Source organism: Aphelocoma coerulescens, chromosome 20 (genome assembly GCF_041296385.1).
Source record: "Aphelocoma coerulescens isolate FSJ_1873_10779 chromosome 20, UR_Acoe_1.0, whole genome shotgun sequence".
Lineage (NCBI taxonomy): Eukaryota > Metazoa > Chordata > Aves > Passeriformes > Corvidae > Aphelocoma > Aphelocoma coerulescens.
The window spans coordinates 2,018,974-2,288,288 of record NC_091033.1 but is presented as its reverse complement, the minus strand read 5'-3'; the positions used below and the strand labels follow the sequence as shown (position 1 = coordinate 2,288,288).

Genomic DNA, 269,315 nt, shown 5'->3' with positions numbered 1-269,315 from the left:
CGGCCTTTGGACATTGGGGTTTAGACCCTGCAAAGGCCAACGGCCTTTGGACATTGGGGTTTGACCCTGCAAAGGCCAACGGCCTTTGGACATTGGGGTTTAGACCCTGCAAAGGCCAACGGCCTTTGGACACTGACATTTGGTCACTGCTCGTGCCAAGGGGCAGATGGAGACCCGGCGGGTGAGTGAGAGAGCTGCTGCCCTCTTTGTGCCAAGCCCAGCAGGGGCCTGGGTGGGCCTGGGCTGTGCCACTGGGAACAGTTCCCTTTGGGAATAGCAAGGGATTAACAGTTGGCTGTTCCAGAGCTAGCAGCAGCTTTGGTGCTGGCCATGGGGACAGGCCTGGGAGGGAATGGGGGGGCTCCTGGCCATCCCAGAGCACACCCACATCTCCTCCTCCATCCTTGTCCCACTGGAGGGTGTGGGCACAAACAAGGGAGCAGCTTTCACTGCCTTCCCCTCAGCCCAATTCACAGCGCAGCCTGAGCGCTTCCCAGAGACAAGAATGGGTTTCTCCCAGACATCTCCAAGATGATCCCCAGTGGTGCAGAGGAGGCCACGAGGATGATAGGAAGATGCTCCAAGGGCTGGAGCACCTGTGCCAAGGGAAAAGGATGCAAGAGTTGGGGTTGTCCAGCCTGGAGAAGGTTCCAGGGTGACCTTCCAATGCATGAAGGGGCTGGAAGAGAGCTGGAGAGAGACTTAAGCCAGGGGCCTGCAGGGAAAGGACAGGGTCTAATGGGATATTGGGAGGGAATTCTTCCCTGTGAGGCTGCTGAGGCCCTGGCACAGGTTGCCCAGAGAAGCTGTGGCTGCCCCTGGATCCCTGGCAGTGTTCAAGACCAGGTTGGATGGGGCTCTGGGCAATTCCCCTTGTGGTGTTCTAAGAAGTGATGAGACACCTTCCAGCATGTTTGTTTGTGCTGCTGTCAACCTACTGGGCTGAAAATATTCCCAAGGAGGGGAGGAAGGAGCTGAGCTGGAATTCCAGGCTGGGAAGCATTTAGAGGCGACTGCCTCAGGGGCAGCCATGCAGTCTGAGTGTGCTCTTCCCTGTGCTCTTCCAGGGAGCTCGAGGCCTTTCTCACCAGGGACGTTTCTCCAGAGCCCCTGAGGTGAGTAAACTGTGCTGAGCTGGCTCGGATTTGAAACTGGTCCTCCACAAATGGACACTGGTTCTTGTGGAATCAGAAGAGGCATCTCAGTGGTACTTTGGAATAGGAACAGAGTACCTGACTAACAGCTGGATGTGGGCTTTCAGGTGCTGTTAGACGGCAGTGACAGCATGGCCAGTTCCATCACCGGCGCTGACCGTTCCCAGCATGCAGCCTCCAGGAACAGCCTCTCAACTCCGACATCCACTGCTGCACAGCATCCCTTGGAATTGGTTTGGGAAGCCACAGAGAATTGTGGGCACTTACAGCGATGTTTTGAGAAAATGGCGGAGCGATGCAAGAGGCTCAGTAGCCACCGGGAGCACATAGACTCTGTGATGGAAGAAATCAGAAGGTGAGTGTTTCTTCCTCCTCCTCCTGCGTTCCAGAGGCAATCTGCGTCCAGGTCTGGGAGTTCAGAGGTGTTCTGGGCAAAGAACTCACCTGCCCTACCATGTGTAGGCCTCAGTGTGGCTCTTGAGCATCGTCCTGTCAGGGCTTTTCATGCTCTACTGTGACTCCCAAGGCTGCCTGGGAGATGCACAGCGATGTTGGAATAGAAGACTCCTTCCTCTCACCGTGCTGCTTCCCTGAATTCTGTTCTTTGAGAGCCCCTGTCCAGCCACTGCTTCTCACTGAAGGAAGGCAAAATCCTGCCTTCCTTTCCCTTTGCCTCTGGAGGATTTCCTTGGGAGGGAAAGAGCAAGGTCTTCCTTAGCCCACTGCCCCCAGCTCCATTGTGGAGGGCTGAAAATGGGATCGATGGCTCTTCAGGCCTCTTCCTTCTTCTGACTGAGCCTTGTCTCTGCAGTGACTGTGAAAACCTTGAGAAGTCCAAGGAAAAGCTGCAGCAATGCACTGGAATCCCGGAGCCAGGAGCCTTGAGTCTGCGCCAGAAGAACAGCAAGCAGCTGAAGGAAGCGTCAGCCCAGGCGGAAAAGGCGGAGCAGCAGCACAGGATGGAGGTTGGTTTTGGAAATGAGGCTGGTTTTCCGTTGAAAACTTGTCTTGCCCCTTCTTGTACAGTGGAGGACTTGGCTGCACTTGAGGGAGAAGACCCATCACTGCAGAGGGAGCTGGAAGTCAACAGGCAGGCACTGGAGGAATTGCAGCTTCAGAGGGAGCTGCTGGAGCAAGAGGGGCATGATGTTACCGTGGCTCTGGACACCTTATTCCTAGGCAGCACCTGTGGGAGTGGGAGTTATGCCAGCCAGATCGGGCCAGATGCTGTTTCTGGCAGTAGAAGAGAGGGACACTGCTGTGCACACCTGGCTCAAGATGGCACACGCATTTATTAGCCAGGCATATGCATGTTCATCAGCAAAGGGTTACATGCTTCTGCAAAATTTGTTCCTTTGGGCAGCCCCAGAGCCTCTAAAAGAGGGAACGGAGCTGGGGAAGGGTCTGGAGCACAGGTGTGACAAGGAGTGGCTGAGGGAGCTGGGGGGGCTGAGCCTGGAGAAAAGGAGGCTCAGGGGGCACCTTCTCGCTCTCTCCAACTCTCTGTGACAGGAAGGTGCAGCCAGGTGAGGGTTGGTCTTTGCTCCCAGGGAACAAGGGACAGGACAAGAGGAAACGGCCCCAAGTGTGCCGGGGGAGGTTTGGATTGGGTGTTACAGGAGAGCTGTGAGAGAAGGGTTTGTTTCTGATGGTCTCTGTCAGACAGTCTCAGTTCTGGAGTATGTGGTAGGTTTGGCAAATACCCAGCAGAGGTTTTGCTTTTGAAGAGAAAAGCTCAAAACCACAGTGTAGTCTTCAGGCTTGAATACCAGCAAGGGCCATGAGACACCTTCTTTGTGTAAGACAAGTAAATGGTATTGTTGGTGTGAACTGCTGCACAAAGAGAGTCTGCTTTGGCCACATCAGCCAGACTGCCATCAGTCACTAAAGGACTGCTCACCACAAGAGCCGTTTCCCTGCCAGGCATGCCCTCGTTGCAGAGAGCTGCTTTGCACACTGGAGGAGGGGACACTTTGATGTGGGTTTTGTCCGAGAAGGAGAAACCCTGTGAATTTTCACTTGCTTCAGCAAGCAAAATTGCTTTCCTCAACCATCCTGAAAATGTCCAGCACTGGAATAGATCCTGATAGACATTTTGTTGGTAAGGGAGTTTACAAGGAGAATTGGTGTGATTTTTTGCAAGGCTGGAGCTGTGGGAGATGGCAGGCTATGGGGCTGTGTGGAGCATGCCCTCCATGTCTTCTACATTGAATTTGGGGAGGTGAAAGGTGAACAGGGCTATCTTTGGGCCCAGGAATGAGCCCTCTCACAGGAAGCCCGGCAGAAACATCAGCTTTCCGTTGGGATTTTTGTGCTGCTCTTGTGCTCTGTTTTCCTAAGACTTACCTCGGAGGATCTTCACTGTTCTCTTAAGGGTCCTCTTTTGGTGTGTACTGGTCGGTGTCCATAGCCAAACTGAGTTTGTAGGACTTTTCTTTTGTGGGCACAGGGAGGGCGCAGCGGGAACGCTGACAAGAGACAAATCTTTTTAAAGACTCGCCTGGAGTATTTCTGAACAGCAACCCAGAGATGTCTCCTGGGCTGTGTTCTAAGTCACTTCCTGGGAAGCTGTGTCCCCCCCAGGGCAGACAGTGGCCCAGGGGAGCAGCAGCCGAGTGCTCTGAGAGCGCGTGAGCCCATCAGTCTTTGCCTCTTGCCACACAGAGTTTGCAGGGGAAGTGTCAAGCCCTCTGCTCTTTCCTTCTGTGCAGGTCCTGCTGGAAAAGCAGAAGGAGAAGAATTCTTTATCAGAGACACTGCTCCAAACTCGGGGACAGCTAAGCCAAGCCTGCCAGCAGGTGCAGCAGCTCAGGCAGGAGGTGAAAGAGCAGCAAGAGAAGGGGCAGGTAAGTCTGAGCAGGCAGGGAACAGAGTGCAGGGCAGTGGCAAGGGCACAAAAGGCAGGTGCTGGGAGTCAGGAGGCAAGGGCTGCTTCAGGCCCTGGCAGCACAGAGCCTGGCAAGCTCCAGAGCTCAGGCCCGGGAAGCAAGGCTTACAATGGAAGCAGAGCTGGGTAGAGAAGCCAAAAGAAGTCGCTGAAGGAATGGGATTTTGAGAGAGCAAGTGGGAAAAGCTGAGCCTGAGGGCAGGTCGCAGGAAGTTGCTCTGCATTTTGTTGCCAGACCATCCAGGCAAAGCTGCAAGCTGAGCTGCAGGAAGCTCGGGGGGAGATCCAGGCAGCGCAGAAGAGGCACGAGGAAGAGCTACGAGGCATCAAAGAGGAAATGAATCTCCTCCTTGAGCAGAGGGAGGCTCTACAAAAGCAGGTGAGTGAAAGAGCAGTGGCACCGCAGCATCCAGCAGGGGGTCTGTGCCCTTCTTGCTTTTCCATGGCAGAGCAGCAGCTGCTGGGGTGGTCCCTGGGGCTGCCTCGTGCTCTGGGCTCCTTGGCAGCTGCTCTGAAGGACCCTCGGTGCTCTGCTGAATCTCAGCTGCTGCCCAGCTGCTCAGCTGGGCTAGTCCTCTGGGCTGTTGGCCAGCAACCATCAGCACGGATTCCTGCTGGCCTCTTCTTGCTGGCCATGGTGTGGGAGGTGCTTTTTCAGGTGCCCTTGGTGGGCCACGTAGAGATTGAAACAAGTTGTCCGTATGCATTGTGAATCTGGTGCTCTGAGGACAGGGAGAAATGGAAAGTTGGCCTTTGCCTTTTCTCACAGCCTCTGCTGTGGCTGACAGTGACAGGCTGTGGCTGTAGCCTCTGACTGCTTTGTTCTGTTTGACTGGAGGTGGGAGAGTTGACATCTCAGCTGGCAGCCTCCAGAGAGTCCCAGGCAACGATTGTTCAGAGAGCCCGGCAAGATGTGAGGGAGGCCCAGAAGCAGTCAAGGCAGAAGCTGTTGCAGGTTGAGCAGCTCCAGAAGATGCTGGAGGAGGCAGAACATCAGAACAAGGAGCTGCAAGTGCACCTGAAGAACTTGGAGATGGAAAGGAGTCAATGGGAAGAAGTGGCACGCCAAAATTCGGGACTTTGGGCTTCCTTGAACACCCTAGAGAAGGAAAAAGCCAGGTAAATGAAAGCCTGTGGGACTCTGCCTTGTGGGAATGGATTCCCTCTTTGCCATCTTTGCACCTGCCAGGGGCTCTGGCAGCATTTCCTACGTGGCAGAGTTCTGAACTCTCCGTGCAGACGCGTCTGGTTGTCTGGATGTTGTGTTTCATTTTCTTTTCTTTCAAGCCTTCAGTTAGAGTTTTTCTGAAGACAAAGGCTTTTGGAGTAGCTCTTTCCCTCTAGGGGTGTGTTCTGTTGTGAGGTGGGTGTGCTAACACTGCCCAAGCTGCAGTGTAAGGAGCTGGACACATCCAGCAGCTCCGCCTTGGGTCCTGTAACTTGAAGCCTTTGGGATCTGGAGCAGCCTGGCATCCTGATGCCTTTGCTTGGCAGAACCATCTCAAGGCCCTGATTGCTGACCTAGGCCAGATTCCCCTCAAAGGCACCCAAGAACCAAGAATGTCTCTGTTGCATCGTTCCTCAGAAAATGCCCCCAGGTGCCTGGGGGGGCTCAAGCAGGGTCCCTGCCAGCCTCCAGAGTCACAGGCAATACTGACTGTGCAAAGAATGCAAGAGACAAGACCAAGGTTAGCGGGGCCCCTCCAGCTGACCAAGTCCTGCCGGTCTTCAGTGCCACTGGATTCTTCTTTCGAGAAGAAGACAAAGAAAGGGCAGGGCCCTCTTGCTTGCCTGCAGGTTTCTGCATCTTCCATCAGGTTGTGCTCCAAGGCTCTGTTGCCACTTCTGCTATCGGCCTTTGTTTCTCCAGCTGGAAGTAGGATGGGTGCTGGTAAATCTTAGGGAACTTCCCCGAGATCCTCTGGCTGTAGGGTGCTGCTCCTCCTACCTGGACATACAAGATGGGGCAAGGAAATGTCTCTTCCATGTTGACCAAACCTTTCCCCCTTGGAGCCTGGGTAGTCAGAAGAAAACTCTTCCTCTCCCCTAATCTCTTCATGGCAAGACTTTGTTAGGTCTATATTCACATTCCCATCTCAAGAAGAAGGTAGGACATGTAGGCAGGAACTCCTCATTCTTTCATGAATAAAAGCAGAGTGGGCACATGCTGGGCTGTGACTGCAGGGGGAACAAACAAACAGCCACGTTCTTTAGACAAACCTCATCAGACAGAGCAGTTTTCCCCGAGGTGGTGCGAGTCCTAAGAGTTCCTAAAATGTGATACCGTGTAGTAATGAGTTGCATGCTTCCCTTTTAGGCTGCTTCTGTCTCTGGAGGAAAAGAACCTGTGCCTCAGAACACTGGAAGAAAAGAACCAGGCACTGAACAATCAGGTGTCTCAATTTCGTTCTGCTCTTCGCGAGGCCGAGCAGCTCTGTGCAAACCGCACAGGACAAGTGCTGAAGCTCAACGCCCAGGTAATCTGTGCCCTGGCGTCCTCTTCTCCAGGGACACACATCATCACCTTTGGCTTGGAGGCCCCAACTGCTTTCTCCTCCCAGCAGCATCCACTGCTGCCGTGTTCTGCCCCGGGGTGCTGCTGCACCCACAGGCCAAGGCTGGATCTGGTGTCTGCTGCCGATGTTTTCCTCCGTTCTCTCCCGGGTCCCAGCAGGAAATGTGGGAGGAGAAGCAGCAGCAGACTCCTTTGGAGCTTCTCCATCCCTCTGTTAGCAGTGTTGTCCCAGATGGAGTTGGTGCCTGTGCTGGGCACCGAGCAATGTGGGCACACAGACGTGGCTATGGCAGGCTGGGGAGGGCACTTCCAGCGCAGCCAGTTCAGCCGGTGTTCAGAGCTGCAGCCTCAAGGATGCCCATTGGCTCCCTTTCCCTATTTTCAGGACACTTGTTTCCATTGGAATCCTTGGCTCTGTGCCTTCTGTTTTGGGCATGTTTTTTTGCCTGAAGTCATTTCTCCTTTGTTACTTGCTCTACTGCCTGCTCTGCTGCCTCAGGAGCAGCCCTGTCCCTGAGGCTCTGTGCATCCATCTTCCAGATGCGGGCCCTGCAGAAGGCAGTGCTGGAGATGGAGGCTACCCAGGCAACTCGAGAGAAGCAGCTGCTGCAGGAGCTGGAGGAGTCCCGAGCAGGAGAACGGAGCTTGAGGGACTCTGTGCAGGTGCTGGAGGCTGAGGTGTCTGAGCTGCGTAGGAAGCTCCAGAGCTCTGAGAACAGAGCAGAGGCCTTGGCCACGAAGTGTCAGCAGGCCAGTGGTGCTCACCAGGAAACTCAATCCCAGCTGGACAAACTGCTCCTGGTTCTCCACCACGTGATCAGGGATAGCAGAGACTTGGTCACCTGGAGCTCAGGCAAGTGTGGGAGGCTGGGAGAGCAGGTGGAGCGAGGGGGTGGTTCCTGGTCATCCTGGTATGACACACTCACCCTGTCAGTTCAGGCTGACTCAGGCCTTGGGAAGTCTTGTCTCCCTGCAGAGACACAAGTCCATGTTTGTTTGTAGAGAAGTGATTAGAGTCAGAAGGGAGAAGGGCCCAAGTCCTGTCAAGCCACAGGGCCCATGCAGTTGTCTTTGGGGCAGTGCTGACATTAGTGGTCATCAAAATAACGTCAGCCTGTGACACACATCCTGCTGCAAGGCGAGCTCTAGGACAATGACAAAGGCACCTCCTCCTAGGTAGAAAGAGGCCTTGTTTGTTGGAGACTGTTGGATTAAATCTTGAAACAGAATGTCTTCTCTTTTCAGAAAAGGGTCATGTCTTGGGCCTAAGTGCTTCTCAGGATGGGGATGTCCCCGCAGAGCTCACAGTGGACAGAGTGTCAGCAGCTCTGCAAGACCTGCAGCAGCACCTGGAGCATTCCCAGAAAGATCTGGTAATATGCACCCAGAAATCCTGTCCTGCTGCTGGGCTGCTGGACAAGCAGAGTGCCAAGGCCAGGATGGGTGGAAGTTCTTGTAGGGGGGTTGTCTCACTAGCATGGGGAGGAAGGAGGATCACGATCACATCTACCAGTACGGTCCAGCTGCCCTCTCCCACCTGGGCTATTTCTGCTTTAGTGTTTGTAGCCCTTTGTCTCCTGCCAGCAGTGGCACTGACAGGTGATTCTGTTCCTCTTGCCTCTTCCAGAATGATGCAAGGAAGAAGATACAGGCCTTGGAGCTGGAGCTGGGCATGGGGCAGGCTGAGAGGGACAATCTCAGAGCCAGCAATCAGGAGCTGCTGAAACAGTTGGAAGAAATTCAAGCAGGTACAGCTTCACCTCTCCCACCCGCTGCCCCATCCTGTCCCAGCAGGGATCTCTGATGCCACACAGAGGAAAAGGGCAGTGCCCAGAGATGGCAGAGGGGAAGAACAACCAGCAGGAGATTTCTCCATCCAGTGCCAGTGAAAGCTTTTTCTCGAGAAAGATGCCGTGGCTGGCAGTGCCATCTGGCTGTGCTATGGCTGATCCCGTGCACAGGTGGTGCCTTTCAGGTGCTGTGTCTGTGCTGAGGAGCTGTAGCTGGATGCCTCAGCTCGATTCCCCCCAACTCCAGGCCCTGACAGAGCCCCCAGGCTATTGGCCTCTCTGGAGCAGGGCTGCACAGGCATCCCCGCTCCTTTGTCTCTCTTGGACTGCTCACTCTGCACAAGCCCAAGAGGAAAGACACTTTCCTATTCCTCTGAACCTTGCCCCTTGGATTCCTGCTTTTTTCTCCTTCATTTCTGTCAGCTTTGGAAGCCCTTGCGGCCTTAGGGGCTGGCAAACACAGGCAGGCCAAGAAGACAGTGCTGTTGTCCCTGCAGGATGCACATCAGTTTGCCTTTGCTTTGCTGTTCTCATTCTCCTTCTCCTTCCTGCTGCAGCGATGTGGAGGGCAGAACACCAGAAGACCTCTCGAGAAACTGCCCTGGAGAAAGAGGCCATTGCCCTGAAGGAAGAGGGTGTGACTCTTTGTCAGGAGGTGGCATCTCTGCAGAGGAAACTGGAGAGCCTGGAGAAGGAAAGGAAGGATGTGCTGGTGAGAACGGCAGATGCCATGAAGGGCCATTTCCTAGCTATGTTTGGCCCTTGTGTTAATAGTTCTAAGGAGCACCTCTTTCCAGCTGAGCTTTTCAAACTGCATTCTTCTGAATAAGGAGGAAAAGATGTCGTAGTCATGCCAAAGCCAGTTAGTGCTGAGGCTGCTGGTTTTCCTCCATGCTGGAGTTTTGTGCCCTCTAGTTCTCAATGTCCACACTGTCTCTATGGACATTGCATGGTCTGGGCAATTCCTCGTGTCCAAACCCACGTCCAGATTTCAAATACCTGGACCTGGAACGAGAGGTGAAAAGGCCAAGTTTGCTGTTAATAGAAAGGTGTTTGGCCTTGGCCATCAGAGAGCAGCCAGTGGGGAGAAAAGAGAGAAAAGCAAAGTGCTGATGCAGATAAGGACGTGTGCCTGCAAGGGGAGAACTCGTCCTGAGTGGCAGCAGAGAATGACAGACTGATGTGGCCATTGCTGCTCCAAGAGAGGGCAGTGGGGCTCTCGGGGATGGTGCCATGGAAACTCTACACAGGAGAGCTCAAAAACCACTCCTGTCACCCCAGCTGCAGGGAGTGAAATGTTGGGGGTGTTTGCTCTTCCCTTTCTCCCTGCTGGAGAGCACATCCTCATGGCACCGCCTAAATCCTGCTTAGCGTGGACTTGGAATCCTGGCTGCAGTTCTGGCAGCTGCTCCCCAAAGGAACACTCGAGTGGAGCTGCAAGAGGTCGGGGAAGGGCAGAAAGGGAGCTGGGATGGGCTGAGTGAGCTGGGAAAGACTCAGCGTCAAGGGCGGTCCCAGCAAAGGTCTGAGGCATCCCGAGAGGCAGAGAGAGAGGGGCAGCCTTTGCCTGCCTGTGGCAGGAGTCCCGATCTGGTATGAAAAGCAAACCGAGAGAGGGAATGAGTGACCTCCCTGTTTTGGCAGCGTGAACGGGAATTGTACGAGGAGCAGATGAGAGATCTGAAAAAGAAGAATGAAATGAAAACACCGGAGATGCGAAGTGTCAAGGAAAACACCCAACAACTGGAAGTGGAGAGGGAAGCCAAGCAGGAACAGTTGGAGCATGGGGCTGCTGCTTTGAAGGAATGGCAAGAGACCGCTCAAGTCCTGAGTGTTGCACTGACCAAGAGTGAAATTTCCAAAGGGGCTCTGAAGAAAGACTTGGACATCTTGAAGGAAAGGCTTTGTCTCCAGGTAGGCACTGGCACTGATCTTCAGTCCACTGCAACGTCTCTCAAAGATTCCAATGAAGTTTCCCATGAAGAGGTGGGATTCTAAATCCCTGTCAGTCTAGGCCTGCTTGGGCAAAGCAGCCCGGGCTGCAGCAGGCAGCCTTGTTTGTCTGCCTGGCTCCAGCCAGAGACCATTGGCTGCCAGATTGTTTGCTGGCATGCCTGGAACGACTGAGGCAGCTCTGGAGCTGTTATTCAAATCAGCTCCAGGCCAAAAGCTGGGCATGGGGAATTGCTTCTCCCGTGCCCAGGCAAGGGCAGGCAACACGTGTGGGTTGGATTTGGTGTGGAAAGGAATGGAGCAGGTGAGCAGAGTGATGGACTGAAGTGAGCAGAGTTCTGTAGCGAGGGCTGAAGAGCAGCTGCACTGCTGGAGCTTCGAGGACGCTTCCCGAGATGGAGATTTCTGAGGGACAGCTCTTGTGGTGTTTGAAATAAGGGAATCATCTCCTCTCTGAACACCCAGCAGGCTGTTGGAGCAGAGGGCAAGCGGCTGTCTGAGCACTCCAGGAGGGGTGTGGAATGTGTGCGGGACCAGGTTGCAGCAGCAGCAAAAGACAAGCCAGAGAAGCGTGAGCTCAGGAGAACTTTTGAGGTAAAGTGGGCTTTCACTGCCTCTGCAGAGCCTCAGGCTCCTCTGGATCATGACTCGTGTGCCCAGGCAGTGCTTTGGAGTCCTCTGCTTGTTTCCTTGCCTCTCCCTGTCCCTGCTGTGGGCACACCCCTTTGTTTGTTCTCTCTGTTGTGGCAGCCCATGGCTTTCACAAAGGCACCTTCACTCCGCTGCCTCCCTCCCTGGCCCCGTGTCCCCGGACACACACTGGCCTCTCCTGCACAGCCCCCAGCGAGAGCTCTTTGCCCCCAGTGCTGTCTGGTGCAATTGAGGGTCTGTGAGCAGAGATCTCCTTGCCTTGATGTCCAGAGGTCCTTTTGCCCCATGTTTGCTGACAGGTTTCTGTGACCCTTTCTCCCATCCAACCTGCAGGTGGAACCTGAAGGGAGGAGTGTCCAGAGAATCTTTGGGAAAGTTTACCTCTCGGATACCATTAGAGTGGATGCTCCCCCGTCTGCCCAGCACAGCAGGTCGACTTCTGGACAGGTGAGAACATCATCTTCCTTGGTGGGAGGAACACAACCCTTGGCAAGGCACATGTCCCTCAGAAAGCAGAGTAGCAGCTGTGAGCTGAGCTTTTTTCCCCAAGCCAGGCAAGCCCTGAGCGCTGCTCCCAGGGCTGGCAGCTCCTCTGCTCCAGAGCAGACAGAGGGCACCGTGCTGGAGCTGCTGTGGCTGCACCCGCTTCAGAGCCAGCAGGAGGTGGGAGCAGCTGGCTCTCTGCTGCCAGCCAGCCCAGCAGCCACAAGCCCGTGGTGTCAGGAAAGAAGAGTTGGAGGAGTTTCATGGCCTCAGCAGTGCTTGAAGGCTCATTCTCCCCGTGGGCTTCGTTGCCCACATTGTGCTCTGCTCCCATGTGGAATGCTCTGAAGTTTGGGAGAAGGAGAGTTTGCTCCCTGTCCCTGGGCTGGCTGTGCAGGAGCTTGCTGTTCAGATCAGCTCCAGGCCAAAAGCCGGGCATGGGGATCTGCTTCTCCCTTGCCCAGGCAAGGGGAGGCAACACGTGGGGGTGAGCAGTGATGGACTGAAGTGAGCAGAGCTCTGTAGCGAGGGCTGAACAGCAGCTGCACTGCTGGTGCTTAGAGTCAAGTGTATTGGCAGTTGTGGAAGATGCAGTATTTTTGGGTGACAACACAGAATTTGGGGCAGGGATGTTTGTTGGGAAGGAGCAATCTGGTGCCAGGCAAGCCAGCAGGGCCTGACACAGCACTTCCAAGGTAACAGTGCCAGAGGCTTTTGGCAGCCCAGGGTATCGGAGCTGCAGAGGGCAGATGCTGTGAAACTTTGAGCCCAGAGCACAGGAGCTCCCTGTCCTCTGGCTGCCTGCGAGGTGGCACTGGCTGGCTCTGCACAGGGCTCCTGAGGAAGGGCTCGAGCTGTACCTTGTCCTGCTTCCAGGTTTCCCAGGAGCAAGAGTCATTGAGCAGGGCTCTGGAGCAGCTGCACCAGGAGCCCTCTGGCCAAGGGCACACACTGGCCCAGGTGTGCAGAGAGAAGGAGCTGCTGGGCCGGGAGAAGGCTGCCCTTGAGGGCCGACTGGCAGCCATGGAGTGTCACCAACAAGACCTTTCCAAGCAGCTGGCAGAGACCAGGTAAAGGCAGGGAGGAGACCCTTTCCGGATGCTTTTACCTTGCATGGACAGAAAATGGAAGTCTCAAGAAAAAGAAATATGCCACAATGTGAAGGTTATTTTTCTGACATCTAAAGCCAGCAAAGCTGTTGTGAGCCTTGGGCTCCTGTTTGTGCCGCCAAGCACACTCGTGTGGGAAGTCAAAAGCAAGCCACCCGGCCCTGAATTGAGTAGTACTTAAACCATGCAGCTGTTGAGTGAAACCTCAAGTTTCTCTTGGGTTTAGTTCCTTGTTCTGGGCATTGAACATCCCTCTTTCCTTCCTAAGTAGCTTGACACAATCCTGATCTTCAGAACTGAAGCTTCATCTTCAGAACTCCAGGCTCTGACCTTGGGATGTTGGCAGTAGCATGCTGCCATTCAGGGGGAAGCCAGAGGCTCCTGCTGAAAATGCTGAGGGCCTTCTGCTTCCAAGCACACTCTTGAGAAGTGTGAGGCAGGACCTAGAGCTGCTTAGAGAGCAGCAGGGAAACCTCTTTGGAATTGTTGACAGCCCCTGGGGATTCTTGCTGTGTTGATGGGCACCCACCTGTCAAACCTGCCAAGGTCCTTTTGGATGGTCCCTCTCACTCTCCAAAGAAGGACAAGACTTGGGCTACTGCCTGCTTAGCTGGCAACACTAAAAGAAAGGTGGCAAGTCTATTCCTTGACCGTGCAGGAGCTTAAACTGCAGTCTCTGCATTCAGGTAGTTGTTGTTCAGACAACATGGTGTTCTGAATTTTTACAAGTGCTGCCATGACCATGAGATTTTACTGTATCATGCAAAGTAGTTCTGAAGTCTCTTAAATACAGAGTGTCTGGAAAATTATGTACCTTTATGTCCATGATGAAGAGAGTTAACAAGTCAGGAGTGAGCCAGGACGAGAGTCTGTTCTGTCCCCCTGCAGAGCAGCTTGGAAGTGCTGATGAGAGAAGGGCTGTGAGCAGAGGCTGGGCTTTTGCTCCTCGGCCCAGCCTGTGTGGGCACAGCTAGCCAGGGTCATAGGTCAGGAAGAGCAGCTGAAGGTTCGGCTGTTGAGGTCACGTTGGGCTGGGCTGTCTGTGCTGTGCCAGGCCATAAGGAAGGCCTGGGCACTCCCTCAGAGGGCCCTGCTTTGCTACTGAAATGGCACAAATGGGCCTTCTCTGTACAAGTTTCCATGCGACCCGTTTTGCATTCTCAGGCCTGGGCATCTTGAGCCACGTTGTCCTGGAATAACTGCCCGGGAGTGTCAGGAGCGAGCAGCTCATGTCTCTCCGTATTTGCAACCTGTAGGTCAGCGAAGGAGAGCCTGGAATCCAGCCTGTTTGCTGCTCAGCAGCAGATATCCCAGCTGGAGATCACCAGCAACCATCTGGAGGCTCAAGTGCTCACAGTCACACAGGCCAAGGAGGCGCTACAAGGTGAGAACCTCGTGTGCTTTGTTTGTGGTGCCGCCCCACCTAGATAGAGAAGCTGCTGTAAAGCCTCCTCTGTCTGCAGGGCTTCTGAGGAGCGGTGGCGCTGGAGGCAGGGCCCTCCTACGCTGACACTGAAAGGGCCTGAGTCAGTAAAGGCAGTAAAGACTCTGAATCTTGCTGTTGGTCGTGTTTGCAGGAGAAGTGAAGTGCCTCCAACGTGAGCTGGAAGCAGAGAGAGCTCTCAGGAAGCAGGAGCAGGAAGACACAGCACAACAGCTCTTGCAGGTAGAGCAGCAGTGTCACGAAAGCCTCAGGCTTCAGGGAACTGCTCAGCAGGTGGAAATAAACAAGCTCCTGCAAGACCTGGTAGGTGACAATACGCTTCTGAATTGTCCAAACCGGCCCTGGGGGCTGGTTTAGCACCAGCAGAGCCTGAGGGTGTGAAAGGGCAGCAGTCCTCTGCCAGAGGCCTCCCGCTGCTGGGCCGGGCAGGAGAGGCGGCGGCTCGGACTTGGAGGCGCGTGAAGACCCACAGGATGGTGCTGGGCCAGTAAATGCAGCCACGGCTTCCGTGAGGGCGTAAGGCGAGTTCCAGAGCAGCTTGGGCAGTGCCCACCCAAAGCGTGGCGGCCCAGGGCAGGATCTTCCCCGAGTCCCACCTGCCACGGAGCAGATGCCAGCGTGGAGCAGATGCCAACAGTGCTGCTGGCTGCAGGCGTGGGAACTCGGTTCCTGTCTTGCTGTGCTCCCACGGTGGACAGAGGGATTAGCTTTGGGCTGGAAGCAAATGGAACAGGCCCCGGTCCTTCAGTCCTTGTGACTGGGGCACCAGGGTGCCAGAAGGTGACACCTCCTTTTCTGAATGGTTGGACTCAATGCTTGTGCAGGTCTTTCCCAACAGAAATGATTCCATGTTTCTGGGATCCTTGCACCTGCTGAGCCTCCTTTTAAATTCCCTGACAGGACACGGTTTCTGGAGAGCAGAGAGCCAGTGCTGTTGTCTTTTCAGGTTGGGGTTTGTGGGAGGGATGAAGCTTCACGTTTTTCAGCGAGAAGCTTGCCTGGGGACTTCAACTTGAAGATTTTTCCAAACCTCCTCAGGCAATTGAGCGGGAAAGGTACCATGCAGACATACAGGAGATGCTGCAGCAATGGGGAAAAGAGAAGGCAGAGAGAGAGCAGGAGTACCAGAAGGTGCTGTTTGAGATGAGGCAGAAAGTTGCCACCCTGCAGGCTCAAAGACAAGAGGAACAAACTAGATTTGAAAATGCCAAGCGAGAGGTAATGATTGTGCAAGGAGAATTGGTGTGATTTTTTGCAAGGCTGGAGCTGTGGGAGATGGCAGGCTATGGGGCTGTGTGGAGCATGCCCTCCATGTCTTCTACATTGAATTTGGGGAGGTGAAAGGTGAACAGGGCTATCTTTGGGCCCAGGAATGAGCCCTCTCACAGGAAGCCCGGCAGAAACATCAGCTTTCCGTTGGGATTTTTGTGCTGCTCTTGTGCTCTGTTTTCCTAAGACTTACCTCGGAGGATCTTCACTGTTCTCTTAAGGGTCCTCTTTTGGTGTGTACTGGTCGGTGTCCATAGCCAAACTGAGTTTGTAGGACTTTTCTTTTGTGGGCACAGGGAGGGCGCAGCGGGAACGCTGACAAGAGACAAATCTTTTTAAAGACTCGCCTGGAGTATTTCTGAACAGCAACCCAGAGATGTCTCCTGGGCTGTGTTCTAAGTCACTTCCTGGGAAGCTGTGTCCCCCCCAGGGCAGACAGTGGCCCAGGGGAGCAGCAGCCGAGTGCTCTGAGAGCGCGTGAGCCCATCAGTCTTTGCCTCTTGCCACACAGAGTTTGCAGGGGAAGTGTCAAGCCCTCTGCTCTTTCCTTCTGTGCAGGTCCTGCTGGAAAAGCAGAAGGAGAAGAATTCTTTATCAGAGACACTGCTCCAAACTCGGGGACAGCTAAGCCAAGCCTGCCAGCAGGTGCAGCAGCTCAGGCAGGAGGTGAAAGAGCAGCAAGAGAAGGGGCAGGTAAGTCTGAGCAGGCAGGGAACAGAGTGCAGGGCAGTGGCAAGGGCACAAAAGGCAGGTGCTGGGAGTCAGGAGGCAAGGGCTGCTTCAGGCCCTGGCAGCACAGAGCCTGGCAAGCTCCAGAGCTCAGGCCCGGGAAGCAAGGCTTACAATGGAAGCAGAGCTGGGTAGAGAAGCCAAAAGAAGTCGCTGAAGGAATGGGATTTTGAGAGAGCAAGTGGGAAAAGCTGAGCCTGAGGGCAGGTCGCAGGAAGTTGCTCTGCATTTTGTTGCCAGACCATCCAGGCAAAGCTGCAAGCTGAGCTGCAGAAAGCTCGGAGGGGAATCCAGGCAGCGCAGAAGAGGCACAAGGAAGAATTACGAGGCATCAAAGAGGAAATGAATCTCCTCCTTGAGCAGAGGGAGGCTCTACAAAAGCAGGTGAGTGAAAGAGCAGTGGCACCGCAGCATCCAGCAGGGGGTCTGTGCCCTTCTTGCTTTTCCATGGCAGAGCAGCAGCTGCTGGGGTGGTCCCTGGGGCTGCCTCGTGCTCTGGGCTCCTTGGCAGCTGCTCTGAAGGACCCTCGGTGCTCTGCTGAATCTCAGCTGCTGCCCTGGACAGCTGGGCTAGTCCTCTGGGCTGTTGGCCAGCAACCATCAGCACGGATTCCTGCTGGCCTCTTCTTGCTGGCCTTGGTGTGGGAGGTGCTTTTTCAGGTGCCCTTGGTGGGCCACGTAGAGATTGAAACAAGTTGTCCGTATGCATTGTGAATCTGGTGCTCTGAGGACAGGGAGAAATGGAAAGTTGGCCTTTGCCTTTTCTCACAGCCTCTGCTGTGGCTGACAGTGACAGGCTGTGGCTGTAGCCTCTGACTGCTTTGTTCTGTTTGACTGGAGGTGGGAGAGTTGACATCTCAGCTGGCAGCCTCCAGAGAGTCCCAGGCAACGATTGTTCAGAGAGCCCGGCAAGATGTGAGGGAGGCCCAGAAGCAGTCAAGGCAGAAGCTGTTGCAGGTTGAGCAGCTCCAGAAGATGCTGGAGGAGGCAGAACATCAGAACAAGGAGCTGCAAGTGCACCTGAAGAACTTGGAGATGGAAAGGAGTCAATGGGAAGAAGTGGCACGCCAAAATTCGGGACTTTGGGCTTCCTTGAACACCCTAGAGAAGGAAAAAGCCAGGTAAATGAAAGCCTGTGGGACTCTGCCTTGTGGGAATGGATTCCCTCTTTGCCATCTTTGCACCTGCCAGGGGCTCTGGCAGCATTTCCTACGTGGCAGAGTTCTGAACTCTCCGTGCAGACGCGTCTGGTTGTCTGGATGTTGTGTTTCATTTTCTTTTCTTTCAAGCCTTCAGTTAGAGTTTTTCTGAAGACAAAGGCTTTTGGAGTAGCTCTTTCCCTCTAGGGGTGTGTTCTGTTGTGAGGTGGGTGTGCTAACACTGCCCAAGCTGCAGTGTAAGGAGCTGGACACATCCAGCAGCTCCGCCTTGGGTCCTGTAACTTGAAGCCTTTGGGATCTGGAGCAGCCTGGCATCCTGATGCCTTTGCTTGGCAGAACCATCTCAAGGCCCTGATTGCTGACCTAGGCCAGATTCCCCTCAAAGGCACCCAAGAACCAAGAATGTCTCTGTTGCATCGTTCCTCAGAAAATGCCCCCAGGTGCCTGGGGGGGCTCAAGCAGGGTCCCTGCCAGCCTCCAGAGTCACAGGCAATACTGACTGTGCAAAGAATGCAAGAGACAAGACCAAGGTTAGCGGGGCCCCTCCAGCTGACCAAGTCCTGCCGGTCTTCAGTGCCACTGGATTCTTCTTTCGAGAAGAAGACAAAGAAAGGGCAGGGCCCTCTTGCTTGCCTGCAGGTTTCTGCATCTTCCATCAGGTTGTGCTCCAAGGCTCTGTTGCCACTTCTGCTATCGGCCTTTGTTTCTCCAGCTGGAAGTAGGATGGGTGCTGGTAAATCTTAGGGAACTTCCCCGAGATCCTCTGGCTGTAGGGTGCTGCTCCTCCTACCTGGACATACAAGATGGGGCAAGGAAATGTCTCTTCCATGTTGACCAAACCTTTCCCCCTTGGAGCCTGGGTAGTCAGAAGAAAACTCTTCCTCTCCCCTATTCTCTTCATGGCAAGACTTTGTTAGGTCTATATTCACATTCCCATCTCAAGAAGAAGGTAGGACATGTAGGCAGGAACTCCCCATTCTTTCATGAATAAAAGCAGAGTGGGCACATGCTGGGCTGTGACTGCAGGGGGAACAAACAAACAGCCACGTTGTTTAGACAAACCTCATCAGACAGAGCAGTTTTCCCCGAGGTGGTGCGAGTCCTAAGAGTTCCTAAAATGTGATACCGTGTAGTAATGAGTTGCATGCTTCCCTTTTAGGCTGCTTCTGTCTCTGGAGGAAAAGAACCTGTGCCTCAGAACACTGGAAGAAAAGAACCAGGCACTGAACAATCAGGTGTCTCAATTTCGTTCTGCTCTTCGCGAGGCCGAGCAGCTCTGTGCAAACCGCACAGGACAAGTGCTGAAGCTCAACGCCCAGGTAATCTGTGCCCTGGCATCCTCTTCTCCAGGGACACACATCATCACCTTTGGCTTGGAGGCCCCAACTGCTTTCTCCTCCCAGCAGCATCCACTGCTGCCGTGTTCTGCCCCGGGGTGCTGCTGCACCCACAGGCCAAGGCTGGATCTGGTGTCTGCTGCCGATGTTTTCCTCCGTTCTCTCCCGGGTCCCAGCAGGAAATGTGGGAGGAGAAGCAGCAGCAGACTCCTTTGGAGCTTCTCCATCCCTCTGTTAGCAGTGTTGTCCCAGATGGAGTTGGTGCCTGTGCTGGGCACCAAGCAATGTGGGCACACAGACGTGGCTATGGCAGGCTGGGGAGGGCACTTCCAGCGCAGCCAGTTCAGCCGGTGTTCAGAGCTGCAGCCTCAAGGATGCCCATTGGCTCCCTTTCCCTATTTTCAGGACACTTGTTTCCATTGGAATCCTTGGCTCTGTGCCTTCTGTTTTGGGCATGTTTTTTTGCCTGAAATCATTTCTCCTTTGTTGCTTGCTCTACTGCCTGCTCTGCTGCCTCAGGAGCAGCCCTGTCCCTGAGGCTCTGTGCATCCATCTTCCAGATGCAGGCCGAGCTGGAAGCAGTGATCGAGAAGGCGGCTCCCCAGCCTACTCAGGAGAAGCAGGAGCTGGAAACTGAGGGGTCTGAGCTGCGTGTGAGGCTCCAGAGCTCTGAGGAAAGAGCAGAGGCCATGGCCACGCAGTGTAAGACTTTGGAGCTGGAGCTGAGGGAGGTGCAGGCTCAGATAGACCATCTGAAGGCTCGCAACCAGGAGCTGCAGCAGGAGTTGGAGGAAAGTGAGCAAGGTAGAGCTTCTCCTCTCGCACCCACTGCCCCATCCTGTCTTGCCAGCAGGGCTCTCTGATCCCATGCAGAGGAAAAGTGCCCAGAGATGGCAGAGGGGAAGAACAACCAGCAGGAGATTTCTCCATCCAGTGCCAGTGAAAGCTTTTTCTCGAGAAAGATGCCGTGGCTGGCAGTGCCATCTGGCTGTGCTATGGCTGATCCCGTGCACAGGTGGTGCCTTTCAGGTGCTGTGTCTGTGCTGAGGAGCTGTAGCTGGATGCCTCAGCTCGATTCCCCCCAACTCCAGGCCCTGACAGAGCCCCCAGGCTATTGGCCTCTCTGGAGCAGGGCTGCACAGGCATCCCCGCTCCTTTGTCTCTCTTGGACTGCTCACTCTGCACAAGCCCAAGAGGAAAGACACTTTCCTATTCCTCTGAACCTTGCCCCTTGGATTCCTGCTTTTTTCTCCTTCATTTCTGTCAGCTTTGGAAGCCCTTGCGGCCTTAGGGGCTGGCAAACACAGGCAGGCCAAGAAGACAGTGCTGTTGTCCCTGCAGGATGCACATCAGTTTGCCTTTGCTTTGCTGTTCTCATTCTCCTTCTCCTTCCTGCTGCAGTGATGTGGAGGGCAGAACACCAGAAGACCTCTCGAGAAACTGCCCTGGAGAAAGAGGCCATTGCCCTGAAGGAAGAGGGTGTGACTCTTTGTCAGGAGGTGGCATCTCTGCAGAGGAAACTGGAGAGCCTGGAGAAGGAAAGGAAGGATGTGCTGGTGAGAACGGCAGATGCCATGAAGGGCCATTTCCTAGCTATGTTTGGCCCTTGTGTTAATAGTTCTAAGGAGCACCTCTTTCCAGCTGAGCTTTTCAAACTGCATTCTTCTGAATAAGGAGGAAAAGATGTCGTAGTCATGCCAAAGCCAGTTAGTGCTGAGGCTGCTGGTTTTCCTCCATGCTGGAGTTTTGTGCCCTCTAGTTCTCAATGTCCACACTGTCTCTATGGACATTGCATGGTCTGGGCAATTCCTCGTGTCCAAACCCACGTCCAGATTTCAAATACCTGGACCTGGAACGAGAGGTGAGAAGGCCAAGTTTGCTGTTAATAGAAAGGTGTTTGGCCTTGGCCATCAGAGAGCAGCCAGTGGGGAGAAAAGAGAGAAAAGCAAAGTGCTGATGCAGATAAGGACGTGTGCCTGCAAGGGGAGAACTCGTCCTGAGTGGCAGCAGAGAATGACAGACTGATGTGGCCATTGCTGCTCCAAGAGAGGGCAGTGGGGCTCTCGGGGATGGTGCCATGGAAACTCTACACAGGAGAGCTCAAAAACCACTCCTGTCACCCCAGCTGCAGGGAATGAAATGTTGGGGGTGTTTGCTCTTCCCTTTCTCCCTGCTGGAGAGCACATCCTCATGGCACTGCCTAAATCCTGCTTAGCGTGGACTTGGAATCCTGGCTGCAGTTCTGGCAGCTGCTCCCCAAAGGAACACTTGAGTGGAGCTGCAAGAGGTCGGGGAAGGGCAGAAAGGGAGCTGGGATGGGCTGAGTGAGCTGGGAAAGACTCAGCGTCAAGGGCGGTCCCAGCAAAGGTCTGAGGCATCCCGAGAGGCAGAGAGAGAGGGGCAGCCTTTGCCTGCCTGTGGCAGGAGTCCCGATCTGGTATGAAAAGCAAACCGAGAGAGGGAATGAGTGACCTCCCTGTTTTGGCAGCGTGAACGGGAATTGTACGAGGAGCAGATGAGGGATCTGAAAAAGAAGAATGAAATGAAAACACTTGAAATTTCAAGAAAGGAAACAACGCAACAATTGGACGCTGAAAATGAAAGAAAACAGGAGGAGTTGGAGCATGGGGCTGCTGCTTTGAAGGAAGGCAGAGGAAACGCTCAAGTCCTGTGTGCTCCACTGGCCAAGTGTAAAATTGCCAAAGAGGCTCTGAAGAAACACTCAGCCTTTCTGCAGGGAAAGAGTCATCCCCAGGTAGGCACTGGCATTGATCTTCAGTCCACTGCAACGTCTCTCAAAGATTCCAATGAAGTTTCCCATGAAGAGGTGGGATTCTAGATCCCTGTCAGTCTAGGCCTGCTTGGGCAAAGCAGCCCGGGCTGCAGCAGGCAGCCTTGTGTGTCTGCCTGGCTCCAGCCAGAGACCATTGGCTGCCAGATTGTTTGCTGGCACGCCTGGAACGACTGAGGCAGCTCTGGAGCTGTTATTCAAATCAGCTCCAGGCCAAAAGCTGGGCATGGGGAATTGCTTCTCCCGTGCCCAGGCAACGTGTGGGTTGGATTTGGTGTAGAAAGGAATGGAGCAGGTGAGCAGAGTGATGGACTGAAGTGAGCAGAGTTCTGTAGCGAGGGCTGAAGAGCAGCTGCACTGCTGGAGCTTCGAGGATGCTTCCCGAGATGGAGATTTCTGAGGGACAGCTCTTGTGGTGTTTGAAATAAGGGAATCATCTCCTCTCTGAACACCCAGCAGGCTGTTGGAGCAGAAGGCAAGCGGCTGTCTGAGCACTCCAGGAGGGGTGTGGAATGTGTGCGGGACCAGGTTGCAGCAGCAGCAAAAGACAAGCCAGAGAAGCGTGAGCTCAGGAGAACTTTTGAGGTAAAGTGGGCTTTCACTGCCTCTGCAGAGCCTCAGGCTCCTCTGGATCATGACTCGTGTGCCCAGGCAGTGCTTTGGAGTCCTCTGCTTGTTTCCTTGCCTCTCCCTGTCCCTGCTGTGGGCACACCCCTTTGTTTGTTCTCTCTGTTGTGGCAGCCCATGGCTTTCACAAAGGCACCTTCACTCCGCTGCCTCCCTCCCTGGCCCCGTGTCCCCGGACACACACTGGCCTCTCCTGCACAGCCCCCAGCGAGAGCTCTTTGCCCCCAGTGCTGTCTGGTGCAATTGAGGGTCTGTGAGCAGAGATCTCCTTGCCTTGATGTCCAGAGGTCCTTTTGCCCCATGTTTGCTGACAGGTTTCTGTGACCCTTTCTCCCATCCAAGGTGCAGGATGAACATGAAGGGAGGAGAATCAGAACTTTTTGGAGAGTGTTCCCCCCAGACTACTTTACATTGCCTGTCTCCCAGTCTGACCAGAAAAATGCATCAACCTCTGAAAGACAAGAGTCCTCCAGTAGCTCAGGGGAGCTGCAGCCCCCGTGCTGAGGCACAGCCTGTGGAGAAAGGGGTCAGTGGCCAGAATGCGTGCTTTGGGAATCAGAGCTGGGTTCCTAAATCCTGTCGGAACTCTCTCTCCCAGACCTGTGGTGGCTGAGGGTTGTATGAGGGAAGGGTTTGCCAGCCATGAACTGGACTTGTTGATCATCTGAGCTCCGTTCAGGGGCAGTGTGGGAGCCTGTTCCTTTCCCCTTCCCCAAGGGCAGAGTGTTGGTGAGGGCTGGAGTTGGAGGCTGTGTCTGCCCCCACAGCCGGTACCGTGGGGCTGCGGATGCTCCTGCCCACGTGGGCTTGTCTGAGCTGGGCTTTCTGCCTCTTTCAGGCGTCCTTGCTGCAGTCACAGCTGGCCCGAGACCGGCAGGAACCCCTGGAGAGCTGTGCAGGGAGCAGGCAGGAGATGCTCTCGTTGAGTCACAAGGACCTCCTTACTTCCTAGGCTTGTCAGAGAGGAGACAGGGTGCAGCTGCATGCAGTCGTAGCCTCAGATTTTGTCCATAGTTTATGTTTAAAGGATTGCAGGTGTAATTGTAGGATTGTAGGATAATAGGTGTAATTGAACCTTTATACAACTGTGTTCCATAGGATGAAGGATATATTTATAGAAAAATAAAGTGTTTATTACGACTACACAAAAAGACCTTTATCAGAGTTATTGACTACCCAGTACAGAGAACTATAACTTCCGGTAGAGTGCATTATATTTGAAGCAACATGGAAGCAGTTATATTCAAGCCAGCAAAACCAATTAATAATTAAAGATTGATGCTTCTCACCCAAACCAATGACCGTGGGCAAATATTTCTGTCAGCCTCAAGGAGTGACCTTGAGGGGCATCCTCACTCCAGGGACGAATCTGCAGATGGGAGACACGTGACATGAACCACTTTGGTGAGGGCAGGAGAATCCTGCCACATGTGGAGCTTTTGCATTTGTCCTTAGGAAACTGCAACCTGTTTTTTCTCTGAGTCACAGAATCTCAGGCTGGGGGAGGCTGGAGGCACCTCTGGAGGTCACCTTGCCCAGCCCCCTGCTCCATCAGGGCCACCCAGAGCTGGCTGCCCAGGATGTGTCCAGGCGGCTTTTGAATCTCTCCAGGGATGGAGACTCCACCACCTCCCTGGGCACCTGCACCAGTGCTCGGCCACCCTCCCAGTGGGAGGAATTCTTGATCCTGGAAACACTCAAGAACTGGCTGAGGATGAGAAGGTCAGGGGTTGAGGTCCTAGTTTAGAATAAGGTAACTTAGCAAGGTGAAAAGCAGAATCACAGCCCTGGCTGACAGGAGATCAACTGAGCGGGGAACTTGTGATCAACCTCATCTCAGAAAGGAGGAATGTGGAAGAAAAAATTGTGGAAGAAGAATCAAGTTATCCAGAAGGAGTGAACAGACATTGCTGTGGAAGCAGTAGGGGAGGGGGAGAATAGTCAGGGAGCTCTTGAGCCAGGCATCCACCAGGTCTGAGGACCAGAGGAAGCTACAGGAGCTGTCTGTCATCTTCAAAAAAGCCTGGCCATTGAAGGAGGTTCCTGAGAACAGCAAAGAGTGTTACACCAGTCTTAAAGATGGGCACAGAAGAGGATCTGAAGAACTACAGGCTAATCAGCTCCTTTGGAATCCCTGGGAAGGTGATGGAGCAAATGGTCCTGGACACCCTTTCAAGCAACTGCGAGGGAAGGGCACTGGGAAGAGCCAGCACAGATTTACCACGGGGGAAATCATGGCTGGCCGACCTGATGGACTCTGTGAATAATGGGGGACCAGGGAGGGTTTTGCTGACACTGCAAACCATTCAACAGCCACACAGTCTCCTTACAGCCGGACTGGTGAGGTACGGACCGAGTGAGCGGCCAAGTGAATGGAAAACTGCCCGAGCCAGCGGGCTCAGTACTGCTGGATCAGGTGCAGGAAGTGGCCAGGCTGTGGTGACACCACTCACTGATCCTCCCTGGAGCCAGTATTACTGTTGATTAACGACTAATATTTACATGCAGAGGATGTCTCCTCTAAGCAGATGTGTGTCATGAAACTTTACACCGGGTGTTTATTCCGTCAGGATCATACACATTCATTACAAGGTGCTTCCGGGCTAATACATAAACATTACTTTCCTAGAACTAATTTACCCACCTCTGCCCCTTACTGGAAGTCCTTTTATGGTCTTAGAGGGTTGTCTAAAGGGGTCTCTGGTGGTCGTATTCGCTGAGAGCCCCCAAAATTGGAAGTGACCTTGCCTTGAACTTCTCTTAGGGCATGCACTGGTGTTTCTTGTTACATAACTTTGTCACAAAACCCACTTAGGTTCCTTATTATCTGTTTGTCCACTGCTTTCAGCTCTGTTTAGCATCCTGTGTGTCTACTTTTACATTCTTTTATCTAATTTGCTAGTTAGTCTTTAAGCTCTATTTTGCAACCGAAAATTTCTATTCTCCATGTTGTCTGTCACAGTGAGTGGCAGCGATGCATCTTCTGGAGAAGATGCATCTGGAGCCAGCCCCCATTTCTATGGTCCCTGAGGCTGACGGATGTGTCACGCACTGATGTCACGTCCAGCCTCAGCTCAGCTTGCATCCCTTGCCCAGACAGGGGAGACCCACAGGCAGGAGAGACAGAAGCCGTGTGCTCAGGCTACCCTGCCTTGAAGGCACATAAGCCTCCGCTTTCTACAGCTGCTCAAGGGTCAGGGCACCTGGCAGTGAGCCTTCAGCACCGAGTGATGGCATCCCACTTTTGCAGTCTTGGCCCAACTGGATGACCTGGTCTCCTCAGGAGCTGCCCTTTGGCCTTGTCAGGGACCACCCAATGGACATGATGCCGTGGCAGCTTGGCACCCCCTGGATTCGCCATCCCTAGCGTGATGTTTCTCCTCAGCATAGAATCCCCGACTGGTCTGGGATGGAGGGACCTCAAAGCTCATCCTATGCCACCCCTGGCCGTGGGCAGGGACATCTGCCTCCAGACCAGGTTGCTCCAAGGCCCCTCCAACCTGGCCTTGGACACTTCCAGGCATGGGGCAGCCACAGCTTCTCTGGGCACCCTGTGCCAGGGCCTCCCCACCCTCCCAAGGAAGAACTTCTTCTAACCCTGCCCTCTGGAATGGAAAGCCATTCCCCTTGTCCTGGCATTCCAGGCCCACTCCCCGCTCTCCTGGAGCCCCTTTAGGCACTGGAAATGGCTCTAAGGTCTCCCCGGAGCCTTCTCTTCTCCAGGCTGAACACCCGCAGCTCTCCCAGCCCGGCTCGGAGCAGAGGGGCTCCAGCCCTTGGAGCATCTCTGCAGCCTCTCTGAACTCACTCCAGCAGCTCCACATCCTTCTGATGCTGGACCCCAGGGCTGGAGACAGCTCTGCAGGTGGGATCTCACCCAAGCAGGGCAGAGGGGCAGAATCCCCCTGTCCCCTGCTGCCCACGCTGTGAGGTCAGTCCAGGACATTGGGGGTTTCTGGGTGACAGTGCAAGGGGCTGGGGCACGTTGAGCTTTTTATGCACCAACACCCCCAAGTCCTTCTCCACAGGGCGACTCTCGATCCATTCTCCGCCCAGCCCGAGCCTGTGCTTGGGATTGCCCTGATCGCTCTGCCCCGCCCCTTTCTTCACCCGCCGGCCAATCAGCGCGCGGCTGCCCGCGGCAACAGAAGAAGCGCGGCAGCAGGGGCGGCTAACGCCAATCAGCGTGGCTCGGGAAGGGCTGAACCAATGGGAGCGCAGCGCGCCTCACGGCGACGACCAATCAGAGTGCGGTGGCCGTGAGGGACGGGCTGGGGCGGGGGGGGAATGGCGGCAAGAGAGGGAGAGGGGAGGAACATTGGGCGGCCTGGGGGGGGCCCGCCCGCCGTTTCGGAGGCTCCCAAGCGCTTCAGCTGCCGTCGCACGGTCCCCCCTCCGCACCGATTTGCTTGAGAAGGGAGGGGCGGCTCCTGCCGAAACCGCGCTCGGGGAAAACTCCCCACAGGGGTTGGCTGTGCGAGGGGAGGGCGTGGGTGTGCACCAGCCGTCCCCGCCTCAGCAAAACGTCCCCTCAGGGGTTGGCTGGGCGGAGTCACGACAGGACGGGACGCTTCAGAAGGACCCAGAAAAGACCCCAAACCCCTTCGGAATGTCAGGAAAACTAACCCCAAACCACCGGAGGTTTATGTCCAAAAAGGAGACAGAGAAATCCTGTTACTTTATTCACATAAAGGGAGCGATCATGGTCATTTCCTGTGGGGTCTCTCAAGTTGTTGGAGGATCCAGCCTTCTTTTTATCCTAATTTCCCGGCCACATTTCCCTCTGTCTTTCCCCGTTGGCTGAGGTACTTGAGAGGTACAGACTTCCCGAATTGCCTAGTAACATACCCCCTTCCAATGTGTACTCTCCCCTTCCCTCTCCCCCCCGCCCCCCTGTTTTCTTTTGCCTTGTGTTTCTGTTCTTTTTCTCTAAGTCCAGGGATTTAAGGCAGTCTTGAGTGAGTAACACTCCCTGTCAATTAGTGGAATTCCTATGGAATTTTTGGTTCCTCTTATTGAAGAAGGGGCAGTCAATAACTAACTCATGTAAGCACAAGTTAACTATTGGGAGACAGCAATGTTAGTTCAGACGGAAGATGTTCATTACAAAGCCTGAGAAGCCGAATTCACCCTAATCTTGTCAAGATAGAGGGGACAAGGATCATCTCAGAGATTGCTGAATCATCCCTCAAAGGACTACGCATGCCCAGGGAGAAAAGTGAAAAAGTTCACTGCGAGGATGACTACTGGCCTCCATCAGAAAGACCCCCGAGGAAGAGGAGAGGCCTTCCTCAGCGCGACCACCAGGACACACAGCGCATGCGTGGCCCATATGCTAATGACTTCCGAGAAATAATTTGTGTAACCACACCTGTCCCAAGGAATGTGATGAATATTCATAATTTAACCCTTAATACTGTGTTGTAGAGAGCACCAGGTGTGTGTGTTTGGAGGAGCGATCCCCACACACCCGGCGCGCCGAATAAAGCAAATACCCGCTTCTCTGACTCTGTCTCTGAAGTGTCTCCTGGCCCGGTTGCGGCACGATTCATTATTGCTTCTTTTACCTCTCAGTATGTGGCTTTATCTACAGCAGGCCCACAGTTTGTAAAGACAACTTCTCATTCTTGTCAGGAATTTAAACAAAACGGACGAAAATGGGAGTAAATTTGAATAAATATGAGTAATTTAGGATGATATTTATGTTGTATTTCAAAAGTGGAGGGTTAAAAGATCATTTGGGCATTAAAACACCTCAAAAAGACACAAAATGCCTCAACCACATTGGAAAGTTTTAATAAATGTAACTAAAATAGATCTAAATTGACTGAATTTGAATAAATTCAGGACATGGCATTATTTCTGGAATGTGGAGGATGAAAAGGCAATTTTGGTCCTAAAATGCCTCCAAAAAGCCCTGAAAAAGCACCCAGAAGCCTTAAGAGTCCCGAAGGAGAGCTCAGCTGCTCTCCAAAGGCCACAGGTTTCTGGGGGTTCTTATGGATTTGGGGGTGTCCCGGGGATCTCACCACAGGCCACCATGAGTCCCCAGTGCCGGTGGCTCTGGGGAAGGCGCATTCCCGGGGTTCCCGAACCCCCCCACACCCGAACCCTGCAGGGGGGGTCCAGTGGTGCCGATCCACATGGAACAGGTCGGTGCAGTTCACCCGGACACTGAACCTGCACAGGCGAGAGAGCGTGGCAGGGGTGGGGCAGGTGAGGGGCAGAGCAGGGCAGGGGCCAGGCAGGGGTGAGACAGGGTGGGAAGGATGAGGGGAAGGGTGCGGCAGGAATGAGCAAGGGGTGGGGCAGGGGTGGGGCAGGTGAGGGGCAGCCCAATAAGTGCCCCCAGAGACCCCGAGAGCTGTCGCAGGATCCCGTAACTCACCTCATGTCCCCCTGCTGAGGACCACCCAGAGACCTCCGGGACTCTGTACCCCCCATATCTTCCTCCCCAGCGCCCTCAGGACCTCCCAAGAGCCTCCCAGGACCCCCCCAGGATGCCCCGTACCTGTCAGTGGAAGGCTGCTGCCCCCCCTATCTCCCCACCAAAGACCCCCAGGACTCTGTACCCCCCATATCTTCCTCCCAGACCCCTCCAGAGCCCCCTTAAGACACCCCAGAACTTGGCAGATACCCCCCCAACCTGTCAGTGTAGGGCCCATACCCCCCAAGCCATCCCAGGGCCCCACAAAACTCCCCCCAGACCTCCCCCGGACCCTCTACCCGACCATATCTCCCTCCTAGACTCCCCAGGACTCTGTATCCCACATACTCCTCCCATATCTCCCCCTAGATCCCCTCCCAGCCCTTCCCAGTACCCTCCCCAGGCACCCCCCTATATGTGGCAGTAGAGGGCTGGTGCCCCCCCGTAGACGAGGAGGGTTTGGGAGGAGGGTGGAAGACCATGGAGTAGCTGGTGGGGGGGGAGGGGGGGGCTTCCCCCCCACCCCTAAACCCCAACCACTCCCACAGATTCCCTCCCCCCTCCAGCGGGAACTGGAGCAGCTCAGGAGAAAACGTCCTCGGGTGTGCAGCCTGGGGACAGGACCCCCAAATCAGGGGGAAACCCCATGTTATAAACAACCCAGATCCAATATGGAAATGAGTTATTAAAAATTTTATTGAGAACTATAAAATTCAGCAAAGCAAAAGGGATTGTGCTGGGAGCATGGCCAGGGGCCAGAGGCTCAATCACAAAATGGTGGTGCTACCTTTTATACCCCTGTGGCTGCATCAGCCTTATGCACACTGATGTACAGTTTTGCATAGTCTCACCCCACGTCACTCTTTTAGGAGCCGGCGCAGTTCTGTTGCTGTGCTCGTCGGGGTCCTCGTTGGATGGAATCCCACTCCTTTTGTGAAAAACGAGGTTCACTCTGCTGTTAGGATTTAAAAGTTTAATAAAGGACAATAGGGGACAAAGACAATAAAGCAAAAGTCACGGCGCTGGGTGCTTTGGCACTCAGCCAAGAGCGCACCTGCTATTGCGGAGACACCCTTTACACACCTGTCCTATTGCATCAGCCTAATGCATATTCATAATCAATCATGCATATTCAAACTTCCCCCCCAAACTAGTTTACATGTTCCAGGAACTGTTTAGCATGGCTCCTCCTTGGATCTGCCTTTTTAGAGCACGCGCATTTCCTGGCTGTGGTTTCAGTCAGTTTTTATTATCACCTCCAGGGTGGGCTTTGGTCGATGGTTTCTGCAGACGGCAGTTGCCAATAGCTGGCATGTCAGTAGCAGGGGTCTTCATCATCCGTTCATTGGATGTTATCCAACCAAGCAGACGGTTCAATTATCACAAGCATAACTGTATCAGCTATTTCACTGTTATGTCTAAGTTTAGTTAATGGCAGAAATAAAGGCATTAGTTATTGTTGCAAAACTGTATCTTTATAACAACGATACTTTAACATTAAATACTTTAACATTGTTATTTAAATACTTTAACATTATACATATAGCATCCATTTTAACATTTGCGGAAAGCCAATATTATAGTATGTATTTATCACACATTTATGGCTGTGTCTTCGAAGTTTGGCTCGCAACAGCGTGTCCCACTTACAGAACTGACATTACAGCACACAAACTCATGCAGCCCTTATAAAAAAACAACTTTACAACCAGACTATTTTAACAACATTAAACATTTTAACATATACCATTGTCTTAATATTTCCCAAGGAAAATATCATAATATTTAATATTATAACTCATAATGTAATTCATAACCCATAAACATATGGCAAAAGCCAACTCTCAATAAGTTGTTTGTAACACCCCACAAGAGTAGATGGGACCCCCAGATCCCCCAGACCTCCCAAGATGGGAGATCCCCAAGACCTGCCCACCCCCTCAGATGCAAGGAGAACATGTCCTGTGGGGGACCCCAAAATCAGGGGGCTTTAAAATTGGGGGACACCCCAAAATCATGCTGTAAGACCCCAATATCAGGGTGACACCCCTGCCAAAGAAGCTGGGACCCCCGAGCTCCCCCACATGGGAGGAGAATGTAACTGGGGGAGCATGAAATCAGAGGAAACCCCAAAATCAGGGGAACCCCCCGAACGCTAGATGGGACCCCAGAACACCAAGACTCCCACAGAGCCTCCCCCCCTCCACCCCCCCCCCCCCCCCCCCCCGGGTGGAAGGAGAACACGTCCTTGGATGTGTGGCCTGGGGGTGTCACCAAAACTGTGGGAAAAACAAAGCCCTCACACAACATTTTTAATGTTAGAGAGTCAAGGCATTACTTTATTCTGGCCAGGATATTGTTCTGGCCAGGATGTACCCCAGAAATCATCTCATCCACACATAGCCCAGGTGTGCAGAGAGAATCATTCCATGACACATGGCTTCTACTAGATTTTCCAGATCTTTTATACAGTCAAAAGTCATAGAAACAAATTGGGTCAGTGTTCATTGGTCCCAAGTGAGTGTAGTTCTTAGCAATTGCTCTCCTATGGAATCCAGATTTCTTCTCTTCTGATGTTAATTAGATCTTCATTCCTTGATTTTCTTATCAGTCTTTTCTGGAGGAGATGTCTCCAACTCTGCCAGAGGCAGAGTCTGGGGTAGATGTTCATAGATGGCCGCTGATGTTCTGTTGATGTTCCGTCGATGGCCTTCATCTCTTTGGGGCTACTCCCAGTCTGTTGAAATGCTAAGCCCATCTCAGGCCTCACCTAGAGAAACAATGCCCTGGAAAGAAGCTTCAGTTCCCTTCCCCGGGGCAAAGGTGAAGAAACCTGGCTAAAGTTATATAAAAAAAGTGGTTTTAAACTGGTTGGTTTTCCAACAGGGGGGGTCCCTTGGGCGTTTCTAGGGGCTAACAGGGGGGTTTGGGGTGGCTCTGGAGACATTCTGGGAGTCTGTGGGAGGTGAGATGGGAGTTTGGGGGGCTCTAATTAGCTTTTAATCCACCCTAGGCAAAGATATTAATATTCATAATCCTATAAAGTCTTTGTTCTTCTTCCCAAAGTTCAGGACTTCAGCATGACTTTGGCTGAGCAGCAGTCCGTGCCAATTAGTAAAGCTTACTAAAATAGATCATTTGATTTAGCTAATTGTAATGCTCATGGATCGTGTGTTTTACAGGGGGCACATACTAAGGGGGGACACGGATAGGTGGATCGGGAAGTCCCAAGTACCTTCCAAGTACCGCAGCCAACAGGGAAAGGGAAGGAGGAGAAAATGCGGCCAGGAAATGAGGAGAAAAGAAGGCTACTTGCTCCAACTAATTGGGAGAGACCCCGTTGGACACACACCTGACAGACTCTCTCCCTTTCTCCAAATCAAGACAATTTTACAGGACTCCTCTGTCTCCTTTGTGGACACGAACTTCTAGTGAGGTGAATTTTACCCACTGCGGGGTGGGGGGCACAGGAGCTCCTCTGCCTGGGGAGGGGGGAGTATAAAGCAGTATAAACCAGTCCAGACTGGGGCAGGTGGGGAAAATTCAGAGTCAGAAGGGGCCAGTGGCAGCGAGGCAGGGAGGGGCGGGAGTGATCGGCCGGGGAGGGGGAGAGGGGGAAGTTCCAGCCTCAGCCGGACCCCCCTCATTGACTGACAAGTGGGGAGCGGCTCCCGCCCAACCGGCGGGCGGGGAAAAGCGCCCTCAGTCATTGGCTGGGCGGGACAGGGGGCGGGGCGAGAGCTGTTCCCGCCTCAGCCCAACTCCCCTCAGTCATTGGCTGGGCGGGACAGGGGGCGGGGCGAGAGCTGTTCCCGCCTCAGCCCAACTCCCCTCAGTCATTGGCTGGGCGGGACAGGGGGCGGGGCGAGAGCTGTTCCCGCCTCAGCCCAACTCCCCTCAGTCATTGGCTGGGCGGGACAGGGGGCGGGGCGAGAGCTGTTCCCGCCTCAGCCCAACTCCCCTCAGTCATTGGCTGGGCGGGACAGGGGGCGGGGCGAGAGCTGTTCCCGCCTCAGCCCAACTCCCCTCAGTCATTGGCTGGGTGGGTACCGGAAATGACCCAACAAAGCCTCAAAACCTTTTCAAAACTTAACAAAACTGACAAAAATGGAATAAATTTGTATAAGTATAAAAAATTTAAGGCTATATTTGTTACATTTAAAGAATGGAGGGTTGAAAAGGCGGACTGTGCACAAAAACGTGGCAAAACCAAGAAAACCCCCAAAACCCCTTTAAGAATCCCTCGGGATTAAGTGAGATTAAGTGGAAGCATAATAAATATGAATAAAGAAGTTAAAGCTATACTTAACATATAATTAAAAAATGGGGCGGTGTGAAAGGGGCTTCGGGTGCTAAAATGCTTCAAGAAGGCATCAAAAAACCCCAAGTGTTATAAACGAGGTGGGAAACCTTTTGGCAGGCTAACTTGTTTATTAATTAGCAACTGAGAACGAGGATCCAAGATAAGCTCAGACCCTACACTACAAGCCAGAAAAATGAACAATGTGACACATCGAGTACTCCTTTGGACCACAAGTTTCCACCAGAGAACCTGGTACAGAGCACTTGGTCAGTTTTTATTGTCTCTGTCACCTCCAGGACTGGTGCGCTTTCAATCTCACTGATTGGCCACTTTCCGGTGTTCTGATTGCCTTTTAACATGGTGCATCCTTGACCAATCATTTCTAATTGGATCCATTCCATTGGTCAGCTCCTTTTCCAGTCAGGGTCTTGGGTACTGATATCGTCTCATGGGGTAATGGTTCTAAAAGGATCCTTCTATAAAGTCCATCAGGTTCCTGTTGTACCTGCCTCTAATGGTTATACCCATGCATTGCTTCCTGTAAACACGCGCACTTAACTCATTAGCTTATAACTATTTAAATTCATAGTACATTAATTAGGCACTTTATTTAACAATTCATCAACTAATTATCGATATATAGGTAACCAGCCCGGGAAAGCCAACCTGCTATAACACAAGCACCAAATTCCCCTCCTGCCGGGGCTGGCTGTCCAGCAGCTCAAGTAGGAGAGTCCTCCAGGAGCTCAGGGGAGCTGAGGCCCTCGTGCTGAGGCACAGCCCGTGGAGAAAGGGGTCAGTGGCCCGAATGCGTGCTTTGGGAATCAGAGCTGGGTTCCTAAATCCTGTCGGAACTCTCTCTCCCCGACCTGTGGTGGCTGAGGGTTGTATGAGGGAAGGGTTTGCCAGCCATGAACTGGACTTGTTGATCATCTGAGCTCCTTTCAGGGGCAGTGTGGGAGCCTGTTCCTTTCCCCTTCCCCAAGGGCAGAGTGTTGGTGAGGGCTGGAGTTGGAGGCTGTGTCTGCCCCCACAGCCGGTACCGTGGGGCTGCGGATGCTCCTGCCCACGTGGGCTTGTCTGAGCTGGGCTTTCTGCCTCTTTCAGGCGTCCTTGCTGCAGTCACAGGTGGCCTGAGACCAACAGCACTGGCAGAACTACACTGAGAGCTGTGCAAGGACCAGCCAGGAGCTCAGACCTTCACTGGGAGCTGTCCTGCTCCTTTGCAGCTGTGCTCAAGGAGCCCAAAGCTGCTGTTCTGGAAGCAGAGACTCAAAGCTGCATCGGTCTCTGAAGCTGAACTTGGCAGTGACATCCCTGGGCCGTCAGTCTCTGGAGAGAGTCTGGAGAGGCCCTGGAGAAGGCAGGTGCCGCTCTTCTCTTCCCCAGACGATTTGTACCCTGCCAGAAACCAATTCCTGTCAACTGGGGCACAAAAATTCTCCCTAGGACACAGATGAATGTTCTCAAAGATGAAGGAGTAAAATATCTACCAAAGCTTTTCCAAGCATTTGGTTCTGGAAGGTCTGTTCCTAGCGAGGTGTTCCGGTTTGGCCAAATTTAGAAATATATCCTCTGAGAGAAGGCACAACCACCCCTCCCCCACCAGGTTTGGGAAAAAATAAATTTTCCTTGAAGGAAAGTGAAGGAGATAAAACTATTTATTGAACAAACACACGGGAAAAGGAAAATAATGCTAAACAATAAAATCTCTCGCTGTGGAGAAAAAACCTGGGAAAGTGTTAGAGTCCTCCTATTGGTCTCCTCGGAGCTGGGGCTTGGCCCAAGGCCAGGCCCTCTGTGCTCGGTGGAAAGTCCTCCTGATGTGTTCTAATATTGTAGCAGTCCAGTGGAAAAGGGAGAAAGTCCGAAATTCCAGGGAAGGAAAAAAAAATTCACCTCTCTCTCCGGAGAAAAAGAAGCTGAACAACTGGCCAAAAGCTGACCGGGAAGCCGCAAGCCAGGTGCCTCCTCCCTCCCCTGCCGCAGCTGGAAAAAAACCCCCGCTATCTGTGTGTGACCTTGAACAAGCTGCAAACTGCTTTGAAAAAGTTGTGCTCAGTTTAGAGGCATAGAAATTAATTTCTGGGCATAGGCAGCGATATGGGCTACACATCATAAGGTCACCCCAAGACACGAGGAATCTTTGAAATAAGCAGCAAGACTTTTCTTCTGCCTAGAAGACCTAGTGATATGTTGCCAAACAGAGAGCAGAGAAAAAAATGCACTCGTGTCTGTCTCGGGATTCTGAATCTCTTTTATGAGCCTTAAACACTGCAACTCCTGGCATTTCTCTGTAGGAATTTGAAAAGACCCTGAAACACCATTTTTCCTCCTCATGTGGCTGTTCTAGATGCAGAGCTTTACTTTCCATGAATATTTGTAAGCACCAAGAACCTTTTGAGGCTTTTTCTTACACCTCCCCTTTGTCAGGGGAGACAGACAAATTCCTGTGACTCAGGAACTAAGCGCATCCCTAAAGAGCATGCAGGTCTCAGGAATGCTGAGCCTTAAAACTGATGCTGTCTGGGCCAGCAACTTTGAACTCATGTTATGAGCCAGGTCCCTGCCCAGCTGCCCAGCTGGGCTGTGGGGATGTGGGGGTGCTGGTGCAGGTGCCGGGCAGCAGTGAGCTGGGATGGGTGGAGAGCCAGGGGAGGGCCTCTCCAACAGCCCCTGGAATGTTGGGGTTTGCACCCTGGAAACCATCAACAGCCCATGGAATGTTGGGGTTTGGAGCCTGGCAACCATCAACAGCCCATGGAATGTTGGGGTTTGGAGCCTGGCAACCATCAACAGCCCATGGAATGTTGGGGTTTTCGCCCTGGCAACTGTCAACAGCTCCTGAACATTGGGGCTTTGACCTTGCAACTGCCAACAGCACTTTGATCTTGTGCTCTTGACCCTGCAAAGGCCAACGACCCTTGGATATTGGGGTTTGACCCTGCAAAGGCCAACGGCCTTTGGAGATTGGGGTTTAGACCCTGCGAAGACAAACAACCTTTGGAGATTGGGATTTGACCCTGCAAAGGCCAACGGCCTTTGGACATTGGGGTTTAGACCCTGCAAAGGCCAACGGCCTTTGGACATTGGGGTTTGACCCTGCAAAGGCCAACGGCCTTTGGACATTGGGGTTTAGACCCTGCAAAGGCCAACGGCCTTTGGACATTGGGGTTTAGACCCTGCAAAGGCCAACGGCCTTTGGACATTGGGGTTTGACCCTGCAAAGGCCAACGGCCTTTGGACATTGGGGTTTAGACCCTGCAAAGGCCAACGGCCTTTGGACATTGGGGTTTAGACCCTGCAAAGGCCAACGGCCTTTGGACACTGACATTTGGTCACTGCTCGTGCCAAGGGGCAGATGGAGACCCGGCGGGTGAGTGAGAGAGCTGCTGCCCTCTTTGTGCCAAGCCCAGCAGGGGCCTGGGTGGGCCTGGGCTGTGCCACTGGGAACAGTTCCCTTTGGGAATAGCAAGGGATTAACAGTTGGCTGTTCCAGAGCTAGCAGCAGCTTTGGTGCTGGCCATGGGGACAGGCCTGGGAGGGAATGGGGGGGCTCCTGGCCATCCCAGAGCACACCCACATCTCCTCCTCCATCCTTGTCCCACTGGAGGGTGTGGGCACAAACAAGGGAGCAGCTTTCACTGCCTTCCCCTCAGCCCAATTCACAGCGCAGCCTGAGCGCTTCCCAGAGACAAGAATGGGTTTCTCCCAGACATCTCCAAGATGATCCCCAGTGGTGCAGAGGAGGCCACGAGGATGATAGGAAGATGCTCCAAGGGCTGGAGCACCTGTGCCAAGGGAAAAGGATGCAAGAGTTGGGGTTGTCCAGCCTGGAGAAGGTTCCAGGGTGACCTTCCAATGCATGAAGGGGCTGGAAGAGAGCTGGAGAGAGACTTAAGCCAGGGGCCTGCAGGGAAAGGACAGGGTCTAATGGGATATTGGGAGGGAATTCTTCCCTGTGAGGCTGCTGAGGCCCTGGCACAGGTTGCCCAGAGAAGCTGTGGCTGCCCCTGGATCCCTGGCAGTGTTCAAGACCAGGTTGGATGGGGCTCTGGGCAATTCCCCTTGTGGTGTTCTAAGAAGTGATGAGACACCTTCCAGCATGTTTGTTTGTGCTGCTGTCAACCTACTGGGCTGAAAATATTCCCAAGGAGGGGAGGAAGGAGCTGAGCTGGAATTCCAGGCTGGGAAGCATTTAGAGGCGACTGCCTCAGGGGCAGCCATGCAGTCTGAGTGTGCTCTTCCCTGTGCTCTTCCAGGGAGCTCGAGGCCTTTCTCACCAGGGACGTTTCTCCAGAGCCCCTGAGGTGAGTAAACTGTGCTGAGCTGGCTCGGATTTGAAACTGGTCCTCCACAAATGGACACTGGTTCTTGTGGAATCAGAAGAGGCATCTCAGTGGTACTTTGGAATAGGAACAGAGTACCTGACTAACAGCTGGATGTGGGCTTTCAGGTGCTGTTAGACGGCAGTGACAGCATGGCCAGTTCCATCACCGGCGCTGACCGTTCCCAGCATGCAGCCTCCAGGAACAGCCTCTCAACTCCGACATCCACTGCTGCACAGCATCCCTTGGAATTGGTTTGGGAAGCCACAGAGAATTGTGGGCACTTACAGCGATGTTTTGAGAAAATGGAGGAGCGATGCAAGAGGCTCAGTAGCCACCGGGAGCACATAGACTCTGTGATGGAAGAAATCAGAAGGTGAGTGTTTCTTCCTCCTCCTCCTGCGTTCCAGAGGCAATCTGCGTCCAGGTCTGGGAGTTCAGAGGTGTTCTGGGCAAAGAACTCACCTGCCCTACCATGTGTAGGCCTCAGTGTGGCTCTTGAGCATCGTCCTGTCAGGGCTTTTCATGCTCTACTGTGACTCCCAAGGCTGCCTGGGAGATGCACAGCGATGTTGGAATAGAAGACTCCTTCCTCTCACCGTGCTGCTTCCCTGAATTCTGTTCTTTGAGAGCCCCTGTCCAGCCACTGCTTCTCACTGAAGGAAGGCAAAATCCTGCCTTCCTTTCCCTTTGCCTCTGGAGGATTTCCTTGGGAGGGAAAGAGCAAGGTCTTCCTTAGCCCACTGCCCCCAGCTCCATTGTGGAGGGCTGAAAATGGGATCGATGGCTCTTCAGGCCTCTTCCTTCTTCTGACTGAGCCTTGTCTCTGCAGTGACTGTGAAAACCTTGAGAAGTCCAAGGAAAAGCTGCAGCAATGCACTGGAATCCCGGAGCCAGGAGCCTTGAGTCTGCACCAGAAGAACAGCAAGCAGCTGAAGGAAGCGTCAGCCCAGGCGGAAAAGGCGGAGCAGCAGCACAGGATGGAGGTTGGTTTTGGAAATGAGGCTGGTTTTCCGTTGAAAACTTGTCTTGCCCCTTCTTGTACAGTGGAGGACTTGGCTGCACTTGAGGGAGAAGACCCATCACTGCAGAGGGAGCTGGAAGTCAACAGGCAGGCACTGGAGGAATTGCAGCTTCAGAGGGAGCTGCTGGAGCAAGAGGGGCATGATGTTACCGTGGCTCTGGACACCTTATTCCTAGGCAGCACCTGTGGGAGTGGGAGTTATGCCAGCCAGATCGGGCCAGATGCTGTTTCTGGCAGTAGAAGAGAGGGACACTGCTGTGCACACCTGGCTCAAGATGGCACACGCATTTATTAGCCAGGCATATGCATGTTCATCAGCAAAGGGTTACATGCTTCTGCAAAATTTGTTCCTTTGGGCAGCCCCAGAGCCTCTAAAAGAGGGAACGGAGCTGGGGAAGGGTCTGGAGCACAGGTGTGACAAGGAGTGGCTGAGGGAGCTGGGGGGGCTGAGCCTGGAGAAAAGGAGGCTCAGGGGGCACCTTCTCGCTCTCTCCAACTCTCTGTGACAGGAAGGTGCAGCCAGGTGAGGGTTGGTCTTTGCTCCCAGGGAACAAGGGACAGGACAAGAGGAAACAGCCCCAAGTGTGCCGGGGGAGGTTTGGATTGGGTGTTACAGGAGAGCTGTGAGAGAAGGGTTTGTTTCTGATGGTCTCTGTCAGACAGTCTCAGTTCTGGAGTATGTGGTAGGTTTGGCAAATACCCAGCAGAGGTTTTGCTTTTGAAGAGAAAAGCTCAAAACCACAGTGTAGTCTTCAGGCTTGAATACCAGCAAGGGCCATGAGACACCTTCTTTGTGTAAGACAAGTAAATGGTATTGTTGGTGTGAACTGCTGCACAAAGAGAGTCTGCTTTGGCCACATCAGCCAGACTGCCATCAGTCACTAAAGGACTGCTCACCACAAGAGCCGTTTCCCTGCCAGGCATGCCCTCGTTGCAGAGAGCTGCTTTGCACACTGGAGGAGGGGACACTTTGATGTGGGTTTTGTCCGAGAAGGAGAAACCCTGTGAATTTTCACTTGCTTCAGCAAGCAAAATTGCTTTCCTCAACCATCCTGAAAATGTCCAGCACTGGAATAGATCCTGATAGACATTTTGTTGGTAAGGGAGTTTACAAGGAGAATTGGTGTGATTTTTTGCAAGGCTGGAGCTGTGGGAGATGGCAGGCTATGGGGCTGTGTGGAGCATGCCCTCCATGTCTTCTACATTGAATTTGGGGAGGTGAAAGGTGAACAGGGCTATCTTTGGGCCCAGGAATGAGCCCTCTCACAGGAAGCCCGGCAGAAACATCAGCTTTCCGTTGGGATTTTTGTGCTGCTCTTGTGCTCTGTTTTCCTAAGATTTACCTCGGAGGATCTTCACTGTTCTCTTAAGGGTCCTCTTTTGGTGTGTACTGGTCGGTGTCCATAGCCAAACTGAGTTTGTAGGACTTTTCTTTTGTGGGCACAGGGAGGGCGCAGCGGGAACGCTGACAAGAGACAAATCTTTTTAAAGACTCGCCTGGAGTATTTCTGAACAGCAACCCAGAGATGTCTCCTGGGCTGTGTTCTAAGTCACTTCCTGGGAAGCTGTGTCCCCCCCAGGGCAGACAGTGGCCCAGGGGAGCAGCAGCCGAGTGCTCTGAGAGCGCGTGAGCCCATCAGTCTTTGCCTCTTGCCACACAGAGTTTGCAGGGGAAGTGTCAAGCCCTCTGCTCTTTCCTTCTGTGCAGGTCCTGCTGGAAAAGCAGAAGGAGAAGAATTCTTTATCAGAGACACTGCTCCAAACTCGGGGACAGCTAAGCCAAGCCTGCCAGCAGGTGCAGCAGCTCAGGCAGGAGGTGAAAGAGCAGCAAGAGAAGGGGCAGGTAAGTCTGAGCAGGCAGGGAACAGAGTGCAGGGCAGTGGCAAGGGCACAAAAGGCAGGTGCTGGGAGTCAGGAGGCAAGGGCTGCTTCAGGCCCTGGCAGCACAGAGCCTGGCAAGCTCCAGAGCTCAGGCCCGGGAAGCAAGGCTTACAATGGAAGCAGAGCTGGGTAGAGAAGCCAAAAGAAGTCGCTGAAGGAATGGGATTTTGAGAGAGCAAGTGGGAAAAGCTGAGCCTGAGGGCAGGTCGCAGGAAGTTGCTCTGCATTTTGTTGCCAGACCATCCAGGCAAAGCTGCAAGCTGAGCTGCAGGAAGCTCGGGGGGAGATCCAGGCAGCGCAGAAGAGGCACAAGGAAGAACTACGAGGCATCAAAGAGGAAATGAATCTCCTCCTTGAGCAGAGGGAGGCTCTACAAAAGCAGGTGAGTGAAAGAGCAGTGGCACCGCAGCATCCAGCAGGGGGTCTGTGCCCTTCTTGCTTTTCCATGGCAGAGCAGCAGCTGCTGGGGTGGTCCCTGGGGCTGCCTCGTGCTCTGGGCTCCTTGGCAGCTGCTCTGAAGGACCCTCGGTGCTCTGCTGAATCTCAGCTGCTGCCCAGCTGCTCAGCTGGGCTAGTCCTCTGGGCTGTTGGCCAGCAACCATCAGCACGGATTCCTGCTGGCCTCTTCTTGCTGGCCTTGGTGTGGGAGGTGCTTTTTCAGGTGCCCTTGGTGGGCCACGTAGAGATTGAAACAAGTTGTCCGTATGCATTGTGAATCTGGTGCTCTGAGGACAGGGAGAAATGGAAAGTTGGCCTTTGCCTTTTCTCACAGCCTCTGCTGTGGCTGACAGTGACAGGCTGTGGCTGTAGCCTCTGACTGCTTTGTTCTGTTTGACTGGAGGTGGGAGAGTTGACATCTCAGCTGGCAGCCTCCAGAGAGTCCCAGGCAACGATTGTTCAGAGAGCCCGGCAAGATGTGAGGGAGGCCCAGAAGCAGTCAAGGCAGAAGCTGTTGCAGGTTGAGCAGCTCCAGAAGATGCTGGAGGAGGCAGAACATCAGAACAAGGAGCTGCAAGTGCACCTGAAGAACTTGGAGATGGAAAGGAGTCAATGGGAAGAAGTGGCACGCCAAAATTCGGGACTTTGGGCTTCCTTGAACACCCTAGAGAAGGAAAAAGCCAGGTAAATGAAAGCCTGTGGGACTCTGCCTTGTGGGAATGGATTCCCTCTTTGCCATCTTTGCACCTGCCAGGGGCTCTGGCAGCATTTCCTACGTGGCAGAGTTCTGAACTCTCCGTGCAGACGCGTCTGGTTGTCTGGATGTTGTGTTTCATTTTCTTTTCTTTCAAGCCTTCAGTTAGAGTTTTTCTGAAGACAAAGGCTTTTGGAGTAGCTCTTTCCCTCTAGGGGTGTGTTCTGTTGTGAGGTGGGTGTGCTAACACTGCCCAAGCTGCAGTGTAAGGAGCTGGACACATCCAGCAGCTCCGCCTTGGGTCCTGTAACTTGAAGCCTTTGGGATCTGGAGCAGCCTGGCATCCTGATGCCTTTGCTTGGCAGAACCATCTCAAGGCCCTGATTGCTGACCTAGGCCAGATTCCCCTCAAAGGCACCCAAGAACCAAGAATGTCTCTGTTGCATCGTTCCTCAGAAAATGCCCCCAGGTGCCTGGGGGGGCTCAAGCAGGGTCCCTGCCAGCCTCCAGAGTCACAGGCAATACTGACTGTGCAAAGAATGCAAGAGACAAGACCAAGGTTAGCGGGGCCCCTCCAGCTGACCAAGTCCTGCCGGTCTTCAGTGCCACAGGATTCTTCTTTCGAGAAGAAGACAAAGAAAGGGCAGGGCCCTCTTGCTTGCCTGCAGGTTTCTGCATCTTCCATCAGGTTGTGCTCCAAGGCTCTGTTGCCACTTCTGCTATCGGCCTTTGTTTCTCCAGCTGGAAGTAGGATGGGTGCTGGTAAATCTTAGGGAACTTCCCCGAGATCCTCTGGCTGTAGGGTGCTGCTCCTCCTACCTGGACATACAAGATGGGGCAAGGAAATGTCTCTTCCATGTTGACCAAACCTTTCCCCCTTGGAGCCTGGGTAGTCAGAAGAAAACTCTTCCTCTCCCCTAATCTCTTCATGGCAAGACTTTGTTAGGTCTATATTCACATTCCCATCTCAAGAAGAAGGTAGGACATGTAGGCAGGAACTCCTCATTCTTTCATGAATAAAAGCAGAGTGGGCACATGCTGGGCTGTGACTGCAGGGGGAACAAACAAACAGCCACGTTGTTTAGACAAACCTCATCAGACAGAGCAGTTTTCCCCGAGGTGGTGCGAGTCCTAAGAGTTCCTAAAATGTGATACCGTGTAGTAATGAGTTGCATGCTTCCCTTTTAGGCTGCTTCTGTCTCTGGAGGAAAAGAACCTGTGCCTCAGAACACTGGAAGAAAAGAACCAGGCACTGAACAATCAGGTGTCTCAATTTCGTTCTGCTCTTCGCGAGGCCGAGCAGCTCTGTGCAAACCGCACAGGACAAGTGCTGAAGCTCAACGCCCAGGTAATCTGTGCCCTGGCGTCCTCTTCTCCAGGGACACACATCATCACCTTTGGCTTGGAGGCCCCAACTGCTTTCCCCTCCCAGCAGCATCCACTGCTGCCGTGTTCTGCCCCGGGGTGCTGCTGCACCCACAGGCCAAGGCTGGATCTGGTGTCTGCTGCCGATGTTTTCCTCCGTTCTCTCCCAGGTCCCAGCAGGAAATGTGGGAGGAGAAGCAGCAGCAGACTCCTTTGGAGCTTCTCCATCCCTCTGTTAGCAGTGTTGTCCCAGATGGAGTTGGTGCCTGTGCTGGGCACCGAGCAATGTGGGCACACAGACGTGGCTATGGCAGGCTGGGGAGGGCACTTCCAGCGCAGCCAGTTCAGCCGGTGTTCAGAGCTGCAGCCTCAAGGATGCCCATTGGCTCCCTTTCCCTATTTTCAGGACACTTGTTTCCATTGGAATCCTTGGCTCTGTGCCTTCTGTTTTGGGCATGTTTTTTTGCCTGAAGTCATTTCTCCTTTGTTACTTGCTCTACTGCCTGCTCTGCTGCCTCAGGAGCAGCCCTGTCCCTGAGGCTCTGTGCATCCATCTTCCAGATGCGGGCCCTGCAGAAGGCAGTGCTGGAGATGGAGGCTACCCAGGCAACTCGAGAGAAGCAGCTGCTGCAGGAGCTGGAGGAGTCCCGAGCAGGAGAACGGAGCTTGAGGGACTCTGTGCAGGTGCTGGAGGCTGAGGTGTCTGAGCTGCGTAGGAAGCTCCAGAGCTCTGAGAACAGAGCAGAGGCCTTGGCCACGAAGTGTCAGCAGGCCAGTGGTGCTCACCAGGAAACTCAATCCCAGCTGGACAAACTGCTCCTGGTTCTCCACCACGTGATCAGGGATAGCAGAGACTTGGTCACCTGGAGCTCAGGCAAGTGTGGGAGGCTGGGAGAGCAGGTGGAGCGAGGGGGTGGTTCCTGGTCATCCTGGTATGACACACTCACCCTGTCAGTTCAGGCTGACTCAGGCCTTGGGAAGTCTTGTCTCCCTGCAGAGACACAAGTCCATGTTTGTTTGTAGAGAAGTGATTAGAGTCAGAAGGGAGAAGGGCCCAAGTCCTGTCAAGCCACAGGGCCCATGCAGTTGTCTTTGGGGCAGTGCTGACATTAGTGGTCATCAAAATAACGTCAGCCTGTGACACACATCCTGCTGCAAGGCGAGCTCTAGGACAATGACAAAGGCACCTCCTCCTAGGTAGAAAGAGGCCTTGTTTGTTGGAGACTGTTGGATTAAATCTTGAAACAGAATGTCTTCTCTTTTCAGAAAAGGGTCATGTCTTGGGCCTAAGTGCTTCTCAGGATGGGGATGTCCCCGCAGAGCTCACAGTGGACAGAGTGTCAGCAGCTCTGCAAGACCTGCAGCAGCACCTGGAGCATTCCCAGAAAGATCTGGTAATATGCACCCAGAAATCCTGTCCTGCTGCTGGGCTGCTGGACAAGCAGAGTGCCAAGGCCAGGATGGGTGGAAGTTCTTGTAGGGGGGTTGTCTCACTAGCATGGGGAGGAAGGAGGATCACGATCACATCTACCAGTACGGTCCAGCTGCCCTCTCCCACCTGGGCTATTTCTGCTTTAGTGTTTGTAGCCCTTTGTCTCCTGCCAGCAGTGGCACTGACAGGTGATTCTGTTCCTCTTGCCTCTTCCAGAATGATGCAAGGAAGAAGATACAGGCCTTGGAGCTGGAGCTGGGCATGGGGCAGGCTGAGAGGGACAATCTCAGAGCCAGCAATCAGGAGCTGCTGAAACAGTTGGAAGAAATTCAAGCAGGTACAGCTTCACCTCTCCCACCCGCTGCCCCATCCTGTCCCAGCAGGGATCTCTGATGCCACACAGAGGAAAAGGGCAGTGCCCAGAGATGGCAGAGGGGAAGAACAACCAGCAGGAGATTTCTCCATCCAGTGCCAGTGAAAGCTTTTTCTCGAGAAAGATGCCGTGGCTGGCAGTGCCATCTGGCTGTGCTATGGCTGATCCCGTGCACAGGTGGTGCCTTTCAGGTGCTGTGTCTGTGCTGAGGAGCTGTAGCTGGATGCCTCAGCTCGATTCCCCCCAACTCCAGGCCCTGACAGAGCCCCCAGGCTATTGGCCTCTCTGGAGCAGGGCTGCACAGGCATCCCCGCTCCTTTGTCTCTCTTGGACTGCTCACTCTGCACAAGCCCAAGAGGAAAGACACTTTCCTATTCCTCTGAACCTTGCCCCTTGGATTCCTGCTTTTTTCTCCTTCATTTCTGTCAGCTTTGGAAGCCCTTGCGGCCTTAGGGGCTGGCAAACACAGGCAGGCCAAGAAGACAGTGCTGTTGTCCCTGCAGGATGCACATCAGTTTGCCTTTGCTTTGCTGTTCTCATTCTCCTCCTTCCTGCTGCAGCGATGTGGAGGGCAGAACACCAGAAGACCTCTCGAGAAACTGCCCTGGAGAAAGAGGCCATTGCCCTGAAGGAAGAGGGTGTGACTCTTTGTCAGGAGGTGGCATCTCTGCAGAGGAAACTGGAGAGCCTGGAGAAGGAAAGGAAGGATGTGCTGGTGAGAACGGCAGATGCCATGAAGGGCCATTTCCTAGCTATGTTTGGCCCTTGTGTTAATAGTTCTAAGGAGCACCTCTTTCCAGCTGAGCTTTTCAAACTGCATTCTTCTGAATAAGGAGGAAAAGATGTCGTAGTCATGCCAAAGCCAGTTAGTGCTGAGGCTGCTGGTTTTCCTCCATGCTGGAGTTTTGTGCCCTCTAGTTCTCAATGTCCACACTGTCTCTATGGACATTGCATGGTCTGGGCAATTCCTCGTGTCCAAACCCACGTCCAGATTTCAAATACCTGGACCTGGAACGAGAGGTGAAAAGGCCAAGTTTGCTGTTAATAGAAAGGTGTTTGGCCTTGGCCATCAGAGAGCAGCCAGTGGGGAGAAAAGAGAGAAAAGCAAAGTGCTGATGCAGATAAGGACGTGTGCCTGCAAGGGGAGAACTCGTCCTGAGTGGCAGCAGAGAATGACAGACTGATGTGGCCATTGCTGCTCCAAGAGAGGGCAGTGGGGCTCTCGGGGATGGTGCCATGGAAACTCTACACAGGAGAGCTCAAAAACCACTCCTGTCACCCCAGCTGCAGGGAATGAAATGTTGGGGGTGTTTGCTCTTCCCTTTCTCCCTGCTGGAGAGCACATCCTCATGGCACCGCCTAAATCCTGCTTAGCGTGGACTTGGAATCCTGGCTGCAGTTCTGGCAGCTGCTCCCCAAAGGAACACTCGAGTGGAGCTGCAAGAGGTCGGGGAAGGGCAGAAAGGGAGCTGGGATGGGCTGAGTGAGCTGGGAAAGACTCATCGTCAAGGGCGGTCCCAGCAAAGGTCTGAGGCATCCCGAGAGGCAGAGAGAGAGGGGCAGCCTTTGCCTGCCTGTGGCAGGAGTCCCGATCTGGTATGAAAAGCAAACCGAGAGAGGGAATGAGTGACCTCCCTGTTTTGGCAGCGTGAACGGGAATTGTACGAGGAGCAGATGAGAGATCTGAAAAAGAAGAATGAAATGAAAACACCGGAGATGCGAAGTGTCAAGGAAAACACCCAACAACTGGAAGTGGAGAGGGAAGCCAAGCAGGAACAGTTGGAGCATGGGGCTGCTGCTTTGAAGGAATGGCAAGAGACCGCTCAAGTCCTGAGTGTTGCACTGACCAAGAGTGAAATTTCCAAAGGGGCTCTGAAGAAAGACTTGGACATCTTGAAGGAAAGGCTTTGTCTCCAGGTAGGCACTGGCACTGATCTTCAGTCCACTGCAACGTCTCTCAAAGATTCCAATGAAGTTTCCCATGAAGAGGTGGGATTCTAAATCCCTGTCAGTCTAGGCCTGCTTGGGCAAAGCAGCCCGGGCTGCAGCAGGCAGCCTTGTGTGTCTGCCTGGCTCCAGCCAGAGACCATTGGCTGCCAGATTGTTTGCTGGCACGCCTGGAACGACTGAGGCAGCTCTGGAGCTGTTATTCAAATCAGCTCCAGGCCAAAAGCTGGGCATGGGGAATTGCTTCTCCCGTGCCCAGGCAAGGGGAGGCAACATGTGTGGGTTGGATTTGGTGTGGAAAGGAATGGAGCAGGTGAGCAGAGTGATGGACTGAAGTGAGCAGAGTTCTGTAGCGAGGGCTGAAGAGCAGCTGCACTGCTGGAGCTTCGAGGACGCTTCCCGAGATGGAGATTTCTGAGGGACAGCTCTTGTGGTGTTTGAAATAAGGGAATCATCTCCTCTCTGAACACCCAGCAGGCTGTTGGAGCAGAGGGCAAGCGGCTGTCTGAGCACTCCAGGAGGGGTGTGGAATGTGTGCGGGACCAGGTTGCAGCAGCAGCAAAAGACAAGCCAGAGAAGCGTGAGCTCAGGAGAACTTTTGAGGTAAAGTGGGCTTTCACTGCCTCTGCAGAGCCTCAGGCTCCTCTGGATCATGACTCGTGTGCCCAGGCAGTGCTTTGGAGTCCTCTGCTTGTTTCCTTGCCTCTCCCTGTCCCTGCTGTGGGCACACCCCTTTGTTTGTTCTCTCTGTTGTGGCAGCCCATGGCTTTCACAAAGGCACCTTCACTCCGCTGCCTCCCTCCCTGGCCCCGTGTCCCCGGACACACACTGGCCTCTCCTGCACAGCCCCCAGCGAGAGCTCTTTGCCCCCAGTGCTGTCTGGTGCAATTGAGGGTCTGTGAGCAGAGATCTCCTTGCCTTGATGTCCAGAGGTCCTTTTGCCCCATGTTTGCTGACAGGTTTCTGTGACCCTTTCTCCCATCCAACCTGCAGGTGGAACCTGAAGGGAGGAGTGTCCAGAGAATCTTTGGGAAAGTTTACCTCTCGGATATCATTAGAGTGGATGCTCCCCCGTCTGCCCAGCACAGCAGGTCGACTTCTGGACAGGTGAGAACATCATCTTCCTTGGTGGGAGGAACACAGCCCTTGGCAAGGCACATGTCCCTCAGAAAGCAGAGTAGCAGCTGTGAGCTGAGCTTTTTTCCCCACGCCAGGCAAGCCCTGAGCGCTGCTCCCAGGGCTGGCAGCTCCTCTGCTCCAGAGCAGACAGAGGGCACCGTGCTGGAGCTGCTGTGGCTGCACCCGCTTCAGAGCCAGCAGGAGGTGGGAGCAGCTGGCTCTCTGCTGCCAGCCAGCCCAGCAGCCACAAGCCCGTGGTGTCAGGAAAGAAGAGTTGGAGGAGTTTCATGGCCTCAGCAGTGCTTGAAGGCTCATTCTCCCCGTGGGCTTCGTTGCCCACATTGTGCTCTGCTCCCATGTGGAATGCTCTGAAGTTTGGGAGAAGGAGAGTTTGCTCCCTGTCCCTGGGCTGGCTGTGCAGGAGCTTGCTGTTCAGATCAGCTCCAGGCCAAAAGCCGGGCATGGGGATCTGCTTCTCCCTTGCCCAGGCAAGGGGAGGCAACACGTGGGGGTGAGCAGTGATGGACTGAAGTGAGCAGAGTTCTGTAGCGAGGGCTGAACAGCAGCTGCACTGCTGGTGCTTAGAGTCAAGTGTATTGGCAGTTGTGGAAGATGCAGTATTTTTGGGTGACAACACAGAATTTGGGGCAGGGATGTTTGTTGGGAAGGAGCAATCTGGTGCCAGGCAAGCCAGCAGGGCCTGACACAGCACTTCCAAGGTAACAGTGCCAGAGGCTTTTGGCAGCCCAGGGTATCGGAGCTGCAGAGGGCAGATGCTGTGAAACTTTGAGCCCAGAGCACAGGAGCTCCCTGTCCTCTGGCTGCCTGCGAGGTGGCACTGGCTGGCTCTGCACAGGGCTCCTGAGGAAGGGCTCGAGCTGTACCTTGTCCTGCTTCCAGGTTTCCCAGGAGCAAGAGTCATTGAGCAGGGCTCTGGAGCAGCTGCACCAGGAGCCCTCTGGCCAAGGGCACGCACTGGCCCAGGTGTGCAGAGAGAAGGAGCTGCTGGGCCGGGAGAAGGCTGCCCTTGAGGGCCGACTGGCAGCCATGGAGCGTCACCAACAAGACCTTTCCAAGCAGCTGGCAGAGACCAGGTAAAGGCAGGGAGGAGACCCTTTCCGGATGCTTTTACCTTGCATGGACAGAAAATGGAAGTCTCAAGAAAAAGAAATATGCCACAATGTGAAGGTTATTTTTCTGACATCTAAAGCCAGCAAAGCTGTTGTGAGCCTTGGGCTCCTGTTTGTGCCGCCAAGCACACTCGTGTGGGAAGTCAAAAGCAAGCCACCCGGCCCTGAATTGAGTAGTACTTAAACCATGCAGCTGTTGAGTGAAACCTCAAGTTTCTCTTGGGTTTAGTTCCTTGTTCTGGGCATTGAACATCCCTCTTTCCTTCCTAAGTAGCTTGACACAATCCTGATCTTCAGAACTGAAGCTTCATCTTCAGAACTCCAGGCTCTGACCTTGGGATGTTGGCAGTAGCATGCTGCCATTCAGGGGGAAGCCAGAGGCTCCTGCTGAAAATGCTGAGGGCCTTCTGCTTCCAAGCACACTCTTGAGAAGTGTGAGGCAGGACCTAGAGCTGCTTAGAGAGCAGCAGGGAAACCTCTTTGGAATTGTTGACAGCCCCTGGGGATTCTTGCTGTGTTGATGGGCACCCACCTGTCAAACCTGCCAAGGTCCTTTTGGATGGTCCCTCTCACTCTCCAAAGAAGGACAAGACTTGGGCTACTGCCTGCTTAGCTGGCAACACTAAAAGAAAGGTGGCAAGTCTATTCCTTGACCGTGCAGGAGCTTAAACTGCAGTCTCTGCATTCAGGTAGTTGTTGTTCAGACAACATGGTGTTCTGAATTTTTACAAGTGCTGCCATGACCATGAGATTTTACTGTATCATGCAAAGTAGTTCTGAAGTCTCTTAAATACAGAGTGTCTGGAAAATTATGTACCTTTATGTCCATGATGAAGAGAGTTAACAAGTCAGGAGTGAGCCAGGACGAGAGTCTGTTCTGTCCCCCTGCAGAGCAGCTTGGAAGTGCTGATGAGAGAAGGGCTGTGAGCAGAGGCTGGGCTTTTGCTCCTCGGCCCAGCCTGTGTGGGCACAGCTAGCCAGGGTCATAGGTCAGGAAGAGCAGCTGAAGGTTCGGCTGTTGAGGTCATGTTGGGCTGGGCTGTCTGTGCTGTGCCAGGCCATAAGGAAGGCCTGGGCACTCCCTCAGAGGGCCCTGCTTTGCTACTGAAATGGCACAAATGGGCCTTCTCTGTACAAGTTTCCATGCGACCCGTTTTGCATTCTCAGGCCTGGGCATCTTGAGCCACGTTGTCCTGGAATAACTGCCCGGGAGTGTCAGGAGCGAGCAGCTCATGTCTCTCCGTATTTGCAACCTGTAGGTCAGCGAAGGAGAGCCTGGAATCCAGCCTGTTTGCTGCTCAGCAGCAGATATCCCAGCTGGAGATCACCAGCAACCATCTGGAGGCTCAAGTGCTCACAGTCACACAGGCCAAGGAGGCGCTACAAGGTGAGAACCTCGTGTGCTTTGTTTGTGGTGCCGCCCCACCTAGATAGAGAAGCTGCTGTAAAGCCTCCTCTGTCTGCAGGGCTTCTGAGGAGCGGTGGCGCTGGAGGCAGGGCCCTCCTACGCTGACACTGAAAGGGCCTGAGTCAGTAAAGGCAGTAAAGACTCTGAATCTTGCTGTTGGTCGTGTTTGCAGGAGAAGTGAAGTGCCTCCAACGTGAGCTGGAAGCAGAGAGAGCTCTCAGGAAGCAGGAGCAGGAAGACACAGCACAACAGCTCTTGCAGGCAGAGCAGCAGTGTCACGAAAGCCTCAGGCTTCAGGGAACTGCTCAGCAGGTGGAAATAAACAAGCTCCTGCAAGACCTGGTAGGTGACAATACGCTTCTGAATTGTCCAAGCCGGCCCTGGGGGCTGGTTTAGCACCAGCAGAGCCTGAGGGTGTGAAAGGGCAGCAGTCCTCTGCCAGAGGCCTCCCGCTGCTGGGCCGGGCAGGAGAGGCGGCGGCTCGGACTTGGAGGCGCGTGAAGACCCACAGGATGGTGCTGGGCCAGTAAATGCAGCCACGGCTTCCGTGAGGGCGTAAGGCGAGTTCCAGAGCAGCTTGGGCAGTGCCCACCCAAAGCGTGGCGGCCCAGGGCAGGATCTTCCCCGAGTCCCACCTGCCACGGAGCAGATGCCAGCGTGGAGCAGATGCCAACAGTGCTGCTGGCTGCAGGCGTGGGAACTCGGTTCCTGTCTTGCTGTGCTCCCACGGTGGACAGAGGGATTAGCTTTGGGCTGGAAGCAAATGGAACAGGCCCCGGTCCTTCAGTCCTTGTGACTGGGGCATCAGGGTGCCAGAAGGTGACACCTCCTTTTCTGAATGGTTGGACTCAATGCTTGTGCAGGTCTTTCCCAACAGAAATGATTCCATGTTTCTGGGATCCTTGCACCTGCTGAGCCTCCTTTTAAATTCCCTGACAGGACACGGTTTCTGGAGAGCAGAGAGCCAGTGCTGTTGTCTTTTCAGGTTGGGGTTTGTGGGAGGGATGAAGCTTCACGTTTTTCAGCGAGAAGCTTGCCTGGGGACTTCAACTTGAAGATTTTTCCAAACCTCCTCAGGCAATTGACCGGGAAAGGTACCATGCAGACATACAGGAGATGCTGCAGCAATGGGGAAAAGAGAAGGCAGAGAGAGAGCAGGAGTACCAGAAGGTGCTGTTTGAGATGAGGCAGAAAGTTGCCACCCTGCAGGCTCAAAGACAAGAGGAACAAACTAGATTTGAAAATGCCAAGCGAGAGGTAATGATTGTGCAAGGAGAATTGGTGTGATTTTTTGCAAGGCTGGAGCTGTGGGAGATGGCAGGCTATGGGGCTGTGTGGAGCATGCCCTCCATGTCTTCTACATTGAATTTGGGGAGGTGAAAGGTGAACAGGGCTATCTTTGGGCCCAGGAATGAGCCCTCTCACAGGAAGCCCGGCAGAAACATCAGCTTTCCGTTGGGATTTTTGTGCTGCTCTTGTGCTCTGTTTTCCTAAGACTTACCTCGGAGGATCTTCACTGTTCTCTTAAGGGTCCTCTTTTGGTGTGTACTGGTCGGTGTCCATAGCCAAACTGAGTTTGTAGGACTTTTCTTTTGTGGGCACAGGGAGGGCGCAGCGGGAACGCTGACAAGAGACAAATCTTTTTAAAGACTCGCCTGGAGTATTTCTGAACAGCAACCCAGAGATGTCTCCTGGGCTGTGTTCTAAGTCACTTCCTGGGAAGCTGTGTCCCCCCCAGGGCAGACAGTGGCCCAGGGGAGCAGCAGCCGAGTGCTCTGAGAGCGCGTGAGCCCATCAGTCTTTGCCTCTTGCCACACAGAGTTTGCAGGGGAAGTGTCAAGCCCTCTGCTCTTTCCTTCTGTGCAGGTCCTGCTGGAAAAGCAGAAGGAGAAGAATTCTTTATCAGAGACACTGCTCCAAACTCGGGGACAGCTAAGCCAAGCCTGCCAGCAGGTGCAGCAGCTCAGGCAGGAGGTGAAAGAGCAGCAAGAGAAGGGGCAGGTAAGTCTGAGCAGGCAGGGAACAGAGTGCAGGGCAGTGGCAAGGGCACAAAAGGCAGGTGCTGGGAGTCAGGAGGCAAGGGCTGCTTCAGGCCCTGGCAGCACAGAGCCTGGCAAGCTCCAGAGCTCAGGCCCGGGAAGCAAGGCTTACAATGGAAGCAGAGCTGGGTAGAGAAGCCAAAAGAAGTCGCTGAAGGAATGGGATTTTGAGAGAGCAAGTGGGAAAAGCTGAGCCTGAGGGCAGGTCGCAGGAAGTTGCTCTGCATTTTGTTGCCAGACCATCCAGGCAAAGCTGCAAGCTGAGCTGCAGAAAGCTCGGAGGGGAATCCAGGCAGCGCAGAAGAGGCACAAGGAAGAATTACGAGGCATCAAAGAGGAAATGAATCTCCTCCTTGAGCAGAGGGAGGCTCTACAAAAGCAGGTGAGTGAAAGAGCAGTGGCACCGCAGCATCCAGCAGGGGGTCTGTGCCCTTCTTGCTTTTCCATGGCAGAGCAGCAGCTGCTGGGGTGGTCCCTGGGGCTGCCTCGTGCTCTGGGCTCCTTGGCAGCTGCTCTGAAGGACCCTCGGTGCTCTGCTGAATCTCAGCTGCTGCCCTGGACAGCTGGGCTAGTCCTCTGGGCTGTTGGCCAGCAACCATCAGCACGGATTCCTGCTGGCCTCTTCTTGCTGGCCTTGGTGTGGGAGGTGCTTTTTCAGGTGCCCTTGGTGGGCCACGTAGAGATTGAAACAAGTTGTCCGTATGCATTGTGAATCTGGTGCTCTGAGGACAGGGAGAAATGGAAAGTTGGCCTTTGCCTTTTCTCACAGCCTCTGCTGTGGCTGACAGTGACAGGCTGTGGCTGTAGCCTCTGACTGCTTTGTTCTGTTTGACTGGAGGTGGGAGAGTTGACATCTCAGCTGGCAGCCTCCAGAGAGTCCCAGGCAACGATTGTTCAGAGAGCCCGGCAAGATGTGAGGGAGGCCCAGAAGCAGTCAAGGCAGAAGCTGTTGCAGGTTGAGCAGCTCCAGAAGATGCTGGAGGAGGCAGAACATCAGAACAAGGAGCTGCAAGTGCACCTGAAGAACTTGGAGATGGAAAGGAGTCAATGGGAAGAAGTGGCACGCCAAAATTCGGGACTTTGGGCTTCCTTGAACACCCTAGAGAAGGAAAAAGCCAGGTAAATGAAAGCCTGTGGGACTCTGCCTTGTGGGAATGGATTCCCTCTTTGCCATCTTTGCACCTGCCAGGGGCTCTGGCAGCATTTCCTACGTGGCAGAGTTCTGAACTCTCCGTGCAGACGCGTCTGGTTGTCTGGATGTTGTGTTTCATTTTCTTTTCTTTCAAGCCTTCAGTTAGAGTTTTTCTGAAGACAAAGGCTTTTGGAGTAGCTCTTTCCCTCTAGGGGTGTGTTCTGTTGTGAGGTGGGTGTGCTAACACTGCCCAAGCTGCAGTGTAAGGAGCTGGACACATCCAGCAGCTCCGCCTTGGGTCCTGTAACTTGAAGCCTTTGGGATCTGGAGCAGCCTGGCATCCTGATGCCTTTGCTTGGCAGAACCATCTCAAGGCCCTGATTGCTGACCTAGGCCAGATTCCCCTCAAAGGCACCCAAGAACCAAGAATGTCTCTGTTGCATCGTTCCTCAGAAAATGCCCCCAGGTGCCTGGGGGGGCTCAAGCAGGGTCCCTGCCAGCCTCCAGAGTCACAGGCAATACTGACTGTGCAAAGAATGCAAGAGACAAGACCAAGGTTAGCGGGGCCCCTCCAGCTGACCAAGTCCTGCCGGTCTTCAGTGCCACAGGATTCTTCTTTCGAGAAGAAGACAAAGAAAGGGCAGGGCCCTCTTGCTTGCCTGCAGGTTTCTGCATCTTCCATCAGGTTGTGCTCCAAGGCTCTGTTGCCACTTCTGCTATCGGCCTTTGTTTCTCCAGCTGGAAGTAGGATGGGTGCTGGTAAATCTTAGGGAACTTCCCCGAGATCCTCTGGCTGTAGGGTGCTGCTCCTCCTACCTGGACATACAAGATGGGGCAAGGAAATGTCTCTTCCATGTTGACCAAACCTTTCCCCCTTGGAGCCTGGGTAGTCAGAAGAAAACTCTTCCTCTCCCCTAATCTCTTCATGGCAAGACTTTGTTAGGTCTATATTCACATTCCCATCTCAAGAAGAAGGTAGGACATGTAGGCAGGAACTCCCCATTCTTTCATGAATAAAAGCAGAGTGGGCACATGCTGGGCTGTGACTGCAGGGGGAACAAACAAACAGCCACGTTGTTTAGACAAACCTCATCAGACAGAGCAGTTTTCCCCGAGGTGGTGCGAGTCCTAAGAGTTCCTAAAATGTGATACCGTGTAGTAATGAGTTGCATGCTTCCCTTTTAGGCTGCTTCTGTCTCTGGAGGAAAAGAACCTGTGCCTCAGAACACTGGAAGAAAAGAACCAGGCACTGAACAATCAGGTGTCTCAATTTCGTTCTGCTCTTCGCGAGGCCGAGCAGCTCTGTGCAAACCGCACAGGACAAGTGCTGAAGCTCAACGCCCAGGTAATCTGTGCCCTGGCGTCCTCTTCTCCAGGGACACACATCATCACCTTTGGCTTGGAGGCCCCAACTGCTTTCCCCTCCCAGCAGCATCCACTGCTGCCGTGTTCTGCCCCGGGGTGCTGCTGCACCCACAGGCCAAGGCTGGATCTGGTGTCTGCTGCCGATGTTTTCCTCCGTTCTCTCCCGGGTCCCAGCAGGAAATGTGGGAGGAGAAGCAGCAGCAGACTCCTTTGGAGCTTCTCCATCCCTCTGTTAGCAGTGTTGTCCCAGATGGAGTTGGTGCCTGTGCTGGGCACCGAGCAATGTGGGCACACAGACGTGGCTATGGCAGGCTGGGGAGGGCACTTCCAGCGCAGCCAGTTCAGCCGGTGTTCAGAGCTGCAGCCTCAAGGATGCCCATTGGCTCCCTTTCCCTATTTTCAGGACACTTGTTTCCACTGGAATCCTTGGCTCTGTGCCTTCTGTTTTGGGCATGTTTTTTTGCCTGAAATCATTTCTCCTTTGTTGCTTGCTCTACTGCCTGCTCTGCTGCCTCAGGAGCAGCCCTGTCCCTGAGGCTCTGTGCATCCATCTTCCAGATGCAGGCCGAGCTGGAAGCAGTGATCGAGAAGGCGGCTCCCCAGCCTACTCAGGAGAAGCAGGAGCTGGAAACTGAGGGGTCTGAGCTGCGTGTGAGGCTCCAGAGCTCTGAGGAAAGAGCAGAGGCCATGGCCACGCAGTGTAAGACTTTGGAGCTGGAGCTGAGGGAGGTGCAGGCTCAGATAGACCATCTGAAGGCTCGCAACCAGGAGCTGCAGCAGGAGTTGGAGGAAAGTGAGCAAGGTAGAGCTTCTCCTCTCGCACCCACTGCCCCATCCTGTCTTGCCAGCAGGGCTCTCTGATCCCATGCAGAGGAAAAGTGCCCAGAGATGGCAGAGGGGAAGAACAACCAGCAGGAGATTTCTCCATCCAGTGCCAGTGAAAGCTTTTTCTCGAGAAAGATGCCGTGGCTGGCAGTGCCATCTGGCTGTGCTATGGCTGATCCCGTGCACAGGTGGTGCCTTTCAGGTGCTGTGTCTGTGCTGAGGAGCTGTAGCTGGATGCCTCAGCTCGATTCCCCCCAACTCCAGGCCCTGACAGAGCCCCCAGGCTATTGGCCTCTCTGGAGCAGGGCTGCACAGGCATCCCCGCTCCTTTGTCTCTCTTGGACTGCTCACTCTGCACAAGCCCAAGAGGAAAGACACTTTCCTATTCCTCTGAACCTTGCCCCTTGGATTCCTGCTTTTTTCTCCTTCATTTCTGTCAGCTTTGGAAGCCCTTGCGGCCTTAGGGGCTGGCAAACACAGGCAGGCCAAGAAGACAGTGCTGTTGTCCCTGCAGGATGCACATCAGTTTGCCTTTGCTTTGCTGTTCTCATTCTCCTTCTCCTTCCTGCCGCAGCGATGTGGAGGGCAGAACACCAGAAGACCTCTCGAGAAACTGCCCTGGAGAAAGAGGCCATTGCCCTGAAGGAAGAGGGTGTGACTCTTTGTCAGGAGGTGGCATCTCTGCAGAGGAAACTGGAGAGCCTGGAGAAGGAAAGGAAGGATGTGCTGGTGAGAACGGCAGATGCCATGAAGGGCCATTTCCTAGCTATGTTTGGCCCTTGTGTTAATAGTTCTAAGGAGCACCTCTTTCCAGCTGAGCTTTTCAAACTGCATTCTTCTGAATAAGGAGGAAAAGATGTCGTAGTCATGCCAAAGCCAGTTAGTGCTGAGGCTGCTGGTTTTCCTCCATGCTGGAGTTTTGTGCCCTCTAGTTCTCAATGTCCACACTGTCTCTATGGACATTGCATGGTCTGGGCAATTCCTCGTGTCCAAACCCACGTCCAGATTTCAAATACCTGGACCTGGAACGAGGGGTGAGAAGGCCAAGTTTGCTGTTAATAGAAAGGTGTTTGGCCTTGGCCATCAGAGAGCAGCCAGTGGGGAGAAAAGAGAGAAAAGCAAAGTGCTGATGCAGATAAGGACGTGTGCCTGCAAGGGGAGAACTCGTCCTGAGTGGCAGCAGAGAATGACAGACTGATGTGGCCATTGCTGCTCCAAGAGAGGGCAGTGGGGCTCTCAGGGATGGTGCCATGGAAACTCTACACAGGAGAGCTCAAAAACCACTCCTGTCACCCCAGCTGCAGGGAATGAAATGTTGGGGGTGTTTGCTCTTCCCTTTCTCCCTGCTGGAGAGCACATCCTCATGGCACTGCCTAAATCCTGCTTAGCGTGGACTTGGAATCCTGGCTGCAGTTCTGGCAGCTGCTCCCCAAAGGAACACTCAAGTGGAGCTGCAAGAGGTCGGGGAAGGGCAGAAAGGGAGCTGGGATGGGCTGAGTGAGCTGGGAAAGACTCAGCGTCAAGGGCGGTCCCAGCAAAGGTCTGAGGCATCCCGAGAGGCAGAGAGAGAGGGGCAGCCTTTGCCTGTCTGTGGCAGGAGTCCCGATCTGGTATGAAAAGCAAACCGAGAGAGGGAATGAGTGACCTCCCTGTTTTGGCAGCGTGAACGGGAATTGTACGAGGAGCAGATGAGGGATCTGAAAAAGAAGAATGAAATGAAAACACTTGAAATTTCAAGAAAGGAAACAACGCAACAATTGGACGCTGAAAATGAAAGAAAACAGGAGGAGTTGGAGCATGGGGCTGCTGCTTTGAAGGAAGGCAGAGGAAACGCTCAAGTCCTGTGTGCTCCACTGGCCAAGTGTAAAATTGCCAAAGAGGCTCTGAAGAAACACTCAGCCTTTCTGCAGGGAAAGAGTCATCCCCAGGTAGGCACTGGCATTGATCTTCAGTCCACTGCAACGTCTCTCAAAGATTCCAATGAAGTTTCCCATGAAGAGGTGGGATTCTAGATCCCTGTCAGTCTAGGCCTGCTTGGGCAAAGCAGCCCGGGCTGCAGCAGGCAGCCTTGTGTGTCTGCCTGGCTCCAGCCAGAGACCACTGGCTGCCAGATTGTTTGCTGGCACGCCTGGAACGACTGAGGCAGCTCTGGAGCTGTTATTCAAATCAGCTCCAGGCCAAAAGCTGGGCATGGGGAATTGCTTCTCCCGTGCCCAGGCAACGTGTGGGTTGGATTTGGTGTAGAAAGGAATGGAGCAGGTGAGCAGAGTGATGGACTGAAGTGAGCAGAGTTCTGTAGCGAGGGCTGAAGAGCAGCTGCACTGCTGGAGCTTCGAGGATGCTTCCCGAGATGGAGATTTCTGAGGGACAGCTCTTGTGGTGTTTGAAATAAGGGAATCATCTCCTCTCTGAACACCCAGCAGGCTGTTGGAGCAGAAGGCAAGCGGCTGTCTGAGCACTCCAGGAGGGGTGTGGAATGTGTGCGGGACCAGGTTGCAGCAGCAGCAAAAGACAAGCCAGAGAAGCGTGAGCTCAGGAGAACTTTTGAGGTAAAGTGGGCTTTCACTGCCTCTGCAGAGCCTCAGGCTCCTCTGGATCATGACTCGTGTGCCCAGGCAGTGCTTTGGAGTCCTCTGCTTGTTTCCTTGCCTCTCCCTGTCCCTGCTGTGGGCACACCCCTTTGTTTGTTCTCTCTGTTGTGGCAGCCCATGGCTTTCACAAAGGCACCTTCAGTCCGCTGCCTCCCTCCCTGGCCCCGTGTCCCCGGACACACACTGGCCTCTCCTGCACAGCCCCCAGCGAGAGCTCTTTGCCCCCAGTGCTGTCTGGTGCAATTGAGGGTCTGTGAGCAGAGATCTCCTTGCCTTGATGTCCAGAGGTCCTTTTGCCCCATGTTTGCTGACAGGTTTCTGTGACCCTTTCTCCCATCCAAGGTGCAGGATGAACATGAAGGGAGGAGAATCAGAACTTTTTGGAGAGTGTTCCCCCCAGACTACTTTACATTGCCTGTCTCCCAGTCTGACCAGAAAAATGCATCAACCTCTGAAAGACAAGAGTCCTCCAGTAGCTCAGGGGAGCTGCAGCCCCCGTGCTGAGGCACAGCCTGTGGAGAAAGGGGTCAGTGGCCAGAATGCGTGCTTTGGGAATCAGAGCTGGGTTCCTAAATCCTGTCGGAACTCTCTCTCCCAGACCTGTGGTGGCTGAGGGTTGTATGAGGGAAGGGTTTGCCAGCCATGAACTGGACTTGTTGATCATCTGAGCTCCGTTCAGGGGCAGTGTGGGAGCCTGTTCCTTTCCCCTTCCCCAAGGGCAGAGTGTTGGTGAGGGCTGGAGTTGGAGGCTGTGTCTGCCCCCACAGCCGGTACCGTGGGGCTGCGGATGCTCCTGCCCACGTGGGCTTGTCTGAGCTGGGCTTTCTGCCTCTTTCAGGTGTCCTTGCTGCAGTCACAGCTGGCCCGAGACCGGCAGGAACCCCTGGAGAGCTGTGCAGGGAGCAGGCAGGAGATGCTCTCGTTGAGTCACAAGGACCTCCTTACTTCCTAGGCTTGTCAGAGAGGAGACAGGGTGCAGCTGCATGCAGTCGTAGCCTCAGATTTTGTCCATAGTTTATGTTTAAAGGATTGCAGGTGTAATTGTAGGATTGTAGGATAATAGGTGTAATTGAACCTTTATACAACTGTGTTCCATAGGATGAAGGATATATTTATAGAAAAATAAAGTGTTTATTACGACTACACAAAAAGACCTTTATCAGAGTTATTGACTACCCAGTACAGAGAACTATAACTTCCGGTAGAGTGCATTATATTTGAAGCAACATGGAAGCAGTTATATTCAAGCCAGCAAAACCAATTAATAATTAAAGATTGATGCTTCTCACCCAAACCAATGACCGTGGGCAAATATTTCTGTCAGCCTCAAGGAGTGACCTTGAGGGGCATCCTCACTCCAGGGACGAATCTGCAGATGGGAGACACGTGACATGAACCACTTTGGTGAGGGCAGGAGAATCCTGCCACATGTGGAGCTTTTGCATTTGTCCTTAGGAAACTGCAACCTGTTTTTTCTCCGAGTCACAGAATCTCAGGCTGGGGGAGGCTGGAGGCACCTCTGGAGGTCACCTTGCCCAGCCCCCTGCTCCATCAGGGCCACCCAGAGCTGGCTGCCCAGGATGTGTCCAGGCGGCTTTTGAATCTCTCCAGGGATGGAGACTCCACCACCTCCCTGGGCACCTGCACCAGTGCTCGGCCACCCTCCCAGTGGGAGGAATTCTTGATCCTGGAAACACTCAAGAACTGGCTGAGGATGAGAAGGTCAGGGGTTGAGGTCCTAGTTTAGAATAAGGTAACTTAGCAAGGTGAAAAGCAGAATCACAGCCCTGGCTGACAGGAGATCAACTGAGCGGGGAACTTGTGATCAACCTCATCTCAGAAAGGAGGAATGTGGAAGAAAAAATTGTGGAAGAAGAATCAAGTTATCCAGAAGGAGTGAACAGACATTGCTGTGGAAGCAGTAGGGGAGGGGGAGAATAGTCAGGGAGCTCTTGAGCCAGGCATCCACCAGGTCTGAGGACCAGAGGAAGCTACAGGAGCTGTCTGTCATCTTCAAAAAAGCCTGGCCATTGAAGGAGGTTCCTGAGAACAGCAAAGAGTGTTACACCAGTCTTAAAGATGGGCACAGAAGAGGATCTGAAGAACTACAGGCTAATCAGCTCCTTTGGAATCCCTGGGAAGGTGATGGAGCAAATGGTCCTGGACACCCTTTCAAGCAACTGCGAGGGAAGGGCACTGGGAAGAGCCAGCACAGATTTACCACGGGGGAAATCATGGCTGGCCGACCTGATGGACTCTGTGAATAATGGGGGACCAGGGAGGGTTTTGCTGACACTGCAAACCATTCAACAGCCACACAGTCTCCTTACAGCCGGACTGGTGAGGTACGGACCGAGTGAGCGGCCAAGTGAATGGAAAACTGCCCGAGCCAGCGGGCTCAGTACTGCTGGATCAGGTGCAGGAAGTGGCCAGGCTGTGGTGACACCACTCACTGATCCTCCCTGGAGCCGGTATTACTGTTGATTAACGACTAATATTTACATGCAGAGGATGTCTCCTCTAAGCAGATGTGTGTCATGAAACTTTACACCGGGTGTTTATTCCGTCAGGATCATACACATTCATTACAAGGTGCTTCCGGGCTAATACATAAACATTACTTTCCTAGAACTAATTTACCCACCTCTGCCCCTTACTGGAAGTCCTTTTATGGTCTTAGAGGGTTGTCTAAAGGGGTCTCTGGTGGTCGTATTCGCTGAGAGCCCCCAAAATTGGAAGTGACCTTGCCTTGAACTTCTCTTAGGGCATGCACTGGTGTTTCTTGTTACATAACTTTGTCACAAAACCCACTTAGGTTCCTTATTATCTGTTTGTCCACTGCTTTCAGCTCTGTTTAGCATCCTGTGTGTCTACTTTTACATTCTTTTATCTAATTTGCTAGTTAGTCTTTAAGCTCTATTTTGCAACCGAAAATTTCTATTCTCCATGTTGTCTGTCACAGTGAGTGGCAGCGATGCATCTTCTGGAGAAGATGCATCTGGAGCCAGCCCCCATTTCTATGGTCCCTGAGGCTGACGGATGTGTCACGCACTGATGTCACGTCCAGCCTCAGCTCAGCTTGCATCCCTTGCCCAGACAGGGGAGACCCACAGGCAGGAGAGACAGAAGCCGTGTGCTCAGGCTACCCTGCCTTGAAGGCACATAAGCCTCCGCTTTCTACAGCTGCTCAAGGGTCAGGGCACCTGGCAGTGAGCCTTCAGCACCGAGTGATGGCATCCCACTTTTGCAGTCTTGGCCCAACTGGATGACCTGGTCTCCTCAGGAGCTGCCCTTTGGCCTTGTCAGGGACCACCCAATGGACATGATGCCGTGGCAGCTTGGCACCCCCTGGATTCGCCATCCCTAGCGTGATGTTTCTCCTCAGCATAGAATCCCCGACTGGTCTGGGATGGAGGGACCTCAAAGCTCATCCTATGCCACCCCTGGCCGTGGGCAGGGACATCTGCCTCCAGACCAGGTTGCTCCAAGGCCCCTCCAACCTGGCCTTGGACACTTCCAGGCATGGGGCAGCCACAGCTTCTCTGGGCACCCTGTGCCAGGGCCTCCCCACCCTCCCAAGGAAGAACTTCTTCTAACCCTGCCCTCTGGAATGGAAAGCCATTCCCCTTGTCCTGGCATTCCAGGCCCACTCCCCGCTCTCCTGGAGCCCCTTTAGGCACTGGAAATGGCTCTAAGGTCTCCCCGGAGCCTTCTCTTCTCCAGGCTGAACACCCGCAGCTCTCCCAGCCCGGCTCGGAGCAGAGGGGCTCCAGCCCTTGGAGCATCTCTGCAGCCTCTCTGAACTCACTCCAGCAGCTCCACATCCTTCTGATGCTGGACCCCAGGGCTGGAGGCAGCTCTGCAGGTGGGATCTCACCCAAGCAGGGCAGAGGGGCAGAATCCCCCTGTCCCCTGCTGCCCACGCTGTGAGGTCAGTCCAGGACATTGGGGGTTTCTGGGTGACAGTGCAAGGGGCTGGGGCACGTTGAGCTTTTTATGCACCAACACCCCCAAGTCCTTCTCCACAGGGCGACTCTCGATCCATTCTCCGCCCAGCCCGAGCCTGTGCTTGGGATTGCCCTGATCGCTCTGCCCCGCCCCTTTCTTCACCCGCCGGCCAATCAGCGCGCGGCTGCCCGCGGCAACAGAAGAAGCGCGGCAGCAGGGGCGGCTAACGCCAATCAGCGTGGCTCGGGAAGGGCTGAACCAATGGGAGCGCAGCGCGCCTCACGGCGACGACCAATCAGAGTGCGGTGGCCGTGAGGGACGGGCTGGGGCGGGGGGGGAATGGCGGCAAGAGAGGGAGAGGGGAGGAACATTGGGCGGCCTGGGGGGGGCCCGCCCGCCGTTTCGGAGGCTCCCAAGCGCTTCAGCTGCCGTCGCACGGTCCCCCCTCCGCACCGATTTGCTTGAGAAGGGAGGGGCGGCTCCTGCCGAAACCGCGCTCGGGGAAAACTCCCCACAGGGGTTGGCTGTGCGAGGGGAGGGCGTGGGTGTGCACCAGCCGTCCCCGCCTCAGCAAAACGTCCCCTCAGGGGTTGGCTGGGCGGAGTCACGACAGGACGGGACGCTTCAGAAGGACCCAGAAAAGACCCCAAACCCCTTCGGAATGTCAGGAAAACTAACCCCAAACCACCGGAGGTTTATGTCCAAAAAGGAGACAGAGAAATCCTGTTACTTTATTCACATAAAGGGAGCGATCATGGTCATTTCCTGTGGGGTCTCTCAAGTTGTTGGAGGATCCAGCCTTCTTTTTATCCTAATTTCCCGGCCACATTTCCCTCTGTCTTTCCCCGTTGGCTGAGGTACTTGAGAGGTACAGACTTCCCGAATTGCCTAGTAACATACCCCCTTCCAATGTGTACTCTCCCCTTCCCTCTCCCCCCCTCCCCCCTGTTTTCTTTTGCCTTGTGTTTCTGTTCTTTTTCTCTAAGTCCAGGGATTTAAGGCAGTCTTGAGTGAGTAACACTCCCTGTCAATTAGTGGAATTCCTATGGAATTTTTGGTTCCTCTTATTGAAGAAGGGGCAGTCAATAACTAACTCATGTAAGCACAAGTTAACTATTGGGAGACAGCAATGTTAGTTCAGACGGAAGATGTTCATTACAAAGCCTGAGAAGCCGAATTCACCCTAATCTTGTCAAGATAGAGGGGACAAGGATCATCTCAGAGATTGCTGAATCATCCCTCAAAGGACTACGCATGCCCAGGGAGAAAAGTGAAAAAGTTCACTGCGAGGATGACTACTGGCCTCCATCAGAAAGACCCCCGAGGAAGAGGAGAGGCCTTCCTCAGCGCGACCACCAGGACACACAGCGCATGCGTGGCCCATATGCTAATGACTTCCGAGAAATAATTTGTGTAACCACACCTGTCCCAAGGAATGTGATGAATATTCATAATTTAACCCTTAATACTGTGTTGTAGAGAGCACCAGGTGTGTGTGTTTGGAGGAGCGATCCCCACACACCCGGCGCGCCGAATAAAGCAAATACCCGCTTCTCTGACTCTGTCTCTGAAGTGTCTCCTGGCCCGGTTGCGGCACGATTCATTATTGCTTCTTTTACCTCTCAGTATGTGGCTTTATCTACAGCAGGCCCACAGTTTGTAAAGACAACTTCTCATTCTTGTCAGGAATTTAAACAAAACGGACGAAAATGGGAGTAAATTTGAATAAATATGAGTAATTTAGGATGATATTTATGTTGTATTTCAAAAGTGGAGGGTTAAAAGATCATTTGGGCATTAAAACACCTCAAAAAGACACAAAATGCCTCAACCACATTGGAAAGTTTTAATAAATGTAACTAAAATAGATCTAAATTGACTGAATTTGAATAAATTCAGGACATGGCATTATTTCTGGAATGTGGAGGATGAAAAGGCAATTTTGGTCCTAAAATGCCTCCAAAAAGCCCTGAAAAAGCACCCAGAAGCCTTAAGAGTCCCGAAGGAGAGCTCAGCTGCTCTCCAAAGGCCACAGGTTTCTGGGGGTTCTTATGGATTTGGGGGTGTCCCGGGGATCTCACCACAGGCCACCATGAGTCCCCAGTGCCGGTGGCTCTGGGGAAGGCGCATTCCCGGGGTTCCCGAACCCCCCCACACCCGAACCCTGCAGGGGGGGTCCAGTGGTGCCGATCCACATGGAACAGGTCGGTGCAGTTCACCCGGACACTGAACCTGCACAGGCGAGAGAGCGTGGCAGGGGTGGGGCAGGTGAGGGGCAGAGCAGGGCAGGGGCCAGGCAGGGGTGAGACAGGGTGGGAAGGATGAGGGGAAGGGTGCGGCAGGAATGAGCAAGGGGTGGGGCAGGGGTGGGGCAGGTGAGGGGCAGCCCAATAAGTGCCCCCAGAGACCCCGAGAGCTGTCGCAGGATCCCGTAACTCACCTCATGTCCCCCTGCTGAGGACCACCCAGAGACCTCCGGGACTCTGTACCCCCCATATCTTCCTCCCCAGCGCCCTCAGGACCTCCCAAGAGCCTCCCAGGACCCCCCCAGGATGCCCCGTACCTGTCAGTGGAAGGCTGCTGCCCCCCCTATCTCCCCACCAAAGACCCCCAGGACTCTGTACCCCCCATATCTTCCTCCCAGACCCCTCCAGAGCCCCCTTAAGACACCCCAGAACTTGGCAGATACCCCCCCAACCTGTCAGTGTAGGGCCCATACCCCCCAAGCCATCCCAGGGCCCCACAAAACTCCCCCCAGACCTCCCCCGGACCCTCTACCCGACCATATCTCCCTCCTAGACTCCCCAGGACTCTGTATCCCACATACTCCTCCCATATCTCCCCCTAGATCCCCTCCCAGCCCTTCCCAGTACCCTCCCCAGGCACCCCCCTATATGTGGCAGTAGAGGGCTGGTGCCCCCCCGTAGACGAGGAGGGTTTGGGAGGAGGGTGGAAGACCATGGAGTAGCTGGTGGGGGGGGAGGGGGGGGCTTCCCCCCCACCCCTAAACCCCAACCACTCCCACAGATTCCCTCCCCCCTCCAGCGGGAACTGGAGCAGCTCAGGAGAAAACGTCCTCGGGTGTGCAGCCTGGGGACAGGACCCCCAAATCAGGGGGAAACCCCATGTTATAAACAACCCAGATCCAATATGGAAATGAGTTATTAAAAATTTTATTGAGAACTATAAAATTCAGCAAAGCAAAAGGGATTGTGCTGGGAGCATGGCCAGGGGCCAGAGGCTCAATCACAAAATGGTGGTGCTACCTTTTATACCCCTGTGGCTGCATCAGCCTTATGCACACTGATGTACAGTTTTGCATAGTCTCACCCCACGTCACTCTTTTAGGAGCCGGCGCAGTTCTGTTGCTGTGCTCGTCGGGGTCCTCGTTGGATGGAATCCCACTCCTTTTGTGAAAAACGAGGTTCACTCTGCTGTTAGGATTTAAAAGTTTAATAAAGGACAATAGGGGACAAAGACAATAAAGCAAAAGTCACGGCGCTGGGTGCTTTGGCACTCAGCCAAGAGCGCACCTGCTATTGCGGAGACACCCTTTACACACCTGTCCTATTGCATCAGCCTAATGCATATTCATAATCAATCATGCATATTCAAACTTCCCCCCCAAACTAGTTTACATGTTCCAGGAACTGTTTAGCATGGCTCCTCCTTGGATCTGCCTTTTTAGAGCACGCGCATTTCCTGGCTGTGGTTTCAGTCAGTTTTTATTATCACCTCCAGGGTGGGCTTTGGTCGATGGTTTCTGCAGACGGCAGTTGCCAATAGCTGGCATGTCAGTAGCAGGGGTCTTCATCATCCGTTCATTGGATGTTATCCAACCAAGCAGACGGTTCAATTATCGCAAGCATAACTGTATCAGCTATTTCACTGTTATGTCTAAGTTTAGTTAATGGCAGAAATAAAGGCATTAGTTATTGTTGCAAAACTGTATCTTTATAACAACGATACTTTAACATTAAATACTTTAACATTGTTATTTAAATACTTTAACATTATACATATAGCATCCATTTTAACATTTGCGGAAAGCCAATATTATAGTATGTATTTATCACACATTTATGGCTGTGTCTTCGAAGTTTGGCTCGCAACAGCGTGTCCCACTTACAGAACTGACATTACAGCACACAAACTCATGCAGCCCTTATAAAAAAACAACTTTACAACCAGACTATTTTAACAACATTAAACATTTTAACATATACCATTGTCTTAATATTTCCCAAGGAAAATATCATAATATTTAATATTATAACTCATAATGTAATTCATAACCCATAAACATATGGCAAAAGCCAACTCTCAATAAGTTGTTTGTAACACCCCACAAGAGTAGATGGGACCCCCAGATCCCCCAGACCTCCCAAGATGGGAGATCCCCAAGACCTGCCCACCCCCTCAGATGCAAGGAGAACATGTCCTGTGGGGGACCCCAAAATCAGGGGGCTTTAAAATTGGGGGACACCCCAAAATCATGCTGTAAGACCCCAATATCAGGGTGACGCCCCTGCCAAAGAAGCTGGGACCCCCGAGCTCCCCCACATGGGAGGAGAATGTAACTGGGGGAGCATGAAATCAGAGGAAACCCCAAAATCAGGGGAACCCCCCGAACGCTAGATGGGACCCCAGAACACCAAGACTCCCACAGAGCCTCCCCCCCTCCACCCCCCCCCCCCCCCCCCCCCCCGGGTGGAAGGAGAACACGTCCTTGGATGTGTGGCCTGGGGGTGTCACCAAAACTGTGGGAAAAACAAAGCCCTCACACAACATTTTTAATGTTAGAGAGTCAAGGCATTACTTTATTCTGGCCAGGATATTGTTCTGGCCAGGATGTACCCCAGAAATCATCTCATCCACACATAGCCCAGGTGTGCAGAGAGAATCATTCCATGACACATGGCTTCTACTAGATTTTCCAGATCTTTTATACAGTCAAAAGTCATAGAAACAAATTGGGTCAGTGTTCATTGGTCCCAAGTGAGTGTAGTTCTTAGCAATTGCTCTCCTATGGAATCCAGATTTCTTCTCTTCTGATGTTAATTAGATCTTCATTCCTTGATTTTCTTATCAGTCTTTTCTGGAGGAGATGTCTCCAACTCTGCCAGAGGCAGAGTCTGGGGTAGATGTTCATAGATGGCCGCTGATGTTCTGTTGATGTTCCGTCGATGGCCTTCATCTCTTTGGGGCTACTCCCAGTCTGTTGAAATGCTAAGCCCATCTCAGGCCTCACCTAGAGAAACAATGCCCTGGAAAGAAGCTTCAGTTCCCTTCCCCGGGGCAAAGGTGAAGAAACCTGGCTAAAGTTATATAAAAAAAGTGGTTTTAAACTGGTTGGTTTTCCAACAGGGGGGGTCCCTTGGGCGTTTCTAGGGGCTAACAGGGGGGTTTGGGGTGGCTCTGGAGACATTCTGGGAGTCTGTGGGAGGTGAGATGGGAGTTTGGGGGGCTCTAATTAGCTTTTAATCCACCCTAGGCAAAGATATTAATATTCATAATCCTATAAAGTCTTTGTTCTTCTTCCCAAAGTTCAGGACTTCAGCATGACTTTGGCTGAGCAGCAGTCCGTGCCAATTAGTAAAGCTTACTAAAATAGATCATTTGATTTAGCTAATTGTAATGCTCATGGATCGTGTGTTTTACAGGGGGCACATACTAAGGGGGGACACGGATAGGTGGATCGGGAAGTCCCAAGTACCTTCCAAGTACCGCAGCCAACAGGGAAAGGGAAGGAGGAGAAAATGCGGCCAGGAAATGAGGAGAAAAGAAGGCTACTTGCTCCAACTAATTGGGAGAGACCCCGTTGGACACACACCTGACAGACTCTCTCCCTTTCTCCAAATCAAGACAATTTTACAGGACTCCTCTGTCTCCTTTGTGGACACGAACTTCTAGTGAGGTGAATTTTACCCACTGCGGGGTGGGGGGCACAGGAGCTCCTCTGCCTGGGGAGGGGGGAGTATAAAGCAGTATAAACCAGTCCAGACTGGGGCAGGTGGGGAAAATTCAGAGTCAGAAGGGGCCAGTGGCAGCGAGGCAGGGAGGGGCGGGAGTGATCGGCCGGGGAGGGGGAGAGGGGGAAGTTCCAGCCTCAGCCGGACCCCCCTCATTGACTGACAAGTGGGGAGCGGCTCCCGCCCAACCGGCGGGCGGGGAAAAGCGCCCTCAGTCATTGGCTGGGCGGGACAGGGGGCGGGGCGAGAGCTGTTCCCGCCTCAGCCCAACTCCCCTCAGTCATTGGCTGGGCGGGACAGGGGGCGGGGCGAGAGCTGTTCCCGCCTCAGCCCAACTCCCCTCAGTCATTGGCTGGGCGGGACAGGGGGCGGGGCGAGAGCTGTTCCCGCCTCAGCCCAACTCCCCTCAGTCATTGGCTGGGCGGGACAGGGGGCGGGGCGAGAGCTGTTCCCGCCTCAGCCCAACTCCCCTCAGTCATTGGCTGGGCGGGACAGGGGGCGGGGCGAGAGCTGTTCCCGCCTCAGCCCAACTCCCCTCAGTCATTGGCTGGGCGGGACAGGGGGCGGGGCGAGAGCTGTTCCCGCCTCAGCCCAACTCCCCTCAGTCATTGGCTGGGTGGGTACCGGAAATGACCCAACAAAGCCTCAAAACCTTTTCAAAACTTAACAAAACTGACAAAAATGGAATAAATTTGTATAAGTATAAAAAATTTAAGGCTATATTTGTTACATTTAAAGAATGGAGGGTTGAAAAGGCGGACTGTGCACAAAAACGTGGCAAAACCAAGAAAACCCCCAAAACCCCTTTAAGAATCCCTCGGGATTAAGTGAGATTAAGTGGAAGCATAATAAATATGAATAAAGAAGTTAAAGCTATACTTAACATATAATTAAAAAATGGGGCGGTGTGAAAGGGGCTTCGGGTGCTAAAATGCTTCAAGAAGGCATCAAAAAACCCCAAGTGTTATAAACGAGGTGGGAAACCTTTTGGCAGGCTAACTTGTTTATTAATTAGCAACTGAGAACGAGGATCCAAGATAAGCTCAGACCCTACACTACAAGCCAGAAAAATGAACAATGTGACACATCGAGTACTCCTTTGGACCACAAGTTTCCACCAGAGAACCTGGTACAGAGCACTTGGTCAGTTTTTATTGTCTCTGTCACCTCCAGGACTGGTGCGCTTTCAATCTCACTGATTGGCCACTTTCCGGTGTTCTGATTGCCTTTTAACATGGTGCATCCTTGACCAATCATTTCTAATTGGATCCATTCCATTGGTCAGCTCCTTTTCCAGTCAGGGTGTTGGGTACTGATATCGTCTCATGGGGTAATGGTTCTAAAAGGATCCTTCTATAAAGTCCATCAGGTTCCTGTTGTACCTGCCTCTAATGGTTATACCCATGCATTGCTTCCTGTACACACGCGCACTTAACTCATTAGCTTATAACTATTTAAATTCATAGTACATTAATTAGGCACTTTATTTAACAATTCATCAACTAATTATCGATATATAGGTAACCAGCCCGGGAAAGCCAACCTGCTATAACACAAGCACCAAATTCCCCTCCTGCCGGGGCTGGCTGTCCAGCAGCTCAAGTAGGAGAGTCCTCCAGGAGCTCAGGGGAGCTGAGGCCCTCGTGCTGAGGCACAGCCTGTGGAGAAAGGGGTCAGTGGCCCGAATGCGTGCTTTGGGAATCAGAGCTGGGTTCCTAAATCCTGTCGGAACTCTCTCTCCCAGACCTGTGGTGGCTGAGGGTTGTATGAGGGAAGGGTTTGCCAGCCATGAACTGGACTTGTTGATCATCTGAGCTCCGTTCAGGGGCAGTGTGGGAGCCTGTTCCTTTCCCCTTCCCCAAGGGCAGAGTGTTGGTGAGGGCTGGAGTTGGAGGCTGTGTCTGCCCCCACAGCCGGTACCGTGGGGCTGCGGATGCTCCTGCCCACGTGGGCTTGTCTGAGCTGGGCTTTCTGCCTCTTTCAGGTGTCCTTGCTGCAGTCACAGGTGGCCTGAGACCAACAGCACTGGCAGAACTACACTGAGAGCTGTGCAAGGACCAGCCAGGAGCTCAGACCTTCACTGGGAGCTGTCCTGCTCCTTTGCAGCTGTGCTCAAGGAGCCCAAAGCTGCTGTTCTGGAAGCAGAGACTCAAAGCTGCATCGGTCTCTGAAGCTGAACTTGGCAGTGACATCCCTGGGCCGTCAGTCTCTGGAGAGAGTCTGGAGAGGCCCTGGAGAAGGCAGGTGCCGCTCTTCTCTTCCCCAGACGATTTGTACCCTGCCAGAAACCAATTCCTGTCAACTGGGGCACAAAAATTCTCCCTAGGACACAGATGAATGTTCTCAAAGATGAAGGAGTAAAATATCTACCAAAGCTTTTCCAAGCATTTGGTTCTGGAAGGTCTGTTCCTAGCGAGGTGTTCCGGTTTGGCCAAATTTAGAAATATATCCTCTGAGAGAAGGCACAACCACCCCTCCCCCACCAGGTTTGGGAAAAAATAAATTTTCCTTGAAGGAAAGTGAAGGAGATAAAACTATTTATTGAACAAACACACGGGAAAAGGAAAATAATGCTAAACAATAAAATCTCTCGCTGTGGAGAAAAAACCTGGGAAAGTGTTAGAGTCCTCCTATTGGTCTCCTCGGAGCTGGGGCTTGGCCCAAGGCCAGGCCCTCTGTGCTCGGTGGAAAGTCCTCCTGATGTGTTCTAATATTGTAGCAGTCCAGTGGAAAAGGGAGAAAGTCCGAAATTCCAGGGAAGGAAAAAAAAATTCACCTCTCTCTCCGGAGAAAAAGAAGCTGAACAACTGGCCAAAAGCTGACCGGGAAGCCGCAAGCCAGGTGCCTCCTCCCTCCCCTGCCGCAGCTGGAAAAAAACCCCCGCTATCTGTGTGTGACCTTGAACAAGCTGCAAACTGCTTTGAAAAAGTTGTGCTCAGTTTAGAGGCATAGAAATTAATTTCTGGGCATAGGCAGCGATATGGGCTACACATCATAAGGTCACCCCAAGACACGAGGAATCTTTGAAATAAGCAGCAAGACTTTTCTTCTGCCTAGAAGACCTAGTGATATGTTGCCAAACAGAGAGCAGAGAAAAAAATGCACTCGTGTCTGTCTCGGGATTCTGAATCTCTTTTATGAGCCTTAAACACTGCAACTCCTGGCATTTCTCTGTAGGAATTTGAAAAGACCCTGAAACACCATTTTTCCTCCTCATGTGGCTGTTCTAGATGCAGAGCTTTACTTTCCATGAATATTTGTAAGCACCAAGAACCTTTTGAGGCTTTTTCTTACACCTCCCCTTTGTCAGGGGAGACAGACAAATTCCTGTGACTCAGGAACTAAGCGCATCCCTAAAGAGCATGCAGGTCTCAGGAATGCTGAGCCTTAAAACTGATGCTGTCTGGGCCAGCAACTTTGAACTCATGTTATGAGCCAGGTCCCTGCCCAGCTGCCCAGCTGGGCTGTGGGGATGTGGGGGTGCTGGTGCAGGTGCCGGGCAGCAGTGAGCTGGGATGGGTGGAGAGCCAGGGGAGGGCCTCTCCAACAGCCCCTGGAATGTTGGGGTTTGCACCCTGGAAACCATCAACAGCCCATGGAATGTTGGGGTTTGGAGCCTGGCAACCATCAACAGCCCATGGAATGTTGGGGTTTGGAGCCTGGCAACCATCAACAGCCCATGGAATGTTGGGGTTTTCGCCCTGGCAACTGTCAACAGCTCCTGAACATTGGGGCTTTGACCTTGCAACTGCCAACAGCACTTTGATCTTGTGCTCTTGACCCTGCAAAGGCCAACGACCCTTGGATATTGGGGTTTGACCCTGCAAAGGCCAACGGCCTTTGGAGATTGGGGTTTAGACCCTGCGAAGTCAAACAACCTTTGGAGATTGGGATTTGACCCTGCAAAGGCCAACGGCCTTTGGACATTGGGGTTTAGACCCTGCAAAGGCCAACGGCCTTTGGACATTGGGGTTTGACCCTGCAAAGGCCAACGGCCTTTGGACATTGGGGTTTAGACCCTGCAAAGGCCAACGGCCTTTGGACATTGGGGTTTAGACCCTGCAAAGGCCAACGGCCTTTGGACACTGACATTTGGTCACTGCTCGTGCCAAGGGGCAGATGGAGACCCGGCGGGTGAGTGAGAGAGCTGCTGCCCTCTTTGTGCCAAGCCCAGCAGGGGCCTGGGTGGGCCTGGGCTGTGCCACTGGGAACAGTTCCCATTGGGAATAGCAAGGGATTAACAGTTGGCTGTTCCAGAGCTAGCAGCAGCTTTGGTGCTGGCCATGGGGACAGGCCTGGGAGGGAATGGGGGGGCTCCTGGCCATCCCAGAGCACACCCACATCTCCTCCTCCATCCTTGTCCCACTGGAGGGTGTGGGCACAAACAAGGGAGCAGCTTTCACTGCCTTCCCCTCAGCCCAATTCACAGCGCAGCCTGAGCGCTTCCCAGAGACAAGAATGGGTTTCTCCCAGACATCTCCAAGATGATCCCCAGTGGTGCAGAGGAGGCCACGAGGATGATAGGAAGATGCTCCAAGGGCTGGAGCACCTGTGCCAAGGGAAAAGGATGCAAGAGTTGGGGTTGTCCAGCCTGGAGAAGGTTCCAGGGTGACCTTCCAATGCATGAAGGGGCTGGAAGAGAGCTGGAGAGAGACTTAAGCCAGGGGCCTGCAGGGAAAGGACAGGGTCTAATGGGATATTGGGAGGGAATTCTTCCCTGTGAGGCTGCTGAGGCCCTGGCACAGGTTGCCCAGAGAAGCTGTGGCTGCCCCTGGATCCCTGGCAGTGTTCAAGACCAGGTTGGATGGGGCTCTGGGCAATTCCCCTTGTGGTGTTCTAAGAAGTGATGAGACACCTTCCAGCATGTTTGTTTGTGCTGCTGTCAACCTACTGGGCTGAAAATATTCCCAAGGAGGGGAGGAAGGAGCTGAGCTGGAATTCCAGGCTGGGAAGCATTTAGAGGCGACTGCCTCAGGGGCAGCCATGCAGTCTGAGTGTGCTCTTCCCTGTGCTCTTCCAGGGAGCTCGAGGCCTTTCTCACCAGGGACGTTTCTCCAGAGCCCCTGAGGTGAGTAAACTGTGCTGAGCTGGCTCGGATTTGAAACTGGTCCTCCACAAATGGACACTGGTTCTTGTGGAATCAGAAGAGGCATCTCAGTGGTACTTTGGAATAGGAACAGAGTACCTGACTAACAGCTGGATGTGGGCTTTCAGGTGCTGTTAGACGGCAGTGACAGCATGGCCAGTTCCATCACCGGCGCTGACCGTTCCCAGCATGCAGCCTCCAGGAACAGCCTCTCAACTCCGACATCCACTGCTGCACAGCATCCCTTGGAATTGGTTTGGGAAGCCACAGAGAATTGTGGGCACTTACAGCGATGTTTTGAGAAAATGGAGGAGCGATGCAAGAGGCTCAGTAGCCACCGGGAGCACATAGACTCTGTGATGGAAGAAATCAGAAGGTGAGTGTTTCTTCCTCCTCCTCCTGCGTTCCAGAGGCAATCTGCGTCCAGGTCTGGGAGTTCAGAGGTGTTCTGGGCAAAGAACTCACCTGCCCTACCATGTGTAGGCCTCAGTGTGGCTCTTGAGCATCGTCCTGTCAGGGCTTTTCATGCTCTACTGTGACTCCCAAGGCTGCCTGGGAGATGCACAGCGATGTTGGAATAGAAGACTCCTTCCTCTCACCGTGCTGCTTCCCTGAATTCTGTTCTTTGAGAGCCCCTGTCCAGCCACTGCTTCTCACTGAAGGAAGGCAAAATCCTGCCTTCCTTTCCCTTTGCCTCTGGAGGATTTCCTTGGGAGGGAAAGAGCAAGGTCTTCCTTAGCCCACTGCCCCCAGCTCCATTGTGGAGGGCTGAAAATGGGATCGATGGCTCTTCAGGCCTCTTCCTTCTTCTGACTGAGCCTTGTCTCTGCAGTGACTGTGAAAACCTTGAGAAGTCCAAGGAAAAGCTGCAGCAATGCACTGGAATCCCGGAGCCAGGAGCCTTGAGTCTGCGCCAGAAGAACAGCAAGCAGCTGAAGGAAGCGTCAGCCCAGGCGGAAAAGGCGGAGCAGCAGCACAGGATGGAGGTTGGTTTTGGAAATGAGGCTGGTTTTCCGTTGAAAACTTGTCTTGCCCCTTCTTGTACAGTGGAGGACTTGGCTGCACTTGAGGGAGAAGACCCATCACTGCAGAGGGAGCTGGAAGTCAACAGGCAGGCACTGGAGGAATTGCAGCTTCAGAGGGAGCTGCTGGAGCAAGAGGGGCATGATGTTACCGTGGCTCTGGACACCTTATTCCTAGGCAGCACCTGTGGGAGTGGGAGTTATGCCAGCCAGATCGGGCCAGATGCTGTTTCTGGCAGTAGAAGAGAGGGACACTGCTGTGCACACCTGGCTCAAGATGGCACACGCATTTATTAGCCAGGCATATGCATGTTCATCAGCAAAGGGTTACATGCTTCTGCAAAATTTGTTCCTTTGGGCAGCCCCAGAGCCTCTAAAAGAGGGAACGGAGCTGGGGAAGGGTCTGGAGCACAGGTGTGACAAGGAGTGGCTGAGGGAGCTGGGGGGGCTGAGCCTGGAGAAAAGGAGGCTCAGGGGGCACCTTCTCGCTCTCTCCAACTCTCTGTGACAGGAAGGTGCAGCCAGGTGAGGGTTGGTCTTTGCTCCCAGGGAACAAGGGACAGGACAAGAGGAAACGGCCCCAGGTGTGCCGGGGGAGGTTTGGATTGGGTGTTACAGGAGAGCTGTGAGAGAAGGGTTTGTTTCTGATGGTCTCTGTCAGACAGTCTCAGTTCTGGAGTATGTGGTAGGTTTGGCAAATACCCAGCAGAGGTTTTGCTTTTGAAGAGAAAAGCTCAAAACCACAGTGTAGTCTTCAGGCTTGAATACCAGCAAGGGCCATGAGACACCTTCTTTGTGTAAGACAAGTAAATGGTATTGTTGGTGTGAACTGCTGCACAAAGAGAGTCTGCTTTGGCCACATCAGCCAGACTGCCATCAGTCACTAAAGGACTGCTCACCACAAGAGCCGTTTCCCTGCCAGGCATGCCCTCGTTGCAGAGAGCTGCTTTGCACACTGGAGGAGGGGACACTTTGATGTGCGTTTTGTCCGAGAAGGAGAAACCCTGTGAATTTTCACTTGCTTCAGCAAGCAAAATTGCTTTCCTCAACCATCCTGAAAATGTCCAGCACTGGAATAGATCCTGATAGACATTTTGTTGGTAAGGGAGTTTACAAGGAGAATTGGTGTGATTTTTTGCAAGGCTGGAGCTGTGGGAGATGGCAGGCTATGGGGCTGTGTGGAGCATGCCCTCCATGTCTTCTACATTGAATTTGGGGAGGTGAAAGGTGAACAGGGCTATCTTTGGGCCCAGGAATGAGCCCTCTCACAGGAAGCCCGGCAGAAACATCAGCTTTCCGTTGGGATTTTTGTGCTGCTCTTGTGCTCTGTTTTCTTAAGACTTACCTCGGAGGATCTTCACTGTTCTCTTAAGGGTCCTCTTTTGGTGTGTACTGGTCGGTGTCCATAGCCAAACTGAGTTTGTAGGACTTTTCTTTTGTGGGCACAGGGAGGGCGCAGCGGGAACGCTGACAAGAGACAAATCTTTTTAAAGACTCGCCTGGAGTATTTCTGAACAGCAACCCAGAGATGTCTCCTGGGCTGTGTTCTAAGTCACTTCCTGGGAAGCTGTGTCCCCCCCAGGGCAGACAGTGGCCCAGGGGAGCAGCAGCCGAGTGCTCTGAGAGCGCGTGAGCCCATCAGTCTTTGCCTCTTGCCACACAGAGTTTGCAGGGGAAGTGTCAAGCCCTCTGCTCTTTCCTTCTGTGCAGGTCCTGCTGGAAAAGCAGAAGGAGAAGAATTCTTTATCAGAGACACTGCTCCAAACTCGGGGACAGCTAAGCCAAGCCTGCCAGCAGGTGCAGCAGCTCAGGCAGGAGGTGAAAGAGCAGCAAGAGAAGGGGCAGGTAAGTCTGAGCAGGCAGGGAACAGAGTGCAGGGCAGTGGCAAGGGCACAAAAGGCAGGTGCTGGGAGTCAGGAGGCAAGGGCTGCTTCAGGCCCTGGCAGCACAGAGCCTGGCAAGCTCCAGAGCTCAGGCCCGGGAAGCAAGGCTTACAATGGAAGCAGAGCTGGGTAGAGAAGCCAAAAGAAGTCGCTGAAGGAATGGGATTTTGAGAGAGCAAGTGGGAAAAGCTGAGCCTGAGGGCAGGTCGCAGGAAGTTGCTCTGCATTTTGTTGCCAGACCATCCAGTCAAAGCTGCAAGCTGAGCTGCAGAAAGCTCGGAGGGGAATCCAGGCAGCGCAGAAGAGGCACAAGGAAGAATTACGAGGCATCAAAGAGGAAATGAATCTCCTCCTTGAGCAGAGGGAGGCTCTACAAAAGCAGGTGAGTGAAAGAGCAGTGGCACCGCAGCATCCAGCAGGGGGTCTGTGCCCTTCTTGCTTTTCCATGGCAGAGCAGCAGCTGCTGGGGTGGTCCCTGGGGCTGCCTCGTGCTCTGGGCTCCTTGGCAGCTGCTCTGAAGGACCCTCGGTGCTCTGCTGAATCTCAGCTGCTGCCCAGCTGCTCAGCTGGGCTAGTCCTCTGGGCTGTTGGCCAGCAACCATCAGCACGGATTCCTGCTGGCCTCTTCTTGCTGGCCATGGTGTGGGAGGTGCTTTTTCAGGTGCCCTTGGTGGGCCACGTAGAGATTGAAACAAGTTGTCCGTATGCATTGTGAATCTGGTGCTCTGAGGACAGGGAGAAATGGAAAGTTGGCCTTTGCCTTTTCTCACAGCCTCTGCTGTGGCTGACAGTGACAGGCTGTGGCTGTAGCCTCTGACTGCTTTGTTCTGTTTGACTGGAGGTGGGAGAGTTGACATCTCAGCTGGCAGCCTCCAGAGAGTCCCAGGCAACGATTGTTCAGAGAGCCCAGCAAGATGTGAGGGAGGCCCAGAAGCAGTCAAGGCAGAAGCTGTTGCAGGTTGAGCAGCTCCAGAAGATGCTGGAGGAGGCAGAACATCAGAACAAGGAGCTGCAAGTGCACCTGAAGAACTTGGAGATGGAAAGGAGTCAATGGGAAGAAGTGGCACGCCAAAATTCGGGACTTTGGGCTTCCTTGAACACCCTAGAGAAGGAAAAAGCCAGGTAAATGAAAGCCTGTGGGACTCTGCCTTGTGGGAATGGATTCCCTCTTTGCCATCTTTGCACCTGCCAGGGGCTCTGGCAGCATTTCCTACGTGGCAGAGTTCTGAACTCTCCGTGCAGACGCGTCTGGTTGTCTGGATGTTGTGTTTCATTTTCTTTTCTTTCAAGCCTTCAGTTAGAGTTTTTCTGAAGACAAAGGCTTTTGGAGTAGCTCTTTCCCTCTAGGGGTGTGTTCTGTTGTTAGGTGGGTGTGCTAACACTGCCCAAGCTGCAGTGTAAGGAGCTGGACACATCCAGCAGCTCCGCCTTGGGTCCTGTAACTTGAAGCCTTTGGGATCTGGAGCAGCCTGGCATCCTGATGCCTTTGCTTGGCAGAACCATCTCAAGGCCCTGATTGCTGACCTAGGCCAGATTCCCCTCAAAGGCACCCAAGAACCAAGAATGTCTCTGTTGCATCGTTCCTCAGAAAATGCCCCCAGGTGCCTGGGGGGGCTCAAGCAGGGTCCCTGCCAGCCTCCAGAGTCACAGGCAATACTGACTGTGCAAAGAATGCAAGAGACAAGACCAAGGTTAGCGGGGCCCCTCCAGCTGACCAAGTCCTGCCGGTCTTCAGTGCCACAGGATTCTTCTTTCGAGAAGAAGACAAAGAAAGGGCAGGGCCCTCTTGCTTGCCTGCAGGTTTCTGCATCTTCCATCAGGTTGTGCTCCAAGGCTCTGTTGCCACTTCTGCTATCGGCCTTTGTTTCTCCAGCTGGAAGTAGGATGGGTGCTGGTAAATCTTAGGGAACTTCCCCGAGATCCTCTGGCTGTAGGGTGCTGCTCCTCCTACCTGGACATACAAGATGGGGCAAGGAAATGTCTCTTCCATGTTGACCAAACCTTTCCCCCTTGGAGCCTGGGTACTCAGAAGAAAACTCTTCCTCTCCCCTAATCTCTTCATGGCAAGACTTTGTTAGGTCTATATTCACATTCCCATCTCAAGAAGAAGGTAGGACATGTAGGCAGGAACTCCTCATTCTTTCATGAATAAAAGCAGAGTGGGCACATGCTGGGCTGTGACTGCAGGGGGAACAAACAAACAGCCACGTTGTTTAGACAAACCTCATCAGACAGAGCAGTTTTCCCCGAGGTGGTGCGAGTCCTAAGAGTTCCTAAAATGTGATACCGTGTAGTAATGAGTTGCATGCTTCCCTTTTAGGCTGCTTCTGTCTCTGGAGGAAAAGAACCTGTGCCTCAGAACACTGGAAGAAAAGAACCAGGCACTGAACAATCAGGTGTCTCAATTTCGTTCTGCTCTTCGCGAGGCCGAGCAGCTCTGTGCAAACCGCACAGGACAAGTGCTGAAGCTCAACGCCCAGGTAATCTGTGCCCTGGCGTCCTCTTCTCCAGGGACACACATCATCACCTTTGGCTTGGAGGCCCCAACTGCTTTCCCCTCCCAGCAGCATCCACTGCTGCCGTGTTCTGCCCCGGGGTGCTGCTGCACCCACAGGCCAAGGCTGGATCTGGTGTCTGCTGCCGATGTTTTCCTCCGTTCTCTCCCGGGTCCCAGCAGGAAATGTGGGAGGAGAAGCAGCAGCAGACTCCTTTGGAGCTTCTCCATCCCTCTGTTAGCAGTGTTGTCCCAGATGGAGTTGGTGCCTGTGCTGGGCACCGAGCAATGTGGGCACACAGACGTGGCTATGGCAGGCTGGGGAGGGCACTTCCAGCGCAGCCAGTTCAGCCGGTGTTCAGAGCTGCAGCCTCAAGGATGCCCATTGGCTCCCTTTCCCTATTTTCAGGACACTTGTTTCCATTGGAATCCTTGGCTCTGTGCCTTCTGTTTTGGGCATGTTTTTTTGCCTGAAGTCATTTCTCCTTTGTTACTTGCTCTACTGCCTGCTCTGCTGCCTCAGGAGCAGCCCTGTCCCTGAGGCTCTGTGCATCCATCTTCCAGATGCGGGCCCTGCAGAAGGCAGTGCTGGAGATGGAGGCTACCCAGGCAACTCGAGAGAAGCAGCTGCTGCAGGAGCTGGAGGAGTCCCGAGCAGGAGAACGGAGCTTGAGGGACTCTGTGCAGGTGCTGGAGGCTGAGGTGTCTGAGCTGCGTAGGAAGCTCCAGAGCTCTGAGAACAGAGCAGAGGCCTTGGCCACGAAGTGTCAGCAGGCCAGTGGTGCTCACCAGGAAACTCAATCCCAGCTGGACAAACTGCTCCTGGTTCTCCACCACGTGATCAGGGATAGCAGAGACTTGGTCACCTGGAGCTCAGGCAAGTGTGGGAGGCTGGGAGAGCAGGTGGAGCGAGGGGGTGGTTCCTGGTCATCCTGGTATGACACACTCACCCTGTCAGTTCAGGCTGACTCAGGCCTTGGGAAGTCTTGTCTCCCTGCAGAGACACAAGTCCATGTTTGTTTGTAGAGAAGTGATTAGAGTCAGAAGGGAGAAGGGCCCAAGTCCTGTCAAGCCACAGGGCCCATGCAGTTGTCTTTGGGGCAGTGCTGACATTAGTGGTCATCAAAATAACGTCAGCCTGTGACACACATCCTGCTGCAAGGCGAGCTCTAGGACAATGACAAAGGCACCTCCTCCTAGGTAGAAAGAGGCCTTGTTTGTTGGAGACTGTTGGATTAAATCTTGAAACAGAATGTCTTCTCTTTTCAGAAAAGGGTCATGTCTTGGGCCTAAGTGCTTCTCAGGATGGGGATGTCCCCGCAGAGCTCACAGTGGACAGAGTGTCAGCAGCTCTGCAAGACCTGCAGCAGCACCTGGAGCATTCCCAGAAAGATCTGGTAATATGCACCCAGAAATCCTGTCCTGCTGCTGGGCTGCTGGACAAGCAGAGTGCCAAGGCCAGGATGGGTGGAAGTTCTTGTAGGGGGGTTGTCTCACTAGCATGGGGAGGAAGGAGGATCACGATCACATCTACCAGTACGGTCCAGCTGCCCTCTCCCACCTGGGCTATTTCTGCTTTAGTGTTTGTAGCCCTTTGTCTCCTGCCAGCAGTGGCACTGACAGGTGATTCTGTTCCTCTTGCCTCTTCCAGAATGATGCAAGGAAGAAGATACAGGCCTTGGAGCTGGAGCTGGGCATGGGGCAGGCTGAGAGGGACAATCTCAGAGCCAGCAATCAGGAGCTGCTGAAACAGTTGGAAGAAATTCAAGCAGGTACAGCTTCACCTCTCCCACCCGCTGCCCCATCCTGTCCCAGCAGGGATCTCTGATGCCACACAGAGGAAAAGGGCAGTGCCCAGAGATGGCAGAGGGGAAGAACAACCAGCAGGAGATTTCTCCATCCAGTGCCAGTGAAAGCTTTTTCTCGAGAAAGATGCCGTGGCTGGCAGTGCCATCTGGCTGTGCTATGGCTGATCCCGTGCACAGGTGGTGCCTTTCAGGTGCTGTGTCTGTGCTGAGGAGCTGTAGCTGGATGCCTCAGCTCGATTCCCCCCAACTCCAGGCCCTGACAGAGCCCCCAGGCTATTGGCCTCTCTGGAGCAGGGCTGCACAGGCATCCCCGCTCCTTTGTCTCTCTTGGACTGCTCACTCTGCACAAGCCCAAGAGGAAAGACACTTTCCTATTCCTCTGAACCTTGCCCCTTGGATTCCTGCTTTTTTCTCCTTCATTTCTGTCAGCTTTGGAAGCCCTTGCGGCCTTAGGGGCTGGCAAACACAGGCAGGCCAAGAAGACAGTGCTGTTGTCCCTGCAGGATGCACATCAGTTTGCCTTTGCTTTGCTGTTCTCATTCTCCTTCTCCTTCCTGCCGCAGCGATGTGGAGGGCAGAACACCAGAAGACCTCTCGAGAAACTGCCCTGGAGAAAGAGGCCATTGCCCTGAAGGAAGAGGGTGTGACTCTTTGTCAGGAGGTGGCATCTCTGCAGAGGAAACTGGAGAGCCTGGAGAAGGAAAGGAAGGATGTGCTGGTGAGAACGGCAGATGCCATGAAGGGCCATTTCCTAGCTATGTTTGGCCCTTGTGTTAATAGTTCTAAGGAGCACCTCTTTCCAGCTGAGCTTTTCAAACTGCATTCTTCTGAATAAGGAGGAAAAGATGTCGTAGTCATGCCAAAGCCAGTTAGTGCTGAGGCTGCTGGTTTTCCTCCATGCTGGAGTTTTGTGCCCTCTAGTTCTCAATGTCCACACTGTCTCTATGGACATTGCATGGTCTGGGCAATTCCTCGTGTCCAAACCCACGTCCAGATTTCAAATACCTGGACCTGGAACGAGGGGTGAGAAGGCCAAGTTTGCTGTTAATAGAAAGGTGTTTGGCCTTGGCCATCAGAGAGCAGCCAGTGGGGAGAAAAGAGAGAAAAGCAAAGTGCTGATGCAGATAAGGACGTGTGCCTGCAAGGGGAGAACTCGTCCTGAGTGGCAGCAGAGAATGACAGACTGATGTGGCCATTGCTGCTCCAAGAGAGGGCAGTGGGGCTCTCAGGGATGGTGCCATGGAAACTCTACACAGGAGAGCTCAAAAACCACTCCTGTCACCCCAGCTGCAGGGAATGAAATGTTGGGGGTGTTTGCTCTTCCCTTTCTCCCTGCTGGAGAGCACATCCTCATGGCACTGCCTAAATCCTGCTTAGCGTGGACTTGGAATCCTGGCTGCAGTTCTGGCAGCTGCTCCCCAAAGGAACACTCAAGTGGAGCTGCAAGAGGTCGGGGAAGGGCAGAAAGGGAGCTGGGATGGGCTGAGTGAGCTGGGAAAGACTCAGCGTCAAGGGCGGTCCCAGCAAAGGTCTGAGGCATCCCGAGAGGCAGAGAGAGAGGGGCAGCCTTTGCCTGTCTGTGGCAGGAGTCCCGATCTGGTATGAAAAGCAAACCGAGAGAGGGAATGAGTGACCTCCCTGTTTTGGCAGCGTGAACGGGAATTGTACGAGGAGCAGATGAGGGATCTGAAAAAGAAGAATGAAATGAAAACACTTGAAATTTCAAGAAAGGAAACAACGCAACAATTGGACGCTGAAAATGAAAGAAAACAGGAGGAGTTGGAGCATGGGGCTGCTGCTTTGAAGGAAGGCAGAGGAAACGCTCAAGTCCTGTGTGCTCCACTGGCCAAGTGTAAAATTGCCAAAGAGGCTCTGAAGAAACACTCAGCCTTTCTGCAGGGAAAGAGTCATCCCCAGGTAGGCACTGGCATTGATCTTCAGTCCACTGCAACGTCTCTCAAAGATTCCAATGAAGTTTCCCATGAAGAGGTGGGATTCTAGATCCCTGTCAGTCTAGGCCTGCTTGGGCAAAGCAGCCCGGGCTGCAGCAGGCAGCCTTGTGTGTCTGCCTGGCTCCAGCCAGAGACCACTGGCTGCCAGATTGTTTGCTGGCACGCCTGGAACGACTGAGGCAGCTCTGGAGCTGTTATTCAAATCAGCTCCAGGCCAAAAGCTGGGCATGGGGAATTGCTTCTCCCGTGCCCAGGCAACGTGTGGGTTGGATTTGGTGTAGAAAGGAATGGAGCAGGTGAGCAGAGTGATGGACTGAAGTGAGCAGAGTTCTGTAGCGAGGGCTGAAGAGCAGCTGCACTGCTGGAGCTTCGAGGATGCTTCCCGAGATGGAGATTTCTGAGGGACAGCTCTTGTGGTGTTTGAAATAAGGGAATCATCTCCTCTCTGAACACCCAGCAGGCTGTTGGAGCAGAAGGCAAGCGGCTGTCTGAGCACTCCAGGAGGGGTGTGGAATGTGTGCGGGACCAGGTTGCAGCAGCAGCAAAAGACAAGCCAGAGAAGCGTGAGCTCAGGAGAACTTTTGAGGTAAAGTGGGCTTTCACTGCCTCTGCAGAGCCTCAGGCTCCTCTGGATCATGACTCGTGTGCCCAGGCAGTGCTTTGGAGTCCTCTGCTTGTTTCCTTGCCTCTCCCTGTCCCTGCTGTGGGCACACCCCTTTGTTTGTTCTCTCTGTTGTGGCAGCCCATGGCTTTCACAAAGGCACCTTCAGTCCGCTGCCTCCCTCCCTGGCCCCGTGTCCCCGGACACACACTGGCCTCTCCTGCACAGCCCCCAGCGAGAGCTCTTTGCCCCCAGTGCTGTCTGGTGCAATTGAGGGTCTGTGAGCAGAGATCTCCTTGCCTTGATGTCCAGAGGTCCTTTTGCCCCATGTTTGCTGACAGGTTTCTGTGACCCTTTCTCCCATCCAAGGTGCAGGATGAACATGAAGGGAGGAGAATCAGAACTTTTTGGAGAGTGTTCCCCCCAGACTACTTTACATTGCCTGTCTCCCAGTCTGACCAGAAAAATGCATCAACCTCTGAAAGACAAGAGTCCTCCAGTAGCTCAGGGGAGCTGCAGCCCCCGTGCTGAGGCACAGCCTGTGGAGAAAGGGGTCAGTGGCCAGAATGCGTGCTTTGGGAATCAGAGCTGGGTTCCTAAATCCTGTCGGAACTCTCTCTCCCAGACCTGTGGTGGCTGAGGGTTGTATGAGGGAAGGGTTTGCCAGCCATGAACTGGACTTGTTGATCATCTGAGCTCCGTTCAGGGGCAGTGTGGGAGCCTGTTCCTTTCCCCTTCCCCAAGGGCAGAGTGTTGGTGAGGGCTGGAGTTGGAGGCTGTGTCTGCCCCCACAGCCGGTACCGTGGGGCTGCGGATGCTCCTGCCCACGTGGGCTTGTCTGAGCTGGGCTTTCTGCCTCTTTCAGGTGTCCTTGCTGCAGTCACAGCTGGCCCGAGACCGGCAGGAACCCCTGGAGAGCTGTGCAGGGAGCAGGCAGGAGATGCTCTCGTTGAGTCACAAGGACCTCCTTACTTCCTAGGCTTGTCAGAGAGGAGACAGGGTGCAGCTGCATGCAGTCGTAGCCTCAGATTTTGTCCATAGTTTATGTTTAAAGGATTGCAGGTGTAATTGTAGGATTGTAGGATAATAGGTGTAATTGAACCTTTATACAACTGTGTTCCATAGGATGAAGGATATATTTATAGAAAAATAAAGTGTTTATTACGACTACACAAAAAGACCTTTATCAGAGTTATTGACTACCCAGTACAGAGAACTATAACTTCCGGTAGAGTGCATTATATTTGAAGCAACATGGAAGCAGTTATATTCAAGCCAGCAAAACCAATTAATAATTAAAGATTGATGCTTCTCACCCAAACCAATGACCGTGGGCAAATATTTCTGTCAGCCTCAAGGAGTGACCTTGAGGGGCATCCTCACTCCAGGGACGAATCTGCAGATGGGAGACACGTGACATGAACCACTTTGGTGAGGGCAGGAGAATCCTGCCACATGTGGAGCTTTTGCATTTGTCCTTAGGAAACTGCAACCTGTTTTTTCTCCGAGTCACAGAATCTCAGGCTGGGGGAGGCTGGAGGCACCTCTGGAGGTCACCTTGCCCAGCCCCCTGCTCCATCAGGGCCACCCAGAGCTGGCTGCCCAGGATGTGTCCAGGCGGCTTTTGAATCTCTCCAGGGATGGAGACTCCACCACCTCCCTGGGCACCTGCACCAGTGCTCGGCCACCCTCCCAGTGGGAGGAATTCTTGATCCTGGAAACACTCAAGAACTGGCTGAGGATGAGAAGGTCAGGGGTTGAGGTCCTAGTTTAGAATAAGGTAACTTAGCAAGGTGAAAAGCAGAATCACAGCCCTGGCTGACAGGAGATCAACTGAGCGGGGAACTTGTGATCAACCTCATCTCAGAAAGGAGGAATGTGGAAGAAAAAATTGTGGAAGAAGAATCAAGTTATCCAGAAGGAGTGAACAGACATTGCTGTGGAAGCAGTAGGGGAGGGGGAGAATAGTCAGGGAGCTCTTGAGCCAGGCATCCACCAGGTCTGAGGACCAGAGGAAGCTACAGGAGCTGTCTGTCATCTTCAAAAAAGCCTGGCCATTGAAGGAGGTTCCTGAGAACAGCAAAGAGTGTTACACCAGTCTTAAAGATGGGCACAGAAGAGGATCTGAAGAACTACAGGCTAATCAGCTCCTTTGGAATCCCTGGGAAGGTGATGGAGCAAATGGTCCTGGACACCCTTTCAAGCAACTGCGAGGGAAGGGCACTGGGAAGAGCCAGCACAGATTTACCACGGGGGAAATCATGGCTGGCCGACCTGATGGACTCTGTGAATAATGGGGGACCAGGGAGGGTTTTGCTGACACTGCAAACCATTCAACAGCCACACAGTCTCCTTACAGCCGGACTGGTGAGGTACGGACCGAGTGAGCGGCCAAGTGAATGGAAAACTGCCCGAGCCAGCGGGCTCAGTACTGCTGGATCAGGTGCAGGAAGTGGCCAGGCTGTGGTGACACCACTCACTGATCCTCCCTGGAGCCGGTATTACTGTTGATTAACGACTAATATTTACATGCAGAGGATGTCTCCTCTAAGCAGATGTGTGTCATGAAACTTTACACCGGGTGTTTATTCCGTCAGGATCATACACATTCATTACAAGGTGCTTCCGGGCTAATACATAAACATTACTTTCCTAGAACTAATTTACCCACCTCTGCCCCTTACTGGAAGTCCTTTTATGGTCTTAGAGGGTTGTCTAAAGGGGTCTCTGGTGGTCGTATTCGCTGAGAGCCCCCAAAATTGGAAGTGACCTTGCCTTGAACTTCTCTTAGGGCATGCACTGGTGTTTCTTGTTACATAACTTTGTCACAAAACCCACTTAGGTTCCTTATTATCTGTTTGTCCACTGCTTTCAGCTCTGTTTAGCATCCTGTGTGTCTACTTTTACATTCTTTTATCTAATTTGCTAGTTAGTCTTTAAGCTCTATTTTGCAACCGAAAATTTCTATTCTCCATGTTGTCTGTCACAGTGAGTGGCAGCGATGCATCTTCTGGAGAAGATGCATCTGGAGCCAGCCCCCATTTCTATGGTCCCTGAGGCTGACGGATGTGTCACGCACTGATGTCACGTCCAGCCTCAGCTCAGCTTGCATCCCTTGCCCAGACAGGGGAGACCCACAGGCAGGAGAGACAGAAGCCGTGTGCTCAGGCTACCCTGCCTTGAAGGCACATAAGCCTCCGCTTTCTACAGCTGCTCAAGGGTCAGGGCACCTGGCAGTGAGCCTTCAGCACCGAGTGATGGCATCCCACTTTTGCAGTCTTGGCCCAACTGGATGACCTGGTCTCCTCAGGAGCTGCCCTTTGGCCTTGTCAGGGACCACCCAATGGACATGATGCCGTGGCAGCTTGGCACCCCCTGGATTCGCCATCCCTAGCGTGATGTTTCTCCTCAGCATAGAATCCCCGACTGGTCTGGGATGGAGGGACCTCAAAGCTCATCCTATGCCACCCCTGGCCGTGGGCAGGGACATCTGCCTCCAGACCAGGTTGCTCCAAGGCCCCTCCAACCTGGCCTTGGACACTTCCAGGCATGGGGCAGCCACAGCTTCTCTGGGCACCCTGTGCCAGGGCCTCCCCACCCTCCCAAGGAAGAACTTCTTCTAACCCTGCCCTCTGGAATGGAAAGCCATTCCCCTTGTCCTGGCATTCCAGGCCCACTCCCCGCTCTCCTGGAGCCCCTTTAGGCACTGGAAATGGCTCTAAGGTCTCCCCGGAGCCTTCTCTTCTCCAGGCTGAACACCCGCAGCTCTCCCAGCCCGGCTCGGAGCAGAGGGGCTCCAGCCCTTGGAGCATCTCTGCAGCCTCTCTGAACTCACTCCAGCAGCTCCACATCCTTCTGATGCTGGACCCCAGGGCTGGAGGCAGCTCTGCAGGTGGGATCTCACCCAAGCAGGGCAGAGGGGCAGAATCCCCCTGTCCCCTGCTGCCCACGCTGTGAGGTCAGTCCAGGACATTGGGGGTTTCTGGGTGACAGTGCAAGGGGCTGGGGCACGTTGAGCTTTTTATGCACCAACACCCCCAAGTCCTTCTCCACAGGGCGACTCTCGATCCATTCTCCGCCCAGCCCGAGCCTGTGCTTGGGATTGCCCTGATCGCTCTGCCCCGCCCCTTTCTTCACCCGCCGGCCAATCAGCGCGCGGCTGCCCGCGGCAACAGAAGAAGCGCGGCAGCAGGGGCGGCTAACGCCAATCAGCGTGGCTCGGGAAGGGCTGAACCAATGGGAGCGCAGCGCGCCTCACGGCGACGACCAATCAGAGTGCGGTGGCCGTGAGGGACGGGCTGGGGCGGGGGGGGAATGGCGGCAAGAGAGGGAGAGGGGAGGAACATTGGGCGGCCTGGGGGGGGCCCGCCCGCCGTTTCGGAGGCTCCCAAGCGCTTCAGCTGCCGTCGCACGGTCCCCCCTCCGCACCGATTTGCTTGAGAAGGGAGGGGCGGCTCCTGCCGAAACCGCGCTCGGGGAAAACTCCCCACAGGGGTTGGCTGTGCGAGGGGAGGGCGTGGGTGTGCACCAGCCGTCCCCGCCTCAGCAAAACGTCCCCTCAGGGGTTGGCTGGGCGGAGTCACGACAGGACGGGACGCTTCAGAAGGACCCAGAAAAGACCCCAAACCCCTTCGGAATGTCAGGAAAACTAACCCCAAACCACCGGAGGTTTATGTCCAAAAAGGAGACAGAGAAATCCTGTTACTTTATTCACATAAAGGGAGCGATCATGGTCATTTCCTGTGGGGTCTCTCAAGTTGTTGGAGGATCCAGCCTTCTTTTTATCCTAATTTCCCGGCCACATTTCCCTCTGTCTTTCCCCGTTGGCTGAGGTACTTGAGAGGTACAGACTTCCCGAATTGCCTAGTAACATACCCCCTTCCAATGTGTACTCTCCCCTTCCCTCTCCCCCCCTCCCCCCTGTTTTCTTTTGCCTTGTGTTTCTGTTCTTTTTCTCTAAGTCCAGGGATTTAAGGCAGTCTTGAGTGAGTAACACTCCCTGTCAATTAGTGGAATTCCTATGGAATTTTTGGTTCCTCTTATTGAAGAAGGGGCAGTCAATAACTAACTCATGTAAGCACAAGTTAACTATTGGGAGACAGCAATGTTAGTTCAGACGGAAGATGTTCATTACAAAGCCTGAGAAGCCGAATTCACCCTAATCTTGTCAAGATAGAGGGGACAAGGATCATCTCAGAGATTGCTGAATCATCCCTCAAAGGACTACGCATGCCCAGGGAGAAAAGTGAAAAAGTTCACTGCGAGGATGACTACTGGCCTCCATCAGAAAGACCCCCGAGGAAGAGGAGAGGCCTTCCTCAGCGCGACCACCAGGACACACAGCGCATGCGTGGCCCATATGCTAATGACTTCCGAGAAATAATTTGTGTAACCACACCTGTCCCAAGGAATGTGATGAATATTCATAATTTAACCCTTAATACTGTGTTGTAGAGAGCACCAGGTGTGTGTGTTTGGAGGAGCGATCCCCACACACCCGGCGCGCCGAATAAAGCAAATACCCGCTTCTCTGACTCTGTCTCTGAAGTGTCTCCTGGCCCGGTTGCGGCACGATTCATTATTGCTTCTTTTACCTCTCAGTATGTGGCTTTATCTACAGCAGGCCCACAGTTTGTAAAGACAACTTCTCATTCTTGTCAGGAATTTAAACAAAACGGACGAAAATGGGAGTAAATTTGAATAAATATGAGTAATTTAGGATGATATTTATGTTGTATTTCAAAAGTGGAGGGTTAAAAGATCATTTGGGCATTAAAACACCTCAAAAAGACACAAAATGCCTCAACCACATTGGAAAGTTTTAATAAATGTAACTAAAATAGATCTAAATTGACTGAATTTGAATAAATTCAGGACATGGCATTATTTCTGGAATGTGGAGGATGAAAAGGCAATTTTGGTCCTAAAATGCCTCCAAAAAGCCCTGAAAAAGCACCCAGAAGCCTTAAGAGTCCCGAAGGAGAGCTCAGCTGCTCTCCAAAGGCCACAGGTTTCTGGGGGTTCTTATGGATTTGGGGGTGTCCCGGGGATCTCACCACAGGCCACCATGAGTCCCCAGTGCCGGTGGCTCTGGGGAAGGCGCATTCCCGGGGTTCCCGAACCCCCCCACACCCGAACCCTGCAGGGGGGGTCCAGTGGTGCCGATCCACATGGAACAGGTCGGTGCAGTTCACCCGGACACTGAACCTGCACAGGCGAGAGAGCGTGGCAGGGGTGGGGCAGGTGAGGGGCAGAGCAGGGCAGGGGCCAGGCAGGGGTGAGACAGGGTGGGAAGGATGAGGGGAAGGGTGCGGCAGGAATGAGCAAGGGGTGGGGCAGGGGTGGGGCAGGTGAGGGGCAGCCCAATAAGTGCCCCCAGAGACCCCGAGAGCTGTCGCAGGATCCCGTAACTCACCTCATGTCCCCCTGCTGAGGACCACCCAGAGACCTCCGGGACTCTGTACCCCCCATATCTTCCTCCCCAGCGCCCTCAGGACCTCCCAAGAGCCTCCCAGGACCCCCCCAGGATGCCCCGTACCTGTCAGTGGAAGGCTGCTGCCCCCCCTATCTCCCCACCAAAGACCCCCAGGACTCTGTACCCCCCATATCTTCCTCCCAGACCCCTCCAGAGCCCCCTTAAGACACCCCAGAACTTGGCAGATACCCCCCCAACCTGTCAGTGTAGGGCCCATACCCCCCAAGCCATCCCAGGGCCCCACAAAACTCCCCCCAGACCTCCCCCGGACCCTCTATCCGACCATATCTCCCTCCTAGACTCCCCAGGACTCTGTATCCCACATACTCCTCCCATATCTCCCCCTAGATCCCCTCCCAGCCCTTCCCAGTACCCTCCCCAGGCACCCCCCTATATGTGGCAGTAGAGGGCTGGTGCCCCCCCGTAGACGAGGAGGGTTTGGGAGGAGGGTGGAAGACCATGGAGTAGCTGGTGGGGGGGGAGGGGGGGGCTTCCCCCCCACCCCTAAACCCCAACCACTCCCACAGATTCCCTCCCCCCTCCAGCGGGAACTGGAGCAGCTCAGGAGAAAACGTCCTCGGGTGTGCAGCCTGGGGACAGGACCCCCAAATCAGGGGGAAACCCCATGTTATAAACAACCCAGATCCAATATGGAAATGAGTTATTAAAAATTTTATTGAGAACTATAAAATTCAGCAAAGCAAAAGGGATTGTGCTGGGAGCATGGCCAGGGGCCAGAGGCTCAATCACAAAATGGTGGTGCTACCTTTTATACCCCTGTGGCTGCATCAGCCTTATGCACACTGATGTACAGTTTTGCATAGTCTCACCCCACGTCACTCTTTTAGGAGCCGGCGCAGTTCTGTTGCTGTGCTCGTCGGGGTCCTCGTTGGATGGAATCCCACTCCTTTTGTGAAAAACGAGGTTCACTCTGCTGTTAGGATTTAAAAGTTTAATAAAGGACAATAGGGGACAAAGACAATAAAGCAAAAGTCACGGCGCTGGGTGCTTTGGCACTCAGCCAAGAGCGCACCTGCTATTGCGGAGACACCCTTTACACACCTGTCCTATTGCATCAGCCTAATGCATATTCATAATCAATCATGCATATTCAAACTTCCCCCCCAAACTAGTTTACATGTTCCAGGAACTGTTTAGCATGGCTCCTCCTTGGATCTGCCTTTTTAGAGCACGCGCATTTCCTGGCTGTGGTTTCAGTCAGTTTTTATTATCACCTCCAGGGTGGGCTTTGGTCGATGGTTTCTGCAGACGGCAGTTGCCAATAGCTGGCATGTCAGTAGCAGGGGTCTTCATCATCCGTTCATTGGATGTTATCCAACCAAGCAGACGGTTCAATTATCGCAAGCATAACTGTATCAGCTATTTCACTGTTATGTCTAAGTTTAGTTAATGGCAGAAATAAAGGCATTAGTTATTGTTGCAAAACTGTATCTTTATAACAACGATACTTTAACATTAAATACTTTAACATTGTTATTTAAATACTTTAACATTATACATATAGCATCCATTTTAACATTTGCGGAAAGCCAATATTATAGTATGTATTTATCACACATTTATGGCTGTGTCTTCGAAGTTTGGCTCGCAACAGCGTGTCCCACTTACAGAACTGACATTACAGCACACAAACTCATGCAGCCCTTATAAAAAAACAACTTTACAACCAGACTATTTTAACAACATTAAACATTTTAACATATACCATTGTCTTAATATTTCCCAAGGAAAATATCATAATATTTAATATTATAACTCATAATGTAATTCATAACCCATAAACATATGGCAAAAGCCAACTCTCAATAAGTTGTTTGTAACACCCCACAAGAGTAGATGGGACCCCCAGATCCCCCAGACCTCCCAAGATGGGAGATCCCCAAGACCTGCCCACCCCCTCAGATGCAAGGAGAACATGTCCTGTGGGGGACCCCAAAATCAGGGGGCTTTAAAATTGGGGGACACCCCAAAATCATGCTGTAAGACCCCAATATCAGGGTGACGCCCCTGCCAAAGAAGCTGGGACCCCCGAGCTCCCCCACATGGGAGGAGAATGTAACTGGGGGAGCATGAAATCAGAGGAAACCCCAAAATCAGGGGAACCCCCCGAACGCTAGATGGGACCCCAGAACACCAAGACTCCCACAGAGCCTCCCCCCCTCCACCCCCCCCCCCCCCCCCCCCCCCCGGGTGGAAGGAGAACACGTCCTTGGATGTGTGGCCTGGGGGTGTCACCAAAACTGTGGGAAAAACAAAGCCCTCACACAACATTTTTAATGTTAGAGAGTCAAGGCATTACTTTATTCTGGCCAGGATATTGTTCTGGCCAGGATGTACCCCAGAAATCATCTCATCCACACATAGCCCAGGTGTGCAGAGAGAATCATTCCATGACACATGGCTTCTACTAGATTTTCCAGATCTTTTATACAGTCAAAAGTCATAGAAACAAATTGGGTCAGTGTTCATTGGTCCCAAGTGAGTGTAGTTCTTAGCAATTGCTCTCCTATGGAATCCAGATTTCTTCTCTTCTGATGTTAATTAGATCTTCATTCCTTGATTTTCTTATCAGTCTTTTCTGGAGGAGATGTCTCCAACTCTGCCAGAGGCAGAGTCTGGGGTAGATGTTCATAGATGGCCGCTGATGTTCTGTTGATGTTCCGTCGATGGCCTTCATCTCTTTGGGGCTACTCCCAGTCTGTTGAAATGCTAAGCCCATCTCAGGCCTCACCTAGAGAAACAATGCCCTGGAAAGAAGCTTCAGTTCCCTTCCCCGGGGCAAAGGTGAAGAAACCTGGCTAAAGTTATATAAAAAAAGTGGTTTTAAACTGGTTGGTTTTCCAACAGGGGGGGTCCCTTGGGCGTTTCTAGGGGCTAACAGGGGGGTTTGGGGTGGCTCTGGAGACATTCTGGGAGTCTGTGGGAGGTGAGATGGGAGTTTGGGGGGCTCTAATTAGCTTTTAATCCACCCTAGGCAAAGATATTAATATTCATAATCCTATAAAGTCTTTGTTCTTCTTCCCAAAGTTCAGGACTTCAGCATGACTTTGGCTGAGCAGCAGTCCGTGCCAATTAGTAAAGCTTACTAAAATAGATCATTTGATTTAGCTAATTGTAATGCTCATGGATCGTGTGTTTTACAGGGGGCACATACTAAGGGGGGACACGGATAGGTGGATCGGGAAGTCCCAAGTACCTTCCAAGTACCGCAGCCAACAGGGAAAGGGAAGGAGGAGAAAATGCGGCCAGGAAATGAGGAGAAAAGAAGGCTACTTGCTCCAACTAATTGGGAGAGACCCCGTTGGACACACACCTGACAGACTCTCTCCCTTTCTCCAAATCAAGACAATTTTACAGGACTCCTCTGTCTCCTTTGTGGACACGAACTTCTAGTGAGGTGAATTTTACCCACTGCGGGGTGGGGGGCACAGGAGCTCCTCTGCCTGGGGAGGGGGGAGTATAAAGCAGTATAAACCAGTCCAGACTGGGGCAGGTGGGGAAAATTCAGAGTCAGAAGGGGCCAGTGGCAGCGAGGCAGGGAGGGGCGGGAGTGATCGGCCGGGGAGGGGGAGAGGGGGAAGTTCCAGCCTCAGCCGGACCCCCCTCATTGACTGACAAGTGGGGAGCGGCTCCCGCCCAACCGGCGGGCGGGGAAAAGCGCCCTCAGTCATTGGCTGGGCGGGACAGGGGGCGGGGCGAGAGCTGTTCCCGCCTCAGCCCAACTCCCCTCAGTCATTGGCTGGGCGGGACAGGGGGCGGGGCGAGAGCTGTTCCCGCCTCAGCCCAACTCCCCTCAGTCATTGGCTGGGCGGGACAGGGGGCGGGGCGAGAGCTGTTCCCGCCTCAGCCCAACTCCCCTCAGTCATTGGCTGGGCGGGACAGGGGGCGGGGCGAGAGCTGTTCCCGCCTCAGCCCAACTCCCCTCAGTCATTGGCTGGGCGGGACAGGGGGCGGGGCGAGAGCTGTTCCCGCCTCAGCCCAACTCCCCTCAGTCATTGGCTGGGTGGGTACCGGAAATGACCCAACAAAGCCTCAAAACCTTTTCAAAACTTAACAAAACTGACAAAAATGGAATAAATTTGTATAAGTATAAAAAATTTAAGGCTATATTTGTTACATTTAAAGAATGGAGGGTTGAAAAGGCGGACTGTGCACAAAAACGTGGCAAAACCAAGAAAACCCCCAAAACCCCTTTAAGAATCCCTCGGGATTAAGTGAGATTAAGTGGAAGCATAATAAATATGAATAAAGAAGTTAAAGCTATACTTAACATATAATTAAAAAATGGGGCGGTGTGAAAGGGGCTTCGGGTGCTAAAATGCTTCAAGAAGGCATCAAAAAACCCCAAGTGTTATAAACGAGGTGGGAAACCTTTTGGCAGGCTAACTTGTTTATTAATTAGCAACTGAGAACGAGGATCCAAGATAAGCTCAGACCCTACACTACAAGCCAGAAAAATGAACAATGTGACACATCGAGTACTCCTTTGGACCACAAGTTTCCACCAGAGAACCTGGTACAGAGCACTTGGTCAGTTTTTATTGTCTCTGTCACCTCCAGGACTGGTGCGCTTTCAATCTCACTGATTGGCCACTTTCCGGTGTTCTGATTGCCTTTTAACATGGTGCATCCTTGACCAATCATTTCTAATTGGATCCATTCCATTGGTCAGCTCCTTTTCCAGTCAGGGTGTTGGGTACTGATATCGTCTCATGGGGTAATGGTTCTAAAAGGATCCTTCTATAAAGTCCATCAGGTTCCTGTTGTACCTGCCTCTAATGGTTATACCCATGCATTGCTTCCTGTACACACGCGCACTTAACTCATTAGCTTATAACTATTTAAATTCATAGTACATTAATTAGGCACTTTATTTAACAATTCATCAACTAATTATCGATATATAGGTAACCAGCCCGGGAAAGCCAACCTGCTATAACACAAGCACCAAATTCCCCTCCTGCCGGGGCTGGCTGTCCAGCAGCTCAAGTAGGAGAGTCCTCCAGGAGCTCAGGGGAGCTGAGGCCCTCGTGCTGAGGCACAGCCTGTGGAGAAAGGGGTCAGTGGCCCGAATGCGTGCTTTGGGAATCAGAGCTGGGTTCCTAAATCCTGTCGGAACTCTCTCTCCCAGACCTGTGGTGGCTGAGGGTTGTATGAGGGAAGGGTTTGCCAGCCATGAACTGGACTTGTTGATCATCTGAGCTCCGTTCAGGGGCAGTGTGGGAGCCTGTTCCTTTCCCCTTCCCCAAGGGCAGAGTGTTGGTGAGGGCTGGAGTTGGAGGCTGTGTCTGCCCCCACAGCCGGTACCGTGGGGCTGCGGATGCTCCTGCCCACGTGGGCTTGTCTGAGCTGGGCTTTCTGCCTCTTTCAGGTGTCCTTGCTGCAGTCACAGGTGGCCTGAGACCAACAGCACTGGCAGAACTACACTGAGAGCTGTGCAAGGACCAGCCAGGAGCTCAGACCTTCACTGGGAGCTGTCCTGCTCCTTTGCAGCTGTGCTCAAGGAGCCCAAAGCTGCTGTTCTGGAAGCAGAGACTCAAAGCTGCATCGGTCTCTGAAGCTGAACTTGGCAGTGACATCCCTGGGCCGTCAGTCTCTGGAGAGAGTCTGGAGAGGCCCTGGAGAAGGCAGGTGCCGCTCTTCTCTTCCCCAGACGATTTGTACCCTGCCAGAAACCAATTCCTGTCAACTGGGGCACAAAAATTCTCCCTAGGACACAGATGAATGTTCTCAAAGATGAAGGAGTAAAATATCTACCAAAGCTTTTCCAAGCATTTGGTTCTGGAAGGTCTGTTCCTAGCGAGGTGTTCCGGTTTGGCCAAATTTAGAAATATATCCTCTGAGAGAAGGCACAACCACCCCTCCCCCACCAGGTTTGGGAAAAAATAAATTTTCCTTGAAGGAAAGTGAAGGAGATAAAACTATTTATTGAACAAACACACGGGAAAAGGAAAATAATGCTAAACAATAAAATCTCTCGCTGTGGAGAAAAAACCTGGGAAAGTGTTAGAGTCCTCCTATTGGTCTCCTCGGAGCTGGGGCTTGGCCCAAGGCCAGGCCCTCTGTGCTCGGTGGAAAGTCCTCCTGATGTGTTCTAATATTGTAGCAGTCCAGTGGAAAAGGGAGAAAGTCCGAAATTCCAGGGAAGGAAAAAAAAATTCACCTCTCTCTCCGGAGAAAAAGAAGCTGAACAACTGGCCAAAAGCTGACCGGGAAGCCGCAAGCCAGGTGCCTCCTCCCTCCCCTGCCGCAGCTGGAAAAAAACCCCCGCTATCTGTGTGTGACCTTGAACAAGCTGCAAACTGCTTTGAAAAAGTTGTGCTCAGTTTAGAGGCATAGAAATTAATTTCTGGGCATAGGCAGCGATATGGGCTACACATCATAAGGTCACCCCAAGACACGAGGAATCTTTGAAATAAGCAGCAAGACTTTTCTTCTGCCTAGAAGACCTAGTGATATGTTGCCAAACAGAGAGCAGAGAAAAAAATGCACTCGTGTCTGTCTCGGGATTCTGAATCTCTTTTATGAGCCTTAAACACTGCAACTCCTGGCATTTCTCTGTAGGAATTTGAAAAGACCCTGAAACACCATTTTTCCTCCTCATGTGGCTGTTCTAGATGCAGAGCTTTACTTTCCATGAATATTTGTAAGCACCAAGAACCTTTTGAGGCTTTTTCTTACACCTCCCCTTTGTCAGGGGAGACAGACAAATTCCTGTGACTCAGGAACTAAGCGCATCCCTAAAGAGCATGCAGGTCTCAGGAATGCTGAGCCTTAAAACTGATGCTGTCTGGGCCAGCAACTTTGAACTCATGTTATGAGCCAGGTCCCTGCCCAGCTGCCCAGCTGGGCTGTGGGGATGTGGGGGTGCTGGTGCAGGTGCCGGGCAGCAGTGAGCTGGGATGGGTGGAGAGCCAGGGGAGGGCCTCTCCAACAGCCCCTGGAATGTTGGGGTTTGCACCCTGGAAACCATCAACAGCCCATGGAATGTTGGGGTTTGGAGCCTGGCAACCATCAACAGCCCATGGAATGTTGGGGTTTGGAGCCTGGCAACCATCAACAGCCCATGGAATGTTGGGGTTTTCGCCCTGGCAACTGTCAACAGCTCCTGAACATTGGGGCTTTGACCTTGCAACTGCCAACAGCACTTTGATCTTGTGCTCTTGACCCTGCAAAGGCCAACGACCCTTGGATATTGGGGTTTGACCCTGCAAAGGCCAACGGCCTTTGGAGATTGGGGTTTAGACCCTGCGAAGTCAAACAACCTTTGGAGATTGGGATTTGACCCTGCAAAGGCCAACGGCCTTTGGACATTGGGGTTTAGACCCTGCAAAGGCCAACGGCCTTTGGACATTGGGGTTTGACCCTGCAAAGGCCAACGGCCTTTGGACATTGGGGTTTAGACCCTGCAAAGGCCAACGGCCTTTGGACATTGGGGTTTAGACCCTGCAAAGGCCAACGGCCTTTGGACACTGACATTTGGTCACTGCTCGTGCCAAGGGGCAGATGGAGACCCGGCGGGTGAGTGAGAGAGCTGCTGCCCTCTTTGTGCCAAGCCCAGCAGGGGCCTGGGTGGGCCTGGGCTGTGCCACTGGGAACAGTTCCCATTGGGAATAGCAAGGGATTAACAGTTGGCTGTTCCAGAGCTAGCAGCAGCTTTGGTGCTGGCCATGGGGACAGGCCTGGGAGGGAATGGGGGGGCTCCTGGCCATCCCAGAGCACACCCACATCTCCTCCTCCATCCTTGTCCCACTGGAGGGTGTGGGCACAAACAAGGGAGCAGCTTTCACTGCCTTCCCCTCAGCCCAATTCACAGCGCAGCCTGAGCGCTTCCCAGAGACAAGAATGGGTTTCTCCCAGACATCTCCAAGATGATCCCCAGTGGTGCAGAGGAGGCCACGAGGATGATAGGAAGATGCTCCAAGGGCTGGAGCACCTGTGCCAAGGGAAAAGGATGCAAGAGTTGGGGTTGTCCAGCCTGGAGAAGGTTCCAGGGTGACCTTCCAATGCATGAAGGGGCTGGAAGAGAGCTGGAGAGAGACTTAAGCCAGGGGCCTGCAGGGAAAGGACAGGGTCTAATGGGATATTGGGAGGGAATTCTTCCCTGTGAGGCTGCTGAGGCCCTGGCACAGGTTGCCCAGAGAAGCTGTGGCTGCCCCTGGATCCCTGGCAGTGTTCAAGACCAGGTTGGATGGGGCTCTGGGCAATTCCCCTTGTGGTGTTCTAAGAAGTGATGAGACACCTTCCAGCATGTTTGTTTGTGCTGCTGTCAACCTACTGGGCTGAAAATATTCCCAAGGAGGGGAGGAAGGAGCTGAGCTGGAATTCCAGGCTGGGAAGCATTTAGAGGCGACTGCCTCAGGGGCAGCCATGCAGTCTGAGTGTGCTCTTCCCTGTGCTCTTCCAGGGAGCTCGAGGCCTTTCTCACCAGGGACGTTTCTCCAGAGCCCCTGAGGTGAGTAAACTGTGCTGAGCTGGCTCGGATTTGAAACTGGTCCTCCACAAATGGACACTGGTTCTTGTGGAATCAGAAGAGGCATCTCAGTGGTACTTTGGAATAGGAACAGAGTACCTGACTAACAGCTGGATGTGGGCTTTCAGGTGCTGTTAGACGGCAGTGACAGCATGGCCAGTTCCATCACCGGCGCTGACCGTTCCCAGCATGCAGCCTCCAGGAACAGCCTCTCAACTCCGACATCCACTGCTGCACAGCATCCCTTGGAATTGGTTTGGGAAGCCACAGAGAATTGTGGGCACTTACAGCGATGTTTTGAGAAAATGGAGGAGCGATGCAAGAGGCTCAGTAGCCACCGGGAGCACATAGACTCTGTGATGGAAGAAATCAGAAGGTGAGTGTTTCTTCCTCCTCCTCCTGCGTTCCAGAGGCAATCTGCGTCCAGGTCTGGGAGTTCAGAGGTGTTCTGGGCAAAGAACTCACCTGCCCTACCATGTGTAGGCCTCAGTGTGGCTCTTGAGCATCGTCCTGTCAGGGCTTTTCATGCTCTACTGTGACTCCCAAGGCTGCCTGGGAGATGCACAGCGATGTTGGAATAGAAGACTCCTTCCTCTCACCGTGCTGCTTCCCTGAATTCTGTTCTTTGAGAGCCCCTGTCCAGCCACTGCTTCTCACTGAAGGAAGGCAAAATCCTGCCTTCCTTTCCCTTTGCCTCTGGAGGATTTCCTTGGGAGGGAAAGAGCAAGGTCTTCCTTAGCCCACTGCCCCCAGCTCCATTGTGGAGGGCTGAAAATGGGATCGATGGCTCTTCAGGCCTCTTCCTTCTTCTGACTGAGCCTTGTCTCTGCAGTGACTGTGAAAACCTTGAGAAGTCCAAGGAAAAGCTGCAGCAATGCACTGGAATCCCGGAGCCAGGAGCCTTGAGTCTGCGCCAGAAGAACAGCAAGCAGCTGAAGGAAGCGTCAGCCCAGGCGGAAAAGGCGGAGCAGCAGCACAGGATGGAGGTTGGTTTTGGAAATGAGGCTGGTTTTCCGTTGAAAACTTGTCTTGCCCCTTCTTGTACAGTGGAGGACTTGGCTGCACTTGAGGGAGAAGACCCATCACTGCAGAGGGAGCTGGAAGTCAACAGGCAGGCACTGGAGGAATTGCAGCTTCAGAGGGAGCTGCTGGAGCAAGAGGGGCATGATGTTACCGTGGCTCTGGACACCTTATTCCTAGGCAGCACCTGTGGGAGTGGGAGTTATGCCAGCCAGATCGGGCCAGATGCTGTTTCTGGCAGTAGAAGAGAGGGACACTGCTGTGCACACCTGGCTCAAGATGGCACACGCATTTATTAGCCAGGCATATGCATGTTCATCAGCAAAGGGTTACATGCTTCTGCAAAATTTGTTCCTTTGGGCAGCCCCAGAGCCTCTAAAAGAGGGAACGGAGCTGGGGAAGGGTCTGGAGCACAGGTGTGACAAGGAGTGGCTGAGGGAGCTGGGGGGGCTGAGCCTGGAGAAAAGGAGGCTCAGGGGGCACCTTCTCGCTCTCTCCAACTCTCTGTGACAGGAAGGTGCAGCCAGGTGAGGGTTGGTCTTTGCTCCCAGGGAACAAGGGACAGGACAAGAGGAAACGGCCCCAGGTGTGCCGGGGGAGGTTTGGATTGGGTGTTACAGGAGAGCTGTGAGAGAAGGGTTTGTTTCTGATGGTCTCTGTCAGACAGTCTCAGTTCTGGAGTATGTGGTAGGTTTGGCAAATACCCAGCAGAGGTTTTGCTTTTGAAGAGAAAAGCTCAAAACCACAGTGTAGTCTTCAGGCTTGAATACCAGCAAGGGCCATGAGACACCTTCTTTGTGTAAGACAAGTAAATGGTATTGTTGGTGTGAACTGCTGCACAAAGAGAGTCTGCTTTGGCCACATCAGCCAGACTGCCATCAGTCACTAAAGGACTGCTCACCACAAGAGCCGTTTCCCTGCCAGGCATGCCCTCGTTGCAGAGAGCTGCTTTGCACACTGGAGGAGGGGACACTTTGATGTGCGTTTTGTCCGAGAAGGAGAAACCCTGTGAATTTTCACTTGCTTCAGCAAGCAAAATTGCTTTCCTCAACCATCCTGAAAATGTCCAGCACTGGAATAGATCCTGATAGACATTTTGTTGGTAAGGGAGTTTACAAGGAGAATTGGTGTGATTTTTTGCAAGGCTGGAGCTGTGGGAGATGGCAGGCTATGGGGCTGTGTGGAGCATGCCCTCCATGTCTTCTACATTGAATTTGGGGAGGTGAAAGGTGAACAGGGCTATCTTTGGGCCCAGGAATGAGCCCTCTCACAGGAAGCCCGGCAGAAACATCAGCTTTCCGTTGGGATTTTTGTGCTGCTCTTGTGCTCTGTTTTCTTAAGACTTACCTCGGAGGATCTTCACTGTTCTCTTAAGGGTCCTCTTTTGGTGTGTACTGGTCGGTGTCCATAGCCAAACTGAGTTTGTAGGACTTTTCTTTTGTGGGCACAGGGAGGGCGCAGCGGGAACGCTGACAAGAGACAAATCTTTTTAAAGACTCGCCTGGAGTATTTCTGAACAGCAACCCAGAGATGTCTCCTGGGCTGTGTTCTAAGTCACTTCCTGGGAAGCTGTGTCCCCCCCAGGGCAGACAGTGGCCCAGGGGAGCAGCAGCCGAGTGCTCTGAGAGCGCGTGAGCCCATCAGTCTTTGCCTCTTGCCACACAGAGTTTGCAGGGGAAGTGTCAAGCCCTCTGCTCTTTCCTTCTGTGCAGGTCCTGCTGGAAAAGCAGAAGGAGAAGAATTCTTTATCAGAGACACTGCTCCAAACTCGGGGACAGCTAAGCCAAGCCTGCCAGCAGGTGCAGCAGCTCAGGCAGGAGGTGAAAGAGCAGCAAGAGAAGGGGCAGGTAAGTCTGAGCAGGCAGGGAACAGAGTGCAGGGCAGTGGCAAGGGCACAAAAGGCAGGTGCTGGGAGTCAGGAGGCAAGGGCTGCTTCAGGCCCTGGCAGCACAGAGCCTGGCAAGCTCCAGAGCTCAGGCCCGGGAAGCAAGGCTTACAATGGAAGCAGAGCTGGGTAGAGAAGCCAAAAGAAGTCGCTGAAGGAATGGGATTTTGAGAGAGCAAGTGGGAAAAGCTGAGCCTGAGGGCAGGTCGCAGGAAGTTGCTCTGCATTTTGTTGCCAGACCATCCAGTCAAAGCTGCAAGCTGAGCTGCAGAAAGCTCGGAGGGGAATCCAGGCAGCGCAGAAGAGGCACAAGGAAGAATTACGAGGCATCAAAGAGGAAATGAATCTCCTCCTTGAGCAGAGGGAGGCTCTACAAAAGCAGGTGAGTGAAAGAGCAGTGGCACCGCAGCATCCAGCAGGGGGTCTGTGCCCTTCTTGCTTTTCCATGGCAGAGCAGCAGCTGCTGGGGTGGTCCCTGGGGCTGCCTCGTGCTCTGGGCTCCTTGGCAGCTGCTCTGAAGGACCCTCGGTGCTCTGCTGAATCTCAGCTGCTGCCCAGCTGCTCAGCTGGGCTAGTCCTCTGGGCTGTTGGCCAGCAACCATCAGCACGGATTCCTGCTGGCCTCTTCTTGCTGGCCTTGGTGTGGGAGGTGCTTTTTCAGGTGCCCTTGGTGGGCCACGTAGAGATTGAAACAAGTTGTCCGTATGCATTGTGAATCTGGTGCTCTGAGGACAGGGAGAAATGGAAAGTTGGCCTTTGCCTTTTCTCACAGCCTCTGCTGTGGCTGACAGTGACAGGCTGTGGCTGTAGCCTCTGACTGCTTTGTTCTGTTTGACTGGAGGTGGGAGAGTTGACATCTCAGCTGGCAGCCTCCAGAGAGTCCCAGGCAACGATTGTTCAGAGAGCCCAGCAAGATGTGAGGGAGGCCCAGAAGCAGTCAAGGCAGAAGCTGTTGCAGGTTGAGCAGCTCCAGAAGATGCTGGAGGAGGCAGAACATCAGAACAAGGAGCTGCAAGTGCACCTGAAGAACTTGGAGATGGAAAGGAGTCAATGGGAAGAAGTGGCACGCCAAAATTCGGGACTTTGGGCTTCCTTGAACACCCTAGAGAAGGAAAAAGCCAGGTAAATGAAAGCCTGTGGGACTCTGCCTTGTGGGAATGGATTCCCTCTTTGCCATCTTTGCACCTGCCAGGGGCTCTGGCAGCATTTCCTACGTGGCAGAGTTCTGAACTCTCCGTGCAGACGCGTCTGGTTGTCTGGATGTTGTGTTTCATTTTCTTTTCTTTCAAGCCTTCAGTTAGAGTTTTTCTGAAGACAAAGGCTTTTGGAGTAGCTCTTTCCCTCTAGGGGTGTGTTCTGTTGTTAGGTGGGTGTGCTAACACTGCCCAAGCTGCAGTGTAAGGAGCTGGACACATCCAGCAGCTCCGCCTTGGGTCCTGTAACTTGAAGCCTTTGGGATCTGGAGCAGCCTGGCATCCTGATGCCTTTGCTTGGCAGAACCATCTCAAGGCCCTGATTGCTGACCTAGGCCAGATTCCCCTCAAAGGCACCCAAGAACCAAGAATGTCTCTGTTGCATCGTTCCTCAGAAAATGCCCCCAGGTGCCTGGGGGGGCTCAAGCAGGGTCCCTGCCAGCCTCCAGAGTCACAGGCAATACTGACTGTGCAAAGAATGCAAGAGACAAGACCAAGGTTAGCGGGGCCCCTCCAGCTGACCAAGTCCTGCCGGTCTTCAGTGCCACAGGATTCTTCTTTCGAGAAGAAGACAAAGAAAGGGCAGGGCCCTCTTGCTTGCCTGCAGGTTTCTGCATCTTCCATCAGGTTGTGCTCCAAGGCTCTGTTGCCACTTCTGCTATCGGCCTTTGTTTCTCCAGCTGGAAGTAGGATGGGTGCTGGTAAATCTTAGGGAACTTCCCCGAGATCCTCTGGCTGTAGGGTGCTGCTCCTCCTACCTGGACATACAAGATGGGGCAAGGAAATGTCTCTTCCATGTTGACCAAACCTTTCCCCCTTGGAGCCTGGGTACTCAGAAGAAAACTCTTCCTCTCCCCTAATCTCTTCATGGCAAGACTTTGTTAGGTCTATATTCACATTCCCATCTCAAGAAGAAGGTAGGACATGTAGGCAGGAACTCCTCATTCTTTCATGAATAAAAGCAGAGTGGGCACATGCTGGGCTGTGACTGCAGGGGGAACAAACAAACAGCCACGTTGTTTAGACAAACCTCATCAGACAGAGCAGTTTTCCCCGAGGTGGTGCGAGTCCTAAGAGTTCCTAAAATGTGATACCGTGTAGTAATGAGTTGCATGCTTCCCTTTTAGGCTGCTTCTGTCTCTGGAGGAAAAGAACCTGTGCCTCAGAACACTGGAAGAAAAGAACCAGGCACTGAACAATCAGGTGTCTCAATTTCGTTCTGCTCTTCGCGAGGCCGAGCAGCTCTGTGCAAACCGCACAGGACAAGTGCTGAAGCTCAACGCCCAGGTAATCTGTGCCCTGGCGTCCTCTTCTCCAGGGACACACATCATCACCTTTGGCTTGGAGGCCCCAACTGCTTTCCCCTCCCAGCAGCATCCACTGCTGCCGTGTTCTGCCCCGGGGTGCTGCTGCACCCACAGGCCAAGGCTGGATCTGGTGTCTGCTGCCGATGTTTTCCTCCGTTCTCTCCCGGGTCCCAGCAGGAAATGTGGGAGGAGAAGCAGCAGCAGACTCCTTTGGAGCTTCTCCATCCCTCTGTTAGCAGTGTTGTCCCAGATGGAGTTGGTGCCTGTGCTGGGCACCGAGCAATGTGGGCACACAGACGTGGCTATGGCAGGCTGGGGAGGGCACTTCCAGCGCAGCCAGTTCAGCCGGTGTTCAGAGCTGCAGCCTCAAGGATGCCCATTGGCTCCCTTTCCCTATTTTCAGGACACTTGTTTCCATTGGAATCCTTGGCTCTGTGCCTTCTGTTTTGGGCATGTTTTTTTGCCTGAAGTCATTTCTCCTTTGTTACTTGCTCTACTGCCTGCTCTGCTGCCTCAGGAGCAGCCCTGTCCCTGAGGCTCTGTGCATCCATCTTCCAGATGCGGGCCCTGCAGAAGGCAGTGCTGGAGATGGAGGCTACCCAGGCAACTCGAGAGAAGCAGCTGCTGCAGGAGCTGGAGGAGTCCCGAGCAGGAGAACGGAGCTTGAGGGACTCTGTGCAGGTGCTGGAGGCTGAGGTGTCTGAGCTGCGTAGGAAGCTCCAGAGCTCTGAGAACAGAGCAGAGGCCTTGGCCACGAAGTGTCAGCAGGCCAGTGGTGCTCACCAGGAAACTCAATCCCAGCTGGACAAACTGCTCCTGGTTCTCCACCACGTGATCAGGGATAGCAGAGACTTGGTCACCTGGAGCTCAGGCAAGTGTGGGAGGCTGGGAGAGCAGGTGGAGCGAGGGGGTGGTTCCTGGTCATCCTGGTATGACACACTCACCCTGTCAGTTCAGGCTGACTCAGGCCTTGGGAAGTCTTGTCTCCCTGCAGAGACACAAGTCCATGTTTGTTTGTAGAGAAGTGATTAGAGTCAGAAGGGAGAAGGGCCCAAGTCCTGTCAAGCCACAGGGCCCATGCAGTTGTCTTTGGGGCAGTGCTGACATTAGTGGTCATCAAAATAACGTCAGCCTGTGACACACATCCTGCTGCAAGGCGAGCTCTAGGACAATGACAAAGGCACCTCCTCCTAGGTAGAAAGAGGCCTTGTTTGTTGGAGACTGTTGGATTAAATCTTGAAACAGAATGTCTTCTCTTTTCAGAAAAGGGTCATGTCTTGGGCCTAAGTGCTTCTCAGGATGGGGATGTCCCCGCAGAGCTCACAGTGGACAGAGTGTCAGCAGCTCTGCAAGACCTGCAGCAGCACCTGGAGCATTCCCAGAAAGATCTGGTAATATGCACCCAGAAATCCTGTCCTGCTGCTGGGCTGCTGGACAAGCAGAGTGCCAAGGCCAGGATGGGTGGAAGTTCTTGTAGGGGGGTTGTCTCACTAGCATGGGGAGGAAGGAGGATCACGATCACATCTACCAGTACGGTCCAGCTGCCCTCTCCCACCTGGGCTATTTCTGCTTTAGTGTTTGTAGCCCTTTGTCTCCTGCCAGCAGTGGCACTGACAGGTGATTCTGTTCCTCTTGCCTCTTCCAGAATGATGCAAGGAAGAAGATACAGGCCTTGGAGCTGGAGCTGGGCATGGGGCAGGCTGAGAGGGACAATCTCAGAGCCAGCAATCAGGAGCTGCTGAAACAGTTGGAAGAAATTCAAGCAGGTACAGCTTCACCTCTCCCACCCGCTGCCCCATCCTGTCCCAGCAGGGATCTCTGATGCCACACAGAGGAAAAGGGCAGTGCCCAGAGATGGCAGAGGGGAAGAACAACCAGCAGGAGATTTCTCCATCCAGTGCCAGTGAAAGCTTTTTCTCGAGAAAGATGCCGTGGCTGGCAGTGCCATCTGGCTGTGCTATGGCTGATCCCGTGCACAGGTGGTGCCTTTCAGGTGCTGTGTCTGTGCTGAGGAGCTGTAGCTGGATGCCTCAGCTCGATTCCCCCCAACTCCAGGCCCTGACAGAGCCCCCAGGCTATTGGCCTCTCTGGAGCAGGGCTGCACAGGCATCCCCGCTCCTTTGTCTCTCTTGGACTGCTCACTCTGCACAAGCCCAAGAGGAAAGACACTTTCCTATTCCTCTGAACCTTGCCCCTTGGATTCCTGCTTTTTTCTCCTTCATTTCTGTCAGCTTTGGAAGCCCTTGCGGCCTTAGGGGCTGGCAAACACAGGCAGGCCAAGAAGACAGTGCTGTTGTCCCTGCAGGATGCACATCAGTTTGCCTTTGCTTTGCTGTTCTCATTCTCCTTCTCCTTCCTGCTGCAGCGATGTGGAGGGCAGAACACCAGAAGACCTCTCGAGAAACTGCCCTGGAGAAAGAGGCCATTGCCCTGAAGGAAGAGGGTGTGACTCTTTGTCAGGAGGTGGCATCTCTGCAGAGGAAACTGGAGAGCCTGGAGAAGGAAAGGAAGGATGTGCTGGTGAGAACGGCAGATGCCATGAAGGGCCATTTCCTAGCTATGTTTGGCCCTTGTGTTAATAGTTCTAAGGAGCACCTCTTTCCAGCTGAGCTTTTCAAACTGCATTCTTCTGAATAAGGAGGAAAAGATGTCGTAGTCATGCCAAAGCCAGTTAGTGCTGAGGCTGCTGGTTTTCCTCCATGCTGGAGTTTTGTGCCCTCTAGTTCTCAATGTCCACACTGTCTCTATGGACATTGCATGGTCTGGGCAATTCCTCGTGTCCAAACCCACGTCCAGATTTCAAATACCTGGACCTGGAACGAGAGGTGAAAAGGCCAAGTTTGCTGTTAATAGAAAGGTGTTTGGCCTTGGCCATCAGAGAGCAGCCAGTGGGGAGAAAAGAGAGAAAAGCAAAGTGCTGATGCAGATAAGGACGTGTGCCTGCAAGGGGAGAACTCGTCCTGAGTGGCAGCAGAGAATGACAGACTGATGTGGCCATTGCTGCTCCAAGAGAGGGCAGTGGGGCTCTCGGGGATGGTGCCATGGAAACTCTACACAGGAGAGCTCAAAAACCACTCCTGTCACCCCAGCTGCAGGGAATGAAATGTTGGGGGTGTTTGCTCTTCCCTTTCTCCCTGCTGGAGAGCACATCCTCATGGCACCGCCTAAATCCTGCTTAGCGTGGACTTGGAATCCTGGCTGCAGTTCTGGCAGCTGCTCCCCAAAGGAACACTCGAGTGGAGCTGCAAGAGGTCGGGGAAGGGCAGAAAGGGAGCTGGGATGGGCTGAGTGAGCTGGGAAAGACTCAGCGTCAAGGGCGGTCCCAGCAAAGGTCTGAGGCATCCCGAGAGGCAGAGAGAGAGGGGCAGCCTTTGCCTGCCTGTGGCAGGAGTCCCGATCTGGTATGAAAAGCAAACCGAGAGAGGGAATGAGTGACCTCCCTGTTTTGGCAGCGTGAACGGGAATTGTACGAGGAGCAGATGAGAGATCTGAAAAAGAAGAATGAAATGAAAACACCGGAGATGCGAAGTGTCAAGGAAAACACCCAACAACTGGAAGTGGAGAGGGAAGCCAAGCAGGAACAGTTGGAGCATGGGGCTGCTGCTTTGAAGGAATGGCAAGAGACCGCTCAAGTCCTGAGTGTTGCACTGACCAAGAGTGAAATTTCCAAAGGGGCTCTGAAGAAAGACTTGGACATCTTGAAGGAAAGGCTTTGTCTCCAGGTAGGCACTGGCACTGATCTTCAGTCCACTGCAAAGTCTCTCAAAGATTCCAATGAAGTTTCCCATGAAGAGGTGGGATTCTAAATCCCTGTCAGTCTAGGCCTGCTTGGGCAAAGCAGCCCGGGCTGCAGCAGGCAGCCTTGTTTGTCTGCCTGGCTCCAGCCAGAGACCATTGGCTGCCAGATTGTTTGCTGGCACGCCTGGAACGACTGAGGCAGCTCTGGAGCTGTTATTCAAATCAGCTCCAGGCCAAAAGCTGGGCATGGGGAATTGCTTCTCCCGTGCCCAGGCAAGGGGAGGCAACATGTGTGGGTTGGATTTGGTGTGGAAAGGAATGGAGCAGGTGAGCAGAGTGATGGACTGAAGTGAGCAGAGTTCTGTAGCGAGGGCTGAAGAGCAGCTGCACTGCTGGAGCTTCGAGGACGCTTCCCGAGATGGAGATTTCTGAGGGACAGCTCTTGTGGTGTTTGAAATAAGGGAATCATCTCCTCTCTGAACACCCAGCAGGCTGTTGGAGCAGAGGGAAAGCGGCTGTCTGAGCACTCCAGGAGGGGTGTGGAATGTGTGCGGGACCAGGTTGCAGCAGCAGCAAAAGACAAGCCAGAGAAGCGTGAGCTCAGGAGAACTTTTGAGGTAAAGTGGGCTTTCACTGCCTCTGCAGAGCCTCAGGCTCCTCTGGATCATGACTCGTGTGCCCAGGCAGTGCTTTGGAGTCCTCTGCTTGTTTCCTTGCCTCTCCCTGTCCCTGCTGTGGGCACACCCCTTTGTTTGTTCTCTCTGTTGTGGCAGCCCATGGCTTTCACAAAGGCACCTTCAGTCCGCTGCCTCCCTCCCTGGCCCCGTGTCCCCGGACACACACTGGCCTCTCCTGCACAGCCCCCAGCGAGAGCTCTTTGCCCCCAGTGCTGTCTGGTGCAATTGAGGGTCTGTGAGCAGAGATCTCCTTGCCTTGATGTCCAGAGGTCCTTTTGCCCCATGTTTGCTGACAGGTTTCTGTGACCCTTTCTCCCATCCAACCTGCAGGTGGAACCTGAAGGGAGGAGTGTCCAGAGAATCTTTGGGAAAGTTTACCTCTCGGATATCATTAGAGTGGATGCTCCCCCGTCTGCCCAGCACAGCAGGTCGACTTCTGGACAGGTGAGAACATCATCTTCCTTGGTGGGAGGAACACAACCCTTGGCAAGGCACATGTCCCTCAGAAAGCAGAGTAGCAGCTGTGAGCTGAGCTTTTTTCCCCAAGCCAGGCAAGCCCTGAGCGCTGCTCCCAGGGCTGGCAGCTCCTCTGCTCCAGAGCAGACAGAGGGCACCGTGCTGGAGCTGCTGTGGCTGCACCCGCTTCAGAGCCAGCAGGAGGTGGGAGCAGCTGGCTCTCTGCTGCCAGCCAGCCCAGCAGCCACAAGCCCGTGGTGTCAGGAAAGAAGAGTTGGAGGAGTTTCATGGCCTCAGCAGTGCTTGAAGGCTCATTCTCCCCGTGGGCTTCGTTGCCCACATTGTGCTCTGCTCCCATGTGGAATGCTCTGAAGTTTGGGAGAAGGAGAGTTTGCTCCCTGTCCCTGGGCTGGCTGTGCAGGAGCTTGCTGTTCAGATCAGCTCCAGGCCAAAAGCCGGGCATGGGGATCTGCTTCTCCCTTGCCCAGGCAAGGGGAGGCAACACGTGGGGGTGAGCAGTGATGGACTGAAGTGAGCAGAGTTCTGTAGCGAGGGCTGAACAGCAGCTGCACTGCTGGTGCTTAGAGTCAAGTGTATTGGCAGTTGTGGAAGATGCAGTATTTTTGGGTGACAACACAGAATTTGGGGCAGGGATGTTTGTTGGGAAGGAGCAATCTGGTGCCAGGCAAGCCAGCAGGGCCTGACACAGCACTTCCAAGGTAACAGTGCCAGAGGCTTTTGGCAGCCCAGGGTATCGGAGCTGCAGAGGGCAGATGCTGTGAAACTTTGAGCCCAGAGCACAGGAGCTCCCTGTCCTCTGGCTGCCTGCGAGGTGGCACTGGCTGGCTCTGCACAGGGCTCCTGAGGAAGGGCTCGAGCTGTACCTTGTCCTGCTTCCAGGTTTCCCAGGAGCAAGAGTCATTGAGCAGGGCTCTGGAGCAGCTGCACCAGGAGCCCTCTGGCCAAGGGCACGCACTGGCCCAGGTGTGCAGGGAGAAGGAGCTGCTGGGCCGGGAGAAGGCTGCCCTTGAGGGCCGACTGGCAGCCATGGAGTGTCACCAACAAGACCTTTCCAAGCAGCTGGCAGAGACCAGGTAAAGGCAGGGAGGAGACCCTTTCCGGATGCTTTTACCTTGCATGGACAGAAAATGGAAGTCTCAAGAAAAAGAAATATGCCACAATGTGAAGGTTATTTTTCTGACATCTAAAGCCAGCAAAGCTGTTGTGAGCCTTGGGCTCCTGTTTGTGCCGCCAAGCACACTCGTGTGGGAAGTCAAAAGCAAGCCACCCGGCCCTGAATTGAGTAGTACTTAAACCATGCAGCTGTTGAGTGAAACCTCAAGTTTCTCTTGGGTTTAGTTCCTTGTTCTGGGCATTGAACATCCCTCTTTCCTTCCTAAGTAGCTTGACACAATCCTGATCTTCAGAACTGAAGCTTCATCTTCAGAACTCCAGGCTCTGACCTTGGGATGTTGGCAGTAGCATGCTGCCATTCAGGGGGAAGCCAGAGGCTCCTGCTGAAAATGCTGAGGGCCTTCTGCTTCCAAGCACACTCTTGAGAAGTGTGAGGCAGGACCTAGAGCTGCTTAGAGAGCAGCAGGGAAACCTCTTTGGAATTGTTGACAGCCCCTGGGGATTCTTGCTGTGTTGATGGGCACCCACCTGTCAAACCTGCCAAGGTCCTTTTGGATGGTCCCTCTCACTCTCCAAAGAAGGACAAGACTTGGGCTACTGCCTGCTTAGCTGGCAACACTAAAAGAAAGGTGGCAAGTCTATTCCTTGACCGTGCAGGAGCTTAAACTGCAGTCTCTGCATTCAGGTAGTTGTTGTTCAGACAACATGGTGTTCTGAATTTTTACAAGTGCTGCCATGACCATGAGATTTTACTGTATCATGCAAAGTAGTTCTGAAGTCTCTTAAATACAGAGTGTCTGGAAAATTATGTACCTTTATGTCCATGATGAAGAGAGTTAACAAGTCAGGAGTGAGCCAGGACGAGAGTCTGTTCTGTCCCCCTGCAGAGCAGCTTGGAAGTGCTGATGAGAGAAGGGCTGTGAGCAGAGGCTGGGCTTTTGCTCCTCGGCCCAGCCTGTGTGGGCACAGCTAGCCAGGGTCATAGGTCAGGAAGAGCAGCTGAAGGTTCGGCTGTTGAGGTCACGTTGGGCTGGGCTGTCTGTGCTGTGCCAGGCCATAAGGAAGGCCTGGGCACTCCCTCAGAGGGCCCTGCTTTGCTACTGAAATGGCACAAATGGGCCTTCTCTGTACAAGTTTCCATGCGACCCGTTTTACATTCTCAGGCCTGGGCATCTTGAGCCACGTTGTCCTGGAATAACTGCCCGGGAGTGTCAGGAGCGAGCAGCTCATGTCTCTCCGTATTTGCAACCTGTAGGTCAGCGAAGGAGAGCCTGGAATCCAGCCTGTTTGCTGCTCAGCAGCAGATATCCCAGCTGGAGATCACCAGCAACCATCTGGAGGCTCAAGTGCTCACAGTCACACAGGCCAAGGAGGCGCTACAAGGTGAGAACCTCGTGTGCTTTGTTTGTGGTGCCGCCCCACCTAGATAGAGAAGCTGCTGTAAAGCCTCCTCTGTCTGCAGGGCTTCTGAGGAGCGGTGGCGCTGGAGGCAGGGCCCTCCTACGCTGACACTGAAAGGGCCTGAGTCAGTAAAGGCAGTAAAGACTCTGAATCTTGCTGTTGGTCGTGTTTGCAGGAGAAGTGAAGTGCCTCCAACGTGAGCTGGAAGCAGAGAGAGCTCTCAGGAAGCAGGAGCAGGAAGACACAGCACAACAGCTCTTGCAGGTAGAGCAGCAGTGTCACGAAAGCCTCAGGCTTCAGGGAACTGCTCAGCAGGTGGAAATAAACAAGCTCCTGCAAGACCTGGTAGGTGACAATACGCTTCTGAATTGTCCAAGCCGGCCCTGGGGGCTGGTTTAGCACCAGCAGAGCCTGAGGGTGTGAAAGGGCAGCAGTCCTCTGCCAGAGGCCTCCCGCTGCTGGGCCGGGCAGGAGAGGCGGCGGCTCGGACTTGGAGGCGCGTGAAGACCCACAGGATGGTGCTGGGCCAGTAAATGCAGCCACGGCTTCCGTGAGGGCGTAAGGCGAGTTCCAGAGCAGCTTGGGCAGTGCCCATCCAAAGCGTGGCGGCCCAGGGCAGGATCTTCCCCGAGTCCCACCTGCCACGGAGCAGATGCCAGCGTGGAGCAGATGCCAACAGTGCTGCTGGCTGCAGGCGTGGGAACTCGGTTCCTGTCTTGCTGTGCTCCCACGGTGGACAGAGGGATTAGCTTTGGGCTGGAAGCAAATGGAACAGGCCCCGGTCCTTCAGTCCTTGTGACTGGGGCATCAGGGTGCCAGAAGGTGACACCTCCTTTTCTGAATGGTTGGACTCAATGCTTGTGCAGGTCTTTCCCAACAGAAATGATTCCATGTTTCTGGGATCCTTGCACCTGCTGAGCCTCCTTTTAAATTCCCTGACAGGACACGGTTTCTGGAGAGCAGAGAGCCAGTGCTGTTGTCTTTTCAGGTTGGGGTTTGTGGGAGGGATGAAGCTTCACGTTTTTCAGCGAGAAGCTTGCCTGGGGACTTCAACTTGAAGATTTTTCCAAACCTCCTCAGGCAATTGACCGGGAAAGGTACCATGCAGACATACAGGAGATGCTGCAGCAATGGGGAAAAGAGAAGGCAGAGAGAGAGCAGGAGTACCAGAAGGTGCTGTTTGAGATGAGGCAGAAAGTTGCCACCCTGCAGGCTCAAAGACAAGAGGAACAAACTAGATTTGAAAATGCCAAGCGAGAGGTAATGATTGTGCAAGGAGAATTGGTGTGATTTTTTGCAAGGCTGGAGCTGTGGGAGATGGCAGGCTATGGGGCTGTGTGGAGCATGCCCTCCATGTCTTCTACATTGAATTTGGGGAGGTGAAAGGTGAACAGGGCTATCTTTGGGCCCAGGAATGAGCCCTCTCACAGGAAGCCCGGCAGAAACATCAGCTTTCCGTTGGGATTTTTGTGCTGCTCTTGTGCTCTGTTTTCCTAAGACTTACCTCGGAGGATCTTCACTGTTCTCTTAAGGGTCCTCTTTTGGTGTGTACTGGTCGGTGTCCATAGCCAAACTGAGTTTGTAGGACTTTTCTTTTGTGGGCACAGGGAGGGCGCAGCGGGAACGCTGACAAGAGACAAATCTTTTTAAAGACTCGCCTGGAGTATTTCTGAACAGCAACCCAGAGATGTCTCCTGGGCTGTGTTCTAAGTCACTTCCTGGGAAGCTGTGTCCCCCCCAGGGCAGACAGTGGCCCAGGGGAGCAGCAGCCGAGTGCTCTGAGAGCGCGTGAGCCCATCAGTCTTTGCCTCTTGCCACACAGAGTTTGCAGGGGAAGTGTCAAGCCCTCTGCTCTTTCCTTCTGTGCAGGTCCTGCTGGAAAAGCAGAAGGAGAAGAATTCTTTATCAGAGACACTGCTCCAAACTCGGGGACAGCTAAGCCAAGCCTGCCAGCAGGTGCAGCAGCTCAGGCAGGAGGTGAAAGAGCAGCAAGAGAAGGGGCAGGTAAGTCTGAGCAGGCAGGGAACAGAGTGCAGGGCAGTGGCAAGGGCACAAAAGGCAGGTGCTGGGAGTCAGGAGGCAAGGGCTGCTTCAGGCCCTGGCAGCACAGAGCCTGGCAAGCTCCAGAGCTCAGGCCCGGGAAGCAAGGCTTACAATGGAAGCAGAGCTGGGTAGAGAAGCCAAAAGAAGTCGCTGAAGGAATGGGATTTTGAGAGAGCAAGTGGGAAAAGCTGAGCCTGAGGGCAGGTCGCAGGAAGTTGCTCTGCATTTTGTTGCCAGACCATCCAGGCAAAGCTGCAAGCTGAGCTGCAGAAAGCTCGGAGGGGAATCCAGGCAGCGCAGAAGAGGCACAAGGAAGAATTACGAGGCATCAAAGAGGAAATGAATCTCCTCCTTGAGCAGAGGGAGGCTCTACAAAAGCAGGTGAGTGAAAGAGCAGTGGCACCGCAGCATCCAGCAGGGGGTCTGTGCCCTTCTTGCTTTTCCATGGCAGAGCAGCAGCTGCTGGGGTGGTCCCTGGGGCTGCCTCGTGCTCTGGGCTCCTTGGCAGCTGCTCTGAAGGACCCTCGGTGCTCTGCTGAATCTCAGCTGCTGCCCTGGACAGCTGGGCTAGTCCTCTGGGCTGTTGGCCAGCAACCATCAGCACGGATTCCTGCTGGCCTCTTCTTGCTGGCCTTGGTGTGGGAGGTGCTTTTTCAGGTGCCCTTGGTGGGCCACGTAGAGATTGAAACAAGTTGTCCGTATGCATTGTGAATCTGGTGCTCTGAGGACAGGGAGAAATGGAAAGTTGGCCTTTGCCTTTTCTCACAGCCTCTGCTGTGGCTGACAGTGACAGGCTGTGGCTGTAGCCTCTGACTGCTTTGTTCTGTTTGACTGGAGGTGGGAGAGTTGACATCTCAGCTGGCAGCCTCCAGAGAGTCCCAGGCAACGATTGTTCAGAGAGCCCGGCAAGATGTGAGGGAGGCCCAGAAGCAGTCAAGGCAGAAGCTGTTGCAGGTTGAGCAGCTCCAGAAGATGCTGGAGGAGGCAGAACATCAGAACAAGGAGCTGCAAGTGCACCTGAAGAACTTGGAGATGGAAAGGAGTCAATGGGAAGAAGTGGCACGCCAAAATTCGGGACTTTGGGCTTCCTTGAACACCCTAGAGAAGGAAAAAGCCAGGTAAATGAAAGCCTGTGGGACTCTGCCTTGTGGGAATGGATTCCCTCTTTGCCATCTTTGCACCTGCCAGGGGCTCTGGCAGCATTTCCTACGTGGCAGAGTTCTGAACTCTCCGTGCAGACGCGTCTGGTTGTCTGGATGTTGTGTTTCATTTTCTTTTCTTTCAAGCCTTCAGTTAGAGTTTTTCTGAAGACAAAGGCTTTTGGAGTAGCTCTTTCCCTCTAGGGGTGTGTTCTGTTGTGAGGTGGGTGTGCTAACACTGCCCAAGCTGCAGTGTAAGGAGCTGGACACATCCAGCAGCTCCGCCTTGGGTCCTGTAACTTGAAGCCTTTGGGATCTGGAGCAGCCTGGCATCCTGATGCCTTTGCTTGGCAGAACCATCTCAAGGCCCTGATTGCTGACCTAGGCCAGATTCCCCTCAAAGGCACCCAAGAACCAAGAATGTCTCTGTTGCATCGTTCCTCAGAAAATGCCCCCAGGTGCCTGGGGGGGCTCAAGCAGGGTCCCTGCCAGCCTCCAGAGTCACAGGCAATACTGACTGTGCAAAGAATGCAAGAGACAAGACCAAGGTTAGCGGGGCCCCTCCAGCTGACCAAGTCCTGCCGGTCTTCAGTGCCACAGGATTCTTCTTTCGAGAAGAAGACAAAGAAAGGGCAGGGCCCTCTTGCTTGCCTGCAGGTTTCTGCATCTTCCATCAGGTTGTGCTCCAAGGCTCTGTTGCCACTTCTGCTATCGGCCTTTGTTTCTCCAGCTGGAAGTAGGATGGGTGCTGGTAAATCTTAGGGAACTTCCCCGAGATCCTCTGGCTGTAGGGTGCTGCTCCTCCTACCTGGACATACAAGATGGGGCAAGGAAATGTCTCTTCCATGTTGACCAAACCTTTCCCCCTTGGAGCCTGGGTAGTCAGAAGAAAACTCTTCCTCTCCCCTATTCTCTTCATGGCAAGACTTTGTTAGGTCTATATTCACATTCCCATCTCAAGAAGAAGGTAGGACATGTAGGCAGGAACTCCCCATTCTTTCATGAATAAAAGCAGAGTGGGCACATGCTGGGCTGTGACTGCAGGGGGAACAAACAAACAGCCACGTTGTTTAGACAAACCTCATCAGACAGAGCAGTTTTCCCCGAGGTGGTGCGAGTCCTAAGAGTTCCTAAAATGTGATACCGTGTAGTAATGAGTTGCATGCTTCCCTTTTAGGCTGCTTCTGTCTCTGGAGGAAAAGAACCTGTGCCTCAGAACACTGGAAGAAAAGAACCAGGCACTGAACAATCAGGTGTCTCAATTTCGTTCTGCTCTTCGCGAGGCCGAGCAGCTCTGTGCAAACCGCACAGGACAAGTGCTGAAGCTCAACGCCCAGGTAATCTGTGCCCTGGCATCCTCTTCTCCAGGGACACACATCATCACCTTTGGCTTGGAGGCCCCAACTGCTTTCTCCTCCCAGCAGCATCCACTGCTGCCGTGTTCTGCCCCGGGGTGCTGCTGCACCCACAGGCCAAGGCTGGATCTGGTGTCTGCTGCCGATGTTTTCCTCCGTTCTCTCCCGGGTCCCAGCAGGAAATGTGGGAGGAGAAGCAGCAGCAGACTCCTTTGGAGCTTCTCCATCCCTCTGTTAGCAGTGTTGTCCCAGATGGAGTTGGTGCCTGTGCTGGGCACCGAGCAATGTGGGCACACAGACGTGGCTATGGCAAGCTGGGGAGGGCACTTCCAGCGCAGCCAGTTCAGCCGGTGTTCAGAGCTGCAGCCTCAAGGATGCCCATTGGCTCCCTTTCCCTATTTTCAGGACACTTGTTTCCATTGGAATCCTTGGCTCTGTGCCTTCTGTTTTGGGCATGTTTTTTTGCCTGAAATCATTTCTCCTTTGTTGCTTGCTCTACTGCCTGCTCTGCTGCCTCAGGAGCAGCCCTGTCCCTGAGGCTCTGTGCATCCATCTTCCAGATGCAGGCCGAGCTGGAAGCAGTGATCGAGAAGGCGGCTCCCCAGCCTACTCAGGAGAAGCAGGAGCTGGAAACTGAGGGGTCTGAGCTGCGTGTGAGGCTCCAGAGCTCTGAGGAAAGAGCAGAGGCCATGGCCACGCAGTGTAAGACTTTGGAGCTGGAGCTGAGGGAGGTGCAGGCTCAGATAGACCATCTGAAGGCTCGCAACCAGGAGCTGCAGCAGGAGTTGGAGGAAAGTGAGCAAGGTAGAGCTTCTCCTCTCGCACCCACTGCCCCATCCTGTCTTGCCAGCAGGGCTCTCTGATCCCATGCAGAGGAAAAGTGCCCAGAGATGGCAGAGGGGAAGAACAACCAGCAGGAGATTTCTCCATCCAGTGCCAGTGAAAGCTTTTTCTCGAGAAAGATGCCGTGGCTGGCAGTGCCATCTGGCTGTGCTATGGCTGATCCCGTGCACAGGTGGTGCCTTTCAGGTGCTGTGTCTGTGCTGAGGAGCTGTAGCTGGATGCCTCAGCTCGATTCCCCCCAACTCCAGGCCCTGACAGAGCCCCCAGGCTATTGGCCTCTCTGGAGCAGGGCTGCACAGGCATCCCCGCTCCTTTGTCTCTCTTGGACTGCTCACTCTGCACAAGCCCAAGAGGAAAGACACTTTCCTATTCCTCTGAACCTTGCCCCTTGGATTCCTGCTTTTTTCTCCTTCATTTCTGTCAGCTTTGGAAGCCCTTGCGGCCTTAGGGGCTGGCAAACACAGGCAGGCCAAGAAGACAGTGCTGTTGTCCCTGCAGGATGCACATCAGTTTGCCTTTGCTTTGCTGTTCTCATTCTCCTTCTCCTTCCTGCTGCAGTGATGTGGAGGGCAGAACACCAGAAGACCTCTCGAGAAACTGCCCTGGAGAAAGAGGCCATTGCCCTGAAGGAAGAGGGTGTGACTCTTTGTCAGGAGGTGGCATCTCTGCAGAGGAAACTGGAGAGCCTGGAGAAGGAAAGGAAGGATGTGCTGGTGAGAACGGCAGATGCCATGAAGGGCCATTTCCTAGCTATGTTTGGCCCTTGTGTTAATAGTTCTAAGGAGCACCTCTTTCCAGCTGAGCTTTTCAAACTGCATTCTTCTGAATAAGGAGGAAAAGATGTCGTAGTCATGCCAAAGCCAGTTAGTGCTGAGGCTGCTGGTTTTCCTCCATGCTGGAGTTTTGTGCCCTCTAGTTCTCAATGTCCACACTGTCTCTATGGACATTGCATGGTCTGGGCAATTCCTCGTGTCCAAACCCACGTCCAGATTTCAAATACCTGGACCTGGAACGAGAGGTGAGAAGGCCAAGTTTGCTGTTAATAGAAAGGTGTTTGGCCTTGGCCATCAGAGAGCAGCCAGTGGGGAGAAAAGAGAGAAAAGCAAAGTGCTGATGCAGATAAGGACGTGTGCCTGCAAGGGGAGAACTCGTCCTGAGTGGCAGCAGAGAATGACAGACTGATGTGGCCATTGCTGCTCCAAGAGAGGGCAGTGGGGCTCTCGGGGATGGTGCCATGGAAACTCTACACAGGAGAGCTCAAAAACCACTCCTGTCACCCCAGCTGCAGGGAATGAAATGTTGGGGGTGTTTGCTCTTCCCTTTCTCCCTGCTGGAGAGCACATCCTCATGGCACTGCCTAAATCCTGCTTAGCGTGGACTTGGAATCCTGGCTGCAGTTCTGGCAGCTGCTCCCCAAAGGAACACTCGAGTGGAGCTGCAAGAGGTCGGGGAAGGGCAGAAAGGGAGCTGGGATGGGCTGAGTGAGCTGGGAAAGACTCAGCGTCAAGGGCGGTCCCAGCAAAGGTCTGAGGCATCCCGAGAGGCAGAGAGAGAGGGGCAGCCTTTGCCTGCCTGTGGCAGGAGTCCCGATCTGGTATGAAAAGCAAACCGAGAGAGGGAATGAGTGACTTCCCTGTTTTGGCAGCGTGAACGGGAATTGTACGAGGAGCAGATGAGGGATCTGAAAAAGAAGAATGAAATGAAAACACTTGAAATTTCAAGAAAGGAAACAACGCAACAATTGGACGCTGAAAATGAAAGAAAACAGGAGGAGTTGGAGCATGGGGCTGCTGCTTTGAAGGAAGGCAGAGGAAACGCTCAAGTCCTGTGTGCTCCACTGGCCAAGTGTAAAATTGCCAAAGAGGCTCTGAAGAAACACTCAGCCTTTCTGCAGGGAAAGAGTCATCCCCAGGTAGGCACTGGCATTGATCTTCAGTCCACTGCAACGTCTCTCAAAGATTCCAATGAAGTTTCCCATGAAGAGGTGGGATTCTAGATCCCTGTCAGTCTAGGCCTGCTTGGGCAAAGCAGCCCGGGCTGCAGCAGGCAGCCTTGTGTGTCTGCCTGGCTCCAGCCAGAGACCATTGGCTGCCAGATTGTTTGCTGGCACGCCTGGAACGACTGAGGCAGCTCTGGAGCTGTTATTCAAATCAGCTCCAGGCCAAAAGCTGGGCATGGGGAATTGCTTCTCCCGTGCCCAGGCAACGTGTGGGTTGGATTTGGTGTGGAAAGGAATGGAGCAGGTGAGCAGAGTGATGGACTGAAGTGAGCAGAGTTCTGTAGCGAGGGCTGAAGAGCAGCTGCACTGCTGGAGCTTCGAGGATGCTTCCCGAGATGGAGATTTCTGAGGGACAGCTCTTGTGGTGTTTGAAATAAGGGAATCATCTCCTCTCTGAACACCCAGCAGGCTGTTGGAGCAGAAGGCAAGCGGCTGTCTGAGCACTCCAGGAGGGGTGTGGAATGTGTGCGGGACCAGGTTGCAGCAGCAGCAAAAGACAAGCCAGAGAAGCGTGAGCTCAGGAGAACTTTTGAGGTAAAGTGGGCTTTCACTGCCTCTGCAGAGCCTCAGGCTCCTCTGGATCATGACTCGTGTGCCCAGGCAGTGCTTTGGAGTCCTCTGCTTGTTTCCTTGCCTCTCCCTGTCCCTGCTGTGGGCACACCCCTTTGTTTGTTCTCTCTGTTGTGGCAGCCCATGGCTTTCACAAAGGCACCTTCAGTCCGCTGCCTCCCTCCCTGGCCCCGTGTCCCCGGACACACACTGGCCTCTCCTGCACAGCCCCCAGCGAGAGCTCTTTGCCCCCAGTGCTGTCTGGTGCAATTGAGGGTCTGTGAGCAGAGATCTCCTTGCCTTGATGTCCAGAGGTCCTTTTGCCCCATGTTTGCTGACAGGTTTCTGTGACCCTTTCTCCCATCCAAGGTGCAGGATGAACATGAAGGGAGGAGAATCAGAACTTTTTGGAGAGTGTTCCCCCCAGACTACTTTACATTGCCTGTCTCCCAGTCTGACCAGAAAAATGCATCAACCTCTGAAAGACAAGAGTCCTCCAGTAGCTCAGGGGAGCTGCAGCCCCCGTGCTGAGGCACAGCCTGTGGAGAAAGGGGTCAGTGGCCAGAATGCGTGCTTTGGGAATCAGAGCTGGGTTCCTAAATCCTGTCGGAACTCTCTCTCCCAGACCTGTGGTGGCTGAGGGTTGTATGAGGGAAGGGTTTGCCAGCCATGAACTGGACTTGTTGATCATCTGAGCTCCGTTCAGGGGCAGTGTGGGAGCCTGTTCCTTTCCCCTTCCCCAAGGGCAGAGTGTTGGTGAGGGCTGGAGTTGGAGGCTGTGTCTGCCCCCACAGCCGGTACCGTGGGGCTGCGGATGCTCCTGCCCACGTGGGCTTGTCTGAGCTGGGCTTTCTGCCTCTTTCAGGCGTCCTTGCTGCAGTCACAGCTGGCCCGAGACCGGCAGGAACCCCTGGAGAGCTGTGCAGGGAGCAGGCAGGAGATGCTCTCGTTGAGTCACAAGGACCTCCTTACTTCCTAGGCTTGTCAGAGAGGAGACAGGGTGCAGCTGCATGCAGTCGTAGCCTCAGATTTTGTCCATAGTTTATGTTTAAAGGATTGCAGGTGTAATTGTAGGATTGTAGGATAATAGGTGTAATTGAACCTTTATACAACTGTGTTCCATAGGATGAAGGATATATTTATAGAAAAATAAAGTGTTTATTACGACTACACAAAAAGACCTTTATCAGAGTTATTGACTACCCAGTACAGAGAACTATAACTTCCGGTAGAGTGCATTATATTTGAAGCAACATGGAAGCAGTTATATTCAAGCCAGCAAAACCAATTAATAATTAAAGATTGATGCTTCTCACCCAAACCAATGACCGTGGGCAAATATTTCTGTCAGCCTCAAGGAGTGACCTTGAGGGGCATCCTCACTCCAGGGACGAATCTGCAGATGGGAGACACGTGACATGAACCACTTTGGTGAGGGCAGGAGAATCCTGCCACATGTGGAGCTTTTGCATTTGTCCTTAGGAAACTGCAACCTGTTTTTTCTCCGAGTCACAGAATCTCAGGCTGGGGGAGGCTGGAGGCACCTCTGGAGGTCACCTTGCCCAGCCCCCTGCTCCATCAGGGCCACCCAGAGCTGGCTGCCCAGGATGTGTCCAGGCGGCTTTTGAATCTCTCCAGGGATGGAGACTCCACCACCTCCCTGGGCACCTGCACCAGTGCTCGGCCACCCTCCCAGTGGGAGGAATTCTTGATCCTGGAAACACTCAAGAACTGGCTGAGGATGAGAAGGTCAGGGGTTGAGGTCCTAGTTTAGAATAAGGTAACTTAGCAAGGTGAAAAGCAGAATCACAGCCCTGGCTGACAGGAGATCAACTGAGCGGGGAACTTGTGATCAACCTCATCTCAGAAAGGAGGAATGTGGAAGAAAAAATTGTGGAAGAAGAATCAAGTTATCCAGAAGGAGTGAACAGACATTGCTGTGGAAGCAGTAGGGGAGGGGGAGAATAGTCAGGGAGCTCTTGAGCCAGGCATCCACCAGGTCTGAGGACCAGAGGAAGCTACAGGAGCTGTCTGTCATCTTCAAAAAAGCCTGGCCATTGAAGGAGGTTCCTGAGAACAGCAAAGAGTGTTACACCAGTCTTAAAGATGGGCACAGAAGAGGATCTGAAGAACTACAGGCTAATCAGCTCCTTTGGAATCCCTGGGAAGGTGATGGAGCAAATGGTCCTGGACACCCTTTCAAGCAACTGCGAGGGAAGGGCACTGGGAAGAGCCAGCACAGATTTACCACGGGGGAAATCATGGCTGGCCGACCTGATGGACTCTGTGAATAATGGGGGACCAGGGAGGGTTTTGCTGACACTGCAAACCATTCAACAGCCACACAGTCTCCTTACAGCCGGACTGGTGAGGTACGGACCGAGTGAGCGGCCAAGTGAATGGAAAACTGCCCGAGCCAGCGGGCTCAGTACTGCTGGATCAGGTGCAGGAAGTGGCCAGGCTGTGGTGACACCACTCACTGATCCTCCCTGGAGCCGGTATTACTGTTGATTAACGACTAATATTTACATGCAGAGGATGTCTCCTCTAAGCAGATGTGTGTCATGAAACTTTACACCGGGTGTTTATTCCGTCAGGATCATACACATTCATTACAAGGTGCTTCCGGGCTAATACATAAACATTACTTTCCTAGAACTAATTTACCCACCTCTGCCCCTTACTGGAAGTCCTTTTATGGTCTTAGAGGGTTGTCTAAAGGGGTCTCTGGTGGTCGTATTCGCTGAGAGCCCCCAAAATTGGAAGTGACCTTGCCTTGAACTTCTCTTAGGGCATGCACTGGTGTTTCTTGTTACATAACTTTGTCACAAAACCCACTTAGGTTCCTTATTATCTGTTTGTCCACTGCTTTCAGCTCTGTTTAGCATCCTGTGTGTCTACTTTTACATTCTTTTATCTAATTTGCTAGTTAGTCTTTAAGCTCTATTTTGCAACCGAAAATTTCTATTCTCCATGTTGTCTGTCACAGTGAGTGGCAGCGATGCATCTTCTGGAGAAGATGCATCTGGAGCCAGCCCCCATTTCTATGGTCCCTGAGGCTGACGGATGTGTCACGCACTGATGTCACGTCCAGCCTCAGCTCAGCTTGCATCCCTTGCCCAGACAGGGGAGACCCACAGGCAGGAGAGACAGAAGCCGTGTGCTCAGGCTACCCTGCCTTGAAGGCACATAAGCCTCCGCTTTCTACAGCTGCTCAAGGGTCAGGGCACCTGGCAGTGAGCCTTCAGCACCGAGTGATGGCATCCCACTTTTGCAGTCTTGGCCCAACTGGATGACCTGGTCTCCTCAGGAGCTGCCCTTTGGCCTTGTCAGGGACCACCCAATGGACATGATGCCGTGGCAGCTTGGCACCCCCTGGATTCGCCATCCCTAGCGTGATGTTTCTCCTCAGCATAGAATCCCCGACTGGTCTGGGATGGAGGGACCTCAAAGCTCATCCTATGCCACCCCTGGCCGTGGGCAGGGACATCTGCCTCCAGACCAGGTTGCTCCAAGGCCCCTCCAACCTGGCCTTGGACACTTCCAGGCATGGGGCAGCCACAGCTTCTCTGGGCACCCTGTGCCAGGGCCTCCCCACCCTCCCAAGGAAGAACTTCTTCTAACCCTGCCCTCTGGAATGGAAAGCCATTCCCCTTGTCCTGGCATTCCAGGCCCACTCCCCGCTCTCCTGGAGCCCCTTTAGGCACTGGAAATGGCTCTAAGGTCTCCCCGGAGCCTTCTCTTCTCCAGGCTGAACACCCGCAGCTCTCCCAGCCCGGCTCGGAGCAGAGGGGCTCCAGCCCTTGGAGCATCTCTGCAGCCTCTCTGAACTCACTCCAGCAGCTCCACATCCTTCTGATGCTGGACCCCAGGGCTGGAGACAGCTCTGCAGGTGGGATCTCACCCAAGCAGGGCAGAGGGGCAGAATCCCCCTGTCCCCTGCTGCCCACGCTGTGAGGTCAGTCCAGGACATTGGGGGTTTCTGGGTGACAGTGCAAGGGGCTGGGGCACGTTGAGCTTTTTATGCACCAACACCCCCAAGTCCTTCTCCACAGGGCGACTCTCGATCCATTCTCCGCCCAGCCCGAGCCTGTGCTTGGGATTGCCCTGATCGCTCTGCCCCGCCCCTTTCTTCACCCGCCGGCCAATCAGCGCGCGGCTGCCCGCGGCAACAGAAGAAGCGCGGCAGCAGGGGCGGCTAACGCCAATCAGCGTGGCTCGGGAAGGGCTGAACCAATGGGAGCGCAGCGCGCCTCACGGCGACGACCAATCAGAGTGCGGTGGCCGTGAGGGACGGGCTGGGGCGGGGGGGGAATGGCGGCAAGAGAGGGAGAGGGGAGGAACATTGGGCGGCCTGGGGGGGGCCCGCCCGCCGTTTCGGAGGCTCCCAAGCGCTTCAGCTGCCGTCGCACGGTCCCCCCTCCGCACCGATTTGCTTGAGAAGGGAGGGGCGGCTCCTGCCGAAACCGCGCTCGGGGAAAACTCCCCACAGGGGTTGGCTGTGCGAGGGGAGGGCGTGGGTGTGCACCAGCCGTTCCCGCCTCAGCAAAACGTCCCCTCAGGGGTTGGCTGGGCGGAGTCACGACAGGACGGGACGCTTCAGAAGGACCCAGAAAAGACCCCAAACCCCTTCGGAATGTCAGGAAAACTAACCCAAAACCACCGGAGGTTTATGTCCAAAAAGGAGACAGAGAAATCCTGTTACTTTATTCACATAAAGGGAGCGATCATGGTCATTTCCTGTGGGGTCTCTCAAGTTGTTGGAGGATCCAGCCTTCTTTTTATCCTAATTTCCCGGCCACATTTCCCTCTGTCTTTCCCCGTTGGCTGAGGTACTTGAGAGGTACAGACTTCCCGAATTGCCTAGTAACATACCCCCTTCCAATGTGTACTCTCCCCTTCCCTCTCCCCCCCGCCCCCCTGTTTTCTTTTGCCTTGTGTTTCTGTTCTTTTTCTCTAAGTCCAGGGATTTAAGGCAGTCTTGAGTGAGTAACACTCCCTGTCAATTAGTGGAATTCCTATGGAATTTTTGGTTCCTCTTATTGAAGAAGGGGCAGTCAATAACTAACTCATGTAAGCACAAGTTAACTATTGGGAGACAGCAATGTTAGTTCAGACGGAAGATGTTCATTACAAAGCCTGAAAAGCCGAATTCACCCTAATCTTGTCAAGATAGAGGGGACAAGGATCATCTCAGAGATTGCTGAATCATCCCTCAAAGGACTACGCATGCCCAGGGAGAAAAGTGAAAAAGTTCACTGCGAGGATGACTACTGGCCTCCATCAGAAAGACCCCCGAGGAAGAGGAGAGGCCTTCCTCAGCGCGACCACCAGGACACACAGCGCATGCGTGGCCCATATGCTAATGACTTCCGAGAAATAATTTGTGTAACCACACCTGTCCCAAGGAATGTGATGAATATTCATAATTTAACCCTTAATACTGTGTTGTAGAGAGCACCAGGTGTGTGTGTTTGGAGGAGCGATCCCCACACACCCGGCGCGCCGAATAAAGCAAATACCCGCTTCTCTGACTCTGTCTCTGAAGTGTCTCCTGGCCCGGTTGCGGCACGATTCATTATTGCTTCTTTTACCTCTCAGTATGTGGCTTTATCTACAGCAGGCCCACAGTTTGTAAAGACAACTTCTCATTCTTGTCAGGAATTTAAACAAAACGGACGAAAATGGGAGTAAATTTGAATAAATATGAGTAATTTAGGATGATATTTATGTTGTATTTCAAAAGTGGAGGGTTAAAAGATCATTTGGGCATTAAAACACCTCAAAAAGACACAAAATGCCTCAACCACATTGGAAAGTTTTAATAAATGTAACTAAAATAGATCTAAATTGACTGAATTTGAATAAATTCAGGACATGGCATTATTTCTGGAATGTGGAGGATGAAAAGGCAATTTTGGTCCTAAAATGCCTCCAAAAAGCCCTGAAAAAGCACCCAGAAGCCTTAAGAGTCCCGAAGGAGAGCTCAGCTGCTCTCCAAAGGCCACAGGTTTCTGGGGGTTCTTATGGATTTGGGGGTGTCCCGGGGATCTCACCACAGGCCACCATGAGTCCCCAGTGCCGGTGGCTCTGGGGAAGGCGCATTCCCGGGGTTCCCGAACCCCCCCACACCCGAACCCTGCAGGGGGGGTCCAGTGGTGCCGATCCACATGGAACAGGTCGGTGCAGTTCACCCGGACACTGAACCTGCACAGGCGAGAGAGCGTGGCAGGGGTGGGGCAGGTGAGGGGCAGAGCAGGGCAGGGGCCAGGCAGGGGTGAGACAGGGTGGGAAGGATGAGGGGAAGGGTGCGGCAGGAATGAGCAAGGGGTGGGGCAGGGGTGGGGCAGGTGAGGGGCAGCCCAATAAGTGCCCCCAGAGACCCCGAGAGCTGTCGCAGGATCCCGTAACTCACCTCATGTCCCCCTGCTGAGGACCACCCAGAGACCTCCGGGACTCTGTACCCCCCATATCTTCCTCCCCAGCGCCCTCAGGACCTCCCAAGAGCCTCCCAGGACCCCCCCAGGATGCCCCGTACCTGTCAGTGGAAGGCTGCTGCCCCCCCTATCTCCCCACCAAAGACCCCCAGGACTCTGTACCCCCCATATCTTCCTCCCAGACCCCTCCAGAGCCCCCTTAAGACACCCCAGAACTTGGCAGATACCCCCCCAACCTGTCAGTGTAGGGCCCATACCCCCCAAGCCATCCCAGGGCCCCACAAAACTCCCCCCAGACCTCCCCGGACCCTCTACCCGACCATATCTCCCTCCTAGACTCCCCAGGACTCTGTATCCCACATACTCCTCCCATATCTCCCCCTAGATCCCCTCCCAGCCCTTCCCAGTACCCTCCCCAGGCACCCCCCTATATGTGGCAGTAGAGGGCTGGTGCCCCCCCGTAGACGAGGAGGGTTTGGGAGGAGGGTGGAAGACCATGGAGTAGCTGGTGGGGGGGGAGGGGGGGGCTTCCCCCCCACCTCTAAACCCCAACCACTCCCACAGATTCCCTCCCCCCTCCAGCGGGAACTGGAGCAGCTCAGGAGAAAACGTCCTCGGGTGTGCAGCCTGGGGACAGGACCCCCAAATCAGGGGGAAACCCCATGTTATAAACAACCCAGATCCAATATGGAAATGAGTTATTAAAAATTTTATTGAGAACTATAAAATTCAGCAAAGCAAAAGGGATTGTGCTGGGAGCATGGCCAGGGGCCAGAGGCTCAATCACAAAATGGTGGTGCTACCTTTTATACCCCTGTGGCTGCATCAGCCTTATGCACACTGATGTACAGTTTTGCATAGTCTCACCCCACGTCACTCTTTTAGGAGCCGGCGCAGTTCTGTTGCTGTGCTCGTCGGGGTCCTCGTTGGATGGAATCCCACTCCTTTTGTGAAAAACGAGGTTCACTCTGCTGTTAGGATTTAAAAGTTTAATAAAGGACAATAGGGGACAAAGACAATAAAGCAAAAGTCACGGCGCTGGGTGCTTTGGCACTCAGCCAAGAGCGCACCTGCTATTGCGGAGACACCCTTTACACACCTGTCCTATTGCATCAGCCTAATGCATATTCATAATCAATCATGCATATTCAAACTTCCCCCCCAAACTAGTTTACATGTTCCAGGAACTGTTTAGCATGGCTCCTCCTTGGATCTGCCTTTTTAGAGCACGCGCATTTCCTGGCTGTGGTTTCAGTCAGTTTTTATTATCACCTCCAGGGTGGGCTTTGGTCGATGGTTTCTGCAGACGGCAGTTGCCAATAGCTGGCATGTCAGTAGCAGGGGTCTTCATCATCCGTTCATTGGATGTTATCCAACCAAGCAGACAGTTCAATTATCACAAGCATAACTGTATCAGCTATTTCACTGTTATGTCTAAGTTTAGTTAATGGCAGAAATAAAGGCATTAGTTATTGTTGCAAAACTGTATCTTTATAACAACGATACTTTAACATTAAATACTTTAACATTGTTATTTAAATACTTTAACATTATACATATAGCATCCATTTTAACATTTGCGGAAAGCCAATATTATAGTATGTATTTATCACACATTTATGGCTGTGTCTTCGAAGTTTGGCTCGCAACAGCGTGTCCCACTTACAGAACTGACATTACAGCACACAAACTCATGCAGCCCTTATAAAAAAACAACTTTACAACCAGACTATTTTAACAACATTAAACATTTTAACATATACCATTGTCTTAATATTTCCCAAGGAAAATATCATAATATTTAATATTATAACTCATAATGTAATTCATAACCCATAAACATATGGCAAAAGCCAACTCTCAATAAGTTGTTTGTAACACCCCACAAGAGTAGATGGGACCCCCAGATCCCCCAGACCTCCCAAGATGGGAGATCCCCAAGACCTGCCCACCCCCTCAGATGCAAGGAGAACATGTCCTGTGGGGGACCCCAAAATCAGGGGGCTTTAAAATTGGGGGACACCCCAAAATCATGCTGTAAGACCCCAATATCAGGGTGACACCCCTGCCAAAGAAGCTGGGACCCCCGAGCTCCCCCACATGGGAGGAGAATGTAACTGGGGGAGCATGAAATCAGAGGAAACCCCAAAATCAGGGGAACCCCCCGAACGCTAGATGGGACCCCAGAACACCAAGACTCCCACAGAGCCTCCCCCCCTCCACCCCCCCCCCCCCCCCCCCCCCCCGGGTGGAAGGAGAACACGTCCTTGGATGTGTGGCCTGGGGGTGTCACCAAAACTGTGGGAAAAACAAAGCCCTCACACAACATTTTTAATGTTAGAGAGTCAAGGCATTACTTTATTCTGGCCAGGATATTGTTCTGGCCAGGATGTACCCCAGAAATCATCTCATCCACACATAGCCCAGGTGTGCAGAGAGAATCATTCCATGACACATGGCTTCTACTAGATTTTCCAGATCTTTTATACAGTCAAAAGTCATAGAAACAAATTGGGTCAGTGTTCATTGGTCCCAAGTGAGTGTAGTTCTTAGCAATTGCTCTCCTATGGAATCCAGATTTCTTCTCTTCTGATGTTAATTAGATCTTCATTCCTTGATTTTCTTATCAGTCTTTTCTGGAGGAGATGTCTCCAACTCTGCCAGAGGCAGAGTCTGGGGTAGATGTTCATAGATGGCCGCTGATGTTCTGTTGATGTTCCGTCGATGGCCTTCATCTCTTTGGGGCTACTCCCAGTCTGTTGAAATGCTAAGCCCATCTCAGGCCTCACCTAGAGAAACAATGCCCTGGAAAGAAGCTTCAGTTCCCTTCCCCGGGGCAAAGGTGAAGAAACCTGGCTAAAGTTATATAAAAAAAGTGGTTTTAAACTGGTTGGTTTTCCAACAGGGGGGGTCCCTTGGGCGTTTCTAGGGGCTAACAGGGGGGTTTGGGGTGGCTCTGGAGACATTCTGGGAGTCTGTGGGAGGTGAGATGGGAGTTTGGGGGGCTCTAATTAGCTTTTAATCCACCCTAGGCAAAGATATTAATATTCATAATCCTATAAAGTCTTTGTTCTTCTTCCCAAAGTTCAGGACTTCAGCATGACTTTGGCTGAGCAGCAGTCCGTGCCAATTAGTAAAGCTTACTAAAATAGATCATTTGATTTAGCTAATTGTAATGCTCATGGATCGTGTGTTTTACAGGGGGCACATACTAAGGGGGGACACGGATAGGTGGATCGGGAAGTCCCAAGTACCTTCCAAGTACCGCAGCCAACAGGGAAAGGGAAGGAGGAGAAAATGCGGCCAGGAAATGAGGAGAAAAGAAGGCTACTTGCTCCAACTAATTGGGAGAGACCCCGTTGGACACACACCTGACAGACTCTCTCCCTTTCTCCAAATCAAGACAATTTTACAGGACTCCTCTGTCTCCTTTGTGGACACGAACTTCTAGTGAGGTGAATTTTACCCACTGCGGGGTGGGGGGCACAGGAGCTCCTCTGCCTGGGGAGGGGGGAGTATAAAGCAGTATAAACCAGTCCAGACTGGGGCAGGTGGGGAAAATTCAGAGTCAGAAGGGGCCAGTGGCAGCGAGGCAGGGAGGGGCGGGAGTGATCGGCCGGGGAGGGGGAGAGGGGGAAGTTCCAGCCTCAGCCGGACCCCCCTCATTGACTGACAAGTGGGGAGCGGCTCCCGCCCAACCGGCGGGCGGGGAAAAGCGCCCTCAGTCATTGGCTGGGCGGGACAGGGGGCGGGGCGAGAGCTGTTCCCGCCTCAGCCCAACTCCCCTCAGTCATTGGCTGGGCGGGACAGGGGGCGGGGCGAGAGCTGTTCCCGCCTCAGCCCAACTCCCCTCAGTCATTGGCTGGGCGGGACAGGGGGCGGGGCGAGAGCTGTTCCCGCCTCAGCCCAACTCCCCTCAGTCATTGGCTGGGCGGGACAGGGGGCGGGGCGAGAGCTGTTCCCGCCTCAGCCCAACTCCCCTCAGTCATTGGCTGGGCGGGACAGGGGGCGGGGCGAGAGCTGTTCCCGCCTCAGCCCAACTCCCCTCAGTCATTGGCTGGGTGGGTACCGGAAATGACCCAACAAAGCCTCAAAACCTTTTCAAAACTTAACAAAACTGACAAAAATGGAATAAATTTGTATAAGTATAAAAAATTTAAGGCTATATTTGTTACATTTAAAGAATGGAGGGTTGAAAAGGCGGACTGTGCACAAAAACGTGGCAAAACCAAGAAAACCCCCAAAACCCCTTTAAGAATCCCTCGGGATTAAGTGAGATTAAGTGGAAGCATAATAAATATGAATAAAGAAGTTAAAGCTATACTTAACATATAATTAAAAAATGGGGCGGTGTGAAAGGGGCTTCGGGTGCTAAAATGCTTCAAGAAGGCATCAAAAAACCCCAAGTGTTATAAACGAGGTGGGAAACCTTTTGGCAGGCTAACTTGTTTATTAATTAGCAACTGAGAACGAGGATCCAAGATAAGCTCAGACCCTACACTACAAGCCAGAAAAATGAACAATGTGACACATCGAGTACTCCTTTGGACCACAAGTTTCCACCAGAGAACCTGGTACAGAGCACTTGGTCAGTTTTTATTGTCTCTGTCACCTCCAGGACTGGTGCGCTTTCAATCTCACTGATTGGCCACTTTCCGGTGTTCTGATTGCCTTTTAACATGGTGCATCCTTGACCAATCATTTCTAATTGGATCCATTCCATTGGTCAGCTCCTTTTCCAGTCAGGGTCTTGGGTACTGATATCGTCTCATGGGGTAATGGTTCTAAAAGGATCCTTCTATAAAGTCCATCAGGTTCCTGTTGTACCTGCCTCTAATGGTTATACCCATGCATTGCTTCCTGTACACACGCGCACTTAACTCATTAGCTTATAACTATTTAAATTCATAGTACATTAATTAGGCACTTTATTTAACAATTCATCAACTAATTATCGATATATAGGTAACCAGCCCGGGAAAGCCAACCTGCTATAACACAAGCACCAAATTCCCCTCCTGCCGGGGCTGGCTGTCCAGCAGCTCAAGTAGGAGAGTCCTCCAGGAGCTCAGGGGAGCTGAGGCCCTCGTGCTGAGGCACAGCCCGTGGAGAAAGGGGTCAGTGGCCCGAATGCGTGCTTTGGGAATCAGAGCTGGGTTCCTAAATCCTGTCGGAACTCTCTCTCCCCGACCTGTGGTGGCTGAGGGTTGTATGAGGGAAGGGTTTGCCAGCCATGAACTGGACTTGTTGATCATCTGAGCTCCTTTCAGGGGCAGTGTGGGAGCCTGTTCCTTTCCCCTTCCCCAAGGGCAGAGTGTTGGTGAGGGCTGGAGTTGGAGGCTGTGTCTGCCCCCACAGCCGGTACCGTGGGGCTGCGGATGCTCCTGCCCACGTGGGCTTGTCTGAGCTGGGCTTTCTGCCTCTTTCAGGTGTCCTTGCTGCAGTCACAGGTGGCCTGAGACCAACAGCACTGGCAGAACTACACTGAGAGCTGTGCAAGGACCAGCCAGGAGCTCAGACCTTCACTGGGAGCTGTCCTGCTCCTTTGCAGCTGTGCTCAAGGAGCCCAAAGCTGCTGTTCTGGAAGCAGAGACTCAAAGCTGCATCGGTCTCTGAAGCTGAACTTGGCAGTGACATCCCTGGGCCGTCAGTCTCTGGAGAGAGTCTGGAGAGGCCCTGGAGAAGGCAGGTGCCGCTCTTCTCTTCCCCAGACGATTTGTACCCTGCCAGAAACCAATTCCTGTCAACTGGGGCACAAAAATTCTCCCTAGGACACAGATGAATGTTCTCAAAGATGAAGGAGTAAAATATCTACCAAAGCTTTTCCAAGCATTTGGTTCTGGAAGGTCTGTTCCTAGCGAGGTGTTCCGGTTTGGCCAAATTTAGAAATATATCCTCTGAGAGAAGGCACAACCACCCCTCCCCCACCAGGTTTGGGCAAAAATAAATTTTCCTTGAAGGAAAGTGAAGGAGATAAAACTATTTATTGAACAAACACACGGGAAAAGGAAAATAATGCTAAACAATAAAATCTCTCGCTGTGGAGGAAAAAACTGGGAAAGTGTTAGAGTCCTCCTGTTGGTCTCCTCGGAGCTGGGGCTTGGCCCAAGGCCAGGCCCTCTGTGCTCGGTGGAAAGTCCTCCTGATGTGTTCTAATATTGTAGCAGTCCAGTGGAAAAGGGAGAAAGTCCGAAATTCCAGGGAAGGAAAAAAAAATTCACCTCTCTCTCCGGAGAAAAAGAAGCTGAACAACTGGCCAAAAGCTGACCGGGAAGCCGCAAGCCAGGTGCCTCCTCCCTCCCCTGCCGCAGCTGGAAAAAAACCCCCGCTATCTGTGTGTGACCTTGAACAAGCTGCAAACTGCTTTGAAAAAGTTGTGCTCAGTTTAGAGGCATAGAAATTAATTTCTGGGCATAGGCAGCGATATGGGCTACACATCATAAGGTCACCCCAAGACACGAGGAATCTTTGAAATAAGCAGCAAGACTTTTCTTCTGCCTAGAAGACCTAGTGATATGTTGCCAAACAGAGAGCAGAGAAAAAAATGCACTCGTGTCTGTCTCGGGATTCTGAATCTCTTTTATGAGCCTTAAACACTGCAACTCCTGGCATTTCTCTGTAGGAATTTGAAAAGACCCTGAAACACCATTTTTCCTCCTCATGTGGCTGTTCTAGATGCAGAGCTTTACTTTCCATGAATATTTGTAAGCACCAAGAACCTTTTGAGGCTTTTTCTTACACCTCCCCTTTGTCAGGGGAGACAGACAAATTCCTGTGACTCAGGAACTAAGCGCATCCCTAAAGAGCATGCAGGTCTCAGGAATGCTGAGCCTTAAAACTGATGCTGTCTGGGCCAGCAACTTTGAACTCATGTTATGAGCCAGGTCCCTGCCCAGCTGCCCAGCTGGGCTGTGGGGATGTGGGGGTGCTGGTGCAGGTGCCGGGCAGCAGTGAGCTGGGATGGGTGGAGAGCCAGGGGAGGGCCTCTCCAACAGCCCCTGGAATGTTGGGGTTTGCACCCTGGAAACCATCAACAGCCCATGGAATGTTGGGGTTTGGAGCCTGGCAACCATCAACAGCCCATGGAATGTTGGGGTTTGGAGCCTGGCAACCATCAACAGCCCATGGAATGTTGGGGTTTTCGCCCTGGCAACTGTCAACAGCTCCTGAACATTGGGGCTTTGACCTTGCAACTGCCAACAGCACTTTGATCTTGTGCTCTTGACCCTGCAAAGGCCAACGACCCTTGGATATTGGGGTTTGACCCTGCAAAGGCCAACGGCCTTTGGAGATTGGGGTTTAGACCCTGCGAAGTCAAACAACCTTTGGAGATTGGGATTTGACCCTGCAAAGGCCAACGGCCTTTGGACATTGGGGTTTAGACCCTGCAAAGGCCAACGGCCTTTGGACATTGGGGTTTGACCCTGCAAAGGCCAACGGCCTTTGGACATTGGGGTTTAGACCCTGCAAAGGCCAACGGCCTTTGGACATTGGGGTTTAGACCCTGCAAAGGCCAACGGCCTTTGGACATTGGGGTTTGACCCTGCAAAGGCCAACGGCCTTTGGACATTGGGGTTTAGACCCTGCAAAGGCCAACGGCCTTTGGACACTGACATTTGGTCACTGCTCGTGCCAAGGGGCAGATGGAGACCCGGCGGGTGAGTGAGAGAGCTGCTGCCCTCTTTGTGCCAAGCCCAGCAGGGGCCTGGGTGGGCCTGGGCTGTGCCACTGGGAACAGTTCCCTTTGGGAATAGCAAGGGATTAACAGTTGGCTGTTCCAGAGCTAGCAGCAGCTTTGGTGCTGGCCATGGGGACAGGCCTGGGAGGGAATGGGGGGGCTCCTGGCCATCCCAGAGCACACCCACATCTCCTCCTCCATCCTTGTCCCACTGGAGGGTGTGGGCACAAACAAGGGAGCAGCTTTCACTGCCTTCCCCTCAGCCCAATTCACAGCGCAGCCTGAGCGCTTCCCAGAGACAAGAATGGGTTTCTCCCAGACATCTCCAAGATGATCCCCAGTGGTGCAGAGGAGGCCACGAGGATGATAGGAAGATGCTCCAAGGGCTGGAGCACCTGTGCCAAGGGAAAAGGATGCAAGAGTTGGGGTTGTCCAGCCTGGAGAAGGTTCCAGGGTGACCTTCCAATGCATGAAGGGGCTGGAAGAGAGCTGGAGAGAGACTTAAGCCAGGGGCCTGCAGGGAAAGGACAGGGTCTAATGGGATATTGGGAGGGAATTCTTCCCTGTGAGGCTGCTGAGGCCCTGGCACAGGTTGCCCAGAGAAGCTGTGGCTGCCCCTGGATCCCTGGCAGTGTTCAAGACCAGGTTGGATGGGGCTCTGGGCAATTCCCCTTGTGGTGTTCTAAGAAGTGATGAGACACCTTCCAGCATGTTTGTTTGTGCTGCTGTCAACCTACTGGGCTGAAAATATTCCCAAGGAGGGGAGGAAGGAGCTGAGCTGGAATTCCAGGCTGGGAAGCATTTAGAGGCGACTGCCTCAGGGGCAGCCATGCAGTCTGAGTGTGCTCTTCCCTGTGCTCTTCCAGGGAGCTCGAGGCCTTTCTCACCAGGGACGTTTCTCCAGAGCCCCTGAGGTGAGTAAACTGTGCTGAGCTGGCTCGGATTTGAAACTGGTCCTCCACAAATGGACACTGGTTCTTGTGGAATCAGAAGAGGCATCTCAGTGGTACTTTGGAATAGGAACAGAGTACCTGACTAACAGCTGGATGTGGGCTTTCAGGTGCTGTTAGACGGCAGTGACAGCATGGCCAGTTCCATCACCGGCGCTGACCGTTCCCAGCATGCAGCCTCCAGGAACAGCCTCTCAACTCCGACATCCACTGCTGCACAGCATCCCTTGGAATTGGTTTGGGAAGCCACAGAGAATTGTGGGCACTTACAGCAATGTTTTGAGAAAATGGAGGAGCGATGCAAGAGGCTCAGTAGCCACCGGGAGCACATAGACTCTGTGATGGAAGAAATCAGAAGGTGAGTGTTTCTTCCTCCTCCTCCTGCGTTCCAGAGGCAATCTGCGTCCAGGTCTGGGAGTTCAGAGGTGTTCTGGGCAAAGAACTCACCTGCCCTACCATGTGTAGGCCTCAGTGTGGCTCTTGAGCATCGTCCTGTCAGGGCTTTTCATGCTCTACTGTGACTCCCAAGGCTGCCTGGGAGATGCACAGCGATGTTGGAATAGAAGACTCCTTCCTCTCACCGTGCTGCTTCCCTGAATTCTGTTCTTTGAGAGCCCCTGTCCAGCCACTGCTTCTCACTGAAGGAAGGCAAAATCCTGCCTTCCTTTCCCTTTGCCTCTGGAGGATTTCCTTGGGAGGGAAAGAGCAAGGTCTTCCTTAGCCCACTGCCCCCAGCTCCATTGTGGAGGGCTGAAAATGGGATCGATGGCTCTTCAGGCCTCTTCCTTCTTCTGACTGAGCCTTGTCTCTGCAGTGACTGTGAAAACCTTGAGAAGTCCAAGGAAAAGCTGCAGCAATGCACTGGAATCCCGGAGCCAGGAGCCTTGAGTCTGCGCCAGAAGAACAGCAAGCAGCTGAAGGAAGCGTCAGCCCAGGCGGAAAAGGCGGAGCAGCAGCACAGGATGGAGGTTGGTTTTGGAAATGAGGCTGGTTTTCCGTTGAAAACTTGTCTTGCCCCTTCTTGTACAGTGGAGGACTTGGCTGCACTTGAGGGAGAAGACCCATCACTGCAGAGGGAGCTGGAAGTCAACAGGCAGGCACTGGAGGAATTGCAGCTTCAGAGGGAGCTGCTGGAGCAAGAGGGGCATGATGTTACCGTGGCTCTGGACACCTTATTCCTAGGCAGCACCTGTGGGAGTGGGAGTTATGCCAGCCAGATCGGGCCAGATGCTGTTTCTGGCAGTAGAAGAGAGGGACACTGCTGTGCACACCTGGCTCAAGATGGCACACGCATTTATTAGCCAGGCATATGCATGTTCATCAGCAAAGGGTTACATGCTTCTGCAAAATTTGTTCCTTTGGGCAGCCCCAGAGCCTCTAAAAGAGGGAACGGAGCTGGGGAAGGGTCTGGAGCACAGGTGTGACAAGGAGTGGCTGAGGGAGCTGGGGGGGCTGAGCCTGGAGAAAAGGAGGCTCAGGGGGCACCTTCTCGCTCTCTCCAACTCTCTGTGACAGGAAGGTGCAGCCAGGTGAGGGTTGGTCTTTGCTCCCAGGGAACAAGGGACAGGACAAGAGGAAACGGCCCCAAGTGTGCCGGGGGAGGTTTGGATTGGGTGTTACAGGAGAGCTGTGAGAGAAGGGTTTGTTTCTGATGGTCTCTGTCAGACAGTCTCAGTTCTGGAGTATGTGGTAGGTTTGGCAAATACCCAGCAGAGGTTTTGCTTTTGAAGAGAAAAGCTCAAAACCACAGTGTAGTCTTCAGGCTTGAATACCAGCAAGGGCCATGAGACACCTTCTTTGTGTAAGACAAGTAAATGGTATTGTTGGTGTGAACTGCTGCACAAAGAGAGTCTGCTTTGGCCACATCAGCCAGACTGCCATCAGTCACTAAAGGACTGCTCACCACAAGAGCCGTTTCCCTGCCAGGCATGCCCTCGTTGCAGAGAGCTGCTTTGCACACTGGAGGAGGGGACACTTTGATGTGGGTTTTGTCCGAGAAGGAGAAACCCTGTGAATTTTCACTTGCTTCAGCAAGCAAAATTGCTTTCCTCAACCATCCTGAAAATGTCCAGCACTGGAATAGATCCTGATAGACATTTTGTTGGTAAGGGAGTTTACAAGGAGAATTGGTGTGATTTTTTGCAAGGCTGGAGCTGTGGGAGATGGCAGGCTATGGGGCTGTGTGGAGCATGCCCTCCATGTCTTCTACATTGAATTTGGGGAGGTGAAAGGTGAACAGGGCTATCTTTGGGCCCAGGAATGAGCCCTCTCACAGGAAGCCCGGCAGAAACATCAGCTTTCCGTTGGGATTTTTGTGCTGCTCTTGTGCTCTGTTTTCCTAAGACTTACCTCGGAGGATCTTCACTGTTCTCTTAAGGGTCCTCTTTTGGTGTGTACTGGTCGGTGTCCATAGCCAAACTGAGTTTGTAGGACTTTTCTTTTGTGGGCACAGGGAGGGCGCAGCGGGAACGCTGACAAGAGACAAATCTTTTTAAAGACTCGCCTGGAGTATTTCTGAACAGCAACCCAGAGATGTCTCCTGGGCTGTGTTCTAAGTCACTTCCTGGGAAGCTGTGTCCCCCCCAGGGCAGACAGTGGCCCAGGGGAGCAGCAGCCGAGTGCTCTGAGAGCGCGTGAGCCCATCAGTCTTTGCCTCTTGCCACACAGAGTTTGCAGGGGAAGTGTCAAGCCCTCTGCTCTTTCCTTCTGTGCAGGTCCTGCTGGAAAAGCAGAAGGAGAAGAATTCTTTATCAGAGACACTGCTCCAAACTCGGGGACAGCTAAGCCAAGCCTGCCAGCAGGTGCAGCAGCTCAGGCAGGAGGTGAAAGAGCAGCAAGAGAAGGGGCAGGTAAGTCTGAGCAGGCAGGGAACAGAGTGCAGGGCAGTGGCAAGGGCACAAAAGGCAGGTGCTGGGAGTCAGGAGGCAAGGGCTGCTTCAGGCCCTGGCAGCACAGAGCCTGGCAAGCTCCAGAGCTCAGGCCCGGGAAGCAAGGCTTACAATGGAAGCAGAGCTGGGTAGAGAAGCCAAAAGAAGTCGCTGAAGGAATGGGATTTTGAGAGAGCAAGTGGGAAAAGCTGAGCCTGAGGGCAGGTCGCAGGAAGTTGCTCTGCATTTTGTTGCCAGACCATCCAGGCAAAGCTGCAAGCTGAGCTGCAGGAAGCTCGGGGGGAGATCCAGGCAGCGCAGAAGAGGCACGAGGAAGAGCTACGAGGCATCAAAGAGGAAATGAATCTCCTCCTTGAGCAGAGGGAGGCTCTACAAAAGCAGGTGAGTGAAAGAGCAGTGGCACCGCAGCATCCAGCAGGGGGTCTGTGCCCTTCTTGCTTTTCCATGGCAGAGCAGCAGCTGCTGGGGTGGTCCCTGGGGCTGCCTCGTGCTCTGGGCTCCTTGGCAGCTGCTCTGAAGGACCCTCGGTGCTCTGCTGAATCTCAGCTGCTGCCCAGCTGCTCAGCTGGGCTAGTCCTCTGGGCTGTTGGCCAGCAACCATCAGCACGGATTCCTGCTGGCCTCTTCTTGCTGGCCATGGTGTGGGAGGTGCTTTTTCAGGTGCCCTTGGTGGGCCACGTAGAGATTGAAACAAGTTGTCCGTATGCATTGTGAATCTGGTGCTCTGAGGACAGGGAGAAATGGAAAGTTGGCCTTTGCCTTTTCTCACAGCCTCTGCTGTGGCTGACAGTGACAGGCTGTGGCTGTAGCCTCTGACTGCTTTGTTCTGTTTGACTGGAGGTGGGAGAGTTGACATCTCAGCTGGCAGCCTCCAGAGAGTCCCAGGCAACGATTGTTCAGAGAGCCCGGCAAGATGTGAGGGAGGCCCAGAAGCAGTCAAGGCAGAAGCTGTTGCAGGTTGAGCAGCTCCAGAAGATGCTGGAGGAGGCAGAACATCAGAACAAGGAGCTGCAAGTGCACCTGAAGAACTTGGAGATGGAAAGGAGTCAATGGGAAGAAGTGGCACGCCAAAATTCGGGACTTTGGGCTTCCTTGAACACCCTAGAGAAGGAAAAAGCCAGGTAAATGAAAGCCTGTGGGACTCTGCCTTGTGGGAATGGATTCCCTCTTTGCCATCTTTGCACCTGCCAGGGGCTCTGGCAGCATTTCCTACGTGGCAGAGTTCTGAACTCTCCGTGCAGACGCGTCTGGTTGTCTGGATGTTGTGTTTCATTTTCTTTTCTTTCAAGCCTTCAGTTAGAGTTTTTCTGAAGACAAAGGCTTTTGGAGTAGCTCTTTCCCTCTAGGGGTGTGTTCTGTTGTGAGGTGGGTGTGCTAACACTGCCCAAGCTGCAGTGTAAGGAGCTGGACACATCCAGCAGCTCCGCCTTGGGTCCTGTAACTTGAAGCCTTTGGGATCTGGAGCAGCCTGGCATCCTGATGCCTTTGCTTGGCAGAACCATCTCAAGGCCCTGATTGCTGACCTAGGCCAGATTCCCCTCAAAGGCACCCAAGAACCAAGAATGTCTCTGTTGCATCGTTCCTCAGAAAATGCCCCCAGGTGCCTGGGGGGGCTCAAGCAGGGTCCCTGCCAGCCTCCAGAGTCACAGGCAATACTGACTGTGCAAAGAATGCAAGAGACAAGACCAAGGTTAGCGGGGCCCCTCCAGCTGACCAAGTCCTGCCGGTCTTCAGTGCCACTGGATTCTTCTTTCGAGAAGAAGACAAAGAAAGGGCAGGGCCCTCTTGCTTGCCTGCAGGTTTCTGCATCTTCCATCAGGTTGTGCTCCAAGGCTCTGTTGCCACTTCTGCTATCGGCCTTTGTTTCTCCAGCTGGAAGTAGGATGGGTGCTGGTAAATCTTAGGGAACTTCCCCGAGATCCTCTGGCTGTAGGGTGCTGCTCCTCCTACCTGGACATACAAGATGGGGCAAGGAAATGTCTCTTCCATGTTGACCAAACCTTTCCCCCTTGGAGCCTGGGTAGTCAGAAGAAAACTCTTCCTCTCCCCTAATCTCTTCATGGCAAGACTTTGTTAGGTCTATATTCACATTCCCATCTCAAGAAGAAGGTAGGACATGTAGGCAGGAACTCCTCATTCTTTCATGAATAAAAGCAGAGTGGGCACATGCTGGGCTGTGACTGCAGGGGGAACAAACAAACAGCCACGTTGTTTAGACAAACCTCATCAGACAGAGCAGTTTTCCCCGAGGTGGTGCGAGTCCTAAGAGTTCCTAAAATGTGATACCGTGTAGTAATGAGTTGCATGCTTCCCTTTTAGGCTGCTTCTGTCTCTGGAGGAAAAGAACCTGTGCCTCAGAACACTGGAAGAAAAGAACCAGGCACTGAACAATCAGGTGTCTCAATTTCGTTCTGCTCTTCGCGAGGCCGAGCAGCTCTGTGCAAACCGCACAGGACAAGTGCTGAAGCTCAACGCCCAGGTAATCTGTGCCCTGGCGTCCTCTTCTCCAGGGACACACATCATCACCTTTGGCTTGGAGGCCCCAACTGCTTTCTCCTCCCAGCAGCATCCACTGCTGCCGTGTTCTGCCCCGGGGTGCTGCTGCACCCACAGGCCAAGGCTGGATCTGGTGTCTGCTGCCGATGTTTTCCTCCGTTCTCTCCCGGGTCCCAGCAGGAAATGTGGGAGGAGAAGCAGCAGCAGACTCCTTTGGAGCTTCTCCATCCCTCTGTTAGCAGTGTTGTCCCAGATGGAGTTGGTGCCTGTGCTGGGCACCGAGCAATGTGGGCACACAGACGTGGCTATGGCAGGCTGGGGAGGGCACTTCCAGCGCAGCCAGTTCAGCCGGTGTTCAGAGCTGCAGCCTCAAGGATGCCCATTGGCTCCCTTTCCCTATTTTCAGGACACTTGTTTCCATTGGAATCCTTGGCTCTGTGCCTTCTGTTTTGGGCATGTTTTTTTGCCTGAAGTCATTTCTCCTTTGTTACTTGCTCTACTGCCTGCTCTGCTGCCTCAGGAGCAGCCCTGTCCCTGAGGCTCTGTGCATCCATCTTCCAGATGCGGGCCCTGCAGAAGGCAGTGCTGGAGATGGAGGCTACCCAGGCAACTCGAGAGAAGCAGCTGCTGCAGGAGCTGGAGGAGTCCCGAGCAGGAGAACGGAGCTTGAGGGACTCTGTGCAGGTGCTGGAGGCTGAGGTGTCTGAGCTGCGTAGGAAGCTCCAGAGCTCTGAGAACAGAGCAGAGGCCTTGGCCACGAAGTGTCAGCAGGCCAGTGGTGCTCACCAGGAAACTCAATCCCAGCTGGACAAACTGCTCCTGGTTCTCCACCACGTGATCAGGGATAGCAGAGACTTGGTCACCTGGAGCTCAGGCAAGTGTGGGAGGCTGGGAGAGCAGGTGGAGCGAGGGGGTGGTTCCTGGTCATCCTGGTATGACACACTCACCCTGTCAGTTCAGGCTGACTCAGGCCTTGGGAAGTCTTGTCTCCCTGCAGAGACACAAGTCCATGTTTGTTTGTAGAGAAGTGATTAGAGTCAGAAGGGAGAAGGGCCCAAGTCCTGTCAAGCCACAGGGCCCATGCAGTTGTCTTTGGGGCAGTGCTGACATTAGTGGTCATCAAAATAACGTCAGCCTGTGACACACATCCTGCTGCAAGGCGAGCTCTAGGACAATGACAAAGGCACCTCCTCCTAGGTAGAAAGAGGCCTTGTTTGTTGGAGACTGTTGGATTAAATCTTGAAACAGAATGTCTTCTCTTTTCAGAAAAGGGTCATGTCTTGGGCCTAAGTGCTTCTCAGGATGGGGATGTCCCCGCAGAGCTCACAGTGGACAGAGTGTCAGCAGCTCTGCAAGACCTGCAGCAGCACCTGGAGCATTCCCAGAAAGATCTGGTAATATGCACCCAGAAATCCTGTCCTGCTGCTGGGCTGCTGGACAAGCAGAGTGCCAAGGCCAGGATGGGTGGAAGTTCTTGTAGGGGGGTTGTCTCACTAGCATGGGGAGGAAGGAGGATCACGATCACATCTACCAGTACGGTCCAGCTGCCCTCTCCCACCTGGGCTATTTCTGCTTTAGTGTTTGTAGCCCTTTGTCTCCTGCCAGCAGTGGCACTGACAGGTGATTCTGTTCCTCTTGCCTCTTCCAGAATGATGCAAGGAAGAAGATACAGGCCTTGGAGCTGGAGCTGGGCATGGGGCAGGCTGAGAGGGACAATCTCAGAGCCAGCAATCAGGAGCTGCTGAAACAGTTGGAAGAAATTCAAGCAGGTACAGCTTCACCTCTCCCACCCGCTGCCCCATCCTGTCCCAGCAGGGATCTCTGATGCCACACAGAGGAAAAGGGCAGTGCCCAGAGATGGCAGAGGGGAAGAACAACCAGCAGGAGATTTCTCCATCCAGTGCCAGTGAAAGCTTTTTCTCGAGAAAGATGCCGTGGCTGGCAGTGCCATCTGGCTGTGCTATGGCTGATCCCGTGCACAGGTGGTGCCTTTCAGGTGCTGTGTCTGTGCTGAGGAGCTGTAGCTGGATGCCTCAGCTCGATTCCCCCCAACTCCAGGCCCTGACAGAGCCCCCAGGCTATTGGCCTCTCTGGAGCAGGGCTGCACAGGCATCCCCGCTCCTTTGTCTCTCTTGGACTGCTCACTCTGCACAAGCCCAAGAGGAAAGACACTTTCCTATTCCTCTGAACCTTGCCCCTTGGATTCCTGCTTTTTTCTCCTTCATTTCTGTCAGCTTTGGAAGCCCTTGCGGCCTTAGGGGCTGGCAAACACAGGCAGGCCAAGAAGACAGTGCTGTTGTCCCTGCAGGATGCACATCAGTTTGCCTTTGCTTTGCTGTTCTCATTCTCCTTCTCCTTCCTGCTGCAGCGATGTGGAGGGCAGAACACCAGAAGACCTCTCGAGAAACTGCCCTGGAGAAAGAGGCCATTGCCCTGAAGGAAGAGGGTGTGACTCTTTGTCAGGAGGTGGCATCTCTGCAGAGGAAACTGGAGAGCCTGGAGAAGGAAAGGAAGGATGTGCTGGTGAGAACGGCAGATGCCATGAAGGGCCATTTCCTAGCTATGTTTGGCCCTTGTGTTAATAGTTCTAAGGAGCACCTCTTTCCAGCTGAGCTTTTCAAACTGCATTCTTCTGAATAAGGAGGAAAAGATGTCGTAGTCATGCCAAAGCCAGTTAGTGCTGAGGCTGCTGGTTTTCCTCCATGCTGGAGTTTTGTGCCCTCTAGTTCTCAATGTCCACACTGTCTCTATGGACATTGCATGGTCTGGGCAATTCCTCGTGTCCAAACCCACGTCCAGATTTCAAATACCTGGACCTGGAACGAGAGGTGAAAAGGCCAAGTTTGCTGTTAATAGAAAGGTGTTTGGCCTTGGCCATCAGAGAGCAGCCAGTGGGGAGAAAAGAGAGAAAAGCAAAGTGCTGATGCAGATAAGGACGTGTGCCTGCAAGGGGAGAACTCGTCCTGAGTGGCAGCAGAGAATGACAGACTGATGTGGCCATTGCTGCTCCAAGAGAGGGCAGTGGGGCTCTCGGGGATGGTGCCATGGAAACTCTACACAGGAGAGCTCAAAAACCACTCCTGTCACCCCAGCTGCAGGGAGTGAAATGTTGGGGGTGTTTGCTCTTCCCTTTCTCCCTGCTGGAGAGCACATCCTCATGGCACCGCCTAAATCCTGCTTAGCGTGGACTTGGAATCCTGGCTGCAGTTCTGGCAGCTGCTCCCCAAAGGAACACTCGAGTGGAGCTGCAAGAGGTCGGGGAAGGGCAGAAAGGGAGCTGGGATGGGCTGAGTGAGCTGGGAAAGACTCAGCGTCAAGGGCGGTCCCAGCAAAGGTCTGAGGCATCCCGAGAGGCAGAGAGAGAGGGGCAGCCTTTGCCTGCCTGTGGCAGGAGTCCCGATCTGGTATGAAAAGCAAACCGAGAGAGGGAATGAGTGACCTCCCTGTTTTGGCAGCGTGAACGGGAATTGTACGAGGAGCAGATGAGAGATCTGAAAAAGAAGAATGAAATGAAAACACCGGAGATGCGAAGTGTCAAGGAAAACACCCAACAACTGGAAGTGGAGAGGGAAGCCAAGCAGGAACAGTTGGAGCATGGGGCTGCTGCTTTGAAGGAATGGCAAGAGACCGCTCAAGTCCTGAGTGTTGCACTGACCAAGAGTGAAATTTCCAAAGGGGCTCTGAAGAAAGACTTGGACATCTTGAAGGAAAGGCTTTGTCTCCAGGTAGGCACTGGCACTGATCTTCAGTCCACTGCAACGTCTCTCAAAGATTCCAATGAAGTTTCCCATGAAGAGGTGGGATTCTAAATCCCTGTCAGTCTAGGCCTGCTTGGGCAAAGCAGCCCGGGCTGCAGCAGGCAGCCTTGTTTGTCTGCCTGGCTCCAGCCAGAGACCATTGGCTGCCAGATTGTTTGCTGGCATGCCTGGAACGACTGAGGCAGCTCTGGAGCTGTTATTCAAATCAGCTCCAGGCCAAAAGCTGGGCATGGGGAATTGCTTCTCCCGTGCCCAGGCAAGGGGAGGCAACATGTGTGGGTTGGATTTGGTGTGGAAAGGAATGGAGCAGGTGAGCAGAGTGATGGACTGAAGTGAGCAGAGTTCTGTAGCGAGGGCTGAAGAGCAGCTGCACTGCTGGAGCTTCGAGGACGCTTCCCGAGATGGAGATTTCTGAGGGACAGCTCTTGTGGTGTTTGAAATAAGGGAATCATCTCCTCTCTGAACACCCAGCAGGCTGTTGGAGCAGAGGGCAAGCGGCTGTCTGAGCACTCCAGGAGGGGTGTGGAATGTGTGCGGGACCAGGTTGCAGCAGCAGCAAAAGACAAGCCAGAGAAGCGTGAGCTCAGGAGAACTTTTGAGGTAAAGTGGGCTTTCACTGCCTCTGCAGAGCCTCAGGCTCCTCTGGATCATGACTCGTGTGCCCAGGCAGTGCTTTGGAGTCCTCTGCTTGTTTCCTTGCCTCTCCCTGTCCCTGCTGTGGGCACACCCCTTTGTTTGTTCTCTCTGTTGTGGCAGCCCATGGCTTTCACAAAGGCACCTTCAGTCCGCTGCCTCCCTCCCTGGCCCCGTGTCCCCGGACACACACTGGCCTCTCCTGCACAGCCCCCAGCGAGAGCTCTTTGCCCCCAGTGCTGTCTGGTGCAATTGAGGGTCTGTGAGCAGAGATCTCCTTGCCTTGATGTCCAGAGGTCCTTTTGCCCCATGTTTGCTGACAGGTTTCTGTGACCCTTTCTCCCATCCAACCTGCAGGTGGAACCTGAAGGGAGGAGTGTCCAGAGAATCTTTGGGAAAGTTTACCTCTCGGATACCATTAGAGTGGATGCTCCCCCGTCTGCCCAGCACAGCAGGTCGACTTCTGGACAGGTGAGAACATCATCTTCCTTGGTGGGAGGAACACAACCCTTGGCAAGGCACATGTCCCTCAGAAAGCAGAGTAGCAGCTGTGAGCTGAGCTTTTTTCCCCAAGCCAGGCAAGCCCTGAGCGCTGCTCCCAGGGCTGGCAGCTCCTCTGCTCCAGAGCAGACAGAGGGCACCGTGCTGGAGCTGCTGTGGCTGCACCCGCTTCAGAGCCAGCAGGAGGTGGGAGCAGCTGGCTCTCTGCTGCCAGCCAGCCCAGCAGCCACAAGCCCGTGGTGTCAGGAAAGAAGAGTTGGAGGAGTTTCATGGCCTCAGCAGTGCTTGAAGGCTCATTCTCCCCGTGGGCTTCGTTGCCCACATTGTGCTCTGCTCCCATGTGGAATGCTCTGAAGTTTGGGAGAAGGAGAGTTTGCTCCCTGTCCCTGGGCTGGCTGTGCAGGAGCTTGCTGTTCAGATCAGCTCCAGGCCAAAAGCCGGGCATGGGGATCTGCTTCTCCCTTGCCCAGGCAAGGGGAGGCAACACGTGGGGGTGAGCAGTGATGGACTGAAGTGAGCAGAGCTCTGTAGCGAGGGCTGAACAGCAGCTGCACTGCTGGTGCTTAGAGTCAAGTGTATTGGCAGTTGTGGAAGATGCAGTATTTTTGGGTGACAACACAGAATTTGGGGCAGGGATGTTTGTTGGGAAGGAGCAATCTGGTGCCAGGCAAGCCAGCAGGGCCTGACACAGCACTTCCAAGGTAACAGTGCCAGAGGCTTTTGGCAGCCCAGGGTATCGGAGCTGCAGAGGGCAGATGCTGTGAAACTTTGAGCCCAGAGCACAGGAGCTCCCTGTCCTCTGGCTGCCTGCGAGGTGGCACTGGCTGGCTCTGCACAGGGCTCCTGAGGAAGGGCTCGAGCTGTACCTTGTCCTGCTTCCAGGTTTCCCAGGAGCAAGAGTCATTGAGCAGGGCTCTGGAGCAGCTGCACCAGGAGCCCTCTGGCCAAGGGCACGCACTGGCCCAGGTGTGCAGAGAGAAGGAGCTGCTGGGCCGGGAGAAGGCTGCCCTTGAGGGCCGACTGGCAGCCATGGAGTGTCACCAACAAGACCTTTCCAAGCAGCTGGCAGAGACCAGGTAAAGGCAGGGAGGAGACCCTTTCCGGATGCTTTTACCTTGCATGGACAGAAAATGGAAGTCTCAAGAAAAAGAAATATGCCACAATGTGAAGGTTATTTTTCTGACATCTAAAGCCAGCAAAGCTGTTGTGAGCCTTGGGCTCCTGTTTGTGCCGCCAAGCACACTCGTGTGGGAAGTCAAAAGCAAGCCACCCGGCCCTGAATTGAGTAGTACTTAAACCATGCAGCTGTTGAGTGAAACCTCAAGTTTCTCTTGGGTTTAGTTCCTTGTTCTGGGCATTGAACATCCCTCTTTCCTTCCTAAGTAGCTTGACACAATCCTGATCTTCAGAACTGAAGCTTCATCTTCAGAACTCCAGGCTCTGACCTTGGGATGTTGGCAGTAGCATGCTGCCATTCAGGGGGAAGCCAGAGGCTCCTGCTGAAAATGCTGAGGGCCTTCTGCTTCCAAGCACACTCTTGAGAAGTGTGAGGCAGGACCTAGAGCTGCTTAGAGAGCAGCAGGGAAACCTCTTTGGAATTGTTGACAGCCCCTGGGGATTCTTGCTGTGTTGATGGGCACCCACCTGTCAAACCTGCCAAGGTCCTTTTGGATGGTCCCTCTCACTCTCCAAAGAAGGACAAGACTTGGGCTACTGCCTGCTTAGCTGGCAACACTAAAAGAAAGGTGGCAAGTCTATTCCTTGACCGTGCAGGAGCTTAAACTGCAGTCTCTGCATTCAGGTAGTTGTTGTTCAGACAACATGGTGTTCTGAATTTTTACAAGTGCTGCCATGACCATGAGATTTTACTGTATCATGCAAAGTAGTTCTGAAGTCTCTTAAATACAGAGTGTCTGGAAAATTATGTACCTTTATGTCCATGATGAAGAGAGTTAACAAGTCAGGAGTGAGCCAGGACGAGAGTCTGTTCTGTCCCCCTGCAGAGCAGCTTGGAAGTGCTGATGAGAGAAGGGCTGTGAGCAGAGGCTGGGCTTTTGCTCCTCGGCCCAGCCTGTGTGGGCACAGCTAGCCAGGGTCATAGGTCAGGAAGAGCAGCTGAAGGTTCGGCTGTTGAGGTCACGTTGGGCTGGGCTGTCTGTGCTGTGCCAGGCCATAAGGAAGGCCTGGGCACTCCCTCAGAGGGCCCTGCTTTGCTACTGAAATGGCACAAATGGGCCTTCTCTGTACAAGTTTCCATGCGACCCGTTTTGCATTCTCAGGCCTGGGCATCTTGAGCCACGTTGTCCTGGAATAACTGCCCGGGAGTGTCAGGAGCGAGCAGCTCATGTCTCTCCGTATTTGCAACCTGTAGGTCAGCGAAGGAGAGCCTGGAATCCAGCCTGTTTGCTGCTCAGCAGCAGATATCCCAGCTGGAGATCACCAGCAACCATCTGGAGGCTCAAGTGCTCACAGTCACACAGGCCAAGGAGGCGCTACAAGGTGAGAACCTCGTGTGCTTTGTTTGTGGTGCCGCCCCACCTAGATAGAGAAGCTGCTGTAAAGCCTCCTCTGTCTGCAGGGCTTCTGAGGAGCGGTGGCGCTGGAGGCAGGGCCCTCCTACGCTGACACTGAAAGGGCCTGAGTCAGTAAAGGCAGTAAAGACTCTGAATCTTGCTGTTGGTCGTGTTTGCAGGAGAAGTGAAGTGCCTCCAACGTGAGCTGGAAGCAGAGAGAGCTCTCAGGAAGCAGGAGCAGGAAGACACAGCACAACAGCTCTTGCAGGTAGAGCAGCAGTGTCACGAAAGCCTCAGGCTTCAGGGAACTGCTCAGCAGGTGGAAATAAACAAGCTCCTGCAAGACCTGGTAGGTGACAATACGCTTCTGAATTGTCCAAGCCGGCCCTGGGGGCTGGTTTAGCACCAGCAGAGCCTGAGGGTGTGAAAGGGCAGCAGTCCTCTGCCAGAGGCCTCCCGCTGCTGGGCCGGGCAGGAGAGGCGGCGGCTCGGACTTGGAGGCGCGTGAAGACCCACAGGATGGTGCTGGGCCAGTAAATGCAGCCACGGCTTCCGTGAGGGCGTAAGGCGAGTTCCAGAGCAGCTTGGGCAGTGCCCACCCAAAGCGTGGCGGCCCAGGGCAGGATCTTCCCCGAGTCCCACCTGCCACGGAGCAGATGCCAGCGTGGAGCAGATGCCAACAGTGCTGCTGGCTGCAGGCGTGGGAACTCGGTTCCTGTCTTGCTGTGCTCCCACGGTGGACAGAGGGATTAGCTTTGGGCTGGAAGCAAATGGAACAGGCCCCGGTCCTTCAGTCCTTGTGACTGGGGCACCAGGGTGCCAGAAGGTGACACCTCCTTTTCTGAATGGTTGGACTCAATGCTTGTGCAGGTCTTTCCCAACAGAAATGATTCCATGTTTCTGGGATCCTTGCACCTGCTGAGCCTCCTTTTAAATTCCCTGACAGGACACGGTTTCTGGAGAGCAGAGAGCCAGTGCTGTTGTCTTTTCAGGTTGGGGTTTGTGGGAGGGATGAAGCTTCACGTTTTTCAGCGAGAAGCTTGCCTGGGGACTTCAACTTGAAGATTTTTCCAAACCTCCTCAGGCAATTGAGCGGGAAAGGTACCATGCAGACATACAGGAGATGCTGCAGCAATGGGGAAAAGAGAAGGCAGAGAGAGAGCAGGAGTACCAGAAGGTGCTGTTTGAGATGAGGCAGAAAGTTGCCACCCTGCAGGCTCAAAGACAAGAGGAACAAACTAGATTTGAAAATGCCAAGCGAGAGGTAATGATTGTGCAAGGAGAATTGGTGTGATTTTTTGCAAGGCTGGAGCTGTGGGAGATGGCAGGCTATGGGGCTGTGTGGAGCATGCCCTCCATGTCTTCTACATTGAATTTGGGGAGGTGAAAGGTGAACAGGGCTATCTTTGGGCCCAGGAATGAGCCCTCTCACAGGAAGCCCGGCAGAAACATCAGCTTTCCGTTGGGATTTTTGTGCTGCTCTTGTGCTCTGTTTTCCTAAGACTTACCTCGGAGGATCTTCACTGTTCTCTTAAGGGTCCTCTTTTGGTGTGTACTGGTCGGTGTCCATAGCCAAACTGAGTTTGTAGGACTTTTCTTTTGTGGGCACAGGGAGGGCGCAGCGGGAACGCTGACAAGAGACAAATCTTTTTAAAGACTCGCCTGGAGTATTTCTGAACAGCAACCCAGAGATGTCTCCTGGGCTGTGTTCTAAGTCACTTCCTGGGAAGCTGTGTCCCCCCCAGGGCAGACAGTGGCCCAGGGGAGCAGCAGCCGAGTGCTCTGAGAGCGCGTGAGCCCATCAGTCTTTGCCTCTTGCCACACAGAGTTTGCAGGGGAAGTGTCAAGCCCTCTGCTCTTTCCTTCTGTGCAGGTCCTGCTGGAAAAGCAGAAGGAGAAGAATTCTTTATCAGAGACACTGCTCCAAACTCGGGGACAGCTAAGCCAAGCCTGCCAGCAGGTGCAGCAGCTCAGGCAGGAGGTGAAAGAGCAGCAAGAGAAGGGGCAGGTAAGTCTGAGCAGGCAGGGAACAGAGTGCAGGGCAGTGGCAAGGGCACAAAAGGCAGGTGCTGGGAGTCAGGAGGCAAGGGCTGCTTCAGGCCCTGGCAGCACAGAGCCTGGCAAGCTCCAGAGCTCAGGCCCGGGAAGCAAGGCTTACAATGGAAGCAGAGCTGGGTAGAGAAGCCAAAAGAAGTCGCTGAAGGAATGGGATTTTGAGAGAGCAAGTGGGAAAAGCTGAGCCTGAGGGCAGGTCGCAGGAAGTTGCTCTGCATTTTGTTGCCAGACCATCCAGGCAAAGCTGCAAGCTGAGCTGCAGAAAGCTCGGAGGGGAATCCAGGCAGCGCAGAAGAGGCACAAGGAAGAATTACGAGGCATCAAAGAGGAAATGAATCTCCTCCTTGAGCAGAGGGAGGCTCTACAAAAGCAGGTGAGTGAAAGAGCAGTGGCACCGCAGCATCCAGCAGGGGGTCTGTGCCCTTCTTGCTTTTCCATGGCAGAGCAGCAGCTGCTGGGGTGGTCCCTGGGGCTGCCTCGTGCTCTGGGCTCCTTGGCAGCTGCTCTGAAGGACCCTCGGTGCTCTGCTGAATCTCAGCTGCTGCCCTGGACAGCTGGGCTAGTCCTCTGGGCTGTTGGCCAGCAACCATCAGCACGGATTCCTGCTGGCCTCTTCTTGCTGGCCTTGGTGTGGGAGGTGCTTTTTCAGGTGCCCTTGGTGGGCCACGTAGAGATTGAAACAAGTTGTCCGTATGCATTGTGAATCTGGTGCTCTGAGGACAGGGAGAAATGGAAAGTTGGCCTTTGCCTTTTCTCACAGCCTCTGCTGTGGCTGACAGTGACAGGCTGTGGCTGTAGCCTCTGACTGCTTTGTTCTGTTTGACTGGAGGTGGGAGAGTTGACATCTCAGCTGGCAGCCTCCAGAGAGTCCCAGGCAACGATTGTTCAGAGAGCCCGGCAAGATGTGAGGGAGGCCCAGAAGCAGTCAAGGCAGAAGCTGTTGCAGGTTGAGCAGCTCCAGAAGATGCTGGAGGAGGCAGAACATCAGAACAAGGAGCTGCAAGTGCACCTGAAGAACTTGGAGATGGAAAGGAGTCAATGGGAAGAAGTGGCACGCCAAAATTCGGGACTTTGGGCTTCCTTGAACACCCTAGAGAAGGAAAAAGCCAGGTAAATGAAAGCCTGTGGGACTCTGCCTTGTGGGAATGGATTCCCTCTTTGCCATCTTTGCACCTGCCAGGGGCTCTGGCAGCATTTCCTACGTGGCAGAGTTCTGAACTCTCCGTGCAGACGCGTCTGGTTGTCTGGATGTTGTGTTTCATTTTCTTTTCTTTCAAGCCTTCAGTTAGAGTTTTTCTGAAGACAAAGGCTTTTGGAGTAGCTCTTTCCCTCTAGGGGTGTGTTCTGTTGTGAGGTGGGTGTGCTAACACTGCCCAAGCTGCAGTGTAAGGAGCTGGACACATCCAGCAGCTCCGCCTTGGGTCCTGTAACTTGAAGCCTTTGGGATCTGGAGCAGCCTGGCATCCTGATGCCTTTGCTTGGCAGAACCATCTCAAGGCCCTGATTGCTGACCTAGGCCAGATTCCCCTCAAAGGCACCCAAGAACCAAGAATGTCTCTGTTGCATCGTTCCTCAGAAAATGCCCCCAGGTGCCTGGGGGGGCTCAAGCAGGGTCCCTGCCAGCCTCCAGAGTCACAGGCAATACTGACTGTGCAAAGAATGCAAGAGACAAGACCAAGGTTAGCGGGGCCCCTCCAGCTGACCAAGTCCTGCCGGTCTTCAGTGCCACTGGATTCTTCTTTCGAGAAGAAGACAAAGAAAGGGCAGGGCCCTCTTGCTTGCCTGCAGGTTTCTGCATCTTCCATCAGGTTGTGCTCCAAGGCTCTGTTGCCACTTCTGCTATCGGCCTTTGTTTCTCCAGCTGGAAGTAGGATGGGTGCTGGTAAATCTTAGGGAACTTCCCCGAGATCCTCTGGCTGTAGGGTGCTGCTCCTCCTACCTGGACATACAAGATGGGGCAAGGAAATGTCTCTTCCATGTTGACCAAACCTTTCCCCCTTGGAGCCTGGGTAGTCAGAAGAAAACTCTTCCTCTCCCCTATTCTCTTCATGGCAAGACTTTGTTAGGTCTATATTCACATTCCCATCTCAAGAAGAAGGTAGGACATGTAGGCAGGAACTCCCCATTCTTTCATGAATAAAAGCAGAGTGGGCACATGCTGGGCTGTGACTGCAGGGGGAACAAACAAACAGCCACGTTGTTTAGACAAACCTCATCAGACAGAGCAGTTTTCCCCGAGGTGGTGCGAGTCCTAAGAGTTCCTAAAATGTGATACCGTGTAGTAATGAGTTGCATGCTTCCCTTTTAGGCTGCTTCTGTCTCTGGAGGAAAAGAACCTGTGCCTCAGAACACTGGAAGAAAAGAACCAGGCACTGAACAATCAGGTGTCTCAATTTCGTTCTGCTCTTCGCGAGGCCGAGCAGCTCTGTGCAAACCGCACAGGACAAGTGCTGAAGCTCAACGCCCAGGTAATCTGTGCCCTGGCATCCTCTTCTCCAGGGACACACATCATCACCTTTGGCTTGGAGGCCCCAACTGCTTTCTCCTCCCAGCAGCATCCACTGCTGCCGTGTTCTGCCCCGGGGTGCTGCTGCACCCACAGGCCAAGGCTGGATCTGGTGTCTGCTGCCGATGTTTTCCTCCGTTCTCTCCCGGGTCCCAGCAGGAAATGTGGGAGGAGAAGCAGCAGCAGACTCCTTTGGAGCTTCTCCATCCCTCTGTTAGCAGTGTTGTCCCAGATGGAGTTGGTGCCTGTGCTGGGCACCAAGCAATGTGGGCACACAGACGTGGCTATGGCAGGCTGGGGAGGGCACTTCCAGCGCAGCCAGTTCAGCCGGTGTTCAGAGCTGCAGCCTCAAGGATGCCCATTGGCTCCCTTTCCCTATTTTCAGGACACTTGTTTCCATTGGAATCCTTGGCTCTGTGCCTTCTGTTTTGGGCATGTTTTTTTGCCTGAAATCATTTCTCCTTTGTTGCTTGCTCTACTGCCTGCTCTGCTGCCTCAGGAGCAGCCCTGTCCCTGAGGCTCTGTGCATCCATCTTCCAGATGCAGGCCGAGCTGGAAGCAGTGATCGAGAAGGCGGCTCCCCAGCCTACTCAGGAGAAGCAGGAGCTGGAAACTGAGGGGTCTGAGCTGCGTGTGAGGCTCCAGAGCTCTGAGGAAAGAGCAGAGGCCATGGCCACGCAGTGTAAGACTTTGGAGCTGGAGCTGAGGGAGGTGCAGGCTCAGATAGACCATCTGAAGGCTCGCAACCAGGAGCTGCAGCAGGAGTTGGAGGAAAGTGAGCAAGGTAGAGCTTCTCCTCTCGCACCCACTGCCCCATCCTGTCTTGCCAGCAGGGCTCTCTGATCCCATGCAGAGGAAAAGTGCCCAGAGATGGCAGAGGGGAAGAACAACCAGCAGGAGATTTCTCCATCCAGTGCCAGTGAAAGCTTTTTCTCGAGAAAGATGCCGTGGCTGGCAGTGCCATCTGGCTGTGCTATGGCTGATCCCGTGCACAGGTGGTGCCTTTCAGGTGCTGTGTCTGTGCTGAGGAGCTGTAGCTGGATGCCTCAGCTCGATTCCCCCCAACTCCAGGCCCTGACAGAGCCCCCAGGCTATTGGCCTCTCTGGAGCAGGGCTGCACAGGCATCCCCGCTCCTTTGTCTCTCTTGGACTGCTCACTCTGCACAAGCCCAAGAGGAAAGACACTTTCCTATTCCTCTGAACCTTGCCCCTTGGATTCCTGCTTTTTTCTCCTTCATTTCTGTCAGCTTTGGAAGCCCTTGCGGCCTTAGGGGCTGGCAAACACAGGCAGGCCAAGAAGACAGTGCTGTTGTCCCTGCAGGATGCACATCAGTTTGCCTTTGCTTTGCTGTTCTCATTCTCCTTCTCCTTCCTGCTGCAGTGATGTGGAGGGCAGAACACCAGAAGACCTCTCGAGAAACTGCCCTGGAGAAAGAGGCCATTGCCCTGAAGGAAGAGGGTGTGACTCTTTGTCAGGAGGTGGCATCTCTGCAGAGGAAACTGGAGAGCCTGGAGAAGGAAAGGAAGGATGTGCTGGTGAGAACGGCAGATGCCATGAAGGGCCATTTCCTAGCTATGTTTGGCCCTTGTGTTAATAGTTCTAAGGAGCACCTCTTTCCAGCTGAGCTTTTCAAACTGCATTCTTCTGAATAAGGAGGAAAAGATGTCGTAGTCATGCCAAAGCCAGTTAGTGCTGAGGCTGCTGGTTTTCCTCCATGCTGGAGTTTTGTGCCCTCTAGTTCTCAATGTCCACACTGTCTCTATGGACATTGCATGGTCTGGGCAATTCCTCGTGTCCAAACCCACGTCCAGATTTCAAATACCTGGACCTGGAACGAGAGGTGAGAAGGCCAAGTTTGCTGTTAATAGAAAGGTGTTTGGCCTTGGCCATCAGAGAGCAGCCAGTGGGGAGAAAAGAGAGAAAAGCAAAGTGCTGATGCAGATAAGGACGTGTGCCTGCAAGGGGAGAACTCGTCCTGAGTGGCAGCAGAGAATGACAGACTGATGTGGCCATTGCTGCTCCAAGAGAGGGCAGTGGGGCTCTCGGGGATGGTGCCATGGAAACTCTACACAGGAGAGCTCAAAAACCACTCCTGTCACCCCAGCTGCAGGGAATGAAATGTTGGGGGTGTTTGCTCTTCCCTTTCTCCCTGCTGGAGAGCACATCCTCATGGCACTGCCTAAATCCTGCTTAGCGTGGACTTGGAATCCTGGCTGCAGTTCTGGCAGCTGCTCCCCAAAGGAACACTTGAGTGGAGCTGCAAGAGGTCGGGGAAGGGCAGAAAGGGAGCTGGGATGGGCTGAGTGAGCTGGGAAAGACTCAGCGTCAAGGGCGGTCCCAGCAAAGGTCTGAGGCATCCCGAGAGGCAGAGAGAGAGGGGCAGCCTTTGCCTGCCTGTGGCAGGAGTCCCGATCTGGTATGAAAAGCAAACCGAGAGAGGGAATGAGTGACCTCCCTGTTTTGGCAGCGTGAACGGGAATTGTACGAGGAGCAGATGAGGGATCTGAAAAAGAAGAATGAAATGAAAACACTTGAAATTTCAAGAAAGGAAACAACGCAACAATTGGACGCTGAAAATGAAAGAAAACAGGAGGAGTTGGAGCATGGGGCTGCTGCTTTGAAGGAAGGCAGAGGAAACGCTCAAGTCCTGTGTGCTCCACTGGCCAAGTGTAAAATTGCCAAAGAGGCTCTGAAGAAACACTCAGCCTTTCTGCAGGGAAAGAGTCATCCCCAGGTAGGCACTGGCATTGATCTTCAGTCCACTGCAACGTCTCTCAAAGATTCCAATGAAGTTTCCCATGAAGAGGTGGGATTCTAGATCCCTGTCAGTCTAGGCCTGCTTGGGCAAAGCAGCCCGGGCTGCAGCAGGCAGCCTTGTGTGTCTGCCTGGCTCCAGCCAGAGACCATTGGCTGCCAGATTGTTTGCTGGCACGCCTGGAACGACTGAGGCAGCTCTGGAGCTGTTATTCAAATCAGCTCCAGGCCAAAAGCTGGGCATGGGGAATTGCTTCTCCCGTGCCCAGGCAACGTGTGGGTTGGATTTGGTGTAGAAAGGAATGGAGCAGGTGAGCAGAGTGATGGACTGAAGTGAGCAGAGTTCTGTAGCGAGGGCTGAAGAGCAGCTGCACTGCTGGAGCTTCGAGGATGCTTCCCGAGATGGAGATTTCTGAGGGACAGCTCTTGTGGTGTTTGAAATAAGGGAATCATCTCCTCTCTGAACACCCAGCAGGCTGTTGGAGCAGAAGGCAAGCGGCTGTCTGAGCACTCCAGGAGGGGTGTGGAATGTGTGCGGGACCAGGTTGCAGCAGCAGCAAAAGACAAGCCAGAGAAGCGTGAGCTCAGGAGAACTTTTGAGGTAAAGTGGGCTTTCACTGCCTCTGCAGAGCCTCAGGCTCCTCTGGATCATGACTCGTGTGCCCAGGCAGTGCTTTGGAGTCCTCTGCTTGTTTCCTTGCCTCTCCCTGTCCCTGCTGTGGGCACACCCCTTTGTTTGTTCTCTCTGTTGTGGCAGCCCATGGCTTTCACAAAGGCACCTTCACTCCGCTGCCTCCCTCCCTGGCCCCGTGTCCCCGGACACACACTGGCCTCTCCTGCACAGCCCCCAGCGAGAGCTCTTTGCCCCCAGTGCTGTCTGGTGCAATTGAGGGTCTGTGAGCAGAGATCTCCTTGCCTTGATGTCCAGAGGTCCTTTTGCCCCATGTTTGCTGACAGGTTTCTGTGACCCTTTCTCCCATCCAAGGTGCAGGATGAACATGAAGGGAGGAGAATCAGAACTTTTTGGAGAGTGTTCCCCCCAGACTACTTTACATTGCCTGTCTCCCAGTCTGACCAGAAAAATGCATCAACCTCTGAAAGACAAGAGTCCTCCAGTAGCTCAGGGGAGCTGCAGCCCCCGTGCTGAGGCACAGCCTGTGGAGAAAGGGGTCAGTGGCCAGAATGCGTGCTTTGGGAATCAGAGCTGGGTTCCTAAATCCTGTCGGAACTCTCTCTCCCAGACCTGTGGTGGCTGAGGGTTGTATGAGGGAAGGGTTTGCCAGCCATGAACTGGACTTGTTGATCATCTGAGCTCCGTTCAGGGGCAGTGTGGGAGCCTGTTCCTTTCCCCTTCCCCAAGGGCAGAGTGTTGGTGAGGGCTGGAGTTGGAGGCTGTGTCTGCCCCCACAGCCGGTACCGTGGGGCTGCGGATGCTCCTGCCCACGTGGGCTTGTCTGAGCTGGGCTTTCTGCCTCTTTCAGGTGTCCTTGCTGCAGTCACAGCTGGCCCGAGACCGGCAGGAACCCCTGGAGAGCTGTGCAGGGAGCAGGCAGGAGATGCTCTCGTTGAGTCACAAGGACCTCCTTACTTCCTAGGCTTGTCAGAGAGGAGACAGGGTGCAGCTGCATGCAGTCGTAGCCTCAGATTTTGTCCATAGTTTATGTTTAAAGGATTGCAGGTGTAATTGTAGGATTGTAGGATAATAGGTGTAATTGAACCTTTATACAACTGTGTTCCATAGGATGAAGGATATATTTATAGAAAAATAAAGTGTTTATTACGACTACACAAAAAGACCTTTATCAGAGTTATTGACTACCCAGTACAGAGAACTATAACTTCCGGTAGAGTGCATTATATTTGAAGCAACATGGAAGCAGTTATATTCAAGCCAGCAAAACCAATTAATAATTAAAGATTGATGCTTCTCACCCAAACCAATGACCGTGGGCAAATATTTCTGTCAGCCTCAAGGAGTGACCTTGAGGGGCATCCTCACTCCAGGGACGAATCTGCAGATGGGAGACACGTGACATGAACCACTTTGGTGAGGGCAGGAGAATCCTGCCACATGTGGAGCTTTTGCATTTGTCCTTAGGAAACTGCAACCTGTTTTTTCTCTGAGTCACAGAATCTCAGGCTGGGGGAGGCTGGAGGCACCTCTGGAGGTCACCTTGCCCAGCCCCCTGCTCCATCAGGGCCACCCAGAGCTGGCTGCCCAGGATGTGTCCAGGCGGCTTTTGAATCTCTCCAGGGATGGAGACTCCACCACCTCCCTGGGCACCTGCAGCAGTGCTCGGCCACCCTCCCAGTGGGAGGAATTCTTGATCCTGGAAACACTCAAGAACTGGCTGAGGATGAGAAGGTCAGGGGTTGAGGTCCTAGTTTAGAATAAGGTAACTTAGCAAGGTGAAAAGCAGAATCACAGCCCTGGCTGACAGGAGATCAACTGAGCGGGGAACTTGTGATCAACCTCATCTCAGAAAGGAGGAATGTGGAAGAAAAAATTGTGGAAGAAGAATCAAGTTATCCAGAAGGAGTGAACAGACATTGCTGTGGAAGCAGTAGGGGAGGGGGAGAATAGTCAGGGAGCTCTTGAGCCAGGCATCCACCAGGTCTGAGGACCAGAGGAAGCTACAGGAGCTGTCTGTCATCTTCAAAAAAGCCTGGCCATTGAAGGAGGTTCCTGAGAACAGCAAAGAGTGTTACACCAGTCTTAAAGATGGGCACAGAAGAGGATCTGAAGAACTACAGGCTAATCAGCTCCTTTGGAATCCCTGGGAAGGTGATGGAGCAAATGGTCCTGGACACCCTTTCAAGCAACTGCGAGGGAAGGGCACTGGGAAGAGCCAGCACAGATTTACCACGGGGGAAATCATGGCTGGCCGACCTGATGGACTCTGTGAATAATGGGGGACCAGGGAGGGTTTTGCTGACACTGCAAACCATTCAACAGCCACACAGTCTCCTTACAGCCGGACTGGTGAGGTACGGACCGAGTGAGCGGCCAAGTGAATGGAAAACTGCCCGAGCCAGCGGGCTCAGTACTGCTGGATCAGGTGCAGGAAGTGGCCAGGCTGTGGTGACACCACTCACTGATCCTCCCTGGAGCCAGTATTACTGTTGATTAACGACTAATATTTACATGCAGAGGATGTCTCCTCTAAGCAGATGTGTGTCATGAAACTTTACACCGGGTGTTTATTCCGTCAGGATCATACACATTCATTACAAGGTGCTTCCGGGCTAATACATAAACATTACTTTCCTAGAACTAATTTACCCACCTCTGCCCCTTACTGGAAGTCCTTTTATGGTCTTAGAGGGTTGTCTAAAGGGGTCTCTGGTGGTCGTATTCGCTGAGAGCCCCCAAAATTGGAAGTGACCTTGCCTTGAACTTCTCTTAGGGCATGCACTGGTGTTTCTTGTTACATAACTTTGTCACAAAACCCACTTAGGTTCCTTATTATCTGTTTGTCCACTGCTTTCAGCTCTGTTTAGCATCCTGTGTGTCTACTTTTACATTCTTTTATCTAATTTGCTAGTTAGTCTTTAAGCTCTATTTTGCAACCGAAAATTTCTATTCTCCATGTTGTCTGTCACAGTGAGTGGCAGCGATGCATCTTCTGGAGAAGATGCATCTGGAGCCAGCCCCCATTTCTATGGTCCCTGAGGCTGACGGATGTGTCACGCACTGATGTCACGTCCAGCCTCAGCTCAGCTTGCATCCCTTGCCCAGACAGGGGAGACCCACAGGCAGGAGAGACAGAAGCCGTGTGCTCAGGCTACCCTGCCTTGAAGGCACATAAGCCTCCGCTTTCTACAGCTGCTCAAGGGTCAGGGCACCTGGCAGTGAGCCTTCAGCACCGAGTGATGGCATCCCACTTTTGCAGTCTTGGCCCAACTGGATGACCTGGTCTCCTCAGGAGCTGCCCTTTGGCCTTGTCAGGGACCACCCAATGGACATGATGCCGTGGCAGCTTGGCACCCCCTGGATTCGCCATCCCTAGCGTGATGTTTCTCCTCAGCATAGAATCCCCGACTGGTCTGGGATGGAGGGACCTCAAAGCTCATCCTATGCCACCCCTGGCCGTGGGCAGGGACATCTGCCTCCAGACCAGGTTGCTCCAAGGCCCCTCCAACCTGGCCTTGGACACTTCCAGGCATGGGGCAGCCACAGCTTCTCTGGGCACCCTGTGCCAGGGCCTCCCCACCCTCCCAAGGAAGAACTTCTTCTAACCCTGCCCTCTGGAATGGAAAGCCATTCCCCTTGTCCTGGCATTCCAGGCCCACTCCCCGCTCTCCTGGAGCCCCTTTAGGCACTGGAAATGGCTCTAAGGTCTCCCCGGAGCCTTCTCTTCTCCAGGCTGAACACCCGCAGCTCTCCCAGCCCGGCTCGGAGCAGAGGGGCTCCAGCCCTTGGAGCATCTCTGCAGCCTCTCTGAACTCACTCCAGCAGCTCCACATCCTTCTGATGCTGGACCCCAGGGCTGGAGACAGCTCTGCAGGTGGGATCTCACCCAAGCAGGGCAGAGGGGCAGAATCCCCCTGTCCCCTGCTGCCCACGCTGTGAGGTCAGTCCAGGACATTGGGGGTTTCTGGGTGACAGTGCAAGGGGCTGGGGCACGTTGAGCTTTTTATGCACCAACACCCCCAAGTCCTTCTCCACAGGGCGACTCTCGATCCATTCTCCGCCCAGCCCGAGCCTGTGCTTGGGATTGCCCTGATCGCTCTGCCCCGCCCCTTTCTTCACCCGCCGGCCAATCAGCGCGCGGCTGCCCGCGGCAACAGAAGAAGCGCGGCAGCAGGGGCGGCTAACGCCAATCAGCGTGGCTCGGGAAGGGCTGAACCAATGGGAGCGCAGCGCGCCTCACGGCGACGACCAATCAGAGTGCGGTGGCCGTGAGGGACGGGCTGGGGCGGGGGGGGGAATGGCGGCAAGAGAGGGAGAGGGGAGGAACATTGGGCGGCCTGGGGGGGGCCCGCCCGCCGTTTCGGAGGCTCCCAAGCGCTTCAGCTGCCGTCGCACGGTCCCCCCTCCGCACCGATTTGCTTGAGAAGGGAGGGGCGGCTCCTGCCGAAACCGCGCTCGGGGAAAACTCCCCACAGGGGTTGGCTGTGCGAGGGGAGGGCGTGGGTGTGCACCAGCCGTCCCCGCCTCAGCAAAACGTCCCCTCAGGGGTTGGCTGGGCGGAGTCACGACAGGACGGGACGCTTCAGAAGGACCCAGAAAAGACCCCAAACCCCTTCGGAATGTCAGGAAAACTAACCCCAAACCACCGGAGGTTTATGTCCAAAAAGGAGACAGAGAAATCCTGTTACTTTATTCACATAAAGGGAGCGATCATGGTCATTTCCTGTGGGGTCTCTCAAGTTGTTGGAGGATCCAGCCTTCTTTTTATCCTAATTTCCCGGCCACATTTCCCTCTGTCTTTCCCCGTTGGCTGAGGTACTTGAGAGGTACAGACTTCCCGAATTGCCTAGTAACATACCCCCTTCCAATGTGTACTCTCCCCTTCCCTCTCCCCCCCGCCCCCCTGTTTTCTTTTGCCTTGTGTTTCTGTTCTTTTTCTCTAAGTCCAGGGATTTAAGGCAGTCTTGAGTGAGTAACACTCCCTGTCAATTAGTGGAATTCCTATGGAATTTTTGGTTCCTCTTATTGAAGAAGGGGCAGTCAATAACTAACTCATGTAAGCACAAGTTAACTATTGGGAGACAGCAATGTTAGTTCAGACGGAAGATGTTCATTACAAAGCCTGAGAAGCCGAATTCACCCTAATCTTGTCAAGATAGAGGGGACAAGGATCATCTCAGAGATTGCTGAATCATCCCTCAAAGGACTACGCATGCCCAGGGAGAAAAGTGAAAAAGTTCACTGCGAGGATGACTACTGGCCTCCATCAGAAAGACCCCCGAGGAAGAGGAGAGGCCTTCCTCAGCGCGACCACCAGGACACACAGCGCATGCGTGGCCCATATGCTAATGACTTCCGAGAAATAATTTGTGTAACCACACCTGTCCCAAGGAATGTGATGAATATTCATAATTTAACCCTTAATACTGTGTTGTAGAGAGCACCAGGTGTGTGTGTTTGGAGGAGCGATCCCCACACACCCGGCGCGCCGAATAAAGCAAATACCCGCTTCTCTGACTCTGTCTCTGAAGTGTCTCCTGGCCCGGTTGCGGCACGATTCATTATTGCTTCTTTTACCTCTCAGTATGTGGCTTTATCTACAGCAGGCCCACAGTTTGTAAAGACAACTTCTCATTCTTGTCAGGAATTTAAACAAAACGGACGAAAATGGGAGTAAATTTGAATAAATATGAGTAATTTAGGATGATATTTATGTTGTATTTCAAAAGTGGAGGGTTAAAAGATCATTTGGGCATTAAAACACCTCAAAAAGACACAAAATGCCTCAACCACATTGGAAAGTTTTAATAAATGTAACTAAAATAGATCTAAATTGACTGAATTTGAATAAATTCAGGACATGGCATTATTTCTGGAATGTGGAGGATGAAAAGGCAATTTTGGTCCTAAAATGCCTCCAAAAAGCCCTGAAAAAGCACCCAGAAGCCTTAAGAGTCCCGAAGGAGAGCTCAGCTGCTCTCCAAAGGCCACAGGTTTCTGGGGGTTCTTATGGATTTGGGGGTGTCCCGGGGATCTCACCACAGGCCACCATGAGTCCCCAGTGCCGGTGGCTCTGGGGAAGGCGCATTCCCGGGGTTCCCGAACCCCCCCACACCCGAACCCTGCAGGGGGGGTCCAGTGGTGCCGATCCACATGGAACAGGTCGGTGCAGTTCACCCGGACACTGAACCTGCACAGGCGAGAGAGCGTGGCAGGGGTGGGGCAGGTGAGGGGCAGAGCAGGGCAGGGGCCAGGCAGGGGTGAGACAGGGTGGGAAGGATGAGGGGAAGGGTGCGGCAGGAATGAGCAAGGGGTGGGGCAGGGGTGGGGCAGGTGAGGGGCAGCCCAATAAGTGCCCCCAGAGACCCCGAGAGCTGTCGCAGGATCCCGTAACTCACCTCATGTCCCCCTGCTGAGGACCACCCAGAGACCTCCGGGACTCTGTACCCCCCATATCTTCCTCCCCAGCGCCCTCAGGACCTCCCAAGAGCCTCCCAGGACCCCCCCAGGATGCCCCGTACCTGTCAGTGGAAGGCTGCTGCCCCCCCTATCTCCCCACCAAAGACCCCCAGGACTCTGTACCCCCCATATCTTCCTCCCAGACCCCTCCAGAGCCCCCTTAAGACACCCCAGAACTTGGCAGATACCCCCCCAACCTGTCAGTGTAGGGCCCATACCCCCCAAGCCATCCCAGGGCCCCACAAAACTCCCCCCAGACCTCCCCCGGACCCTCTACCCGACCATATCTCCCTCCTAGACTCCCCAGGACTCTGTATCCCACATACTCCTCCCATATCTCCCCCTAGATCCCCTCCCAGCCCTTCCCAGTACCCTCCCCAGGCACCCCCCTATATGTGGCAGTAGAGGGCTGGTGCCCCCCCGTAGACGAGGAGGGTTTGGGAGGAGGGTGGAAGACCATGGAGTAGCTGGTGGGGGGGGAGGGGGGGGCTTCCCCCCCACCCCTAAACCCCAACCACTCCCACAGATTCCCTCCCCCCTCCAGCGGGAACTGGAGCAGCTCAGGAGAAAACGTCCTCGGGTGTGCAGCCTGGGGACAGGACCCCCAAATCAGGGGGAAACCCCATGTTATAAACAACCCAGATCCAATATGGAAATGAGTTATTAAAAATTTTATTGAGAACTATAAAATTCAGCAAAGCAAAAGGGATTGTGCTGGGAGCATGGCCAGGGGCCAGAGGCTCAATCACAAAATGGTGGTGCTACCTTTTATACCCCTGTGGCTGCATCAGCCTTATGCACACTGATGTACAGTTTTGCATAGTCTCACCCCACGTCACTCTTTTAGGAGCCGGCGCAGTTCTGTTGCTGTGCTCGTCGGGGTCCTCGTTGGATGGAATCCCACTCCTTTTGTGAAAAACGAGGTTCACTCTGCTGTTAGGATTTAAAAGTTTAATAAAGGACAATAGGGGACAAAGACAATAAAGCAAAAGTCACGGCGCTGGGTGCTTTGGCACTCAGCCAAGAGCGCACCTGCTATTGCGGAGACACCCTTTACACACCTGTCCTATTGCATCAGCCTAATGCATATTCATAATCAATCATGCATATTCAAACTTCCCCCCCAAACTAGTTTACATGTTCCAGGAACTGTTTAGCATGGCTCCTCCTTGGATCTGCCTTTTTAGAGCACGCGCATTTCCTGGCTGTGGTTTCAGTCAGTTTTTATTATCACCTCCAGGGTGGGCTTTGGTCGATGGTTTCTGCAGACGGCAGTTGCCAATAGCTGGCATGTCAGTAGCAGGGGTCTTCATCATCCGTTCATTGGATGTTATCCAACCAAGCAGACGGTTCAATTATCACAAGCATAACTGTATCAGCTATTTCACTGTTATGTCTAAGTTTAGTTAATGGCAGAAATAAAGGCATTAGTTATTGTTGCAAAACTGTATCTTTATAACAACGATACTTTAACATTAAATACTTTAACATTGTTATTTAAATACTTTAACATTATACATATAGCATCCATTTTAACATTTGCGGAAAGCCAATATTATAGTATGTATTTATCACACATTTATGGCTGTGTCTTCGAAGTTTGGCTCGCAACAGCGTGTCCCACTTACAGAACTGACATTACAGCACACAAACTCATGCAGCCCTTATAAAAAAACAACTTTACAACCAGACTATTTTAACAACATTAAACATTTTAACATATACCATTGTCTTAATATTTCCCAAGGAAAATATCATAATATTTAATATTATAACTCATAATGTAATTCACAACCCATAAACATATGGCAAAAGCCAACTCTCAATAAGTTGTTTGTAACACCCCACAAGAGTAGATGGGACCCCCAGATCCCCCAGACCTCCCAAGATGGGAGATCCCCAAGACCTGCCCACCCCCTCAGATGCAAGGAGAACATGTCCTGTGGGGGACCCCAAAATCAGGGGGCTTTAAAATTGGGGGACACCCCAAAATCATGCTGTAAGACCCCAATATCAGGGTGACACCCCTGCCAAAGAAGCTGGGACCCCCGAGCTCCCCCACATGGGAGGAGAATGTAACTGGGGGAGCATGAAATCAGAGGAAACCCCAAAATCAGGGGAACCCCCCGAACGCTAGATGGGACCCCAGAACACCAAGACTCCCACAGAGCCTCCCCCCCTCCACCCCCCCCCCCCCCGGGTGGAAGGAGAACACGTCCTTGGATGTGTGGCCTGGGGGTGTCACCAAAACTGTGGGAAAAACAAAGCCCTCACACAACATTTTTAATGTTAGAGAGTCAAGGCATTACTTTATTCTGGCCAGGATATTGTTCTGGCCAGGATGTACCCCAGAAATCATCTCATCCACACATAGCCCAGGTGTGCAGAGAGAATCATTCCATGACACATGGCTTCTACTAGATTTTCCAGATCTTTTATACAGTCAAAAGTCATAGAAACAAATTGGGTCAGTGTTCATTGGTCCCAAGTGAGTGTAGTTCTTAGCAATTGCTCTCCTATGGAATCCAGATTTCTTCTCTTCTGATGTTAATTAGATCTTCATTCCTTGATTTTCTTATCAGTCTTTTCTGGAGGAGATGTCTCCAACTCTGCCAGAGGCAGAGTCTGGGGTAGATGTTCATAGATGGCCGCTGATGTTCTGTTGATGTTCCGTCGATGGCCTTCATCTCTTTGGGGCTACTCCCAGTCTGTTGAAATGCTAAGCCCATCTCAGGCCTCACCTAGAGAAACAATGCCCTGGAAAGAAGCTTCAGTTCCCTTCCCCGGGGCAAAGGTGAAGAAACCTGGCTAAAGTTATATAAAAAAAGTGGTTTTAAACTGGTTGGTTTTCCAACAGGGGGGGTCCCTTGGGCGTTTCTAGGGGCTAACAGGGGGGTTTGGGGTGGCTCTGGAGACATTCTGGGAGTCTGTGGGAGGTGAGATGGGAGTTTGGGGGGCTCTAATTAGCTTTTAATCCACCCTAGGCAAAGATATTAATATTCATAATCCTATAAAGTCTTTGTTCTTCTTCCCAAAGTTCAGGACTTCAGCATGACTTTGGCTGAGCAGCAGTCCGTGCCAATTAGTAAAGCTTACTAAAATAGATCATTTGATTTAGCTAATTGTAATGCTCATGGATCGTGTGTTTTACAGGGGGCACATACTAAGGGGGGACACGGATAGGTGGATCGGGAAGTCCCAAGTACCTTCCAAGTACCGCAGCCAACAGGGAAAGGGAAGGAGGAGAAAATGCGGCCAGGAAATGAGGAGAAAAGAAGGCTACTTGCTCCAACTAATTGGGAGAGACCCCGTTGGACACACACCTGACAGACTCTCTCCCTTTCTCCAAATCAAGACAATTTTACAGGACTCCTCTGTCTCCTTTGTGGACACGAACTTCTAGTGAGGTGAATTTTACCCACTGCGGGGTGGGGGGCACAGGAGCTCCTCTGCCTGGGGAGGGGGGAGTATAAAGCAGTATAAACCAGTCCAGACTGGGGCAGGTGGGGAAAATTCAGAGTCAGAAGGGGCCAGTGGCAGCGAGGCAGGGAGGGGCGGGAGTGATCGGCCGGGGAGGGGGAGAGGGGGAAGTTCCAGCCTCAGCCGGACCCCCCTCATTGACTGACAAGTGGGGAGCGGCTCCCGCCCAACCGGCGGGCGGGGAAAAGCGCCCTCAGTCATTGGCTGGGCGGGACAGGGGGCGGGGCGAGAGCTGTTCCCGCCTCAGCCCAACTCCCCTCAGTCATTGGCTGGGCGGGACAGGGGGCGGGGCGAGAGCTGTTCCCGCCTCAGCCCAACTCCCCTCAGTCATTGGCTGGGCGGGACAGGGGGCGGGGCGAGAGCTGTTCCCGCCTCAGCCCAACTCCCCTCAGTCATTGGCTGGGCGGGACAGGGGGCGGGGCGAGAGCTGTTCCCGCCTCAGCCCAACTCCCCTCAGTCATTGGCTGGGCGGGACAGGGGGCGGGGCGAGAGCTGTTCCCGCCTCAGCCCAACTCCCCTCAGTCATTGGCTGGGTGGGTACCGGAAATGACCCAACAAAGCCTCAAAACCTTTTCAAAACTTAACAAAACTGACAAAAATGGAATAAATTTGTATAAGTATAAAAAATTTAAGGCTATATTTGTTACATTTAAAGAATGGAGGGTTGAAAAGGCGGACTGTGCACAAAAACGTGGCAAAACCAAGAAAACCCCCAAAACCCCTTTAAGAATCCCTCGGGATTAAGTGAGATTAAGTGGAAGCATAATAAATATGAATAAAGAAGTTAAAGCTATACTTAACATATAATTAAAAAATGGGGCGGTGTGAAAGGGGCTTCGGGTGCTAAAATGCTTCAAGAAGGCATCAAAAAACCCCAAGTGTTATAAACGAGGTGGGAAACCTTTTGGCAGGCTAACTTGTTTATTAATTAGCAACTGAGAACGAGGATCCAAGATAAGCTCAGACCCTACACTACAAGCCAGAAAAATGAACAATGTGACACATCGAGTACTCCTTTGGACCACAAGTTTCCACCAGAGAACCTGGTACAGAGCACTTGGTCAGTTTTTATTGTCTCTGTCACCTCCAGGACTGGTGCGCTTTCAATCTCACTGATTGGCCACTTTCCGGTGTTCTGATTGCCTTTTAACATGGTGCATCCTTGACCAATCATTTCTAATTGGATCCATTCCATTGGTCAGCTCCTTTTCCAGTCAGGGTCTTGGGTACTGATATCGTCTCATGGGGTAATGGTTCTAAAAGGATCCTTCTATAAAGTCCATCAGGTTCCTGTTGTACCTGCCTCTAATGGTTATACCCATGCATTGCTTCCTGTAAACACGCGCACTTAACTCATTAGCTTATAACTATTTAAATTCATAGTACATTAATTAGGCACTTTATTTAACAATTCATCAACTAATTATCGATATATAGGTAACCAGCCCGGGAAAGCCAACCTGCTATAACACAAGCACCAAATTCCCCTCCTGCCGGGGCTGGCTGTCCAGCAGCTCAAGTAGGAGAGTCCTCCAGGAGCTCAGGGGAGCTGAGGCCCTCGTGCTGAGGCACAGCCCGTGGAGAAAGGGGTCAGTGGCCCGAATGCGTGCTTTGGGAATCAGAGCTGGGTTCCTAAATCCTGTCGGAACTCTCTCTCCCCGACCTGTGGTGGCTGAGGGTTGTATGAGGGAAGGGTTTGCCAGCCATGAACTGGACTTGTTGATCATCTGAGCTCCTTTCAGGGGCAGTGTGGGAGCCTGTTCCTTTCCCCTTCCCCAAGGGCAGAGTGTTGGTGAGGGCTGGAGTTGGAGGCTGTGTCTGCCCCCACAGCCGGTACCGTGGGGCTGCGGATGCTCCTGCCCACGTGGGCTTGTCTGAGCTGGGCTTTCTGCCTCTTTCAGGCGTCCTTGCTGCAGTCACAGGTGGCCTGAGACCAACAGCACTGGCAGAACTACACTGAGAGCTGTGCAAGGACCAGCCAGGAGCTCAGACCTTCACTGGGAGCTGTCCTGCTCCTTTGCAGCTGTGCTCAAGGAGCCCAAAGCTGCTGTTCTGGAAGCAGAGACTCAAAGCTGCATCGGTCTCTGAAGCTGAACTTGGCAGTGACATCCCTGGGCCGTCAGTCTCTGGAGAGAGTCTGGAGAGGCCCTGGAGAAGGCAGGTGCCGCTCTTCTCTTCCCCAGACGATTTGTACCCTGCCAGAAACCAATTCCTGTCAACTGGGGCACAAAAATTCTCCCTAGGACACAGATGAATGTTCTCAAAGATGAAGGAGTAAAATATCTACCAAAGCTTTTCCAAGCATTTGGTTCTGGAAGGTCTGTTCCTAGCGAGGTGTTCCGGTTTGGCCAAATTTAGAAATATATCCTCTGAGAGAAGGCACAACCACCCCTCCCCCACCAGGTTTGGGAAAAAATAAATTTTCCTTGAAGGAAAGTGAAGGAGATAAAACTATTTATTGAACAAACACACGGGAAAAGGAAAATAATGCTAAACAATAAAATCTCTCGCTGTGGAGAAAAAACCTGGGAAAGTGTTAGAGTCCTCCTATTGGTCTCCTCGGAGCTGGGGCTTGGCCCAAGGCCAGGCCCTCTGTGCTCGGTGGAAAGTCCTCCTGATGTGTTCTAATATTGTAGCAGTCCAGTGGAAAAGGGAGAAAGTCCGAAATTCCAGGGAAGGAAAAAAAAATTCACCTCTCTCTCCGGAGAAAAAGAAGCTGAACAACTGGCCAAAAGCTGACCGGGAAGCCGCAAGCCAGGTGCCTCCTCCCTCCCCTGCCGCAGCTGGAAAAAAACCCCCGCTATCTGTGTGTGACCTTGAACAAGCTGCAAACTGCTTTGAAAAAGTTGTGCTCAGTTTAGAGGCATAGAAATTAATTTCTGGGCATAGGCAGCGATATGGGCTACACATCATAAGGTCACCCCAAGACACGAGGAATCTTTGAAATAAGCAGCAAGACTTTTCTTCTGCCTAGAAGACCTAGTGATATGTTGCCAAACAGAGAGCAGAGAAAAAAATGCACTCGTGTCTGTCTCGGGATTCTGAATCTCTTTTATGAGCCTTAAACACTGCAACTCCTGGCATTTCTCTGTAGGAATTTGAAAAGACCCTGAAACACCATTTTTCCTCCTCATGTGGCTGTTCTAGATGCAGAGCTTTACTTTCCATGAATATTTGTAAGCACCAAGAACCTTTTGAGGCTTTTTCTTACACCTCCCCTTTGTCAGGGGAGACAGACAAATTCCTGTGACTCAGGAACTAAGCGCATCCCTAAAGAGCATGCAGGTCTCAGGAATGCTGAGCCTTAAAACTGATGCTGTCTGGGCCAGCAACTTTGAACTCATGTTATGAGCCAGGTCCCTGCCCAGCTGCCCAGCTGGGCTGTGGGGATGTGGGGGTGCTGGTGCAGGTGCCGGGCAGCAGTGAGCTGGGATGGGTGGAGAGCCAGGGGAGGGCCTCTCCAACAGCCCCTGGAATGTTGGGGTTTGCACCCTGGAAACCATCAACAGCCCATGGAATGTTGGGGTTTGGAGCCTGGCAACCATCAACAGCCCATGGAATGTTGGGGTTTGGAGCCTGGCAACCATCAACAGCCCATGGAATGTTGGGGTTTTCGCCCTGGCAACTGTCAACAGCTCCTGAACATTGGGGCTTTGACCTTGCAACTGCCAACAGCACTTTGATCTTGTGCTCTTGACCCTGCAAAGGCCAACGACCCTTGGATATTGGGGTTTGACCCTGCAAAGGCCAACGGCCTTTGGAGATTGGGGTTTAGACCCTGCGAAGACAAACAACCTTTGGAGATTGGGATTTGACCCTGCAAAGGCCAACGGCCTTTGGACATTGGGGTTTAGACCCTGCAAAGGCCAACGGCCTTTGGACATTGGGGTTTGACCCTGCAAAGGCCAACGGCCTTTGGACATTGGGGTTTAGACCCTGCAAAGGCCAACGGCCTTTGGACATTGGGGTTTAGACCCTGCAAAGGCCAACGGCCTTTGGACATTGGGGTTTGACCCTGCAAAGGCCAACGGCCTTTGGACATTGGGGTTTAGACCCTGCAAAGGCCAACGGCCTTTGGACACTGACATTTGGTCACTGCTCGTGCCAAGGGGCAGATGGAGACCCGGCGGGTGAGTGAGAGAGCTGCTGCCCTCTTTGTGCCAAGCCCAGCAGGGGCCTGGGTGGGCCTGGGCTGTGCCACTGGGAACAGTTCCCTTTGGGAATAGCAAGGGATTAACAGTTGGCTGTTCCAGAGCTAGCAGCAGCTTTGGTGCTGGCCATGGGGACAGGCCTGGGAGGGAATGGGGGGGCTCCTGGCCATCCCAGAGCACACCCACATCTCCTCCTCCATCCTTGTCCCACTGGAGGGTGTGGGCACAAACAAGGGAGCAGCTTTCACTGCCTTCCCCTCAGCCCAATTCACAGCGCAGCCTGAGCGCTTCCCAGAGACAAGAATGGGTTTCTCCCAGACATCTCCAAGATGATCCCCAGTGGTGCAGAGGAGGCCACGAGGATGATAGGAAGATGCTCCAAGGGCTGGAGCACCTGTGCCAAGGGAAAAGGATGCAAGAGTTGGGGTTGTCCAGCCTGGAGAAGGTTCCAGGGTGACCTTCCAATGCATGAAGGGGCTGGAAGAGAGCTGGAGAGAGACTTAAGCCAGGGGCCTGCAGGGAAAGGACAGGGTCTAATGGGATATTGGGAGGGAATTCTTCCCTGTGAGGCTGCTGAGGCCCTGGCACAGGTTGCCCAGAGAAGCTGTGGCTGCCCCTGGATCCCTGGCAGTGTTCAAGACCAGGTTGGATGGGGCTCTGGGCAATTCCCCTTGTGGTGTTCTAAGAAGTGATGAGACACCTTCCAGCATGTTTGTTTGTGCTGCTGTCAACCTACTGGGCTGAAAATATTCCCAAGGAGGGGAGGAAGGAGCTGAGCTGGAATTCCAGGCTGGGAAGCATTTAGAGGCGACTGCCTCAGGGGCAGCCATGCAGTCTGAGTGTGCTCTTCCCTGTGCTCTTCCAGGGAGCTCGAGGCCTTTCTCACCAGGGACGTTTCTCCAGAGCCCCTGAGGTGAGTAAACTGTGCTGAGCTGGCTCGGATTTGAAACTGGTCCTCCACAAATGGACACTGGTTCTTGTGGAATCAGAAGAGGCATCTCAGTGGTACTTTGGAATAGGAACAGAGTACCTGACTAACAGCTGGATGTGGGCTTTCAGGTGCTGTTAGACGGCAGTGACAGCATGGCCAGTTCCATCACCGGCGCTGACCGTTCCCAGCATGCAGCCTCCAGGAACAGCCTCTCAACTCCGACATCCACTGCTGCACAGCATCCCTTGGAATTGGTTTGGGAAGCCACAGAGAATTGTGGGCACTTACAGCGATGTTTTGAGAAAATGGAGGAGCGATGCAAGAGGCTCAGTAGCCACCGGGAGCACATAGACTCTGTGATGGAAGAAATCAGAAGGTGAGTGTTTCTTCCTCCTCCTCCTGCGTTCCAGAGGCAATCTGCGTCCAGGTCTGGGAGTTCAGAGGTGTTCTGGGCAAAGAACTCACCTGCCCTACCATGTGTAGGCCTCAGTGTGGCTCTTGAGCATCGTCCTGTCAGGGCTTTTCATGCTCTACTGTGACTCCCAAGGCTGCCTGGGAGATGCACAGCGATGTTGGAATAGAAGACTCCTTCCTCTCACCGTGCTGCTTCCCTGAATTCTGTTCTTTGAGAGCCCCTGTCCAGCCACTGCTTCTCACTGAAGGAAGGCAAAATCCTGCCTTCCTTTCCCTTTGCCTCTGGAGGATTTCCTTGGGAGGGAAAGAGCAAGGTCTTCCTTAGCCCACTGCCCCCAGCTCCATTGTGGAGGGCTGAAAATGGGATCGATGGCTCTTCAGGCCTCTTCCTTCTTCTGACTGAGCCTTGTCTCTGCAGTGACTGTGAAAACCTTGAGAAGTCCAAGGAAAAGCTGCAGCAATGCACTGGAATCCCGGAGCCAGGAGCCTTGAGTCTGCACCAGAAGAACAGCAAGCAGCTGAAGGAAGCGTCAGCCCAGGCGGAAAAGGCGGAGCAGCAGCACAGGATGGAGGTTGGTTTTGGAAATGAGGCTGGTTTTCCGTTGAAAACTTGTCTTGCCCCTTCTTGTACAGTGGAGGACTTGGCTGCACTTGAGGGAGAAGACCCATCACTGCAGAGGGAGCTGGAAGTCAACAGGCAGGCACTGGAGGAATTGCAGCTTCAGAGGGAGCTGCTGGAGCAAGAGGGGCATGATGTTACCGTGGCTCTGGACACCTTATTCCTAGGCAGCACCTGTGGGAGTGGGAGTTATGCCAGCCAGATCGGGCCAGATGCTGTTTCTGGCAGTAGAAGAGAGGGACACTGCTGTGCACACCTGGCTCAAGATGGCACACGCATTTATTAGCCAGGCATATGCATGTTCATCAGCAAAGGGTTACATGCTTCTGCAAAATTTGTTCCTTTGGGCAGCCCCAGAGCCTCTAAAAGAGGGAACGGAGCTGGGGAAGGGTCTGGAGCACAGGTGTGACAAGGAGTGGCTGAGGGAGCTGGGGGGGCTGAGCCTGGAGAAAAGGAGGCTCAGGGGGCACCTTCTCGCTCTCTCCAACTCTCTGTGACAGGAAGGTGCAGCCAGGTGAGGGTTGGTCTTTGCTCCCAGGGAACAAGGGACAGGACAAGAGGAAACAGCCCCAAGTGTGCCGGGGGAGGTTTGGATTGGGTGTTACAGGAGAGCTGTGAGAGAAGGGTTTGTTTCTGATGGTCTCTGTCAGACAGTCTCAGTTCTGGAGTATGTGGTAGGTTTGGCAAATACCCAGCAGAGGTTTTGCTTTTGAAGAGAAAAGCTCAAAACCACAGTGTAGTCTTCAGGCTTGAATACCAGCAAGGGCCATGAGACACCTTCTTTGTGTAAGACAAGTAAATGGTATTGTTGGTGTGAACTGCTGCACAAAGAGAGTCTGCTTTGGCCACATCAGCCAGACTGCCATCAGTCACTAAAGGACTGCTCACCACAAGAGCCGTTTCCCTGCCAGGCATGCCCTCGTTGCAGAGAGCTGCTTTGCACACTGGAGGAGGGGACACTTTGATGTGGGTTTTGTCCGAGAAGGAGAAACCCTGTGAATTTTCACTTGCTTCAGCAAGCAAAATTGCTTTCCTCAACCATCCTGAAAATGTCCAGCACTGGAATAGATCCTGATAGACATTTTGTTGGTAAGGGAGTTTACAAGGAGAATTGGTGTGATTTTTTGCAAGGCTGGAGCTGTGGGAGATGGCAGGCTATGGGGCTGTGTGGAGCATGCCCTCCATGTCTTCTACATTGAATTTGGGGAGGTGAAAGGTGAACAGGGCTATCTTTGGGCCCAGGAATGAGCCCTCTCACAGGAAGCCCGGCAGAAACATCAGCTTTCCGTTGGGATTTTTGTGCTGCTCTTGTGCTCTGTTTTCCTAAGATTTACCTCGGAGGATCTTCACTGTTCTCTTAAGGGTCCTCTTTTGGTGTGTACTGGTCGGTGTCCATAGCCAAACTGAGTTTGTAGGACTTTTCTTTTGTGGGCACAGGGAGGGCGCAGCGGGAACGCTGACAAGAGACAAATCTTTTTAAAGACTCGCCTGGAGTATTTCTGAACAGCAACCCAGAGATGTCTCCTGGGCTGTGTTCTAAGTCACTTCCTGGGAAGCTGTGTCCCCCCCAGGGCAGACAGTGGCCCAGGGGAGCAGCAGCCGAGTGCTCTGAGAGCGCGTGAGCCCATCAGTCTTTGCCTCTTGCCACACAGAGTTTGCAGGGGAAGTGTCAAGCCCTCTGCTCTTTCCTTCTGTGCAGGTCCTGCTGGAAAAGCAGAAGGAGAAGAATTCTTTATCAGAGACACTGCTCCAAACTCGGGGACAGCTAAGCCAAGCCTGCCAGCAGGTGCAGCAGCTCAGGCAGGAGGTGAAAGAGCAGCAAGAGAAGGGGCAGGTAAGTCTGAGCAGGCAGGGAACAGAGTGCAGGGCAGTGGCAAGGGCACAAAAGGCAGGTGCTGGGAGTCAGGAGGCAAGGGCTGCTTCAGGCCCTGGCAGCACAGAGCCTGGCAAGCTCCAGAGCTCAGGCCCGGGAAGCAAGGCTTACAATGGAAGCAGAGCTGGGTAGAGAAGCCAAAAGAAGTCGCTGAAGGAATGGGATTTTGAGAGAGCAAGTGGGAAAAGCTGAGCCTGAGGGCAGGTCGCAGGAAGTTGCTCTGCATTTTGTTGCCAGACCATCCAGGCAAAGCTGCAAGCTGAGCTGCAGGAAGCTCGGGGGGAGATCCAGGCAGCGCAGAAGAGGCACAAGGAAGAATTACGAGGCATCAAAGAGGAAATGAATCTCCTCCTTGAGCAGAGGGAGGCTCTACAAAAGCAGGTGAGTGAAAGAGCAGTGGCACCGCAGCATCCAGCAGGGGGTCTGTGCCCTTCTTGCTTTTCCATGGCAGAGCAGCAGCTGCTGGGGTGGTCCCTGGGGCTGCCTCGTGCTCTGGGCTCCTTGGCAGCTGCTCTGAAGGACCCTCGGTGCTCTGCTGAATCTCAGCTGCTGCCCAGCTGCTCAGCTGGGCTAGTCCTCTGGGCTGTTGGCCAGCAACCATCAGCACGGATTCCTGCTGGCCTCTTCTTGCTGGCCTTGGTGTGGGAGGTGCTTTTTCAGGTGCCCTTGGTGGGCCACGTAGAGATTGAAACAAGTTGTCCGTATGCATTGTGAATCTGGTGCTCTGAGGACAGGGAGAAATGGAAAGTTGGCCTTTGCCTTTTCTCACAGCCTCTGCTGTGGCTGACAGTGACAGGCTGTGGCTGTAGCCTCTGACTGCTTTGTTCTGTTTGACTGGAGGTGGGAGAGTTGACATCTCAGCTGGCAGCCTCCAGAGAGTCCCAGGCAACGATTGTTCAGAGAGCCCGGCAAGATGTGAGGGAGGCCCAGAAGCAGTCAAGGCAGAAGCTGTTGCAGGTTGAGCAGCTCCAGAAGATGCTGGAGGAGGCAGAACATCAGAACAAGGAGCTGCAAGTGCACCTGAAGAACTTGGAGATGGAAAGGAGTCAATGGGAAGAAGTGGCACGCAAAAATTCGGGACTTTGGGCTTCCTTGAACACCCTAGAGAAGGAAAAAGCCAGGTAAATGAAAGCCTGTGGGACTCTGCCTTGTGGGAATGGATTCCCTCTTTGCCATCTTTGCACCTGCCAGGGGCTCTGGCAGCATTTCCTACGTGGCAGAGTTCTGAACTCTCCGTGCAGACGCGTCTGGTTGTCTGGATGTTGTGTTTCATTTTCTTTTCTTTCAAGCCTTCAGTTAGAGTTTTTCTGAAGACAAAGGCTTTTGGAGTAGCTCTTTCCCTCTAGGGGTGTGTTCTGTTGTGAGGTGGGTGTGCTAACACTGCCCAAGCTGCAGTGTAAGGAGCTGGACACATCCAGCAGCTCCGCCTTGGGTCCTGTAACTTGAAGCCTTTGGGATCTGGAGCAGCCTGGCATCCTGATGCCTTTGCTTGGCAGAACCATCTCAAGGCCCTGATTGCTGACCTAGGCCAGATTCCCCTCAAAGGCACCCAAGAACCAAGAATGTCTCTGTTGCATCGTTCCTCAGAAAATGCCCCCAGGTGCCTGGGGGGGCTCAAGCAGGGTCCCTGCCAGCCTCCAGAGTCACAGGCAATACTGACTGTGCAAAGAATGCAAGAGACAAGACCAAGGTTAGCGGGGCCCCTCCAGCTGACCAAGTCCTGCCGGTCTTCAGTGCCACAGGATTCTTCTTTCGAGAAGAAGACAAAGAAAGGGCAGGGCCCTCTTGCTTGCCTGCAGGTTTCTGCATCTTCCATCAGGTTGTGCTCCAAGGCTCTGTTGCCACTTCTGCTATCGGCCTTTGTTTCTCCAGCTGGAAGTAGGATGGGTGCTGGTAAATCTTAGGGAACTTCCCCGAGATCCTCTGGCTGTAGGGTGCTGCTCCTCCTACCTGGACATACAAGATGGGGCAAGGAAATGTCTCTTCCATGTTGACCAAACCTTTCCCCCTTGGAGCCTGGGTAGTCAGAAGAAAACTCTTCCTCTCCCCTAATCTCTTCATGGCAAGACTTTGTTAGGTCTATATTCACATTCCCATCTCAAGAAGAAGGTAGGACATGTAGGCAGGAACTCCTCATTCTTTCATGAATAAAAGCAGAGTGGGCACATGCTGGGCTGTGACTGCAGGGGGAACAAACAAACAGCCACGTTGTTTAGACAAACCTCATCAGACAGAGCAGTTTTCCCCGAGGTGGTGCGAGTCCTAAGAGTTCCTAAAATGTGATACCGTGTAGTAATGAGTTGCATGCTTCCCTTTTAGGCTGCTTCTGTCTCTGGAGGAAAAGAACCTGTGCCTCAGAACACTGGAAGAAAAGAACCAGGCACTGAACAATCAGGTGTCTCAATTTCGTTCTGCTCTTCGCGAGGCCGAGCAGCTCTGTGCAAACCGCACAGGACAAGTGCTGAAGCTCAACGCCCAGGTAATCTGTGCCCTGGCGTCCTCTTCTCCAGGGACACACATCATCACCTTTGGCTTGGAGGCCCCAACTGCTTTCCCCTCCCAGCAGCATCCACTGCTGCCGTGTTCTGCCCCGGGGTGCTGCTGCACCCACAGGCCAAGGCTGGATCTGGTGTCTGCTGCCGATGTTTTCCTCCGTTCTCTCCCAGGTCCCAGCAGGAAATGTGGGAGGAGAAGCAGCAGCAGACTCCTTTGGAGCTTCTCCATCCCTCTGTTAGCAGTGTTGTCCCAGATGGAGTTGGTGCCTGTGCTGGGCACCGAGCAATGTGGGCACACAGACGTGGCTATGGCAGGCTGGGGAGGGCACTTCCAGCGCAGCCAGTTCAGCCGGTGTTCAGAGCTGCAGCCTCAAGGATGCCCATTGGCTCCCTTTCCCTATTTTCAGGACACTTGTTTCCATTGGAATCCTTGGCTCTGTGCCTTCTGTTTTGGGCATGTTTTTTTGCCTGAAGTCATTTCTCCTTTGTTACTTGCTCTACTGCCTGCTCTGCTGCCTCAGGAGCAGCCCTGTCCCTGAGGCTCTGTGCATCCATCTTCCAGATGCGGGCCCTGCAGAAGGCAGTGCTGGAGATGGAGGCTACCCAGGCAACTCGAGAGAAGCAGCTGCTGCAGGAGCTGGAGGAGTCCCGAGCAGGAGAACGGAGCTTGAGGGACTCTGTGCAGGTGCTGGAGGCTGAGGTGTCTGAGCTGCGTAGGAAGCTCCAGAGCTCTGAGAACAGAGCAGAGGCCTTGGCCACGAAGTGTCAGCAGGCCAGTGGTGCTCACCAGGAAACTCAATCCCAGCTGGACAAACTGCTCCTGGTTCTCCACCACGTGATCAGGGATAGCAGAGACTTGGTCACCTGGAGCTCAGGCAAGTGTGGGAGGCTGGGAGAGCAGGTGGAGCGAGGGGGTGGTTCCTGGTCATCCTGGTATGACACACTCACCCTGTCAGTTCAGGCTGACTCAGGCCTTGGGAAGTCTTGTCTCCCTGCAGAGACACAAGTCCATGTTTGTTTGTAGAGAAGTGATTAGAGTCAGAAGGGAGAAGGGCCCAAGTCCTGTCAAGCCACAGGGCCCATGCAGTTGTCTTTGGGGCAGTGCTGACATTAGTGGTCATCAAAATAACGTCAGCCTGTGACACACATCCTGCTGCAAGGCGAGCTCTAGGACAATGACAAAGGCACCTCCTCCTAGGTAGAAAGAGGCCTTGTTTGTTGGAGACTGTTGGATTAAATCTTGAAACAGAATGTCTTCTCTTTTCAGAAAAGGGTCATGTCTTGGGCCTAAGTGCTTCTCAGGATGGGGATGTCCCCGCAGAGCTCACAGTGGACAGAGTGTCAGCAGCTCTGCAAGACCTGCAGCAGCACCTGGAGCATTCCCAGAAAGATCTGGTAATATGCACCCAGAAATCCTGTCCTGCTGCTGGGCTGCTGGACAAGCAGAGTGCCAAGGCCAGGATGGGTGGAAGTTCTTGTAGGGGGGTTGTCTCACTAGCATGGGGAGGAAGGAGGATCACGATCACATCTACCAGTACGGTCCAGCTGCCCTCTCCCACCTGGGCTATTTCTGCTTTAGTGTTTGTAGCCATTTGTCTCCTGCCAGCAGTGGAACTGACAGGTGATTCTGTTCCTCTTGCCTCTTCCAGAATGATGCAAGGAAGAAGATACAGGCCTTGGAGCTGGAGCTGGGCATGGGGCAGGCTGAGAGGGACAATCTCAGAGCCAGCAATCAGGAGCTGCTGAAACAGTTGGAAGAAATTCAAGCAGGTACAGCTTCACCTCTCCCACCCGCTGCCCCATCCTGTCCCAGCAGGGATCTCTGATGCCACACAGAGGAAAAGGGCAGTGCCCAGAGATGGCAGAGGGGAAGAACAACCAGCAGGAGATTTCTCCATCCAGTGCCAGTGAAAGCTTTTTCTTGAGAAAGATGCCGTGGCTGGCAGTGCCATCTGGCTGTGCTATGGCTGATCCCATGCACAGGTGGTGCCTTTCAGGTGCTGTGTCTGTGCTGAGGAGCTGTAGCTGGATGCCTCAGCTCGATTCCCCCCAACTCCAGGCCCTGACAGAGCCCCCAGGCTATTGGCCTCTCTGGAGCAGGGCTGCACAGGCATCCCCGCTCCTTTGTCTCTCTTGGACTGCTCACTCTGCACAAGCCCAAGAGGAAAGACACTTTCCTATTCCTCTGAACCTTGCCCCTTGGATTCCTGCTTTTTTCTCCTTCATTTCTGTCAGCTTTGGAAGCCCTTGCGGCCTTAGGGGCTGGCAAACACAGGCAGGCCAAGAAGACAGTGCTGTTGTCCCTGCAGGATGCACATCAGTTTGCCTTTGCTTTGCTGTTCTCATTCTCCTTCTCCTTCCTGCTGCAGTGATGTGGAGGGCAGAACACCAGAAGACCTCTCGAGAAACTGCCCTGGAGAAAGAGGCCATTGCCCTGAAGGAAGAGGGTGTGACTCTTTGTCAGGAGGTGGCATCTCTGCAGAGGAAACTGGAGAGCCTGGAGAAGGAAAGGAAGGATGTGCTGGTGAGAACGGCAGATGCCATGAAGGGCCATTTCCTAGCTATGTTTGGCCCTTGTGTTAATAGTTCTAAGGAGCACCTCTTTCCAGCTGAGCTTTTCAAACTGCATTCTTCTGAATAAGGAGGAAAAGATGTCGTAGTCATGTCAAAGCCAGTTAGTGCTGAGGCTGCTGGTTTTCCTCCATGCTGGAGTTTTGTGCCCTCTAGTTCTCAATGTCCACACTGTCTCTATGGACATTGCATGGTCTGGGCAATTCCTCATGTCCAAACCCACATTCAGATTTCAAATACCTGGACCTGGAACGAGGGATGAGAAGGCCAAGTTTGCTGTTAATAGAAAGGTGTTTGGCCTTGGCCATCAGAGAGCCAGTGGGGAGAAAAGAGAGAAAAGCAAAGTGCTGATGCAGATAAGGACGTGTGCTTGCAAGGGGAGAACTTGTCCTGAGTGGCAGCAGAGAATGACAGACTGATGTGGCCATTGCTGCTCCAAGAGAGGGCAGTGGGGCTCTCGGGGATGGTGCCATGGAAACTCTACACAGGAGAGCTCAAAAACCACTCCTGTCACCCCAGCTGCAGGGAATGAAATGTTGGGGGTGTTTGCTCTTCCCTTTCTCCCTGCTGGAGAGCACATCCTCATGGCACCACCTAAATCCTGCTTAGCGTGGACTTGGAATCCTGGCTGCAGTTCTGGCAGCTGTTCCCCAAAGGAACACTCGAGTGGAGCTGCAAGAGGTCGGGGAAGGGCAGAAAGGGAGCTGGGATGGGCTGAGTGAGCTGGGAAAGACTCAGCGTCAAGGGCGGTCCCAGCAAAGGTCTGAGGCATCCCGAGAGGCAGAGAGAGAGGGGCAGCCTTTGCCTGCCTGTGGCAGGAGTCCCGATCTGGTATGAAAAGCAAACCGAGAGAGGGAATGAGTGACCTCCCTGTTTTGGCAGCGTGAACGGGAATTGTACAAGGAGCAGATGAGGGATCTGAAAAAGAAGAATGAAATGAAAACACCGGAGATGCGAAGTGTTAAGGAAAACACCCAACAACTGGAAGTGGAGAGGGAAGCCAAGCAGGAACAGTTGGAGCATGGGGCTGCTGCTTTGAAGGAATGGCAAGAGACCGCTCAAGTCCTGAGTGTTGCACTGACCAAGAGTGAAATTTCCAAAGGGGCTCTGAAGAAAGACTTGGACATCTTGAAGGAAAGGCTTTGTCTCCAGGTAGGCACTGGCACTGATCTTCAGTCCACTGCAACGTCTCTCAAAGATTCCAATGAAGTTTCCCATGAAGAGGTGGGATTCTAAATCCCTGTCAGTCTAGGCCTGCTTGGGCAAAGCAGCCCGGGCTGCAGCAGGCAGCCTTGTTTGTCTGCCTGGCTCCAGCCAGAGACCATTGGCTGCCAGATTGTTTGCTGGCATGCCTGGAATGACTGAGGCAGCTCTGGAGCTGCTGTTCAAATCAGCTCCAGGCCAAAAGCTGGGCATGGGGAATTGCTTCTCCCGTGCCCAGGCAAGGGGAGGCAACATGTGTGGGTTGGATTTGGTGTGGAAAGGAATGGAGCAGGTGAGCAGAGTGATGGACTGAAGTGAGCAGAGTTCTGTAGCGAGGGCTGAAGAGCAGCTGCACTGCTGGAGCTTCGAGGACGCTTCCCGAGATGGAGATTTCTGAGGGACAGCTCTTGTGGTGTTTGAAATAAGGGAATCATCTCCTCTCTGAACACCCAGCAGGCTGTTGGAGCAGAGGGCAAGCGGCTGTCTGAGCACTCCAGGAGGGGTGTGGAATGTGTGCGGGACCAGGTTGCAGCAGCAGCAAAAGACAAGCCAGAGAAGCGTGAGCTCAGGAGAACTTTTGAGGTAAAGTGGGCTTTCACTGCCTCTGCAGAGCCTCAGGCTCCTCTGGATCATGACTCGTGTGCCCAGGCAGTGCTTTGGAGTCCTCTGCTTGTTTCCTTGCCTCTCCCTGTCCCTGCTGTGGGCACACCCCTTTGTTTGTTCTCTCTGTTGTGGCAGCCCATGGCTTTCACAAAGGCACCTTCACTCCGCTGCCTCCCTCCCTGGCCCCGTGTCCCCGGACACACACTGGCCTCTCCTGCACAGCCCCCAGCGAGAGCTCTTTGCCCCCAGTGCTGTCTGGTGCAATTGAGGGTCTGTGAGCAGAGATCTCCTTGCCTTGATGTCCAGAGGTCCTTTTGCCCCATGTTTGCTGACAGGTTTCTGTGACCCTTTCTCCCATCCAACCTGCAGGTGGAACCTGAAGGGAGGAGTGTCCAGAGAATCTTTGGGAAAGTTTACCTCTCGGATACCATTAGAGTGGATGCTCCCCCGTCTGCCCAGCACAGCAGGTCGACTTCTGGACAGGTGAGAACATCATCTTCCTTGGTGGGAGGAACACAGCCCTTGGCAAGGCACATGTCCCTCAGAAAGCAGAGTAGCAGCTGTGAGCTGAGCTTTTTTCCCCAAGCCAGGCAAGCCCTGAGCGCTGCTCCCAGGGCTGGCAGCTCCTCTGCTCCAGAGCAGACAGAGGGCACCGTGCTGGAGCTGCTGTGGCTGCACCCGCTGCAGAGCCAGCAGGAGGTGGGAGCAGCTGGCTCTCTGCTGCCAGCCAGCCCAGCAGCCACAAGCCCGTGGTGTCAGGAAAGAAGAGTTGGAGGAGTTTCACGGCCTCAGCAGTGCTTGAAGGCTTATTCTCCCCCTGAGCTTCGTTGCCCACATTGTGCTCTGCTCCCATGTGGAATGCTCTGAAGTTTGGGAGAAGGAGAGTTTGCTCCCTGTCCCTGGGCTGGCTGTGCAGGAGCTTGCTGTTCAGATCAGCTCCAGGCCAAAAGCCGGGCATGGGGATCTGCTTCTCCCTTGCCCAGGCAAGGGGAGGCAACACGTGGGGGTGAGCAGTGATGGACTGAAGTGAGCAGAGCTCTGTAGCGAGGGCTGAACAGCAGCTGCACTGCTGGTGCTTAGAGTCAAGTGTATTGGCAGTTGTGGAAGATGCAGTATTTTTGGGTGACAACACAGAATTTGGGGCAGGGATGTTTGTTGGGAAGGAGCAATCTGGTGCCAGGCAAGCCAGCAGGGCCTGACACAGCACTTCCAAGGTAACAGTGCCAGAGGCTTTTGGCAGCCCAGGGTATCGGAGCTGCAGAGGGCAGATGCTGTGAAACTTTGAGCCCAGAGCACAGGAGCTCCCTGTCCTCTGGCTGCCTGCGAGGTGGCACTGGCTGGCTCTGCACAGGGCTCCTGAGGAAGGGCTCGAGCTGTACCTTGTCCTGCTTCCAGGTTTCCCAGGAGCAAGAGTCATTGAGCAGGGCTCTGGAGCAGCTGCACCAGGAGCCCTCTGGCCAAGGGCACGCACTGGCCCAGGTGTGCAGAGAGAAGGAGCTGCTGGGCCGGGAGAAGGCTGCCCTTGAGGGCCGACTGGCAGCCATGGAGCGTCACCAACAAGACCTTTCCAAGCAGCTGGCAGAGACCAGGTAAAGGCAGGGAGGAGACCCTTTCCGGATGCTTTTACCTTGCATGGACAGAAAATGGAAGTCTCAAGAAAAAGAAATATGCCACAATGTGAAGGTTATTTTTCTGACATCTAAAGCCAGCAAAGCTGTTGTGAGCCTTGGGCTCCTGTTTGTGCCGCCAAGCACACTCGTGTGGGAAGTCAAAAGCAAGCCACCCGGCCCTGAATTGAGTAGTACTTAAACCATGCAGCTGTTGAGTGAAACCTCAAGTTTCTCTTGGGTTTAGTTCCTTGTTCTGGGCATTGAACATCCCTCTTTCCTTCCTAAGTAGCTTGACACAATCCTGATCTTCAGAACTGAAGCTTCATCTTCAGAACTCCAGGCTCTGACCTTGGGATGTTGGCAGTAGCATGCTGCCATTCAGGGGGAAGCCAGAGGCTCCTGCTGAAAATGCTGAGGGCCTTCTGCTTCCAAGCACACTCTTGAGAAGTGTGAGGCAGGACCTAGAGCTGCTTAGAGAGCAGCAGGGAAACCTCTTTGGAATTGTTGACAGCCCCTGGGGATTCTTGCTGTGTTGATGGGCACCCACCTGTCAAACCTGCCAAGGTCCTTTTGGATGGTCCCTCTCACTCTCCAAAGAAGGACAAGACTTGGGCTACTGCCTGCTTAGCTGGCAACACTAAAAGAAAGGTGGCAAGTCTATTCCTTGACCGTGCAGGAGCTTAAACTGCAGTCTCTGCATTCAGGTAGTTGTTGTTCAGACAACATGGTGTTCTGAATTTTTACAAGTGCTGCCATGACCATGAGATTTTACTGTATCATGCAAAGTAGTTCTGAAGTCTCTTAAATACAGAGTGTCTGGAAAATTATGTACCTTTATGTCCATGATGAAGAGAGTTAACAAGTCAGGAGTGAGCCAGGACGAGAGTCTGTTCTGTCCCCCTGCAGAGCAGCTTGGAAGTGCTGATGAGAGAAGGGCTGTGAGCAGAGGCTGGGCTTTTGCTCCTCGGCCCAGCCTGTGTGGGCACAGCTAGCCAGGGTCATAGGTCAGGAAGAGCAGCTGAAGGTTCGGCTGTTGAGGTCACGTTGGGCTGGGCTGTCTGTGCTGTGCCAGGCCATAAGGAAGGCCTGGGCACTCCCTCAGAGGGCCCTGCTTTGCTACTGAAATGGCACAAATGGGCCTTCTCTGTACAAGTTTCCATGCGACCCGTTTTGCATTCTCAGGCCTGGGCATCTTGAGCCACGTTGTCCTGGAATAACTGCCCGGGAGTGTCAGGAGCGAGCAGCTCATGTCTCTCCGTATTTGCAACCTGTAGGTCAGCGAAGGAGAGCCTGGAATCCAGCCTGTTTGCTGCTCAGCAGCAGATATCCCAGCTGGAGATCACCAGCAACCATCTGGAGGCTCAAGTGCTCACAGTCACACAGGCCAAGGAGGCGCTACAAGGTGAGAACCTCGTGTGCTTTGTTTGTGGTGCCGCCCCACCTAGATAGAGAAGCTGCTGTAAAGCCTCCTCTGTCTGCAGGGCTTCTGAGGAGCGGTGGCGCTGGAGGCAGGGCCCTCCTACGCTGACACTGAAAGGGCCTGAGTCAGTAAAGGCAGTAAAGACTCTGAATCTTGCTGTTGGTCGTGTTTGCAGGAGAAGTGAAGTGCCTCCAACGTGAGCTGGAAGCAGAGAGAGCTCTCAGGAAGCAGGAGCAGGAAGACACAGCACAACAGCTCTTGCAGGCAGAGCAGCAGTGTCACAAAAGCCTCAGGCTTCAGGGAACTGCTCAGCAGGTGGAAATAAACAAGCTCCTGCAAGACCTGGTAGGTGACAATACGCTTCTGAATTGTCCAAGCCGGCCCTGGGGGCTGGTTTAGCACCAGCAGAGCCTGAGGGTGTGAAAGGGCAGCAGTCCTCTGCCAGAGGCCTCCCGCTGCTGGGCCGGGCAGGAGAGGCGGCGGCTCGGACTTGGAGGCGCGTGAAGACCCACAGGATGGTGCTGGGCCAGTAAATGCAGCCACGGCTTCCGTGAGGGCGTAAGGCGAGTTCCAGAGCAGCTTGGGCAGTGCCCACCCAAAGCGTGGCGGCCCAGGGCAGGATCTTCCCCGAGTCCCACCTGCCACGGAGCAGATGCCAGCGTGGAGCAGATGCCAACAGTGCTGCTGGCTGCAGGCGTGGGAACTCGGTTCCTGTCTTGCTGTGCTCCCACGGTGGACAGAGGGATTAGCTTTGGGCTGGAAGCAAATGGAACAGGCCCCGGTCCTTCAGTCCTTGTGACTGGGGCACCAGGGTGCCAGAAGGTGACACCTCCTTTTCTGAATGGTTGGACTCAATGCTTGTGCAGGTCTTTCCCAACAGAAATGATTCCATGGTTCTGGGATCCTTGCACCTGCTGAGCCTCCTTTTAAATTCCCTGACAGGACACGGTTTCTGGAGAGCAGAGAGCCAGTGCTGTTGTCTTTTCAGGTTGGGGTTTGTGGGAGGGATGAAGCTTCACGTTTTTCAGCGAGAAGCTTGCCTGGGGACTTCAACTTGAAGATTTTTCCAAACCTCCTCAGGCAAGTGAGCAGGAAAGGCACTATGCAGACATACAGGAGACGCTGCAGCAATGGGGAAAAGAGAAGGCAGAGAGAGAGCAGGAGCACCAGAAGGTGCTGTTTGAGATGAGGAAGAAAGTTGCCACCCTGCAGGCTCAAAGACAAGAGGAACAAACTAGATTTGAAAATGCCAAGCGAGAGGTAATGATTGTGCAAGGAGAATTGGTGTGATTTTTTGCAAGGCTGGAGCTGTGGGAGACGGCAGGCTATGGGGCTGTGTGGAGCATGCCCTCCATGTCTTCTACATTGAATTTGGGGAGGTGAAAGGTGAACAGGGCTGTCTTTGGGCCCAGGAATGAGCCCTCTCACAGGAAGCCCGGCAGAAACATCAGCTTTCCGTTGGGATTTTTGTGCTGCTCTTGTGCTCTGTTTTCCTAAGACTTACCTCGGAGGATCTTCACTGTTCTCTTAAGGGTCCTCTTTTGGTGTGTACTGGTCGGTGTCCATAGCCAAACTGAGTTTGTAGGACTTTTCTTTTGTGGGCACAGGGAGGGCGCAGCGGGAACGCTGACAAGAGACAAATCTTTTTAAAGACTCGCCTGGAGTATTTCTGAACAGCAACCCAGAGATGTCTCCTGGGCTGTGTTCTAAGTCACTTCCTGGGAAGCTGTGTCCCCCCCAGGGCAGACAGTGGCCCAGGGGAGCAGCAGCCAAGTGCTCTGAGAGCGCGTGAGCCCATCGGTCTTTGCCTCTTGCCACACAGAGTTTGCAGGGGAAGTGTCAAGCCCTCTGCTCTTTCCTTCTGTGCAGGTCCTGCTGGAAAAGCAGAAGGAGAAGAATTCTTTATCAGAGACACTGCTCCAAACTCGGGGACAGCTAAGCCAAGCCTGCCAGCAGGTGCAGCAGCTCAGGCAGGAGGTGAAAGAGCAGCAAGAGAAGGGGCAGGTAAGTCTGAGCAGGCAGGGAACAGAGTGCAGGGCAGTGGCAAGGGCACAAAAGGCAGGTGCTGGGAGTCAGGAGGCAAGGGCTGCTTCAGGCCCTGGCAGCACAGAGCCTGGCAAGCTCCAGAGCTCAGGCCCGGGAAGCAAGGCTTACAATGGAAGCAGAGCTGGGTAGAGAAGCCAAAAGAAGTCGCTGAAGGAATGGGATTTTGAGAGAGCAAGTGGGAAAAGCTGAGCCTGAGGGCAGGTCGCAGGAAGTTGCTCTGCATTTTGTTGCCAGACCATCCAGGCAAAGCTGCAAGCTGAGCTGCAGGAAGCTCGGGGGGAGATCCAGGCAGCGCAGAAGAGGCACAAGGAAGAATTACGAGGCATCAAAGAGGAAATGAATCTCCTCCTTGAGCAGAGGGAGGCTCTACAAAAGCAGGTGAGTGAAAGAGCAGTGGCACCGCAGCATCCAGCAGGGGGTCTGTGCCCTTCTTGCTTTTCCATGGCAGAGCAGCAGCTGCTGGGGTGGTCCCTGGGGCTGCCTCGTGCTCTGGGCTCCTTGGCAGCTGCTCTGAAGGACCCTCAGTGCTCTGCTGAATCTCAGCTGCTGCCCTGGACAGCTGGGCTAGTCCTCTGGGCTGTTGGCCAGCAACCATCAGCACGGATTCCTGCTGGCCTCTTCTTGCTGGCCATGGTGTGGGAGGTGCTTTTTCAGGTGCCCTTGGTGGGCCACGTAGAGATTGAAACAAGTTGTCCGTATGCATTGTGAATCTGGTGCTCTGAGGACAGGGAGAAATGGAAAGTTGGCCTTTGCCTTTTCTCACAGCCTCTGCTGTGGCTGACAGTGACAGGCTGTGGCTGTAGCCTCTGACTGCTTTGTTCTGTTTGACTGGAGGTGGGAGAGTTGACATCTCAGCTGGCAGCCTCCAGAGAGTCCCAGGCAACGATTGTTCAGAGAGCCCGGCAAGATGTGAGGGAGGCCCAGAAGCAGTCAAGGCAGAAGCTGTTGCAGGTTGAGCAGCTCCAGAAGACGCTGGAGGAGGCAGAACATCAGAACAAGGAGCTGCAAGTGCACCTGAAGAACTTGGAGATGGAAAGGAGTCAATGGGAAGAAGTGGCACGCCAAAATTCGGGACTTTGGGCTTCCTTGAACACCCTAGAGAAGGAAAAAGCCAGGTAAATGAAAGCCTGTGGGACTCTGCCTTGTGGGAATGGATTCCCTCTTTGCCATCTTTGCACCTGCCAGGGGCTCTGGCAGCATTTCCTACGTGGCAGAGTTCTGAACTCTCCGTGCAGACGCGTCTGGTTGTCTGGATGTTGTGTTTCATTTTCTTTTCTTTCAAGCCTTCAGTTAGAGTTTTTCTGAAGACAAAGGCTTTTGGAGTAGCTCTTTCCCTCTAGGGGTGTGTTCTGTTGTGAGGTGGGTGTGCTAACACTGCCCAAGCTGCAGTGTAAGGAGCTGGACACATCCAGCAGCTCCGCCTTGGGTCCTGTAACTTGAAGCCTTTGGGATCTGGAGCAGCCTGGCATCCTGATGCCTTTGCTTGGCAGAACCATCTCAGGGCCCTGATTGCTGACCTAGGCCAGATTCCCCTCAAAGGCACCCAAGAACCAAGAATGTCTCTGTTGCATCGTTCCTCAGAAAATGCCCCCAGGTGCCTGGGGGGGCTCAAGCAGGGTCCCTGCCAGCCTCCAGAGTCACAGGCAATACTGACTGTGCAAAGAATGCAAGAGACAAGACCAAGGTTAGCGGGGCCCCTCCAGCTGACCAAGTCCTGCCGGTCTTCAGTGCCACAGGATTCTTCTTTCGAGAAGAAGACAAAGAAAAGGCAGGGCCCTCTTGCTTGCCTGCAGGTTTCTGCATCTTCCATCAGGTTGTGCTCCAAGGCTCTGTTGCCACTTCTGCTATCGGCCTTTGTTTCTCCAGCTGGAAGTAGGATGGGTGCTGGTAAATCTTAGGGAACTTCCCCGAGATCCTCTGGCTGTAGGGTGCTGCTCCTCCTACCTGGACATACAAGATGGGGCAAGGAAATGTCTCTTCCATGTTGACCAAACCTTTCCCCCTTGGAGCCTGGGTAGTCAGAAGAAAACTCTTCCTCTCCCCTAATCTCTTCATGGCAAGACTTTGTTAGGTCTATATTCACATTCCCATCTCAAGAAGAAGGTAGGACATGTAGGCAGGAACTCCCCATTCTTTCATGAATAAAAGCAGAGTGGGCACATGCTGGGCTGTGACTGCAGGGGGAACAAACAAACAGCCACGTTGTTTAGACAAACCTCATCAGACAGAGCAGTTTTCCCCGAGGTGGTGCGAGTCCTAAGAGTTCCTAAAATGTGATACCGTGTAGTAATGAGTTGCATGCTTCCCTTTTAGGCTGCTTCTGTCTCTGGAGGAAAAGAACCTGTGCCTCAGAACACTGGAAGAAAAGAACCAGGCACTGAACAATCAGGTGTCTCAATTTCGTTCTGCTCTTCGCGAGGCCGAGCAGCTCTGTGCAAACCGCACAGGACAAGTGCTGAAGCTCAACGCCCAGGTAATCTGTGCCCTGGCGTCCTCTTCTCCAGGGACACACATCATCACCTTTGGCTTGGAGGCCCCAACTGCTTTCCCCTCCCAGCAGCATCCACTGCTGCCGTGTTCTGCCCCGGGGTGCTGCTGCACCCACAGGCCAAGGCTGGATCTGGTGTCTGCTGCCGATGTTTTCCTCCGTTCTCTCCCAGGTCCCAGCAGGAAATGTGGGAGGAGAAGCAGCAGCAGACTCCTTTGGAGCTTCTCCATCCCTCTGTTAGCAGTGTTGTCCCAGATGGAGTTGGTGCCTGTGCTGGGCACCGAGCAATGTGGGCACACAGACGTGGCTATGGCAGGCTGGGGAGGGCACTTCCAGCGCAGCCAGTTCAGCCGGTGTTCAGAGCTGCAGCCTCAAGGATGCCCATTGGCTCCCTTTCCCTATTTTCAGGACACTTGTTTCCACTGGAATCCTTGGCTCTGTGCCTTCTGTTTTGGGCATGGTTTTTTGCCTGAAGTCATTTCTCCTTTGTTGCTTGCTCTACTGCCTGCTCTGCTGCCTCAGGAGCAGCCCTGTCCCTGAGGCTCTGTGCATCCATCTTCCAGATGCAGGCCGAGCTGGAAGCAGTGATCGAGAAGGCGGCTCCCCAGCCTACTCAGGAGAAGCAGGAGCTGGAAACTGAGGGGTCTGAGCTGCGTGTGAGGCTCCAGAGCTCTGAGGAAAGAGCAGAGGCCGTGGCCACGCAGTGTAAGACTTTGGAGCTGGAGCTGAGGGAGGTGCAGGCTCAGATAGACCATCTGAAGGCTCGCAACCAGGAGCTGCAGCAGGAGTTGGAGGAAAGTGAGCAAGGTAGAGCTTCTCCTCTTGCACCCACTGCCCCATCCTGTCTTGCCAGCAGGGCTCTCTGATGCCATGCAGAGGAAAAGTGCCCAGAGATGGCAGAGGGGAAGAACAACCAGCAGGAGATTTCTCCATCCAGTGCCAGTGAAAGCTTTTTCTCGAGAAAGATGCCGTGGCTGGCAGTGCCATCTGGCTGTGCTATGGCTGATCCCGTGCACAGGTGGTGCCTTTCAGGTGCTGTGTCTGTGCTGAGGAGCTGTAGCTGGATGCCTCAGCTCGATTCCCCCCAACTCCAGGCCCTGACAGAGCCCCCAGGCTATTGGCCTCTCTGGAGCAGGGCTGCACAGGCATCCCCGCTCCTTTGTCTCTCTTGGACTGCTCACTCTGCACAAGCCCAAGAGGAAAGACACTTTCCTATTCCTCTGAACCTTGCCCCTTGGATTCCTGCTTTTTTCTCTGCCTAGAAGTTTCCTTCATTTCTGTCAGCTTTGGAAGCCCTTGCGGCCTTAGGGGCTGGCAAACACAGGCAGGCCAAGAAGACAGTGCTGTTGTCCCTGCAGGATGCACATCAGTTTGCCTTTGCTTTGCTGTTCTCATTCTCCTCCTTCCTGCTGCAGCGATGTGGAGGGCAGAACACCAGAAGACCTCTCGAGAAACTGCCCTGGAGAAAGAGGCCATTGCCCTGAAGGAAGAGGGTGTGACTCTTTGTCAGGAGGTGGCATCTCTGCAGAGGAAACTGGAGAGCCTGGAGAAGGAAAGGAAGGATGTGCTGGTGAGAATGGCAGATGCCATGAAGGGCCATTTCCTAGCTATGTTTGGCCCTTGTGTTAATAGTTCTAAGGAGCACCTCTTTCCAGCTGAGTTTTTCAAACTGCATTCTTCTGAATAAGGAGGAAAAGATGTCGTAGTCATGTCAAAGCCAGTTAGTGCTGAGGCTGCTGGTTTTCCTCCATGCTGGAGTTTTGTGCCCTCTAGTTCTCAATGTCCACACTGTCTCTATGGACATTGCATGGTCTGGGCAATTCCTCATGTCCAAACCCACGTTCAGATTTCAAATACCTGGACCTGGAACGAGGGGTGAGAAGGCCAAGTTTGCTGTTAATAGAAAGGTGTTTGGCCTTGGCCATCAGAGAGCCAGTGGGGAGAAAAGAGAGAAAAGCAAAGTGCTGATGCAGATAAGGACGTGTGCTTGCAAGGGGAGAACTTGTCCTGAGTGGCAGCAGAGAATGACAGACTGATGTGGCCATTGCTGCTCCAAGAGAGGGCAGTGGGGCTCTCGGGGATGGTGCCATGGAAACTCTACACAGGAGAGCTCAAAAACCACTCCTGTCACCCCAGCTGCAGGGAATGAAATGTTGGGGGTGTTTGCTCTTCCCTTTCTCCCTGCTGGAGAGCACATCCTCATGGCACCACCTAAATCCTGCTTAGCGTGGACTTGGAATCCTGGCTGCAGTTCTGGCAGCTGCTCCCCAAAGGAACACTCAAGTGGAGCTGCAAGAGGTCGGGGAAGGGCAGAAAGGGAGCTGGGATGGGCTGAGTGAGCTGGGAAAGACTCAGCGTCAAGGGCGGTCCCAGCAAAGGTCTGAGGCATCCCGAGAGGCAGAGAGAGAGGGGCAGCCTTTGCCTGCCTGTGGCAGGAGTCCCGATCTGGTATGAAAAGCAAACCGAGAGAGGGAATGAGTGACCTCCCTGTTTTGGCAGCGTGAACGGGAATTGTACGAGGAGCAGATGAGAGATCTGAAAAAGAAGAATGAAATGAAAACACTTGAAATTCCAAGAAAGGAAACAACGCAACAATTGGACACTGAAAATGAAAGAAAACAGGAGGAGTTGGAGCATGGGGCTGCTGCTTTGAAGGAAGGCAGAGGAAACGCTCAAGTCCTGTGTGCTCCACTGGCCAAGTGTAAAATTGCCAAAGAGGCTCTGAAGAAACACTCAGCCTTCCTGCAGGGAAAGAGTCATCCCCAGGTAGGCACTGGCATTGATCTTCAGTCCACTGCAACGTCTCTCAAAGATTCCAATGAAGTTTCCCATGAAGAGGTGGGATTCTAGATCCCTGTCAGTCTAGGCCTGCTTGGGCAAAGCAGCCCGGGCTGCAGCAGGCAGCCTTGTGTGTCTGCCTGGCTCCAGCCAGAGACCACTGGCTGCCAGATTGTTTGCTGGCACGCCTGGAACGACTGAGGCAGCTCTGGAGCTGTTATTCAAATCAGCTCCAGGCCAAAAGCTGGGCATGGGGAATTGCTTCTCCCGTGCCCAGGCAAGGGGAGGCAACATGTGTGGGTTGGATTTGGTGTAGAAAGGAATGGAGCAGGTGAGCAGAGTGATGGACTGAAGTGAGCAGAGTTCTGTAGCGAGGGCTGAAGAGCAGCTGCACTGCTGGAGCTTCGAGGATGCTTCCTGAGAGGGAGATTTCTGAGGGACAGCTCTTGTGGTGTTTGAAATAAGGGAATCATCTCCTCTCTGAACACCCAGCAGGCTGTTGGAGCAGAGGGCAAGCGGCTGTCTGAGCACTCCAGGAGGGGTGTGGAATGTGTGCGGGACCAGGTTGCAGCAGCAGCAAAAGACAAGCCAGAGAAGCGTGAGCTCAGGAGAACTTTTGAGGTAAAGTGGGCTTTCACTGCCTCTGCAGAGCCTCAGGCTCCTCTGGATCATGACTCGTGTGCCCAGGCAGTGCTTTGGAGTCCTCTGCTTGTTTCCTTGCCTCTCCCTGTCCCTGCTGTGGGCACACCCCTTTGTTTGTTCTCTCTGTTGTGGCAGCCCATGGCTTTCACAAAGGCACCTTCACTCCGCTGCCTCCCTCCCTGGTCCCGTGTCCCCGGACACACACTGGCCTCTCCTGCACAGCCCCCAGCGAGAGCTCTTTGCCCCCAGTGCTGTCTGGTGCAATTGAGGGTCTGTGAGCAGAGATCTCCTTGCCTTGATGTCCAGAGGTCCTTTTGCCCCATGGTTGCTGACAGGTTTCTGTGACCCTTTCTCCCATCCAAGGTGCAGGATGAACATGAAGGGAGGAGAATCAGAACTTTTTGGAGAGTGTTCCCCCCAGACTACTTTACATTGCCTGTCTCCCAGTCTGACCAGAAAAATGGATCAACCTCTGAAAGACAAGAGTCCTCCAGGAGCTCAGGGGAGCTGCAGCCCCCGTGCTGAGGCACAGCCTGTGGAGAAAGGGGTCAGTGGCCAGAATGCGTGCTTTGGGAATCAGAGCTGGGTTCCTAAATCCTGTCGGAACTCTCTCTCCCAGACCTGTGGTGGCTGAGGGTTGTATGAGGGAAGGGTTTGCCAGCCATGAACTGGACTTGTTGATCATCTGAGCTCCGTTCAGGGGCAGTGTGGGAGCCTGTTCCTTTCCCCTTCCCCAAGGGCAGAGTGTTGGTGAGGGCTGGAGTTGGAGGCTGTGTCTGCCCCCACAGCCGGTACCGTGGGGCTGCGGATGCTCCTGCCCACGTGGGCTTGTCTGAGCTGGGCTTTCTGCCTCTTTCAGGTGTCCTTGCTGCAGTCACAGCTGGCCCGAGACCGGCAGGAACCTCTGGAGAGCTGTGCAGGGAGCAGGCAGGAGATGCTCTCGTTGAGTCACAAGGACCTCCTTACTTCCTAGGCTTGTCAGAGAGGAGACAGGGTGCAGCTGCATGCAGTCGTAGCTTCAGATTTTGTCCATAGTTTATGTTTAAAGGATTGCAGGTGTAATTGTAGGATTGTAGGATAATAGGTGTAATTGAACCTTTATACAACTGTGTTCCATAGGATGAAGGATATATTTATAGAAAAATAAAGTGTTTATTACGACTACACAAAAAGACCTTTATCAGAGTTATTGACTACCCAGTACAGAGAACTATAACTTCCGGTAGAGTGCATTATATTTGAAGCAACATGGAAGCAGTTATATTCAAGCCAGCAAAACCAATTAATAATTAAAGATTGATGCTTCTCACCCAAACCAATGACCGTGGGCAAATATTTCTGTCAGCCTCAAGGAGTGACCTTGAGGGGCATCCTCACTCCAGGGAGGAATCTGCAGATGGGAGACACGTGACATGAACCACTTTGGTGAGGGCAGGAGAATCCTGCCACATGTGGAGCTTTTGCATTTGTCCTTAGGAAACTGCAACCTGTTTTTTCTCCGAGTCACAGAATCTCAGGCTGGGGGAGGCTGGAGGCACCTCTGGAGGTCACCTTGCCCAGCCCCCTGCTCCATCAGGGCCACCCAGAGCTGGCTGCCCAGGATGTGTCCAGGCGGCTTTTGAATCTCTCCAGGGATGGAGACTCCACCACCTCCCTGGGCACCTGCAGCAGTGCTCGGCCACCCTCCCAGTGGGAGGAATTCTTGATCCTGGAAACACTCAAGAACTGGCTGAGGATGAGAAGGTCAGGGGTTGAGGTCCTAGTTTAGAATAAGGTAACTTAGCAAGGTGAAAAGCAGAATCACAGCCCTGGCTGACAGGAGATCAACTGAGCGGGGAACTTGTGATCAACCTCATCTCAGAAAGGAGGAATGTGGAAGAAAAAATTGTGGAAGAAGAATCAAGTTATCCAGAAGGAGTGAACAGACATTGCTGTGGAAGCAGTAGGGGAGGGGGAGAATAGTCAGGGAGCTCTTGAGCCAGGCATCCACCAGGTCTGAGGACCAGAGGAAGCTACAGGAGCTGTCTGTCATCTTCAAAAAAGCCTGGCCATTGAAGGAGGTTCCTGAGAACAGCAAAGAGTGTTACACCAGTCTTAAAGATGGGCACAGAAGAGGATCTGAAGAACTACAGGCTAATCAGCTCCTTTGGAATCCCTGGGAAGGTGATGGAGCAAATGGTCCTGGACACCCTTTCAAGCAACTGCGAGGGAAGGGCACTGGGAAGAGCCAGCACAGATTTACCACGGGGGAAATCATGGCTGGCCGACCTGATGGACTCTGTGAATAATGGGGGACCAGGGAGGGTTTTGCTGACACTGCAAACCATTCAACAGCCACACAGTCTCCTTACAGCCGGACTGGTGAGGTACGGACCGAGTGAGCGGCCAAGTGAATGGAAAACTGCCCGAGCCAGCGGGCTCAGTACTGCTGGATCAGGTGCAGGAAGTGGCCAGGCTGTGGTGACACCACTCACTGATCCTCCCTGGAGCCAGTATTACTGTTGATTAACGACTAATATTTACATGCAGAGGATGTCTCCTCTAAGCAGATGTGTGTCATGAAACTTTACACCGGGTGTTTATTCCGTCAGGATCATACACATTCATTACAAGGTGCTTCCGGGCTAATACATAAACATTACTTTCCTAGAACTAATTTACCCACCTCTGCCCCTTACTGGAAGTCCTTTTATGGTCTTAGAGGGTTGTCTAAAGGGGTCTCTGGTGGTCGTATTCGCTGAGAGCCCCCAAAATTGGAAGTGACCTTGCCTTGAACTTCTCTTAGGGCATGCACTGGTGTTTCTTGTTACATAACTTTGTCACAAAACCCACTTAGGTTCCTTATTATCTGTTTGTCCACTGCTTTCAGCTCTGTTTAGCATCCTGTGTGTCTACTTTTACATTCTTTTATCTAATTTGCTAGTTAGTCTTTAAGCTCTATTTTGCAACCGAAAATTTCTATTCTCCATGTTGTCTGTCACAGTGAGTGGCAGCGATGCATCTTCTGGAGAAGATGCATCTGGAGCCAGCCCCCATTTCTATGGTCCCTGAGGCTGACGGATGTGTCACGCACTGATGTCACGTCCAGCCTCAGCTCAGCTTGCATCCCTTGCCCAGACAGGGGAGACCCACAGGCAGGAGAGACAGAAGCCGTGTGCTCAGGCTACCCTGCCTTGAAGGCACATAAGCCTCCGCTTTCTACAGCTGCTCAAGGGTCAGGGCACCTGGCAGTGAGCCTTCAGCACCGAGTGATGGCATCCCACTTTTGCAGTCTTGGCCCAACTGGATGACCTGGTCTCCTCAGGAGCTGCCCTTTGGCCTTGTCAGGGACCACCCAATGGACATGATGCCGTGGCAGCTTGGCACCCCCTGGATTCGCCATCCCTAGCGTGATGTTTCTCCTCAGCATAGAATCCCCGACTGGTCTGGGATGGAGGGACCTCAAAGCTCATCCTATGCCACCCCTGGCCATGGGCAGGGACATCTGCCTCCAGACCAGGTTGCTCCAAGGCCCCTCCAACCTGGCCTTGGACACTTCCAGGCATGGGGCAGCCACAGCTTCTCTGGGCACCCTGTGCCAGGGCCTCCCCACCCTCCCAGGGAAGAACTTCTTCTAACCCTGCCCTCTGGAATGGAAAGCCATTCCCCTTGTCCTGGCATTCCAGGCCCACTCCCCGCTCTCCTGGAGCCCCTTTAGGCACTGGAAATGGCTCTAAGGTCTCCCCGGAGCCTTCTCTTCTCCAGGCTGAACACCCGCAGCTCTCCCAGCCCGGCTCGGAGCAGAGGGGCTCCAGCCCTTGGAGCATCTCTGCAGCCTCTATGAACTCACTCCAGCAGCTCCACATCCTTCTGATGCTGGACCCCAGGGCTGGAGGCAGCTCTGCAGGTGGGATCTCACCCAAGCAGGGCAGAGGGGCAGAATCCCCCTGTCCCCTGCTGCCCACGCTGTGAGGTCAGTCCAGGACATTGGGGGTTTCTGGGTGACAGTGCAAGGGGCTGGGGCACGTTGAGCTTTTTATGCACCAACACCCCCAAGTCCTTCTCCACAGGGCGACTCTCGATCCATTCTCCGCCCAGCCCGAGCCTGTGCTTGGGATTGCCCTGATCGCTCTGCCCCGCCCCTTTCTTCACCCGCCGGCCAATCAGCGCGCGGCTGCCCGCGGCAACAGAAGAAGCGCGGCAGCAGGGGCGGCTAACGCCAATCAGCGTGGCTCGGGAAGGGCTGAACCAATGGGAGCGCAGCGCGCCTCACGGCGACGACCAATCAGAGTGCGGTGGCCGTGAGGGACGGGCTGGGGCGGGGGGGGAATGGCGGCAAGAGAGGGAGAGGGGAGGAACATTGGGCGGCCTGGGGGGGGCCCGCCCGCCGTTTCGGAGGCTCCCAAGCGCTTCAGCTGCCGTCGCACGGTCCCCCCTCCGCACCGATTTGCTTGAGAAGGGAGGGGCGGCTCCTGCCGAAACCGCGCTCGGGGAAAACTCCCCACAGGGGTTGGCTGTGCGAGGGGAGGGCGTGGGTGTGCACCAGCCGTTCCCGCCTCAGCAAAACGTCCCCTCAGGGGTTGGCTGGGCGGAGTCACGACAGGACGGGACGCTTCAGAAGGACCCAGAAAAGACCCCAAACCCCTTCGGAATGTCAGGAAAACTAACCCAAAACCACCGGAGGTTTATGTCCAAAAAGGAGACAGAGAAATCCTGTTACTTTATTCACATAAAGGGAGCGATCATGGTCATTTCCTGTGGGGTCTCTCAAGTTGTTGGAGGATCCAGCCTTCTTTTTATCCTAATTTCCCGGCCACATTTCCCTCTGTCTTTCCCCGTTGGCTGAGGTACTTGAGAGGTACAGACTTCCCGAATTGCCTAGTAACATACCCCCTTCCAATGTGTACTCTCCCCTTCCCTCTCCCCCCCTCCCCCCTGTTTTCTTTTGCCTTGTGTTTCTGTTCTTTTTCTCTAAGTCCAGGGATTTAAGGCAGTCTTGAGTGAGTAACACTCCCTGTCAATTAGTGGAATTCCTATGGAATTTTTGGTTCCTCTTATTGAAGAAGGGGCAGTCAATAACTAACTCATGTAAGCACAAGTTAACTATTGGGAGACAGCAATGTTAGTTCAGACGGAAGATGTTCATTACAAAGCCTGAGAAGCCGAATTCACCCTAATCTTGTCAAGATAGAGGGGACAAGGATCATCTCAGAGATTGCTGAATCATCCCTCAAAGGACTACGCATGCCCAGGGAGAAAGGTGAAAAAGTTCACTGCGAGGATGACTACTGGCCTCCATCAGAAAGACCCCCGAGGAAGAGGAGAGGCCTTCCTCAGCGCGACCACCAGGACACACAGCGCATGCGTGGCCCATATGCTAATGACTTCCGAGAAATAATTTGTGTAACCACACCTGTCCCAAGGAATGTGATGAATATTCATAATTTAACCCTTAATACTGTGTTGTAGAGAGCACCAGGTGTGTGTGTTTGGAGGAGCGATCCCCACACACCCGGCGCGCCGAATAAAGCAAATACCCGCTTCTCTGACTCTGTCTCTGAAGTGTCTCCTGGCCCGGTTGCGGCACGATTCATTATTGCTTCTTTTACCTCTCAGTATGTGGCTTTATCTACAGCAGGCCCACAGTTTGTAAAGACAACTTCTCATTCTTGTCAGGAATTTAAACAAAACGGACGAAAATGGGAGTAAATTTGAATAAATATGAGTAATTTAGGATGATATTTATGTTGTATTTCAAAAGTGGAGGGTTAAAAGATCATTTGGGCATTAAAACACCTCAAAAAGACACAAAATGCCTCAACCACATTGGAAAGTTTTAATAAATGTAACTAAAATAGATCTAAATTGACTGAATTTGAATAAATTCAGGACATGGCATTATTTCTGGAATGTGGAGGATGAAAAGGCAATTTTGGTCCTAAAATGCCTCCAAAAAGCCCTGAAAAAGCACCCAGAAGCCTTAAGAGTCCCGAAGGAGAGCTCAGCTGCTCTCCAAAGGCCACAGGTTTCTGGGGGTTCTTATGGATTTGGGGGTGTCCCGGGGATCTCACCACAGGCCACCATGAGTCCCCAGTGCCGGTGGCTCTGGGGAAGGCGCATTCCCGGGGTTCCCGAACCCCCCCACACCCGAACCCTGCAGGGGGGGTCCAGTGGTGCCGATCCACATGGAACAGGTCGGTGCAGTTCACCCGGACACTGAACCTGCACAGGCGAGAGAGCGTGGCAGGGGTGGGGCAGGTGAGGGGCAGAGCAGGGCAGGGGCCAGGCAGGGGTGAGACAGGGTGGGAAGGATGAGGGGAAGGGTGCGGCAGGAATGAGCAAGGGGTGGGGCAGGGGTGGGGCAGGTGAGGGGCAGCCCAATAAGTGCCCCCAGAGACCCCGAGAGCTGTCGCAGGATCCCGTAACTCACCTCATGTCCCCCTGCTGAGGACCACCCAGAGACCTCCGGGACTCTGTACCCCCCATATCTTCCTCCCCAGCGCCCTCAGGACCTCCCAAGAGCCTCCCAGGACCCCCCCAGGATGCCCCGTACCTGTCAGTGGAAGGCTGCTGCCCCCCCTATCTCCCCACCAAAGACCCCCAGGACTCTGTACCCCCCATATCTTCCTCCCAGACCCCTCCAGAGCCCCCTTAAGACACCCCAGAACTTGGCAGATACCCCCCCAACCTGTCAGTGTAGGGCCCATACCCCCCAAGCCATCCCAGGGCCCCACAAAACTCCCCCCAGACCTCCCCGGACCCTCTACCCGACCATATCTCCCTCCTAGACTCCCCAGGACTCTGTATCCCACATACTCCTCCCATATCTCCCCCTAGATCCCCTCCCAGCCCTTCCCAGTACCCTCCCCAGGCACCCCCCTATATGTGGCAGTAGAGGGCTGGTGCCCCCCCGTAGACGAGGAGGGTTTGGGAGGAGGGTGGAAGACCATGGAGTAGCTGGTGGGGGGGGAGGGGGGGGCTTCCCCCCCACCCCTAAACCCCAACCACTCCCACAGATTCCCTCCCCCCTCCAGCGGGAACTGGAGCAGCTCAGGAGAAAACGTCCTCGGGTGTGCAGCCTGGGGACAGGACCCCCAAATCAGGGGGAAACCCCATGTTATAAACAACCCAGATCCAATATGGAAATGAGTTATTAAAAATTTTATTGAGAACTATAAAATTCAGCAAAGCAAAAGGGATTGTGCTGGGAGCATGGCCAGGGGCCAGAGGCTCAATCACAAAATGGTGGTGCTACCTTTTATACCCCTGTGGCTGCATCAGCCTTATGCACACTGATGTACAGTTTTGCATAGTCTCACCCCACGTCACTCTTTTAGGAGCCGGCGCAGTTCTGTTGCTGTGCTCGTCGGGGTCCTCGTTGGATGGAATCCCACTCCTTTTGTGAAAAACGAGGTTCACTCTGCTGTTAGGATTTAAAAGTTTAATAAAGGACAATAGGGGACAAAGACAATAAAGCAAAAGTCACGGCGCTGGGTGCTTTGGCACTCAGCCAAGAGCGCACCTGCTATTGCGGAGACACCCTTTACACACCTGTCCTATTGCATCAGCCTAATGCATATTCATAATCAATCATGCATATTCAAACTTCCCCCCCAAACTAGTTTACATGTTCCAGGAACTGTTTAGCATGGCTCCTCCTTGGATCTGCCTTTTTAGAGCACGCGCATTTCCTGGCTGTGGTTTCAGTCAGTTTTTATTATCACCTCCAGGGTGGGCTTTGGTCGATGGTTTCTGCAGACGGCAGTTGCCAATAGCTGGCATGTCAGTAGCAGGGGTCTTCATCATCCGTTCATTGGATGTTATCCAACCAAGCAGACGGTTCAATTATCGCAAGCATAACTGTATCAGCTATTTCACTGTTATGTCTAAGTTTAGTTAATGGCAGAAATAAAGGCATTAGTTATTGTTGCAAAACTGTATCTTTATAACAACGATACTTTAACATTAAATACTTTAACATTGTTATTTAAATACTTTAACATTATACATATAGCATCCATTTTAACATTTGCGGAAAGCCAATATTATAGTATGTATTTATCACACATTTATGGCTGTGTCTTCGAAGTTTGGCTCGCAACAGCGTGTCCCACTTACAGAACTGACATTACAGCACACAAACTCATGCAGCCCTTATAAAAAAACAACTTTACAACCAGACTATTTTAACAACATTAAACATTTTAACATATACCATTGTCTTAATATTTCCCAAGGAAAATATCATAATATTTAATATTATAACTCATAATGTAATTCATAACCCATAAACATATGGCAAAAGCCAACTCTCAATAAGTTGTTTGTAACACCCCACAAGAGTAGATGGGACCCCCAGATCCCCCAGACCTCCCAAGATGGGAGATCCCCAAGACCTGCCCACCCCCTCAGATGCAAGGAGAACATGTCCTGTGGGGGACCCCAAAATCAGGGGGCTTTAAAATTGGGGGACACCCCAAAATCATGCTGTAAGACCCCAATATCAGGGTGACGCCCCTGCCAAAGAAGCTGGGACCCCCGAGCTCCCCCACATGGGAGGAGAATGTAACTGGGGGAGCATGAAATCAGAGGAAACCCCAAAATCAGGGGAACCCCCCGAACGCTAGATGGGACCCCAGAACACCAAGACTCCCACAGAGCCTCCCCCCCTCCACCCCCCCCCCCCCCCCCCGGGTGGAAGGAGAACACGTCCTTGGATGTGTGGCCTGGGGGTGTCACCAAAACTGTGGGAAAAACAAAGCCCTCACACAACATTTTTAATGTTAGAGAGTCAAGGCATTACTTTATTCTGGCCAGGATATTGTTCTGGCCAGGATGTACCCCAGAAATCATCTCATCCACACATAGCCCAGGTGTGCAGAGAGAATCATTCCATGACACATGGCTTCTACTAGATTTTCCAGATCTTTTATACAGTCAAAAGTCATAGAAACAAATTGGGTCAGTGTTCATTGGTCCCAAGTGAGTGTAGTTCTTAGCAATTGCTCTCCTATGGAATCCAGATTTCTTCTCTTCTGATGTTAATTAGATCTTCATTCCTTGATTTTCTTATCAGTCTTTTCTGGAGGAGATGTCTCCAACGCTGCCAGAGGCAGAGTCTGGGGTAGATGTTCATAGATGGCCGCTGATGTTCTGTTGATGTTCCGTCGATGGCCTTCATCTCTTTGGGGCTACTCCCAGTCTGTTGAAATGCTAAGCCCATCTCAGGCCTCACCTAGAGAAACAATGCCCTGGAAAGAAGCTTCAGTTCCCTTCCCCGGGGCAAAGGTGAAGAAACCTGGCTAAAGTTATATAAAAAAAGTGGTTTTAAACTGGTTGGTTTTCCAACGGGGGGGTCCCTTGGGCGTTTCTAGGGGCTAACAGGGGGGTTTGGGGTGGCTCTGGAGACATTCTGGGAGTCTGTGGGAGGTGAGATGGGAGTTTGGGGGGCTCTAATTAGCTTTTAATCCACCCTAGGCAAAGATATTAATATTCATAATCCTATAAAGTCTTTGTTCTTCTTCCCAAAGTTCAGGACTTCAGCATGACTTTGGCTGAGCAGCAGTCCGTGCCAATTAGTAAAGCTTACTAAAATAGATCATTTGATTTAGCTAATTGTAATGCTCATGGATCGTGTGTTTTACAGGGGGCACATACTAAGGGGGGACACGGATAGGTGGATCGGGAAGTCCCAAGTACCTTCCAAGTACCGCAGCCAACAGGGAAAGGGAAGGAGGAGAAAATGCGGCCAGGAAATGAGGAGAAAAGAAGGCTACTTGCTCCAACTAATTGGGAGAGACCCCGTTGGACACACACCTGACAGACTCTCTCCCTTTCTCCAAATCAAGACAATTTTACAGGACTCCTCTGTCTCCTTTGTGGACACGAACTTCTAGTGAGGTGAATTTTACCCACTGCGGGGTGGGGGGCACAGGAGCTCCTCTGCCTGGGGAGGGGGGAGTATAAAGCAGTATAAACCAGTCCAGACTGGGGCAGGTGGGGAAAATTCAGAGTCAGAAGGGGCCAGTGGCAGCGAGGCAGGGAGGGGCGGGAGTGATCGGCCGGGGAGGGGGAGAGGGGGAAGTTCCAGCCTCAGCCGGACCCCCCTCATTGACTGACAAGTGGGGAGCGGCTCCCGCCCAACCGGCGGGCGGGGAAAAGCGCCCTCAGTCATTGGCTGGGCGGGACAGGGGGCGGGGCGAGAGCTGTTCCCGCCTCAGCCCAACTCCCCTCAGTCATTGGCTGGGCGGGACAGGGGGCGGGGCGAGAGCTGTTCCCGCCTCAGCCCAACTCCCCTCAGTCATTGGCTGGGCGGGACAGGGGGCGGGGCGAGAGCTGTTCCCGCCTCAGCCCAACTCCCCTCAGTCATTGGCTGGGCGGGACAGGGGGCGGGGCGAGAGCTGTTCCCGCCTCAGCCCAACTCCCCTCAGTCATTGGCTGGGCGGGTACACAAAGTGACTCAAAAAAGGCCCAATGCCTCCTCGAAATTTCAACAAAACTGACGAAAATGGAATAAATTTGAATAACTACGAAAGATTTAAGGCTATATTCAAGTTACATTTAAACAGTGGAGAGTTGAAAAGGCATATTGTGCCCTGAAGTGTGGAGAAACCAAACAAAAAAAACCCCAAAACCCCGTTAAGAATCCCTTGGGATTAAGTAAAATTGAGTGAAAGCATAATAAATACGAATAAATATAAAGAAGTTAAAGCCATACTTAACATATAATTAAAACATGGGGCAGTGTGAAAGGGGCTTTGGGTGCTAAAATGCTTCAAGAAAGCACCAAAACACGCCAAGCACCAAATTCCCCTCCTGCCGGGGCTGGCTGTCCAGCAGCTCAAGTAGGAGAGTCCTCCAGGAGCTCAGGGGAGCTGCAGCCCCCGTGCTGAGGCACAGCCCGTGGAGAAAGGGGTCAGTGGCCAGAATGCGTGCTTTGGGAATCAGAGCTGGGTTCCTAAATCCTGTTGGAACTCTCTCTCCCCGACCTGTGGTGGCTGAGGGTTGTATGAGGGAAGGGTTTGCCAGCCATGAACTGGACTTGTTGATCATCTGAGCTCCGTTCAGGGGCAGTGTGGGAGCCTGTTCCTTTCCCCTTCCCCAAGGGCAGAGTGTTGGTGAGGGCTGGAGTTGGAGGCTGTGTCTGCCCCCACAGCCGGTACCGTGGGGCTGCGGATGCTCCTGCCCACGTGGGCTTGTCTGAGCTGGGCTTTCTGCCTCTTTCAGGTGTCCTTGCTGCAGTCACAGCTGGCCCGAGACCAACAGCACTGGCAGAACTACACTGAGAGCTGTGCAAGGACCAGCCAGGAGCTCAGACCTTCACTGGGAGCTGTCCTGCTCCTTTGCAGCTGTGCTCAAGGAGCCCAAAGCTGCTGTTCTGGAAGCAGAGACTCAAAGCTGCATCGGTCTCTGAAGCTGAACTTGGCAGTGACATCCCTGGGCCGTCAGTCTCTGGAGAGAGTCTGGAGAGGCCCTGGAGAAGGCAGGTGCCGCTCTTCTCTTCCCCAGATGATTTGTACCCTGCCAGAAACCAATTCCTGTCAACTGGGGCACAAAAATTCTCCCTAGGACACAGATGAATGTTCTCAAAGATGAAGGAGTAAAATATCTACCAAAGCTTTTCCAAGCATTTGGTTCTGGAAGGTCTGTTCCTAGCGAGGTGTTCCGGTTTGGCCAAATTTAGAAATATATCCTCTGAGAGAAGGCACAACCACCCCTCCCCCACCCGGTTTGGGAAAAAATAAATTTTCCTTGAAGGAAAGTGAAGGAGATAAAACTATTTATTTAACAAACACACGGGAAAAGGAAAATAATGCTAAACAATAAAATCTCTCGCTGTGGAGGAAAAAACTGGGAAAGTGTTAGAGTCCTCCTGTTGGTCTCCTCGGAGCTGGGGCTTGGCCCAAGGCCAGGCCCTCTGCGCTCGGTGGAAAGTCCTCCTGATGTGTTCTAATATTGTAGCAGTCCAGTGGAAAAGGGAGAAAGTCCGAAATTCCAGGGAAGGAAAAAAAATTCACCTCTCTCTCCGGAGAAAAAGAAGCTGAACAACTGGCCAAAAGCTGACCGGGAAGCCGCAAGCCAGGTGCCTCCTCCCTCCCCTGCCGCAGCTGGAAAAAAACCCCCGCTATCTGTGTGTGACCTTGAACAAGCTGCAAACTGCTTTGAAAAAGTTGTGCTCAGTTTAGAGGCATAGAAATTAATTTCTGGGCATAGGCAGCGATATGGGCTACACATCATAAGGTCACCCCAAGACACGAGGAATCTTTGAAATAAGCAGCAAGACTTTTCTTCTGCCTAGAAGACCTAGTGATATGTTGCCAAACAGAGAGCAGAGAAAAAAATGCACTCATGTCTGTCTCAGGATTCTGAATCTCTTTTATGAGCCTTAAACACTGCAACTCTTGGCATTTCTCTGTAGGAATTTGAAAAGACCCTGAAACACCATTTTTCCTCCTCATGTGGCTGTTCTAGATGCAGAGCTTTACTTTCCATGAATATTTGTAAGCACCAAGAACCTTTTGAGGCTTTTTCTTACACCTCCCCTTTGTCAGGGGAGACAGACAAATTCCTGTGACTCAGGAACTAAGCGCATCCCTAAAGAGCATGCAGGTCTCAGGAATGCTGAGCCTTAAAACTGATGCTGTCTGGGCCAGCAACTTTGAACTCATGTTATGAGCCAGGTCCCTGCCCAGCTGCCCAGCTGGGCTGTGGGGATGTGGGGGTGCTGGTGCAGGTGCCGGGCAGCAGTGAGCTGGGATGGGTGGAGAGCCAGGGGAGGGCCTCTCCAACAGCCCCTGGAATGTTGGGGTTTGCACCCTGGAAACCATCAACAGCCCATGGAATGTTGGGGTTTGGAGCCTGGCAACCATCAACAGCCCATGGAATGTTGGGGTTTTCGCCCTGGCAACTGTCAACAGCTCCTGAACATTGGGGCTTTGACCTTGCAACTGCCAACAGCACTTTGATCTTGTGCTCTTGACCCTGCAAAGGCCAACGACCCTTGGATATTGGGGTTTGACCCTGCAAAGGCCAACGGCCTTTGGAGATTGGGGTTTAGACCCTGTGAAGTCAAACAACCTTTGGAGATTGGGGTTTGACCCTGCAAAGGCCAAAAGCCTTTGGAGATTGGGGTTTAGACCCTGTGAAGTCAAACAACCTTTGGAGATTGGGGTTTGACCCTGCAAAGGCCAACGGCCTTTGGACATTGGGGTTTAGACCCTGCAAAGGCCAAAAGCCTTTGGAGATTGGGGTTTAGACCCTGCAAAGGCCAACGGCCTTTGGACACTGACATTTGGTCACTGCTCGTGCCAAGGGGCAGATGGAGACCCGGCGGGTGAGTGAGAGAGCTGCTGCCCTCTTTGTGCCAAGCCCAGCAGGGGCCTGGGTGGGCCTGGGCTGTGCCACTGGGAACAGTTCCCTTTGGGAATAGCAAGGGATTAACAGTTGGCTGTTCCAGAGCTAGCAGCAGCTTTGGTGCTGGCCATGGGGACAGGCCTGGGAGGGAATGGGGGGGCTCCTGGCCATCCCAGAGCACACCCACATCTCCTCCTCCGTCCTTGTCCCACTGGAGGGTGTGGGCACAAACAAGGGAGCAGCTTTCACTGCCTTCCCCTCAGCCCAATTCACAGCGCAGCCTGAGCGCTTCCCAGAGACAAGAATGGGTTTCTCCCAGACATCTCCAAGATGATCCCCAGTGGTGCAGAGGAGGCCACGAGGATGATAGGAAGATGCTCCAAGGGCTGGAGCACCTGTGCCAAGGGAAAAGGATGCAAGAGTTGGGGTTGTCCAGCCTGGAGAAGGTTCCAGGGTGACCTTCCAATGCATGAAGGGGCTGGAAGAGAGCTGGAGAGAGACTTAAGCCAGGGGCCTGCAGGGAAAGGACAGGGTCTAATGGGATATTGGGAGGGAATTCTTCCCTGTGAGGCTGCTGAGGCCCTGGCACAGGTTGCCCAGAGAAGCTGTGGCTGCCCCTGGATCCCTGGCAGTGTTCAAGACCAGGTTGGATGGGGCTCTGGGCAATTCCCCTTGTGGTGTTCTAAGAAGTGATGAGACACCTTCCAGCATGTTTGTTTGTGCTGCTGTCAACCTACTGGGCTGAAAATATTCCCAAGGAGGGGAGGAAGGAGCTGAGCTGGAATTCCAGGCTGGGAAGCATTTAGAGGCGACTGCCTCAGGGGCAGCCATGCAGTCTGAGTGTGCTCTTCCCTGTGCTCTTCCAGGGAGCTCGAGGCCTTTCTCACCAGGGACGTTTCTCCAGAGCCCCTGAGGTGAGTAAACTGTGCTGAGCTGGCTCGGATTTGAAACTGGTCCTCCACAAATGGACACTGGTTCTTGTGGAATCAGAAGAGGCATCTCAGTGGTACTTTGGAATAGGAACAGAGTACCTGACTAACAGCTGGATGTGGGCTTTCAGGTGCTGTTAGACGGCAGTGACAGCATGGCCAGTTCCATCACCGGCGCTGACCGTTCCCAGCATGCAGCCTCCAGGAACAGCCTCTCAACTCTGACATCCACTGCTGCACAGCATCCCTTGGAATTGGTTTGGGAAGCCACAGAGGATTGTGGGCGCTTACAGCGATGTTTTGAGAAAATGGCGGAGCGATGCAAGAGGCTCAGTAGCCACCGGGAGCACATAGACTCTCTGATTGAAGAAATCAGAAGGTGAGTGTTTCTTCCTCCTCCTCCTGCGTTCCAGAGGCAATCTGCATCCAGGTCTGGGAGTTCAGAGGTGTTCTGGGCAAAGAACTCACCTGCCCTACCATGTGTAGGCCTCAGTGTGGCTCTTGAGCATCGTCCTGTCAGGGCTTTTCATGCTCTACTGTGACTCCCAAGGCTGCCTGGGAGATGCACAGCGATGTTGGAATAGAAGACTCCTTCCTCTCACCGTGCTGCTTCCCTGAATTCTGTTCTTTGAGAGCCCCTGTCCAGCCACTGCTTCTCACTGAAGGAAGGCAAAATCCTGCCTTCCTTTCCCTTTGCCTCTGGAGGATTTCCTTGGGAGGGAAAGAGCAAGGTCTTCCTTAGCCCACTGCCCCCAGCTCCATCGTGGAGGGCTGAAAATGGGATCGATGGCTCTTCAGGCCTCTTCCTTCTTCTGACTGAGCCTTGTCTCTGCAGTGACTGTGAAAACCTTGAGAAGTCCAAGGAAAAGCTGCAGCAATGCACTGGAATCCCGGAGCCAGGAGCCTTGAGTCTGCGCCAGAAGAACAGCAAGCAGCTGAAGGAAGCGTCAGCCAAGGCGGAAAAGGCGGAGCAGCAGCACAGGATGGAGGTTGGTTTTGGAAATGAGGCTGGTTTTCCGTTGAAAACTTGTCTTGCCCCTTCTTGTACAGTGGAGGACTTGGCTGCACTTGAGGGAGAAGACCCATCACTGCGGAGGGAGCTGGAAGTCAACAGGCAGGCACTGGAGGAATTGCAGCTTCAGAGGAAGCTGCTGGAGCAAGAGGGGCATGATGTTACCGTGGCTCTGGACACCTTATTCCTAGGCAGCACCTGTGGGAGTGGGAGTTGTGCCAGCCAGATCCGGCCAGATGCTGTTTCTGGCAGTAGAAGAGAGGGACACTGCTGTGCACACCTGGCTCAAGATGGCACACGCATTTATTAGCCAGGCATATGCATGTTCATCAGCAAAGGGTTACATGCTTCTGCAAAATTTGTTCCTTTGGGCAGCCCCAGAGCCTCTAAAAGAGGGAACGGAGCTGGGGAAGGGTCTGGAGCACAGGTGTGACAAGGAGTGGCTGAGGGAGCTGGGGGGGCTGAGCCTGGAGAAAAGGAGGCTCAGGGGGCACCTTCTCGCTCTCTCCAACTCTCTGTGACAGGAAGGTGCAGCCAGGTGAGGGTTGGTCTTTGCTCCCAGGGAACAAGGGACAGGACAAGAGGAAACGGCCCCAAGTGTGCCGGGGGAGGTTTGGATTGGGTGTTACAGGAGAGCTGTGAGAGAAGGGTTTGTTTCTGATGGTCTCTGTCAGACAGTCTCAGTTCTGGAGTATGTGGTAGGTTTGGCAAATACCCAGCAGAGGTTTTGCTTTTGAAGAGAAAAGCTCAAAACCACAGTGTAGTCTTCAGGCTTGAATACCAGCAAGGGCCATGAGACACCTTCTTTGTGTAAGACAAGTAAATGGTATTGTTGGTGTGAACTGCTGCACAAAGAGAGTCTGCTTTGGCCACATCAGCCAGACTGCCATCAGTCACTAAAGGACTGCTCACCACAAGAGCCGTTTCCCTGCCAGGCATGTCCTCGTTGCAGAGAGCTGCTTTGCACACTGGAGGAGGGGACACTTTGATGTGGGTTTTGTCCGAGAAGGAGAAACCCTGTGAATTTTCACTTGCTTCAGCAAGCAAAATTGCTTTCCTCAACCATCCTGAAAATGTCCAGCACTGGAATAGATCCTGATAGACATTTTGTTGGTAAGGGAGTTTACAAGGAGAATTGGTGTGATTTTTTGCAAGGCTGGAGCTGTGGGAGATGGCAGGCTATGGGGCTGTGTGGAGCATGCCCTCCATGTCTTCTACATTGAATTTGGGGAGGTGAAAGGTGAACAGGGCTATCTTTGGGCCCAGGAATGAGCCCTCTCACAGGAAGCCCGGCAGAAACATCAGCTTTCCGTTGGGATTTTTGTGCTGCTCTTGTGCTCTGTTTTCCTAAGACTTACCTCGGAGGATCTTCACTGTTCTCTTAAGGGTCCTCTTTTGGTGTGTACTGGTCGGTGTCCATAGCCAAACTGAGTTTGTAGGACTTTTCTTTTGTGGGCACAGGGAGGGCGCAGCGGGAACGCTGACAAGAGACAAATCTTTTTAAAGACTCGCCTGGAGTATTTCTGAACAGCAACCCAGAGATGTCTCCTGGGCTGTGTTCTAAGTCACTCTCTGGGAAGCTGTGTCCTCCCCAGGGCAGACAGTTGCCCAGGGGAGCAGCAGCTGAGTGCTCTGAGAGCGCGTGAGCCCATCAGTCTTTGCCTCTTGCCACACAGAGTTTGCAGGGGAAGTGTCAAGCCCTCTGCTCTTTCCTTCTGTGCAGGTCCTGCTGGAAAAGCAGAAGGAGAAGAATTCTTTATCAGAGACACTGCTCCAAACTCGGGGACAGCTAAGCCAAGCCTGCCAGCAGGTGCAGCAGCTCAGGCAGGAGGTGAAAGAGCAGCAAGAGAAGGGGCAGGTAAGTCTGAGCAGGCAGGGAACAGAGTGCAGGGCAGTGGCAAGGGCACAAAAGGCAGGTGCTGGGAGTCAGGAGGCAAGGGCTGCTTCAGGCCCTGGCAGCACAGAGCCTGGCAAGCTCCAGAGCTCAGGCCCGGGAAGCAAGGCTTACAATGGAAGCAGAGCTGGGTAGAGAAGCCAAAAGAAGTCGCTGAAGGAATGGGATTTTGAGAGAGCAAGTGGGAAAAGCTGAGCCTGAGGGCAGGTCGCAGGAAGTTGCTCTGCATTTTGTTGCCAGACCATCCAGGCAAAGCTGCAAGCTGAGCTGCAGGAAGCTCGGGGGGAGATCCAGGCAGCGCAGAAGAGGCACGAGGAAGAACTACGAGGCATCAAAGAGGAAATGAATCTCCTCCTTGAGCAGAGGGAGGCTCTACAAAAGCAGGTGAGTGAAAGAGCAGTGGCACCGCAGCATCCAGCAGGGGGTCTGTGCCCTTCTTGCTTTTCCATGGCAGAGCAGCAGCTGCTGGGGTGGTCCCTGGGGCTGCCTCGTGCTCTGGGCTCCTTGGCAGCTGCTCTGAAGGACCCTCGGTGCTCTGCTGAATCTCAGCTGCTGCCCTGGACAGCTGGGCTAGTCCTCTGGGCTGTTGGCCAGCAACCATCAGCACGGATTCCTGCTGGCCTCTTCTTGCTGGCCATGGTGTGGGAGGTGCTTTTTCAGGTGCCCTTGGTGGGCCACGTAGAGATTGAAACAAGTTGTCCGTATGCATTGTGAATCTGGTGCTCTGAGGACAGGGAGAAATGGAAAGTTGGCCTTTGCCTTTTCTCACAGCCTCTGCTGTGGCTGACAGTGACAGCCTGTGGCTGTAGCCTCTGACTGCTTTGTTCTGTTTGACTGGAGGTGGGAGAGTTGACATCTCAGCTGGCAGCCTCCAGAGAGTCCCAGGCAACGATTGTTCAGAGAGCCCGGCAAGATGTGAGGGAGGCCCAGAAGCAGTCAAGGCAGAAGCTGTTGCAGGTTGAGCAGCTCCAGAAGATGCTGGAGGAGGCAGAACATCAGAACAAGGAGCTGCAAGTGCACCTGAAGAACTTGGAGATGGAAAGGAGTCAATGGGAAGAAGTGGCACGCCAAAATTCGGGACTTTGGGCTTCCTTGAACACCCTAGAGAAGGAAAAAGCCAGGTAAATGAAAGCCTGTGGGACTCTGCCTTGTGGGAATGGATTCCCTCTTTGCCATCTTTGCACCTGCCAGGGGCTCTGGCAGCATTTCCTACGTGGCAGAGTTCTGAACTCTCCGTGCAGACGCGTCTGGTTGTCTGGATGTTGTGTTTCATTTTCTTTTCTTTCAAGCCTTCAGTTAGAGTTTTTCTGAAGACAAAGGCTTTTGGAGTAGCTCTTTCCCTCTAGGGGTGTGTTCTGTTGTGAGGTGGGTGTGCTAACACTGCCCAAGCTGCAGTGTAAGGAGCTGGACACATCCAGCAGCTCCGCCTTGGGTCCTGTAACTTGAAGCCTTTGGGATCTGGAGCAGCCTGGCATCCTGATGCCTTTGCTTGGCAGAACCATCTCAGGGCCCTGATTGCTGACCTAGGCCAGATTCCCCTCAAAGGCACCCAAGAACCAAGAATGCCTCTGTTGCATCGTTCCTCAGAAAATGCCCCCAGGTGCCTGGGGGGGCTCAAGCAGGGTCCCTGCCAGCCTCCAGAGTCACAGGCAATACTGACTGTGCAAAGAATGCAAGAGACAAGACCAAGGTTAGCGGGGCCCCTCCAGCTGACCAAGTCCTGCCGGTCTTCAGTGCCACAGGATTCTTCTTTCGAGAAGAAGACAAAGAAAGGGCAGGGCCCTCTTGCTTGCCTGCAGGTTTCTGCATCTTCCATCAGGTTGTGCTCCAAGGCTCTGTTGCCACTTCTGCTATCGGCCTTTGTTTCTCCAGCTGGAAGTAGGATGGGTGCTGGTAAATCTTAGGGAACTTCCCCGAGATCCTCTGGCTGTAGGGTGCTGCTCCTCCTACCTGGACATACAAGATGGGGCAAGGAAATGTCTCTTCCATGTTGACCAAACCTTTCCCCCTTGGAGCCTGGGTAGTCAGAAGAAAACTCTTCCTCTCCCCTAATCTCTTCATGGCAAGACTTTGTTAGGTCTATATTCACATTCCCATCTCAAGAAGAAGGTAGGACATGTAGGCAGGAACTCCCCATTCTTTCATGAATAAAAGCAGAGTGGGCACATGCTGGGCTGTGACTGCAGGGGGAACAAACAAACAGCCACGTTGTTTAGACAAACCTCATCAGACAGAGCAGTTTTCCCCAAGGTGGTGCGAGTCCTAAGAGTTCCTAAAATGTGATACCGTGTAGTAATGAGTTGCATGCTTCCCTTTTAGGCTGCTTCTGTCTCTGGAGGAAAAGAACCTGTGCCTCAGAACACTGGAAGAAAAGAACCAGGCACTGAACAATCAGGTGTCTCAATTTCGTTCTGCTCTTCGCGAGGCCGAGCAGCTCTGTGCAAACCGCACAGGACAAGTGCTGAAGCTCAACGCCCAGGTAATCTGTGCCCTGGCGTCCTCTTCTCCAGGGACACACATCATCACCTTTGGCTTGGAGGCCCCAACTGCTTTCCCCTCCCAGCAGCATCCACTGTTGCCGTGTTCTGCCCCGGGGTGCTGCTGCACCCACAGGCCAAGGCTGGATCTGGTGTCTGCTGCCGATGTTTTCCTCCGTTCTCTCCCAGGTCCCAGCAGGAAATGTGGGAGGAGAAGCAGCAGCAGACTCCTTTGGAGCTTCTCCATCCCTCTGTTAGCAGTGTTGTCCCAGATGGAGTTGGTGCCTGTGCTGGGCACCGAGCAATGTGGGCACACAGACGTGGCTATGGCAGGCTGGGGAGGGCACTTCCAGCGCAGCCAGTTCAGCCGGTGTTCAGAGCTGCAGCCTTAAGGATGCCCATTGGCTCCCTTTCCCTATTTTCAGGACACTTGTTTCCATTGGAATCCTTGGCTCTGTGCCTTCTGTTTTGGGCATGTTTTTTTGCCTGAAGTCATTTCTCCTTTGTTACTTGCTCTACTGCCTGCTCTGCTGCCTCAGGAGCAGCCCTGTCCCTGAGGCTCTGTGCATCCATCTTCCAGATGCGGGCCCTGCAGAAGGCAGTGCTGGAGATGGAGGCTACCCAGGCAACTCGAGAGAAGCAGCTGCTGCAGGAGCTGGAGGAGTCCCGAGCAGGAGAACGGAGCTTGAGGGACTCTGTGCAGGTGCTGGAGGCTGAGGTGTCTGAGCTGCGTAGGAAGCTCCAGAGCTCTGAGAACAGAGCAGAGGCCTTGGCCACAAAGTGTCAGCAGGCCAGTGGTGCTCACCAGGAAACTCAATCCCAGCTGGACAAACTGCTCCTGGTTCTCCACCACGTGATCAGGGATAGCAGAGACTTGGTCACCTGGAGCTCAGGCAAGTGTGGGAGGCTGGGAGAGCAGGTGGAGCGAGGGGGTGGTTCCTGGTCATCCTGGTATGACACACTCACCCTGTCAGTTCAGGCTGACTCAGGCCTTGGGAAGTCTTGTCTCCCTGCAGAGACACAAGTCCATGTTTGTTTGTAGAGAAGTGATTAGAGTCAGAAGGGAGAAGGGCCCAAGTCCTGTCAAGCCACAGGGCCCATGCAGTTGTCTTTGGGGCAGTGCTGACATTAGTGGTCATCAAAATAACGTCAGCCTGTGACACACATCCTGCTGCAAGGCGAGCTCTAGGACAATGACAAAGGCACCTCCTCCTAGGTAGAAAGAGGCCTTGTTTGTTGGAGACTGTTGGATTAAATCTTGAAACAGAATGTCTTCTCTTTTCAGAAAAGGGTCATGTCTTGGGCCTAAGTGCTTCTCAGGATGGGGATGTCCCCGCAGAGCTCACAGTGGACAGAGTGTCAGCAGCTCTGCAAGACCTGCAGCAGCACCTGGAGCATTCCCAGAAAGATCTGGTAATATGCACCCAGAAATCCTGTCCTGCTGCTGGGCTGCTGGACAAGCAGAGTGCCAAGGCCAGGATGGGTGGAAGTTCTTGTAGGGGGGTTGTCTCACTAGCATGGGGAGGAAGGAGGATCACGATCACATCTACCAGTACGGTCCAGCTGCCCTCTCCCACCTGGGCTATTTCTGCTTTAGTGTTTGTAGCCATTTGTCTCCTGCCAGCAGTGGAACTGACAGGTGATTCTGTTCCTCTTGCCTCTTCCAGAATGATGCAAGGAAGAAGATACAGGCCTTGGAGCTGGAGCTGGGCATGGGGCAGGCTGAGAGGGACAATCTCAGAGCCAGCAATCAGGAGCTGCTGAAACAGTTGGAAGAAATTCAAGCAGGTACAGCTTCACCTCTCCCACCCGCTGCCCCATCCTGTCCCAGCAGGGATCTCTGATGCCACACAGAGGAAAAGGGCAGTGCCCAGAGATGGCAGAGGGGAAGAACAACCAGCAGGAGATTTCTCCATCCAGTGCCAGTGAAAGCTTTTTCTTGAGAAAGATGCCGTGGCTGGCAGTGCCATCTGGCTGTGCTATGGCTGATCCCATGCACAGGTGGTGCCTTTCAGGTGCTGTGTCTGTGCTGAGGAGCTGTAGCTGGATGCCTCAGCTCGATTCCCCCCAACTCCAGGCCCTGACAGAGCCCCCAGGCTATTGGCCTCTCTGGAGCAGGGCTGCACAGGCATCCCCGCTCCTTTGTCTCTCTTGGACTGCTCACTCTGCACAAGCCCAAGAGGAAAGACACTTTCCTATTCCTCTGAACCTTGCCCCTTGGATTCCTGCTTTTTTCTCCTTCATTTCTGTCAGCTTTGGAAGCCCTTGCGGCCTTAGGGGCTGGCAAACACAGGCAGGCCAAGAAGACAGTGCTGTTGTCCCTGCAGGATGCACATCAGTTTGCCTTTGCTTTGCTGTTCTCATTCTCCTTCTCCTTCCTGCTGCAGTGATGTGGAGGGCAGAACACCAGAAGACCTCTCGAGAAACTGCCCTGGAGAAAGAGGCCATTGCCCTGAAGGAAGAGGGTGTGACTCTTTGTCAGGAGGTGGCATCTCTGCAGAGGAAACTGGAGAGCCTGGAGAAGGAAAGGAAGGATGTGCTGGTGAGAACGGCAGATGCCATGAAGGGCCATTTCCTAGCTATGTTTGGCCCTTGTGTTAATAGTTCTAAGGAGCACCTCTTTCCAGCTGAGCTTTTCAAACTGCATTCTTCTGAATAAGGAGGAAAAGATGTCGTAGTCATGTCAAAGCCAGTTAGTGCTGAGGCTGCTGGTTTTCCTCCATGCTGGAGTTTTGTGCCCTCTAGTTCTCAATGTCCACACTGTCTCTATGGACATTGCATGGTCTGGGCAATTCCTCATGTCCAAACCCACATTCAGATTTCAAATACCTGGACCTGGAACGAGGGATGAGAAGGCCAAGTTTGCTGTTAATAGAAAGGTGTTTGGCCTTGGCCATCAGAGAGCCAGTGGGGAGAAAAGAGAGAAAAGCAAAGTGCTGATGCAGATAAGGACGTGTGCTTGCAAGGGGAGAACTTGTCCTGAGTGGCAGCAGAGAATGACAGACTGATGTGGCCATTGCTGCTCCAAGAGAGGGCAGTGGGGCTCTCGGGGATGGTGCCATGGAAACTCTACACAGGAGAGCTCAAAAACCACTCCTGTCACCCCAGCTGCAGGGAATGAAATGTTGGGGGTGTTTGCTCTTCCCTTTCTCCCTGCTGGAGAGCACATCCTCATGGCACCACCTAAATCCTGCTTAGCGTGGACTTGGAATCCTGGCTGCAGTTCTGGCAGCTGTTCCCCAAAGGAACACTCGAGTGGAGCTGCAAGAGGTCGGGGAAGGGCAGAAAGGGAGCTGGGATGGGCTGAGTGAGCTGGGAAAGACTCAGCGTCAAGGGCGGTCCCAGCAAAGGTCTGAGGCATCCCGAGAGGCAGAGAGAGAGGGGCAGCCTTTGCCTGCCTGTGGCAGGAGTCCCGATCTGGTATGAAAAGCAAACCGAGAGAGGGAATGAGTGACCTCCCTGTTTTGGCAGCGTGAACGGGAATTGTACGAGGAGCAGATGAGGGATCTGAAAAAGAAGAATGAAATGAAAACACCGGAGATGCGAAGTGTCAAGGAAAACACCCAACAACTGGAAGTGGAGAGGGAAGCCAAGCAGGAACAGTTGGAGCATGGGGCTGCTGCTTTGAAGGAATGGCAAGAGACCGCTCAAGTCCTGAGTGTTGCACTGACCAAGAGTGAAATTTCCAAAGGGGCTCTGAAGAAAGACTTGGACATCTTGAAGGAAAGGCTTTGTCTCCAGGTAGGCACTGGCACTGATCTTCAGTCCACTGCAACGTCTCTCAAAGATTCCAATGAAGTTTCCCATGAAGAGGTGGGATTCTAAATCCCTGTCAGTCTAGGCCTGCTTGGGCAAAGCAGCCCGGGCTGCAGCAGGCAGCCTTGTTTGTCTGCCTGGCTCCAGCCAGAGACCATTGGCTGCCAGATTGTTTGCTGGCATGCCTGGAATGACTGAGGCAGCTCTGGAGCTGCTGTTCAAATCAGCTCCAGGCCAAAAGCTGGGCATGGGGAATTGCTTCTCCCGTGCCCAGGCAAGGGGAGGCAACATGTGTGGGTTGGATTTGGTGTGGAAAGGAATGGAGCAGGTGAGCAGAGTGATGGACTGAAGTGAGCAGAGTTCTGTAGCGAGGGCTGAAGAGCAGCTGCACTGCTGGAGCTTCGAGGACGCTTCCCGAGATGGAGATTTCTGAGGGACAGCTCTTGTGGTGTTTGAAATAAGGGAATCATCTCCTCTCTGAACACCCAGCAGGCTGTTGGAGCAGAGGGCAAGCGGCTGTCTGAGCACTCCAGGAGGGGTGTGGAATGTGTGCGGGACCAGGTTGCAGCAGCAGCAAAAGACAAGCCAGAGAAGCGTGAGCTCAGGAGAACTTTTGAGGTAAAGTGGGCTTTCACTGCCTCTGCAGAGCCTCAGGCTCCTCTGGATCATGACTCGTGTGCCCAGGCAGTGCTTTGGAGTCCTCTGCTTGTTTCCTTGCCTCTCCCTGTCCCTGCTGTGGGCACACCCCTTTGTTTGTTCTCTCTGTTGTGGCAGCCCATGGCTTTCACAAAGGCACCTTCACTCCGCTGCCTCCCTCCCTGGCCCCGTGTCCCCGGACACACACTGGCCTCTCCTGCACAGCCCCCAGCGAGAGCTCTTTGCCCCCAGTGCTGTCTGGTGCAATTGAGGGTCTGTGAGCAGAGATCTCCTTCCCTTGATGTCTAGAGGTCCTTTTGCCCCATGGTTGCTGACAGGTTTCTGTGACCCTTTCTCCCATCCAACCTGCAGGTGGAACCTGAAGGGAGGAGTGTCCAGAGAATCTTTGGGAAAGTTTACCTCTCGGATACCATTAGAGTGGATGCTCCCCCGTCTGCCCAGCACAGCAGGTTGACTTCTGGACAGGTGAGAACATCATCTTCCTTGGTGGGAGGAACACAGCCCTTGGCAAGGCACATGTCCCTCAGAAAGCAGAGTAGCAGCTGTGAGCTGAGCTTTTTTCCCCAAGCCAGGCAAGCCCTGAGCGCTGCTCCCAGGGCTGGCAGCTCCTCTGCTCCAGAGCAGACAGAGGGCACCGTGCTGGAGCTGCTGTGGCTGCACCCGCTTCAGAGCCAGCAGGAGGTGGGAGCAGCTGGCTCTCTGCTGCCAGCCAGCCCAGCAGCCACAAGCCCGTGGTGTCAGGAAAGAAGAGTTGGAGGAGTTTCACGGCCTCAGCAGTGCTTGAAGGCTTATTCTCCCCCTGAGCTTCGTTGCCCACATTGTGCTCTGCTCCCATGTGGAATGCTCTGAAGTTTGGGAGAAGGAGAGTTTGCTCCCTGTCCCTGGGCTGGCTGTGCAGGAGCTTGCTGTTCAGATCAGCTCCAGGCCAAAAGCCGGGCATGGGGATCTGCTTCTCCCTTGCCCAGGCAAGGGGAGGCAACACGTGGGGGTGAGCAGTGATGGACTGAAGTGAGCAGAGCTCTGTAGCGAGGGCTGAACAGCAGCTGCACTGCTGGTGCTTAGAGTCAAGTGTATTGGCAGTTGTGGAAGATGCAGTATTTTTGGGTGACAACACAGAATTTGGGGCAGGGATGTTTGTTGGGAAGGAGCAATCTGGTGCCAGGCAAGCCAGCAGGGCCTGACACAGCACTTCCAAGGTAACAGTGCCAGAGGCTTTTGGCAGCCCAGGGTATCGGAGCTGCAGAGGGCAGATGCTGTGAAACTTTGAGCCCAGAGCACAGGAGCTCCCTGTCCTCTGGCTGCCTGCGAGGTGGCACTGGCTGGCTCTGCACAGGGCTCCTGAGGAAGGGCTCGAGCTGTACCTTGTCCTGCTTCCAGGTTTCCCAGGAGCAAGAGTCATTGAGCAGGGCTCTGGAGCAGCTGCACCAGGAGCCCTCTGGCCAAGGGCACGCACTGGCCCAGGTGTGCAGAGAGAAGGAGCTGCTGGGCCGGGAGAAGGCTGCCCTTGAGGGCCGACTGGCAGCCATGGAGCGTCACCAACAAGACCTTTCCAAGCAGCTGGCAGAGACCAGGTAAAGGCAGGGAGGAGACCCTTTCCGGATGCTTTTACCTTGCATGGACAGAAAATGGAAGTCTCAAGAAAAAGAAATATGCCACAATGTGAAGGTTATTTTTCTGACATCTAAAGCCAGCAAAGCTGTTGTGAGCCTTGGGCTCCTGTTTGTGCCGCCAAGCACACTCGTGTGGGAAGTCAAAAGCAAGCCACCCGGCCCTGAATTGAGTAGTACTTAAACCATGCAGCTGTTGAGTGAAACCTCAAGTTTCTCTTGGGTTTAGTTCCTTGTTCTGGGCATTGAACATCCCTCTTTCCTTCCTAAGTAGCTTGACACAATCCTGATCTTCAGAACTGAAGCTTCATCTTCAGAACTCCAGGCTCTGACCTTGGGATGTTGGCAGTAGCATGCTGCCATTCAGGGGGAAGCCAGAGGCTCCTGCTGAAAATGCTGAGGGCCTTCTGCTTCCAAGCACACTCTTGAGAAGTGTGAGGCAGGACCTAGAGCTGCTTAGAGAGCAGCAGGGAAACCTCTTTGGAATTGTTGACAGCCCCTGGGGATTCTTGCTGTGTTGATGGGCACCCACCTGTCAAACCTGCCAAGGTCCTTTTGGATGGTCCCTCTCACTCTCCAAAGAAGGACAAGACTTGGGCTACTGCCTGCTTAGCTGGCAACACTAAAAGAAAGGTGGCAAGTCTATTCCTTGACCGTGCAGGAGCTTAAACTGCAGTCTCTGCATTCAGGTAGTTGTTGTTCAGACAACATGGTGTTCTGAATTTTTACAAGTGCTGCCATGACCATGAGATTTTACTGTATCATGCAAAGTAGTTCTGAAGTCTCTTAAATACAGAGTGTCTGGAAAATTATGTACCTTTATGTCCATGATGAAGAGAGTTAACAAGTCAGGAGTGAGCCAGGACGAGAGTCTGTTCTGTCCCCCTGCAGAGCAGCTTGGAAGTGCTGATGAGAGAAAGGCTGTGAGCAGAGGCTGGGCTTTTGCTCCTCGGCCCAGCCTGTGTGGGCACAGCTAGCCAGGGTCATAGGTCAGGAAGAGCAGCTGAAGGTTCGGCTGTTGAGGTCACGTTGGGCTGGGCTGTCTGTGCTGTGCCAGGCCATAAGGAAGGCCTGGGCACTCCCTCAGAGGGCCCTGCTTTGCTACTGAAATGGCACAAATGGGCCTTCTCTGTACAAGTTTCCATGCGACCCGTTTTGCATTCTCAGGCCTGGGCATCTTGAGCCACGTTGTCCTGGAATAACTGCCCGGGAGTGTCAGGAGCGAGCAGCTCATGTCTCTCCGTATTTGCAACCTGTAGGTCAGCGAAGGAGAGCCTGGAATCCAGCCTGTTTGCTGCTCAGCAGCAGATATCCCAGCTGGAGATCACCAGCAACCATCTGGAGGCTCAAGTGCTCACAGTCACACAGGCCAAGGAGGCGCTACAAGGTGAGAACCTCGTGTGCTTTGTTTGTGGTGCCGCCCCACCTAGATAGAGAAGCTGCTGTAAAGCCTCCTCTGTCTGCAGGGCTTCTGAGGAGCGGTGGCGCTGGAGGCAGGGCCCTCCTACGCTGACACTGAAAGGGCCTGAGTCAGTAAAGGCAGTAAAGACTCTGAATCTTGCTGTTGGTCGTGTTTGCAGGAGAAGTGAAGTGCCTCCAACGTGAGCTGGAAGCAGAGAGAGCTCTCAGGAAGCAGGAGCAGGAAGACACAGCACAACAGCTCTTGCAGGCAGAGCAGCAGTGTCACAAAAGCCTCAGGCTTCAGGGAACTGCTCAGCAGGTGGAAATAAACAAGCTCCTGCAAGACCTGGTAGGTGACAATACGCTTCTGAATTGTCCAAGCCGGCCCTGGGGGCTGGTTTAGCACCAGCAGAGCCTGAGGGTGTGAAAGGGCAGCAGTCCTCTGTCAGAGGCCTCCCGCTGCTGGGCCGGGCAGGAGAGGCGGCGGCTCGGACTTGGAGGCGCGTGAAGACCCACAGGATGGTGCTGGGCCAGTAAATGCAGCCACGGCTTCCGTGAGGGCGTAAGGCGAGTTCCAGAGCAGCTTGGGCAGTGCCCACCCAAAGCGTGGCGGCCCAGGGCAGGATCTTCCCCGAGTCCCACCTGCCACGGAGCAGATGCCAGCGTGGAGCAGATGCCAACAGTGCTGCTGGCTGCAGGCGTGGGAACTCGGTTCCTGTCTTGCTGTGCTCCCACGGTGGACAGAGGGATTAGCTTTGGGCTGGAAGCAAATGGAACAGGCCCCGGTCCTTCAGTCCTTGTGACTGGGGCACCAGGGTGCCAGAAGGTGACACCTCCTTTTCTGAATGGTTGGACTCAATGCTTGTGCAGGTCTTTCCCAACAGAAATGATTCCATGGTTCTGGGATCCTTGCACCTGCTGAGCCTCCTTTTAAATTCCCTGACAGGACACGGTTTCTGGAGAGCAGAGAGCCAGTGCTGTTGTCTTTTCAGGTTGGGGTTTGTGGGAGGGATGAAGCTTCACGTTTTTCAGCGAGAAGCTTGCCTGGGGACTTCAACTTGAAGATTTTTCCAAACCTCCTCAGGCAAGTGAGCAGGAAAGGCACTATGCAGACATACAGGAGACGCTGCAGCAATGGGGAAAAGAGAAGGCAGAGAGAGAGCAGGAGCACCAGAAGGTGCTGTTTGAGATGAGGAAGAAAGTTGCCACCCTGCAGGCTCAAAGACAAGAGGAACAAACTAGATTTGAAAATGCCAAGCGAGAGGTAATGATTGTGCAAGGAGAATTGGTGTGATTTTTTGCAAGGCTGGAGCTGTGGGAGACGGCAGGCTATGGGGCTGTGTGGAGCATGCCCTCCATGTCTTCTACATTGAATTTGGGGAGGTGAAAGGTGAACAGGGCTGTCTTTGGGCCCAGGAATGAGCCCTCTCACAGGAAGCCCGGCAGAAACATCAGCTTTCCGTTGGGATTTTTGTGCTGCTCTTGTGCTCTGTTTTCCTAAGACTTACCTCGGAGGATCTTCACTGTTCTCTTAAGGGTCCTCTTTTGGTGTGTACTGGTCGGTGTCCATAGCCAAACTGAGTTTGTAGGACTTTTCTTTTGTGGGCACAGGGAGGGCGCAGCGGGAACGCTGACAAGAGACAAATCTTTTTAAAGACTCGCCTGGAGTATTTCTGAACAGCAACCCAGAGATGTCTCCTGGGCTGTGTTCTTAGTCACTCTCTGGGAAGCTGTGTCCTCCCCAGGGCAGACAGTGGCCCAGGGGAGCAGCAGCCAAGTGCTCTGAGAGCGCGTGAGCCCATCGGTCTTTGCCTCTTGCCACACAGAGTTTGCAGGGGAAGTGTCAAGCCCTCTGCTCTTTCCTTCTGTGCAGGTCCTGCTGGAAAAGCAGAAGGAGAAGAATTCTTTATCAGAGACACTGCTCCAAACTCGGGGACAGCTAAGCCAAGCCTGCCAGCAGGTGCAGCAGCTCAGGCAGGAGGTGAAAGAGCAGCAAGAGAAGGGGCAGGTAAGTCTGAGCAGGCAGGGAACAGAGTGCAGGGCAGTGGCAAGGGCACAAAAGGCAGGTGCTGGGAGTCAGGAGGCAAGGGCTGCTTCAGGCCCTGGCAGCACAGAGCCTGGCAAGCTCCAGAGCTCAGGCCCGGGAAGCAAGGCTTACAATGGAAGCAGAGCTGGGTAGAGAAGCCAAAAGAAGTCGCTGAAGGAATGGGATTTTGAGAGAGCAAGTGGGAAAAGCTGAGCCTGAGGGCAGGTCGCAGGAAGTTGCTCTGCATTTTGTTGCCAGACCATCCAGGCAAAGCTGCAAGCTGAGCTGCAGGAAGCTCGGGGGGAGATCCAGGCAGCGCAGAAGAGGCACGAGGAAGAACTACGAGGCATCAAAGAGGAAATGAATCTCCTCCTTGAGCAGAGGGAGGCTCTACAAAAGCAGGTGAGTGAAAGAGCAGTGGCACCGCAGCATCCAGCAGGGGGTCTGTGCCCTTCTTGCTTTTCCATGGCAGAGCAGCAGCTGCTGGGGTGGTCCCTGGGGCTGCCTCGTGCTCTGGGCTCCTTGGCAGCTGCTCTGAAGGACCCTCGGTGCTCTGCTGAATCTCAGCTGCTGCCCTGGACAGCTGGGCTAGTCCTCTGGGCTGTTGGCCAGCAACCATCAGCACGGATTCCTGCTGGCCTCTTCTTGCTGGCCTTGGTGTGGGAGGTGCTTTTTCAGGTGCCCTTGGTGGGCCACGTAGAGATTGAAACAAGTTGTCCGTATGCATTGTGAATCTGGTGCTCTGAGGACAGGGAGAAATGGAAAGTTGGCCTTTGCCTTTTCTCACAGCCTCTGCTGTGGCTGACAGTGACAGGCTGTGGCTGTAGCCTCTGACTGCTTTGTTCTGTTTGACTGGAGGTGGGAGAGTTGACATCTCAGCTGGCAGCCTCCAGAGAGTCCCAGGCAACGATTGTTCAGAGAGCCCGGCAAGATGTGAGGGAGGCCCAGAAGCAGTCAAGGCAGAAGCTGTTGCAGGTTGAGCAGCTCCAGAAGACGCTGGAGGAGGCAGAACATCAGAACAAGGAGCTGCAAGTGCACCTGAAGAACTTGGAGATGGAAAGGAGTCAATGGGAAGAAGTGGCACGCCAAAATTCGGGACTTTGGGCTTCCTTGAACACCCTAGAGAAGGAAAAAGCCAGGTAAATGAAAGCCTGTGGGACTCTGCCTTGTGGGAATGGATTCCCTCTTTGCCATCTTTGCACCTGCCAGGGGCTCTGGCAGCATTTCCTACGTGGCAGAGTTCTGAACTCTCCGTGCAGACGCGTCTGGTTGTCTGGATGTTGTGTTTCATTTTCTTTTCTTTCAAGCCTTCAGTTAGAGTTTTTCTGAAGACAAAGGCTTTTGGAGTAGCTCTTTCCCTCTAGGGGTGTGTTCTGTTGTGAGGTGGGTGTGCTAACACTGCCCAAGCTGCAGTGTAAGGAGCTGGACACATCCAGCAGCTCCGCCTTGGGTCCTGTAACTTGAAGCCTTTGGGATCTGGAGCAGCCTGGCATCCTGATGCCTTTGCTTGGCAGAACCATCTCAGGGCCCTGATTGCTGACCTAGGCCAGATTCCCCTCAAAGGCACCCAAGAACCAAGAATGTCTCTGTTGCATCATTCCTCAGAAAATGCCCCCAGGTGCCTGGGGGGGCTCAAGCAGGGTCCCTGCCAGCCTCCAGAGTCACAGGCAATACTGACTGTGCAAAGAATGCAAGAGACAAGACCAAGGTTAGCAGGGCCCCTCCAGCTGACCAAGTCCTGCCAGTCTTCAGTGCCACAGGATTCTTCTTTCGAGAAGAAGACAAAGAAAAGGCAGGGCCCTCTTGCTTGCCTGCAGGTTTCTGCATCTTCCATCAGGTTGTGCTCCAAGGCTCTGTTGCCACTTCTGCTATCGGCCTTTGTTTCTCCAGCTGGAAGTAGGATGGGTGCTGGTAAATCTTAGGGAACTTCCCCGAGATCCTCTGGCTGTAGGGTGCTGCTCCTCCTACCTGGACATACAAGATGGGGCAAGGAAATGTCTCTTCCATGTTGACCAAACCTTTCCCCCTTGGAGCCTGGGTAGTCAGAAGAAAACTCTTCCTCTCCCCTAATCTCTTCATGGCAAGACTTTGTTAGGTCTATATTCACATTCCCATCTCAAGAAGAAGGTAGGACATGTAGGCAGGAACTCCCCATTCTTTCATGAATAAAAGCAGAGTGGGCACATGCTGGGCTGTGACTGCAGGGGGAACAAACAAACAGCCACGTTGTTTAGACAAACCTCATCAGACAGAGCAGTTTTCCCCAAGGTGGTGCGAGTCCTAAGAGTTCCTAAAATGTGATACCGTGTAGTAATGAGTTGCATGCTTCCCTTTTAGGCTGCTTCTGTCTCTGGAGGAAAAGAACCTGTGCCTCAGAACACTGGAAGAAAAGAACCAGGCACTGAACAATCAGGTGTCTCAATTTCGTTCTGCTCTTCGCGAGGCCGAGCAGCTCTGTGCAAACCGCACAGGACAAGTGCTGAAGCTCAACGCCCAGGTAATCTGTGCCCTGGCGTCCTCTTCTCCAGGGACACACATCATCACCTTTGGCTTGGAGGCCCCAACTGCTTTCCCCTCCCAGCAGCATCCACTGTTGCCGTGTTCTGCCCCGGGGTGCTGCTGCACCCACAGGCCAAGGCTGGATCTGGTGTCTGCTGCCGATGTTTTCCTCCGTTCTCTCCCAGGTCCCAGCAGGAAATGTGGGAGGAGAAGCAGCAGCAGACTCCTTTGGAGCTTCTCCATCCCTCTGTTAGCAGTGTTGTCCCAGATGGAGTTGGTGCCTGTGCTGGGCACCGAGCAATGTGGGCACACAGACGTGGCTATGGCAGGCTGGGGAGGGCACTTCCAGCGCAGCCAGTTCAGCCGGTGTTCAGAGCTGCAGCCTTAAGGATGCCCATTGGCTCCCTTTCCCTATTTTCAGGACACTTGTTTCCATTGGAATCCTTGGCTCTGTGCCTTCTGTTTTGGGCATGTTTTTTTGCCTGAAGTCATTTCTCCTTTGTTACTTGCTCTACTGCCTGCTCTGCTGCCTCAGGAGCAGCCCTGTCCCTGAGGCTCTGTGCATCCATCTTCCAGATGCGGGCCCTGCAGAAGGCAGTGCTGGAGATGGAGGCTACCCAGGCAACTCGAGAGAAGCAGCTGCTGCAGGAGCTGGAGGAGTCCCGAGCAGGAGAACGGAGCTTGAGGGACTCTGTGCAGGTGCTGGAGGCTGAGGTGTCTGAGCTGCGTAGGAAGCTCCAGAGCTCTGAGAACAGAGCAGAGGCCTTGGCCACAAAGTGTCAGCAGGCCAGTGGTGCTCACCAGGAAACTCAATCCCAGCTGGACAAACTGCTCCTGGTTCTCCACCACGTGATCAGGGATAGCAGAGACTTGGTCACCTGGAGCTCAGGCAAGTGTGGGAGGCTGGGAGAGCAGGTGGAGCGAGGGGGTGGTTCCTGGTCATCCTGGTATGACACACTCACCCTGTCAGTTCAGGCTGACTCAGGCCTTGGGAAGTCTTGTCTCCCTGCAGAGACACAAGTCCATGTTTGTTTGTAGAGAAGTGATTAGAGTCAGAAGGGAGAAGGGCCCAAGTCCTGTCAAGCCACAGGGCCCATGCAGTTGTCTTTGGGGCAGTGCTGACATTAGTGGTCATCAAAATAACGTCAGCCTGTGACACACATCCTGCTGCAAGGCGAGCTCTAGGACAATGACAAAGGCACCTCCTCCTAGGTAGAAAGAGGCCTTGTTTGTTGGAGACTGTTGGATTAAATCTTGAAACAGAATGTCTTCTCTTTTCAGAAAAGGGTCATGTCTTGGGCCTAAGTGCTTCTCAGGATGGGGATGTCCCCGCAGAGCTCACAGTGGACAGAGTGTCAGCAGCTCTGCAAGACCTGCAGCAGCACCTGGAGCATTCCCAGAAAGATCTGGTAATATGCACCCAGAAATCCTGTCCTGCTGCTGGGCTGCTGGACAAGCAGAGTGCCAAGGCCAGGATGGGTGGAAGTTCTTGTAGGGGGGTTGTCTCACTAGCATGGGGAGGAAGGAGGATCACGATCACATCTACCAGTACGGTCCAGCTGCCCTCTCCCACCTGGGCTATTTCTGCTTTAGTGTTTGTAGCCATTTGTCTCCTGCCAGCAGTGGAACTGACAGGTGATTCTGTTCCTCTTGCCTCTTCCAGAATGATGCAAGGAAGAAGATACAGGCCTTGGAGCTGGAGCTGGGCATGGGGCAGGCTGAGAGGGACAATCTCAGAGCCAGCAATCAGGAGCTGCTGAAACAGTTGGAAGAAATTCAAGCAGGTACAGCTTCACCTCTCCCACCCGCTGCCCCATCCTGTCCCAGCAGGGATCTCTGATGCCACACAGAGGAAAAGGGCAGTGCCCAGAGATGGCAGAGGGGAAGAACAACCAGCAGGAGATTTCTCCATCCAGTGCCAGTGAAAGCTTTTTCTTGAGAAAGATGCCGTGGCTGGCAGTGCCATCTGGCTGTGCTATGGCTGATCCCATGCACAGGTGGTGCCTTTCAGGTGCTGTGTCTGTGCTGAGGAGCTGTAGCTGGATGCCTCAGCTCGATTCCCCCCAACTCCAGGCCCTGACAGAGCCCCCAGGCTATTGGCCTCTCTGGAGCAGGGCTGCACAGGCATCCCCGCTCCTTTGTCTCTCTTGGACTGCTCACTCTGCACAAGCCCAAGAGGAAAGACACTTTCCTATTCCTCTGAACCTTGCCCCTTGGATTCCTGCTTTTTTCTCCTTCATTTCTGTCAGCTTTGGAAGCCCTTGCGGCCTTAGGGGCTGGCAAACACAGGCAGGCCAAGAAGACAGTGCTGTTGTCCCTGCAGGATGCACATCAGTTTGCCTTTGCTTTGCTGTTCTCATTCTCCTTCTCCTTCCTGCTGCAGTGATGTGGAGGGCAGAACACCAGAAGACCTCTCGAGAAACTGCCCTGGAGAAAGAGGCCATTGCCCTGAAGGAAGAGGGTGTGACTCTTTGTCAGGAGGTGGCATCTCTGCAGAGGAAACTGGAGAGCCTGGAGAAGGAAAGGAAGGATGTGCTGGTGAGAACGGCAGATGCCATGAAGGGCCATTTCCTAGCTATGTTTGGCCCTTGTGTTAATAGTTCTAAGGAGCACCTCTTTCCAGCTGAGCTTTTCAAACTGCATTCTTCTGAATAAGGAGGAAAAGATGTCGTAGTCATGTCAAAGCCAGTTAGTGCTGAGGCTGCTGGTTTTCCTCCATGCTGGAGTTTTGTGCCCTCTAGTTCTCAATGTCCACACTGTCTCTATGGACATTGCATGGTCTGGGCAATTCCTCATGTCCAAACCCACATTCAGATTTCAAATACCTGGACCTGGAACGAGGGATGAGAAGGCCAAGTTTGCTGTTAATAGAAAGGTGTTTGGCCTTGGCCATCAGAGAGCCAGTGGGGAGAAAAGAGAGAAAAGCAAAGTGCTGATGCAGATAAGGACGTGTGCTTGCAAGGGGAGAACTTGTCCTGAGTGGCAGCAGAGAATGACAGACTGATGTGGCCATTGCTGCTCCAAGAGAGGGCAGTGGGGCTCTCGGGGATGGTGCCATGGAAACTCTACACAGGAGAGCTCAAAAACCACTCCTGTCACCCCAGCTGCAGGGAATGAAATGTTGGGGGTGTTTGCTCTTCCCTTTCTCCCTGCTGGAGAGCACATCCTCATGGCACCACCTAAATCCTGCTTAGCGTGGACTTGGAATCCTGGCTGCAGTTCTGGCAGCTGTTCCCCAAAGGAACACTCGAGTGGAGCTGCAAGAGGTCGGGGAAGGGCAGAAAGGGAGCTGGGATGGGCTGAGTGAGCTGGGAAAGACTCAGCGTCAAGGGCGGTCCCAGCAAAGGTCTGAGGCATCCCGAGAGGCAGAGAGAGAGGGGCAGCCTTTGCCTGCCTGTGGCAGGAGTCCCGATCTGGTATGAAAAGCAAACCGAGAGAGGGAATGAGTGACCTCCCTGTTTTGGCAGCGTGAACGGGAATTGTACGAGGAGCAGATGAGGGATCTGAAAAAGAAGAATGAAATGAAAACACCGGAGATGCGAAGTGTCAAGGAAAACACCCAACAACTGGAAGTGGAGAGGGAAGCCAAGCAGGAACAGTTGGAGCATGGGGCTGCTGCTTTGAAGGAATGGCAAGAGACCGCTCAAGTCCTGAGTGTTGCACTGACCAAGAGTGAAATTTCCAAAGGGGCTCTGAAGAAAGACTTGGACATCTTGAAGGAAAGGCTTTGTCTCCAGGTAGGCACTGGCACTGATCTTCAGTCCACTGCAACGTCTCTCAAAGATTCCAATGAAGTTTCCCATGAAGAGGTGGGATTCTAAATCCCTGTCAGTCTAGGCCTGCTTGGGCAAAGCAGCCCGGGCTGCAGCAGGCAGCCTTGTTTGTCTGCCTGGCTCCAGCCAGAGACCATTGGCTGCCAGATTGTTTGCTGGCATGCCTGGAATGACTGAGGCAGCTCTGGAGCTGCTGTTCAAATCAGCTCCAGGCCAAAAGCTGGGCATGGGGAATTGCTTCTCCCGTGCCCAGGCAAGGGGAGGCAACATGTGTGGGTTGGATTTGGTGTGGAAAGGAATGGAGCAGGTGAGCAGAGTGATGGACTGAAGTGAGCAGAGTTCTGTAGCGAGGGCTGAAGAGCAGCTGCACTGCTGGAGCTTCGAGGACGCTTCCCGAGATGGAGATTTCTGAGGGACAGCTCTTGTGGTGTTTGAAATAAGGGAATCATCTCCTCTCTGAACACCCAGCAGGCTGTTGGAGCAGAGGGCAAGCGGCTGTCTGAGCACTCCAGGAGGGGTGTGGAATGTGTGCGGGACCAGGTTGCAGCAGCAGCAAAAGACAAGCCAGAGAAGCGTGAGCTCAGGAGAACTTTTGAGGTAAAGTGGGCTTTCACTGCCTCTGCAGAGCCTCAGGCTCCTCTGGATCATGACTCGTGTGCCCAGGCAGTGCTTTGGAGTCCTCTGCTTGTTTCCTTGCCTCTCCCTGTCCCTGCTGTGGGCACACCCCTTTGTTTGTTCTCTCTGTTGTGGCAGCCCATGGCTTTCACAAAGGCACCTTCACTCCGCTGCCTCCCTCCCTGGCCCCGTGTCCCCGGACACACACTGGCCTCTCCTGCACAGCCCCCAGCGAGAGCTCTTTGCCCCCAGTGCTGTCTGGTGCAATTGAGGGTCTGTGAGCAGAGATCTCCTTCCCTTGATGTCTAGAGGTCCTTTTGCCCCATGGTTGCTGACAGGTTTCTGTGACCCTTTCTCCCATCCAACCTGCAGGTGGAACCTGAAGGGAGGAGTGTCCAGAGAATCTTTGGGAAAGTTTACCTCTCGGATACCATTAGAGTGGATGCTCCCCCGTCTGCCCAGCACAGCAGGTTGACTTCTGGACAGGTGAGAACATCATCTTCCTTGGTGGGAGGAACACAGCCCTTGGCAAGGCACATGTCCCTCAGAAAGCAGAGTAGCAGCTGTGAGCTGAGCTTTTTTCCCCAAGCCAGGCAAGCCCTGAGCGCTGCTCCCAGGGCTGGCAGCTCCTCTGCTCCAGAGCAGACAGAGGGCACCGTGCTGGAGCTGCTGTGGCTGCACCCGCTTCAGAGCCAGCAGGAGGTGGGAGCAGCTGGCTCTCTGCTGCCAGCCAGCCCAGCAGCCACAAGCCCGTGGTGTCAGGAAAGAAGAGTTGGAGGAGTTTCACGGCCTCAGCAGTGCTTGAAGGCTTATTCTCCCCCTGAGCTTCGTTGCCCACATTGTGCTCTGCTCCCATGTGGAATGCTCTGAAGTTTGGGAGAAGGAGAGTTTGCTCCCTGTCCCTGGGCTGGCTGTGCAGGAGCTTGCTGTGTCGGGAAAGGCGCGGGAGACAAGCTCATGATTTCATGATCGGCAAGCCTCGATTTTATTGTCTTTTCATCTCTTATTTATACAACACTTAAACAGCTCATACATATTGCAAAACCTGAGCTCACGATTGGTCATCTTCTCTCGTGGGAACAACACACCCCGCGGTGATGGTTTCTTCATTCCAATCTGCTCTGGCTTGTGTCCTGTTGGACACCTTGTTGATAAGAAACCCCTTTTCCCACGACAGGCTAACTCCTACATCCTGCAAGGCTCTATCTTATCATGTCCTCTGCTGCGCAGCCATTCCTCAGATAAGCTCTCTACACTTCCCCCGTTTTCTTTATGTGCTATCATGCTCAGAGTTGTTGTTTTTAGGAGTACCCTCTTGATACAAGTTAGAGCGCAGCTGAACAGGACTAATCCTACCAAAACCATGATCAATAAGAGAAACAATGTTTTTACCATGCTTTTTACCCAACCACCCAATCCCAGTTCACTGACCAGCCCATCTAGGCCAAAGAAACCTGTATCTTCCTTAATTTTTTGAGAGTGATTTATAAGTTGTTGAATCTCTGCATGAATAGAGCGAGAATGATCATTTAGATCCATGCAGCATAATCCCTCAAATTCTTCACACCCGTGTCCATGAGCTAACAACAGAAAATCAATAGCAGCTCTATTTTGTAATACAGCATGTTGGACTGTGCTTAAATCATCTGCAAGCGCGGACAGTACTCTACTTGTTCCATTTGCTTGCTTCACTACCCAGCAGCTTAATCTCTCTATATTGCGATGAGCTCGAGCTGCTGCCCCTCCAGGCAAAAATAGTGATGAAAAAATTACCTCCCACTTGTTCCACAAGGTCAATTCATCATCACAATTTGATTGGAGGGTCTGGGATAGGTCTCTGCGCCATCTGGTGGGGTGGGTTTTATTTGGGTGGTGCTGTGGAAGGGCTAAACTAAGCTGTCCGATTGTACACGGACCGCCAACGGGCAAGGTAGGGATGCCGGACCAAGCACGATTTCCGCAAATTAGAAAATATCCAGGGGACAGCCTTCTGGGTATGACTGTGCCTGGTGCAGGTTTTTCCTGTGTCCTACCAGTGTGGTTGCACCACGATTTTTCCCATTCTAAACTGTTCCCTATGGGAGACAACCAAGTAGGAGTAGATACATTTTTCCAGCAGTTGGTATGCGTGCCTTCAGAGCAGTGTGAATTCCTGCTATCTATATAAAAGCAACTAGTGGCGTTTAAAGAATCAATCAATTCAATCTCTTGCGGCTCAGGCCCGAATGGGAGGCGGTCATCCCATACATCATACTGCTCGAAACTTTCAATGATGTTATTGCCAGTAATTCGGCCTGATCGGAACCCTGTATCATTGGCGGCTGACCTGAAATGGAGCCAAGTTGTATTTGTTAGGGGGACTCCTATTAGGCACGTAAGAAAAGGAGTACTTGGGGTAGCTAAGCTGGCACAGAACGTAGTTGTATTTAATTCGTGTGCCAAAGATACCCAAACATTTTGCCTTGGATCGAATAGCTTAGGAGGGTATCTATGCTTGAGGGCCAAAGTGCCTGGGACGCTTAGAAGACCCAATACGGCGAGTATACCGGCGGCACGCATTGTCCCAGTCATGGGGTTTAACCTGCCACAGCTCTGGGACATCAAGGCCTGTCTTGCAACGGGCTTCTAGGATAGCGGAACGTTTGTTAGCTAATATGCTTTAATTCCCACCGCAATTCTCGTAGGTGGAGGTCTTTGATATTTTCTAGTAACGCTAAACTCTGATCTAGAGGTACTCCCGTTAGTTTACCAAGATTTTCCTGAGCTGATGCTCGATTCCACTGAAACTCACAATTGAGACACCTTAACCCTGTGGACACTTGTCGCTGAAAGATCCACCACTGTAAATTACAACCTCTGCAATGAATTCTAACCCGAGCTTAAATGGCAACAATTATAACAAACAATGCATGAGCGTTGGCAATGTGGCAAAAAGTCCGCGTATAATCGGGGAATGAGGGTCTCTTCAATTTCCCGTTCAGAGTCTATTAGAAATTTAGTATGGAATTCCTCTTCGGTGTTATGTAGCACTTGTGAGACCACCTGTTGGAGTCGTCTCTTCTTCCTCTGTCGCGGACTGTCCCTGCGTATAAGCTGGCTTAGTCCATTTGGCAGGGATCCACTGCGGTCCTGTCGGGGTAGAAACACAAACATAACCTCTGCCCCAGTACAAAACTTTGGCTGGGTCCTGCCATAATCCTGACTGGGGGTCTTTAAATCTGACCCACACTTCTGGTTGCGGATTAGAAGGTGGGGTAAAATGGATTATGGCAGGAGGAGACTGTCTATCTCCAAAAATGCAAAGATGATTTAAAACAAATAAGCATTTCAGTAGTTTGTCTTGGGTATTAGGAATGTCAGGATATTTTTCTAGATACTGTTTTAATGTACCGTGTGCTCTTTCCACAATTGCTTGACCCGTGGGGGAGTGAGGAATTCCCCTTTTGTGGACAATATTCCATTGGGTCATATATTTGGCTATTCGCATACTGCAATAGGCGGGCCCATTGTCTGTTTTAACTGTTATAGGGACTCCCATAATAGCAATACAGCTATTCATGTGGCGTTCAACATGTTTGGCTGTTTCTCCTGCTTGAGCAGTTGCCCACATAAAATGACTATAGGTGTCTATAGTAACATGAACATATTTTAGCCGTCCAAAGCTGGCGACATGAGTGACATCCATTTGCCAAATTTCGTTAGCCTTTAGGCCCCTGGGGTTAACACCTGCTCCCAAACCTAGCCCCTTATTGTGGAAACTGCACACGGGACACGCTTTAACTATGGCTTTTGCCTCTTCGATTGGGATACCGAATTCCCTTGACAAGCCTTTGGAATTCTGATGAAAAATAGCATGGCTTTCTCGCGCCATTGTTTGTTTCGGGAGAATGTTTTGGGCAAGCGAGACAAGTTTATCTGCTCTTTCGTTTCCTTCACCCAGGCCTTCATTCCACATGTGGCTGCGAATATGGAGAATGGAATAGGGGTGTGACCGTTCTCTTAGGGCGCGTTTTAGTTGCAGAAAGAGTTCATAAAGCCTTTTGTTTTGTACTTCCTTAATGACTGCATCCTCAATTCTTGAGGCGACGCCCACTACATACAGCGAGTCCGAAACTACGTTTAAGGGTCCAGTGAGGTGGGTTACTGCCCAAACGACTGCAAGTAATTCTAAGGTTTGCAGGGTATCATCTGACGAGGCGTTTATTAAATGCTGATGCCATTGCTGGTCTTGTTTCCATACGACGGCTGCTTTCCTTGTCTTTCTTCCGGCGTCTGTGAATGCAGTAATGGCATTGTGGATAGGCTTATCTTCTCGCAAGGGTTTTGAAATCCAGTTCCATGCTCCTATCCACTGTAATGCCTTGGGAAACAGGGGACCAGTCTGAATTTTGGCTCCTGAGGACAACAGCGCTTCCGTGAGTGATGAAGAATTTAGCAAGTACCAGTCCAAGGCAGGTTTTTCCATTGGGAGATTGATGCACTCAGGTTCTTGTCCTCCAATTTCCAGAATGCGCAAACGTCCTTTCTTAATTAAATTAGCCAAATTTTCAAGTTTTGTGGTAATAGTTTTTCGTTGCTGCAACTGTGGTGATATCCATTCTAAAACCGTCAGCTCCCCCGTTTTCTTTAGCTGCGTAATTGCGCCGAGGAGGTGAGTTTCAGAATTCCAAATAGTAAGAGAGAGGGGGATGTCTGGATTAAGACGCGAAACAAAACCGTCTGTGATACAGGTGGTGATTTGTTGTAGAGCTTCTCGCTGCTGCGGCGTTAGGTGTACCGGTGTGCATGGATCTGATCCTTTTAGTAAGGGACGGAGCTGGTCTAAAAGAACATTAGGGATTCCTACTATTGGCTTTAACCACTGCAGATCACCTAACAGTTTTTGAGCGTCATTTAAAGTGGTGATTGAGGCTTGGATATGCAGTTTTTGAGGCTTCACTCTTTGATTGGTGATGACCCATCCTAAATACTTCCACGGGGAGGATATTTGAATTTTGTTAGCAGCTATTACTAAGGACCATTCTTGAAGAGAGGAGGTAATAAGCTGAATTTCTGTTTGGTCAAAAGGCTCCTTCTGCGCAAACAAAATATCATCCATATAATGATAAATGATGGTCTGAGGTAACTTTTGTCGCAGCGGTTGCAACGCTGCATCGACATACAATTGACATATGGTGGGAGAGTTGCGCATTCCCTGCGGCAATACAGTCCACTCAAAACGTTTGTCTGGTTCACCACGATTAAGAGCAGGCAATGAAAAGGCAAATCGCTTCGTATCATCTGGATGTAGTGGAATTGTGAAAAAGCAATCTTTCAAGTCGATAATAAGAAGAGGCCAATCTTGTGGCAACATTGCTGGATTAGGGAGTCCTGGCTGCAGCGCTCCCATAGGCTCCATACGAGCATTGACAGTTCGAAGGTCTTGTAGCAGACGAAACGTGCCATTTTTCTTTTGGATGACAAAAATTGGGGTGTTCCATGGGCTTGTCGACGGCTTGAGATGTCCTTGTTGAAGCTGCTCATTGACTAGAGCGTGTGCTTGAAGCAGATTTTCCCGTTTTAAAGGCCATTGCTTAACCACTACAGGGTTATTGTCAGTCCATCTTAGTGGCAGCGGGAAATTCCAAGCAACGGCCCTTAGCAGAAATGGCGATCATCGGTAAGCACAAAACTCATTTGGGCCAATACATCTCTTCCAATGAGGCAGTCAACTGTGGGGGGTAGAGGGGCGATAGAAAAGGTTGCGGTAGTTTTCTTGCCCTCAATTTCTACAGTTATCAGTGGAGATTTGTGTGCTAGTTTCATTCCTCCGACACCAGTGATGGCTGTCATTGCTGGCAGAAGAGGCCAATGTGAGGGCCATGTGTTCACATCGACAATGCTGGAGTCTGCCCCTATGTCTAGGAGACTCTGTAACGTGATTGTTTCTCCTTTATAGGTTAGGGCACACGGCTTCCGTGGACGGCTATTAAGATCGATGGTGAGCAAGGTTAGTTCCCCAGTTGAGCCGTAGCCTGTATGAGCATTTGGTTGAGCCTGCAAGGGTTGCATGCCTTGTGTGGCTTGAGGCAAAGGTACAAATTGAGCTAGTCTTTGGCCTTTAGGAATCCTTACAGGTGGATGAACAGTATAAGCCAGTATGAAGATATCACCTTGTGAGTCAGCGTCCACCACGCCTGGTTGAACGAATAGTCCTAGGGCAGTGGCAGATGATTGGCCAAGAATCAAGCCTCCTACTGGTGTACCATTGAGGCAGATGGGTCCTGTGAGTCCTGTAGGGATGTTATGGATTTCAGACGTCAGGAGATCACAGTCTACTGAGGCTGCCAAGTCCAGACCGATGCTGCCACTTGTTGCTGGCTGGAGGCAGGGCAAGGGTTTGCAGCTGCTACTTGTGTCCCTGCGCGGCTGCTGGACGCGCTGCTCCGGGAGTTTCCCCGCTTCTTGTTACGGCAGGCATTCGAGTTATGCGTGTTGGATTGGCATTTGTTGCACCAAACTCCGGATGCTGAGCACTCCCGACGAAGGTGACCCGACTGGCCACATCGATAGCATCTCATTCTGTTTCCCTCTGGAGGCAACCGGGGGCGTGTGGCTGCTGCTTGGAGGGGAGCAAGGGCGGCCATTACCTGCATCTGAGCACTAGCTGCTTGTTCCTTCAATCCCTCCCCCAGCTTTTCTAACGCGTGGACTAAAAAGGCTTGAGCACCTGTGGGCAAGGTCGCAGCTTTATCTAGTAATGCCTGAGTGGTCCAATCACCAGGTATAGAGGTAATCAAAGATCTGGTGCTAGGGTTGCTATTTTGCAAAATGCACTGTTTTAAAATAGCATCTTGCATATGATCGGGTATCCCTGCCCTAGAGATAGCATCCATAACCTTATCAACAAAGGAGCTTAACGATTCATCATGACCCTGCTTGATGCTCATATATAGGGGGGTCCCTCCCGATGTCCTGACTTTATCTATTGCTCTCTTAGCTACTGCCATTGCCTCCCTAAGTTTATGCGGCCCTAGTCCAGCTTGAGCTTCAACTCTGAGATACGGGCCCTGTCCCATAAGCTCGTCTACAGTAAGGTCTGTTAAGGGGTCCCCTTGGGGTCTGGGGAGGTTAGTGCTACTTGCCGCTTCCTCTCTCCACCTTGCCTCAAAAAGCAATCTCTGAGAGGGGGTGTAAATGAGTTTCGTGATAGCCAGGATGTCGGCAGGCAGAAGAATGTGGGCATTAAAAAGATAATCTAACATCTGCTTAGCTGGTTCACTAGACACCCCAAAGTTACTGACTGTTGCTCTCAGCTGGGACAGGAGTTTCCAGTCGAGATGGGCAAACTGCGCGTTCTGACCCCCTTGCGCATTAGTAGTGAAAACAACAGGGAAAGCCATCGCTTCTTGTGCCGCTGCTAGGAGCTCGGAATCTCCCCTTTCCATGCCGTCTCGGGCAAGCGCCTGCCACAACTCTCTCCTCCTTGCTGCCATAGCCTCCGCCGGGTCAGATTCTGCCCCAGGGACAGGCTCCGTGGCATTAGAGGGGTCGGGCGGCAGCGGCGGGCATGAGGGGGTTAATGCAGAAGCGGCGATTGAAGCGGAAGGCGGGGGGGCCGGCAGGGGGGTAGGCAGCGCGGGGGATTGACTGTCAGTGGGGGGTGGCTCTGGAGGAATCTCAATAGTGGCAAAGGCGGGGGGGTTGGGGGCTGTAGGGAAAACCGAGGAGTCATTATCTTGGTTACGGGAATGCGCTGTCTTAAAACCTATGACTGCTTGCTTCTCTGCCTGCACTAACAGTAACTCATTATGAACTGCTTTCCAAAGTTTGCTTATTTTCTTGGCTGACTTATCATCGTCTAAAACAAGGCTAAAAAGTTCATCCCCGTACCTCCGCCATTCTGCTAATTCGTGAATGCTGTGAGGGTCCTTAAAGAAACCATAAGAACGCGCGTGAGTTAGTAGGGAAGGGAGGTCTTTTTCTAAGTTAAAAGCTTTAAAGTGACGCTTAAGAAGAAAAGCTTTAAATAAATCCTGTGCTGCTTGCCTATCCATACTTACGGTACCGTTGCTAGCCCTCCAGGCTTCGGCAGCACGTATCAGCGAACCCACCGGTGTGGTCGTTCGGGCACGGAGACGGAAACAGTTGTTCTCCGCTCTTATTGCCGTCCCTCTAGCTGCAGGACCTGAACCCAACGCACCTTTCCTTGTGGAAGTGGGGGTAGGGGGGGGTACATGACGTGCCTTCTGTTCGGGCGTCAGATGTCGGGAAAGGCGCGGGAGACAAGCTCATGATTTCATGATCGGCAAGCCTCGATTTTATTGTCTTTTCATCTCTTATTTATACAACACTTAAACAGCTCATACATATTGCAAAACCTGAGCTCACGATTGGTCATCTTCTCTCGTGGGAACAACACACCCCGCGGTGATGGTTTCTTCATTCCAATCTGCTCTGGCTTGTGTCCTGTTGGACACCTTGTTGATAAGAAACCCCTTTTCCCACGACAGGCTAACTCCTACATCCTGCAAGGCTCTATCTTATCATGTCCTCTGCTGCGCAGCCATTCCTCAGATAAGCTCTCTACATTGCTGTTCAGATCAGCTCCAGGCCAAAAGCCGGGCATGGGGATCTGCTTCTCCCTTGCCCAGGCAAGGGGAGGCAACACGTGGGGGTGAGCAGTGATGGACTGAAGTGAGCAGAGCTCTGTAGCGAGGGCTGAACAGCAGCTGCACTGCTGGTGCTTAGAGTCAAGTGTATTGGCAGTTGTGGAAGATGCAGTATTTTTGGGTGACAACACAGAATTTGGGGCAGGGATGTTTGTTGGGAAGGAGCAATCTGGTGCCAGGCAAGCCAGCAGGGCCTGACACAGCACTTCCAAGGTAACAGTGCCAGAGGCTTTTGGCAGCCCAGGGTATCGGAGCTGCAGAGGGCAGATGCTGTGAAACTTTGAGCCCAGAGCACAGGAGCTCCCTGTCCTCTGGCTGCCTGCGAGGTGGCACTGGCTGGCTCTGCACAGGGCTCCTGAGGAAGGGCTCGAGCTGTACCTTGTCCTGCTTCCAGGTTTCCCAGGAGCAAGAGTCATTGAGCAGGGCTCTGGAGCAGCTGCACCAGGAGCCCTCTGGCCAAGGGCACGCACTGGCCCAGGTGTGCAGAGAGAAGGAGCTGCTGGGCCGGGAGAAGGCTGCCCTTGAGGGCCGACTGGCAGCCATGGAGCGTCACCAACAAGACCTTTCCAAGCAGCTGGCAGAGACCAGGTAAAGGCAGGGAGGAGACCCTTTCCGGATGCTTTTACCTTGCATGGACAGAAAATGGAAGTCTCAAGAAAAAGAAATATGCCACAATGTGAAGGTTATTTTTCTGACATCTAAAGCCAGCAAAGCTGTTGTGAGCCTTGGGCTCCTGTTTGTGCCGCCAAGCACACTCGTGTGGGAAGTCAAAAGCAAGCCACCCGGCCCTGAATTGAGTAGTACTTAAACCATGCAGCTGTTGAGTGAAACCTCAAGTTTCTCTTGGGTTTAGTTCCTTGTTCTGGGCATTGAACATCCCTCTTTCCTTCCTAAGTAGCTTGACACAATCCTGATCTTCAGAACTGAAGCTTCATCTTCAGAACTCCAGGCTCTGACCTTGGGATGTTGGCAGTAGCATGCTGCCATTCAGGGGGAAGCCAGAGGCTCCTGCTGAAAATGCTGAGGGCCTTCTGCTTCCAAGCACACTCTTGAGAAGTGTGAGGCAGGACCTAGAGCTGCTTAGAGAGCAGCAGGGAAACCTCTTTGGAATTGTTGACAGCCCCTGGGGATTCTTGCTGTGTTGATGGGCACCCACCTGTCAAACCTGCCAAGGTCCTTTTGGATGGTCCCTCTCACTCTCCAAAGAAGGACAAGACTTGGGCTACTGCCTGCTTAGCTGGCAACACTAAAAGAAAGGTGGCAAGTCTATTCCTTGACCGTGCAGGAGCTTAAACTGCAGTCTCTGCATTCAGGTAGTTGTTGTTCAGACAACATGGTGTTCTGAATTTTTACAAGTGCTGCCATGACCATGAGATTTTACTGTATCATGCAAAGTAGTTCTGAAGTCTCTTAAATACAGAGTGTCTGGAAAATTATGTACCTTTATGTCCATGATGAAGAGAGTTAACAAGTCAGGAGTGAGCCAGGACGAGAGTCTGTTCTGTCCCCCTGCAGAGCAGCTTGGAAGTGCTGATGAGAGAAAGGCTGTGAGCAGAGGCTGGGCTTTTGCTCCTCGGCCCAGCCTGTGTGGGCACAGCTAGCCAGGGTCATAGGTCAGGAAGAGCAGCTGAAGGTTCGGCTGTTGAGGTCACGTTGGGCTGGGCTGTCTGTGCTGTGCCAGGCCATAAGGAAGGCCTGGGCACTCCCTCAGAGGGCCCTGCTTTGCTACTGAAATGGCACAAATGGGCCTTCTCTGTACAAGTTTCCATGCGACCCGTTTTGCATTCTCAGGCCTGGGCATCTTGAGCCACGTTGTCCTGGAATAACTGCCCGGGAGTGTCAGGAGCGAGCAGCTCATGTCTCTCCGTATTTGCAACCTGTAGGTCAGCGAAGGAGAGCCTGGAATCCAGCCTGTTTGCTGCTCAGCAGCAGATATCCCAGCTGGAGATCACCAGCAACCATCTGGAGGCTCAAGTGCTCACAGTCACACAGGCCAAGGAGGCGCTACAAGGTGAGAACCTCGTGTGCTTTGTTTGTGGTGCCGCCCCACCTAGATAGAGAAGCTGCTGTAAAGCCTCCTCTGTCTGCAGGGCTTCTGAGGAGCGGTGGCGCTGGAGGCAGGGCCCTCCTACGCTGACACTGAAAGGGCCTGAGTCAGTAAAGGCAGTAAAGACTCTGAATCTTGCTGTTGGTCGTGTTTGCAGGAGAAGTGAAGTGCCTCCAACGTGAGCTGGAAGCAGAGAGAGCTCTCAGGAAGCAGGAGCAGGAAGACACAGCACAACAGCTCTTGCAGGCAGAGCAGCAGTGTCACAAAAGCCTCAGGCTTCAGGGAACTGCTCAGCAGGTGGAAATAAACAAGCTCCTGCAAGACCTGGTAGGTGACAATACGCTTCTGAATTGTCCAAGCCGGCCCTGGGGGCTGGTTTAGCACCAGCAGAGCCTGAGGGTGTGAAAGGGCAGCAGTCCTCTGCCAGAGGCCTCCCGCTGCTGGGCCGGGCAGGAGAGGCGGCGGCTCGGACTTGGAGGCGCGTGAAGACCCACAGGATGGTGCTGGGCCAGTAAATGCAGCCACGGCTTCCGTGAGGGCGTAAGGCGAGTTCCAGAGCAGCTTGGGCAGTGCCCACCCAAAGCGTGGCGGCCCAGGGCAGGATCTTCCCCGAGTCCCACCTGCCACGGAGCAGATGCCAGCGTGGAGCAGATGCCAACAGTGCTGCTGGCTGCAGGCGTGGGAACTCGGTTCCTGTCTTGCTGTGCTCCCACGGTGGACAGAGGGATTAGCTTTGGGCTGGAAGCAAATGGAACAGGCCCCGGTCCTTCAGTCCTTGTGACTGGGGCACCAGGGTGCCAGAAGGTGACACCTCCTTTTCTGAATGGTTGGACTCAATGCTTGTGCAGGTCTTTCCCAACAGAAATGATTCCATGGTTCTGGGATCCTTGCACCTGCTGAGCCTCCTTTTAAATTCCCTGACAGGACACGGTTTCTGGAGAGCAGAGAGCCAGTGCTGTTGTCTTTTCAGGTTGGGGTTTGTGGGAGGGATGAAGCTTCACGTTTTTCAGCGAGAAGCTTGCCTGGGGACTTCAACTTGAAGATTTTTCCAAACCTCCTCAGGCAAGTGAGCAGGAAAGGCACTATGCAGACATACAGGAGACGCTGCAGCAATGGGGAAAAGAGAAGGCAGAGAGAGAGCAGGAGCACCAGAAGGTGCTGTTTGAGATGAGGAAGAAAGTTGCCACCCTGCAGGCTCAAAGACAAGAGGAACAAACTAGATTTGAAAATGCCAAGCGAGAGGTAATGATTGTGCAAGGAGAATTGGTGTGATTTTTTGCAAGGCTGGAGCTGTGGGAGACGGCAGGCTATGGGGCTGTGTGGAGCATGCCCTCCATGTCTTCTACATTGAATTTGGGGAGGTGAAAGGTGAACAGGGCTGTCTTTGGGCCCAGGAATGAGCCCTCTCACAGGAAGCCCGGCAGAAACATCAGCTTTCCGTTGGGATTTTTGTGCTGCTCTTGTGCTCTGTTTTCCTAAGACTTACCTCGGAGGATCTTCACTGTTCTCTTAAGGGTCCTCTTTTGGTGTGTACTGGTCGGTGTCCATAGCCAAACTGAGTTTGTAGGACTTTTCTTTTGTGGGCACAGGGAGGGCGCAGCGGGAACGCTGACAAGAGACAAATCTTTTTAAAGACTCGCCTGGAGTATTTCTGAACAGCAACCCAGAGATGTCTCCTGGGCTGTGTTCTTAGTCACTCTCTGGGAAGCTGTGTCCTCCCCAGGGCAGACAGTGGCCCAGGGGAGCAGCAGCCAAGTGCTCTGAGAGCGCGTGAGCCCATCGGTCTTTGCCTCTTGCCACACAGAGTTTGCAGGGGAAGTGTCAAGCCCTCTGCTCTTTCCTTCTGTGCAGGTCCTGCTGGAAAAGCAGAAGGAGAAGAATTCTTTATCAGAGACACTGCTCCAAACTCGGGGACAGCTAAGCCAAGCCTGCCAGCAGGTGCAGCAGCTCAGGCAGGAGGTGAAAGAGCAGCAAGAGAAGGGGCAGGTAAGTCTGAGCAGGCAGGGAACAGAGTGCAGGGCAGTGGCAAGGGCACAAAAGGCAGGTGCTGGGAGTCAGGAGGCAAGGGCTGCTTCAGGCCCTGGCAGCACAGAGCCTGGCAAGCTCCAGAGCTCAGGCCCGGGAAGCAAGGCTTACAATGGAAGCAGAGCTGGGTAGAGAAGCCAAAAGAAGTCGCTGAAGGAATGGGATTTTGAGAGAGCAAGTGGGAAAAGCTGAGCCTGAGGGCAGGTCGCAGGAAGTTGCTCTGCATTTTGTTGCCAGACCATCCAGGCAAAGCTGCAAGCTGAGCTGCAGGAAGCTCGGGGGGAGATCCAGGCAGCGCAGAAGAGGCACGAGGAAGAACTACGAGGCATCAAAGAGGAAATGAATCTCCTCCTTGAGCAGAGGGAGGCTCTACAAAAGCAGGTGAGTGAAAGAGCAGTGGCACCGCAGCATCCAGCAGGGGGTCTGTGCCCTTCTTGCTTTTCCATGGCAGAGCAGCAGCTGCTGGGGTGGTCCCTGGGGCTGCCTCGTGCTCTGGGCTCCTTGGCAGCTGCTCTGAAGGACCCTCGGTGCTCTGCTGAATCTCAGCTGCTGCCCTGGACAGCTGGGCTAGTCCTCTGGGCTGTTGGCCAGCAACCATCAGCACGGATTCCTGCTGGCCTCTTCTTGCTGGCCTTGGTGTGGGAGGTGCTTTTTCAGGTGCCCTTGGTGGGCCACGTAGAGATTGAAACAAGTTGTCCGTATGCATTGTGAATCTGGTGCTCTGAGGACAGGGAGAAATGGAAAGTTGGCCTTTGCCTTTTCTCACAGCCTCTGCTGTGGCTGACAGTGACAGGCTGTGGCTGTAGCCTCTGACTGCTTTGTTCTGTTTGACTGGAGGTGGGAGAGTTGACATCTCAGCTGGCAGCCTCCAGAGAGTCCCAGGCAACGATTGTTCAGAGAGCCCGGCAAGATGTGAGGGAGGCCCAGAAGCAGTCAAGGCAGAAGCTGTTGCAGGTTGAGCAGCTCCAGAAGACGCTGGAGGAGGCAGAACATCAGAACAAGGAGCTGCAAGTGCACCTGAAGAACTTGGAGATGGAAAGGAGTCAATGGGAAGAAGTGGCACGCCAAAATTCGGGACTTTGGGCTTCCTTGAACACCCTAGAGAAGGAAAAAGCCAGGTAAATGAAAGCCTGTGGGACTCTGCCTTGTGGGAATGGATTCCCTCTTTGCCATCTTTGCACCTGCCAGGGGCTCTGGCAGCATTTCCTACGTGGCAGAGTTCTGAACTCTCCGTGCAGACGCGTCTGGTTGTCTGGATGTTGTGTTTCATTTTCTTTTCTTTCAAGCCTTCAGTTAGAGTTTTTCTGAAGACAAAGGCTTTTGGAGTAGCTCTTTCCCTCTAGGGGTGTGTTCTGTTGTGAGGTGGGTGTGCTAACACTGCCCAAGCTGCAGTGTAAGGAGCTGGACACATCCAGCAGCTCCGCCTTGGGTCCTGTAACTTGAAGCCTTTGGGATCTGGAGCAGCCTGGCATCCTGATGCCTTTGCTTGGCAGAACCATCTCAAGGCCCTGATTGCTGACCTAGGCCAGATTCCCCTCAAAGGCACCCAAGAACCAAGAATGTCTCTGTTGCATCATTCCTCAGAAAATGCCCCCAGGTGCCTGGGGGGGCTCAAGCAGGGTCCCTGCCAGCCTCCAGAGTCACAGGCAATACTGACTGTGCAAAGAATGCAAGAGACAAGACCAAGGTTAGCAGGGCCCCTCCAGCTGACCAAGTCCTGCCAGTCTTCAGTGCCACAGGATTCTTCTTTCGAGAAGAAGACAAAGAAAAGGCAGGGCCCTCTTGCTTGCCTGCAGGTTTCTGCATCTTCCATCAGGTTGTGCTCCAAGGCTCTGTTGCCACTTCTGCTATCGGCCTTTGTTTCTCCAGCTGGAAGTAGGATGGGTGCTGGTAAATCTTAGGGAACTTCCCCGAGATCCTCTGGCTGTAGGGTGCTGCTCCTCCTACCTGGACATACAAGATGGGGCAAGGAAATGTCTCTTCCATGTTGACCAAACCTTTCCCCCTTGGAGCCTGGGTAGTCAGAAGAAAACTCTTCCTCTCCCCTAATCTCTTCATGGCAAGACTTTGTTAGGTCTATATTCACATTCCCATCTCAAGAAGAAGGTAGGACATGTAGGCAGGAACTCCCCATTCTTTCATGAATAAAAGCAGAGTGGGCACATGCTGGGCTGTGACTGCAGGGGGAACAAACAAACAGCCACGTTGTTTAGACAAACCTCATCAGACAGAGCAGTTTTCCCCGAGGTGGTGCGAGTCCTAAGAGTTCCTAAAATGTGATACCGTGTAGTAATGAGTTGCATGCTTCCCTTTTAGGCTGCTTCTGTCTCTGGAGGAAAAGAACCTGTGCCTCAGAACACTGGAAGAAAAGAACCAGGCACTGAACAATCAGGTGTCTCAATTTCGTTCTGCTCTTCGCGAGGCCGAGCAGCTCTGTGCAAACCGCACAGGACAAGTGCTGAAGCTCAACGCCCAGGTAATCTGTGCCCTGGCGTCCTCTTCTCCAGGGACACACATCATCACCTTTGGCTTGGAGGCCCCAACTGCTTTCCCCTCCCAGCAGCATCCACTGCTGCCGTGTTCTGCCCCGGGGTGCTGCTGCACCCACAGGCCAAGGCTGGATCTGGTGTCTGCTGCCGATGTTTTCCTCCGCTCTCTCCCAGGTCCCAGCAGGAAATGTGGGAGGAGAAGCAGCAGCAGACTCCTTTGGAGCTTCTCCATCCCTCTGTTAGCAGTGTTGTCCCAGATGGAGTTGGTGCCTGTGCTGGGCACCGAGCAATGTGGGCACACAGACGTGGCTATGGCAGGCTGGGGAGGGCACTTCCAGCGCAGCCAGTTCAGCCGGTGTTCAGAGCTGCAGCCTCAAGGATGCCCATTGGCTCCCTTTCCCTATTTTCAGGACACTTGTTTCCATTGGAATCCTTGGCTCTGTGCCTTCTGTTTTGGGCATGGTTTTTTGCCTGAAGTCATTTCTCCTTTGTTGCTTGCTCTACTGCCTGCTCTGCTGCCTCAGGAGCAGCCCTGTCCCTGAGGCTCTGTGCATCCATCTTCCAGATGCAGGCCGAGCTGGAAGCAGTGATCGAGAAGGCGGCTCCCCAGCCTACTCAGGAGAAGCAGGAGCTGGAAACTGAGGGGTCTGAGCTGCGTGTGAGGCTCCAGAGCTCTGAGGAAAGAGCAGAGGCCGTGGCCACGCAGTGTAAGACTTTGGAGCTGGAGCTGAGGGAGGTGCAGGCTCAGATAGACCATCTGAAGGCTCGCAACCAGGAGCTGCAGCAGGAGTTGGAGGAAAGTGAGCAAGGTAGAGCTTCTCCTCTTGCACCCACTGCCCCATCCTGTCTTGCCAGCAGGGCTCTCTGATGCCATGCAGAGGAAAAGTGCCCAGAGATGGCAGAGGGGAAGAACAACCAGCAGGAGATTTCTCCATCCAGTGCCAGTGAAAGCTTTTTCTCGAGAAAGATGCCGTGGCTGGCAGTGCCATCTGGCTGTGCTATGGCTGATCCCGTGCACAGGTGGTGCCTTTCAGGTGCTGTGTCTGTGCTGAGGAGCTGTAGCTGGATGCCTCAGCTCGATTCCCCCCAACTCCAGGCCCTGACAGAGCCCCCAGGCTATTGGCCTCTCTGGAGCAGGGCTGCACAGGCATCCCCGCTCCTTTGTCTCTCTTGGACTGCTCACTCTGCACAAGCCCAAGAGGAAAGACACTTTCCTATTCCTCTGAACCTTGCCCCTTGGATTCCTGCTTTTTTCTCTGCCTAGAAGTTTCCTTCATTTCTGTCAGCTTTGGAAGCCCTTGCGGCCTTAGGGGCTGGCAAACACAGGCAGGCCAAGAAGACAGTGCTGTTGTCCCTGCAGGATGCACATCAGTTTGCCTTTGCTTTGCTGTTCTCATTCTCCTCCTTCCTGCTGCAGCGATGTGGAGGGCAGAACACCAGAAGACCTCTCGAGAAACTGCCCTGGAGAAAGAGGCCATTGCCCTGAAGGAAGAGGGTGTGACTCTTTGTCAGGAGGTGGCATCTCTGCAGAGGAAACTGGAGAGCCTGGAGAAGGAAAGGAAGGATGTGCTGGTGAGAATGGCAGATGCCATGAAGGGCCATTTCCTAGCTATGTTTGGCCCTTGTGTTAATAGTTCTAAGGAGCACCTCTTTCCAGCTGAGTTTTTCAAACTGCATTCTTCTGAATAAGGAGGAAAAGATGTCGTAGTCATGTCAAAGCCAGTTAGTGCTGAGGCTGCTGGTTTTCCTCCATGCTGGAGTTTTGTGCCCTCTAGTTCTCAATGTCCACACTGTCTCTATGGACATTGCATGGTCTGGGCAATTCCTCATGTCCAAACCCACGTTCAGATTTCAAATACCTGGACCTGGAACGAGGGGTGAGAAGGCCAAGTTTGCTGTTAATAGAAAGGTGTTTGGCCTTGGCCATCAGAGAGCCAGTGGGGAGAAAAGAGAGAAAAGCAAAGTGCTGATGCAGATAAGGACGTGTGCTTGCAAGGGGAGAACTTGTCCTGAGTGGCAGCAGAGAATGACAGACTGATGTGGCCATTGCTGCTCCAAGAGAGGGCAGTGGGGCTCTCGGGGATGGTGCCATGGAAACTCTACACAGGAGAGCTCAAAAACCACTCCTGTCACCCCAGCTGCAGGGAATGAAATGTTGGGGGTGTTTGCTCTTCCCTTTCTCCCTGCTGGAGAGCACATCCTCATGGCACCACCTAAATCCTGCTTAGCGTGGACTTGGAATCCTGGCTGCAGTTCTGGCAGCTGCTCCCCAAAGGAACACTCAAGTGGAGCTGCAAGAGGTCGGGGAAGGGCAGAAAGGGAGCTGGGATGGGCTGAGTGAGCTGGGAAAGACTCAGCGTCAAGGGCGGTCCCAGCAAAGGTCTGAGGCATCCCGAGAGGCAGAGAGAGAGGGGCAGCCTTTGCCTGCCTGTGGCAGGAGTCCCGATCTGGTATGAAAAGCAAACCGAGAGAGGGAATGAGTGACCTCCCTGTTTTGGCAGCGTGAACGGGAATTGTACGAGGAGCAGATGAGAGATCTGAAAAAGAAGAATGAAATGAAAACACTTGAAATTCCAAGAAAGGAAACAACGCAACAATTGGACACTGAAAATGAAAGAAAACAGGAGGAGTTGGAGCATGGGGCTGCTGCTTTGAAGGAAGGCAGAGGAAACGCTCAAGTCCTGTGTGCTCCACTGGCCAAGTGTAAAATTGCCAAAGAGGCTCTGAAGAAACACTCAGCCTTCCTGCAGGGAAAGAGTCATCCCCAGGTAGGCACTGGCATTGATCTTCAGTCCACTGCAACGTCTCTCAAAGATTCCAATGAAGTTTCCCATGAAGAGGTGGGATTCTAGATCCCTGTCAGTCTAGGCCTGCTTGGGCAAAGCAGCCCGGGCTGCAGCAGGCAGCCTTGTTTGTCTGCCTGGCTCCAGCCAGAGACCACTGGCTGCCAGATTGTTTGCTGGCACGCCTGGAACGACTGAGGCAGCTCTGGAGCTGTTATTCAAATCAGCTCCAGGCCAAAAGCTGGGCATGGGGAATTGCTTCTCCCGTGCCCAGGCAAGGGGAGGCAACATGTGTGGGTTGGATTTGGTGTGGAAAGGAATGGAGCAGGTGAGCAGAGTGATGGACTGAAGTGAGCAGAGTTCTGTAGCGAGGGCTGAAGAGCAGCTGCACTGCTGGAGCTTCGAGGATGCTTCCTGAGAGGGAGATTTCTGAGGGACAGCTCTTGTGGTGTTTGAAATAAGGGAATCATCTCCTCTCTGAACACCCAGCAGGCTGTTGGAGCAGAAGGCAAGCGGCTGTCTGAGCACTCCAGGAGGGGTGTGGAATGTGTGCGGGACCAGGTTGCAGCAGCAGCAAAAGACAAGCCAGAGAAGCGTGAGCTCAGGAGAACTTTTGAGGTAAAGTGGGCTTTCACTGCCTCTGCAGAGCCTCAGGCTCCTCTGGATCATGACTCGTGTGCCCAGGCAGTGCTTTGGAGTCCTCTGCTTGTTTCCTTGCCTCTCCCTGTCCCTGCTGTGGGCACACCCCTTTGTTTGTTCTCTCTGTTGTGGCAGCCCATGGCTTTCACAAAGGCACCTTCACTCCGCTGCCTCCCTCCCTGGCCCCGTGTCCCCGGACACACACTGGCCTCTCCTGCACAGCCCCCAGCGAGAGCTCTTTGCCCCCAGTGCTGTCTGGTGCAATTGAGGGTCTGTGAGCAGAGATCTCCTTGCCTTGATGTCCAGAGGTCCTTTTGCCCCATGGTTGCTGACAGGTTTCTGTGACCCTTTCTCCCATCCAAGGTGCAGGATGAACATGAAGGGAGGAGAATCAGAACTTTTTGGAGAGTGTTCCCCCCAGACTACTTTACATTGCCTGTCTCCCAGTCTGACCAGAAAAATGGATCAACCTCTGAAAGACAAGAGTCCTCCAGGAGCTCAGGGGAGCTGCAGCCCCCGTGCTGAGGCACAGCCTGTGGAGAAAGGGGTCAGTGGCCAGAATGCGTGCTTTGGGAATCAGAGCTGGGTTCCTAAATCCTGTCGGAACTCTCTCTCCCAGACCTGTGGTGGCTGAGGGTTGTATGAGGGAAGGGTTTGCCAGCCATGAACTGGACTTGTTGATCATCTGAGCTCCGTTCAGGGGCAGTGTGGGAGCCTGTTCCTTTCCCCTTCCCCAAGGGCAGAGTGTTGGTGAGGGCTGGAGTTGGAGGCTGTGTCTGCCCCCACAGCCGGTACCGTGGGGCTGCGGATGCTCCTGCCCACGTGGGCTTGTCTGAGCTGGGCTTTCTGCCTCTTTCAGGTGTCCTTGCTGCAGTCACAGCTGGCCCGAGACCGGCAGGAACCTCTGGAGAGCTGTGCAGGGAGCAGGCAGGAGATGCTCTCGTTGAGTCACAAGGACCTCCTTACTTCCTAGGCTTGTCAGAGAGGAGACAGGGTGCAGCTGCATGCAGTCGTAGCTTCAGATTTTGTCCATAGTTTATGTTTAAAGGATTGCAGGTGTAATTGTAGGATTGTAGGATAATAGGTGTAATTGAACCTTTATACAACTGTGTTCCATAGGATGAAGGATATATTTATAGAAAAATAAAGTGTTTATTACGACTACACAAAAAGACCTTTATCAGAGTTATTGACTACCCAGTACAGAGAACTATAACTTCCGGTAGAGTGCATTATATTTGAAGCAACATGGAAGCAGTTATATTCAAGCCAGCAAAACCAATTAATAATTAAAGATTGATGCTTCTCACCCAAACCAATGACCGTGGGCAAATATTTCTGTCAGCCTCAAGGAGTGACCTTGAGGGGCATCCTCACTCCAGGGACGAATCTGCAGATGGGAGACACGTGACATGAACCACTTTGGTGAGGGCAGGAGAATCCTGCCACATGTGGAGCTTTTGCATTTGTCCTTAGGAAACTGCAACCTGTTTTTTCTCCGAGTCACAGAATCTCAGGCTGGGGGAGGCTGGAGGCACCTCTGGAGGTCACCTTGCCCAGCCCCCTGCTCCATCAGGGCCACCCAGAGCTGGCTGCCCAGGATGTGTCCAGGCGGCTTTTGAATCTCTCCAGGGATGGAGACTCCACCACCTCCCTGGGCACCTGCAGCAGTGCTCGGCCACCCTCCCAGTGGGAGGAATTCTTGATCCTGGAAACACTCAAGAACTGGCTGAGGATGAGAAGGTCAGGGGTTGAGGTCCTAGTTTAGAATAAGGTAACTTAGCAAGGTGAAAAGCAGAATCACAGCCCTGGCTGACAGGAGATCAACTGAGCGGGGAACTTGTGATCAACCTCATCTCAGAAAGGAGGAATGTGGAAGAAAAAATTGTGGAAGAAGAATCAAGTTATCCAGAAGGAGTGAACAGACATTGCTGTGGAAGCAGTAGGGGAGGGGGAGAATAGTCAGGGAGCTCTTGAGCCAGGCATCCACCAGGTCTGAGGACCAGAGGAAGCTACAGGAGCTGTCTGTCATCTTCAAAAAAGCCTGGCCATTGAAGGAGGTTCCTGAGAACAGCAAAGAGTGTTACACCAGTCTTAAAGATGGGCACAGAAGAGGATCTGAAGAACTACAGGCTAATCAGCTCCTTTGGAATCCCTGGGAAGGTGATGGAGCAAATGGTCCTGGACACCCTTTCAAGCAACTGCGAGGGAAGGGCACTGGGAAGAGCCAGCACAGATTTACCACGGGGGAAATCATGGCTGGCCGACCTGATGGACTCTGTGAATAATGGGGGACCAGGGAGGGTTTTGCTGACACTGCAAACCATTCAACAGCCACACAGTCTCCTTACAGCCGGACTGGTGAGGTACGGACCGAGTGAGCGGCCAAGTGAATGGAAAACTGCCCGAGCCAGCGGGCTCAGTACTGCTGGATCAGGTGCAGGAAGTGGCCAGGCTGTGGTGACACCACTCACTGATCCTCCCTGGAGCCGGTATTACTGTTGATTAACAACTAATATTTACATGCAGAGGATGTCTCCTCTAAGCAGATGTGTGTCATGAAACTTTACACCGGGTGTTTATTCCGTCAGGATCATACACATTCATTACAAGGTGCTTCCGGGCTAATACATAAACATTACTTTCCTAGAACTAATTTACCCACCTCTGCCCCTTACTGGAAGTCCTTTTATGGTCTTAGAGGGTTGTCTAAAGGGGTCTCTGGTGGTCGTATTCGCTGAGAGCCCCCAAAATTGGAAGTGACCTTGCCTTGAACTTCTCTTAGGGCATGCACTGGTGTTTCTTGTTACATAACTTTGTCACAAAACCCACTTAGGTTCCTTATTATCTGTTTGTCCACTGCTTTCAGCTCTGTTTAGCATCCTGTGTGTCTACTTTTACATTCTTTTATCTAATTTGCTAGTTAGTCTTTAAGCTCTATTTTGCAACCGAAAATTTCTATTCTCCATGTTGTCTGTCACAGTGAGTGGCAGCGATGCATCTTCTGGAGAAGATGCATCTGGAGCCAGCCCCCATTTCTATGGTCCCTGAGGCTGACGGATGTGTCACGCACTGATGTCACGTCCAGCCTCAGCTCAGCTTGCATCCCTTGCCCAGACAGGGGAGACCCACAGGCAGGAGAGACAGAAGCCGTGTGCTCAGGCTACCCTGCCTTGAAGGCACATAAGCCTCCGCTTTCTACAGCTGCTCAAGGGTCAGGGCACCTGGCAGTGAGCCTTCAGCACCGAGTGATGGCATCCCACTTTTGCAGTCTTGGCCCAACTGGATGACCTGGTCTCCTCAGGAGCTGCCCTTTGGCCTTGTCAGGGACCACCCAATGGACATGATGCCGTGGCAGCTTGGCACCCCCTGGATTCGCCATCCCTAGCGTGATGTTTCTCCTCAGCATAGAATCCCCGACTGGTCTGGGATGGAGGGACCTCAAAGCTCATCCTATGCCACCCCTGGCCGTGGGCAGGGACATCTGCCTCCAGACCAGGTTGCTCCAAGGCCCCTCCAACCTGGCCTTGGACACTTCCAGGCATGGGGCAGCCACAGCTTCTCTGGGCACCCTGTGCCAGGGCCTCCCCACCCTCCCAGGGAAGAACTTCTTCTAACCCTGCCCTCTGGAATGGAAAGCCATTCCCCTTGTCCTGGCATTCCAGGCCCACTCCCCGCTCTCCTGGAGCCCCTTTAGGCACTGGAAATGGCTCTAAGGTCTCCCCGGAGCCTTCTCTTCTCCAGGCTGAACACCCGCAGCTCTCCCAGCCCGGCTCGGAGCAGAGGGGCTCCAGCCCTTGGAGCATCTCTGCAGCCTCTATGAACTCACTCCAGCAGCTCCACATCCTTCTGATGCTGGACCCCAGGGCTGGAGGCAGCTCTGCAGGTGGGATCTCACCCAAGCAGGGCAGAGGGGCAGAATCCCCCTGTCCCCTGCTGCCCACGCTGTGAGGTCAGTCCAGGACATTGGGGGTTTCTGGGTGACAGTGCAAGGGGCTGGGGCACGTTGAGCTTTTTATGCACCAACACCCCCAAGTCCTTCTCCACAGGGCGACTCTCGATCCGTTCTCCGCCCAGCCCGAGTCTGTGCTTGGGATTGCCCTGACCTGGGGCCAGGCCATGCACTTGGCCTCATACCAACAGAATCACACTGGGATTTTGGTGGTGGTCTCTGTGCCTATGGTAATGACTCCAGCTCACTGAAACTTCGAGCTCTTCTTGCTGCTTCCCCTGCTTCACACCTTCTTGAGACCCCCATGCTCCCCTTGGTACCACCTCATCATCCTTGTCTCGGGTTTGCATGGCCACATCTGGGTAGCAGGGGCTGCAGGGTGGCCCTCTGTGAGGAGACACCAGAAGCTGCCCCCATGTCAGGCAGAACCAACTCTAGAGGGCTCCAGGATGGACCCACCACTGGCCAGGGCTGAGCCAACCAGCGATGCTGGAAGGGCCTCTGTGATAAGGTATTAAAAAGGGGTAAACACTGCTGTGCAACAGCAGCTGGGTGGGAGGAGGGAGAATATGTGAGAGCAACAGCCCTACAGGCAGCAAGGCTGGGGAAGGAGGAGGTGCTGGAGCAGAGATTCCCCTGCAGCCAGTAGTGCAGCCCATGGGGAGGAGGATTTTGCCCCGTAGCCCATGGAGGCCAGCAGAGGAGCAGATCCTCACTGCAGCCCTATGTAAGGACCCCACAGCACAGCAGGTGGGGATGCCCTGAAGGGAGCTGCAGCCTGGGAAGAGCCCACACTGGAGCAAGCTCCGTGCAGGAGCTATGCTCTGTGGAGTCCATGCAGGAGCTGGCAGGACACTGGAGCAGTCTGTTCCTGAAGGACTGTACCCCATGGAAAGGGACCTTGCTGGAGCAGTTCTTAGACAACTGCAGCCCATGGGAAGGACCCACTTCAGAAAAGTTGGTGTGGGACTGTCTTCCATGGAGAGGGGAACAGCGTGAGGAGAAAGGAGTAGCAGAGACAAAGTGTGATGAGCTGACAGCAATCCACATTCCCCATCTCGTGCATTGTTCAGAGGGAGGAGGTAGAAGAGTTGGGAGTGAAGCTGAGCCTGGGAAGAAGGGAGGGTAGAGGGAGGTGTTTTCATGTTTGTTCTTATTTCTCATTTTCCTACTCTGTTTAATTGGTTATAAAATAAATTAATTTCCCCACATTGAGTCTCTTTTGACTGCAACAGTAATTGGTGAGTGATCTCCCTGACCCATGGGATTTTTATCACATTTTCTCCCCCTTTTCAGTCAAAGAGGGGGAGTGATGGAGTGGCTTGGTGGGCACCTAGCTAACCAAGATTGACCCACCACAAGTTCTCCAAATCTCTTCACCACCACCTCCACCTTCCACACCTATCCCATTGCCCATGACCTCTCCATGTCCCTGACTTCACCGTCAGTGAAGAGTCTACCAGGACTGCAGCATTTATTAATGCACTTTATTTCCCCCTCACTCAAGACATACCAATGGAACAGACTACCCTGTGATGTCCACTGGTCTGGGCCCTCATCTGCCTCCAAAACTCCCCTACAAGGGCTGCACAAATTGCCTGTGGCAGGTCTATGGCAAGTCCATGGTAAGTCCACAACAGGTCCGTGGTGGGTCTCTGATGGGCCCCTGGAGGTCCCTTGGCCCAGCTGCCTGTGCCCCTCTGTAGGGACCTCCTCACTTTCTGCCCAAATGGTCCTTCAGTATCACCAGCACTTTTTGTGCCTTCTTCAGGACCTCCTCCTCATCCACACGGGGGAAGGCCTCGCTGGGGGTCATGGGGAAGGGGTGGTAATTTGGGTACTGTGTGGCCTTGCCATCCACGCCGCAGCCACACAACCACTGCACATCTGGTACCAGGCCCCTCAGCTCCGGCTCCTCTGTCTCCAGCCATTGGGCCAGACCCATCAGCCCCCCTGGGCTCTCAAAGGCTTCACCGCGGCAAAGTACGGCTGCCACCAGTGCCTTCTCCAGGGCCTGGTGCACTTTGAAGAGGACCCAGTTGGGGCAGCCGCACCGGATGTCATTGTGGGCTGCCTGCAGGTCACTTGTGGCCTGACACAGCCACCGCAGGGCCTCAGGGACAGATGGAGTCAGGGCCATGAGCTCCTCAGTGCTCAGCCAGGAGCTGCAACCTCCCTGTCCCTGGTGCTGGGCAGCGCTCGCAGGTTTGTACTGGACACAGAACTCTGGCCACACCTTTGGCTGCCTGACACCATGCAGAGGCCTCGAGATTGCCAGGCTGGGATCCTTCCACGGCCCCCCTTCTTCCACAGCTTCTTCCTGCAGCCTCTTCTCTGGCTCTGGTGCAGCACCCACCAGTTCCACGTTGTTCTCCTCCAGAACCAAGGCCAAGTCCTGTGGCTCCTGGCAGACCAGCATTTCACGCAGCACGGACAAAGCAGGTGCCTCCAGCTGCCCATCCAGGATATTATTGATCTCCCGTGCCAGTGTCTCCACGACCCTCATGTGGTGCCAGTTCAGCCCCATCTCTGTGTGTCGGATGTAGAGGAGCCGCTGGCCACCAGCAGATGGGCACACATGGATGACGTGTGACTGGGAGCTGCCCTTCACCTTTGCCCCACCATGGACCAGCACAGTGCGGATGTCCTTGCAGCACTGAACTTTCAGCTGCTCCACTGCAAAGCCACTATCCTCCTCCATTCCCGTCACAGCCTTATGGCTCTTCCACTGAAGCAGGGACTCCAGCCCCAGCCTAAACCATGGGGATATCAGCAGGGTCTGCAGATGACTCTGCACGGGGCACTGAGAGCCATAGTGACATGGCCTTGGACCACCCTCCTTCAGCTGCTGCTCTGTCACCTCTGAGAGTGCCCGTGGCCGCAGGTGAGGTGGCAGCCTTTGCAGCAGCCACCTGGTATTACACCCAGACACCGGTAGCGCAGCCATGAACACAAAGGTCTTCTCCAAGGCCCGAGCGGTCTCTGAGGACACGCAGTCATTGAAGCACAGCCTGTGGGATGGCTCCAGGCAGTCAGCAGTGCTCAGCAGGTACAGTTCAGCCACAGCAGAGCAATCGGGGGGCTCTGGTTCCTCCCGCAGCAGCTGGAAGAAACGCCGTGTGGCCAGGAGGACCGTCTTCTTCTGGGTACTGGTAAGGGTCCCACTGCCATGGCTCTCCTGGTAGATTTGGGCCAGGACATGGCTGTAGTGAGTCACTGTGGGGACCAGGACCACGCCAAGGTGTTGCAGGAGATCTCCAAAGGCAGCCATGTGGGGGTCAGGTGTGAGGAGATAGGGGTAAAAGTCAGCCTCATCTGGGAGCGATGTCACCACCTGCCATGGCCTGGCCATGTCCCCTGACTTGGCCAGCACCATGGGCAGCTCAGTGAGGTGCTCCGAGTCCACCTCCTCCAGATGGGTCTGCAGGAAGCTGTACACGCTATGGAGCACGCTGGCCCGCGTGCTCACCTGCACTGGCGTTGGGCAGGCTGCCCTGCACACATGCTCCAGGTTGGCCACCACCAGGGCAGTGGGTATCTCTACAAGGACTCCCATGGCCTTCAGGAACTTCTTATCAAGTTTAAGGGATTCTGGCAGGATGGTGGCTGATGTCCACAGGAGCTCAGCCCCATTTTTGCAGTAGGAAACGCTGCCTTTCAGAGCCACAGCCTTAGAGGAGGCTGCAAAAGGCGGGTGGAGGTTCATCAAGTCTAGGGGGATGTTCAGTGGAGGCAGGAAGTGGATTGTGGCAATTTTCTTCAGGAAACCCTGTGACTCGGGATTTTTCAACAGGATTTCAAGCTGCTTGAGCATCTCCTGCTGTCGCAGCAGCAGTGCTGCAGTGTTGCAGGTAGCCTGAGTGGCTTCACACTCTATCTCCTGGGCCAGTGCCACAAAATCCTCTTCAGAGAGGCTGGTGCGGACACCTGCCTCACGGAGGAAACACACAGCTTTACAGTCCAAACGTAGCTCCCTAAAGAAAGATTTAGGCACAAAGCGGTTTTGGAGCTGCAGGGTGCGGAAGGAGGGCATGTCGTCATAAAAGTAGGAGGCCAGGCGCCAGATTCCGCTGGCATCTTGTATAAAGGCCACCTTCTGAAAAGCTGCCGCAATGGCCTCCAGGCTCTGAGGGTCAAAGAAAGGTTCCAGGATAAAGAACAAGCGTACAGCTTCCTTGAGGTTTTGTTGTGTGAGCTGGGACAGCCGGGGTAGCACCACAGTCATGAAGAGCTTTTGGTCATCTGTGGACTCCCACTTCAAACCGTTGGCCAGCCATTCGTGGATCGGGTTTTGTGTGAGCAGCACCATGTCTCTGTCCAGGTCATACAGGGCTTGGGCACCCGGGGGCACTTCCATGTATCTGCGGAGCAGCAGCACTTTGCGGTAGGGAGCCACAGCTACATAGCCCCCCCCAAACTTCTGGAAGAGAGGCAGGTGCTGGAGCTGCTGCAGTGCCTGTGCATCCAGATTTCCCTTCTGGACAAATCTCAGCAGGGCTGTCACATCCTGATCGCTTAAATCCCCCCAGCGGAGATCAGCTCTGGTGCCTGCCAGATGGGCCACAACAGCCCTGGGTTCTGTGACCTGCAGTGCCCTTGGCTTCAAGCAATGGAGGGCAAAACCATGGGGCAGCAGGGACTGCTGGAGCACAGGGATGCCCAGTTTGTGCAGCACCTTTTCCTCTTCTAAGTAACAAGCAAAAAGAACCCTGGAGAGGGAGGATAGTGGCAGTAGGTGCTTCGACCCTGTCTTACTCCCCTGAATAGGCAGCACCGCCATGTCCTGGAGATGATCCATGAATGACTTCATGTTTGCATCTGAGGTCCTGGTGAAGACCACACTTTCAAAGAAGGCCCACAGCCCCTTGATCCACTTTTTCCCATCTGTGGTCCACTCCAACTGACCCAATGCCTCCTGGATGAGTGGTGTGGCCTCTAGGAGGCCAAGCTTCTTCACAAAGCAAGGTGGGATCCATGCAGGAATACACTTTTGGGCAAAACGGTGTCTGTGCTGGGGGAAGAGGTGGGCAAAGGAGTTTTTGAAGACAGGATGGTGGATGCTGAAAGCATTCAGAAAACCATCTTCTGTGGCCAGCAAGGGCAGGCCTTCCAGTTCTACCTTGTCCCCATCATTGGGAGTACCTTGGGAGTGCCTGCTCCATCCCGCTAAATACTGCAGAAGGATGGAGCAGCTCTCTGCTGTCCTCAGGGGTGTCTCAGACAGCTTGCAGGGCACAGGCAGAGCCAGGGCCTTGAGGAAGCACCGGAGAGATGCTGGCTCCAAGACAACAGTGTTCACCTGGGCTTCAAAGAACTCCTTATGGATCTGTTGCAGGGGGGTGAATGCTGGAACCAGTTTCATGTTCAGTTGCTGCAGCACCTTCTGGACTTCTGGGTCAGGCATCTTCTTGAGGAAGTATGGCTCTGTTAGCACGTCCCCTCCACCTGGAGATGCCCAGGTTATTGTCACCTTGCTGCCAGGTGACTTCTTGTCATCTGGCAGCAAGATGACAGGCGCCAGGGGCAGGCGTGCATGGCTGAGGTGCCTGTAGATCTCTCTCACCATATCCTGAAAGATAGGTAGCACCCTTTTCGTAACAGGGAAAAACTGGAGGAAGTGGGAGTCCAGGTGCTGCTCGCAGAGTGTCAGGGACCTGTACTGGAGCTTTTCTGGCCCCAGGGCTTTCCACTGCCTGGTGAGAAAGTCACAGTATAGTGGGACCAGCAAGCGCCGGAGCAAGAAGTCATTCCAGGCTGTCTCTCTGCAGCCTTTGTCCCAGTGGAGATTGCGCCTAGCCGCATTCACAGAGAAGTTGGCGTTGATGTGCACAGGAAGCCCAGTGTTCACGGGCAGTGGAAGGGTGCAGAAGGCTCTGCCCATGTCTCTGCTCAGAGGCTCCAGCGGGGCAGCCACAGCCCCATAGGGCAGCCACTCAAGCACCGGAGACTTCTCAGCCCCACCCTGCACCCCAATTTGGGAGATCACCCTCCACACACTTCTGGTCTTGGCCCTGCTGTTTTTGACTTTCATGGTATAGGAGAGAAGGGTGGGACTGTTCCCATCCATGGCTTGGCTTAATCTTGCTTGAAAATCCCGTCTCCGCTCTGCATCATCACCCGTGAGCTCTGTGGTCACGCGCAGCTTCTCCACCAACTCTTTCCCACCTGGGGGGATCTCAGAGAAGACCACGGTATGGATGTGCCGAAGGAAGAGCACCAAGTCCTCACCTTCCTCAGCCAGTATTTGCTCCATGTCCCTGAGGTCTTGGTCTCGCACGACCATGTCAGACACCCTGGACTTGAGAGCCTCAGCTGCAGTGCGGAGCGGCAGCCGGAAAAGGACACCCTGTTTCAGGTCAAAGAAGGATGGTAGGAAGGTGTCATAAATGTCTGGAAAATTCTTCTTGAATTCAGGGTTGACAGCAAACATCCCACCAGGCTTCTCAGCTGTGGCTGTGGGCAGGTAGTAGAGATGGGGATCAAAGACACACAGGGTACTGTCTCCAGTCACGAAGGCTGGGCAGTCAGTAAAGTGGAAGACAGTGTTGAAGCCAAGGCCATATTTGCCTGTGACATCCTGCCGGCCTTGCTTGCCACCCACCCCCAGACGCTGAATGCCTTCAATGTCCTGCTGCTGGAAGGGGCTGTCATTGTAGATGCAGAGGGCAGGGCCCTGCAGGAGGTTCCAGTTCTCATTGAAAGTGGCCTCCACTGGGTGCTGTCGGCGGTCCCACACGAAGTGCACAAGCCCTGCACCAGCATCGTCCGCATTCTGGAGCACCTCCTTCACCATATCAGGAGCAGATGCTGGGTACTCCTTCAAGATGTTCTTCAGCCGTGTTGGCAAATCTTCATGGGCACCAAATGGCTGCACCCAGCGGCTCAGGTCATCAGTGATTAGTTCACTCCTCTCCAGTGCTCGGTGGCGTATGGTGGCCACCCCACAGTGCAGGGCTGCATCTCGGGACAGCTCCTTATGGCATAGCAGGACATCTCTGTCCAATGGCATCCATGGTGCATCATTGAAGTGGAGCTTGTCCCGTGGGCGCAAAATGCCCTCCTCATCGGGCAGAAAGAGTTGCTGGGTCTGGTAGGTGTCAGGCTCGTTGCCATCTTCCATCAAGCCACAAGACACCAGCCGAAGGGCCAGAGCCAGCTCTGCCGCAGGCAGTGGCTCTCCAGCATGTGTCTCTGCCAGGGTGGAGAGCACTCGGGCATAATCATCCCACGTGAACGTGTGGCGCAGCCCCACACACTCCCAGAGTTCTCTGTAAGGCTTGTACTGCTCTTGGAGCTGATGAAGGTATGGGACAGCCTTAAACGACAGTGTCTCAGCCACAGCCGTGACTGGCACAAAATGGGAGCCCACCAAGATGAAAGGCTCCCCTCGGGCCACTGCAGAAGCCACCTCATCCCAGCTGGAGCGATGTTCCCTGAGCAGCATGTTCAGGTGCTTGTAGCAGCAGTTGGTGGTGTCCTGCAGGTTCTCCAAAGGGAGAGCATTGGAGCTACAGCTCAGTGCCTGCAGCTGGTTAAGGACTGGAGCTGCTGGTATCTGCCGGTCCAGCCCCAAGAAGGATGCAACCTCCTTGGGGAGGCTGAAGTTTTCCCCCAGCACTTTAGGAGCCAAGATAGGGTGGACGAGCCCCACTAATGGGGCATGGATGTGATGGTAGAGCTGCGCAGCTGGCAGCAGCACATGGTCACCAGTGAGCAGTGTAGCAGGGAGGAAGGGCACAGTCTGGAAAGCGGCCTGCAGGGTGTTGTTCACTCTCTCCTTCACTGCATCCTGAAGCAGCTCAAGGATGCAAGCAGCCCTCTGGTAGCCCTGGGCATGATTCTTGGTCCAGACAAGCTGCACGGTCTTTGCCCGCTCCAGCAGCTCTGGCAGGGCCATGGTGTTCTTCACCATGCCCAGCCTCTCCAGTTGGCTTAGTCTCTCTGGGGAAAGGAAGGCATTCCCAGTGGGGAAGCGCCCATCGTTAGGGTCATATAAAGGGGCAGCACGGCCTCTGGGATGCACCAGGTGATTGATGAACTGGAGGTGGCCATGAGGGGTGGCAGGGATGCAGGGCAGTGTCTGCAGGACTTTGTCCACATCCTCATGGGACATATCCAGCGCATGGAGGAGCAGTGGGTCCCGGTCAACAGCAGGGAGGTTTATCAAGTTGGGAAGCACAAGCTCACAGAGAAAGCGAGGCCAGTCATAGGTTCCAGCATCCAGCACCTTCCCAAGGCCCTCCTGCACCTTCCCAGGCAAGGCCACAGCCAACAGGGGATGGGGCACGGTGGTGGCAAAGACTCGCTGCGCCACAGCACCTAGCTTAGGGTGTCTTTCCACAGCCTGGTGCAGGAAGCGGGCGTCCTGCAGCGAGCACCAGGAGCGGCCATCAGAAAAGAGCCTGGGGCCACTCCTGGCTGCCACAGCCTGGTAGAAACCAGTCACGGCCTCTGTAAAGGGGTAACGGGCAGTGCTAATGTCTGGCCAGAATAAATGATACTCATAGTTCTTCAACTCGCCTGCCTCATGCATGGCACGGAGATGGTCCAGTGCCCGGAGCCAGGCCGTCGGCACGGCATTGTGGAGCAGCACCTGGTTCCACTTGCCCCTCTCCGCCGTGTCCCACAGCCCCTTGCGGTTTGAGAGGATGCTGAAGGTCCCATGCACATGGATTGCCAGCCCTGAGAAGACCGGCATGGGAAGGTGGCAGAAAACTTGCCCCTTCTCAGCATTCAGACGTGGCACCCACTTGCCATCTTCAGTAGGGGCAAGGGGAAGGGCCACACCAGCCATGGGAGGCGGAAGACGGAGCCCTGCCTGTGTGTTCTGGTGAAACAGTTCCAGCAACTCCCCATCACCCTGACATACCAAAACCAGGTAGTGCCACACAGTCCTGGATTCCTCCTCGCAGGCTGAGAGCTGCTCAATGGCTGCCCAGCTTGGGGGATCCCCAGGGGCCCCCAAGTCTTGGATCTCCTTTCGCTGCAGCGTGGCCAGAGGTGTGGTATCCTCTGCAGAGGTGGCCGTGTCTGGCAGCATCTCCAGGGACAGCTCCCTCACCTTCTTCAGGAAGAGCAGCAGGAGCCGGTTAGAGCCAAGGAAAGTGGTGCCAAGGGACTGGATGCGCTCTGTACCAAAGGCCTCAGTGCAAACCTGCGATGTCACAGCTTCCTCTTCAGTGCGAAAAGGCAGGCGGAAAAGGCTCCCTGGAAAGGGTCCTGGCTCAGGCAGGCAACACCCAAAGATACCATGGTAGGGCTGGAACTGCTCAGCAAAGACACGGAGGATGCGTGGTCGGCTGGAGAAGTCCAGGCGGATGCCAGGGCAGCCGGCACTGGGGAAGTGCTTGCCCAGATGGGTGCCGTTGGGATCAAAGATGAGCAGTGTCTCCCCACTCAGCACTGCCGGCACATCCGTGACACGGTAGACAGAGCTGAAGCCCAGTCCAAAGCGCCCGATCCGGCCTTCCCGGCCCTCCTTTGTAGCAGCCCCAATCTGGGTGATGTTCCGGAGGTCATCCTCTGTGAATAGGGCATTGTTGTAGGCCCAGAGAGCTGGGCCATGGCAGGCAGCCATGCCTGGGTCTAGCAGCCCAGAGGTGGCCTTTCTGCGGCACCGCAGGTCCAGGAGGAAGCGGCACACGGTAGCACCGGCATCTTCTGCGTTCTGGACCATCTCTGTGAAGAGGTCGCCCTCCTCGCCGTACTCCCGGAGGATGTTGCGGAGGCGTAGGGTGATGGGCTCCGAGGGGCCACAGGCTGTGAACGGCTCTGGGCCCAGCACCCGTGTACTAAGCAGCTCTGTGCCCAGGAATATGGCTGTGCTGGAAGGCAGTGCCTCGTGCACCACCTCCTGAACATCCTCCTCTTCCTCCAGCTCCATGTCCAGGTACACGGCAGAGGCAGCTGGTCGGAGGGCAAAGCCTGAGCCCTGTGGGATCCTCACAGGAACAGGCACGGTGCCCTTGCCCTGGTGGCCCCGACTCTTCAGCCACTCCAGGACAGCTACAACCACCTGCAACTCTGCAGCAGTGCCTGCTCTGGAGCTGCGCCCATCTATGTCCTGCCCTAGGCAGCGCAGGGCCGACACCACCCTCTCCTCACTCACCCCCTCCGCCACCCCCCAAGCCCTGAAGAGGCAGCTGTAGGGCAGGAAGTCAGGGGGCACGCAGGGCACCAGCATCCCCAGCTCCAGCTCCTTAGGATAGCCCAGTACAGCATCATGTGCCAGGACAAGCCCAGACCCAGTCCACACTACAGCATCATCCGGAGCAGTCCCAAAGGCCTTCAGGTTTTCCTGCATGTGCCAGTAGACAGGCTGGAGAGCGGGACCCACCTCATCCATGTCCCCGTGCCCTGCGAGCTTTCTCAGCTGCTCCCACACTCTCTCTGGCGGTGGGATCTGGCTCAGCCCCAGCTTCTTCTCTGCCTCTGGCACAAAGGCGCCAGTCAGGGGCATGGCAAGCCCCACCAGGGCCTGGTACTGGGTGGATCGCAGCTCCTTGGGGGGCAGGAAGGGCTGCCCAGGCTCTCCTGTGCACTTGGAGCGAGGCACCCATGGCAGGGCCTGGAGCTGCCTGAGCTCTGCAGCGCTGAAGTCATCCAGTGCCTTGGGGCGGTTGCAGACCCTGATCAGTGCCTCAGCCCTGTCCAGAGCTGCCATGTTGCCCTGGCTGACTTTTGCTGCAGCTGCCAGGATATCTGAGGGCACCAGGCAACCCTCACCGTGCCGCAAGCCCACGGCCCTCAAGGCACAGAGGACAGATGGACTGTGGAAGGCGGCGGGAGGAAAGCGCTCGGGTCCCAGCAGTGCCTGCAAGGTGCTGTCGCAGGGGTCGTAGAGGTCTCGTGGGCATGCAGGGCCATTGGGGGTCTCCAGGAAGGCCAGCTCGCTGCAGGCCTGCCGGAGAGGGGGGCTCTGTGCAAAGACAACATCTCCGTGCTGCAGCACCCAGAGGAGCAGAGCCTCTGTCTCAGCTGCCCGCCCCGCATACGTGCCTTGGGCCACGGCTTTGACGGCCTCCAGCATCACATGGGCTGCACTGATGAGGGGCCTCTGGAGCCTCCCGAGGAGCTGCCGGTCAACTTCATCCCGGCACCGCAACACGGCCTCCGGCAGCAGCACATCTCGGGGTGGCTCCAGCTCTGGCTCCAGCACTGGGGTGGCACCAGCCGGCACCAGCTCCATGGGCTGTGGGGTGGCCAAGCAGGGCAGTGGCAGAAAGAGGGGCAGAGCAGCCAGCGTGGCCATGTCCTGCTTTGTCAGGGATGGGACATCTGCCAGGTAGAGCCGGAGGGTGACCACATCCGCATCGGGCAGCGAGGCCATGCGGGAGGCCACTGCTGCAGCCCCCTGCCTGCCCAGGGCCCGCAGGGCATTGAGGGGACATGGAGGCAGGACATAGCGGGACAGGGAGCGATGCCATGTGCCTGGTGGCACCACGGAGCAACCCAGGACCTCCAGCACAGAGGCCACAGCAGGTGGCAGGAGCTGGTCCTCCCATGCCTGGAAGATAAGACTAGATTCAGGTCTCAGTGGAGCCAGACGGACGCTGGGAGCATCCAGTGGGGACAGGGATATGAGAGGGAGCCCCTCCAGAGGGCCCAGATCTTCCACGTGATGGGCCAGGAATCGCCACACAGCTGGGAACCAGGAAGCTGGGGGCTGGGGGGGCCCTTGGGCTGGGCACCAGGTCACTGGGGTTGAAGACTGGGATGTCCAGGTGGGGGGCAGAGCCAAGCGCAGGGTCTGTGCAGTCACAGCTGGGTCCAGCAGAATCAGGTTGGGGAAGAGACCTGTGTACAAGAGGCAGAGGCTGGACTAGAAACACATGGGACCTGGGACCTGGCAGGGGGACTCAGGATGGGGGAGAAAGAACCTGAGATCTGCAGGATATGGGAGGACCTGGACTCTGAAGGGACAGTGGATACCCTGAATAGGAGCACAGAGAACCCAGCAACCCCACATGGGTGGGGATATAGGAAAGAGATGTGGAAGGGAAAAAGGTGTAAGGGGGACGAGTAGTGGGGAGCACAGAGGTCTTCAGACGAGGAACACAGGGAGACCGAGGATCTGAGGGAGCACAGAGGGGACAAGGGAATGTGGGAAGAAGAGCAAGGACATGGAGTCCCCAGAGAGACAAGGAGGTACAGGGGCTGCAGAGGAGCCCCAAGGTGAGGCTGCCTAGGGGTGTTGGGGTTTAGGGGGTGGCAACCAGGGGACCTAAAGGTGGTCCAGGAACCCCCATGTCTTACCCTCCTTGGCAATGCCTCGCAGGAGGCTGTCCAAACCAGGCTCCAGGTCTGAGGGCAGGAAGGACCCGGCCAAGCCAGGCAGGAGCTCCCTGTGGAAACAGAGGTGCTGGGGGACTAGAGAGGTAATGGGGGGCAGCTTTCTGGGCACCTGCCTCAGCTCCCACTTGGTGTCACCAGGTGAGAGAAGGAGGGCAGTGAGGAGCCCAAACACCCAGGTTTGGCCGGGGCCCCCTTTCCAATTTAACAGCGAGAGCTGCAACTGTGGGCACCCGGCTGTCCTGCCCACTCTGCAGGGAGTGGAGCTGCCGGGGGCCACGGGCTCACCTGGGGCACTCGGCTGTGTCCACGTAGACAAGGGCTGATGTGGTTCCAAAGGCCACGAAGGTTCCGTCGGCGCGAGGCAGGAGGGGGAGGCCCCGCAGCTCAGCATGGCACCCATCCCCAGCCACGTAGCGCAGCAGGGAGAGGCGGTCGGCAGCCAGGAGCTCTGGGGCCCCGTGGTGCCGCAGCACCTCCCGCACGTGTCCTGCCGTGGCCTCCCGCAGACCCTTCGGCATCCCCAAAGTCAGCGCCCTCCACACGTGGGATGGGACCTCGGCCACCGGTTCCCCAGCTGCCACCAGCATGGCCTGGATCGCCCTCCGTGTGGCCACGTCCCCCGCGGCCTCCGGGAGCAGCACAGCCTCAGGTGCCCGCAGCCACCCCGCTGCCCCCTCTGCGGCCGGCACCAGGACGGGGGCAGCCGCCAGCTCCTGGCACACACGGGTCACCAGGCTGCGCATTCGGCCGGAGCTCGGCGTGCGCTCAGGGTCTGGCCACAAGCTGTGGGCATCTGCACCTGGCAGAGCCACGGCCACAGCGGCCAAAGAGCTGTAGACGCGGGGCAGGAGGTCGAGCAGCAGCAGAGCATTCCAGCGGGCGTCTTCCTCACCCTCCTCGCCTTCCTGGGGCCAGCGCAGGTGGCGGCGATCATCGGAGAGGGCGAAGGGAGCACTGGCGTGGAAGGGCAGCCCTGTGGCCGTCTCGTCGGTGGCTGGCAGGGGCAGGAAGCAGCAGAGCCGCCCTTGGCAGGTCCCGTGGAGGGGGTGTGCCAGGCTCAGTTCAGGGCAGCAACCCAGCCCTGTGCCCAGAGCTACGGCTGGCCCTTCAGTGGCCCTGCCCGTGGCCACCAGCCATTCGCTCCCAGCACCCACCCCATCCCCGTGCAGGGCCATCAGGCACCACGCCAGACTCAGCCCTTCATCCCCTGATGGCACCGGGACAGGGAGAGGCTGAGGGGATGCCGCAAGTGTTCCCATGAGTGTCTGGACCCCATCAGGGGCCACACGGTGCAGGGTCACGCGGCGGACATGGCGGAGGAAGAGGAGGGCAAGAGGGGCCTCTGTGAGGAAGGTCTGGATGAGGCTGTGGATGCGCTCAGGATCGGAGACGCCTGCAGCGATTTCCGAGGGTTGCTGGCGAAGGGGGAAGCGGAAGAGGGTGCCCTGGGCAGAGGCACGGTGCTGTCCCACAGCTTTCAGCCCGGCCCAGAAGGGCTCAAAAAGGCCAGGAAGGTCCTGGGCTTCAGAGATGTTCCAGCGCTTGCCAGCACCCGGCAGCACCTGGCATTCGGGGTCCAGCACCCCCAAGTATGGGGGGCTCAGCACACCTGGCAGGTCTGGAGACACGGGAACCATGAGGCCACAGAGATGACGTGGACACCACTGCCTTCCCAGATCATCCCAACCTATCAGTGTCCCAAATGCCCACCCAATAGCCTCAAGTTCATCCCCACGGTGCCTCCCATGATTCAAAGCATAATCCCAGTTCACCAGTCCTCCCTCAGTTTGCCCCCTAGCCCTGCCCTCCATTGCCAGCCAGCCTCCCCCAGCCTCCTGGTGCTTCGGGTTTCCTCACTTCGGACTCAGAACTCCATCCTGCACACCCCCAGTGCCCCACAGTTCTCCCCAGCACCTGTAGCTCAGTGCCTCCAGTAAAACCCACGTCCCCAGTTCAGTCCCAGCTGAGGCTCCCAGTGCCACTTACCGGTAAGGTGGTAGACAGAGGTGAAGCCCAAGCCGAAGCGCCCCACAGTGTGGGGATCCTCTCGCTTGTGTGACACCCCTGGCTTCTGAATCCCTGTCCAGTCCCGGGGTGACATCACGGCATCATTGTAGGCCAGGAGAGCTGGGCCTGGCGGTCAGCACCATCATGGGTTAGGGGACAATTGGGGCATGGAGGGGGAATTGTCATTCACACTCAGTGTTCTCACAAGCTCCAGTCTCACAAAACCCCTCTCAATACCACTGAGTCTTCCCAGTACCCTCAGTGCCCCCAGCACATCCCAGAACCCCTCACCAGTTCCATTTCCCCCAGTCCCTCCCAGCACCAGCCAGTGCCACCCCAGGGCTTCATCCAGTCTCTCCCAGTGCCCACAGTGCCTCTCACCCTGGGTGCCCTCCAGTCCCCCTCCAGTGATGTCGAATTCCCGCTCGTCACACACAAACACGACCTCGTTAGCACCAGCATCGTCCGCGTTCTGCATGAGCTCCTGGAATTCGAGATCAGTGCCCGGTCACCTGGGCCCCCCCAGGCCCTGAGAAGAGCACCGACCTTTTCTCCCAGCTGGGCACCAAGGTCCTGGGGCTGGTGCTGAACAGGGACCAGCCCTGCTCCCTGTGGTCACTCTGCCCTGCTGGGCAGGAGATCCTGGACAGGTGGGTTCCCTGGAGGCCTCACCTTGAGGATCTGCCCCCCATCCGGGTACTTCTGCAGGATGCTGTGCAGGTAGTCAAGGAAGGTGGGTACCCGCTGGCAGAAGGTGTCCCTGTAAAGCAGAGAGGGGGAGAGGGGCTGTGGGGGAAGCTGTGTAACCAGGACCCCCATGTCCTCCTTGGATCCTGCAGGATGTCCCTCTCCTTGGAAGGGGTCAAGGACCCCATCTCCTTCCAGGACCACTGAAACAACACCTCCAAAGACTACAACCACACTTTTCCAGGCCCCCCTCTCTTCCTGGGATGCTCCAGCGCCCTGGTTTTGACTGGGATAAAGTTAATTTTCTTCTCAGAAGCTGGTCCAGCCCAGTGTTCAGGATTTAGAGTGAGAACAGTGTTGGTAGCACGCTGATGTTTGAGTTGGAGCCCAGTCGCGCTCACTCCAAGTCAAGGACTTTTTGGTGTCCCGTGCTCTGCCAGTGAGGGGGAGCATGGCCAGGAGAGCTGACCCCAACTGGCCAGAGGGATATTCGGACCACAGAACCTCCTGCCCAGTATAGACGCTGGGAGGGGGTTGGCCGGGAGCCGCTGATCACTGCTGGGGAAGGGGCTGGGCATTGGTCAGTGGGTGATGAGCAACTCTTGGGCACTGCTGGTTTCTCTTGGGTTTTCTTTCTTTCTCTCTCCTTTTCATTACTATTAGTTTTGTTTCAATTATTAAACTGTTCTTGTGCATGTTCAGGGATTTTACCTTTTCTTTTTGATTTTCCCCCACTGGGAACAGCAAGTGGTTTTGTGGGACTGACTTGTGGGCTGGGGTTAAACTGTCCTGGGGGTTTGGGTAACCACAGAGGAGAGGGGAGGGGAGGGGAGGGGAGGGGAGGGGAGGGGAGGGGAGGGGAGGGGAGGGGAGGGGAGGGGAGGGGAGGGGAGGGGAGGGGAGGGGAGCCGGCAGACTCGATTCAGCTCCAGCCATTCTCTCGTACCACAGCCCAGTGTTACCAACCACAACAGAGTGATAACCTTAGCCCAGAGCCAGGGAGGATGAACATTCCCACGGGAACACATACACCAGGAAGGGTTTTATAAAATGCACCTGTGCAGGAACTCTGTGAGCAAACAAAACACTGTGACCCACACCTATTGAACTAACACAAGAAATGTTTACAAGAGCTTTGTTTTAATATGCTCTGCTCAGATCTCTTGTTATCTCAACCTTTTTTCCCTCGCACTGGGCACCAGTAAGGACTGTTGTGGTTTAACCCCAGCCTGTTGTGGTTTAACCCCAGCCTGTTGTGATTTAACCCCAGCCAGGAACTCAGTCCCACGCAGCCGCTCGCTGCTCTGGTGAGATGGGGGGGAGAATCAGGAAAAGGTACAACCCATGAGTGGAGATAAGAATAGTTAAATAACTGAAGCAAGACTAAATATATTGATATTACTGCTGCTACTATGTCATAGGTTAGCAAGCATAGTCCCGGAAAGGATGTCCTTGCTAAGGGGTGCTTACAGTTTCCTCTGGGACCTGATAGAACCTATCAGCTGGCCAGTTGGAATTTGGACAATTCTTTAAGCCACTTAAAGTTGTGACCGCCTCTGTGATCCACACTTAAGAATAGACAAACTCCCCACAGCTCTCTCTCGTTTCCGGCGCTGGGACAGGTGGCTGCAGGGCCCAGTGGGCCCGGCCCAGGCCCTGCTCGGGCCAGTCCGGGCCGGGCCACGGCTCCAGGATGACTCCCCCAGCAGGGCTGTGGGCAGCCAGAGCATCTCGGAACACCCTACCCCCCCCCCCCCCCCCCCCCACTGCGGCCAAGATTTCAGCAAAGTCCGGCAGAGGTCAGTGACCAACAGCGATAAGGGACACAGCTGCAAGGCCGAGGTGAGATTAACCCTTTTATTGCTGTGAAGAGCTGAAAACCTGAGGGAAGAGAGAGAGGAGATGCTTAAAGCTGAAAGTCTGTTGTGAAGCTATGATATATCAGAGTATCCCGTTGTAATTTCATGAAGATATGGGGGGTGGAGTGTTCAACTCCTAAGCAATAGGCAGATGCTGACACAGCTGTAATTTCATGAGAAGTTTGGACAGGGAGAGATGAACCAGATGAGGACTTTGGCTCCAAATGGGAAAGGAGAAAACCTCAGTTCCTAGAGATGCTCCCAGAGATAGTCCTAATGATGAAGATGAGGAAGACCCTTTGCTCCCAGGGAAGGAGAAGGGCCTCTGGTTTTTTGTTTCTGAACGGCTCAACCTTAAAATTGTACCCCAAAAAACTTCAAGAGTGGACCCTCAAAAGCAGTTGCGGGAAAAGCTGCAAGTCGGGGGAAGGGACTCACATTGTGAGCAGAGAGACCTCTTCCTAAATGGACTGAACAATATTTGGAAGTGGCTGTCTTGTTGTGATAATGTTTTCATAGCAGAAGCAAGAAGAGACTTCTCTTTCTAAATGGACTGAACAAGGTTATTATGGAAGTGGTAACAGACTGAACATCTTAAGGGTTGTCTTTTTACATTGTCAGTGGGAGAAGGGAGGAAGGTGGGGGGAGGAGGAGAGTTCTGAAGGTGGTATAATTTTTTTTTTTCCTTCTTTTAGGTCTGTTAATAAACTTCTTTATATTCTTTCAAGTTTGGTGCCTGCTTTGCATTTCTCCTAATTCTTATCTCACAGAAGATAAACAGTAATGAGTATTTTAGACCAAACCTCTACACTAAATTGGTGTTTCTGCCCAGTTACAAGCCCAACCCGTGACATACTACTATTAAGAATAGTAATTAAAAGGAGAGAGAAAGAAATAAAACCCAAGAGAAACCAGCAGTGCCCAAGAGTTGCTCATCACCCACTGACCAATGCCCAGCCCCTTCCCCAGCATCGATCGGCGGCTCCCGGCCAACCCCCTCCCAGCGTCTATACTGGGCAGGAATTCTGTGATCCGAATATCCCTCTGGCCAGTTGGGGTCAGCTCTCCTGGCCATGCTCCCCCTCACTGGCAGAGCACGGGACACCAAAAAGTCCTTGACTTGGAGTGAGCGCGACTGGGCTCCAACTCAGTGCGTTACCAACGTTCTCACTGAATCCCAAACACTGGGCTGGACCAGCTTCTGGGGAGAAAATTCTCTCCCAGTCAAAACCAAGACATCCAGCAACCCCTGAAACTCCATTCCTGTGAGCCCTGACTGCCGCAGTCCCCACCTCCCTCAGTCACCCTTCAGCTCTCCCCACCACCCCTTGAGCCCCCGCCCCACGAACAGCTCCCCATGACCCCAGAATGCTCCAGCCATGCCCTGTGTCCCCCCACAAACCCCCAGTGACACTCCCCAGATCCACTCACGCCTTTGGCTGCTTGAGGGCCATGATGGGCACTGTGGGGAGACCCCCGCCCGCTGCTCGGTGCCGCTGCTGCCCGGAGCCGCTGCTGCTCGGTACCGCTGCTCGGTACCGCTGCCCGGTGCCGCTGCTGCTCGGTACCGCTGCTGCTCGGTACCGCTGCTCGGTGCCGCTGCTGCTCGGTGCCGCTGCTGCTCGGTACCGCTGCTGCCCGGAGCCGCTGCTGCTCGGTACCGCTGCTCGGTACCGCTGCCCGGTGCCGCTGCTGCTCGGTGCCGCTGCTGCTCGGTACCGCTGCCCGGTGCCGCTGCTGCTCGGTGCCGCTGCTGCTCGGTACCGCTGCTGCCCGGAGCCGCTGCTGCTCGGTGCCGCCGCTGCCCGGTGCCGCTGCTGCCCGGTGCCGCTGCTGCTCGGTACCGCTGCTGCTCGGTGCCGCTGCTGCTCGGTACCGCTGCTGCTCGGTACCGCTGCTGCCCGGAGCCGCTGCTGCTCGGTGCCGCCGCTGCCCGGTGCCGCTGCTGCTCGGTGCCGCTGCTGCTCGGTACCGCTGCCCGGTGCCGCTGCTGCTCGGTGCTCCGGTCCGCCCCTGCTCCTTGTCCCGCCTCCCAGCCCGACAGTTTCGATTCCCCGTTGCACACACACAAACAGGGGAAATGCGCTTTTTTAGTTAAAAAAAAAAAAAAATAGCGGCAGGGAGGAGCGGCGGGGAGGGGGGGACGGGGGCGGGACTTGGCTATGGGGCAGTGTCATAGGTTAGCAAGCATAGTCCCAGAAGGGATATCCTTGCTAAGGGGTGCTTACAGTTTCCTCTGGGACCTGATAGACCCTATCAGCTGGCCAGTTTGAATATGGACAATTCTTTGAGCCACTTAAAGTTGTGACCACCCCTGTGATACACACTTAAGAATAGACAAACTCCCCCCCAAGCTCTCTCTCGTTTCCAGCGCTGGCACAGGTGGCAGCAGGGCCCAGTGGGCCCGGCCCGGGCCCTGCTCGGCCCAGGCCGGGCCACGGCCAGCCTGGAGTTGATGATGGACCTGTTCCATCCGTGGACCCCCCCCCCCCCCCCCACTGCCTTGCCGTGGGCAGCAGGAGCAGCTTGGCTCTTCCCCTCCCTCTCCACTGCGATAAGAAAAATTCAACATTCCAGCTGCAAAGCTGCAACGCCGAGGTGAGATTAACCCTTTTATTGCTGTGAAGAGCTGAAAACCTGAGGGAAGAGAGAGAGGAGATGCTTAAAGCTGAAAGTCTGTTGTGAAGCTATGATATATCAGAGTATCCCGTTGTAATTTCATGAAGATATGGGGGGTGGAGTGTTCAACTCCTAAGCAATAGGCAGATGCTGACACAGCTGTAATTTCATGAGAAGTTTGGACAGGGAGAGATGAACCAGATGAGGACTTTGGCTCCAAATGGGAAAGGAGAAAACCTCAGTCCCTAGAGATGCTCCCAGAGATAGTCCTAATGATGAAGATGAGGAAGACCCTTTGCTCCCAGGGAAGGAGAAGGGCCTCTGGTTTTTTGTTTCTGAACGGCTCAACCTTAAAATTGTGCCCCAAAAAACTTCAAGAGTGGACCCTCAAAAGCAGTTGCGGGAAAAGCTGCAAGTCGGGGGAAGGGACTCACATCGCGAGCAGAGAGACCTCTTCCTAAATGGACTGAACAATATTTGGAAGTGGCTGTCTTGTTGTGATAATGTTTTCATAGCAGAAGCAAGAAGAGACTTCTCTTTCTAAATGGACTGAACAAGGTTATTATGGAAGTGGTAACAGACTGAACATCTTAAGGGTTGTCTTTTTATATTGTCAGTGGGAGAAGGGAGGAAGGTGGGGGGAGGAGGAGAGTTCTGAAGGTGGTATAATTTTTTTTTTTCCTTCTTTTAGGTCTGTTAATAAACTTCTTTATATTCTTTCAAGTTTGGTGCCTGCTTTGCATTTCTCCTAATTCTTATCTCACAGAAGATAAACAGTAATGAGTATTTTAGACCAAACCTCTACACTAAATTGGTGTTTCTGCCCGGTTACAAACCCAACCCGTGACAGGCAGGGACATGGGAATGTGGGTATGTGGATGGGGTATGGGAATACATGGGGATACAGGGATGTGGTATGCGAATATGTGGGGATAGTGCTAGGGGCCCAGGGCCATCAGGGCCCGCTCTCCTGCCTAAGGCTGGCCTGCAGAAATATCTGAACTCTCCTTGATGAAGGGGCTGTATCAAATGGATCATGGGACCTTATGGAGATCACTTGCACTGTATAGATCACATAAGACAAATTTCTGTCCCATGGAGCATTATAGACCATGTGGGGACCACAGGACATCACAAGGATGCCACATTGAGGTTACTGGACTGCAGATGGCAGGCAAGAAGACCACAAAGACATAAGACCACTTGGAATGTGGGAAGAAGGAACCTGTAGGGCACAGTGACTTGGGGCAAATGTAGGACAAATGTCAGGGGATGCAGTGAGACACCTCTGCAGGGAAGCCTCCTCATGTCTTCCTTCTGTCACCTTGCTCCTGAGTGCAATGGTGTGCAGGTCAGTGCTCTGTGGCTTCGACCCCTCTCCAGGCAGATTCACACTCCTCCAAGACTCCTCATCCCTGTGACCCTCAGAGCTGTGGTGGGACTGCAGCCAGCCATGGGCCTCTGCTCCATGTTCCCCCTCTGCAGGGATGGGGATGGGTCCTGC

The 269,315-nt window shown here is 53.6% G+C and overlaps 3 protein-coding genes and 1 long non-coding RNA gene across 4 annotated transcripts; 2 read left to right on the top strand and 2 right to left on the bottom strand.

Moving 5' to 3' along the window:
* Positions 1–35,990: 35,990 nt before the first annotated feature.
* Positions 35,991–154,511, top strand: LOC138120837 (centrosome-associated protein CEP250-like). The gene is made up of 33 exons (XM_069033855.1): positions 35,991–36,005; positions 36,892–36,939; positions 37,086–37,333; positions 37,790–37,943; positions 48,131–48,324; positions 49,620–49,747; positions 49,941–50,110; positions 50,846–51,025; positions 51,635–51,769; positions 52,046–52,189; positions 52,646–52,926; positions 54,125–54,284; positions 54,863–55,039; positions 79,831–79,897; positions 80,497–80,651; positions 106,313–106,654; positions 108,632–108,825; positions 110,121–110,211; positions 112,562–112,690; positions 113,147–113,427; positions 114,626–114,785; positions 115,364–115,540; positions 140,346–140,412; positions 141,012–141,166; positions 142,099–142,440; positions 144,418–144,611; positions 145,907–145,997; positions 148,348–148,476; positions 148,933–149,213; positions 150,412–150,571; positions 151,150–151,393; positions 151,991–152,145; positions 154,356–154,511. The coding sequence occupies exons 1-33, from the start codon at positions 35,991–35,993 to the stop codon at positions 154,509–154,511; spliced, it is 5,604 nt and encodes a 1,867-aa protein (XP_068889956.1).
* A 13,541-nt stretch (positions 154,512–168,052) lies between these two features.
* On the top strand, positions 168,053–244,918 carry LOC138120835 (centrosome-associated protein CEP250-like). The gene is made up of 33 exons (XM_069033851.1): positions 168,053–168,067; positions 168,954–169,001; positions 169,148–169,395; positions 169,852–170,005; positions 180,193–180,386; positions 181,682–181,809; positions 182,003–182,172; positions 182,908–183,087; positions 183,697–183,831; positions 184,108–184,251; positions 184,708–184,988; positions 186,187–186,346; positions 186,925–187,101; positions 211,147–211,213; positions 211,813–211,967; positions 212,897–213,238; positions 215,216–215,409; positions 216,705–216,795; positions 219,146–219,274; positions 219,731–220,011; positions 221,210–221,369; positions 221,948–222,157; positions 223,068–223,155; positions 223,755–223,909; positions 224,839–225,180; positions 234,805–234,998; positions 236,294–236,384; positions 238,735–238,863; positions 239,320–239,600; positions 240,799–240,958; positions 241,537–241,780; positions 242,389–242,543; positions 244,763–244,918. Exons 1-33 carry the CDS (start codon positions 168,053–168,055, stop codon positions 244,916–244,918), a joined length of 5,658 nt encoding a protein of 1,885 aa, XP_068889952.1.
* Positions 226,721–234,322, bottom strand: LOC138121035 (uncharacterized). The gene is made up of 2 exons (XR_011156046.1): positions 233,802–234,322; positions 226,721–228,888 (listed from the first exon to the last, which is right to left on the bottom strand). It is a non-coding gene; the product is annotated as an uncharacterized lncRNA (long non-coding RNA).
* Positions 244,919–249,818: 4,900 nt separating the features above from the next.
* On the bottom strand, positions 249,819–267,217 carry LOC138120848 (sacsin-like). Its single transcript, XM_069033875.1, has 7 exons — positions 266,624–267,217; positions 263,319–263,406; positions 263,028–263,130; positions 262,626–262,772; positions 260,925–262,257; positions 260,601–260,689; positions 249,819–260,141 (listed from the first exon to the last, which is right to left on the bottom strand). Exons 1-7 carry the CDS (start codon positions 266,644–266,646, stop codon positions 250,060–250,062), a joined length of 11,865 nt encoding a protein of 3,954 aa, XP_068889976.1. The 5' UTR covers positions 266,647–267,217; the 3' UTR covers positions 249,819–250,059.
* Between the last annotated feature and the right edge of the window lie 2,098 nt (positions 267,218–269,315).

Bases quoted from the DNA above. Each gene is read 5' to 3' on its own strand.
- LOC138120835 (XM_069033851.1), top strand. The intron at 169,396-169,851 runs GTGAGTGTTTCT...TTGTCTCTGCAG, and splicing joins GTGATGGAAGAAATCAGAAG to TGACTGTGAAAACCTTGAGA. The intron at 221,370-221,947 runs GTAATCTGTGCC...TCCATCTTCCAG, and splicing joins TGCTGAAGCTCAACGCCCAG to ATGCGGGCCCTGCAGAAGGC.
- LOC138120837 (XM_069033855.1), top strand. The intron at 106,655-108,631 runs GTGGGATTCTAA...TCCTGCTTCCAG, and splicing joins ATGAAGTTTCCCATGAAGAG to GTTTCCCAGGAGCAAGAGTC. The intron at 108,826-110,120 runs GTAAAGGCAGGG...TGCAACCTGTAG, and splicing joins AAGCAGCTGGCAGAGACCAG to GTCAGCGAAGGAGAGCCTGG.
- LOC138120848 (XM_069033875.1), bottom strand. From the start codon at position 266,646: ATGGCCCTCAAGCAGCCAAAGGC. The intron at 263,131-263,318 runs GTGAGGCCTCCA...CTCGAATTCCAG, and splicing joins ATGGGGGGCAGATCCTCAAG to GAGCTCATGCAGAACGCGGA. The intron at 262,258-262,625 runs GTAAGTGGCACT...CCGTGTCTCCAG, and splicing joins CTCTGTCTACCACCTTACCG to ACCTGCCAGGTGTGCTGAGC.